General features: G+C 45.8%; 3 protein-coding genes, 1 long non-coding RNA gene and 1 pseudogene across 14 annotated transcripts; 3 read left to right on the forward strand and 2 right to left on the reverse strand.

The window, feature by feature from the left end:
• The first annotated feature begins 4,145 nt into the window (after positions 1-4,145).
• TENT4B (terminal nucleotidyltransferase 4B) lies at positions 4,146-66,137 on the forward strand. 5 transcript variants are annotated; one of them, XM_059903792.1, is made up of 13 exons: positions 4,146-4,894; positions 50,835-50,958; positions 52,668-52,714; positions 54,139-54,259; positions 55,673-55,780; positions 58,399-58,527; positions 59,281-59,494; positions 61,036-61,162; positions 61,264-61,367; positions 61,463-61,650; positions 63,351-63,515; positions 64,678-64,723; positions 64,988-66,137. In XM_059903792.1, the coding sequence occupies exons 1-13, from the start codon at positions 4,269-4,271 to the stop codon at positions 65,014-65,016; spliced, it is 2,028 nt and encodes a 675-aa protein (XP_059759775.1). In that variant the 5' UTR covers positions 4,146-4,268; the 3' UTR covers positions 65,017-66,137. The 5 variants fall into 5 exon arrangements, with proteins under 5 accessions (XP_059759775.1, XP_059759774.1, XP_059759778.1 ...); XM_059903791.1 differs by having other exon boundaries at positions 64,678-66,137; XM_059903795.1 differs by having other exon boundaries at positions 61,604-61,650; positions 64,678-66,137.
• Positions 33,998-34,556, reverse strand: LOC132353454 (large ribosomal subunit protein eL21-like; annotated as a pseudogene).
• A 14,616-nt stretch (positions 66,138-80,753) lies between the features above and the next one.
• On the forward strand, positions 80,754-139,248 carry ADCY7 (adenylate cyclase 7). 2 transcript variants are annotated; one of them, XM_059905846.1, is made up of 27 exons: positions 80,754-80,782; positions 110,092-110,132; positions 112,953-113,390; positions 114,722-114,925; positions 116,040-116,201; positions 117,148-117,297; positions 117,616-117,764; positions 118,808-118,919; positions 122,251-122,378; positions 123,780-123,938; positions 124,142-124,274; positions 127,430-127,621; positions 128,003-128,037; positions 128,559-128,642; positions 128,786-128,858; positions 130,120-130,217; positions 131,477-131,561; positions 131,957-132,082; positions 132,933-133,031; positions 134,055-134,248; positions 135,164-135,251; positions 135,635-135,790; positions 136,488-136,634; positions 137,221-137,325; positions 137,704-137,818; positions 138,428-138,552; positions 138,754-139,248. In XM_059905846.1, exons 3-27 carry the CDS (start codon positions 113,220-113,222, stop codon positions 138,898-138,900), a joined length of 3,237 nt encoding a protein of 1,078 aa, XP_059761829.1. In that variant the 5' UTR covers positions 80,754-80,782; positions 110,092-110,132; positions 112,953-113,219; the 3' UTR covers positions 138,901-139,248. The 2 variants fall into 2 exon arrangements, with proteins under 2 accessions (XP_059761829.1, XP_059761830.1); XM_059905847.1 differs by lacking the exons at positions 137,704-137,818; positions 138,428-138,552; positions 138,754-139,248 and having other exon boundaries at positions 135,635-135,780; positions 137,221-137,305.
• Positions 139,249-139,802: 554 nt separating this feature from the next.
• On the reverse strand, positions 139,803-186,502 carry BRD7 (bromodomain containing 7). Of its 6 annotated transcripts, XM_059905849.1 has the most exons (19): positions 186,187-186,502; positions 185,531-185,739; positions 167,793-167,922; positions 167,388-167,445; positions 164,576-164,720; positions 163,859-163,945; positions 160,661-160,771; positions 156,024-156,208; positions 154,880-155,003; positions 154,145-154,220; positions 151,558-151,665; positions 150,691-150,826; positions 148,454-148,565; positions 146,453-146,509; positions 143,970-144,084; positions 143,530-143,673; positions 143,173-143,316; positions 142,797-142,861; positions 139,803-140,033 (listed from the first exon to the last, which is right to left on the reverse strand). In XM_059905849.1, the coding sequence occupies exons 1-18, from the start codon at positions 186,233-186,235 to the stop codon at positions 142,806-142,808; spliced, it is 2,046 nt and encodes a 681-aa protein (XP_059761832.1). In that variant the 5' UTR covers positions 186,236-186,502; the 3' UTR covers positions 139,803-140,033; positions 142,797-142,805. The 6 variants fall into 6 exon arrangements, with proteins under 6 accessions (XP_059761832.1, XP_059761831.1, XP_059761833.1 ...); XM_059905848.1 differs by lacking the exon at positions 139,803-140,033 and having other exon boundaries at positions 142,624-142,861; XM_059905850.1 differs by lacking the exon at positions 139,803-140,033 and having other exon boundaries at positions 142,624-142,861; positions 143,970-144,081; positions 186,187-186,501.
• Positions 186,503-186,681: 179 nt separating this feature from the next.
• LOC132353291 (uncharacterized) lies at positions 186,682-216,613 on the forward strand. Its single transcript, XR_009498994.1, has 4 exons — positions 186,682-186,978; positions 209,838-209,927; positions 210,518-210,708; positions 215,074-216,613. It is a non-coding gene; the product is annotated as an uncharacterized LOC132353291 (long non-coding RNA).
• Positions 216,614-286,829: the final 70,216 nt, after the last annotated feature.

Here is a 286,829-nt window from a genome sequence, read left to right on the forward strand (position 1 = left end):
AGATGAGATGAGATGTCTCAGCTGAATCAGCAAGGCGTGAAAAACGGGGTGAATTCCTACTTCCTCTGCCTTTTGTCCTATTCAGGCCCTGAACCCATAGGACTCCAAACCTGGATTGTGGTGATGGCTGCACAACTCTGTAAATTTAGTAAAAGTTATTAAATTGTACACTTAAAATGAGTGAATTTTATGGTATAGAAATTATAGTATAAAGACTTTAAACACACACGTGTGTAGACACAGACACACATGCATACACACACAGATACTCTCATTCCAAAGATCCCAGAATGCACACAATTTGAGCAATATTTTTTCTAAAAGTTAGGAATGGGAGAAATTTTCATTGTACAGAACAAGATACAGGCTTCCACACTGCATGTTATTCTGAAGTCTCATTGAAATGTAATTCCCTACTTGGAATCCTCTTTGTACTCACAAAGGAGGAAACAAACGTGGTACAATGGTGTGTATTCTGTGTAAAAAAGGGAAAGTTGTAAATGGTACCTAAGCCCAAGATTATTAATAATACCTGGGCAAATACTTCATTTGCTAAACACAGAAGATACTAATAACTATAACTATGTGACCATTATTCATGGTTTTGTGAACTCTGGAGTGGAGTAATATAATCACACACTGTCTAAGATTTAATTATAATGACAATTATTAATAACACCATGTAGTAGTATGTATGTGCAATTCCCCTTCTGTTTTATTCAAGTTAATAAATCAACAAAATTGTACCTAAATTTGCCTGATTCTTGGGCAACTTGCTTCTCATTTATCTACTCAATTTTTACTCTGCAGAATCTTGGTGTTTCTGTAAATCTTGCAAGTTGAGACCATCAACTCAATATTTTCCCCCCTAAGAACAAGAATGCTGAGAATGAACAGGACGTTGTATTATGCAGGATAATGTCTGGTTTTTTTTTTTTGTAATTAATTAATTTATTTGGTTGCACAGGGTCTTAGTTGCAGCAGGTGGGCTCCTTAGTTGTGGCTCGCCTGCTCCTTAGTTGCACACGGGCTCCTTAGTTGTGGCATGTGAACTCTTAGTTGTGGCATGCATGTGGGATCTAGTTCCCTGGCTGGGGATCAAACCCGGGGCCCCTGCATTGGGAGCGTGGAGTCCCAACCACTGCGCCACTGGGGAAGTCCCCAATGTCTGGGTTTTTGATAGCTGTGTTTTCTGGCTCATCAGTTTAATGAAGGTGGTTTTAAAGAATGTAGTGTTCTAAATAGCAAAATGAAAAGGTTGAGTAATCAAAATTTATTATTGAAATTAATGTAGTCTTTCTCTTTGGTCGCAGTAGTAGATTACTTTGAGACAAAACATTGAGATTTGTTGTGGAAAGTGAATATATTTTTGTGTATTTAAAATTCCCTATTGTTTTAGACTGTATGGTTTTTGAGGAAACTTCCAGAAGAGATACTTTATGATTCTATACACATTCAATACTCATTTACATTGCCTTATCATCCTGCACACAAAGTAAATTCCTGCCTCAGGGCCTTTGCACTTGCTAATTTGCACTTGCTATTCCCTCTGTCTGATGTGTCATTCCCTAGATGGTCATGGTCCACTCCCTCACTTAAGTCCCTGATCAAATATCACTTCCTCAGAGCAGCCTTCCCTGATTAGCCCATCTAAAAATAGCACACTGTCACTATCCTTTTAGCTTGCTTTCTTTCTCTTCACAGCGCTTAGCCACTGTCTGACCTTATATGCTTGGCAGCGACATCGTCAGTATTGTTCATTGCTATATCCCCAGACTTTGGCACATAATAATTGCTCAAGACATGTTTGTTGAATTAACTGAATGAATTTTAATTTGACTTTAAATATTTACCTTTTTTTGCCTCCCTAACCAGACAGTAAATTCATGGAAGGCAGCCAAAGGCCCTGGTTGCTTATTTATCTTCTCTAAAACAATTAGCTCAGTTCTGCAAGGATGCTAAACATTCAACCAAGATTTACTGAATGAGTGCCTTGAAACATGGACATGTGACACGGCTAACCAGTCAGCGTTACCTGCAGGTGAACAAGAACAGTAATGTCTTGCCTTACAGCCCACATTTTACGAACTACTTTTATGTATATTAACTCATATGATCATTTTGGTAATACTTTAGTAGTTCTGAAGGTTTGCCTGAAGAAACAAGCATTCAAAAATAACAAATGTTAATTTCCGGCGTGTACTATTGCTAATTCTGAATACTTTTTTTTTTTTGGTTTAAATATCATTTAATGTGTTCTTGGACATCTGAAAAACTATTTTAAAAGACTGAATAAGATTTAAAGTAAATAAGGAAATAAGTAAAAATAAGAAAGACTGTCTTGAAACATATATGCATGGAGAGATTTTTCGAAGAGTGTTTATCAAAGTCTTCATGCTAGTTATTTCTACACGGTGGGATCTTGGTAATGTTTACTTTTTTTTGGCTTTGCATTTTTCTCACTTGAATGTTTAAAACAAATTTGAAGTCATGGAAAGAAACTTTTTTCTATACAATGCTTTATTTTTAATTTGCCAGTGTGAATAGCATAAAAATATCACTACTCATTTTCCTGGCTATGTAATTCTCAGGACATAGCAAATTTCATTCTGAGAAAACTTTTAATACTGATTTATAGTAAAGCAACAACAAACAAATAGAACGAACCAAAATTCTTTAGGGTTTTCGGTGTGTTTTCCATATTTATGCCCATGTTATTCTCTGAGCAAGAAAAAAGGTAGAGCAATGCTTCGTAATTTGTTAATTTTTCACCCTTGCCAAAAAAACCTTTCCAGGAAATTGAGCTCCCAAAATAGGCCAAAATCGGGCGTTAGGGGTTCATTCTGGACTTTGGACCAAGCTTAGAGGGCACACATGAAACGTACTAACTTATTTTCCGTTTTTCTCTTGATGATTTAAAACACTTAAAATCCCTGTCTTTTCCCCACAGGAATTGGGAAGACATGCAAATAACCACTTTGTGGAAAATCTCTGCTGATGCCAACAATATGGTCCTCAAATTAGGCTTAAAAGGTTTTGGGTTTTCTTTCATTCTGAACTAAGAAGGGTTCTTCATGGTTGCTGGTGCACTTTAGGGCAACTAAAGTTTCTTCACACGCTGAACACCTTGTGTCTGTCTCCCTGCCGGTGCGCCTGTGCGTGTTTCTGTGTGCAAGTCTGCATAAAGTCGGTTTGGGGTGTGTGACGGTGGTTTTGAGCCCATGGCTTACGCACTCTACGAAGAAGCCCGTCCAGCCCTGTAGGTGGGCACAAGTTTCTCCAGTCTGGGGGTCGTGTGGGGGGACCCTCCGCCAAGGCCTGCGGCTCCCAACCCCAGCCAGGGCGCGGCAGAGCGGGCGCAGGGAGTAGTGGGATGGCACGGCAGCCTGCGTCCAGGCAGGGTCCGGGACACACGCTCGGGTGGAGAGGGGGCGCATTTTCTCCCCTCTGGAACAGTGCTTAGAGCGGAGATCTCGGGAGGGGTCGGAGAAGCCCAGGGGGGTCCCGGCGCTGCAGACTGGGGGAGGGGACAGTGGGCGGGGCGGCACCTCCCACAATCCATTCCCTGCGGAGGGGGCGGCGACCTCCGTCCGGCCCCACCCAGCCTCAGGGACCGGGAAACTGAGACCGGAGGCGGCACGCGCGTCAGGGGCGCCTGGACGCCCAGGTACGTGCTACCCTCTACCAACCCGGCGCCGGGACGGTTGAGCCGGGCGGTTTCGGCCCCAGACGCACCTTCCCGCGGCCTCTGTGACGCACCGCGCGGCCTCTGGGGCTGGACCGGCGGCGCGGCGCGCGCTGTGGGGGCGGGGGGGGGGCGGGGCGTGAGGGGCGGAGCCGGCAGAGGCCCCGCCCCGGGGCCGGAGGAGCAAGGACGCTACGGAGCAGGCGCGTCCCGCCGCCGCCGCCGCCGCTGTCGCTGCCGCCGCCGACGATCGCCCTTCTCCAGAGCCGCCGCTGCAGCCGCCATTTGCACGGGGACCCCGGTGACAGGGGCTCGGCAGAGGGGCGGAGGGAGGGGGGGAGGGCCCGCGGAGCCCCCGAGGGCGGGAGCGACGCCGCCGGCGCCGGCCGGGCTCACAGCGCGACCGCGCCGCCCGCGGCGGGCCGGGAGCAGCAGCAGCAGCAGCAGCAGCAACAGCAGCAGCAGCAGCAGCAGCAGCAACAGCAGCAGCCGCCGAGGCCGGGCGTGCGCCTGAGGCGCGGCGGCGGCGGCGGCGGCCCTGCGGGCAGCCAGGAGGGGCGGGGGCAGCGGCCGCCGCCGTTTGATGGATCCGAGGATCGCCTGGTTCCAGCCAGAGCAGCTCGGACCGTCCAACAGTCTGTGGATGCAGATCTGGGAGACGACCCAGGGACTGAGGAACCTCTACTTCAACCACCACTGTCACAGCAGCGGCGGCGCGAGCGGCGGCGGCGGCAGCAGCACGGCCACCGGCGGGAGCGGCAGCAGCACCGGCAGCCCGGGCGGCGCGGCCCCGGCCCCGGCCCCGGCCGGCATGTACCGTTCCGGGGAGCGCCTGCTGGGCGGCCACGCGCTGCCGGCAGAGCAGCGGGACTTCCTGCCCCTGGAGACGACCAACAACAACAACCACCACCACCAGCCCGCGGCCTGGGCCCGCCGGGCTGCCGCGGGCCCCTCGGCGTCCCCGGCCCCCTCGGCGTCCTCGTCCCCGCACTCCTCGGCCGCCGTCCCCGCCGCGGAACCCGCCGACCCAGCTTCGGGCAGCAGCAACAAGAGGAAGCGCGACAATAAGGCCAGCACCTACGGACTCAACTACAGCCTGCTGCAGCCCAGCGGAGGGCGGGCCGCGGGGGGCGGCCGGGCCGACGGCAGCGGGGGCTTGTACAGCGGGACCCCGTGGAAGCGGAGGAACTACAACCAGGGAGTCGTGGGGTGAGTGGTGGCCCTGCGGCCTGGCGGCCTGGCCCTTGCACACGCGCAGCCGGGCACACGCCCACAGAAGGGGGATTGGGGGGGGAGCCTGGGTGAGGCCACCCCCCTCTGCTTGCCTTCGTTACTGGTCCTCAGGGGGCTGATGGCTATCCCTCCATCCCTCCGCCATCCATACCTTCTCCCAACCTTCGTTAGCGGTCCACAGCCTTCCCCCCTCCCCCTCAGCTCCACGCCTTTTCTGGACATCCCCTCAGCCATCCACACCCTCTCCTCACCTCCCTTAGTCATCCACATCCTCCTTACCTTCCCTGGACCCCCCGTTATCCATCCACTCTTTCCTCCCATCCTCCCTAGTCAAACACACCTTCCCTCTATTCCCTCTCCAGCCCTCTGGCCCTCCCCACCTTGCTCCCCATCATCACACCCCAAAATGAAGTCGCTTACCACAGGCAAATCATTCATTCCCTGAGAACGTTCCTGTGTTAGTGCCTTTTGACGGTACAGGACTTGGAGGTGCTTTCCTTGCCAAGAATAGAAACATCCAGAAAGCTCCTCCCCCTCCCCCAATCCCAAACAGGAATCGTGTCAGCCCTGAAAGGCTTTGCCTGCTATTGACCCTTTGGCCCATCTCTTTATTTTTTATTTTTAAAACTTTCCTATATTAGCGATGCCTTGCTCTGTGGGGAGTGAGGAATGGGGTGACAGTTAAGTTTAGGCTGATGGAGATGGTGAGCTCTTCTTCTCAGTCGGATAGAACTTTCTAGGAGTTCATGGTCCTTGGCCCCAGTTTCTCCCTGTAAAGTTGTCATCCTGGCAGAGACAGCCAGTGCTTTTCATTCTAGGGGGTAACTTTATGCTAATGAATGAATGTTGCACCACTAATGATTTTCTGTTTAAAGTTCAGCTGTTACAAAATGGAATCTTACCTGACCCCTAGTGAATTATGTACATAAACAGGGACTGTTTCCAGCTAGATTTCCCTTCTGGAAGAGCCCCTGAGCTGGAATAGATTATAGAGTCTTTTTAAAAAATTTTTGTAAAATAAAGCTTTTGGGCCGTGTGTGTGTGTGTGTGTGTGTGTGTGTGTGTGTGTGTTTAGCTTGAGTATGGAGAATGAGCTTTAAAATTGCTTTTCATTTTTCAGATCCTATTTTACATTGTGGGCTACAGTAGGCAAATGAAATTACCATTAGTAGTCCCTTGTGAAACCTTTTCTTAGATTCATCCATTCAGATCTGCCCTGCTTTGGCAAGCAGAGAGAGTTCTGTGTACCTTTTTGAAGGTCTGGGTAAAATGAGTTGGTGGGTTCCATCTGCTTCTAGTGGGCTGGTGTCTGCTGTATGCTACTATTACAACTCCCACCTTTTATGGAAAATGCAGTCAAGCATTTTAGGACTGGCATTGGGGTACATATAAGCCTGTCCTCACTTTCCAGAGGGGACCCTTTTTGGGTTTAGTCCTCTGTTGCTAAGCTTCAAGGGCGCTCTCCATGGTCATCTCGTTTTAATAAAAGGCTCATGGTTCCATCCTGTTAGCATTTCCAAGATGAAGCATAAACCTGTGGTTTAGTGACAAGCAAATTGATATTGAGGGATTCTGGTAGTTTCATTTCACAGGAATAAGCTCCAGTTAAGTAATCACTGTCAGCTAAAATCTTGAAGTTCCCTAATTTCATTTTACTGAAGCTTCTGCATATGTATGTAGCAATGATACATTATAAATCCAAAATGCTCGCTGCCTCTCTTTTTGATAGATTAGAAATTCTCCTCTCTTTTACTTGCTATTTAATGTTGAGGATACTGTAAAAGGCTCACATTTGAACTTAGGTAGAAGCAAGATGTTCTTGTTCCTGATTCAAATATTATATTGTCCTCAAAGGGATTAAGGAGAGGAATTTCCATTTCCCAGAGGGATTACTGTTTAAAAACTGATTATAAACCTGTCTTAAAACTGCTTATCACTTCATCAGACTTTCCATTCTTTTGCCTCCTTCTTTAGAGGATGTCAGCAGTTAAATTTTTAAAATTTTATTAAGCGGTTCCTAAGAGTGTTTTTGTAAAAGTGTCTGGGTGCTTAAAAATTCTTGTTGTGATTTATGGATCCCTATTTCTTGACTTTTACAAAAGTTTTGCTTTTTTTAATACAGGTATTTTAAAAAATCTGAATTCAGAGTGCACCTCAATGTTAACGCTATTCTGAGATTAAATACAGTAAAACTATTCCGAGTTCTTGGGATGACTGACATTTAGCTAACAGATTAACAAATCGTGGTGGTCCCTGGCCTCTGAACTGACATGACTGTCCAGATAGGGAGAGGAAGAAAAAGCACATGAACAGTGGTCTGGAACTGTGGGACAGCTGTATACACACTCTGTCTCACATGTTTGATCTCTCTGTGTTCTTTGTTTTGGCCAGACTGGTTGACTTTTTCCCTGAACACTCCAAGATCCAGTTCAAAATCCTGACTTTGTTGCCCAGGTTCATGATTTTTTTGGTTCTTCCTCTGAAATCTTGTAGTACTTGTTTCATGCTCTTGGTATAGCTTGCTTATGTTTAATTTTCCTTTTATGTATATGTTTTCTCTTACCCACTAGATCACTAGTTAAGATGAAATTTCTTTCTTTCTTTCTTTTTTAAATTGAGGTAAGATGGAAATTTCTTAAATGTAGAGTAAGATGTTTGGATTTCATCCTGAAGTCTCCATAGTCCTCTTTCAAAATTAAAACTCACCTGGGCTTACCATCTCAGCCTTCTCTGTGTACCCCAGATCCAGGGAGTTTGTTTGCTTTTCTTTTTTTCTTTATAAAGTTGCTTTCACTTATTCTGTTTCTTGGAATTCATTCCCTTTCAGTGCTGGCTATGGTGCTCCTCCTGGTTGTCCATGAAAATGAGCTTTAAGCCCTTTTCTTTTCAGAGATTTAATTGTTGATCAAAATGGAGAAAGAGGAGATGCCAAAAGGTAGCAAACATGGGAAACTTTTGGAGATTCAGAGTCCTTGGTCCTGAGCCCAGGTGTCCAGAAACTTCTTGTGGAAGGTGCTTGGTGCTTGTCCAAGCTCATGAGGATAGGCTTGTGTTGACTGCACTGCCAAATCTGTAGATATTTTTTCAAGGCTTGGATGACTTGTTCAAAACAACATTTTAGAGTATGAATTTGACTGTGGGACATCAAGAAGTCCCTGGTGGGAAACTTGGGTTTAAGGAATAATTTCTTGAACTGGAATGATGGGTATGGGAATGGGAAGGAGTGAATGTGAGAGGTACCACAGGGTAAGAATGGAAAAGATTCTGACTCCCTTCATGGATTTAATAACAGCTTTGAATTTGAGTGACTAGGGTAATGTTAGTGTTATTGTTGAAAATAAGGGTTATGACTGTTGGTTTGGAGCAAAAGGTATGGTGATGTTTAGATAGAACTGTCTAGCAGGGAGATGAAATTTTGGGGCTGAGATACAGTCATCTTTACTGCAGTGGGGCAGTGTCCTTTCTTATGTGTGTTGTACACTGTATCACAGTAAGTCCGAGATGTTGACGCTATTCTTCGGCACTGGCCTTATGGCCTCTTTCTGACTGTTTCTACACAGTATGATCAGTGGGATTGGTGTTAGTGCTGGGCTCCAAAGCGATCAGGCAGATTAACATGAAAGAATTTAGAGGCCTTATTCCAAGGGTTTGCTCTAAGTATAATTTCTGTGCATTTGCAAATGTAGCCCACAGTAATTCTTCAGTGAACTAGGACCTTCAGGTTATTGAATTTTACTGCATTTGGGTGCTTAAATGTGCTTTCAAGAAGACATTAGGTTTTCTGCAATGTAGATTCTACACTAACAACGTAATTCATATTTGAGAATTTCAAATCTCGTATACTGTGTTCAACTAAGCTGCTTCCATGCCACAACTCATCTTCTGTCTAAAATCTGTGACAATGAACACTGTCACACCGTCAGAAGCATTGGCATTTTAACGTGTGGAATATTCTTCGACACCCATTAAGTTTTTTTTTAAAAATTATTTATTTATTTATTTATTTATTTTTGGCTGTGTTGGGTCTTCGTTTCTGTGCGAGGGCTTTCTCTAGTTGTGGCAAGCCGGGGCCACTCTTCATCGCGGTGCACGGGCCTCTCACCATCGCGGCCTCTCTTGTTGCAGAGCACAGGCTCCAGACGCGCAGGCTCAGTAGTTGTGGCTCACGGGCCTAGTTGCTCCGCGGCATGTGGGATCTTCCCAGACCAGGCCTCGAACCCGTGTCCCCTGCATTGGCAGGCAGAGAATCATTGGCATTTTAGCGTGTGGAATTTTCTTCGACACCCATTAAGTTTTTAGGTGCCGAAAGGCAGAAAGAAACAATGACTAGAGCTTTTTGGAATCTACCGTGGGGTCACACAGAAGGTTTAGTTTTTTTCTGGAAAGGAACCATGGGAAAGGGATACTAGGAAAGTCTAAGGTAGGGAGGAGGAGAGAGTGTGGGGTACAGCAGTTCTGGTCCTGGTGTGGTAGATGGCCTTACATCCCAACTTCTTCCATGAAACCGCTACCAGTAAATCCTAGTGTTAGGAGTCCAGAAGGGTCCATGGGAAGAAAATTTCAAGGGCTCCCTTGCTGGTATTGGACTGGTCAGACAGTTGCGATTAGGTATTCTTATACCTGAGAAAAATTTAAGCCACTTTTCTATGGAAAGTAGAAAAGCAAGTTGTTGTATGATTTTACTCAGCTGTCTTTTTGTCCTTTAGAGTAAAATTTAGTGGAGGAAACTATTTCAGGATCACACCCACTACACTGGAGACTGTATGTATTAATCATTTATACACACATAGGTATGGAGTAGTCTTGAAGGGGCTGGAGGCCAAAGAGGATGCTCATTTGCAGAATTAGGGTCCAGTTCCCAGCAGCTGGTCTGAGACTCCTATTTTGACTCTTTCCTACAGAGCTGGCTGGACAGCTCAGCCTACTTCAGGGATTCAGAGGATGGCCAGTAGAGTGTTCTTCCTAACCCTCTGAATATTTGTTAGGGACTCAGCTGCTACAGAACACCAAAAAGACTTTAAATTCATTTTTACCATTTTTAACATGACAGGAAATTATTTTTTTCTAAGAGAATATTTATCGAAGTTGAGGATGCCCTTGAACTAGGCTTTTCATTAATTTGAACCCAAACAGCAGGTATTAATTTATTTCCATCTTATAAGTTACTTGATGATAGTAGAGACTTTTTTTATACTAAGGGCTTTGGGTTATGTGGAAATTTGAGTTAAAGATTTTGGGAAAAAGCTGAATGTGGAGCTGGTTTTGTTGTGCACTGGCTCCTTAATCACTTGAACGGTTTCAGAGTATGGAAAAAAATCTTGCCGTGTGCATAAGAGATTTCATGTAGTATCTGGTAACTGAACTCTGGAATTCTAGCTCAAGTCATGCTTTCTACTGAAATAGTTTGAATAGTATACAGAAACCTGTGTTTTCAACTTAGTTGCTTTATTAAAAGTGCTCTATAAAATAAAAGTGCTCATGGAGCCTTTTTACCATGTTCCATATGCTCTGTTAAACCTTTTGTATTTCTTGTATTAACCTTCTCATGCAGAGCCCCATCTGATTTTTTAAAACTTTTTATTTTGAAATATAGATTCACAGAAAGTTGCAAAAAATAGTACAGAAAGATCCCATGTTCCCTTCACCTAGTTTCGTGCCGTGGTAACATCTTACATAACTATAGTTTAATATCAAAACCAGGCAATCAACATTGTTATAATCCATAGCCTCATTCAGATTTCACCAGTCTTATGTGCACTCATTTGTGTAGTGTGTGTGTGTTTAGTTCTGTGCAATTTTACACGTGTAGGTTTGTGTAACCACCACCACCGTCTTTAAGATGCAGAACTATACCATCACCTCAAAGATCCCTCATGCCGTCCCTTTATTTTCATGCACACACCCCCTCATCTCTAACCTCGAACAACCACTGATCTGCTCTCCATGTTTATAATTTTTTCATTTCGAAAATGTTATATAAATGGAATCATATAGTACTTTACTTTGACTTTTTTCCATTTACCATAATTCCTTTGAGTTCTTTCCAAATTGTTGCATGTTTAATAGTTCCTTCCATTTTAATGCTGAGTAGTGTTCCAAAATTTGGGTGTACCACAGTTTGTTTAACAATTTACCTGGTGAAGGACATTCCGGAAGAGTTTATATGGTTTTTGGCTATTGCAAATAAGGCTGCTGTAAGCATTCACGTAGTACACATTTTTATGTGAATGTAAGTTTTCACTTTGGGGGGAATAAATGCCCAAAAATGCTGAGTCATTTGGTAAGCACATGAAACTGCTAAACTCTCTTCTAGAGTCGCTGTATCACATTACATTCCTACCAGCAACGTATGTGAGATCTGGTTTCTCTGCATCCTCGCCAGCATTTGGTATTATTACTGTTTTTTATTTTAGCTGTTCTCATATGAATAGCAATAGTTTATTATGCTTTTATCATATTAACCTTCTCATAAATAACTCCACCTAATTTTAACTTTAATTTTTATTTTAAAAACTTCTTGGCAGTATTGAGAACCTCTGCAATTAAAAATCTCTAAATAAAATTGACTTAAAAGGGCCTTACTTTTCGATTTGCTTTGATTTTATGCTTAGCAATATCACTTTAACTCCTTTATCGTTGAATTACTTTACAGTGTTTCCTTTACGTGTTGCTTTTTCTTAGAAACTGGTATGAAGTAGAGCTTTATTTTCATTTTCTAAAAACATATAAAAGGATAACTGCAGAGTTGATTTCAAAATTTAGAGTCCTTCCTTTCATATGCTATGAATAAACTTTATTTTCTGTTGGCTTGGCTATATTTTGGGGAGTAAACCCTGTGGTTAGGGGTGATTTTTTTTTTTTAATTAATTTATTGTTTGGCTGTGTTGGGTCTTTGTTGCTGCACGCGGGCTTTCTCTAGCGGCGAGAGGGGCTACTCTGTTGCAGTGCGCAGTCTTCTCACTGCAGTGGCTTCTCTTTGTTGCATGACGTGGGCTCTAGGCGCGAGGGCTTCAGTAGTTGTGGTGCGCGAGCTCAGTAGTTGTGGCGCATGGGCTTAGCTGCTCTGTGGCATGTGGGATCTTCCTGGATCAGGGCTCGAACCCATATCCCCTGCATTGGCAGGTGGATTCTTAACTACTGCGCCACCAGGGAAGTCCCTAGTGGTGATTTTTTTTGTTGGTGGTGGTAGTAAGGTTTTTTTTTTTTTTTACGGTATTTTTACATCTGAACAGTGCCTTCAGACTGTGTAGAATAAATACATTATCTTCATATCTATGCTAGAATAAACCATGTTTCATTGGAACCATTTTCTGGGCTGAGAATTAGGACCTGGTCTCTTATATTTCCCTTACCAGCCCCTTGAAGTCACTGTTTTGATTTTGTCAAAATAGCATAACTTTTAGCACTGTCAAGTTTGTATTATAAATTGTAAATTTATTGTATTGTAAATTTCTGCCAAAGCAAGAGTAAGGATGCATTAGGATTGTGGTTGTGGAGTTTTAAAAGTTGTCTTCTAGTAATTTGGATTTAATAAAGTGTTAGGTCTGTGATGAGGTTTTAAATTTGATGTCTTTATTCTTTTTTTTTTTTAATAACAAGATGCTTATTTATTTATTTATTTATTTTAAATATTTATTTATTTATTTTTGGCTGTGTTGGGTCTTCGTTTCTATGCGAGGGCTTTCTCTAGTTGTGGCAAGCGGGGGCCACTCTTCATCGCAGTGCGTGGGCCTCTCACTATCGCGGCCTCTCTTGTTGCGGAGCACAGGCTCCAGACGCGCAGGCTCAGTAGTTGTGGTGCACGGGCTTAGTTGCTCCGCGGCATGTGGGATCTTCCCAGACTAGGGCTCGAACCCGTGTCCCCTGCATTGGCAGGCAGATTCTCAACCACTGCGCTGCCAGGGAAGCCTGATGTCTTTATTCTTAAATTTAGTTATTCACCCTTGGTTTTCTTCTTTGTTTGAGGTGTTAATACCACTGTTCCTTAGAATACTTGTTTTTTGCCCGTGTTGGGTCTTTGTTGCTGCGCGCGGGCTTTCTCTAGTTGCAGGGAGCAGGGGCTACTCTTCGTTGCGGTGCGAGGGCTTCTCATTGCGGTGGCTTCTCTTGTTGCGGAGCTTGGGCTCTAGGTGCACGGGCTTCACTAGTTGCAGCACGTGGGCTCAGTAGTTGTGGTACGTGGGCTCAGTTGCTCTGCGGCATGTGGGATCTTCCCCGACCAGGGATTGAACCCGTGTCCCCTGCATTGGCAGGAGGATTCTTAACCACTGCGCCACCAGGGAAGTCCCAGAATACTTGTTTTTAAAATCAACATATGTTTTATATACTACTAATAAGTGCTAATTGTCAAAAAATTAGAAAATACAGCTAAACCAAAGGAAGAAAAAATAGCCCCTATAATACTACTACCAGGACATAACTATTGTTAGCATATTTGGTATAGATATTTTTATAATTTTATAATTATTAAATATATTTAATATACTTACTATATTTCCTTTTTTCTGTCTATCAATATGGACTCCACTATGGGTATACTTAAAATTTTTTTCCAATTTAAAGAAAAAATTTTTGGAATAATAGATATTTATTCTCTCACAATCTGGAGGCCAGAGCTTAGAACTGGTTTTTATCTTAAGATTGTTTTCTACTTTGGGAGAAGGGTATCAGACTATTGTGGGCATACTTTTTTGACTTAAAAAAATGTATTAATATGACAAATATCTTGCATATGAAATACATTTCTACAGCATTTAAAAATACCCCATTACCTTTAGTATGACTCTGTGTACCTACTCTGTGTGGACTTGGTATTCCAGTGATTGAATGCACCTTAATTTATTTCACTAATCCCTAGTTGAACATTTAGTTTGTTTCCAATCTTTTGTTTTTTAAAAGACATGTTTTTAGCTGAGCCTGTGCCACAGTGAGGATTATTTCTTCTGTTTTTCTACTTATTTTTACTGAGATAAAATTCATATGCTATCAGATTCACCCTTTTAAAGTGTACAATTCAATGGTTTTAGAACATTACAAGATTGTGCAACCATCACAGCTATCTAATTCCAGAACGTTTTCATCACCACAGAAAGAAACCCTGTACCCATTATCACTCCACTATCCCCTTCCCCTTCAGATCCTGGAAGCCTCATACAGACTTTCTGTCTCTGTGGATTTATGATTCTGGACATTTCATAAGAATGGAATCATATAATATGTGGCCTTTTGTGTCGGGCTTCTTTCACTTAGCATGTTTTCAGAGTTCATTCGTGTTGTAGCATGTATCAGTACTTCATTCCTTTTTATGCCTAAATATTCCAGTGTATGAATATACCACATTTTGTTTATCCATTTATTAGTTGATGGACATTTGGGTTGTTTCCACTTTTTGGCTATTATAAATAATGAACATTCATGTACAGATTTTTTTTGTGGACATGTGTTTTCATTTTTCTTGGGTAAATAACTTGGAGTGGAATTGCTGGGTCATATAAAGTGGCTATAATATTTTTCATTCCCACCAGCAATGTCTGAGGTTTCCAGTTTATCCATGTTCTTGTCAATACTTTTCATTATCTGTCTTTTTGATTATAGCCATCCTAGGGAGTGTGAAGTAGTATCTCATTGTGGTTTTGATTGCATTTCCCTAATGACTAAGGATGTTGAGCATCTTTTCATGTGCTTGTAGGCTGCGTGTGTATCTTCTTTGGAGAAATGTCTATTCAAGTTGCTTGCCCATTTTTTTCTAGTGGACTTTTTATTGTTTATGGTAAGAGTTCTTTATATATTCTGGATTGTAGACCCTTATCAGATAGATGATTTGCAGATATTTTCTCCCATTTTGTGGATTGTCTTTATATTATCTTGATATTGTCCTTTGAGGCACAAAGTTTTGTTTGTTTGTTCTATTTTATAAATTCCAATTTGTCTATTATTTTTTTTGTTTCTTGTGCTTTAGGTGTCATATCTAAGAAACCATTGCCAAGATCACAAAACTTGACCCCTATTTTGCCTTTTAAGAGTCTTACAGTTTTAGCTCTTAAATTTAGGTCTTTGACCCATTTTGAATTCACTTTTGCATATGGTGTGAGGTAGAGGTCCAAGTTCATTCTTTTGCCTGTGGATATGAGGTTGTCCCAGCACCATTTGTTAAAGACCATTCTTTCTCCATAAATTGTCTTGCCACATGGTTATTTCTTTTCTTTTTTTTTTAAAGGTTTGCTTTTTTTTTTTTTTAATTTATTTATTTATGGCTGTGTTGGGTCTTCGTTTCTGTGCGAGGGCTTTCTCTAGTTGTGGCAAGAGGGGGCCACTCTTCATTGCGGTGCACGGGCCTCTCACTATCGCGGCCTCTCTTCTTGCGGAGCACAGGCTCCAGACACGCAGGCTCAGTAATTATGGCTCACGGGCCTAGTTGCTCCGCGGCATGTGGGATCTTCCCAGACTAGGGCTCGAACCCGTGTCCCCTGCATTGGCAGGCAGACTCTCAACCACTGCGCCACCAGGGAAACCCCCACATGGTTATTTCTTGAGGATAAAGTTTTAGATTGGAGAATGTTTATATCTTTTAAGGCTTTTGCCAAATTTTCCTGTGGAAAGATTGGATCAGTTTACCCTTATGTTAGCAGTGTGCAGGAGTCCGAATTTTCCCTAAACCATCACCAATGCTACATGTTACAAATAAAAGCAAATACCAATACAAAAGAAAACATTTTTTTGCCAATTTTATAGTTAAAAAATAGTATTTTACTGATTTCATTTGCACATGCCTTCACATTAATTGGCTATTTATTTTTCTTTTCAATTTCTTATTTCCCTTGCCTATCTTTTTTTTATTGGAGTATAATTGCTTTACAATGTTGTGTTAGTTTCTGCTGTACAATGAAGTGAATCAGCTATATGTATACCTATATCCTCTCCCTCTTGGACCTCCCTCCCACCACCACCCCCCATCCCACCCATCTAGGTTGTCACGGAGCACCGAGCTGAGCTCCCTGTGCTATACAGCAGGTTCCCACTAGCTATCTGTTTTACATGTGGTAGTGTTTTTATGTCAAACCTAATCTCCCAATTCATTCTATCCACCCCTTTTCCCCTCTGTCCACATGTCCGTTCTCTATGTCTATGTCTCTATTCCTGCCCTACAAATAGGGCGTTTGTACCATTTTTCTAGATTCCACATATATGCGTTAATATACGATATTTGTTTTTCTCTTTTGGGCTTACTTCACTCTGTATGACAGACTCTAGGTCCATCCACATCTCTACAAATGACCCAGTTTCGTTCCTTTTTCTTGGAGATGTTTGTCTTATTTATAAGAGCCCTTGTTCTGTCCTGTTACAAATACATGTAATTTTTAATTCTAATTTTATGATTTATAAATAGTTTTTATTAGGATATAATTTATATATAATAAATTCACCCATTTAAATTGTACAGATAGGTGACTTTTGGAAATATATACAGTTGTGTGACCACAACAATCAAAATGTAGGAAGAAGATATAGAGCATTTCCATCACTCAGAAAGTACCCTCATGCCCGTTACAGTCAGCTGCTTCACCCCATCGCTTCCCCTGAGCAACCACTTTTGCCTTTTCTAGGATTTTGATTAAATGGAATTATATATGCTGGGTAGTCTTTTGTGCCTGACTTCTTTCTCTTAGCATGATGTTTTGGAGATTCATCCATATTGTGTGTAATATAGTTGTTTGTTACTTTTTAATGCCGAGTAGCATTTTTATTGTATGGATCTATCACAATATGTTCATCCATTCTTTATGACATATAGATTTTGTAAACATGTCCTCTGCTTTTGGTTCTTTATTACTTGTTGATTTTGTGACTCATCTCCAAACAGGCCAGAATGATCCACACGGTTTTTTGGTTGGATAATCTACTGCTGTATGCAAGCCACTGCGCTAGGCTTTTTGTGGGAAGTAAAGACAGTAAAACATTCTCTGCCTTCTAAGAAATTATGGTCTGGTTGGATAAACTGGATAAGGTGGAGAGGTTGCTTCTGACTAGTGAGGTAAGGGCAAACTTTAAGAAGAGTAGAGATGTTTTGCTAATGTTTTGAAAGATTGGTTAGGTTGTGGAGGGTTGGAAAGGAAAAATTGGTTGTATTGGTTTCATATGATAAGCCCTAAAGGGATAGGTTGGATATACAGTGGTCCCTGGGTATCCATAGGGGATTGGTTCCAGGATGGATACCAAAACACGGGGATGCTCAAATCCCTTACATAAAATGATGTAGTGCAATGAATACGGTTGGCCCTCCGTATCTGTGGGGTTTGCATCTGCGGAATCAACCAACCTCGGATTGAGATTTTGATCTGTGGTTGGTTGATTGTTTGGATGTGAAACCCATGGATACGGAGGGCTGACTGTGTAGTATGTAGCATAATTGAGATAGATGGGGAACAGGATCTACTATGGTGGACTATAATGGTTGACCTTTCTTAGAGGAATTTGAGATCTGAAATTACTCTACTTCATTTTTTAAAACATTTTTATTATGGAGAATCACAAACAGTATGAAAGTAGACAGAATAGATAATGAACTTCCATGTACTCATCACACAACTTCAACAGTCATCAACCCATGGCCAAACTCATTTCACTTGCATGCCAGTCCATTTCCACCCCACATTATTTTGAAGCAAATTCCAGATGTCGCATCATTTTATATAAATGTTTCTGTATGCATGCGTCTCTAGATAAGGACTTAAAAAGAAACCATAATCATGATACTATTATTACACCTGAATAAATTAACAATAATTCCTTAGTTACCTCAAATACCCAATGTTTATATTTCCCCAATTGTGCCATAATTATTTTTTTTAACAGTTTGTTCAAACCAGAATCCAAATGAGTTTCTTGCATTGCTGTTGGTTGAAATGCCTTTTTAATCTTTTAATCAACAGCTTTCTCTGCCGTCTGTTTTCCCCCCATTAATATATTTGTTGAAGAAGCTGGGTTGTTTTTCCTATAGACTTTTCTACTTTCTGAGTTTTGCTAATTGCATTCCTGTGGTGTCAATTTAATATGTTCTGTGTCCCCCTGTATTTTCTATAAATTTGTAATTAGATCTAGAGGCTTGTTTAGATTTGTTGTTGTTGTTTTTTGCAAGAATACTTCATAGATGGTGGTGTGTACTTTTCCCAGGAGACATATAGTATCTGAATGTCTTTATTTTTGTGATATTAGTAGCCATTAATGATCATTGCCTATAAATATTAGTTCATTATTAGAGTTGTAAACTTGGGATCTTCTTATTCTCTTGATCCTTTATCATTTATTAGTTGAAACACTCCTAAAAGGAGAAACTTTTCCTCCTCAACCATTTGGTTGTCCTGAGGGTACAGTTCTCATAGGGAAAACAGGATAAGAGTGAGAAAGGGGATGTAACTTTTAACTAGCTCTGTTAATGAGCTGTCATCCCTCAGGAAAGAGAAGCAAGGTGGGCTGCAGGAAGCTGAAGTGGGCTTTGGGCCGACTAGTGCCTGGTGTGTGGAAGAGGCAGTAGTGAACTGTACGTGGCCTTTGGCCGGTGGCTGGGACTGTCAGGGGAGCCCTTGGCCCACAGGCACACCTGACCTTTGCTTTCAGCTTGTGGTAGCTGAAGAAAACCATGATGGATGTAGTGGCCTGTGAGCCTCTGCTCAGGAGACAGAATTCTCACAGCCTTAAATTGACAACCAGAGTAATACATTTATTTTTCCTTTAAATTAAACTTGGATTATGTTTCTTCATTTTGTGCTAATATTCTTTAACCTTAGGCTAAAGAACGCTGTAACCCATACAGCATTATAGGAAGGATTCCTACCAGGTGTAAATGTTTAGCACTTTACCTCCAATCAAATACTTATTTTAAAGGTTACTATTTACGTATAAAAACCATGTAGCAAGGTGTGTAAAGGAAGGGCAGTATGACCTCTGTAAAGGAAGGCTCCAAGAAGATGACCTGAATCGAGCCTCTAGATCATGGTTTGGCTTCAGCTTCCTTAGGAGTTTGTGGTCTCCCCTTCTGGGGAGTCAGTAGGCAGGGAAAACTGTGAGACCTGGGCAAAGTGGAGATATTCATGGACATTTCTGTTCTGAAGTAGCTGGTTCCTCTTTCCTTCCCCAAGAGCCGTGTGTGTGTGTGTGTGTGTGTGTGTGTGTGTGTGTGTGTGTGTTTTATGTATATATGTGTGTGAATATGATTTTTTCTTGAGCAGTTTTACGTTTACAGAAAAACTGGACAGAAAGTACAGAGTTCTCATATACTCCCTCACTTCCCCACTCCCACCCCAGTTCCTCTATAATTAATATATTGTACTTGTTGTATTTATTACAATTGATGGGCCATATATTGATACATTACGACTAATTAAAGTCCGTAGTTTACGTTAGGTTTCACTCTTTGTGTTGTACATTCTGTGGATTTGGCAAATGTATATAATGACTTGTATCCATCATTATACAGAATGATATCACACAGAATAGTTTCACTGCCCTAAAAATCCCGTGTTCTACCTGTTCATCTCTCTCTCCCCCTGAGCCCCTGGCAACCACTGATCTTTTTATTGTCTCCGTTGTTTTGTGTTTTCCAGAATGTAATGTAGTTGGAATCATACAGTATGTGACCATTTCAGATTGTCTACTTTCACTTAGCAGTATGCATTTAAGGTTCCTCTGTATCTTTTCCTGGCTTGATAGCTCATTTTTATTGCTGAATAGTACTCCATTGTATGGATGTACCACAGCTTATTTATCCAATTACCTGTTGAAGGACATCTTGGTTATTCCAAGTTTGGGCAGTTATGAATAAAGCTGTTATAAACATCTGTATGCAGGTTTTTGTGTGAACAGAAGTTTTCAGCTCCTTTGGGTTAACACCAAGGAGTGTGAGGTTCCTGGATGGATGGTAAGAGTATATTTAGTTCTGTAAGAAACTGCCAAACTGTCTTCCAAAGTGGCTGTACTATTTTGCATTCCTACCAGCAATGAATGAGAATTCTTGTTGCTCCACATCCTCTCCAGCATTTGGTGTTGTCAGTGTTCTGGATTTTGGCCATTCTAATAGGTGTATAGTGGTATCTCATTGTTTTAATTTGCAGTTCCCTAATGACATATGATGTCAGGTATCTTTTCTTATACTTGTCATCTATATTTTCTTTGGTGAGGTGTCTCCTCAGATATTTTGCTTTTTTTTTTTTTTTTAAATTGAAGTATAGTTGACTTACAATATTGTATTAATTTCAGGTGTACCGCATAGAATTTGATATTTTTATAGATGATACTCCATGTTTTGCTCATTTTTAAGTTGGGTTATTTTCTTATTGTTGAGTTTTAAATATTTTGGATACCAGTCCTTTATTAAATATGTATTCTTAAAATTTTATTTTTTTTATTTTTGGCTGCGTCGGGTCTTAGTTGCAGCATGCGGAATCTTCATTTTTTAAAAAAAATTTATTTATTTACTTATTTATTTTTGGCCGTGTTGGGTCTTCGTTTCTGTGTGAGGGCCTTCTTTGGTTGTGGCGAGCGGGGGCCACCCTTCATCGTGGTCGCGGGCCTCTCACTGTCACGGCCTCTCTTGTTGCGGAGCACAGGCTCCAGATGCGCAGGCTCAGTAGTTGTGGCTCACGGGCCCAGCTGCTCCGCGGCATGTGGGATCCTCCCAGACCAGGGCTCGAACCCATGTCCCCTGCATCGGCAGGCAGACTCTCAACCACTGCGCCACCAGGGAAGCCCCGGAATCTTCATTGAAGCATACGGGATCTTTCGTTGTGGTGCGCGCGCTATTCGTTGCGGCACTCAGGCTTCTCTCTAGTTGTGGTGTATGGGTTTCCTCTTCTCTAGTTGTGGTGCGCAGGCAGGCTCCAGGACATGTGGGCTCTGTAGTTTGCAGCCCACAGGCTCTCTAGTTGAGGCACGTGAGCTCATTAATTGTGGCGCGCGGTCTTAGTTGCCCTGCAGCATGTGGGATCTTAGCTCCCCGAGCAGGGATTGAACCCGCATCCCCTGCATTGCAAGGTGGATTCTTTAACACTGGACCACCAGGGAAGTCCCTTAAATATGTGTTTTGTAAAAATTTTTTTCCCAGTCTACGGCTTGCCTTTTCCTTCTCTTGACAGTGTCTTTTACAGAGCAGAAGTTTTTACTTTTAGTGAAGTCCAATTTAGCAATTTTCTTTTATGGATTGTGCTTTTGGTATTGTGTCTGAAAAGTCGTGGCCAAACTCAAGGTCACCTAAATTTTTTCTTAGGTTATCTTCTAGGAATTTTATAGTTTTGTGTTTTACATTTAGGTATATGATCCATGTTTTAGTTAATATTTATGAAAGATGGACGATCTGTGTCTAGATTCATTTTTTTGCATGTGAGTGTCCAGTTGTTCTAGCACTGTTTTCTAAAAAGACTGTCCTTGCTCCATTGAATTGCCTTTGTTCCTTTTTCAGAGATCAGTGGACCATATTTTGTGTAGGTATATTTCTGGGCTTTCTATTCTGTTCCATGTCTAGTCTTTCGCCAGTACCACACTGTCTTGATTACTTTAGCATCATAGTAAGTCTTGAAGTCAGGTATTGTCATTCCTCTGACTTTATTCTTCTGTATTATTTTGGCTATTCTGGATCTTTTGCCTTTCCATATAAATTTTAGAATCAGTTTGTTGATATGTACAAAATGTCTTGCTGAATTTTGATTGGGATTTCATTGAATCTGTAGATCAAGTTGCAAAGAAATGGAATAGATCTTTGATTTCTTTCACCAGAGTTTTGTAGTCTTCTTCATATAGATCTTGATCATATGTTGTTACATTTATACCTAAGTATTTCTGTTTTGGGTTTTTTAAAATGGTATTGCATTTTAAATTTCATATTTCATTTGTTTATTGCTGGTATATAAGGAAGCAATTGACTTTTTTTTAACATCTTTATTGGAGTATAATTGCTTTACAATGGTGTGTTAGTTTCTGCTTTATAACAAAGTAAATCAGTTATATATATACATATGTTCCCATATCTCTTCCCTCTTGCATCTCCCTCCCTCCCACCCTCCCTATCCCACCCCTCTAGGTGGTCACAAAGCACAGAGCTGATCTCCCTGTGCTATGCAGTTGCTTCCCACTAGCTATCTATTTTACAATTGGCAGTGTATATATGTCCATGCCACTCTCTCACTTTGTCACAGCTTACCCTTCCCCCTCCCCATATCCTCATGTCCATTCTCTAGTAGGTCTGTGTCTTTATTCCTGTCTTACCACTAGGTTCTTCATGACCTTTTTTTTTTTCCCTAAGATTCCATATATATGTGTTAGCATACTGTATTTGTTTTTCTCTTTCTGACTTACTTCACTCTGTATGACAGACTCTAACTCCATCCACCTCACTACAAATAACTCAATTTCGTTTCTTTTTATGGCTGAGTAATAGTCCATTGTATATATGTGCCACATCTTCTTTATCCATTCATCCGATGATGGACACTTAGGTTGCTTCCATGTCCTGGCTATTGTAAATAGAGCTGCAATGAACATTTTGGTACATGACTCTTTTTGAATTATGGTTTTCTCAGGGTATATGCCCAGTAGTGGGATTGCTGGGTCATATGGTAGTTCTATTTGTAGTTTTTTAAGGAACCTCCATACTGTTCTCCATAGTGGCTGTATCAATTTACATTCCCACCAACAGTGCAAGAGTGTTCCCTTTTCTCCACACCCTCTCTAGCATTTATTGTTTCTAGATTTTTTGGTGATGGCCGTTAGGACCGGTGTGAGATGATATCTCATTGTAGTTTTGATTTGCATTTCTCTAATGATTAATGATGTTGAGCATTCTTTCATGTGTTTGTTGGCAATCTGTGTGTCTTCTTTGGAGAAATGTCTGTTTAGGTCTTCTGCCCATTTTTGGATTGGATTGTTTGTTTTTTTGTTATTGAGCTGCATGAGCTGCTTGTAAATTTTGGAGATTAATCCTTTGTCAGTTGCTTCATTTGCAAATATTTTCTCCCATTCTGAGGGTTGTCTTTTGGTCTTGTTTATGGTTTCCTTTGCTGTGCAAAAGCTTTTAAGTTTCATTAGGTCCCATTTGTTTATTTTTGGTTTTATTTCCATTTCTCTAGGAGCTGGGTCAAAAAGGATCTTGCTGTGATTTATGTCATAGAGTGTTCTGCCTATGTTTTCCTCTAAGAGTTTGATAGTGTCTGACCTTACATTTAGGTCTTTAATCCATTTTGAGTTTATTTTTGTGTATGGTGTTAGGAAGTGTTCTAATTTCATACTTTTACATGTACCTGTCCAGTTTTCCCAGCACCACTTATTGAAGAGGCTGTCTTTTCTCCACTGTATATGCTTGCCTCCTTTATCAAAGATAAGGTGACCATATGTGCGTGGGTTTATCTCTGGGTGTTCTGTCCTGTTCCATTGATCTATATTTCTGTTTTTGTGCCAGTACCATACTGTCTTGATTACTGTAGCTTTGTAGTATAGTCTGAAGTCAGGGAGCCTGATTCCTCCAGCTCCATTTTTCGTTCTCAAGATTGCTTTGGCTATTCGGGGTCTTTTGTGTTTCCATACACATTGTGAAATTTTTTGTTCTAGTTCTGTGAAAAATGCCAGTGGTAGTTTGATAGGGATTGCACTGAATCTGTAGATTGCTTTGGGTAGTAGAGTCATTTTCACAATGTTGATTCTTCCAATCCAAGAACATGGTATATCTCTCTATCTGTTGGTATCATCTTTAATTTCTTTCATCAGTGTCTTATAATTTTCTGCATACAGGTCTTTTGTATCCTTAGGTAGGTTTATTCCTAGATATTTTATTCTTTTTGTTGCAATGGTAAATGGGAGTGTTTTCTTAATTTCACTTTCAGTTTTTTCATCATTAGTGTATAGGAATGCAAGAGATTTCTGTGCATTAATTTTGTATCCTGCTACTTTACCACATTCATTGATTAGCTCTAGTAGTTTTCTGGTAGCATCTTTAGAATTATCTATGTATAGTATCATGTCATCTGCAAACAGTGACAGCTTTACTTCTTCTTTTCCGGTTTGGATTCCTTTTATTTCTTTTTCTTCTCTGCTTGCTGTGGCTAAAACTTCCAAAACTATGTTGAATAATAGTGGTGAGAGTGGGCAACCTTGTTTTGTTCCTGATCTTAGTGGAAATGGTTTCAGTTTTTCACCATTGAGGACAATGTTGGCTGTGGGTTTGTCATATATGGCCTTTATTATGTTGAGGAAAGTTCCCTCTATGCCTACTTTCTGCAGGGCTTTTATCATAAATGGGTGTTGAATTTTGTCAAAAGCTTTCTCTGCATCTATTGAGATGATCATATGGTTTTTCTCCTTCAATTTGTTAATATGGTGTATCACATTGATTGATTTGCGTATATTGAAGAATCCTTGCATTCCTGGAATAAACCCCACTTGATCATGGTGTATGATCCTTTTAATGTGCTGTTGGATTCTGTTTGCTAGTATTTTGTTGAGGATTTTTGCATCTATGTTCGTCAGTGATATTGGCCTGTAGTTTTCTTTCTTTGTGACATCTTTGTCTGGTTTTGGTATCAGGGTGATGGTGACCTTGTAGAATGAGTTGGGGAGTGTTCCTCCCTCTGCTATATTTTGGAAGAGTTTGAGAAGGATAGGTGTTAGCTCTTCTCTAAATGTTTGATAGAATTCGCCTGTGAAGCCATCTGGTCCTGGGCTTTTGTTTGTTGGAAGATTTTTAATCACAGTTTCAATTTCAGTGCTTGTGATTTTGCTGTTCATATTTTCTATTTCTTCCTGGTTCAGTCTCGGCAGGTTGTGCATTTCTAAGAATTTGTCCATTTCTTCCAGGTTGTCCATTTTATTGGCATAGAGTTGCTTGTAGTAATCTCTCATGATCGTTTGTATTTCTGCAGTGTCAGTTGTTACTTTTCCTTTTTCATTTCTCATTCTATTGATTTGAGTCTTCTCCCTTTTTTTCTTTATGAGTCTGGCTAATGGTTTATCAATTTTGTTTATCTTCTCAAAGAACCAGCTTTTAGTTTTATTGATCTTTGCTATTGTTTCCTTCATTTCTTTTTCATTTATTTCTGATCTGATCTTTATGATTTCTTTCCTTCTGCTAACTTTGGGGTGTTTTTGTTCTTTTTCTAATTGCTTTAGGTGCAAGGTTAGGTTGTTTATTTGAGATGTTTCCTGTTTCTTGAGGTAGGCTTGTATTGCTATAAACTTCCCTCTTAGAACTGCTTTTGCTGCATCCCATAGGTTTTGGGTCGTCATGTCTCCATTGTCATTTGTTTCTAGGTATTTTTTGATTTCCCCTTTGATTTCTTCAGTGATCACTTCGTGTGTATTGTTTAGCCTCCATGTGTTTGTATTTTTTACAGATCTTTTCCTGTAATTGATATCTAGTCTCATAGCGTTGTGGTCAGAAAAGATACTTGATACGATTTCAATTTTCTTAAATTTACCAAGGCTTGATTTGTGACCCAAGATATGATCTATCCTGGAGAATGTTCCATGAGCACTTGAGAAAAATGTGTATTCTGTTGTTTTTGGGTGGAATGTCCTATAAATATCAATTAAGTCCATCTTGTTTAATGTATCATTTAAAGCTTGTGTTTCCTTATTTATTTTCATTTTGGATGATCTGTCCATTGGTGAAAGTGGGGTGTTAAAGTCCCCTACTATGATTGTGTTACTGTCGATTTCCCCTTTTATGGCTGTTAGTGTTTGCCTTATGCATTGAGGTGCTCCTATGTTGGGTGCATAAATATTTACAATTGTTATATCTTCTTCTTGGATCGATCCCTTGATCATTATGTAGTGTCCTTCTTTGTCTCTTGTAATAGTCTTTATTTTAAAGTCTATTTTGTCTGATATGAGAATTGCTACTCCAACTTTCTTTTGATTTCCATTTGCATGGAATATATTTTTCCAACCCCTCACTTTCAGTCTGTATGTGTCCCTAGGTCTGAAGTGGGTCTCTTGTAGACAGCATATATACGGGTCTTGTTTTTGTATCCATTCAGCCAGTCTGTGTCTTTTGGTTGGAGCATTTAATCCATTTACATTTAAGGTAATTATTGATATGTATGTTCCTATTCCCATTTTCTTAAATGTTTTGGGTTTGTTATTGTAGGTGTTTTCCTTGTCTTGTGTTTCTTGCCTAGAGAAGTTCCTTTAGCATTTGTTGTAAAGCTGGTTTGGTGGTGCTGAACTCTCTCAGCTTTTGCTTGTCTGTAAAGGTTTTAATTTCTCCATCAAATATGAATGAGATCCTTGCTGGGTAGAGTAATCTTGGTTGTAGGTTTTTCTCCTTCAGATCAGCTGTTAACCTTATGGGGATTCCCTTGTGTGTTATTTGTTGTTTTTCCCTTGCTGCTTTTAATATGTTTTCTTTATATTTAATTTTTGATAGTTTGATTAATATGTGTCTTGGCGTGTTTCTCCTTGGATTTATCCTGTATGGGACTCTCTGCGCTTCCAGGACTTGATTAACTATTTCCTTTCCCGTATTAGGGAAGTTTTCAACTATAATCTCTTCAAATATTTTCTCAGTCCCTTTCTTTTTCTCTTCTTCTTCTGGGACCCCTATAATTCGAATGTTGGTGCGTTTAATGTTGTCCCAGAGGTCTCTGAGACTGTCCTCAGTTCTTTTCATTCTTTTTTCTTTCTTCTGCTCTGCAGTAATTATTTCCACTATTTTATCTTCCAGGTCAGTTATCCGTTCTTCTGCCTCAGTTATTCTGCTATTGATCCCTTCTAGAGTATTTTTAATTTCATTTATTGTGTTCTTCGTCGTTGCTTGGTTCCTCTTTAGTTCTTCTAGGTCCTTGTTAAATGTTTCTTGCATTTTGTCTATTCTATTTCCAAGATTTTGTATCATCTTTACTATCATTACTCTGAATTCTTTTTCAGGTAGACTGCCTATTTCCTCTTCATTTGTTAGGTCTGGTGTGTTTTTACCTTGCTCCTTCATCTGCTGTATGTTTTTCTCTCTTCTCATTTTGCTTATCTTACTGTGTTTGGGGTCTCCTTTTTGCAGGCTGCATGTTCGTAGTTCCCATTGTTTTTGGTGTCTGTCCCCAGTGGCTAAGGTTGGTTCAGTGGGTTGTGTAGGCTTCCTGGTGGAGGGGACTAGTGCCTGTGTTCTGGTGGATGAGGCTGGATCTTGTCTTTCTGGTGGGCAGGTCCACGTCTGGTGGTGTGTTTTGGGGTGTCTGTGGCCTTTTTATGATTTTAGGCAGCCTCTCTGCTAATGGATGGGGCTGTGTCCCTGTCTTGCTAGTTGTTTGGCGTAGGGTGTCCAGCACTGTAGCTTGCTGGTCGTTGAGTGAAGCTGGGTCTTGGTGTTGAGATGGAGATCTCTGGGAGATTTTTGCTGTTTGGTATTTCGTGGAGCTGGGAGGTCTCTTGTGGACCAGTGTCCTGAAGTTGGCTCTCCCACCTCAGAGGCACAGCCCTGATGCCTGGCTGGAGCACCAAGAGCCTTTCATCCACACAGCTGTTCGGCAGCTCCAGACCTTTTCCCGGACTCCCTCCCGGCTAGCTGTGGTGCACTAACCCCTTCAGGCTGTGTTCACGCCGCCAACCTCAGTCCTCTCCCTTTTGGGAGGTCTGACGTCTTCTGTCAGCATTCAGTGGGTGTTCTATAGGAGCAGTTCCACGTGTAGATGTATTTCTGATGTATCTGTGGGGAGGAAGGTGATCTCTGCATCTTACTCTTCCGCCATCTTCTCCTCTCCTCAGCAATTGACTTTTGTTTATTAACTTTGTATCCTGTAACCTTGCTATAATGGCTTATTAGTTCCAGGAATTTTTTTGTTACTTCTTTGGGATTTTCTACATAGATAATCATGTCAGTAGCAAACAAAGGCAATTTTATTCTTCCTTTCCAATATGTACACTTTTTATTACCTTGTTTTGTTTTATTGCATTAGGACTTCCAATATGATGCTGATTAGGAGTGGTGAGAGTGGACATCTTGCCTTGTCCCTAATCTTAGTGGGAAAGCATCTAATTTCTCACCATTAAGTAGCTGTAAGATATTTGTAATATGTTTTTTATCAAGTTGAGTAACTTCCCCTCTATTTCCGGTTTGCTGAGTTTTTTTCTTTTTTTTTTTTTGTGGGGGGAGCCGCACCGCGAGGCATGGGAGAATATTAGTTCTCCAACTAGGGATTGAACCCGTGCCCCCTGCAGTCATAACCATTGGACCACCATGGAATTCCCTTGCTGAGTGTTTTTGATTGGGTGTTAGATTTTTTCAAATGCTTTTTCTGTCTATTTGATATGATTATAGGATTTTTCTTCTTTAGCCTGTTGATGTGATGGATTACATAAGTTTATTTTTGAATGTTGACTCAGTCTTGCATACCTGGAATAAATCCCACTTGGTCATGGTGTATAATTCTTTTTGTACATTGTTGTATTTGGTTTGCTAATATTTTGTTCAAGATTTTTACATCTGTGTTCAGAGATACATCAGAGATACTGGTCTGTAGTTTTTCTTTCTTATAATGTCTTTGGTTTGGGGATTAGGGTAATCGTCTCAGAGAATGCATTAGAAACGATTTCCTCTGCTTCTATTTTCTGGAAGAGATTGTAGAAAATTAAGATAATTTCTTCCTTAGATCTTTGGTAGATTTCTGTAGTGAACCCATCTGGGGTTGTTGCTTTTTATTTTAAGAGTGTTATTAGTTATTGATTCAGTTTCTGTAATAGACATAGGCCTATTCAGATTGTTCTTTTCTTCTTGTATAAATTCTGGTAGATTGTCTCTTTCAAGGAATTGGTCTATTTTATCTAGGTTATCAATTTGTGGGTTCATAATATTCCTTTATCTTCCTGTTAATATCCATAGGATCAGTAGTGATGGCCCTTCTTTCATTTCTGATGTTAGTAATTAGTGTCTTCTCTCTTTTTTCTCAATTTGGCTAGAGGTTTATCCATTTCATTGATCTTTCCAAAGAGTCAGCTTTTGTTTCACTGATTTTTCTCTATAGATTTCTTTTTTCACTGATTTCTGCTCAAATTTTAATTATTTTTCTTGTCCTTGCTTTGAACATAATTTGTTCATCTTTTTCTAGTTTCCTAAGGTAGAAACTTAGATAATTGATTTTTAGATCTCTCTTCTTTTCTTTCTTTTTTATAAATTTTATTTATTTATTTATTTATTTTTGGCTGCACTGGGTCTTCATTGGTGCTCGCGGGCTTTCTCTAGTTGCAGCAAGCAGGGGCTACTCTTCGTTGTGGTGCGCGGGCTTCTCATTGCGGTGGCTTCTCTTGTTGCGGAGCACAGGCTCTAGGCACGCAGGCTTCCGTAGCTGTGGCATGTGTGCTCAGTAGTTGTGGCTTGCAGGCTCCAGAGCGCAGGCTCAGCAGCTGTGGCGCACGGGCCCAGCTGCTCCGCGGCATGTGGGATCTTTGCGGACCAGGGCTCGAACCCACATCCCCTGCATTGGCAGGGGGGCTCTCAATCACTGCGCCACCAGGGAATCCCTCTCTATTTTTTTAATATTTGCATTCAGTGATATAAATTTTACTCTATGTACTGCTTTCCCTGCATGTCACAAGTTTTGATAAGTTATATTTTCACTTTCATTTAGTTAGGACTATTTCTTGAGACAACTTCTTTGACCCAAGTTTTATTTAATTTCCCAATTATTTAGTCTCCAAGTATTGCATATTTAATCTTCAAATATTATATTTGGGATTTTCCAGCTAGTTTTTTTTTTTTTTTCCAGCTAGTTTTAAATTACTGATTTCTAGTTTAATTCCATTGAGGTCTGAGAGTATACTTTGTATGATTTAAAATTTTTTAAGGTGTGTTTTATGGCCCAGAATGTGATCTGCTTGCAGGTCTTTTTTTATCCCCCCAAGAAATGTGCTGATGTAAAGTTCTCTCATTTTTATTGTATGTGACTTCAAAGTAACATACAGTTAAAAAAAAGAAATCAGAATGAAGCAACCCAAGTGTTCACTGATGGATGGATGGGTAAACAAAATGTTGTAATATACACACAATGCAATATCATTCAGCTTTATAAAGGAAGGAAATTGACCCATGCTACGACATGGATGAAACTTAAGGACGTGCTAAGTGAAAAAAAAGCCAGTCACAAAGGACAGAATTGAATGAGATTCTACTTCTATGAGATATCTAGGGAGTAGTTAAATTCATAGAGACAGAAAGTAGAACAGTGATTGCTAGGCGTTTGGGGGCGGGGGAGAAGAGAATGGGGAGTTAGTGTTTAATGGGTACAGAGTTTCATTTGGGGAAGATTAAAAAGTTCTGGAGCACACACTGCAACTACGGAAGCCCGTGTGCTTTAGGGCCTGCATGCTGCAACTACTGAGCCCGCGAGCCACACCTACTGAAACCCGTGCGCCTAGAGTCTGTGCTCTGCAACAAGAGAAGCCACCGCAATGAGAAGCCTGCGCACCGTAACGAAGAGTAGCCCCAACTCCCCGCAACTAGAGAAAGCCTGCACACAGCAATGAAGACTGAACGCAGCCAAAAAAAAAGAAAAAAAACAAGTTCTGGAGCAAAGTTTCAGTTATGCAGTATAAACAAGTTTTGAAGATCTATACAGCATGGTGCCTATAACTAATAGTACTGTATTGTATACTATAATATGCTAAGAGGGTATGCCTTTTGTTACGTATTCTTACCACACACATTAAAAAAGTAAATAAAGGGGGCAGGAGGAAACTTTTGGGAGGTGTTGGATATGTTTTTGGCCTTGATGGTTGGTGATAGTTTTACAAGTATGGTTACATACATTAAATATTTTATGTGTCAGTCATACTTCAGTAAAGTGGTTTAAAAAAAAAGTTCTATAGATGGATAGTAGTGATAGTTTCACAAGATGTGTATGTCTTTTTTTGTTTTTTTAGCATCTTTATTGGAGTATAATTGCTTTACAGTGGTGTGTTAGTTTCTGCTTTATAACAAAGTGAATCAGCTATACATGTACATGTATCCCCATAACTCTTCCCTCTTGCATCTCCCTCCCTCCCACCCTTCCTATCCCACCCCTCTAGGTGGTCACAAAGCACCGAGCTGATCTCCCTGTGCTATGCCGATGCTTCCCACTAGCTATTGGTTTTACATTTGGTAGTGTATATATGTCCATGCCACTCTCTCACTTTGTCACAGCTTACCCTTCCCCCTCCCCGTGTCCTCAAATCCATCCTCTAGTAGGTCTGCGTCTTTATTCCCGTCCTGCCTCTAGGTTCTTCATGACCATTTTTTTTTTTTTTTAGATTCCATATATATGTGTTAGCGTAACAGTATTTGTTTTTCTCTTTCTGACTTACTTCACTCTTTATAACAGTCTCTCAGTCCATCCACCTCACTACAAATAACTCAATTTCGTTTCTTTTTATGGCTGAGTAGATGTGTATGTCTTAATGCCATAGAACTGCACACTTAAAAATGGTTAAAATGGTAAATTTTATGTATATTTTACCACAGTTTTTAAAAATGGGAAAAAATTTCTTTAAATCAGAACATTGACAAAGAAAAGGTTGAATTATTTTTAAAATTTCTTTATTCCAAATGTTTGTATTTATTTTTATAGTTTTACTTATTTATTTATATCTTTTTATTATTTTTTAAAATAGATCTTTATTGGATTATAATTGCTTCACAATACTGTGTCAGTTTCTGTTGTACAACAAAATGAATCAGCCATATACATACATAAATCCCCACATCCCCTCCCTCTTGAGCCTCCTCCCCACCCTCCCTATCCCACCCCTCTAGGTGGTCACAAAGCACCCAGCTGATCTCCCTGTGCTATGCAGCTGCTTCCCACTAGCTATCTATTTTACATTCGGTAGTGTATATATATGTCATGCTACTCTCACTTCACCCCAGCTTCCCCCCACACCCCGCCCCGTGTGCTCAAGTCCATTCTCTACGTCTGTGCCTTTATTCCTGCCCTGCCACTAGGTTCATCAGTACCATTTTTTTTTCTTTAGATTCCATATATATGCATTAGCATATGGTATTTGTTTTTCTGTTTCTGACTTACTTCACTCTGTATGACAGATACTGAGCTCCATGAGCTGTTTGTATATTTTGGAGATTAATCCTTTGTCTGTTTCCTTTGCAAATATTTTCTCCCATTCTGAGGGTTGTCTTTTTGTCTTGTTTATGGTTTCCTTTGCTGTGCAAAAGCTCTTAAGTTTAATTAGGTCCCATTTGTTTTTATTTTCATTACTTTAGGAGGTGGGTCAAAAAAAATCTTGCTGTGATTTATGTCAAAGAGTGTTTTTCCTATGTTTTCCTCGAAGAGTTTTATAGTGTCTGGTCTTACATTTAAGTCTTTAATCCATTTGGAGTTTATTTTTGTGTATGGTGTTAGGTAGTGTTCTAATTTCATTCTTTTACAAGTAGCTGTCCAGTTTTCCCAGCACCACATATTGAAGAGGCTGTCTTTTCTCCATTGTGTGTTCTTGCCTTCTTTGTCATAAAGTAGGTGACCATATGTGCGTGGGTTTATTTCTGGGCTTTCTATCCTATTCCATTGAGCTATATTTCTGTTTTTGTGCCAGTACCATACTGTCTTGATTACTATAGCTTTGTAGTATAGTTTGAAGTCGGGGAGCCTGATTCCTCCAGCTCTGTTTTTCTTTCTCAAGATTGCTTTGGATATTCGGGGTCTTTTGTGTTTCCATACGAATTGTAAAATTTTTTGTTCTAATTCTGTGAAGAATGTGATTGGTAGTTTGGTAGGGATTGCATTGAATCTGTAAATCTCTTTGGGTAGTATAGTCATTTTCACAATATTGATTCTTCCAATCCAAGAACATGGTATATCTCTCCATCTGTTTATGTCATCTTTGATTTCTTTTATCAGTGTTTTAGTTTTCTGAGTACAAGTCTTTTGCCTCCTTAGATAGGTTTATTCCTAGGTATTTTATTCTTTTTGTTGCGATGGTAAATGGGATTGTTTCCTTAATTTCACTTTCTGATTTTGTGTTGTTAGTATATAGGAATGCCAGAGATTTCTGTGCATTAATTTTGTATCCTGCAACTTTACCAAATTCACTGATTAGCTCTAGTAGTTTTCTGGTGACATCTTTAGGATTCTCTATGTATAGTATCATGTCATCTGCAAACAGTGACAGTTTTACTTCTTCTTTTCCAATTTGTATTCCTTTTATTTCTTTTTCTTCTCTGATTGCCGTGGCTAGCACTTCCAAAACTATGTTGAATAATAGTGGTGAGAGTGGACATCCTTGTCTTGTTCCTGATCTTAGAGGAAATGCTTTCAGTTTTTCACCATTGAGAATGATGTTTGCTGTGGGTTTGTTGTATATGGCCTTTATTATGTTGAGGTAGGTTCCCTCTATGCCCATTTTCTGGAGAGTTTTTAATCATAAATGGGTGTTGAATTTTGTCGAAAGCTTTTTCTGTGTCTATTGAGATGATCATATGGTTTTTATTTCTTAATTTGTTAATACGGTGTATCACATTGATTGATTTGTGTATATTGAAGAATCTTTGCATCCCTGGGGTAAATCCCACTTGATCATGGTATATGATCCTTTTAATGTGCTGTTGGATTCTGTTTGCTAGTATTTTGTTGAGGATTTTTGCATCTATGTTCATCAGTGATATTGGCCTGTAGTTTTCTTTTTTTGTGATATCTTTTTCTGGTTTCGGTATCAGGGTGATGGTGTTTTCGTAGAATGAATTTGGGAGTGTTCCCCCCTCTGCAATCTTTTGGAAGAGTTTGAGAAGGAGCGGTGTTAGCTGTTCTCTAAATGTTTGATAAAATTCACCTGTGAAGCCATCTGGTCCTGGACTTTTGTTTGTTGGAAGATTTTTTTTTTTTAACCTTTCATTCATTTATTTTAAATCCTTTGTTCATAGGAATTTAGAGACTATTTTCAAACTAGTACAAATATTTTATAAGTAATATCTAGCAGTTTATTAACCAGTGGAGTATACTGCGCAACAAACTACCTTACATCTTTCAGGAAGAAAAATCACTAAATTTGAAAAGTAAAAAGATGTCACCCACTGAATTCGGATACAATTAAAATGTGCTTTAAATATTTGGTTGGGGGAGGGGGGTCACACACTTCTACTCAATTAAGAGAAACATTTATACAGTCCAGGTCTTCTATTTTCTTTACACCCATCATGCCATGAATTCATAGGGAATGGGCTCCAACAGTTCAGGATCCTTTCCACTGGTTCTCACAATGTGTGCTTCTCTGGGTGGAGCAGGCTGGCGCTTCAGTTGAACCCAAGTACCTTTCTCTTTGTCTTTCTTCTTTTTCTGATCATTTTCCTTCAACCGTTTCAGGAAGCTGTCTCAGCTGTTAGAGTGCTTAATATGCTCGATACGCACATTAATTCTCTTGGCAAGAATCTTGCCCTTAACTTGTTTGTTTACAGTGATGCCAAGAGCATGCTGGGTAACATTGTAGACTCTCCCAGTTTTGCCATGGTAACATTTCTGGGGTATTCCTTTTTGAACAGTGTCCAGATATCTAGAGTATCACCTTTCTTGTAGATTCGCATGTATGTGGCCAAAGGAACAACTCCATGTTTTCAAAAAGGCCTAGAGAACATGTAGCGGGTGCCCCTCCTCTTTCCCTTTGTGTTGGTCATTTTGGCGAATTACTGGAAGATGGTGGTTCCGGCGGAAAAGCTGTTGGAAGATTTTTAATTACAGTTTCAATTTCATTGTTTGTGATAGGTCTGTTTATATTTTCTAATTCTTCCTGGTTCAGTCTTGGAAATTTGTACCTCTCCAAGAATTTGTCCATTTCTTCATGGTTGTCCATTTTATTGGCATATAGTTGTTTGTAGTAGTCTCTTATAATTCTTTGTAATTCTGCTCTGTCAGTTGTGATTTTTCCTTTTTCATTTCTAATTTTACTGATTTGCGTCCTCTCCCTTTTTTTCTTGATGAGTCTAAGGGTTTATCAATTTTGTTTATCTTCTCAAAGAACCAGCTTTTAGTTTTGTTGATCTTTGCTATTGTTTTCTTCGTTTCTATTTCATATATTTCTGCTCTGATATTTATGATTTCTTTCCTTCTACTGACTTTGGGGTTTTTTTGTTCTTCTTTCTCTAGTTGCTTTAGGTGTAGGATTAGATTGTTTATTTTGATAGTCTTATTTATTTATTTATTTATTTAATTTTTAAAGAAATATTTATTTGGTTGTGTTGGGTCTTAGTTGCAGCTCGCGGGCTCCTTAGTTGCAGCTCCAGGGCTCCTTAGTTGCGGCTCATGGGCTCCTTAGTTGTGGCATGCAAACTCTTAGTTGCAGCATGCATGTGGGATCTAGTTCCCCAACCAGGGATTGAACCTGGGCCCCCTGCATTGGGAGCATGGAGTCTTATCCACTGTGCCACCAGGGAAGTCCCTATATTTATTTTGACTAGTTTAATTTTCATTTGTGATTGATCTGATAGACTCTAATTGTGTTCAGTTAGAATTTCTTATGGTGTGATGATGAATAGAATTTTTATGTAGATTAGCACAAAATTATATGTATGATGAATCTGATACTCGCAGAAGATATTCATGCATTTATTTAAGGACACTCTGCTTATGGACTTGATTGATTTGTGGCCACGTGGTAGAATCATCATGGGGTTTGAGATCAGAGGATCTTCGGAGGTCATTTATTCCAGTCCTTTAAAAAATTGATAATTTGAACCTCAGAGAGGTTAAATGACTTTACCAAGTTTCAAGTTAGTGGAGTGACTTTATCTTTAGTTGAAACCAGGGCTTCTTACTAGCCCTAGTCTATAATTGATCTTAGTTATAGAGAATCTGGTCCTGTTAGCCTAACTCTGTGATTTCAAATAAAACTGGGGGTTGTTGTTTCACTTCCTCTGCTGGCTGCCACTGTGTTTCCTATGGCCCATGCAGATAATGGTGTTCTGCTTAATGAGCTTGATAAGAGCAACGCCTAAACCAGTTACTTCAACACAGGGTTCTCAATCGGAGGAAGTTAAAAAAGAGAATTCTGATGACTGGAACCCACTCCGCAGAGATTCTGATTTAATAGGTCTGCAGTGGGTGGTGGCTCTCACGTCATATTTAAAAAATAATAATCATATGCAGCACGGATTGAGAAGTACTGCGTAAAACCCACTTTTAGAGCATGGGTTCCCAAATCCGGTTAATTATCAGAATCCCTTGGACCCCCTTGCTATAAGAGGGATTCCTTGTTGAGGTGGGAGATGAGATGCTGGAAGTCCTCCGAAGTTATGCTCAAAATGGAATAGCTTTGCCTTCCCACTAACTTTTCTGTATTGACTAAAACCAGACCAAGTGAATGAAACAACTTCAAAATAGTTATGTGGGCAACAGACATCATCTTAATGAGGTGAAGTTTGGCTAAGGCTTTGTAACACTGTCGTTTTGGGGATGAAAAGTAAAAATGCTTATTAAGGAGTTTGAGATTATGTGTAAGATTTTTTAAAAATGTGGTCTTGTACTAAAAGTGCTTTTTTCCTTTTTTTTTTTGGTGAGGAGGGCGTCTGGGGTTGTTTTGAAGGAAGGAAACATGTTTACATTGTTGGAGAGGTGCAGAGGGAAGTGTGTTTTTGTATTTAAATGTGAAGACAGGGCACCTTCAATGCCCTTTATCAGTTAGACTCAAACCACCTGTGTTCATATAGATTTGAATTCCCTTAATGGAATATTAGATAAATCACATGCAATTTATGATCCAGAGATTTTTCTTAAATTATAATTATGGAAATAAGGCATGAATTTATTCTCTTTGTAAAAACTCAGAACATTACAGAAAAGTCAGGAGTCTCCTTTGACCACCATTCTTATTCTAAGCCCCAGCCTCTTCTTCAGAGGTAGTGATTGTTTCCAGCGTCCTGTGGGTCCTCCCAGAACTTTTCCTACTGGGTGGACTTTATTTTGTAAATTTTGGTTTTTTCCAAATAATGTATCTTGGAAATTTTTTCGTGTTGGTTCACGTGCTGTGTAGAATTCAACTGTATAGCTGTACCATAATTTTTAAAGCCATTTTCCTACTGGTGAACACAAATGTTGTTTCCACTGTTTCCTATTCCAGTGCTGCAGTGAATGAACATTCTTGTGGATGCCTCTGTGTGCACATGTGCTGTGATTGCTGGGGCAAAATGCTAAATTGTCCTCCAGCCAGGTCATGCTGCAGAAGTGTTGAGGAGGGGAACTCAGGAGAATTTTCTGGACTTCATTGAATTTGCAAATATTTCAGTGAAGACACAAGAGTAGCAGAGCAATTTTTTTGTTTATAATTGTCAAAAATTTGAGGAGTGTTTTGGGTTTGCTATGCAGACCCTGAATGTCTTCATGCCCAGTGCCATTGTGCTGGCTGCTGACTTGGAAATAGTTTATAAAAAAACGCTGAATTAGGTTAGTGATGTGAAGATGATTAACAGATAATGGTAGCCAGAATAATTGTGTCAAAACAGCAAGAAATATCAAGAGAATTTGATGAGTTCTGCATTTTCTTTGGTGCTTGCCTTTCATAATAGTGTTAGAAACTTTACGTTGTATATTCAATAATTTTTATTGTATATTTGATCAACTTGACTGTAAAATAACAACAAATATACCATTTCAAAGAAGCTCTTCATTAAAAATTATCGACTAATATTAGTCTCCATAAACTCTGATTTGTGTCATTGTAAAAGATCCATTTAAAAAAATACAATTTTCTTCTACTTGAAAGATCTTACTGCTTCTCCTAGTTTACATTTTGCATGGTCTTTTCCATGTATTTACATAGTCTACGATGCAGTGTTTTTTGGAGAGGGTAGAACATATTTTCCTACATGACTCTACCAAGGTTTACTAAAGCACGCCCCTGTTGTTGGACATCTAAGTTGCTTTTTATTTTCTGTGGTGAATAAAGCATGAGAAACATACTTATAAGTGTTGTTTACTTTTGAGCCAGTTTCTCCATCTGTGTTCCTCAAGGTAAAATTGCTGGTCTCATGTGTACTGTGAAGGTTAACGGTGAATGAGGGAAACTGTTACCACTTTTCTGAAAGCTCCCAGGCTCCTACCCCCAAGTAGATTTGGGCTTTATCCGTTCACTTATTTTTGTCATGGAATAGTGGTTGTGAGATTTTTGCCCCATGGGTTTGTTGGTGTGTGTGTTTGTTTGTTGAGGTATGTGTAAGTGTGTTGGCTGTATTATTATTCTACTTTGAAGTTTCTAGTGTGTTAATGTTCTGATTTTTCTCACGCGTATCACTTTCTTATCTGAAAGTGAGGTAATAGTGAACTTGGCACCACTGAATTAGAACATTGGCAGTTTGTCCTTGACCAGAAGATCATATGCCCAGGAAAGAGGTAATTACATGAGGGATTCAGCAGTTCCAGAAATGGGTGGTTGTGTCTTTCAATGGAGAATGTCAAAGAGTTATTCAGATTTATATAACTTTCCATAAAATGAGACAAGACTCCCTAAGTAATGGTAAATTTAAGGACATATAATATATGCTCATTGTTAGGGAAGTTAATGGTGAAAAGAGTTTTTGTTTTTGTTTTTTTGTTTTTGACTTTCTGTGGATGCTTGAGGATTATCCTGTGAAACCAGCAGTGCCCAGGAGGGAGCTGAGGTGGGCAGGCGCAGATTCATGGACTCTCTAATGACATGTGGAGGAGCTATTGGGACTCTCGGATTAGATTGATGTTGCGTTAAAAGTTCTGAATGCCTTAGATACATGTTGACCCTGGGATCCCTAGGTCCTTTTTGGGTCTTTCAGTATTTCAAAAAGCATAACAATTTGCCTGTTACCATGGTCCATGTGCTAAGTAAAATGTCAAGTTGTTTTGTTTTGGGTTTGTGTTAAGTCATTTACTACCTGGATATACAAGTCTTCTTTCTATTGACTTATAGACTCTCCTATTCCTCTTATTTTGCTTTGTGGTAACATACAAGTTAAGGCAGAATCTTTTGGGGTCTGTAATAGCAGCTTGTCCTTTCTTTTTCTTTTTTCCCAATAATAGCCTCATTGTACATTGTACATTGTACAGTTCAGATGTTTTTTAGTATATTCACAGAGTTGTGCAGCTATCATCAGAATAAGTTTTAGAATATTTTCATCACCCCCAAAACAAACCTCACATCCACTAGCAGTTACTTTCTGTCTCTACGGATTTGCTTATTTTGGACATTTCATATAAATGGAATTATATAGCATAGGTGTCCTTTTGTGTGTGCCTTCTTTCACTTAGCATGTTTTTAAGGTTCATCCATGTTGTAGTATGTATCATTCCTTTATGTGGCTGAATAACATTTCAATGTGTCCACATTCTGTTTATCCATTCATCAATTGATGGACACTTGGATTGTTTCCACTTTTTTGCTATTGTGAATAATGCTGTTACGAACAGCTTTTGCGTGGGTATACGTTTTCATTTCCCTTGGATAGATACCTAAGAGTGTTCCCTCTTTTGGTTCTTAGTGTCATTTTGAGCCTGGTGTACTTTTACATATCCCATACTTACACGGAAATAGTGTTTCGGCTAAAAGAAAAAAAAAAGATCTAATTGTGTGTTTTGTGTGTGTGTGTGTGTGTGAGAGAGAGAGAGAGAGGGAGAGGGAGAGAGAAAAAGAATGACTATGAATGGCTCTAGGGTTATTTCTACCCTGATCTTATTTGTACAGTTTTGATACAACTGGCAAAGTAGCAAAGCTCCAAGTTGCAGTTGCTTCCAAGTTCTGGCTTATTTGGGAATTTTTGCCTTTTATTGACAATTTTCAGTTACCTGCAGTAAGTAATTATGAACCAATCGTAACTGTATTACTAGCCTGGTATGAATTTAATTGTATGTAGAAATGCTGCAGTTTTTACATTAATTCTAATGGGAATTAGTGTTTTTTTAACTTGCAATTTTGGAGGCAAGCAAAAATTGTAAGACCAATTATGGTCTCAGAGTGAGAGGTAGAAAAGTCTGGCTAGTGAATGCTGATTGACAACTCTGACTGCTTGTTGATGGCAGCTTAGATCTATGCGGAGAGGGGAAGATGGGAAGTAGAAGGTGCTCTTGATGGTAAATTGGGAACATGGCCTGTGTCTGGGCTGTCTGCTCATTCATTGTGTAGAATGGCTAAAGGAAGTTTTAATTCCTTATTATGTAAACTTTTGATTCTTAGTCATTTCAGATTTTTATTATTAACTATTTCAAACATGTGGAGAGGATACAGAATAACAATGAACCCCTGAGTACCCACCATCTGGATTTAACAAATTTGACTTTTTCCCTTTTTTTCCCTCCCTCCCTTCTTTTCTTCCATTTTTTTTTTTCTTTTTTTCCTTTACATAAGGAATATAACTTTTCAGATACACTTGAACACTGTTTGGCATACCTCCCATTTACCTCCCTCCTTTCCCAGAGGTAACCACTCTTGCAAGGCTGATGTTTTTATGCTTCTATGTTTACATCCATAGCAATATGTACCATTGGTGTCTATATTTTTAAACATTACATAAATGGTTTAATTTTTAATTCTAACTCTGTAGCAGTGTTTCTCAAATTAAGATCTTCATAAAATATTTTTGGCAGAGATCCAGTGTTAGCTTAAGTTTTTCTTATTGTGACAAAATATACATAACATAAAATTTACCATTGTTAAGTATACAATTCAGTGGCATTAATAAGTACATTCACATCATTGTCCAACCGTCACCACTATCAGTTTCCAGAATTTTTCGTCATTCCAAGAAGAAACTATCTACCCATTAAACTGTCACTCCCCATTCCCCCCTCCCCTCCAGCCCCTGGTAACTAACCTCTGTTCTGCTTCCCCTCTGAATTTGCCTATTCTAGGTACTTCATATAAATGGAATCATGCAATATTTGTCCTTTTGTGTCTGGCTTATTGTTTCACTTAGCATAATGTTCTTAACATGCATGTTATAACGTATATCAAAATATCCTTCGTTTTTAATGCCAACTAATATTCCACATTTTGTTTATCCATTCATCTGTTGATGGACATTTGGTTTGTTTCCACCTTTTGGCTATTGTGAATAATGCTATGAACATTGGTGTATAAGTATCTTGAGTTTCTGCTTTCAATTCTTCTGGGTTTATACCTAGGAGTGGAATTGCTGGATCATATGGTAATTCTACTTTTTAAGGAACTGCCACAGTTTTCCACCTGAGCTAATCATTTTATATTCCCACCAGCAATGCAGGAGGGTTCTGATTTTTCCACATCACACCAACACTTGTTAATTTCTGTTTATTTGCTAATAGCCATCCTAATGGGTTGAAATAATCTGATGGTACTGATTTGCATTTCTCTAATGACTATTGATGTTGAGTATCTTTTCATGTGCTTATTGGTCATCCATAGATCTTCTTTGGAGAAATGTCCATTCAAGTCCTTTGTCCATTTTTGAATTGGGATTTGATTTTGTTGTTGAATTGTAGGAGTTCTTTGTATATTTTGGATATTAATCCCTTATCAGATATATGATTTGAAAATATTTTCTCCCATTCTGTTGGTTGTCTTTTCACTCTCTTAATAGTGTCCTTTGATGTACATAAGTTTTCAATTTTGATGAAGTCTGATTTATCTATTTTTTCTTTTGTTGCCTGTGCTTTTGGTTTTATAGCCAAGAAGTCATTGCCAAATTCACTGTCATGACTCTCCAGCGTTTCCTCTAAGAATTTTATAGTTTTAGCTCTGAAGTTTAGGTCTTTGATACATTCTGAGTTAATTTTTGTATATGGTGTAAGGAAAGAGTACAATTTCATTCTTTTGTGTGTGGATATCCAATTTCCCCAGCACCATTTGTTGAAAAGACTGTCCTTTCCCCATCGACTGCTCTTGGCACCCTAGCTTGAGTTATTTTTATTATAATGTAAGAATGCACACAAGGATAAATTTCTTATGCTTAAAAAAGGTTACAGGGCTTCCCTGGTGGCACAGTGGTTAAGAATCCGCCTGCCAATGCAGGAGACACAGGTTCGAGCCCTGGCCCGGGAAGATCCCACATGCCGCGGAGGAATTAAGCCCGTGTGCCACAACTACTGAGCCTGTGCTCTAGAGCCCACGAGCCACAACTACTGAGCCCGCATGCCACAACTACTGAAGCCCACGTGCCTAGAGCCCGTGCTCCGCAACAAGAGAAGCCACCGCAATGAGAAGCCCGCGCACCGCAAGGAAGAGTAGCCCCCGCTCTCCGCAACTGGAGAAAGCCCGCATGCAGCAACGAAGACCCAACACAGCCAAAAATAAATAAATAAATAAATTTATTTAAAAAAAAAAAGGTTACAAAAACAAAACAACCAGTTAAATACAGATAAAATGACAGAATCAATAAAATTAAAATTAATTTATGGGACAGATGATGTTTTACGCAAATCAAATTGCTACTCTCAATGTAAATATGATATTGCCTGCTGTGGTGTTGGGAATGCACTGGAAATGCCTTTAGTACCTTGCCATGTGACAGCTCGGTTCTCTCATCATTTTTCTCTATTCTGAAAACTGTAGAAATGTTCAGGGGTGCCATTTGACCTTTACTTGGCATATATGTGTGATACACGTATCAGGTCTTACCCTGTTCTTGACTGTTAGTACAGACCAATTAAAATCCTATTCTTTGGCCTTAGCTTGATGGTAAACACAACAGCACATGTGGGCTGGGGGAATCCCTGGGCGGCTCTCTGTTTCCAGAGAAGCTTCTGGATGATCCAGAACAAGCTCATGCTAATGTTATTAGAGTAATATTGAAGTGAAAACACACAATTTAAAAATTCTCATAGAGAACGTATGGACTTGGAAGAAGTATCTACAGGGCCAGTTTGAGACACATTTCTTTCCTCCTTTCTTTCTCTCTCTCTCCCTCTCTCCCTCTCTCCCTCCCTTTCTTTCCTTTCTTTCCTTTCTTTCCTTTCCACGCCACACGCATGGCATGTGGCATCTTAGTTCCCCGACCGGGGATCAAACCTGCGCCCCCTGCATTGGAAGCAGGGGAGTCTTAACCACTGGACCACCAGGGAAGCCCCAGGTTCAGTTATTTTTATTATAACTTAAGGGTTTTTAAAATTGCTTATCTTTAGTGCTTTTATATATTATTGTTTTTTCTCTTGATTACAACCAAAATAGAAGCTGGTATTCTTAATCTCAGATCCTGATGTATGTGTTTAAATATAATTTTACTGCCAAAAATCTGTCAAATTTGGCTTTTATTGCGTTAGTTTTGTTTTTTGTGGATAACATGACCCTCGAATACCATGTCTTCTCACTGTTAAATTCTCAACTGAGTTGTCCCTATTTGAAGTGTAAGACTGCCAATTTGATTTTAAAATATTGGAAGTGAATTATGGTGAGATAGAGCTGTGAAGAAAGAAGCTTCATGTTCCTCTGGTTATAAATGCCTTTGGCATTTGTTTCTACTTGAAGGCAACTTTTTCCTAATGCTTTTTTGAGGGAAGAACATCTCACCTCTTCAGATAGGTCTGGGGGCAAATGGCTAAGAGACATGAACCAAAGCCCTGCGCTGTCTCCTGACAGGAAATCCCTTTCACACTCTCTCTCAAGTGTTTTAGTATGTAAGTGTGTTTCCTATTTGTGTGAACTCCTATATTTAGCGCCCAAAATCAAACTCTTATCTTCTATGCCTGACATGAAGTTTTATGACATGTGGACGTGGGTGTGGGTAGATGTACATATGTCAGCTGAGGGTCCCTTCCTCGAGAAGTGCTTTTCTGTACTGTGTCCTGGGTCTGGGGACACAGAGCTGAATCGGAGAGTCGAGTCGGAGCAGGGAGGCCTGTGAGCAGGGCATTTGCTCTGAACTCGCTTGGATTGACTGCTGGGCAGGAGCACTGAGGAGGAGCTAAAGTAATACTGCGTCTGGGGACTTGACTGAGGAGGTGCTGGCTGAGCTCTCAAAGGCTGCGTAAGAAGGTGTTCCAGGCACAGGGCCTGCCTGTGCAAGGGCGGGGCTCTTGAAGAGGCCTGGCGTGTTCCAGCACAGTTCTTTGTGGCTGTACTGGGGGGAAGAGGCATCAGGAAATGACACAGATAGCTTGAGGAAGGGTGATCACGTGGAAGATGGCCCAGAGAAGGGAAAAGCTAGGGGCAGGGAGACCAGTTTGGTTTCCATTTTGGGGAAACAATAACTCAGGGAAGAAAATGCAAGCAGGAAGGCTAGGTTTTGGAAAAAGACAAGGAATTTCATTTTGAACTGAATTTGAGGTGACATCTAGGTAGAGAAGTCTAGCCGGCAGCTGGAAATATAGGACATGTGTGTGTGTGTGTGTGTGTGTGTGTGTGACAATTTCTTTGTAAAAATCAAATTCTAGAGCCTCCTGAAAATGTCACTCAGACTGCGCTAGGGACTGCCCCAGGGCTTGCTGTTATTCACTTCTCTTGGTGCCTACTTGCATTTGAAAAAAATCAAACCGTACAAAAGGCTATATAAATCCCTATACCTCAGACCTCAGTCCCACCCCCTCCCCCCAGAGGAAACCACTGCGAGCAGCTTTTATGTATTCTTCCAGAAATTTGTCTTGCATGTACCCACACATTTAAGTCCCTAGAAGGGGTGAGTCAGACAGCAGCAGAAACTTACTACTACACTCACTGCATCATGCATGCAGTAACTTCCCAACTGTGTCATGTGTCAGTTGCTGCGTGCCCGGGTTTGGGGTCCCTCTCTGTTAAAGTCTTCCAGCTGCCTGGTGTGTAGCCTTTTGGTCTGCAAAGCTCGATTATTAGAGTAAGTTGAATCTTTTTCCTTTAAGTGTTAATTTTCTTTAATATTTTTCCTTGTTATAAAGATCTTGTTATAAAAATATACAATGGTAATTAACATGTATGCATTTTAAATGATAGGCTATATATATCAGTGTATACTTTAAAAAAAGTGAGTCTCTTCCCACCCCCAAATTCACTCACCGGGTTTAATCACCATAAACAGTATGGTATATAGACCATGTTCTGTGGGACGAAGCTTTGGGGAAATACACACACACGTGTATTTTTCACATGGAAAAATATAAAGAAGATGACAAGTGACCTGTAATCTCTCCAAACAGATAATGATGATTCCTGTTAGAAAAGCAGACAAACAAATAAACACTAGTGGTTTAAAAAAAATTATAAGATTATACAGAGTGATATGAAATAAAAAACTAAAGTGTCCCCACCTCTCCTGCCATGCCCTGTCCCTACAGTCATCACTGTTAACTGTTCTCCTTCCAGAAAACTTGTAATACAAATAGAAACATATTGTGACTCTCTCTCTTTGTGTGTGTGTTTTTAGTTTTTTATTTTATTTTTTTTTTTATTTTTTAAAATTTATTTAATTTATTTATTTGGTTGTGCCGGGTCTTAGCTGCGGCGCGCGGGATCTTCGTTGCGGCATGAGGGATCTCGTTCCCTGACCAGGGATCAAACCTGGGCCCCCTGCATTGGGAGCGTGGAGTCTTACCCACTGGACCACCGGGGAAGTCCCTGTGTGTGTCTTTTTAACGTACATGAAAGGGATCCTTTCTTTTAAACATAACAAATCTTAGATCTTTCTCTCTCAGCTCATATAGCTCTTCATCATTCTTTTTAATGGGTTATTGGCTATAGTTCAAGGGAAGGTCAATGAGTACTCCTATGATTACTTAATTGGATGCCATTGATGGACATTGAGGCTGTTTCTCAATTATTTAGTATCCTAAATCATGCTGTGGTGAATATCCTTGTTCCCTCATCGAAATATTTCTGAAGGGTGAAAAGAAGGGGATTTGTTTTTAAACAGCGTTACAAAAAACTGCACATATTTCATGCAGATATTCAACTTGATGAGTTTGGACATATGCATACTCCCATGAAACCATCACTACGATCAAGGTAATAGATATATCCAGCACCTGCAAAAGTTTCCTTGTGTCCCCTCCCTTGTTTTGTGGTAAGAATACAACATGAAATCTACCCTCTTAACAAATTTTTAAGTGCATAACACAGTATTGTTAACTATAGACGCTGTGTTGTACAGCATATCTATAGAACTTATTCATCTTGTTTAACTGAAACTTTATACCCATTGAACAACTCCCCACCCACACCCCCATGCCAGCCCCTGCCATCCACCCCATTCTGTTCTCTGCTTCTATGAGTTTGTTTTAAATATTGCATATAAGTGGAATCATGCAGTATGTGTCTTTCTCCGATTGGCTTATTTTTCTTAGCATAATGTCCTTCAGGTTTGTCTATGTTGCAAATGGCAAGATTTCCTTTTTTAAACCTGTATATGAATAATATGTCATTATAGGTATAGACCATGTTTTCTTTATCTGTTCATCTGTCAATGTACATTTGGGTTGTTTCCATATCTTGGCTATTGTGAATAATGCTGCAGTAAACATGGGATTGCAGATAAGACACTCTTCCAGATCCTGATTTTAATGAAATAATGGGATTTTAAAAATTATTTATATAAACATTATTTATCACTAATTAATACAACAACCTCTGGAGAGGTTGTAGTAATTTATATTTTTACACACAGCATGTGAGTGCCTTTTCCATATGTCCTTGTCAAAACTGGTTATTATTAATCTTAAAATTTGGGGGGGGGGAAGTAATTGACAGTAATTGAATAGAACTTTGTCAATGCCTTCACGTAAGTCTGAAGTTATAATTAATGAGGACTTCAGTTATGGAAACTGGAAAGCTTGACCTTGATGTATTCTCAGTATTCTCAGGCACATTGCAAGCTGGGCAGGTGTCCCTCAGGAAGCAGGGTTACCCCTGAACAGATTTTGGCTGAACTGCAGGGGGCAGTGTTGAGCAGAGGGGCCAGCAGTGGGTGATCTGCCTGCCTTGGCCTGGAGGCATCAGGGAGACTGCCATGTTGCCTCTGGTTTTGAGGGTACAGAAGTTCCTAAGAGACTCACACCGCCACCCTGGGCAACTGGGCAGCCGAAAGGGTGTGAAGCAGTTCTTCCCTTTGATAGCCAGAGAAACTGAGCCTTTGAGGGCCATTTTGAAAGGCTAACATTTCTCCCTGGTGGAACTTTTCTCAGAGCAGAAGCAATTTTTTTTTTTCCATGTCTCTGTTTTGACCTAAATTATCTGTGGGGTTGTACTTTTTAAAATACAGAAGCTATTTTTTGTTGATATTTCTTCCTTGTCACTTTAAATTTTTGTATTATCGTTAATTTTGAGATTAACGTAAATTTTACCCCAGCAAATTAATTTTGATTCTGTTTTTTTGTGTTTTTTGGGGGGGGGGTGGTATCCTCTCCAGTTGTATAGTAGCACCTACTTTATCATATTGCTTTTATATTATGTACTTTTCCTTTAAAAACAGGGAGTGGGTGTGCTTTCTTGCTCACTTTATCTTTTAAAAAGAAAACATTGATATCCTGATAGAGGGCACTGTATTTTGATCACTCAGGAATTTTGATCACAAGAGAGTTGTATTTTATAATTTAAGATGAGAAACCGTAAGGCTGCATATGTAGCATACAGCAATATTTACTAATTAATCATATTGAGTTTTGACCCAAATGTGGGAGAAACTAAAGTTTTCTCTGAGTCGTTGATTTCAGAGGCATAAAGTTGCATTAATATGTGAAAGCAAACTTGCAAAGTTTCTCTAGTTTCCAGCCTCTATTAGGTCATCATGTCACTCAGAAGTGTGCCAGGCATGTAGTAGTTACTCCAAAAATGGGATTCAGTTCCTTCAGGATTTTTGAAGCCCCTAGATATACATGGCACCATGCCAGTAAAATTATGCAGTCCACAGGGATAGAGCCCCTCAGAATTATTTAAAAATCTTTGCTGGAAATTTATTTCCTAAATATACCAACATTTCTCACTTAGTTCTTTAAGCATTTTACAAGTAGCTAGTTAAATATAGACGAGATATAGGTAGTGATGCTTGTGTTTGGGGTGGGTAAGGAGATGACCCTGGCAGGCTTGAGATGGGTTCCCTTGTTCTTACTGTTCCAGTACGTTTTTGTTTTAATAGCCCTCCCTTTTTCTTTTATTCCTCTTTCCCCCTTCCAATATGGCAAATGCAAATCTACAGATAAGCTGTAGAACCATATTTTCCTAAATGGGAAGATGGTTCCATGGATTTTTAAAGTTTAGGGTAGTCTTGATTTAAGGATTTGTCATGTAAAACTGTAATGCCTTGTCTCCAAATTAATGTGCTAATTAGAAACCTAAAAGCCTAGTGATAAACAGGAATTTTAGAATCTTCTCCACTTTTTACCAAGTTCAGAAATCTCTTATAAAACCTTTGTTTGCTTCATGGTCATCTAGTTTTTTTATTTATACTTGTAGTGACGGGGACCTTACTACCTTGCAAGGCAACCCCTTTCCATTTCCCGAAGCTATCATCATTGGAAGGCACTCCTGTTTATCTGCAACCTGCCTGTGGTGGAACAGTGCAGAATATATATATATTACACATCACAAAACTACTTCAAATGAGTATTTCTTTTCATCATTAGGTGGAAACTACCCAGGGCAAGGATCATGGGTGACTAGCCTTTTTCCTTGTAATGCCCTGAACATAGGCACTCGGTAGTGTTTAGAGGATGAATTCTTACTTAGTTTCGTATGACTTGAAGATTAACTGGAAGACAGGCTAAATATTTTTTGCCTGTATTTGAATTAGAAAATGTGTAAGTGGGCCTTTGTAGAATAGATAACAATCAAATTTAGGAGGTTTTTTCCATTGGTTAAAATGGAAGTATTCTACAGTGATGTGCTTTCGAACCACAAATAAACTCTGATACATAGCGAATGATCCAGTTAGATAAGAAGTCCATTTATTTTGTTGTTTATTTGTGGTCCTCATCCCTGCCAAAAGTGCAGAAGAGTAAAGCAAGCTGTAAACTCTGTAATGACTAGTCATTTTAGCTGTTGTCTTTAAGAAGCCAAAGAGGATGACCTTAGAGAATATATTAAAACCTGGGAAGCTTAAAAAAAAAATCAGAAGATCCTAGGGTACCTCGAAGCATACCAAGGAAGACTTGATTCCACCTGCAGAACTCCCTGGAGTTTTAAAATCCAGTTTTTCTGTGGTATTGCACAGTGACCAGGCAGAACGCTGCTATAAATCATTCCTTCCCAAATGGCCCAGGGTTTGAAACTAAGGGGCTGAAAAGGCTCCCTGTTGCCAACCCCGTGGTTGTGCCTGAGGACACCGAGGCCAGAAAGTGCCAGTCGCTTTTCAGAAAGAACATAGCTGCCCTCAGGCAGAGCCCGAGTCTGGAACTCAGGTTTTTTTGACTCTGTCTAAAAATAAAACATCAGAAGAGGCAGAAACTGTTGATTGCTTACTCAGCCACATTTTAAATGTTATAGCCAGTGGAGGTTGGGACTTAGACATTTTTCTTTCCTTTCTTTATAAACCATTTTGGATCTCCTGGTGTTTCTAGCTTCCCGTGACTCCTGTACCCCGCTCTGGACCTGAATGGGCTTACCGCTGCGGGCACACCCCGCCTTCCAGATTCTATTACTTCGAGGCTGCACTGCCTACCACTGCCCCCCAGCATGCCTCCCCTCTGGCACTTGGCACCCATTGCTATTTAACGAGTGCCCTTCTCCTGGCTTCCTGGTCCATCACAGCTGTGCTAGACTGAGACACCACGAATACAACCTCACGCCGGCTTACCTCCAGCTACCTGGAGCCGGGCCTCCCACCTTGTCTGCGTCCAATACAAGTTTAGCAGATTTCCTCCCATTTTATATTCAGTTTTCCCTCCTAAAGGTAGCTCTTCACAGTTGCACCAGCTTGTTAAGGAATGCTATTTTCGTTTTCTTCTATTCTGCAGTAGTAATTGACTACACCCAGCCCCTTAGCCCGCCTAGTTTTCCCTTTCATCTTGTTCATTGATGCCCCCAGCCCTTCAGGCCTCAGCCCTTGCAGGTGTCCTCACTCCTGTCTTTCCATTGCTGATCGTGCCCTGTGGCCCAGCCGTTGTGTCTGTGCGTGTGGCATTCCTGGAGCCCATTTCTTTCCTTCCACCATCCTCCAGGCCTTCAGCTAGTTCTTCTACGGTTGCAGTAATTTATGAGCCATTCCTCCGCCTCCAGTCTCGTCTCTTTCCCAATCCGTTGTTTGCACCACTGCCAGCTGAATCTTCTTAAAATGCTCCATTTTTTACGTCAGTCTTTCCCTGGTCCCTCTCAGGAACATTGAAATAGTTCCGTTACCACCGGGGAAGGTCTGAACTTCTTAGCTTTTTGTTCAAAGCCTGCTGTCATCAGGTGCTGCTCCTCCCTTTACTCCCCGCTCTGCCACAGGCTGTGCCCTTCGCTCGGGGCTCCCTGAGCGTGCCTCGTGCCTCTCTGTCTCGGGAAGTCTTCTTAGCTCCTTCGTGGAGCCTTGTCTGCCAGCCATTCTTTTCAGGTCTTTGCTGATATTCACTGGCTGACGTATTCATTTGACACGTAATTCACTAAGCAAACGTTATGGAAGACACGCTGTTTTGCTCCTGTGAGGAATGGATTACAGAGGGGTTAGAGGGTCATCCCCACTGCCAGGAAGCTTGTCTTCGTCACCTAGATTCTGTATCTTCTTGTGTTTATATCTACTGGATCAGAAGAGTAAAGGCAGAGGCCAGGCCTTACACTTGAAATTTAAGAAATTTAAAAATCACCAGCACCCAGCAAATATTCTGCCCAGGCAGGTAATACGTGCTGTGAGAGCTGCTAAGTACACTTCTATTAAGGCTTCTTGGCATTTGGAATTTCTTGTTTTATTTATTTTGGCATTTTGATTAAATTTTGTACGTTCCCATTTTAGCATGAATTGTAACTTTAAAATTAAGGGGAGAAATCTATGAATGTAAAATCATCAGCTGAGTTATCTTATAGACTTAATTAGGTAAGATTATTTAAGCTAGTGATTTCTCATTAGTTTGGCCCTGCTCATATTAACTTTTCTGCTTTTTTTCTTCAGTCTGCATGAAGAAATAAGTGATTTTTATGAATACATGTCTCCAAGACCAGAGGAGGAGAAGATGCGGATGGAGGTGGTGAACAGGATCGAGAGTGTGATTAAGGAGCTCTGGCCCAGTGCTGACGTGAGTACCTGTCTGGGTAGAAGGGTGCTTAGGTGGTAATATCCCTGTGTATGTGCATGTGTAGAGTTGTGATCTAATGAAATTTTAAAAGCAAAGAATTTTCTTCAGCCTTTAGAATTTTGGGCTTCCTAATTATTTGCATTGAATTGGATGACTTACTTAAAACCATTTCTTTGCAGTACTGAATAGCAGCTACTAACTGCAAACTATTTTTAGGAATCATTACTATAAAGAGAAGAAAGACAAATAAAGCCTCCTTGTAGTAGTGGGTTATTTGGATGTGCTGTATCAAAACGCTGTTACTATTTTGTTCCAGCTTGTCAGTATGAACATTACATAATTGTGTATAGCTGAATGAAGATGTCAAGTAGGAATTTCTTATGTCATTTGAAATTCGTTTTCATAGGCTAATGCAGGCGTGTGTTCTACTTTCCTGAAACTGTTGTTTTCTTCTCTTTTTCTAATCACTCCTTGTCTCCCAGTATAGCTCCCACCCAGTGAACAAAACTTTTGCCCAAGATTTCCTCTGCTTATTTGTGGTTCTTATTGTTGACGCTCACTTTTTAGGGCTCCTTTGAGGGTCTGTTGTACAATTTTGTGCATTCGAAGAAGTAACTTATTAGAATCCATTACATTGTACATCGTGTTATATAGCTTTTCTTTAGACTCCGTCATGGGCTGGTAAAGGTGAAGCCAGGGAAGTTTTTCTGGTCCAGTTGGCAAAACAAAGAAGCTTCAGATAAGATACTGTAGGTACAGGGAAGAGGGGAGGCCACTAATAATATTTTATTGAGCAGCCACTGTATGCCACGTTGTTTCTCCTATGTGATCTAGATTGGCAGCTTTCAGCTGGGGACACGTTTCTCCCCCAGGAGGCATCTGGCAATGCCAGAGACATTTTTTATTATCGTGACTGGTGAGGTGCTCCTGGCTGGCATGTAATGAGTAGAGGCCAGGGAGGTTGCTAAGCGTCACACGACGCACAGGGCAACTCCTCAGCACGAAGAATTACCTGCCCCGGATGCCAGTAGTGCTGAAGTTGGGAAACCCTGATCTAAATCAGTCCTCCTCCTTCCGAGGTGGGGGATTTTATCCACAATTTTTTTTGCAGATGAAGGAGCACGAGGCTGTGATGAGGTTCCTGGGTCCATCTCGCCTCAAAAGTTGAACTTTTTTCATTGTTCATCCTTTATTGCAATCACTGGCAGACACGTATTTGCCTGAGTCTTCCACTGTTCTCTGTGGTTTGAGATAGGATGTGGCCTGATTTTATGCCACGGCATAGTGTTATGATGACAGTGCCTGGCGTTCTCTGTGGAGATGGCCTACTGGCTGGCACTTGTCCTGGAACTGAAGTAGTCTGACCCTAATTCAGTAATCTATGAGAAGATTCCTTTTGAGAGAACAAAAGTTAAGGACTTGTGATTATATCTCTAGATGATCAGGGAACATTAGTGACCTGAACATTACTTTCGAAAGGTTTCTATTTAAGTCTACGTATTTGATATTTGAACCTAATAAGTTTAAGCTGTATTCCGAATGTCTGTCTATAAGCCACGGGATCCCGCTTCATGAAAGCATGGTGTTAGAAAAAAAATGCTCTTGTAGTACTAAAAATTACCAGTAGAGGGTGGCAAAACCCTGCATTTCTCCATAGCTTGGTGGCTTTTCATCTGATATTTTAATATAACAATTTTTTTCTATTTTAGGTCCAGATATTTGGAAGTTTTAAAACAGGCCTGTATTTACCTACGAGGTTAGTACATTTATGGCACTTTTAAGGGATTGTACATTTTTTTAGAGTGTATGCGCTTTGACTGTTGAATGTGTAAGAGTTGAAACAAAAACAGATTTATGAAACAAAAATTCACTTACCTGTATTTTATTTGAATTATCTTGAGGTAGAATATCACTGCAGAGAACTGTTCAACCCCGTAACTTAACCCACTATCACAGATGTTAATGTAATATTACGGTAAAACACCTGATTATGCTCTAGAACTTTGTATTCTCTGGAATGCCAGGTCTCTCATTTTTTATTAAGAACTCATACTATTAGCTCCTGTTCCAGTGTTCTGATTCAGAAAATCAGGGTACAAACTCTTCTCTGAGGGAAGTCTTGGTCTTTTCAGGCCTCTTGTTTGTTTCGGTCTTCTCAAATGAGGGCTGTCTTGGCCCATAGCTGGGGGTGGGGGCGTGTGTGTTGGGGGTGATTTTGGGGGTTAGTAAGACTTCCTTGAGGAGTGAGTACCTGCTCTCTAAGAATTGAAATGTGGTCTTTACGAAGCAAAAACATTTCATGATGTTTTTGTCATTATTGTGGTAAGAGCACTCAACCTGAGATTTACCCTTCTAACACATGTTCAAGTGCACTATAGGTGTCCATCGTGTTTTTCATTTGAGTTTGATTCAGTCTACTTTACCCAAACTTAAAATGTGTTAAAGTGGATGGATCCTAGCAATTTCCATTCTTCCCATTGCTGTCTTAGGCCTACAAAAGCCATAAAATATTCAACTTTGAGTCCGTTAATATTTTTCCTTATTTAGGTTCTGAGCCTCAGCAAAACCTGAGTCACTCTTTCTAATAATTTAATTAAATTTTATGAGCAGTACTACATTTACCTAGCTCAGATCTGAAAAGAGCACACACATAATTACAATGAAAAGTCTGGATCCCACCTCTCTCCCCCAGTTTCTCTCCTTGGAGGAAGTGCTATTACCAGTTCTTTGCATATCTTTCCAGAGATATTCTATGCATATAAAAGGAAATGTGTGTTTCTTCCTTTTGTACACAAATGGTAGCATACTAGATACACTGCCTGCATCTTGCTTTTTATACTTAATAATGTAAGTCACAATCAGTTAACCTCATTCACTTGGAAGGTCTTAAGTTTTTTAGTAGCAGAAGCCTTTATGAACAGGAAACGTTAACTGGTGTTTTTGAGGTGTTACTTCTTTTAAAATCACCCCGGGAAATGACCAGGAGAAGGAGAAGGTTGTTAAAATCACCAGTTTCCACTTCCTCTCTAAGAACAGTCCTCACCAACACATTTAGTCTTCACTGGGCAGGGTGAGAAATAGAGTTCCATTGTACTGACCTGCTGTTTGTAGCTTGAATGAGTTAAAGTAAGTACAGTTTCTCACTTCTTGAAACAACTCTTGTGTGTGCTCTGTGTTCAGTGACATCGATCTTGTGGTGTTTGGGAAGTGGGAGAACCTACCCCTCTGGACCCTGGAAGAAGCTCTTCGGAAGCATAAGGTTGCAGATGAGGATTCAGTGAAAGTTCTAGACAAAGCAACTGTAAGTTCTTCAGCATTTCATCTTAAACTCTCTGGTTACTTATGCATGAAACTTGTAAAATTAAGACTTAATTTTGGGGAGCACCGTCGGACTGTGAGTGAATTATTCCTTCCTTTTGTTAATGATCACGGTGCTTGTACATAAAAAGTTGTGTTTGTGAGACAAATGAATTATTCTGGTTGTACATTTCTTTAAAAAATATTATTCAATTTATCATACATAATACTGTAGAGATTTTTTAATATAAAAAACGTAAGTACAAATGTGAATAGCTGATAAAGTTTATAGTTGCATAGCTGTTGCTTTTCTATCATATTTTGTATCCTTGAAGAATTGTATTAATTGAAATTTTGTAAATCAAGTCATATTTTAACTAACGGAATGGACATTAAAGAATTTTCACAGAAGCTCATTAGAAATAAATATGTCTATTTTAGAAGCTTGGATTTTTGCATATTAGGTTTTATTAGAGCAAAACAACATGTATTGTTTTTTATTAAAAGCTGTTAATTTGGAAATCCAGTTCTGTACACAAAGTTTGCTGGCCTGAGTTTCCTAATGCGTGGTAGAAATAGAGCTTTTTTTTTTTAAAGAATTCCTGATATCGCATATAAATCATCCTCTCATTTTTCATTTGAGAATAATTCTTACATTTTAAGTTCTCTTGTTAGGTTGTTTTTTGGGCTGTTTGCAAAACTGACCAAAAAGGCCAGCGACTTACTGTGTGTGACTTAAGAATCTAGCAGTTTTCGGGCTTCCCTGGTGGCGCAGTGGTTGAGAATCTGCCTGCCAATGCAGGGGACACGGGTTCGAGCCCTGGTCTGGGAAGATCCCACATGCCGCGGAGCAACTAGGCCCGTGAGCCACAATTACTGAGCCTGCGCGTCTGGAGCCTGTGCTCCGCAACAAGAGAGGCCGCGATAATGAGAGGCCCGCGCACCGCGATGAAGAGTGGCCCCCACTTGCCACAACTAGAGAAAGCCCTCGCACAGAAATGAAGACCCAACACAGCCAAAAATAAATAAATAAAAATTAAAAAAAAAAAAAAAAAGAATCTAGCAGTTTTCTTATTGGAAATAGTTTGGTGCTGTGGGCTGACGTTCATAATTCTTGATTTTCTTGAGTTGGAAACTGTTCTCCAAAGTATATTAATGTTGAGAAAGTTTTTGTTACCTGATTTCAAAACTCTCAGTTAGTAGAAATTACAAAATATATTGCATGAGGTTAAATGCTAAATATGTAATGTAAAATATCTAGAAGGCCAAGTCAACTATGGTACGGAGTGTTCAGAATACTCAGTGTTTTTATGTCCTCATGAGGAGGTCAAGACCTCAAGTCTGATAACCTTCCATCCCCTGATTTTGTCATTTAATTTGGTTAAAGTTTTAAATTTTACCTGTCTTCTCTTTCTAGGTACCTATTATTAAATTAACAGATTCTTTTACCGAAGTGAAAGTTGATATCAGCTTTAATGTACAGAATGGTGTGAGAGCAGCTGACCTCATCAAAGATTTTACCAAGGTCAGAGAAGTTATAGTGTTTATTCGGTGAAAATACTAGAAATGGAGTTGTGTTTTGAGATTCTGTTGTGGTGGTGTTCTGATATACTTGGCTAAACTATTTTTATATGTGTATCGCTGACAAATGCTTCTTTTCTGTGCAGTGGTTTTACTTTCCTTGAACCTGCTTGTAATAATCAGTAATTTATAATGTGACCTCAAGTAAGAATTAAGGGTTGAGGAAGCTTTTGAAGAACTTCTCTCCAAGAGTTCAGATTAAGACCCTCTCTAGGGAGCCTTTTCTAGATTTTAATTCCCAAGTCACCTGTAAGATAGGTCCTGCAGGTGTCCTTAGCTTATCTTGAAGTGGTTTAAGTCTGTTTCTGCTTATTCTGTTTTCTTCCCAGATAGGGCAGAATTTGTCTACATCATCTTCAGAACATTTCACATGCTTAAACCCATCAGCTTTTTTCTCCCAAAACTAAAAACTGTGAACTGCTTTGGCTTATGTAGAATATCATTTCTCTCCATTCACAATGTTGTTTTTTTTTTTAAATAAATGTATTTATTTTATTCATTTTTTAATTTTTGGCTGCATTGGGTCTTCGCTGCTGCACGCGGTTTTCTCTAGCTGCTGAGAGCGGGGCCTACTCTTCGTTGCAGTACGCGGGCTTCTCACTGCTGTGGCTTCTCTTGTTGCGGAGCACGGGCCCTAGAGCACGCGGGCTTCAGTAGTTGTGTTGCATGGGCTCAGTAGTTGCAGAACGTGGGCTCTAGAGCGCAGGCTCAGTAGTTGTGGCACACGGGCTTAGTTGCTGTGTGGCATGTGGGATCTTCCCGGACCAGGGCTCGAACCCATGTCCCCCGCATTGGCAGGCGGATTCTTAACCACTGCGCCACCAGGGAAGCCCCCACGATGTTTTGTTTTTTTAGCAGCTCTTCAGGTTCACCTTTTTCTTTTTATGTCAGAAAAAATTTTAACTCTCCTGTGGTAAACATTATATTCTTGTATAAATGAGCAGAGTATAGAAAAGCAGAAAAAGAAAAGAAATATTATCTGTAATCCCACTCTTTTGGAGGTATTGGGTGTGTATAAAGTTTCTTTTTACCAGAAAGAAACTTTTTTAAAAATTGAGAATAACACGTATGATAAAAAATCTTACCAGTATAAAAGGGTAGTAAAAAGTAAGTCACCCTTATACCTTATATGCTTAGATCAGCTTCATAGGATGTGCCTTCATCAGCTTTTTTTCTTTGCTTGTTTATCCTCTTCTTGAAATTTTTAACAAAAGGAATATAGCACACTATGTACAAGATGTCTAATACTTTTTTTTTAACTTAATATTTTGGTGGGTTTTTCTGTATCAGTACAGTCAGGGTTCCTTCATTCTTTTCACTGACTACATGGTTGTCCCATGTCAGGATTATTGTGCTTTGTGTAGCACTTCCCTGGTGTTGCTTCCAGTGGTTTTTTCTGTTACAAAAAGTGCTTGGTGAACATCCTTCCATGCCTACATCTTTCTTTACACTAATAAATTGTAGGAAGATTCCCAGAAGTGGAATTTCTGGGTCAGAGGATATATGCAGAAAAAATTCTGTTGGAAATTTGCCTAGTTGTTCTTTAAAGAGACTATATTTCTGAGTTCAACTGTAGTGTTTAAAAATGATTATTTCTCCATATTTTTGTTGTTTCTCATGCTTGCTTACTTTGCCATGATTTGCAAAAGTATCAACTTTTTTCTTATGGAAGCAGTTTGTTTTCATTGTAAGCGTCAAGAAAAGAGTGGAAATCACTAGTAATTCTACCACCCCTAGGTAATGGCTGTTGACTTCTTTCTCGATGTTTGTGCCTGCTTTGTTCCCCTCAGCGTCCCTAGCCTAGGGCCTGGCTTGTGGAGAGTGCTTAACGAGTGTGTGCCTGAGTGAAAGACAGACTCACACTGTCCGTATTTGCCAGCATGGATGCTCTCGCCCTTCTTTGTAAAGCACGGAAGGTGGGTCTGTGTGTTCACCTGCCCACATGGAGAGCAGCAGGCAGGATGGCTCCTGCTCCCGGGCCCTGCAGAATCATCTGAAGGACCCTGGTCTGCCTGTGGAGTGCCACCTGCAAGAAGTGATCCTTTAAAATCCCACTGACTTAGTGCTTTAAGAGATGGGAATTCCCTGGTGGTCCAGTGGTTAGGACTCTGCGCTTTCACTACATGGGGCCTGGATTCGATTCCTGGTCGGGGAACTAAGATCCTGCAAGCTGGGAGGTGTGGCCAAAAAAAAAAAAAAAGAATTGAGACGTTGTCCTGTACTGTTTCTGTTACCTATTTACCGAATTGAATATTATTCGGTAATGGTCATAAATGAGTGTCACAAAATAGGTATTGCTAGCGTTTCTGTCCTGTAGTGAGTGCTTGGGTGCTGTCATTTACATCTACATGTTTTAGATCTTAGATGTGAGGAGACAATCCTTAATACTTATAGCTTACTTTTTTATAGCTTGTTTTTAAAATAGAAAATTAAGTATATTACATATGTCCACCAAAGTTTGTAATGTAAGGACCAGTTTATACTTAGAGACCATATATGCTGTTAATGCTTAGAGCTATTATTGATGTAGGAATTCATTGAAAATACAATTTTCTTTTCCAGAAATATCCTGTATTACCATACTTGGTATTAGTATTGAAACAGTTCTTATTACAGAGGGACCTTAATGAAGTATTTACAGGTGGAATTGGTTCTTATAGTCTCTTTTTAATGGCAGTAAGTTTCCTTCAGGTAAGTTGTACCATACTAGTGTACACTAAACATTTTTTAAAATAAATCAGTTGGGAATCATTTTGGAAAAAATTTAAATCAGGCTCTAATTAGAGTGTTTCCCTTGATTACTTATGACTTTTCCCTTTGAACTAGGTACCTTTTTATAATTTAGCAAATAAGTACTTTAAAATCCCTAGGGAAGAATATTTTTTTTTAAATTTTTAATCCCATGTGCTCTAGTATTTTTGAGACTTTTCACTGCAAATTTTAGCATGCAGAAGTATGGTGTGGTTTCCATAGGTGTAAATAGTAATACAAATGCCAAAATTAAGAATGTCTTCTAAGCAACTACTCTTGTAAGTTTAGCTGGAATTGCGATTTGCTGTCTGGTTAAGATGAGTTAGAAGTCTTAATCTCGTCAGTGAGCGTGTTTATGTGGCGCAGTGTTGCCAACTGCGTGACTCTGCTGGTGAGTCAGAATGACTTCCCTGATGTTGGGCCAAGCCCACGCTCTCAGCATCCTGGGGCAGCTGTAAAATTCAGCCTTATAAATTGTCCCCCACCAGGTCCCCCCACACCCATGGGGCTTTAATTTAGGTTGTCTATAACAGAAGTACTATTACGATTAGCCTGCTCTAACTCCATGACCTATTGGCTGCTATGCTAAACCAAAATTATAATAATACTGTTTATAGAAGTTAGGATGTCATTTATTATCCTCACCTTGAATTTAGAGAAAGTCCAATATAATTTTTTTTCTTCTCATTTTAGTTACATCCCAGGGAAGATGCTTGCATCCCCAATACAAACTATGGTGTTCTCTTAATAGAATTTTTTGAATTATATGGACGACACTTCAATTATTTAAAGACTGGCATCCGGATAAAGGATGGTGGTTCCTATGTGGCCAAAGATGAAGTACAGAAAAATATGCTAGATGGCTACAGGCCATCCATGCTTTATATTGAAGATCCTTTACAACCAGGTATTGAATTTAGGTAAATCTATGGACATGCAAAGAAAAAGGCCTTGGGAATTCCCTGGCAGTCCAGTGGTTAGGACTCCGCGCTTTCACTGCTGAGGGCCTGGGTTCAATCCCTGGTCGGGGGAACTGAGATCCCGCAAGCCTCGCGGTGCGGCCAAAAAAAGAAAAAGAAAGAAAAGGGCGTTGTCAGTCATCATATTGTACTTTAAACTCTCTTCAGATGAAAAATTAAGGATTAACTTGTAATTGTAGTCATTTTTTTTCCTCAAAATATTTTATAAGCAAACACATGAACATAAACACACACACACAGCAGAAGAACACATTGCAGACTTCCAAATGAGTTGAGTTGGGAGTAGAATCCATTCGACTCTTAAAGGCAAAGGAGAATGGGTATTAACTATTTGGGTGGGTTTGCGCATCTCCAGTTTGGTGCCATTTTTCTTCTTTCTCGAGTCCTCACTGCTCCTGATTCTAACCAGTTGTCAGCTGGCGCTTTAAGTGAGGATTTTGAGGTCCTTAGAGGGAGTGAGCACGCTCATATGTCTCAGAATTCCTGAGAAAAAGGGTACCAAGAGATAGTTTAGTTTCCCTTTGGACCCCTTCTTACCTCTTTAATTTTGCGTAGTCTCCCTGTGCTTTTTCCAGCTTTATGTTGGCTTAAAAGTGAGCAGAAAATGAATTCCTCCTGTGCTTTCATGATGCTGTGTTTGCTTGCTTGTATCCTAGTTTTTCTGGGCAATGTTTTTTCCTGATATAATTGTAAAATATTTAGAGTCCGTGTTATCGGACTTCAATGGAAATGCTTTTAGTCATTTGCTTTAATGTATTGGCCTTGAAAATGAGTAAGGAAAGAGAGTTGAGAGAGTAGTTGCCTAGGAGCCCTTTTCTGGCTTGATGAGCCATCTTATAAACATTAATAGTTCTGTGTGGTGACTTCCCTGGCGGTCCAGTGGTTAAGACTCCGCGCTTCCAATGTAGGGGGCTCAGGTTCGATCCCTGGTCGGGGAACTAGGATTCCATATGCCGCACAGTGCGGCAAAAAAAAAAAAAAAAAAAAAAAGAAAAGAAAGTTCTGTGTTTATTCATTGAGGAAATAAATGTTCACTGGGAGCCTACCCTACATAAAGGACACAAAGGTTTTTTCAGCAAGATGGTCCTTGCTTTTTAGGAGCTTATAATTTAGTGCAGGAGATGTCTGTATACCTACCAAGCAAAAAATAAGTATTTATAATTTAGCTTGGTTTCCCTCTTAGGGAAAAACAGGCAGTTACTTCTTTTATTTGCATGACTGTGTATGGGATAGTCCTGTTGGGCCAGAAGACATTTAGGCAATTTATATGCCATAAGAACATATTTATGCGTGATGCACACGTTTATAGAGTCTGGGGAGCTGTGGGACCGACTGACAGCTCAGATTCTGAGTGCAGCTCTAGCAGGATAGTGAGTGCCCTTGCTCTCCCAGAAGAGGGCTCACAAACATTTAGTTCATATTAAGCCACGGTAGGTTTTAATATCTTATGTATATATTTCTTTTAAAGGTAATGATGTTGGAAGGAGTTCATATGGGGCCATGCAAGTGAAACAGGCCTTTGATTATGCCTACGTTGTTCTGAGTCACGCTGTATCGCCAATAGCAAAGTACTATCCCAACAACGAAACGGAGAGGTAAAAGTTTAACTAAAATCAGCCCATTGGGTCAAAATTGGTTGTGGCTTCTTATCTTCAAATTAATGTACCTCCCCTCTTTTTTTTTTAAACACTTGCAGCATATTAGGTAGAATAATTAGAGTAACAGATGAAGTTGCCACATATAGAGATTGGATATCAAAGCAGTGGGGCTTGCAGAATAGGCCTGAGCCTTCATGCAACGGTAAGAGTTTTTCATCGATTGAGTATTAGAGGCTTTTCTGTGTTGTGTGTGCTTAATGGGAAGAAACGTTTTCCAATCTTTTGCCACTCTTTCAGGAAATGGTGTTACCTTGATAGTAGATACTCAGCAGTTAGATAAATGTAATAATAATCTATCTGAAGAAAATGAAGCCCTTGGAAAATGTAGAAGTAAAACTTCGGAATCTGTTAGTAAACACTCTTCAAACTCTTCATCAGGTCCAGTGTCTTCCTCTTCTGCTACACAGTCCAGCTCTAGTGACGTCGTAAGTATGAAGACCTCGTTTTCTAAACCTAGACCCTTAGGAGTTCTGCTGGGGGTAACTCTATCTAGAGAGCCAAGGCTAGCTCATTTTCTTATTTGTCCCTGGGAAATTTTAATAACTTTATGATTGTACTTTTTCTCAACATGGTGTTCAAATTTTCAAGCATACAGCCAAAAGTGAAAGGATTTTAGTGAACATCTATATACACCACCACTAGATTCTACCATTAACATTTTACTGGCTTATCACAGAGCTGTCCCTTCATTCACCAGTTCATCTTATTCTTTGATACATTTCAAAGTATTGCAGACATTAGCACACTTCCCACCAAGTACTGTTGTGTGCTCATCATTAACCACAGTTCAGTGTTTGTCTGGTTTTTTCTTTTGATATAAAATTAACGTATAAGGAAATCTTAATTATACATTTACTAAATTTTAACAAATGCATACACATGTGTAACCCCAAATCCTAACAAGATATAGACTATTACCATCACCCCAAAGAGTTCCCTCATGATGTTTTCAAGTAAATTCCCAATCTTACCCTCAGAGGTAACCACCGTTACGATTTTCTAATACCATAGATTAGTTTTGTCTGTTTCAAAATTTTATATAAATGGGATATATACTCTCTTGTTCACCATTAAGAAATGTACAACTTCAGCGTTTTTTTTTTAGCATATTTATAATATTGTGCAGCTATACCACTATCTAATTCCAGGACATTTCCATCACCCCAAAAACAAACCTATTAGCAGTCCCTAATTTCTTCTCTCCCCCTGTGCTCTGGAAATCCCTAATCTACTTTCTGTCTTATCCTGAGTTTACTTAAAATCAAGATCTATTAATAAAATGGGCTTTATTGGCTTCATTAAGTGTATAACATAAAATAATCTAAATATGGAAGAGGGGTAGTTTTTTGTTGTCGACGATGACCATTTATCGTAATGGAGTCATAAATGCTCACATGCAGGATCTACCGGTGTGCAGTTCTGGTTCCTAGAGCAGAGCTGTGGAGGACAGAACGCTGAGCTAGATGTCACAGACACAGAGGGGCGAAAGCAGACACGGCCTCGAGAAGGGAGCCTTAGGGACTGAGAGTATGTGTCTCTGAAATGCTGGGCAGAGTGTGAGGGCGAAGGGTAGAGCTGAGGAAAGAGTAGCAGTCATGGCCCGAGCAGCCCAGAAACAGGTGGGCTCAGACCAGTGTGTCTGGGAAGTCTGATCCACTCGGTGTGTTTGGTTGGAGGGAGCACTGATCTGTCATCGCAGACTCTGAGAGACTGAGCTTTGTAAAGTGACTGTTTTGTATTTGGTTGAAGACATTGAATCAGGGACTGGGACCTAGGTCCTCACTCTTTACCGTGCTCGTTCCACTATACCATGGTTCATTTTCTGTAAATAAAAATGCAAATAAACTTGGACCTCTATGAGCTCCGTCAAGGCCGATTAACAAGGTCAGGCGTGGGCAGTGGATTTAACAATGAACAGAAACCCTCTGATAGAATAAGCCACTTTAGATGTTTGGAAGAAAACTTAAGCAGTTAATTTTATAAATTCCTCAGTGTGCTTCCTTTAACTCCCAAATATTTATTAGACTTAGTCCAGAGAGTGCTTAGCTGAAGTTGTTTTCCTTTCTTACTATTGAATGTCTAAATTATTACTGTGTCACATTATAATTCATGTGACTTGTGTTAGGATTCCGATGCGACACCGTGCAAAACCCCGAAACAGCTGCTCTGCCGCCCGTCCACTGGGAACCGGGTAGGGTCGCAGGATGTGTCCTTGGAGTCCTCTCAGGCAGGCGGGAAAATGCAGAGCACCCAGACCACTAACATATCCAACAGCACCAACAAATCCCAGGTGTGTGGAATTTGTGTTTTTGATTGTTTAGTATTCAGTATAGAATATTTAGAGTTTTGTACATGCATATACATACATACCTATGTATCCATACACATTATGCGTTTAAAGAAAGCTTCTAGGTTAAAAAACAAACATATTTTGTTCTAAGAGGTGCCAAAGCATGACAGTGCTTCTAGTAACAGGACGTCCTGAGGATCTTTGTGAGACACCATTGTAGCATAAACCTTTGTGGGAATCTAGCACCTGGTCCTTATAAGATGTCCCGGCCAACCCACCTTATTACAGATTCAGCATAAAAAAAAATTGCTTCAAGTTGTAAAAAGTTTCAGCTGTACTTGAAGTAAACTCACGTGAAGTTTTTGCATGACCTCATTGCAGTGTTGTGCACATCTGGGAATAACATATCCTTTTTTATTTTAAAATTCAATACCTAGTTGCCTGTGTTGAACTGATCAGACAGCAGTCAGCCATGGTCCGCTGATTAGCTTTAGCTTTGACTTAAAAAGGCCACAGAGACACTCTATTGTAAGTTTTTCAGTTGCCTGAAATTTTATTCATCATGAGTAATGAATCAAAATGAGGAGAAGAAGTCATTTCGTACTAGAATCTGGCCTAAGGCCATCACACCCTCTCCCAGTACATCAGGGACCCTGGGGAAGGCCCCTTGGCAGTACAGATTGACTGTTAATGTCAGTCACCTCATGTGTGACTTGACTCGCAGAATCCACTTTACCTATAGTCATGTGCACCAAACACAGACTCGTTTAGAAATGGCAGTTAAAGTGACACGTGATAGCAGGAAAGGAGTGGCCAGCTGTGGTGACCCCTGACCTGGCAACACACCTGCATGTCTGACAGCTTCTTCCAGTAATGCCATTTGTTATGTGGTGTACTGGTTGATAGGTTCCTTAAGAAAAGCCTTACATTCCATATACTCTGTTAAGAAGACAGGGCTTCTTCTTAACAGAAGAAGTGGTCTATGTTTTTTGATATTTAAAAGTTTTAGAGCCCGAGAGAGTTAACCCCTGTAGCATCGTTTTCTGCCTGCTAGATAAGTCAGCATATTCCTAGTTATGAAAGCTCCCCGAGGCAGGTCTTAGCAAGTGCTCTGTTGAATCTGCAATACTGATGTCTTTTTGACCACTTTCCTTCTCTGCAGCCTGGATCAACAAGGCTCTTTCGTTCTTCCAGCAAAGGCTTCCAAGGTACAACCCAAACAAGCCATGGTTCCTTGATGACAAACAAACAACATCAAGGCAAATCAAATAATCAGTATTACCATGGCAAAAAGAGGAAACACAAGAGGGACGCCCCCCTCTCAGACCTTTGTAGATAGTCGGCGTTGTACGATGGACTGTCTTCTGTGTGCAATGATCTCATGCTCAGGACAGTTGGATAGGGACTCCTGGGAGACATTCGGGAGCCTTACACTGTTCAGACGTTGATTTAGCAACTGCGTTTTTTCCCAGCTCGCCACGGAATGGATCATGAAGACTGACAACTGCAAAAACAAAAAGCAAGCAAAAAAGGGGAAAAAAAAGGCTGCTCATTTGATAAGTCATATGCTATAACAGGGTCATTTTAAGATTTAAAGCTTGAATGTAAAATAAATCTATTTCTCATTGGCTTTATGCAGAGTTATAGGGAATAGTATTCAGCGGGTAGGGTGATAGAAACAAGAAACAATTTCAGAGGATGGGGTGGGGAAGGAAAACACAGGTATCTTATAGGAAGTCCAGATTTCAAAGGGGAAAGTGATCTGTGCATGTTTTTTTTTTTTTAATATTTTTGCATATATTTACCATTTTATTGTGTGTATATATAGATGACCATATAGGAAATTGTTATTTGTAATAGTGGATTTGTTAATACTTTTTACATAACATTACTGTTTAAATTGTAAACAGATTTTTCTCAGGATTAGTTTGAAAAATAATCTGAATTGTCATCTTAACATCCATCTATAGGGAAGTGATTAGTTCTATTACTCAATTTGTTTCCTCAACATTGAAATGACTTAATAGAACCCTTGTGACCTGCTGCAAAAATTTTCCTCTCTAAAGAAAAGGTTATGGTGGCAAATGACGTTTACTTTATTTTGTAAAAAAAAAAAAAAAAAAAAAAAATGTACTATGTACTTTTGTGTAAACACTGAAAAATCTCTAGTCATCTCTAAGAATTAACTTGCGACTGTTTTCTATAGTGCTGTCGTCTTGGGCAATGGGCAATTACATGACTTTGTGTTTGTTTCCTTTGCAGTCTTTTTTTTTTTTTTTTTTTTTTCTTCCTAATAGGAAAAAAAAAAAAAAGGCCACCCACGTCTGGTCCCATTCCTGTTGCAGTGAAACCTCGAGTTCCACAGACGTTGCATGCTGGCTCCTCTAACCCTGTGTGCTGCGTGTGCTTGTTTTTCTCATCTCTTATTCTTTTTTAAATTCATGCTAAACTACTGTGGGAGAGAATAACTGTAAACAGCTTTAATTAAATCATACTTATAAAAAACTATTTTCTTATACTCCACTTTATGCTTTTGGTATTGTTGATCTTTAAAAATTAAATGGTCTTTGATAATGGATCTATTTTGTATTGCCTTATTAAGACCAAATAACTTCTTGTCATCCCATTCTTTATCCTCTCCTTTCATGGAATTGTTATCTTTAATTAAAACTTTTTTAAACATTGGCTTGTTTCAATCATACTGTAAATTTTGGTTGTGGTCAGTTTTGAGTGCAAATGAGATGTATAATTCTGTTATTCATCACATGTTGAGTATGAAACTCGGTTGGGAATATTTAATAGAATGTAAGTGATGTTTCTGAAAATGCTTCCTTTCAAGGTGAACACTCATGTTTAGCATCAGTATGTCTGGCTCTGTTAATTACAGCCATTTCTGAGATGAGATTCTTTTATAAATATATACATATAAAGTACTATTGGCTTTTAGGAATTTCTTTTATATACATTTATGAAATACTGAAGACCAATCAGACCATTAATGGACACTTAGTGCAACTTTTTATAAAGAAAATAATGCTAAAATAAGACCAAAACTGATGTCATCACTGAAATTAACAGTTTTCAATAAGTTCGTATTTTAATTCACAGCAAAAAAATGTGTTCCAGAACTGGAAGTTCATAATACTTGTGTAAACCGTGGAAGATTTTAAATGTGATGTTATTTTGACAATGTTTTAAATTTTAGAGTCACATTTTATTCTGATCAGAATTTTTATCAAGATGTTGAGCTTCTGTTTTTTTGAAACTAGTTTGTCATAACATATTGTGCATAATCACAGTATTTATTTTCTAGGACTATTGTGAATGTGTAGACTTATGTTTACTGCTAAGGGAACAATTATTTATAAAATAATATTAAATCCAGTATTAGCTGCCTATTTCAGACACTTAATACTTGCAGAGATCCATGTTACATTTACCACACTGAAGTTTTTTTTTAAAGAATCACCCTCATTGTTGAAAGTAAATGTACTCTTAGGGTGCAGATATTAGTGTTTCAATAAGCATGTGATTATATTAAGGTGGTGGTAGCGGGAAGATAATCTTGATTCCATTGGGAATCTTAGGTTTTCGTAAATTTATTGGGAAAATAGTTTTTCCTGTACTGCTGACGTTTCTTTTTGGTAAACAGTATCTTTCTAAAAGAAAAGCATGAAGGAGAAATTGAGGTGTGTACATTTCCTCAAATGACCAGCATTGTATTCGTGAATACTGTGTATCTTGCAATGAACGGTGTGGAAGCTGTTCATTTTTCAACCTGAAGTAAAATACTTTCAAGAACTTTTAGTTTGCCTGCTCATTTGTTTTGTACATCTCATCTCTGTATTTGACTCCCGTCTTTTTTCTTTTCTGAGTTTAAATACTTTCTATAAAGATTTTGTGAATATGTCAGAAACGTGCCATTTAAATATTATAGTCCATCCATATCCATGAGTCATAACCTTCCTTTGCTAGTACTTGTAGAATGGGGTTTTACAAATCCTGCCTCACTGTGGTGACATTTCTCTGGCAGTGGCGTGCGTGTACCTGGTTGGTGTGGAAGCTCCTTAAAAAGTCATAATAAACTTTTCAAAATACTGGTTTTTAGAGGTGCTGATGGGTCAAAGAGGTGTCAGCACAAAACCTGAGTGGTTATGCTTTGATGATAAAGGTAAATGCATTTTTTCTTCCATTTTTAAGGTGTCCGTGAAGGTGCCCAGTTTTTAGTGTCTTTGATTTGTAAGGAGATGTTGCACGTGGCTTGCAAATCGAGCTTTGATCTGTGGGATCCACTGGTTTTACGTGTGGTCGCCCTCCAGTCTTCACCAGTTGACCATATTATATTTTTGTCCTGTTTTGAGTGTTTTATCTTTCCTTGCATTTTGAGCCTCTCATTAATATTTAGGTTTAATATTTAGGTCATTTGCTTTGGCTCCAGATATTCCTGGATAAAGTCTTCACAGAGCAAAACACGTGAGGTAGGGAGAGCATTTTTAATAGCCTTTTTTCCTCTGGAGTCTTAAATCTCCTTGTGTTTTCTTTTCATTGCCTTAACCTATGGCCTAGTGTTTGGGGGTTCTGAACTGTAGGTGGGTCACAAGAGAGTATGGCTGCTCTGAGCCGCAGGACGCTATCGCTGTGACGTGTATTCATTGCGAAGACCTCCCCGATGACTAGGACGTAGTTTTTTAAGTTGCTCTGTAGAAATCCCTAGGAATCACCATGGGTATTATTGATAAGTTTTGCTGATATTTTTATTGTTCATGGCATATCTTCTCAACTTTAATATCGATCTAAAGTTAGAAACCAATCAGTTCCCTCAATTATCACACGCTGTTGATTTCTTAGTGTTTCAGTCACTAACTTGGAATGTTGATAGGAAATTGGTTGCTTCTCAATTAACTTTTCAAGCATTAAATGGTAAAGTATAAAAAATATTCCCAATTTTGCTGAGATAAATATTAAAATGTCAAAATTAATAATCAGAAGAGTTTATGCTTATCCATCAGTTCTTACTCTCATTAAAGTGTTTGAATTAGTGGAAAGCAACATTCTCGTAAAGTATTTTGTGAGCAGAGTATTCAATAAATGACTCTATTAAACCTGAGTAGGAAAGTTATAGTTAATAGTTACTCTTTATCCTAATTTTCATCAGTGACATCTAGTGAAATGTGTAGAGAGAGGATGATGTAGCATTGAAGTGGGATCAAAGATACGTGTAAGTAATTCTTTGCAAGTGGTGTCTTTACCTTGTCTCAGTTTCTAAACCTCAAGACTCTTAACTGCCTGCAATTTTGTCAGAACATTTATGGGTGGGATAATGTTAAAGAACGAATTTTAATATGTTACTTGATGGTTACCATAACTAAGAAACAAGCCAGATTTTACTCCAGAGAGTATTTGCATGACTTGAAAACCCTATATCACCCAGACGCCTTTTTCTCGACCATCTTCTTGTGAGCTGTCTTGACTTTACACCTTAAGCAACACTTTTTCTTCAAAGAGAATGAACTAAATGTCTGTATACATTGAATGCTGACAAAATTATTAACCAAAGGAATTGCTTATAAAGTCTGCTGATCTGTTTTATATCCAGAGTTAAATATTTACTTAAGGACAGCTTTTAGCTCATAAACTGCTAATGTGCTAATGTTTGTTCTACTCATGTCAGGTTGGGTTTTTGTTTTTGTTTTTTTCTGAGTATTTGGCCTTTATATTTTCTGCTTGAGTATGTGCTTTATTAAGTTTAAGTTTAACCTAGTCCATAGTCTACTAGCCTGAAGGAGGTAACACTTTAGAAAGAGGCTGAACCAGAGAGATGGAGATAGTGCATCCCCTTTGATGACTAAACCACTTGAGGTATCTCCTGGATTTACTGAGAGACATGTTAGCCATGTCAATAAGAACAGATGCTAACAGAGAAGTCAGGTGTTCTCTTATTTTGTGTATTTCAGCGAACGTGTTGATTGGTATTTGCGCATCATCTTAATTTTGCATTTTAATTTAAGTCCTTTTGGTTCCACACAGCCATGGCTTCTTTTCATTGCAGCAGCTTCTACGTGTCCTGATTACAGGGAAGGTCTCCCCTAAGGAAACAGTCTGGATGAATTTGTTAGGAGTGTTGTTTTATCTTAAAGATGCTGCGGTAACGAAAGATTATGAAGTAAAACAAGCTGGTCGTTACCCACTGGTGGGGTGGGTGGGGAGGGGAGAAGAAAGAGGCCCGGGAGAGGCATACTATAAAGCCAGTAACTTGGTGAAATTTAGTCCTTGTCTCTTATGGATTAGTCAGCCGTACTTTTTGAAGAGAATGAGATTTTTGGTTATCAGCCACTTTCTCTGAGTTTAAATTTATCTTCAGCTTTCCGCTTGGGTTCTGTGCAATTCATAGCTGTTCCCTAAATCATTTCATATTACCTTTTATATTTGGTTGCGGCTTATCACAGCATGTCTCTTTGTCCCTAAACATAATCTCTGAAATTTAAGATCCCCTCCCTCTGATTTTTACATAACTGAAACTTCCAGTCACTTTTTTTTTAAAAACTCTTTTGAAAGTCCTGTAATCCTAAAATAATTCAAAGACTTGTTACAAGTATCAGAGTCTTCACACTGTACTCACTACTAAAAAGCACCGTCTTATCGCATGGTGTTAAAGATGAGAAGATAGGTGGCAGCCAGTGTAGCTTCTGGATATGAAATGTGAAGGACTATTGAGATAAACATTTTTTTTTTTAGTGGAATATACGTAGATACATGTATTTAGCAGTTTGATGAACCTGTGTTTGTTTTTAATAACCTTTTATTTATTTCCTTCTTTGATTAGCATTGCCTTCTGTGCTAAGAAATGCGGACTCCTGTGAGGTGCTGGAGGCTTGAATCATCTTGAAAGCTTTGCAATCTTGTCTAGTTACCACTGCAGAGGCAGTAAGGAATTTACCAGAAAAAGAGATTTGATACAAATGATTTATGAAATTTCGACATTTCCTGAGGTCATATCACTGGGCACCAGTTACCCTGAATGCTCTGAATGAGTTGCACATCTGGAAGCTTTATTTTTTTTTAAGCTAACAATGATTTCTTCAAAGATATCAATTGTTTGCCTTAAAAATTTTATAAATTGCATTTCTGCACACATCTGCCCCCAGTGCTTACCATTGGGTTTATTATTCATAATCTGCAATTCAATAAAGGCTTTGTGCTTTGATTTATCTTCATAACCTCTGGTATGAGCCTTTATGTAAGACTGGAATAGCTACTTTAAAAAGAAATTATCTTGTAATTCTAAGGACAGCCCAATTTAGACTGGTAAGAGGTTTTCGTCTATCTGTACAGATAGCATTTCTGTGGGTTTTCATTTTTTTAAATGCCAGCAGTGGAGAGGAAGATGCTTGAAGATGCTTTTTTTTTCTTCTTTTGCCCATGTCCTAGCCAAAGATAGCCTTTTGGCCTCCCCATAGCCATTGCAAGACTGTGGGGACGGACTCCCTCAAATCTGGATATTTGCAAGTACCAACCCAGTTTTACTCTTTGCTTTAATGTAAGGGGTTGTGCTTGCTGTACTAAGAAATTGAGATACCATTTGTTCAGTGGAGCAGATTACACAGACTCTTAACAATAGAGTAATGAAAATGTTAGGTTCTCCAAGGAACAGAGAGAAGCAGGGTTAATAATCAAGTGCAACTAAAGCATGTGTTCAGAATTATGCTCACCCAGGGAGAGAACTGGCAGTCCTATGGCATGGACCAGTGGTGCTTGCCTGGAATGCAACTGAGTGGTGGTGGGGAAAATCCTGAGTAGTTTGCTTCAGGATAACTACAAAGCTTGGTTCTGGGTGAAGAGTAGCTCAGCAATCTGTAGGCAACTGGCTGGTAAATCCAGACTGCCCACTCCAGTTACTGGAAATGTTCTCTTTTAAAAAGCAATAAAGTATAATCCTGTTAAATAGCATCCCAGAAATTTCTCAAAGTAAATTAGAAAATAAATTGAATATACAGGATGATCTTGTCCATACACCCAGACACAGTGAATTTACTTAATTTCTCAACAAATACGTGAATGTATGTTCCATTGTGAAGAAACGTAATTTGTAAATAGCTACATAAAAGGAGTTAGTTACCCTTCACCCTCTTAATCCCTTAATGTTAGAGCCAGCTTCTTTAATATTTTGGGATGTATACTTTAAGATTTAAAAAGAAATGCATTTTCACACATAAACATATCTGCACAAATTTAATTTCAGAGGGGTCATTTCCCCTTTTACATAAGTGGTATCATTCTATAGTATTCTGCAAATCCCCTACCATATAGAGAGATCTTTCCATGTCAGTGCACATACAGATCTACTCTGTTCCTTTTTGTATGCTGACGTTAGCTTGCAAGTAGCTTTGGTAAATTCACATGTCAGATACCCCAAGGCTCTTATAAGCTAATAAGCGCTTATGAAATGTCCAGTACTTTTAAGCTCGACTTGAATAGGGGTTTTATAAAGTGTTGCTGTTTGATGGCTTTTTTCTTCTGAACTTTTACTGAGAAGAAAAAAAAAAAAGATTCCCCCAGTTTTATCTTTTAGGTGAATTTTCATGAGTTGCTTTTGGATATTTTTACTAGGATTTAAATGTTATAAATGCAACATGGTCATCTGAAACTACACCCTGCTCCTTTTTTTCTGTACTTCCACGTAAAAAATTGCCCTTGGCAAAACTGATAAAAAACATTAGTTTTATTGATCATTTTCCCCCCACCTGTCCCCTAACTTAATCTTTTAAGACTATTCAGTGACTGTAGCAGCAACAACCGCAAAATTCTCTCCAGAAATAAGTTATCTGTCTTAGAGTAGAATGAATCATACAGTGAGCCAAGAGAGGGAACTCTGGCAAGAAAAGGGATCCAGCTATTTGGGTCAAGAGTAGGCAGAAAACTGCCTTGGATTTTATTGGGAAAATCTGCTGGAAAAATTTGTTGGAGAAAGGATGAACAGTAGCTGTCGGAAATTCCAGATGGTGATCTCCCTACTCTTTAGAAGCTTTCATTTTCTAAGGAGATACTTTGCTTGAAATCACTTTCTTAGGCTGCCATTGTAGAATTTTTGCTGCAATCTGTGTTCATTAGCATTCAGTAAAGTCTGGGCTGCGATGTTCTGTATTTACCGGGTTAGCTTAGGAACGCAACAACTTTGACTTTTAAATTGGGACCATCTTTCACTTTATAGGAAAAATGCTTTATACTTCTTGCTTGTCTAAGAAAACCATTTAAAAACGCCGATGAGGCTTCCCTGGCGGCGCAGTGGTTGAGAATCCGCCTGCCAATGCAGGGGACACGGGTTCGAGCCCTGGTCTGGGAAGATCCCACATGCCGCGGAGCAACTAGGCCCGTGAGCCACAATTACTGAGCCTGCGCGTCTGGAGCCTGTGCTCCGCAACAAGAGAGGCCACGATAGTGAGAGGCCCGCGCACCGCGATGAAGAGTGGCCCCCGCTTGCCACAACTAGAGAAAGCCCACACACAGAAACGAAGACCCAACGCAGCCAAAAATTAATTAATTAATTAATTAATTTAAAAAAAAAACGCCGATGAAATAAAAATTCATATTTTATGGCAAGACAATTTAAAAATAAAAATTTTCTCTGCCTGTTTGGGCCTCCTCCCTCCCCTCTGGTGTGCATTGTGCATCTGCATTATGCATTAATGAGACCTCCCCAAGGGCAGAAATACCTGCTCAACCATAAAGATCAATTTTTCTCCTTCTGGTACCAGCCATGTAACTCCTTAGAAGATAACATTCCTTTCTCTATCCTGTAAGGGGTCATAATAACCTTGTACACGCAGACATCTTTGGTGAACTTTCTGTACAATGCCAATATATCATTTCCCTTAAAGATAGCAATTGGTGCAGAACAGACTGGTCAGATGACCTGGGGATATACTGGGCTGCACCTAATAGAAGTTCTTAAATACTTACTTATGACCTTATTAATGTTACTAGCTATGTTACTTGTATTCTGCCTATTTTACAAGATTACTGTTTCTTGCGTTGGCAATGTGTGACTAGCCTCAGATAAAATTAATGATGATTAGGCAACTTGAAACAATTGATCAAATATGTAAGATAATGATTGTAAGAGTGTAACTCTAAATGTGGGAAGAGGGAACTTTCCTGGACCATAACAGACTAGTAAGACAGGTGGTCCAGAGGCTTTTGGCTACTGTTAAGAGGGCCTAGTCCAGCAATAGCAAATTGAGTGGCCTATCAACGAAATCCTTGCCTGACCGGGGAACGAACATTCTTGGCATCATGGGACAAATTGGTGACGAAACGCCTCCCAAAACTTGGTCAAAATTAAGACCAAAAGGCAAGGGATTGTACAATGAAGAATGTTGCCCACCATCCAGTCCTTAGCCACCGCAGCTGCTGACCCCCAGTACACCCTGAAAGGAGTTCAACGTGAAGATCAGGTGAGTCACTTTGTGCTCTGAGAAGACTGAGAGACTGGCCCTCAGAGAGTTAGATATTTTCAGGAGAAAGTTTTACGAACCCAGTTTCTTGCATCTTCCCATACTTAGAAAACCATTAGCTAAGATGTTTGTTCCTTGTGGCTAGCAGCGACCGTCTACCAAGATGTGTGCTTGGTTGCACATACGCCCTTTGCCAAAATCACATCTCTACTGGACTTTGCCACTTACCTCTTCAGAACAGTTCTCAGAGCTCTCTGAGAGCCTGTCTCCTGGGTTATAGTCCTGTTTGGCCCGAGTAAAATTTACCATTTCTTTCTTAGATTGACTATTAAATTTTTTCGTCAACAACCCAAATTAATATGTGAAATAATCTATTTTGGGAAATAGCATAAATTTGTGTTATACGTGTGTTTCTAAAGCGAGTAACTAACTCCAACTTGAAAACACAGGATTAAAACGTTGAAGAGAAACCCATCAGAGATAAAAATGTCAGTGTTTAATGCCAACATGAAAATGAAGGGAAAGGAGAGGGTTAAAAGTATCAAGTGGCCTAATCAAATGGTGTGTCAATCAATATTCAAAAGAGCTATTGCTCAATGTGGGTTGCAAACCACTTTTGTACTTAAATCACTCAGCAGGTATCTTTAGGAATGTGGTTTTGTGCAAGCACTCAAAATAGTTGAAAGGTGATTACATCATGCATCTTTGTTTTTTAAAATCCAATTCAGGAAAACAGTGCTTTCACGTAAGTAGGCAAGACATCTCCACAGGAAGACCCAAGTGAAGGGGAAAAGGCGACACAACAGCCTATGGAGATAGGGGTGCGTAAGGCACCAAGGCTGGCATGAGGGGGCCCTGCCAAGGAAGTGAAAAGCAGGTGGATAGGGACAGGTGTTATAGTTTAAAACCAATAGTTCTAAAAGTTTGTCTCCCATTCCCTCCCTCTGCTTTCTCCCTCCCCACTTTTTTGGGGGGTGGAGTGTTTACCTCCTTGTCTCTAAATAATATACCTCTAATACACTTCTTGATTTTTTGTTCTTGAAATAGTGTGTTGACTTCCCACCAACCCCAAACTTCTGTGCCCCAACCTCCCAACACAGTTATATTGAATTTTGCTTAGCAGAATATACAGTGGTTGCATTATCGTGACTGTGTAGATGCTGTTCTTATCCATTGAGCTGGATGATAATATGACTCCCTTTTCTGCACAAGTTTTTTTGTTTTTCCTGGAGTTTTTTGTTTTTAGTTTTCCACATTAATTCACCTTAAACTCTGCCAATTTTCTAAGCCTCTCTAAATGCTCAGGTGCATCAGAGGCATCTCTCCTGGAGCTTCTGGCCTGCTGTGCCTGTGCACACGTCACCCTGGTCTGTCCAACCTCCACCTGGACATTCCTATCACGTATCCTGTGTTGCAGGTCCTGTTCTCTGTATCCCCTGTTTCCCTCTTTTTGATAAACTCTCTCCTTTCCTTAGCACACATTCCAGTACCCTGGAAAAGGGTGCACAGACAGTAAACACCTGAAAATGTCTTTGTTCTTCATTTATGCTCAACTGATAGTTTGGCTGGGTATGGAATTCTAGGTTGGAAAACATATTTCCTCCAGGATTTGAAAGCATTCTTTCATCACTCCCACTGTTGTTGTGAGAAAAGCTAGTTGTAACCTTTTGTTTGTTTGTTTTCTTTTTTTTTCTCTTGAAACGTTTAAGAACTTCTCTTTGGTTCCCAGTGGTCTGAAATTTCACTACTATGGAAATTTGGTGGTTCTATTTCTGTCACTTGTACTGGGGCATTAGTTAGTACAGGCCCTTCTGATCTGACACCGCATGACCTTTAGTACTGGGAAATCTTGAATTCTTATCTTCCTTTCCTCTGTTTTCTCAGGAACTCCACAATTATTCTGATATTGTGTCTCCTGGACCGATCTCTCGTTTTCTTATCTCTTCTTCCCTATTTTCCATCTCTGACTTTTTATTCAACCTTATCTTCCAAAGCTTCTGTTGGCTTTTCATTTCTGCTATCATGTTTTCATTTGAGGATTCTTTTTTTTTTCTCAGATGTTCCTTGTCAAAAAATAGTACCCTATTCGTTTTCATGGTTACAATGTATTTTTTGAATCTCTGAAGATATTAATGATACAGTTACTGTCTGCCTGTATAGTCTCTGTGAACTTTTTTCCCCCTCTTGCTGTCTTGGACTCTGTTTTCTTGGGTTAGAGGCTTTCCTCGGATTCCTGATGTCTTCTGGTTGCCTGCACATGTGTAAGAACGGGGCATAACAAGCTCGTGGGAAGCTCTGGACTCAGTGTGGCAGCCAGCTGTGTGCTTCTCTCAGGGTGATCAGGCTTGATGGGGGTGAGGAGAGGATCTTCAGGGGTTCCCCAGAGAATCCCTCCAGCCTGGGGGTAATGGTCTGGCTGCCAACACCCTGGGACTAGCTGAGTGGAGAAGAGGGCTGGCTTGGGGCGGGGTATGTCTCAGCTTCCTGTATAAATTTGCCCTTTAAATTTCTCTTTTCCCACAGCTGGGCTTGGTGTGGTCCAATCCAGAGACTATTTTAGCTTTTCTAGAGAAAAACCCTGCAGATTTCTGCTTGCCTGGGGAGGGGTACTCAGCTGGGTGGTGGTAGTCGGGGGTGGGGAAGAGACTGGCCCTCTTAATTGCTTCTTAGGTTTTCAACCTACCTTCTTTACTTGAGCTCTACCTTGCTTCCTGAGATACCCAGCACTTCTACTTTCTGAGACTTTGGAGCTTACCCCAGTATAACTGGGATTGAGTCTTACTTCCCAACTGCCAGTGGATGATTCAGTTTCTTGTGTCTGCCAAGTCAGTACCACTGGTCCATCTGCTTTCTACCTTCCAAATTTGTGCTCTTTACTTGTCCTCTCATTCTCTTCATTTTTATGGGCCTTAAAAAAATCCTTTCATTGTTGTTTTAGTAGGTGTAAGGAGGCAGCAAGAGTAGATAGCGGGTTTAGTCCACCATCTTTTCTGACCATTGTTCCCCCCCAATTTTATTGAGATACAACTGACCTACAGCACTGTATAAGTTTAAGGTGTACAGCCTAATGATTTAATCTGGTGAGTTTTCTAACGTAAAATTGGGTTGCCAAGGAGAAGGGTGTAGAAAGGATATATCCCAAGCCTTGAGAGTCAATTCTCTCAGGGAGTGGCATGAAGGAGAGGATAGATTTCCAATCCTTCATATCTTTGGATTGTTTCATTTTTCTACTGTGACGTACATATCCCCTTTCTAATTAAAAATCGATAGCTGCATGGCCCATCCACAGGTACTCAAAGAACACCTGTCCATGACAAGTGCTACTCGGGGGAGTGAGGGGGCAAGAAGAAAGCTCCTTCTTCCTTAGCGGTAAGTGACAAGGACCATCTGGCTGGGAAGGCTAACGCGGGTCCACGTGGTGATGAGTGAAGAAGTTGTACCAGGACCGCAATGACAAGCACCAACTTGGCATGCTGTCCTGCTTGGCCTGATAAAGAGAAGGGTTGAGTTTGCTGAGATAAGCAAATCATAGCTTCCATTGTAGTGATTTATTTTAGGTTTTTGAATCTTCTCCCTACCCAAGAGAATCAAGGCCCCTGAACTGTTGCCTACCACAGAAATTCATTCAGGCAACAAATGCTGATGGTTTTCTGGCGGCAGATGCTGGCCCTCCACGGGGGACTCTGTCCCTGGGGCAGTTAATGAGGGACTCTTCAGACAAACGTGCTCTGGAGGTTTTCAACACAGTGGATAATTAAAATCACAAACATACTCGATGTGGACATTTGGAGACCCCTCACCTGGAGAGAGACGTTCAGCTTTTAACTGCAGCCCTTCAGTGTGGATTTGATTTCCTATGCAGACTTGTCCACTCCAAAATTACTAAAGTATCTTCTTTTATAAGGTTTGTTTTCATACTCAAAGATCTGATTCTATTGGTTGACTGTTGTTGTTACTACTGTTTTAGTATGGTGTGAGGTGCTTTCTAATAGTTTTGCCTCAGTGGTAGCCAATTCAACACTATGGATTGAAGGAGCTATTCCTTCCCTTTCTGATTTCAAGTGCCATCCTCGTCATGAACTAAACTCACTATGGGCTTTTTTTTTTTTTTTTTTAATTATTTATTTATTTATTATTTTTGGCTGTGTTGGGTCTTCATTTCTGTGCGAGGGCTTTCTCTAATTGCGGCAAGCGGGGGCCACTCTTCATCGCGGTGCGCGGGCCTCTCACTATCGCGGCCTCTCTTGTTGCGGAGCACAGGCTCCAGACGCGCAGGCTCAGTAATTGTGGCTCACGGGCCTAGTTGCTCCGCGGCATGTGGGATCTTCCCAGACCAGGGCTCGAACCCGTGTCCCCTGCATTGGCAGGCAGATTCTCAACCACTGCGCCACCAGGGAAGCCCCACTATGGGCTTTTTAATAATGCATATTCGCAGACCTACCCCAGGATCAGAATCTCTGGGAATAGGATCCAACCATATTTGGAGACCAGTGCCTTAGAGCCTTGCTACACAGGCTGGCCTGAGGACCAACAGCATTGGCGTCACCTGGGAGCTGGGTAGAAGGTAAAACTCCTGGTGGCCATGCCAGACCTGCTGCATCAGGTATTCGAAGTGGGGCCCGTCAGGGTGTGTTTTCACCAGGCCTCTGGGCGATTCTCATGCTGGCTATAGTTTGAGAATCACTGACTGAGGACTGAGTATGCAAGGAGGTGACTGCCACTGAGGTGACCACAGCACTGATGGGGTGATGGAGCTATTCTGGCAGTTCATGGCGAGTACTTTTGCAAGCATCATGTTTAACTCACTTTCTCTGGCTCTGCTTTCCTGTTCGCTGTCAAGAGAGTTGGTCACAGAGCTGCATAAAGATGACACACACAACAGGGTGGGAAATCATAGTGTTGCTCCCCGCCCCCCACACATCACGAAGGGCATAAGGCTTCTAGCGCCCCGCATGGAGAGGCCAATGGAGGGAGATAGCTGAGAGCAAGCCCCAACTGGGCCATCCCATGCCCAGGGCTCCACCTCACTCTCCAGGGCTGACCTCACGCAGCAGAACACACTGCTGCGGGGCTGAGACACTCACTGTTCTTGAGGCCTTGGGGCAAACAGGTGGGTTCCCTGACTTCCTGGGTGGTTGAGGGGGAAGGGCTGCAGGAGGTAGGCAGGCACAGCTCCCAAGTCAGCTCTGCTGAGCATTAGGTGTGCCCACCATCTTGCGCACTGCAGGGCTTCCCATTTCCTGCGGAGGGAAGTCCCAGCAGCTGGGAAGACCTTCCCCTGTGAGCCCTCGGGAAGCAGCAGTGACCGCACCAGGGCTCCAGCCTAGAGGGCCAAGGGCCACTGTCTGGACACCCAGAGGCTGTGGGAGCCCAAGGAGGTGCCTGACCAGTCTCCAGGGAACCAGGGAGGGCTTGCTGCTGAGGACAGACGTTTCAGCTGGGATCGTCCCACCTGCCATCTGGAATGGAAATCAGATGTTCACCTTCCAGCGTCCCATCATCTGATTCCTCATAATAGTTCCAAAGTAGGTGGCCTCTGGGCTGGGTTCTAGGCCCACTGCAGGGTCAAGGCTGTGACACATCCAGGGTCTCTTCCCCCTGGAGTAAGCTCTGGTACCTGGCTCCAGGATTCCACCACAGGGTCCCAAGTAGACCAGAGTTCATCAACCTGCTTCTCATAGGATCACCTGGGGGCTCGTTAAACTGCAGATTCCCAGGAATCTTTCCTGTGGGGCTCTGGCCTCTGAGGTTGGACCGGAGAAATGGGTATAACAGATGCTCACGTGATTCCTCTCAGCAAAGTGGGAGCCTCGGGATTCCACGGTGGGCATAAGGGTGCTTTGGACAAGTGGGAAGGGAGAATCTCATGCAGGACTATGAGTTAAACGCCTCCTGGTCTTGATTACCCCTTCAGTCAGCCTCCTTTGTCCCTCCCAGTGGTGACTCAGAGGAGGGCTTTCTTGTTCTCCCAGCCTGGGTTCCTCGGAAACAGGACAAGATTTTTTTGCTGCCAGCTCTGGGGCCTCAGCCGGGTTGTAGGCAGCGGTGAGTGGGGTCACGACGAGGTTACGGCACCTACTTTCTGAGGACAATTACTTTCTGAAGCGGTCTTGGTCTTCCTGGTGCCAGAGAAGAAGGTCAATAAAGGGCTGACTCTCGCGGGTGCTGCGGCAGCTCCCGCCTCGGACCCCTAGGGAGTTTAAGGCCTGAGTGAGACAGTAGGTTTCGACTAGTTTCCCTCATCGTGGCAGGAGGGCACTAGACCACAGTCCATGGGTCCTTCTAGAAACGGCGTTACTGGTGGGGGTGGGATGGGAATCTGGGGCAGAAACAGCTGAAAGAATTTGCTAGAAAGTGTTTTCCTCTGGGGGTGGGGCCGCACCTGGCGCGTCCAAACACGTGCGTGGCTTTGAGGAAGAGAATGTGTTTTGAAAAGGTTTTGTTTCCTGCTCACGTTCCGAGGGTGCCTGGCCGCTCGCTCCCACACCCGCGTGGGAAGGCGGGCGGCGGCTGTGGGATGCTTGTGCGTTTTCAGCGTTTCTGGTGAAAACTGAGCAGGGTGGCGGCACGCGGCGCCCGAATGGGGGTCGGGGCGTCGGGGCCTCCCTCCCTCCCGGCCGCGGGGCCCGGGGCCCGGAGCTCCGGGCTGGGTCGGGCGGCCAGCGGGGGGCGCCTGCGGCCGCTCCGCCGCCCCCGCCCGCACAGCCCGATCCCGCCCGCGGCGGCGCGCCCACTCGGGCGGCGGCGGCGGCGGTGACGGCGGCGGCGACGGCCGGCGCAGGAGCGGGGCGGCGGCGGCGGCGGCGGCGGCGGCAGGTGAGCGCGGTCCGGACGGCCCTGGCGGGGAAAGGCGCGGCGGGCGGGCCGGGCCGAGGGGGCGCGCGCCGCGGCTCGGGGCCTGGGGACGCGCCCGCAGGCCGGGTCCTTGGACCCCCGCGTGGCAGGGCGGCGGCGTGGGGGGCGTCTGCGGCTTCCTCGTTGTTCGCCCGCCGGGCAGCACCCGGGCGGAGGGGTGGGTGTGGGCGGGGGCGGCAGCAGCCGGGCCCCTCGCTCGGCCTGCCTTCCCGGGCCTCGGGAGCCGGGGAGAGGCGCGGGGTCGGCCGTCTCCCCCCTTCCCCCGCCCCGCGGGGCCGCCCCCGCCCCGTTCCCCGGTCTTGCTCTTTCTCTGGCCCAAGCTTGGGGTGGGTCTTCTCAGATGCCCCCTCACTCAGGCACTGCGGGGAGACGTGTCCCACATAGGACCTCAGCGCAGGAACTGGGGCCCAACCCCACTTTCCAGATGACAAGACTGAGACCTTACTGAGGGACATGGCTCTGCGTCCCCCCTGGGTCTGGCACGCTCCGACCACTCTGTTGGAACGCCCATTGGCTTATGATGGTAAAAAGAGGGGCTGGTTTTGTCAGGTTTCTCAGACTCAGGCAAGGCAGGGGCCCCAGGAGGGTCAACATGGTCTGTTTAAAGTAAAAAATAACTCAAAGGGAGAAGGCTCAGGTGAGGGCAAGACAACGGCTTGGGGTTGGAAGCAGTCCAGTCACAGCCACAGTGAGCAGGACACCTCACCAGTTAAAGGGGGCGGTGTGTGGATGGGAGAGCCGGTGAGGCATTTGCTCTGGCTTGCGTCCCCACAGGGACACTCCCGAAACCTACCCTTTTACGCGAACGGCATGGTAACCATCCCTGGTTGGGGGTGAGATGATGGAGCCTTTCTCAGTGTGGGCTGGAGTTGTTCTCTCTCCTGGTGTATATCTTGGGTCCCCTTCCTCAAAGGCAAAGAATTCATGTTCTTTCTGAGTCCCAGAGCCAGAGCTGGAAAATGAGAGTTTGGGCCCTTTCACTAGAAGTAGAGCCTTTAAGGTGAGGACCACAGGTGCCCTTGGTGGTTAGGCTGTGCCTGGAATGGCCAGATCTGGACTGGCCTTAGGTTCAGGGCCCTCATTGCTTGCTGAAGCCTTCTCAGACCTGGTCCAGGATGATGGTCAACGGAAGCATGAATGAATGAATGAACGAATGAATGACCAGCAGGACTGCAATGGTCTCAGGGCGTGAGGCTGAGGGGACTTGGCAGGCTGGGGCTTTGGGCTCAGAGATGAGGGCCTCTGGCATTCAGTCAATCACCGCTTTCACACGTGGGCAGGTGCCCTCCTAGGAGAGGTGAGTGTGTCCCGCTGTGGACCTGGAGCTATGGGGGCAGACCCCCAGTGTAGTGAGGAAGCCCCTCAGGAGTGGCCAGCTGGGTCTGGGGCGTGGAGTTGGGTCCACAGGGTGACTTGGAGCTGCCTCCCCCAGTGCTGAATGTTTGGGATCCTCAGAGGCTGGGTCTCCTTCCTCAGCCCTTGATGCCCTTGGGCTTTTTTTTTTTTTTTTAAATTTTATTTATTTATTTATTTATTTATTTATTTATTTATGGCTGTGCTGGGTCCCCGCTTCTGTGTGAGGGCTTTCCCTAGTTGTGGCAAGTGGGGGCCACTCTTCATCGCGGTGCGCGGGCCCCTCACCATCACGGCCCTCTTGTTGTGGAGCATAGGCTCCAGACGCACAGGCTCAGTAATTGTGGCTCACGGGCCCAGCCGCTCCACAGCACGCGGGATCCTCCCAGACCAGGGCTCGAACCCGCGTCCCCCGCATCGGCAGGCAGATTCTCAACCACTGCGCCAACAGGGAAGCCCTGCCCTTGGGCTTTTGAGAGCGGTTTCTCTTGGGCTTTTTATGGAGGAAGGCAGGAAGAGGTGGGAGAGTTCCAGTTTCTGAGGCCCGATGGCTTACAAAGCCATGGCATGTCCCTTGTACCGTTTGATCCCGTGAGTTAGGGCCAGAATGATGAACACCATTTATGGGTGGGAAAGCTGAAGTCCTTGAAGGTCTTGTAGCAAGTTAGGCCTGGAGAGGGGGCTAGGGCCTGGCCTTCTGGTCTTCCCATCCTGTTCTGGCCTGGTTCTGGTGGAGTCTGACTAAGTACCCATTGGGAGCCTGATCCCACCCCAGCAGGCAGTCTTAAGTGAGCCCATTAAATCCCCCTCAAGGGTAAAACACATTGCCTGCCCACCTACCTGCCCACCTCTCTCTTCCTCCTGTTCCTACTCCTTACCAGGAGATGCTCTGGACTTTGCTGCTGACTTCACCTCTTGGATTCCCTTCCTCTGCAGCTGGGCTCAAAGGGACTGCTAATGGAGGGATAATGGCTTATGTTGCCTCCGTGGCTAACTCCAGCAAGGGAGCCTCGACTGGCCTGCCCTGGTAGGAGGCAGAAAAGCGAGTTAGGCGTGGTCCCTGCACCCTGCCAATAGGGGCGACAGAGTGGTTGCACCTTGACCCCAAACACCTCTGTAGAGAGAGGCTCACAGAGCAGGCAGGCCAGTCTGTGCACTAGAAGGATGGACGGAGGGGTCTTCATTGTGATATCTTTGGGGGAGTTTGTCGATCGGTCATTTTCTTATTTCTTCATGCTTTCTGTATTTTCAAAATTGTCTACAATGAAGAAGAAAAGCAAAACTATTCCATTTTTGTTTGTTCTGGAAAATTTTCAAGAGCTGTTCTGCTTCTGAAACTTGGAATTGGGTTTGCAGGTGAGGTCGGTAAACTTCCGAATTTAATAGGGCATCCAAAGGGAAGGTCCCAGGACTTTGAGGTATTTCAGCACAAATTAGTCTCCAGAATGGCCTGGAACTCAGGCAGAAGTTGCAAACTTCTTGTTGACAGTGTTGTCTCTCCCACTGCGAGTCTGCTGGTATTTGTGGCTCACTGCCAACTGTTGGAGAGCTATCTGATGGGGCCTAGCTGGTGGGTGGGCAAGAGCTCGAGGTGATGGAGGCAAGGTTGGTGGCAGCTTCCAGGCCCTGAGCCACACCCATCTGGGAACCAAAGAGAGTGGTTTTCTAAGCTGATGCTGCCCGGCCTAGGTTGGAATTGGGGGTAGGGACTTTGGCCAGAGAAGAGTGGACAAGTCCACATCCATGTGGGTCCTCCCTGAGGAAGCTGAGTTTGCGGGATCAGCCCACAGCCTCCTGGTCTTCTTTGCATGTAACACAGGCTGCGTGACGCCCTGGAGTCCTGAGTCCTTGCTGCGAGAGCTCCACTCCCATCTCCAGCCCTTCCTTCTTCCTATAATCCCTTCTCTCCAGTGCAACTCTGTCATGTGTCTTAGGATGTGCTCAGCCCCCTCTTGGACAACTGACCTCAGGGGTCCCCTTCAGTCTGGTTGTCTGTGGATCAGGGACATGGTCTGAGGGCCCTTTTGACTTCAGGCTCTGTCCCTGGGGTATTTGCCTTGCTCTGATTTTGGGACATGGGCATTTGTACCTGGACTGTCACTTTGAGAGGGGGAAAAAGCAAGGTAGGAGCTGTGGTCCCCTCCAGCTCTCCACTGCCCAGCTTGTATAGAGGGAGCTAAATGGGGCCCCACAGGGTGGGGTGGTGGGCCTTGGGCCAGGGCCATTGCCAAGTGTGGGGAGCTGGCAGCAGGAGGTCCAGCCAGTGTGTGCACAGGAGGCCACCCCTTCAGTTAATGACCACCTGCTGAGTGAGGTGGCTATGAGCAGCCATCCACCTGTTTACAGAGGGAGCCGCTGTTTTCAGTTATTAACAACAAAGGCTATTATTTGCAAGCTTTTATGCCTGGAGGACAAGAACACAGGCTCTGGAGGGAAGCTCTTGAGCTTGAGTCCAAGCTCAACATTTCCTAGCTGTGTGACTTTGGGCAGGTGCTTCAACCTCTCTGAGCTTCAGTTTCTCATCTATAAAATGGAGACAGAATAAGACTACTTATCTCAAAAACCAGGAACAGTTCCAGATTAAAAGAGACCAAAGTGACGTGACAACCAATTGGAGTATGTGAACCTGGGCTGAAAAAAATTACATAAAGGACATTATTAGGACAGCTGATGAAACTGGATATGGACTATAGATTAAAGTAGTGTATCAGTGTTAAATGACCTGATAACTATATTGGTCCTTGTTCTTAAGAAACATGGAGTGAAGTATTTAGGGGTAGAGGCTCACCGTATAAGCAAACCACTCTCAAATATTAAAGAGAAACATATGTATAGACAGATAATAAAGAAAGTGAGACAAAATGGTGCAAATAGGCAAATATGAATTAAAGTATAGGAGAGTTCTTTGTAGCTTTCATCTAACTTTTCTGAAAGTTTGAAACTGTTTCAAAATACAGTTAAAAAAAATGCCTATCTAATAGTATGAATGAAATGACATTAACTGATGTTACTTAGAACAGTGCCTCACACTCCCTGAACATTAGCTGTTATTGTTAGTGTTGCTTTTTGTTATCATTAATATGGACAAAGTATACATCTTTGTCTTTGTCTTACTTCATTGTCACAATACCCTGTGTTATTTTTCCACTTTACAGATGACAGTTGAAGCCCAAAGAGGTTAAGTGGTTTGCTCAGGACCACACAGCAGTGAGTCCAGAGCACTGATAGGAGAACTGCTTAAAATTTATTTTGGATTAATTGCCAGCATCTGCAACCATGAGATTTTATGTAAAAAAACCCCCAGATTTCTTTTTTTTTCAGTTATATATATGTAATTATATATATATAAATTTTTAAAAAATACATATTTTTCAGATTCTTTTCATTATAGATGATTACAAAATATTGAATATAGTTCCTTGTGCTATGCAATAAATCCTTGTTGTTTATTTTATATACAGTAGTGTGTATCTGTTAATCGCATACTCCTAGTTTATCCACCCCCCCACCCTTTCCTCTTTGGGAACCATGAGTTTGTTTTCTATGTCTGTGAGTCTGTTTCTGTAAAAACCCAGATTTCTGATTTCCTTTGATAACTCAGAAGGCTTGCAACACTGACCACATTCCTTTGTGGCAGCTACTGGCTGAAGCTCGGCAGCAGCTTCTCTTTACACAGAGCTTGGGCCTCCAGTTTACCCTAGTCCCCAGCCAGCCAGCCAGCCAGCCAGCGTCACTGGTTGATGTCCCATCTGATCTCTGGGGGCTCTGAGTTTGCTGTCCTGGGAGAGTGCCATTGTACACCTGATCCCAGGGTGCCAGGCCAAGGCTTGGGTTCTTCCCTTCCCTCCTGATGCCCCGCCTTGGGTTCTCCCCTCCGCCCACCTGCTCCTCCAGCCAGAGGGTGCAGCATTGCACCTCCTTTGCTCAGCCTATACCTGAGCACCTACCAGCTGTGTGGAGAGGGGCTGGGGGGCTGCAGGGGAGGAGGAGGAGGAGGAGCCGGAAGTTTTGTGGCTCCAGCCTGGTGTGTCCTACCATGTTCCTCATCTTCCCTTGGTCCTGCCCGCAGCCCTAAGCAGTGCGCCTGGCTCTCCAGAAAGGGTACCGGGTGGTTTGCTGATAGCCCACGAGGAGGGTGTAGGAGGAACTCTCAGAAGGGCCCCCAGGCTGCAGTCTTCATCTTGGTTTGGTATGTATAGATGGGCGGTTATTTCTCTTCTCTGAGTCTCTGGTTCTTTCTCTGTAAATCGGGGCTATACCACCTTCCTGGAGGGAGGTCAGAGGACTGGAGGGGCTACCATGTCAGCCTCGAGCAGGTGGCGATCTGGGGGTGTGGTCGTGGGGATTGTTTCAGTCCACGCTTGGCCTCTGACGCCCCTGGTTCCCCACGACGCTGGGTGTAGGGTCACCAGGTGCCCAAGAGGCAGAGGAGTGAGCAAAGGCTGGAAATGAGGGCACCAGTCCACAGGGAGTGGGGGCGGGGAGGCTAGGCAGGTGTCGTGTATGTGGCCTTGTGGGTGTGCCTTATGGTACCTATCTCACAGAGGAGGGAACAGGCTCTGTGAGGAGGTGGGAAGAGCTCACTTGGTGGATTTGGTGTCAGATGGGGAAGCTGAGGCCCAGAGAGGCCGTGAGGCCTTGAGAAAGTCCCACAGCCAGGCAACTTCTGCCTCCTGGGCCAAGACTGAGCAGCATTCCTGGGGAGGAGGAGAAGGTCAGCTCATTTTTTATTTTCAAATGGCTTGAATTTTGTGTTAATTACCCAACTAATTCACACTTATTACTAAAAAATCAGAAAACCTAAGCAGTAAAGTGGGGAGAAAAACCAGAATCTGTACCCATTAATGTAACCTATTAGTGTATTGGTGTACGTCTTTCCAGAGGATTTCTTGTTTGTTTTTTTAAACATATGACAAGAAAAAAAAAATGAGCATCAGAACATTTCTTACTGTGTCTGTCCTGCTTGCCCCCAGGCTTTGGGAGTGGAGTTGCTGGAGTTCTCAGACACGTATCAGGCCCGCTCCAGCAGTTGGTGCACTAGGAGCCCTGGTTGATTTTCTCTGTCCCCTATTGCTGGACATTTAGGGTTTTTTCCAGTATTTTTGCAGTTAGCTCACTGCGCTAAGTAGCCCATAAGTAAGTCTTTGTACACACTGGGGATTATTTTCTGTAGGGTTTGTGTCACTGCAGACTGGATGCAGGTTTGCGGTTGGGCCGTGTCTGCAGGCGTGGAGGTCCTGGGCGCCCCACTCCCCCGGTAGACTGCTTTGCGGTCAGAGGATGCGACGGGGAGGGGCTCCCACCGGAGGGCTTTGCCAGGAGAGGGGTTAAGATGCCGCCGCCCAGGCTGGTACTGGAAGCCTTTAAGCTCCTGTGCGGGAGTTGGGTGGAGGTGGAGGCGAAGGAGAAGGTGGCCGCTGCTCCAGGCTGGTACGCGACGGTGGGGCCTGCATTCTTGCAGCCTCCTGTGCTTCCGCAGAGGGGCCTGGGGGCGTCTCTGCCTGTGCTCGGGGTTCAGGCTGAGAGCGCACCCACCCCTCCCAGTCGGGAGCAGGGCTGAGGCTGATTCTGTGTTACTGGCTCTGAGACTCCCTGGGGGCAGGGTGGGGGGGCATTCCTCATCTGTAGGAAGGGACTGAACATGTCGCCTTCACTGAGTGAGACTCAAATGAGACAACAGATGCCAGAGCTCTTACAGTGACAGTGTTTCAACATTTCATTATGGAAAAATTAACCACCCACAAAGGAAGACAGAATAGCATGTCCATCCCCATATACCCATCCCCTAGATGCCACAGTTTCCAGCTCTTGGCCAACCTGGAGTCATCTCTCCTCCCACACACTTCCCTCCTTCAGACCTCATATCACTTCATTGGTAAAAATTGTAGTACAGACATACGTCGTTTTATTGTGCTTTGCAGGTATCGTGTTTTTTTTTTTTTATAAATTGGAGGCTTGTGGCCACCTTGCCTTGTCAGATGATCTTTAGCATTTTTTAGCAATAAAGTCTTTTAAAATTAAGGTATGTACATTTTTTAGACATAATGGTGTTGCACACTTAATAGACTACAGTATAGTGTAAGCATAACATTTATATGCACTAGGAAACCAAAAAAATTCGTGTGACTCACTTTATTGCAATATTTGCTTTATTGCAGTGATCTGGAACTGAACCTGCAATACCGAGGAACTATTCCTAAAGGAGAAGGAGTAAAAAAACCAGACAAAACAAAAAAACCCCAGAGTATTATTACCACACCTAAAACTTAGCAATATTCTTTAAGATCATAGCTATCCATGCAGTGTATTGTGTTCAAATTTCCAATTGTTTCATAAATGTCAAAAAAATATATATATTATTTTAGTTTTTTAAAATCAGCATCCAAATGAGGTCTATGTAATGAGATTGGTTGATATATTTCTCAAGTATTCTTTCATCTGTATGATTGATATTAATTCAGTCTCTCTCGTGCCATGTTTTTTTTTTTTGCTTCCTATAATGCTTAATGTGTTTTTTACCCACCGAACCTCCTATATATAGATTGGTAGTTGTATCTGGAGCCTTGATCTAATTTAGTTTTGACTTTTTTTCCACACAAGAGCACATTGGAAATGGGGTTGCAAACTTCTACTGGGAGGCTCACATTATCTGGTTCAATCTCTTTTTGTGATCTTCAATGGCTTTAAGGTAGTAGTTTTTGTTTTTTTTTTTAAATTTATTTTCTTTATTTTTTTGGCTGCGTCGGATCTTTAGTTGCGGCACACAGGATGTTTCCGTTGCGGCACGGGCTCTTCGTTGTGGCATGTGGGCTTCTCTGTAGTTGTGGCATGCGGGTTTTCTCTCTCTAGTTGCGGCACGCGGGCTTCTCTGTAGTTGTGGCATGCGGGTTTTCTCTCTCTAGTTGCGGCACGCGGGCTTAGTTGCCCCCTGGCACGTGGAATCTTAGTTCCCTGACCAGGGATCGAACCTGTGTCCCCTGCACTGGAAGGCGGATTCTTTACCACTGGACCACCAGGGAAGTCCCTAAGGTAGTAATATTTTAAGTTATCATAAAAAACTTTCCATTTTCACTTGGTTACAGGTGGTGCTGAGTTTGGCATTGGGTGGAGACCTTCCAGTCTCAGGCCATTGTTTTTCCTTATTCCTGCTTTTTCTTCTTAGTAGTTGCTTTTCCCTGTTATCTTTTAATTACATGGGAGGTATATTTTCATTAGAGAAAATTGGAAAACAGGCATAAACAAGAAAATATGCAATTAAAACTGTGCTAAATTTTATCACCTAGCGATAACTCCTAAGATTTGGAGTATATTTTTCCGGATTTTCCTGTGTGTAAAAAAATATACGTACATCTGTGATATTGTTAAACGAAAGGTCTGTTTTCACCTCGTGGCACCTCCATAACCTCCTTCCCAGGATCTGTAGGGAGGGTCATGGTCTCCCTCCCTGTCCATCAGTAGTTCACACCAGACGGGGTGTGGGGAAGGACGGGCGGCCGCTGGTGTAGCCCAGCTGCCAAGTTTTTCAAAGGAAATAAGGACTTTTGGTTGGCAGGGCAGTTGCTTTCACATCTGTTCTTTTAGGATTCTCTGCAGTTACTCAACACACTGTGACCTGGGCTGCCCCTTTCCTTCTCCAAAGCCCTATCCCCGAGGCCTGGCAGAGGCTGGGGCCATGGGGGTCATGGGAGCCAGCCCCCTGCCCTCTGGCAGGCTGTACCACCAACATGATGCAGGGTTGTTCGTTTTTCCTTGTCTGGCATTCTAACTGAGACAAGCAGCAGCTATTTAGATTTCTACATAGGAGGGGCAGTGGCTAAGGGAGCTGAGTTTGGTTGCAAAGATGCTGTTTACTTATTAACACATGTGTTTTCTTGGAGTGGCCTTGTATCTCAGCCCAGGTCACCCCTTAGGACCACCACTGATTAGGAGTGAAGGCCTTTGTTCCATCCTATAACTTGTAACTGGTCGCATGACCTCAGTCGGCCCCTTCTCTGGACTGAAGGAGTGAGCCAGAGCATCTCCATATGTTCCCAGCCTGGGGAAGGAAGGGATCCTAGCACATCCCTGAGCTTGCAGTCGACTGGGAAGAGATGATGGCAGAGGGGCCAGAGGTGAGTCACTGCATTGGAATGCACCCCCCCCCCCAGTGTGAAAAATCACTCTGGGAGGAGGGTGAGTGACGGGACCACAAGGCTGTGCCTGCCTCGGTGAGGCTGTCTCCTTGGGGATCTCCTGGCCCAGAGCGTGGAAGAGCTGGGGGCCTGGAGGAGTGGGGCCAGCAGACCTGACACCAGTACCGAGCCAGACTGCTCTGTCCTCCCAGGCAGGGGGAGTGCTGCTGTATGTTCTTGTTAGGAGATTCGGGGTGCAGATCAACTTGGCAGAAATGTCATGAAGGCCTCTTGAGTGCCTGGTACTGGGGGTGGGTGGGTCTGCTGGAAGAGAAGAGGTGCCCCTCTGTCACTCCTGATCAGGCAGGGATGCTACAGTGAGAGTGCATCAGTCCAGTCTTGACGGGGGCTGGAGGATCTGCTTCCGAGGTGACTCAGTCACACGGATGGCAGGTTGGTGCTGGCTGTGGGCAGGAGGCCTCAGTTCGTCACCACAGGGCTGCTTGAGTGTCTCACAACACGTTGGCTAGCTTCCCCCAGAGGGAGTAATCCAAGAGGCAGCAAGGTGGAAGCCACAGTATTTTTCATGACTTCAGAAGTCAAACATGTGATTTCTGCAGTATTTTGTTGGTCGCCCAGGTAGTGTGGGAGGACACCATACAAGGGCGTGAACACCAGGAGGCAAGGGTCATCGGAGGCTGACTACCGCTGTGGCAGAGACGAGCCCAGCAGCTTCCAGCTCATATCCTCCCAGCCTAGTGAAATGAGAGCATCTTCTTTTTCCATTTAGCTCCAACAAAAGTCCCAGAATTCAACATTTTGAGTCACATGCCCATTCCTCAATGGGCACTGATCAGGAGCCCACCCCTGAAGGGCTGGTTCTCCATAGGAATAGGGAGCTATTACTAGAAGTGGAAATGGATGCTACAGAAGGAAGGTAACAGTGTATATCCTCTCAGGAGAGGCCTGTGGCACTGTGGCCCAGAGGAGGTGACGATGGGGCATTGCTTCCTGAAAGAGGTGGCATTTGTACTTGTCTTGGCAGGATGAGTAGCATTTTGACCATTTCTGGTGGCAGAAAGGCTTGAGCCAAGGCATAGCAGGGTGAAGCAGCTGGATCATGGGGTCAAAGGAGATCAGGATGGAAAGACGAATTGGGCCAGGTGTGGAGGCTCAAGGGAGGGAGCCAGGACTTGACTCAGGAGCTACCGTGAAGCCATGGAAGTTCTTTGAACAGGACAGGCCTACAGTAGAGCCAGGATCTAGGGTTTAAAACTGAGAGAACACCCTCTGTCCAGCCTCCCTTGTCTTCAGCTATAACTGAGCACTTACTGTGTGCCTTATACACATTTCTCACTAACCCTCACAGCCTCCCAAGGAGCTGGATGATGTTGTCCTGACTTTACAGATGGGCTCCTTGAGCGGCCAAGATCATGTAACTTGGCCAAGGTCACTTGATGGGGACTCTGATTGCAGAGCTCTCAGCCTCTTCGTCCCACATTCATGGGACAAGGGACTGGGTTGGGGCTGAATCGCCAGCCCTGATGGCTCAGACCCCTCTCGGGCTGCTCTGGGGTGTGGTGACTGTAGTATCGATGGCTTCCGTGCTCACACTCCCTCTCAGAAATCTGCCTGGAGTTTGAAACATGCTGGGGTGCTGTGGGGTTTCTTCCCAAGGGGAAAGGGATTGACATCTGGGTTTGTCAAACGGGGCCAAACTATGTGCTCAGAGCTCAGCGTTGTCTCTTGGCCGACCGCCAACTGTCTGCCTTGTTTTTGCTGCAGTTTTATTCCTTCTTGCCCACTACTTCACGGCCTTGCCACTCTCTACAGCCTATTGCGCCCACGCACCAGTCAAGGATTGGCTGGGCCATCTCCTGGGCCTGGGACACCCTCTCTTGGGTCCCTTCCTTCAGGGAGGCCCTGAACCTCCCCCAGGTGGGTGAGGTCTCTCTCCCCTGAGCTCCGGACCACATATCTTGCCTTCACGGATGCTTCTCCCAGATCTTTGTGCCATGTCATTGGTGGTGGGCACGCTGTGTCCAAGTCGCGCCTGTGTCCCCAGCACCAGAGAGGAGTCCTGCCCACGGGGCGGAGGGCGGGTGCTGCTGAGTGGAACAGGAGAGGGTTGGGCTGTGCTTTGTGCCTGGCACCTTGAGCCAAGAGAAACCAGTCTTCCCTGCCTGATGCTGAGAAAGCCCGCAGTTGCCCCTCCTTTGGGGGAGTTTCGCTGGCAGGTTTGGGAGCACCGAGTGCCAGGGCTTGGAGATCTCGGGCGAGGGCACCTGCCAAGGAGGGCGTAGTGGGATTTGGATCAGCCTGTCTCCAGGGAAGCCCTTCTTTGCTCCTGGGGAGGGTCATGATGTGAGTGGTTGAGAGAGCATAGGCCATAGAGTCAGACAGACCTGAGTTTGAATCCTGGCTCTGCCTTTTTTTTTTTTAAGCTGTGTGTGCTTGGGCAAGTGAGTAGCCCGAGTCTCAGTTTTCTCTTCTATAGAATGGGCATAATAGCAGGACCTCCTCGTGAGGCTGTGCATGGTGCCCCTCACACAGTCAGTGTTTAAATAGTGATCCTGGTTGTGTTAACCTGTGTGCACAGGTCCTGCCTGCTGGGACCTCGCAGTGGGGTGAGGTGTCCAGTGCCGGGCGGCTGGACCTCGGGGTGCAGCAGGTCAGCAGAGAAGAGTCTGCTTCCTCTGAGGAAAGAGCTGGAAGGGAGACCTGGGGAGGGCAGGACGTGTCAGCTGGGAAAATTGGGCTCCGTTCCCTACTTTGTTACTAAACAGTAGGGTTTACTGTCAGGATAAAAGGTAGAAGATGATCCCAGGTGCCCATGTCACATGCTCAGAGGGCTCCCTGAGGACCAGGAGGTGCTTTCCCCCTCTGTTTTGGGAGGTCTGTGCGCCCTGCTTCCCAGTCCCTCCTAGTCTCCTGCCTCACCACTGAGCACCCCATGATCCCAGTGGGGAAACTGAGGCTCAGGGCCTTGTGTGAGTGGCGGAGCCAGGATGCGGCTCCCTGCCAGGCCGCTCTTGCTTCTAATTGCTCATTAGGGAGGCGTTTACTCCCTGCCTCCGTAAGTTGTCGCCGGGCTTCTAATGCAGGCTTTTGGTGCTTGTTTTATTTTTTACTTTTTGAAAATGGTTCCAGCTTAAAGCTTCCAATTTCCATGAAGTCACTGGAGTCAGGAGCCTGGCCTGACAGCTTCCCCCGCTCCTGTTGAGGGCTCTCTGTGGCTGGGAGAGCCCCACTACACACCCCGAGAGGCGCTGAGCTGAGGGTTGAACGTGAGACTTTCGGCTGCTCCCACCGCCAGAGCAGGAAGCTGTGGGTCCCAGATGTGACTCACTCTCATTAGGTAGCTGGTGGAACGAGCCTTCACACGTGTGAGCCTGGATGCTGGCCTAGGAGGGGCAGGCGGCGGCCACCTCCACGCTGGCTCTGACCCTGGCCCAGCTGCCGAGGGGCCCTGGAGGAGAGCCAGGTAACGTGGGGAGGGGAGCTGGGGCACCATGTGTCCTAGTGGCCTGGGCCTGAGGGGACCGCGGGGCGGCGCCCCTCCCCACCAGGCGGGCCCAGCCTGGGAGTGGATGGACAGGGTCTGGACTGGAGGTGGGGGAGGCTTTGGAGGCTGCTGGGCAGACGGCAAGGTGGGGGGGCTTGTGGACAAGAAAGAGATGCCTTGTCACTGGCTTTTCCCGGCCTGACCAGAAGGTGCTGTTATGACTGTGGTGGTGTTTATTTGGCTTGGTCCACATAGACTGCCGTGACTGACTCTCAGGTGCCCACGTTTCTTTACAGGGTTGTAATTTTACATTTACAAGTACAGTGTACTTTTCTCAATGAAAGTAAAAGTTAACTGGGGAAGTGCAGCTGAATTTATGTTGTTAGATTAAAAAAGAATAAACAAAAACCAAACCCTGAAAGTGATGCATGCCCATGAGGCAAAGAACCAAGATACCTCAAGAAAATGGAAAAGTCTCTCTTTCCTTCCAAGTCCTCCTAGCCCAAGGTCCCAGGACCACCAGTGTGGACCATGGGGCGTGGGTCTTTCTGGATCTTTCTGCCCGCTCATCCAAACAAACGTGCACAGACACAGGGTGAAGCAGGCATCTCCTGTCCGTGTCATCACATGGGGTTCAGGACAGCTGGCCCTGGGGGCTTCCTCCCTGGCCAGCCCTGAGGGGAGGGGGGAGGGGAGGGGGGGTGGGAAAGCAGAGGCCTGGGCTGGGCCTCTGGGAGACAGAACCCCGGTCCCCAAGGCCTGGACGGGTGGCCGGAGCCCAGGCTGGCTCTGCCTGGAATGGCTGTGTGACCGTGGGCTGTCACCGGCTCTCTCTGCCACAGACACGCAGGTGGACGATGTGAGGGGTGACCAGACCGGCATTTCTCAGGGTGGGGACCCTGCTTTAGCCTGGAGGTGGATCAACATGCTTCACGTGTAGGTACGCGTTTTAATACATTTCAGAAAAAAAATTTGGAAATAGGACATCGGATCTGTGACTTCATGCATGTATTTTTGCCTTGGACAAGGCCGAAGAAGACACAGCAATGAAACGGGCAGACTTAAGAGGAAGTGTAGTGGGATTGGCTCCACAGGAAGCGCGGGCGTCTGGCGGGGCGCGGGGTCTGGGAGGCCCGCCTGAGCGCCCTCCGTCCTGACCAGGCTGCGGGCCTCCCCGCTCCAGACGGGCCCTGGGCTCCCTGGAGTTTTCCTGTGGCTCCTGGTGTAGGGGAGGGGACGCTCAGGTTGTGCACATTCTCTGCCCTCAGTGGGGAAGTCGCCAGTGGTCACTCATCGAAAAGAAGTGACTGTTTACTGGCGGCCGTTTTCCCAGGGGTCGGGGGTGAGGGTGGTCTCACGGGGCCTCTTTGCCAGGAGTGGGTCTGGGGAGAGGCAGTCTTCCTATGGGCCCTGCGGGACTGGGGGCTGGCGCAGTGAGCCGGGGGTAGGGGGTGGGGAGTGGGGCAGGAGTGGGGCTTCCACACAAGCCAGAGGTGCTTCTCAAGAGGAGACAGAGGCCCGACTTGACATCACTTTGGGCATGTGCACCCCCCTTTACAGTTTGTAACTATTGGTCTAACCCATTCCCTGCCTCCCCGCCACCCTGTGTGGTAGTGTCGTCTGTCCCCAGTTGACGGAGGAGAAGCCCAAGGCCCAGCAGGGCACCGTCTCGTCCTGGGCCACACAGGGAGTCAGTCCCCGGGGGCGTCCACTTGCACACACCACCTCTCACGGAGAGCCGCCGCGTTCGAGGCCTGGGGTTGGGTAGGGACGCTGTGCCTTTGGGGAGGCTGGTGGGGGGCAGCACAGCTGAACAGGGGCTCTGGGTGGCTTTGGAGGACTGGTGCGGGGGAGCCTTCCTGGCGGAGGGTCTTGCCTGCCCTCACTGCGGGGTGGCTGGGCTGAGTCAGGGGTCGCGCCCCAGCTGGGCCGTGTGTTCTTGGACCCGTGCTCGAGTCCTGCCTCAGCGGGGAGGTGGATGGCCCAGCCCTTTGCATTTTCCATGACTTGCCATCCCACCATTACCAGGGGTCATCAAGGGGTGGCCGGTGGCCTGTCCCTCACCTCTCTCCTCCTGTCCTGGGCACATTCGCACTGAGCTGAAGGCAGCTTTCCACATCCCATTGCCCAGGCCAAGGGCAGTGCTTAACTTGCCCGGGGAAGTTCCAGGGCCCCCTGAGGGAGCAGGCAGAGTGGGTCACACTGGGCACCTGAGTCCGAGTGGCCGATTCTAGCCTTTTGTGGGGTCGGGTCTTAGGGATGAGAGGGAAGTGCTCATGGTGGACCTTTGGGGCGTTTACTGTCTTTAAGAAGGCCTGTGTAGAAAGAGCTGAAAGTTAGTTTGGCTCAGTGAATGAGGCCTTGGCGTCTGAACAGTCGCCAGAGGAGCTGGGTCTTCTGGAGGTCACTGCGTCCAACCTGTCTCCAGACAGAGCTTTGTAATGGCCTGGGTTCAACCGCACTGTGCCTCCTCCCGGCAGTGTGCGAGATAAGCAAGGGCTGAGCTAGTTTCTTGCATCTATAAAATGGGCTGCTCACGCTACCCAACGTGCCAGGTAGTTGTAGGATTAAACGAAGGGATGCACGTGGTACGGCTGGCACAGAGAAGCCACTACCCAAGTGGAGGTGTTTGTCATTACTGCCCCGTCCTGCCTTGGGTGGGAGGGAAGGGAGCCTCGGAGGTGAGGATGGGCAGGGCCGGCTGAGGGGTGTCACTGAGAGGCCTCCCTGGTAGCCGGTAGCCCTTGGGGTAATCACTGTCTCTCTATTCCTCAGTTTCCTCATCTGTAAAATGGCAGCGCCCAGGCAGGTTGCTGGGAAAGTTAAACGTGTGAAAAATGCTTCCCAGGCATCTGAGACCAGCAAGCTGAGGCCTAGAGGTCCCTGGCAGTGGCGAGCCCCCCAGCCTGTGTGTGTGGAATCCTGCCAGCCCCTCCAGGGGTCCTCCAGCTCTGCCCCCACCCTCCCGGCTGAGCCTGCTTGCGGAGTCTCCACTTGCCCACCTGTGGCTCCTCCTGCCACCAACCCCCAAGGAGGGTGGCACAGTGCCCACCTGACAGCCACTGGCATCTGGCTCAACCTGCCGCTGCCCATGCATTTCACAAGGGGCTACGTCATGGCTGGGGCATTGCCCGGTCCCGGGCGCAGACCTGCTGGGCTGAAGCGCCTCCGTTCCCTGGGCTCCCCTTTCCCCACGCCCACACCCACCCCAAGCCTTCGAAGGAGGACAAGGTGTCGGGATGGGGCGGGGCGTGAGCCCTGGGCAGAAGTGGGCTCATTCCCTCTTTGGTTACCCTTCTCCCCGTGATGCCTGGGATCGTCGTTTCTCCCTGCATCTGCTGATCTCTGATGGGTGTATTTCACAGGCGTTTTCTGGGGCACTAAGTGCTGTGCTGGGGGATAGACCTGAGCCCACCCTGTTGTGAAGATGGGCTGGGACAGCCCTGGAGAGGAGGCCCGTGGGGTTCCTGGGTTCCTCTTACACACGCGTCAATTAGTTCCTCCTGTCTGGTGTCAGACGTTTGAACCCCTTCTCCTGGCTTTTGCCCCCCTCGCCGTGTTGGCAAACCACCCCCCCGCCCCCAGTTCTATGTCTCAGGCACTCTGGGCCCACCCCCTGGTTGGGCAGCAGGTCGGCTTGCCTCCTCTGCCCTTTGCCATGCATCCCCTCTGCTTAGGGTGCTTCCCCACCTCGAGCCCCCTCTTGCCTCGTGTCACCCGCTCCGGGGTCCTCGGGCTCAGGAGAAGAGGGGGCGCAAGTGTGTCTGCTCTACTTGGCAGCCTCCCCCTGCCCCCTTGGCTCTGTGTTGAGACCCCCTCTTGCTGGTGCCGGTGTGGGGGGCGCCAGGAGCACCCTCCTTGTTCTCTCTTCCTCTTTGTGCCTCTGTCTGCCCCCGCCCCCCCGCCCCCGCCGCCTTGAGCTCTGAAAGAAGTTACCCTGCAGCTGTGCCTGAGGAAAAAGAAACAAATTGAGGCCTTTGTTGTGGGTACCCTGGTCCTCAGACGTGATCCTGGCCCCCAAGGCCCACCTTCTCTTGCTTTCTTCTGAGCTGGGCTGGAGGTGATGGGGTGGATGACCCAGGGGGGAACTCGTGCCCACTTGGGGGTGGCAGCGTGGCAGGCCTGGCTTTCGGGCATCGTGAGGCCCCCGGGGGTGACGCGGTCAGTGGCGCCACCACCCACCTTCAGGACCCGGAGTACCTGCTGGAGGCCTCTTTGTCTTCCAGGAATCCAGGCCTTCTTGCCCCTTGGAAGTGGCTTGGTTCACTACCTCAGGTGCAGCTGACTTGGGTCGACGGTTCCTGGCATCACTGGCCGGCCGAGCAGGGGGAGGCCCAGGATCCAGGGGTGCGGCCTTTCTCTGCACAGATGGGGAAACTGAGGCCCAGAGGGCTCCACAGCCTCGGGGCGAGTGTGTTTTCCTGATCAGAGCTGTTTGGAGGCACATTTCCCTGGCCTCACTCAGTGGGGGATGTGGATTTGGGGTGGTCGTCCTCTCCTCCTGGCCTCAGTCTCCTCATCTCTGCAGTAGTCAGGCTGACCCTATTCCTGCGCACCTCCCTGCTGTGCGGGCCAGGGACCTCCCGGGTCTGCCCATCCCTGCTCCCCAAGCCCTACTCCCTGGCCTCTCCTTCGGGCCCCATCTGCCTGGGGGAGGAGGTGCCCTTTGAATAAGTCGTCTGGAGGCGTTGCTTCAATGGGGTCCTGGGCTAATGGGGAAGTGTCCTCTTTTGAAATATTCAGACTCCCTGGAGCCACTGCTCAGGTCCCTTGGGGAAGGGGTGCCTTAGTGCCAGGCAAGGCCTGGGACAGGGGCTGGCACCCCGGCATCCCTTTGTCAGACCCCGCTTTCTGAGCAGGGGAGCAAGAGAAGAGAAGAGCTGCCTTTTGGGGGCTGACAGGAAGCGAGGCTGAGACCCCTGGGACTCGAAGTGTGTCCCCCAGGTCTTTGTTGTGGGTGCCCTAGTCCTCGGCCGTGTTCCTGTCCCCCAGGGCCCACCTCCTCTCTCTCTCTCTGTCTCCTGGGCCCGGCTGGAGATGATGGGGTGGGAGCGATGTCAGAGTTTCTCAGGCCCACCCCTCCTGTTTGGAGCCAGTTGGGGCGGACCCACTTAACAGCACTCCCTGTGTGCCAGCCTCTGTGTGAGGCCCTTGGGCATTCGGTACCATCACCAGTCCATTCTACAAATGAGAAAACCGAGGCCCAGAGAGGTTAATTAACGTGCCTCAGGTCACACAGCTCCTCTGATGTGGAGCGGGGATCTCGCCTGTTTGGTCTCAGAGCCTGTGCTGACAACCCCTAGGCTTTCCTGCATTCCTGACTGCGGTCTGAGGCTGGGCCCTCTCCCACCCTGGCATTTCTTTGCCTCGTGTGGCTTCTTTGGCACACGTCTCTTCCCTCCCCGCAACATGGGCTCCCAAGGGACCCTGCGTCCATCTTGTTTGCTTCAGCACTTCACCTGGTACCTGACACCGGCAGGAGCCCAGTGGGCACCTGTTGGATGGCAGTGCGGGAGCCTTAGGCTGGGGCCTCTTTTCCTGTGGTAGAAACAGCACAGCAAGGTTGGCCCCCTTCCATGTGCGAAGTTTCTGGATTTATAAGGAATTTTTATAGCCACGAGGTCATTTCACTGCCAGAACAGGCCGGGGAGTGGGGGAATGTTTTCGTCCCCATCGCTCAGGTGAGAAATCGAGGCCTGAGAGACAGGTGACCTGCCAAAGCTCAAGCAGATGGGACTAGGGACACCAGGGTTGGGGGCCAGACCCTGCAGTTCAGGGCGGGCTGTATTTGACTCAGTTCATGAATTTGGGGTTTGAGTGTCCGCTATGTGCCAGGCACTGTTGGATCCTGAAAGCAGGGCAGCGCGTGGCCAGACATCGGCCTTGGTAGAGGCATCGCGTGATCGGGCAGCGACAGGCCAGGGGCCCTGTTCTGTGGTGGGAAGTGCAGGCACTGAGTCAAGGTTGGGCAGCCCTCCTGGAGGAGGTGGCAGCTCAGCCTGGCTCTCAAGGGCCGGTAGGAGTTTGCCAGGCAGAGGGAGTTTGGGGGTGGGGAGGTAGGCAGTGCTTTTAGGCTGTCTGAGCCTGGAGACAAAAGGGTGGGGCTTGTTTGGGGAACCGAAATAAGTCAAATCACACAGCCGCGAAGAAGGTCTCAGGAAGCCCTGGAGGAGTTGGTTGGCCGGGGGTGAGCAGGACGGGGCTCGTTGTCTTTGGGGTCGCAGACAGGCGTGGGGAGCCCTGGTGGAAAACCCCAGGGGAGGCTTGGGTTTGGGGGGCATGTGGCTGCCGTGGACTGAGCCTCCATCACAGCGACTTCCTGTGCCCAGCGGAGCCTGGAAGGAAGTGGTGCCCAAGTAGGAATGGGGAGCTTGGGCTCGGGGGACAGCCGTGGGGAGGGGCTCCCGAGCCCCCTGTGTTTGTGGCTCCGGAAGCCAGGCTTTTAGGGGTGCGGGGGAGGTCGGCTGGGGCTGCTTCCCCTGCAGAAGGGCTCTTCCGGGCTCTGGGCTGGGCTTCACCAGGCAGCCCTCCCGCCCCTGCCGCCCGTGTGCCCCCTTGACCTCGCACAGTTCTCAGGAAGCCTTGGGGAAGGGGGGTCTTAGCATCTTGGATTAGGGCCGGGCACTCTTGGTGGCTGGTGTGGCGGGAGTCCGAGGGGGGACCTCTGGGGGAGGCATGGCTTTGGGAGCGAGACCAGACAGTGATGCCTCACGGGTGCTGGGGAGGCCACGGCCCCGACAGGGCCTGCTGAGCTCTGCATGGAGGTGCGTCTCCATGTGCCTTTCCCGCTGCCCTCTCTGTGGCTAGCTTCTCTGGTAGTCTCAGTGAGAAGGGACCTCGCAGACCCTGGGGGCCTTCCCTGCCCCTGGAGGAATCAGGCCCAGAGAGGGCGAGAGGCAGAGCGGGGCTGGACCTTAGGTGTCTATCCCGTGCGCTGCTTTGCTTATGGCAGGTGAGGAGACTGAGGCAGGGGGCACTTCACAGCCCTGCACGGGAGAGGCAGGAAGTATGACAGGAGGGTCTTTCCTGGTTGGTATTCAGTGCCTTTTCCCACTTTCTCTTCCCCAGGGCAGATTGCTTCCCCAGCAGAAAACTGCCCTAGGGTGGGGCCTCCTCCAGTCTTCCCCTGACGCTACCCTGGAGGCCAAGATCAGGGCTGGTCCCTGTGTGCCCACGCAGCCCAGCCCAGGGGAAGGTGGAGGTGGGGGAGTCGGGGCCCAGCTTGAGGGAGCTCCCAGGCTGTCAGAAAAGGGGCAGATAGTGGCCTCTGTGAGCCACAGTTGCCAGGGAGTCTTCTTGGGGGAGGATCCCTGAGCCAAGTCTTGGAGATGCCAAAGTCAGCATTTCCCCAAGAGGATTCCTTAGAGATTTAATGCAAAAAGGGCCTCGTGAACCAAAAAGACTGGGAGATGCTTAGCTGTGTTCATTAATTCAGCAGCTTGCTTTCCTGCAGGACTTCTCAGAACCTTTAATTTGCTAATGTGCACAGGGTATCTTTAGAGAAGGAGGAAGAGAATGCTAAGCCCAGCACTGCGTGTGACCAGAAACTGCCGCGTGTGTGGCTCTTCACGGCCCTGCTGTTGGGCAGAGCGCCCCTCAGGAAATGCAGACACAGGGCCAGAAAGTGTCGTGTGTGTGGCTCTTCACGGCCCTGCTGTTGGGCAGAGCGCCCCTCAGGAAATGCAGACACAGGGTTAAGAAGGAGCCTGGGCCCTGGAGTGGGCAGCTCTGAGTTTGAATCCCAGCCAGGAGGCTTTGGACGAGGAGCTTAGGATCCCAGAGTTGGTTCCCCTGGCTGGAAACAGAGGGAGAGCACCCCTAACCCGCCCTGGGGGTCCGGATGCAAGGACCTTGCCTCTTCCCAGCAGGTGCTTGGAGGCTGATGGCAGGGGCGCCTCCCGTCGGGTTTACTGCCTCTGTCTCCCAGGTGGGTTCAGAGTGCGCAGAGCACGTCTGGAGGGCCGGGCATTGTGTTTCCTCTCCTCTCCACAGCCCTAGAGGCCTTGGGGTGAGGACCCGGTGCTACCTGGAAGCTCTCTCTGGCTCAGGCCCACCTTCCCGCTTTCCTTGACCCAGTGGACAGCTGCTCGCTTGAGGTCCAGCTAGGCTCTGCGTGGATGTGTGAGCCCATGCGATGATGACGCTGCCTGTACCCAGAAAGCAGTCCCGAGGTGCTGACGCTGCTGTATCCACCCCAGAGGCTAGGCCACTTCCAGAGCAGGGAGGGGGCCGGGGCGCCTTGACCTCTTTGGTGCCGAGGCCCATGACAGAGTGGGCTGAAGGGGAAGGGGCAGGTTCTGGGCCCACCCACAGCCCTTGAGGCCCTTTCTGCCAACTTGGTAGTGCTTGTCGTCTTGACCTGGCGTGTTGTGCCAGGTGCAGCCCCCTCCCCGCCCCTCGCCACCGTGCTCTGCTTGCATCACCTCCACTGAATCCCCTCAAAGCCCTGGGTGGTCTGAATGTTATTCTCCCTTTCTTTCAAATGACGAAAGTGCGGCTCAAGGAGGATAAGTAACTTTTTCAGGGTCATGCATCTTAGACGTGATGGACCTGGGGCTCGTTTTCCTTTTCTTCTTCTTTCGTTTACAGGCTTTATTTATTTTTTGTGTATTCACATACATATTTCATAAATTTTTAAAAAATATTTATTTATTTTTGGCTGCGATGGGTTTTCGTTGCTGCGCGCGGGCTTTCTCTAGTTGCGACAAGCGGGGGCTACTCTTTGTTGAGGTGCGCGGGCTTCTCATTGCAGTGGCTTCTCTTGTTGCAGAGCACGGGCTTTAGGCACGCGGGCTCAGTAGTTGTGGCTCGCGGGCTCTAGAGCACAGGCTCAGTAGTTGTGGCGCACGGGCTTAGTTGCTCCGCGGCATGTGGGATCTTCCCGGACCAGGGCTCGAACCCGTGTCCCCTGCATTGGCAGGTGGATTCTTAACCACTGTGCCACCAGGAAGTCCCCACATACATATTTATATATGTACACACACACACACACACACACACACACACCCCGACAAACATGCCAGGAACACATCTTTCCATGTTAATATATTAAACTTAGAGCGTCACTTCAATGATCAGTCGCTTTATATTGCCCTTTGAGTTTTTCTGTTAGGGTCGTTATTTTTTACTTTATGTATTTATTTAAAAAACCCCTTTATTGAGGTATGAGTGACATACAAAAAGCTGTGCATTTTTATTGTATACAACTTCATAAGTGTGGAGATAAGTATACACCTGTGAAACCATCACCACAATCCATGCCATAAACCTGTCCCTCACAGCCTAAATTTTCCTCCCTCCTTTTAGTTTATCATTATTATTTTTAAGATAAGAACATGTAAAATCTACCGTCTTGAAAAAAAATTTTTTTAAATATATTTTCATTTATTTTTGGTTGCATTGGGTTTCTGTTGTTGTGTGCGGGCTTTCTCTAGTTGCGGCGAGCGGGGGCTGCTCTTTGTTGCGGTGAGTGGGCGTCTCATTGCAGTGGCTTCTCTTGTTGCAGAACACGGGCTCTAGGCATGGGCTTCAGTAGTTGTGGCTTGCAGGCTCTAGAGTGCAGGCTCAGTAGTTGTGGCGCATGGGCTTAGTTGCACTGCAGCATGTGGGATCTTCCTGGACCAGGGACTGAACCCATGTCCCCTGCATTGGCAGGCAGATTCTCAACCACTGCAGCACCAGGGAGGTCCCTTGAAAAAATTTTAAGTATACAATACAGTGTTGTTAACGATAGGCACTATGTATGTGGTCGATCTTGTTTTTTCTACTGACAACTTAAAAAAAATTGCATAAGCTACATTATAATAATAGAAATAGAAACTGAAAATGAGGAGAAGTAAGATTTGTTCACTCTGACAAAGCAGCAGTTTTGGTGTTTCTGTGTCCTGGTTCAATCCTAATCCATTCTAGGCATGACCTTCACCATGTGGATTTTTCACAGGATACCCTTCCACAGTATGGTTCAAGCTGCTGCATCTTTTTGGTAGCTGCATTGTATTCCACTGTAAGAATGTATTGTGATTTATCTTCCCCAGACTGATACACACATTGTTTTCAGTCTTTTGCAATTACAAATAATGCTGCAATGAATAATTTTGTACATAAGTCAAATTTCACACATGTGAAAGTGTTTGTAGGATAAATTACTTGATGTAGGTTTGCTAGGTCAAAAGGTGTGTGTGTACATTAGTGAGTCTGTTAGATATGATGAAACTGCCTGCCCCAGAGGTTGTGCTGAATCACATGCCCGCCAGGGGTGAGCGTGAGTGTCTGTTTCCCCCCAGCCTAGCCAACACAGATTTATGAAATGCTTTGATCTTTGCCAATTGGGTAGGTAGAAATGGTTTTCCATAGTAGTTTTAATTTGCATTTCTCTTGTTATGGGTGACATCAGCTGCTTTCCAAATATTTAAGAGATTTGTATTGTCTTTCTGTGAACTTTCTGTTCATCCTCTTTTCCCATTTTTCTACTGGGTTTTTGTTTTTTTGATTTGTAGGAACTCTTTACATATGAGGGAGATTAGCTCTTTGGGGAGATAAAAATTGCAAATGTCCCATAATCTCTCGCTCATCTTTTGATTTTGCTTTTGATAGTTTTTACTATGTAGAAAAAGAATTTTTAATTGTAATTGAATTTATCAGTCTTTTCATTATGACTTTTAGGTTTTGTGTCAGGTTAGAAAGGACTTATTCACTACAGCATTATATGAGAATTCTTTCATGGTTTCTTGCTCTTTGGAAATCATCCTGGTATAAATTATGCCTCCAGCTTTTTCTCCCTCCTCTGGGCTCTGCTGACTTTTTAAACAGGCAACTAGCAGTGCAGAAGTTAAGACTTAAACCTAAATCTTCCTTGCCCTTTCCAGGACAGTGGCTACTCTGGGTTAAATCTTCTGTCACCAGCAGACCCACTGTCTGGGTGGGCCGTGGGAAGCCCAGTGTTCTGCCATCTTGGGCAGAAGTAGCACCACATGAGGTCCCTGAAGGCCAGCTAGACTTCCCCTTTCTGTTCTTTGTTATCGAGGGGAAAGGGATCAGGAATGAAACATGGGCATGAAAGTGTTTTCATTCTAAAGGGGGAGCCTAGTGAAGATAGTGCTTAAAGGAATGAATAACTAATGGTGGAATTTCAGGCAAGAGTTGGGGGAAGATATAGCTGTTCTTTCCAATATGGGAACCTGGTTGTTTAGTTGGTCAGTTAATAAACATTGTTGCCTGAACACCTCCTGTGTGCAGAGCCCTTTGCAGACACCTGGGGAAAGGGGGCACCAAGGTCTCTGCCTTCTGAAAACTTGTGCCTGGAGCTGAGTTTCCTCTTGACACATAGAAGGTGTTAGTGCACATCTGCTGAAGGAATGAATGCATGAATCTCTGTCAAGATGAGTGAATGAATAGATGAACTCTTCCCAGGCAATCACTAACCATCATTAGAATTGGCACAGGAGATGGCAAACTGGATTTATTATCCCTGGTGGCTGGAGCCTTGGGGGGGAGGGGTGACAAGGTATTTGTGTTTTAGAGGAGAGATTGACTAGGGTAATGCCTAATCCAGACAGAAGAGTGGAAGGGAGGATTTCAGGAGCAAAGAACAATTCCCTACCCCACCCCTGGAATTAGCCCTCTGGGGCCAGATGACAACACGAAGGCTTTTCAGCTTTTCCTCAGTTCTCTTTGTTTTATGATTTAGCCTCCGCTGCTAGCCCAGCCCAGAGCTGGGCCTCAGAGGTTTCACATAATCACCTCCTTTGCAAGAGGGAAAACCGAGGCCCGGATCAGGTAAGGGTCACAGCACGCGTTAGTGGCAGAGCTGGGACTGGAACACAGGTCTCTAGACCCCGAGGCTGAGTGACAGCTTGTGGTCCCTAGAGGCTGGGATAGAGTCAGCCTGGGAGTTCTTGGGGAGCAGGGCTGTCTGGGGGCATATGCTATTGGGGGCTTCGGCTTTTGCTTCTGCCTGGTGGCTTTGCAGACTGTCACGAGGAGGTGGGGAGATAAAGTGGAGGGTCGTTAGGGGCTCTGCCCCCTGTGCACCTCTGTCTCTCCTGTTTGGACCTCATGGGCGGGCTTCCTCAGCTCTAGGAATTGAGCCTTCCTTCTGGGCGCATTTGCTATTTTGTCCTCACAAACTTGGCCTGTTGGCTGTGAGGACCTGTGCCTCGCTCTCCCCCGAACTTGGGTATCAGCACCTCAGTTTACTGATGAGAAAACTGAGGCCCGGAGTGTGAGAGACTCTGCCACTCCTATGGCCAAGGGCAGCAGAGCTGGGATTTGAACCCAGCCTCCTCCCTCCCAGGTACAGCTCATCTGCGGAAAGGTGTGATGCAGCAGGTGCTTCCTGTTCTGGGGGAGACCCTTTTGTCTGTTTTCCTCATCTTCCGCCCTGATGCCCGCCCCCCAGCCCCCTCACCAAAGCCGCCCTGCCTGCTCTCTGCCACCTTTCTGCCTGGCTCAGGATTCGAGCTGGTTGGCTCATCCATCTGTCCGTCCCACAAGCATCTGCCAGGGCCTAGCTGCAGGACACAGACTTAAATCCCACGACAATTTGGTGAGGCAGGTGCGGGGATGTTTGATAGGAGTCTCAGAAGGCCTCCCGATGGGGGCAGATGCCCAGGAGAGAATGGTGTGGGGAGGGAGGTTAGGCCCCGGCACGAGCTAAGGCTTGGGAGGCCCTTAGTCCCATGAGGTTTTCTGGGTGCCCCTAGGTGCCAGGTCGGGGCTGGGCAGAGCAGCTGCTGGCTCTCCTTCACAGAGCTCTGGGTCTCCTGAGGGAGGTGGCATTAACATGAGTCCCTCAGCAAACAGAAAGTCTGCCAGTGACCCAGCCCACCAGGCACTGGGCTGGCCTAGGGGGCAAGACTGTGCTGGTGGGTTCCTGGCTGCAGCCGTACGGTCACCTGGGCGGGGCATGGGTACAGGGTCCGGCCTGAGGGGCTTGAGTGGGCCCTCTCCTCTCCTTAGGCCTGCCTGCCTGCCTGCCTGCCCCGCTTCACACGCCAAGGCCCCACTTCCCCTTTCTGGGGCCACCAGGCCCTGTACAGCTCCGGGGCCTGCCAGGGCAGGGCCAGAGGAAGCTGGGCTGGGTTCCTGCCAGTATTGCTTGGGTGAGGAAGTGGGTATCCTGTCTGTGTCTGTGAAAGCTGGGGTGGGCTAGAGCTCCCCCAGGGGTGTGGTAGGGCTGGGGGTGCTGCCACATCAGCCAGTTCCGCTGGGGAAGGACTTCCTGAGCACCCCTGAGGGCCCAGTCCTGCAGTCATAATTCGAGGTCCCAGCGCCCTATCTCCAGCAGCTCTTCTAGCTGAGGAACCTGGACCCCGCCTGTCAGTATTTGGCAAGAAGACCCCAGTCCTGTCTTGTTGTGGGGAAGGGAGAAGACGGTGTGTATGGGGCAGTTCAGAGGGCTTCCTGGAGGAAGAGGCCCTCCTGGATCTTGCTGGCTTCGAGGAGGCTCCCTGACATGGCTGCCTCATCTTGCCCCAGGAAGGCAGAGGGAGGTACCTTGATGGAGTCCACTTTGCCCCCCACCCTCTGTCTGGGGCCTCGAAGGGGGAGGGCAGAAAGGGGTTGGCATTCTGAGATGTTATGGGCTCTGGGAATGTCAGCACTGGGAGGGTGACAGACAGGACCCTGAGGGGCCTGTATTCAAATCCCAGCTCTCTTTGACTAGCTTTGTGACCTCAGGCAAGTAACTGAATCTCTCTTTGCCTCAGCTCCCACCTCCATAAAACAGACACAGCCGTCTTACCTACAGGGCAGGGGTGCAGATTTAGAGAGACTACAGTGCTGGGTACACAATAAGAGGTCAGTAGGTTTTGTGATGGTCTCTCCTGCTCAGTCGCGGGCCCTGCGGCTGCGGGGAGCTGAGTCCACCAGGATCGCTTGGGGGAAGAGCTTGATTCCGCCGGTATCAGTTTCTACCTAAGTATACCCCTCCGCTCCCTAATTCCTCCCGCAGGGGAGGAATCTCTGGAGGGTACTGGCCTCCTGCAGCCTTGGGCCCCCTGCTGCCCTGGTTAGTTTGGGACACGGTGACAGAGGTATGAGCTGGGGTGGGGATTGGGAAGGGTTCCCCTCCCTGGCCGGCGCCCCTCCAGAGGAGGCCTTAGCCAGGGCTGGCTGCGTCTGCAGGGGCCCAATCTCACCTTTGAGCTAACTTCTCCCGACTTGGACTCATCAAGGGGCCACGAGGGCTTTCTGGACACAGCAAACTGGGGCAGGAGGCCCAACGTGGACCTTGGGACTCTTGGTTGCAAGTGCCAGAAGCTCACCCTGGCTTCAGCTGGGAGGGGTATTGATTATCCCTTGGGAGTAAGTATCTGGGGGTTGCTTGAGCCTCAGACAGAGCTGGATCTGGGGGCCCCAGCGGGTATGTTCAGGGCTCTGTCTCTCACCAGTTCTCTGTGTGGGCTTCCTTCTCAAGTGGGCTGTCTACTGTGGTGGCTCAGGTGGCTGCCAGCAGCTCCAGGCCGCTGGCAAAGAGAGCATCTTTTCCTTGTGGGCCAGCAAATGTCCCAAAGAGTGTTCTCACTGACATGGTTTTGGTCACATGTCCATCCTTAAACCAGTCGCTGCGGCTTGGGAGAGACGGTGCTGATGAGCCAGACCTGGGTCATGTGGCCCCTGAACCAGGGCTGAGAGGGGGAGGGGACCGTGTCCAGCAGAAGCGGGAAACACCCTCCCACCTGGACCCCTGGGGTCCCCCTCCTCCGTGAGATGGGGCTGCTCCCCTACCAGAGGTATCGTGAGGTGTGAGTGACAGTGAGGGAGCCCTGGGAGTCCAGCCTCTCCAGGTAAAAGGGCCTCGACGTCTCTGCTCTTTGCGTCTTTGGAGTTCACAAAGGACCCGTGGGGTGGGGGTGAGGGAGTGACAGGGAGGCAGGGCCTGGCTTGACCTAAGGTCGGACTTACAGCCAGAGCAGCGCCCGGCGCTGGAGAAGACTGCCCTGAGAGGGGATGAGCTCCCCATCACCGAGGCCTGCAAGTTGAGGCTGCGGCAACACTTGTTGGAGACGTGGCAAAGGAGTTCATCCAGGGCCTCACAGGGGCCCTCCCAGTTATCAGCTGAGTTGGCAACTGGCAGAGGAACTGGAGATTGGACAGAGGGGCCTTGAAACCTGCCCTGACAGAGGGGGCCTCTGGGTCTCACTTTGTGGGGTGGCTCCTGGAGAGGAGCTGGCCTGTGGAGGTGCCTGTTGGTGCCTGGTTGTCTGCAGGAGGGAGAAGTGCGGCCCTTCCTCCCAGCCCTGCCTTGTACTGCCGGCGCTGGACGGGGTCCCTGGGTGCCTAGTCTCCGTGCCCAGTACTGCCCCTTGTCTTGTCTGCCTCTTCTCCCGCCTGCCGTTGCCCAGGAAGTGGCCTAATTAGATCCCCAAGAGGAGTGTTTACCAGGCCTGAGTTCCCAAGACTCTCGGAATCTTTCAACTAATCCCTCTCTCTCCATGCCTGGCTCAGCCCGGCTTTGTGTGCCTGGAAGGGCAGGTTGGCATCTGGGGGTGAAAGGCTCCATGGTGTGTGTGTGTGTGTGTGTGTGCGTGTACACGTATGCACACTTGTGCATGTCCTGGCCACCCACAGCTCTGCTCCGGGGGCTTTGCCTGGGGGATGGAGCAGCTGCGGGGAGTTGCCTTGGCTCCTTGGAGTTTGGGGTTTCTCGGCCTGGCAGTCCCGGTGCACTGGTGTTTGCACCAGGCCGGAGGGACAGGCAGTGTTGTGTATACTTTTGACAACTGGTTCAGTCACTGGGACCTGCTGCTTCTGGAAGGAGCTCCATGGGGAAGCCTTTCTCAATTCAGTAAGACAGTGAGGCTGGGCCGAGGAGCCTGGTTTGGAAGCTGGCAGACCCAGGTTTGAATCCCAGCCCTTCTACCAACCAGCTCCAGCTGTGTAATCTTAGGCAAGGCAGTCTCCTTCTCTGGGTTCAATTTTGCATCTGTAAAATGGCTGTAACACCTTGGCCTTAGGTTATGAAGGCGAGAGTGGAGATGTATGTGCAGGCACCTGGCGTGACAGCATGACAGCTGTTTTACACATGCCCTGGAGTGGGGGCTTCTCAGGGCAGGGACCTTACCTTGTTTCGTAACCCCTTTAGCACAGGGCTGGGCATATATGGTTAGTACTCAAGAAATGCCTCTTGTGGAACAAAGACTGGTGAGTATAGCTTTAGAGGTGGCAAACTAGTGGGCTGCACTATGCAAATTTTATAAATTTGTTTTAATTGAAGTAATGTTGATTTACAGTGCTGTGCAAATCTCTGCTGTGCAGCAAAGTGACTCAGTTACATATGTATTTATGTTCTTTTCCATTAGGTTTATCCCAGGAGATTGGATATAGTTCCCTGTGCTATACGGTAGGACCTTGTTGTTTATCTCTTCTAAATGTAGTAGTTTGCATCTACCAACCCCAAACTCCCAGTCCATCCCTCTCCCTCCCCTCTCCCCCGGCAACTACAAGTCTGATCTCTATGAGTCTGTTTCTGTTTTGTAGATACGTTCATTTGTGTCATATTTTAGATTCCACATATAAGTGATATCATTTGATATTTGTCTTTCTCTTTCTGACTTACTTCACTTAGCATGATAATCTCTAGTTGCATCCATGTTGCTGCAAATGACATTATTTCATTCTTTTTTTATGGCTGAGTAGTATTCCATTGTATATAAGTACCACATCTTCTTTATCCATTCATCCGTCGATGGATATTCAGGTTTTCCCACGTTTTGGCTATTGGCACAAAACAAATTTTAAAAATTAGCTGGCAACATTTGGAAATCAGTATTTCATGTAGAAATCAGATTAGTAGCTTTTGTCCAAACACTGTGCACACTTTGGCGGTCCTGGCCCAACCCCCTCAGGGTTGCCTGGGTTAAGCAGGTAGTTGCCGAGGCTTGTAGACACGTGCCTGGGCCCAGAAGGAGCAGAGGGGCCAGGACTCCTGGAAAACAGCCCCTTCCTCCACCCACAAATATGTGGTTTTTCCATTTTGTTCCTGGGATTTGAGGAATAGGAGCTCCCAGATGGAATAGTGCCGCAGGTGACTCCTGATCCAAGGTGGCCCCAGGTTACTCAAGGCAGTTGGCACTCACTGGGGGACTTCACTCAGACTCTGGGATTCTGGGTGCCCTGCTATTTTGCCTTTGGGGGCTCTGGACCAACTTTCCTTCGCAGCTTCCACCAGTGGCCATTTGCACCCTTTGTGACTGCCCTGAGCCTTCCCATGTCTTACCACCTCCCTGCCCCCTGCCCTGTCCTGGTTCCTATCTCTGATGCAGGCCTGGAGGATGTTGGGGGCCTGGACTCCTGGTCCAGGGCTGCTCCCTTGACACAAGGTTCCTGCTGGGAATATGGCAGCCACCCCAAGCCCCAGTCGCTGCATCTAGGGATTGCACATTTTTTTGGTAACTTTCTCTCCCTGGAGACTGGGAGCCCTAGCGGGAGAGGGAGCTAGCCTGACACACAGGAGATATAATGGGCCTGGTGTGCCATAGGCATGGTTAACAAGCTGTTTGGGAATAAACGAATGGGAAAATAAATGAAAGGTGCTGGGGAAAGAGGGAGCCCCTGTGGGATAAGCATTGCAAGCCTGGGGTCCGCTCTCAACTTTGTCATAAAGGGTCCACTGTGTTCTTCTCTGAGGTTCAGTTTCCTTATCTATGAAGCGGAGCTTGCAAGGTTGTTAAATTCTTGCCAGTGGGCCCTTTCAGAAAAATTCAGTCTTATGTGGAAGCTTAACATAATATGAATGCAAGGGGTACGCTCTGAGTGAAGCTGGCGTTAGTGTCTGAGACACAAGACTCATTGAAAAGTTCCAGTAATCGAGTGAGTGAGGTCTTTGCACAAGAACCATTGGAACAGAAGAAAGCCTGCAAACAGACTTCACATGCATGGCCACCTGACTTAGGGCAAAGGTGCCTCCACTAAAACTCTTGAAGGAAGGATGGTGGCTCCACGAAAGGCTGGTAGGGAGATATCCATTCAGAAAAAAGATAGATATCCATTCAGAAAAATATCCATTTAGAAATGGCTAAAGATAGATATCCATTCAGAAAAAAGATAGATATCCATTCAGAAAAATATCCATTTAGAAATGGATAAAGATAGATATCCATTCAGAAAAAAGATAGATATCCATTCAGAAAAAAGAAGCTTGATCCCTGCCTCACACCATACACAGGAATTCCTTGAGATGTATCCGAGACCTACATGTGAAAGTAAACTATTCAAACTTCTAGAGCAGTGCTTTCCAGTAGAAGTTTCTGGATGATAGAAGGGCTCTATATTTGTGCGGCCCAATGTAATAAACAGTAGCTATGTGTGGCTGTTGAGCACTTGAAATGTGACTGGTGTGGCTGAGGGGCTGAAAATTTTTTTTAACTTTAAAAATGTTTTAAATGTAATCATCAAGCTATTATTATACTCCAAAAAATTAAGTGTAATTTATTAACTTAATCCCACCTTCAGTTCACATTTAGATTTCACCAGTCGTTTGAAAATTTTTTTTGTAGTTGCAGCTTTTTAAAATCAAAATCCAGATAAAGTCCATTATATTGCGTTGGGTTGGTAAGCCTTTTAAATTTATTTTATTCTGTAACATCCCCACTCTCTCTCATGGTACTGACTGGTTAATAATGGGTTATGTGTCCTGAAGGCCAGTAGTTTTCAAAGTGTGGACCAGCAGCTTCAGCATCTTCTGGGAACATGTGAGAAATGCACATTTCTTCTCAGGCCCCTTCCAGTCCTACTGAAACAGACGCTGGGAATGCAGCCCAGTGATCTGTGTTTTAACAAGCCCTCCGGGATCTCTCCTGGGTACCACTGTTGTTGACTAGCCCACGTCATAGATTTGGCTGGTTGCCACCTCCTGCCGCCATTTATCTTCTCCAAGTAGCCTCTATATGGGACTGAACTTTTAATTTCGTTTTTAATCAACTTAAATTAAATTTTTGATAGTCATATGTGGCTAGTGGCTACTGTATCGGACTGCGCAGTTCTCGGAAACACAGGAGACTAGCTTTATGACCTTGGGGTGGGCCAAGCTTTAAAGACCTAAAAGTTAGGTTTGGTGAAGGTTGATAAATCAGACCCGGGGCTATGAGGCCTGGCCTTGCTGTCGCCCGATGCCAGCCTTCCCAGTCCACGTCAAATCTTGGTCTGCTTTGTGTCTCTGCAGAGCTGAGGACCCTGCGTGTCTGTTCCTTCGGGCCTGGATGCCAAGGCAGATGCGGGCGGTGCAGTGAGCAAGGCCTGGCAGCTGGAGCAGTGCAGGCCCCGTGTGTCCATGGAGCTGCTGGCCGAGGGGACTTCTGCCCAGCTCCGCCTGCCAGGCTCGGAGAAACCAGAGGCCTAGGCGCACAGGGGTGGGTGTCGGCAGACAGATGCTCCCCAGGCTGCGGGGTTTCCTGCGTGGACTGCTGGGCGGCTGTGCCAAAGGTGGAGGATGCCGGCCAAGGGGCGCTACTTCCTCAACGAGGGCGAGGAGGACCCCAGCCACGACACGCTCTACGAGAAGTACCGCCTCACCAGCCAGCACGGGCCGCTGCTGCTCACGCTCCTGTTGGTGGCCATCACTGCCTGTGCCGTCCTCATCGTCATCGCCTTCAGCTACGGGGTGAGTGGGGGCTTCCCTGGGGTCCAGGTCTCAGCTCTGATGCTTTGTACTTGTGAGGCCTTGGGCAAGTCTTTATCTTCTTTAAGCCTGAGCGTCTGCATCTGTAAAGTGCTATGGAGCATATTTAGGCTGGAGGAAGACACAGTTTTTATTTTAATTTTTAAGTCTGGGGTGGTTTTAGATGTTACATTAATTTGGCCAAATAAATTACCCTCATTTTTCTCCACAATGGACTTTGATTTTACTGAAGGCCTGTGTGTCACTGCTCCCACTTCCAGTACCGTGGCAGACATCATGCATCAATCCCAGAACTCTCTCTCACGGAGCCGGCCGGGGTGGGGGGATGTGTGTGTCTCAGAATCCTTCTTATGACAGCGGGCACCACTAATGTTATCTCTGACTTAGGCCTCGTCCTGCTATAGCCATGACCTATGCGTGGCTGTTGAGCACTTGAAATGTGGCTAGTATGACTGAGGAACTGAATTTTCAATTTTATCTTTAATTATTGGAAATTTAATTTTGAGTAGCCACATGTGGCTAGTGGTTGCTGTATGGGACAGTAAAGTTCTAGAAGAAAACATCAGACTACAGGCTGTTAACAGGGTGATACGTGTAAGGTGGCCAGCACCCAGTAGGTGCTCTGCCGGTGCTGCCTGTATCTCTGTGCATATAAACCCGAGGACCTTTGTTTTGTCATTCGGCACATAGTTACTGAGCGCCCACTGGGTGCTGGCCCCAGATTAGTCTCTGTGCTCATGGAGCTTATGGGCCTCTGGGGGAAACCAGGTGCTGTCCACCTGTGAACGTCTTGCCTGTTAACCTCTTCTCCCCACACTGTCGCACTTCTGTACCTTTCCTTCAGCTCGTCCCCTGTCTGGGATGCCTTTGGTCGTATTTCCTCATAAACATCCATTCATTCTTTAAGAGTTAGGAGCAGTGGCCTCTCCCCCAGGAGGCTTTCCACAGCTTTGCTCCTGTGCTCTCGTACCTGTGCCCTGCAGGTGTGCACAGAGCTGCTGGAGACCCCGGGGGACGCCTGAGGTTGGGGGGGGGAGTGAGAACGTCACAGGACTGGGCCCCACAGGTGACTGGGGGAAGGTGGTGGTGAAGGCACCCCTAGCAGAGACAACAGCACAAAGCCTGAGGTAAGAGAGAACTTGATGTTTAGGGGGAGGATGGACACCACCCACGTGGAGGAAGCAGCAAGTGACCTTGCTTAGGGCAGGCTGGACAGGCTAACCTGGCAGGCTTTCTGGAGGAGGTGGCACCCCGCTGGGGAAAGCTATGGCATTTCTGTGTATGTTCACCCCCCGCCCCCGCCCCCCCCACAGGACCCCTCCCGACACCAGGCTGTCCTGGGGACGGCGTTCTTCACGCTTGCCGTGTTTGTGGCTCTCTACGCGCTCGTGTATGTTGAGTGCCTCGTCCGCCGGTGGCTCAGGGCCTCGGCGCTGCTCGTCTGGGCCTGCCTTGTGACGCTGGGCTACGTGCTGGTGTTTGACTCATGGATGAAGGAGGCCTGTGACTGGGAGCAGGTAACAGGGGACCCTGGCGCCCCTGGGGGCTGGGTGCTGCCAGCCAGCTGTGCACTCGGTAGCTCCTGCCCTCTCTGGGCATCAGATCCCTTCTGGAGACTGGGCCCGCATTGGGTGTGCCAGCCACAGGCCCCTCCCTCTCTCCGGGCTGTGGTTCTGTGACTGAGAACGGGCCCTGGGCTGATCTTGTTCTCTCAGCTCTGTGCTGATGAGATGGGGGTGAGGTGGGAGAAGAGTGTCCACTTGAATGTCTGGCTGTGGTGTTTCTGGAAATGACACGTCTCCAACTCAAAGACGCAAAAAGGCACAAATTGGCTCACGTGCCGGGAAAGGCCCGGGGTTTGGTCTGGGGCTTCAGCAGGATGGCCAGATCCCGAGTTCTCCCGGCTCTGCTTTCCTCTGTGCTGTTTCATTCCCTGCCAGGCCACCCCCAGCTCGGGACAGAGGTGCCCACGGCACCTCCGGGCTGCCCGTCGACCAGCCTACCCAGGCCAGCTGAAAGAGGCAGCCCTTTCTCAGCCAGCTTGAGCTGCACTGGCTGGCCTGGGGCCTGGGCCCAACCCTGGACGGGCATTGTCACCGGGGGCGGGGGGGGCCCTCTGACCATTGGGGCTGGGTCCTGTGACCGGGGTGGGGTGAGGCTCAGGCAAGCCATGCGGGTGGGAAGCTCGAGGGAGGGTGCCGTTCCCAGCAGGGGCCAGCTCGGAGAGTGGGCGGGGCCGGTGGGCTGGGCTGCTGGGGGTGGCAGGTGAGGGGGCCCTGCCCGGCCTTCCAGTAGTTACCCTTCCTGCGGAGGGAGAGCTGTGGGCAGTGGACACCAGGCGAGAGCTCCCTGGGTCATGAGGGCGGCGGAGGCTCGGCCTCGGCCCCAGACGGTAAATCAGCTCGTAGGAAATGATGCTGGCCGGGCATCACTTTCTCGTTCTATCCGTCGCTGCCTCTCGCCACACAGGGTGGGAGAAGGGGCCGACCTGAGGGCCGAGGGCGCCGGCGGCGTAGCCTCAGAGTTCAGGCTTCTAGGGCCATCCCCACGGGCCGGGGCTGCGGAGTGAGCCCAGCTGAGCCCTGGGCGGGGGCGGCGTGATGGCCGCGCTCATGACGCCGCTGTGCGCAGGTGCCCTTCTTCCTCTTCGTGGTCTTCGTGGTGTACACGCTGCTGCCCTTCAGCACGCGGGGTGCCGTCGTGGCCGGGGTCGTCTCCAGCACCTCCCACCTCCTGGTGCTCGGCACGCTGATGGGGGCCTTCACCACGCCCAGCGTCCGGGTAGGGCTGCAGGTGAGGGGCGTGTGGGTCTGGGCGCGGGGTCGCCTAAGGCCTTGGGTGGGGCTTTGGTTTGGGCCGAGGGAGGCCAAGGCTGGAGCAGGTGAGTTGGAGGCCTTGGAGACAGAGGTGTTTGCTGACGGGTGGCCTCGAGCGGGTGAGTTGGAGGCCTTGGAGACAGAGGTGTTTGCTGACGGGTGGCCTCGAGCGGGTGAGTTGGAGGCCTTGGAGACAGAGGTGTTTGCTGACGGGTGGCCTCGAGGCCGGGCTTCGTCCAAATCGGCAGGTGCCCTGCCCTGCAGCCTTTTCTTTGCTGGCCTGGGCTACCCCAGAGGCTCAGCCCCTCCCTCGAGCCCTGACCCTCGGGCCTCCTTCCTGGGTCCGGCGCACTGCTGCTGGGTGAGGCCCTGTTCCCGAGGTTTCGCTCGTTCAGCCCAGAGCCCCATCTGGACAGGGTTGGACGCACCGTCTGGTGTCCTTTGTGTTGAGTGACTGTGAACAGTTAGTGCTGATGCACAGATGTGTTTTCCTCCTGACTGGGCCTGCTGTCCGGTCTGGGAGGAGGGGGCCAGAGCTCTGGGCGGCCAGCCTGGCTCTGTGCCTTCCGCGGCTGTCCTTGGCGCTCCCTCTGGGCTCTGGGCTCTGTAAGGGGATGTGCTCCTGCCTCCCTGGAAGTGGCTGGCTGCTCTGGTCTCTGGGGCCTGAGCCCTTCTGCACCAGGGAATGTCTGGCGGATGCTGAGACAGGCCTGAGTCCTGGTCCTGTGGTCACAGTGACCTACTAGGAGACCAGTGAGTCTGGACCTCAGTTTCCCTGCCTGCCCACCCCAGGGAGGCTGCAGCCCGAGTGGGTTGGGAGGCCAGGGATTGGGGAGGGGGTGCCGTCACCAGCCCACCAAGGGGGCCGGTGTCCTGGGGCACGGGCCAGGCCTGATGCTGAGCCCGCCATGGCCCGCCCGCAGCTGCTGGCCAATGCTGTGGTCTTCCTGTGCGGGAACCTCACGGGCGCCTTCCACAAGCACCAGATGCAGGATGCCTCCCGAGACCTCTTCACCTACACTGTGAAGTGCATCCAGATCCGTCGTAAGCTGCGCGTCGAGAAGCGCCAGCAGGTGGGGACCCGCCTCCCCCTGGAGCCACAGCCTGACCCTGCCCGGCCCCCCGGCTGTCCCCCAGACCCCACGCCCCGCATCCTCTCTCTGAGGATGTGCTCACTGAACAACACAGCGAGGCACCTGGGGCACCTGGCCAGACACCTGTGCTGGCGTCATCCCGGGGGCTGCTGGGGACACGGGAGGGTGTGTGCCTGCCGGGTTGGTAGCAGGGTGTAGGCCAGCAGCGATGGGGCCCGTGGTGGGCAGAGGGGCAGGAGGGCAGAGAGGATGGAGACCCGGGGCCTGACGCTGCCCTCCCTGTGCCCCACGTGCCAGGAGAACCTGCTGCTGTCCGTGCTGCCGGCCCACATCTCCATGGGCATGAAGCTGGCCATCATCGAGCGGCTCAAGGAGCGTGGGGACCGCCGCTACCTGCCTGACAACAACTTCCACAGCCTCTACGTCAAGCGGCACCAGAACGTCAGGTGGGCGGCTGGCCGGGCCCGTATGCACAGTGTCTCCCAGGGCGGCCCCAGCAGGTGGCCCGCTGCCCTCCTACCTTGAGGCCCAGGTCCCAGCCCGCACGGGGACTGGGGAGAGGTAAATCCAGGCCCCTCCCTGGGCCCCAGTCTCCCACTTGTTCCCCCAGCGGGTGGGGGCAGATTTGATTAGTATTGGGGGAGATCCACTGCCCCCTAAAATTGTCAAACTCTGTGCACGAACGTGACTGTTGGGAAGAAAGGGGTCTTTTCAGATGATTCTCAAAGGGGCACAGGCCCCCCAAAAGGAGATGAAGCCCCACCCAGGTGACTGCCAGGGGTCCCCCAGTCCCGACACCTGTCTTTGACTGATTTGAAGGGGCTGCAGAATCTTACTCAGCGGCGCTGACCTGAGTGAAGCGTAGGTGTGGGCGCTGTGAGCTCCACCCTGGTCCTCTGCCTCTGGTAATGCTCAGCATTACCCCCGAGACTGGCCTGCTGCCTCTGGGTTGTGGATGGTCCAGAACTGTAGACTCAGGAGCGGGGAGATCTGGTGCAAAATGCAGCTCTGGCTTCCCAGCAAGTCTTAACCTCCCTGGGCCTCAGTTTGCTCGTCTGTAGAATGGGGTTCCTACAAGGGCAGCGTGAGGACTAGATGTGTGAAAGCGCTGGGTGTGGAGCTCAGCTGGAGGGAGCGTGCAGTCACATCCTACCAGGGCTTTAGCTCTGAAGTCTGCGCAGAGGTGAAATCCAGGTATAGGGAAGGGGAGAAGTTCCCAGGTGCCTGAGAATCCACCTGTAAGGGCTCCATTCAGTCATCTGTGGTGAGGCTCTGAAGGGGTTGGGGGTTCCAGAGGGCCCCTGCAAACTGGGGCTTGCTACATTTTGCTTTGATGTGAAGCCTCTGGAACTTTAATTCATCCTTATGGTGGGGGGTTTCTCTCCCACCCCTGGCGGCAGAGGGCTCGCAGGGGTGATTGGGTGCGGGGCTGGCAGATGCTCAGGGGCTCTTGGCCCTGACCCTCCTGCTGGCCCCACCCCACCCCCAGCATCCTCTATGCTGACATCGTGGGCTTCACGCAGCTGGCCAGCGACTGCTCCCCAAAAGAGCTGGTGGTGGTGCTGAATGAGCTCTTCGGAAAGTTCGACCAGATTGCCAAGGTGAGCCCACTGGCCTGTGCTGCCTCCCCTCCGCTGATGGTAAAGTCAGGAGCCCTTGCCACCGCATCCATGGGGTGTCCTGTGTCCAGCACTGTGCTGAGATGGGTGTGGGGAGGCCTGGGCTGAATTTCAGCATTCAGTCAGCAAAGCTTTCAAGTGCCCCATGGTCAGAGTGGAGGTTGAGCCAGGATCCTGTCCCCCAGAGTGTGAGGCCTCTGGGGAGACTGTCAGTGCACACTGGGGAATGCACTGGGCTTCACGAGCTTAGAGGGGGACTCCAGAAGGCTGCCTGGAGGAGGAGACGGCTCCATCCTCACTACGCAAGGTCAGCAGCCTCAGCCTCAGCTCCACCTGGGAGCATGGGAGGACTGTGGAATGCCAGGCCTCACCCAGAACCTGCCTTTTGACAAGATCCCAGGGTGAATAGTCTGCACATTAAAGTTTGAGAAACCTAAAAAGAAACTGAAGAGGAAAGGGAACAGTGTTATGGGCAGAGGGAACAGCATATGCAAAAACCTAGAGAAGAAAGAAAGCTCTGTGTGCCCATGCAATGAAAGTGGCTCAGTGTGAGTGGGACAGAGTGTGTTGGTGGGGAACATGGTCACAGGGTCAGACATTCAAGGACTTGAGGGCTGAGGTGAGGAGCGGGATTTGACCTAAGGACCCTGGGGAGCATAGCAGGTGCCAAGCAGGGAGGGCATTGGGCAAGGAGAGCCTCCAGGGTTCAGCCAAGGCGGGAGGGGTCTGGAGACCAAAGAAGGCTGAGCTGAGATCTCACTGTTTTGTCTTGAGCAACACCCAGCTCCACGGGTGTGTGTAGGGGGCTGGGGAGGAGCCTCAGTTATTCATTAATTTACCACCTGGTCTGGTGACCTGCTGAGTAGCAGCCCTGGGCTGCCCTCAGGTTGCTCCCGGGCTACGTGCTATGTGGTTGGAAGGAGGGGTACAGGGGGCAGGACTGAGGGGTGCTTATTTAGCCCAGCCTCCGGTGGTCAGGAAGGCTTCCTGGAAGTGGTAGCCACTGAGTAGAGACCCAAGTGTAAGATTTAGGACAGTGGCTCTCCGTCCTTGCTGCGTGTTTGAATCACATGAAAAGCTTAAGTAAAAACCCGGTACCCATGCCCGCACCCATGAGAGTTTTTCAGAGCCTCCCGGGTGACTCCATGTGCAGAGAATCGATGGTTTAGAACTTGATGGGAACAAGTTCTGGCCTCGCACTAGGAAGAGCTGCTCAATCTTGGGAGGGCCTGCCTCGCCAGGAGCAAGCTCCACCTCAGGAGATGAGCTTCCCGTCACAGGAGGTAACCAAACTACAGTTGGACACCACTGGCCAGGGGTGCTCTGGAGAACTGTCCCCCCTGGGTACTGTGGACTGAGTGACTCTGAGGGTCTGTTGAGCCGGGAGCCTTCCTTTAGGAGCTTCCTTCCTTCATGATTTCTCTGCTGGAGGTTCCCAGAGGTTGGGCCTTATGTGGGTCCAGGCTCCATCCTCACTACACAAGGCCACAGCTGGCTCTTCCCCTGCCCCAAAGCCAAGGACCTGCCCTTGCCCTTTTGGACACAGCCCGCTCTCCGTGGCAGGCCCAGGAGGCAGCCTCATTTTATAGATGAGAAGAGGGAGGCTATGGCAGGTGCCAGTCTTCAGGCCAGAGTGTCCAGTCCCTGGGCAGACACAGCAGGCAGAGCTGGTCCCAGCCTTTTCTCCTATCAGCAATCAGATTCCAGAACTGCAACCTCCTGGCGAGAGCCAGGGCCTGCTCTCAGGGGTGTCCGCGTTGCGTCTGGGCTCAGGCACCTTCTGTCCCAACAGACTCACACAACTCCTCCAGTGTGTAAGTGCCAGGGGCACGGGGAGGAGCAGCCTGGGGAATGTGGCCTCCTGTAAATCCCTGACAGCGGGGCCGGATCCAGACTGTTATCCTGCGCCTGGCCCTGGAGGAGATAAGGGCAGTGGTGCCCTGAGCCTGTGCCTGGGTGTCCCAGCCCTCGCCAAGCTTCTGCTGCTTTCTAGGAAAGCGCTGTCCTCACCCACCTCCGTTGGGCCATTCAGAACTCGGCATGTGCCAGACGGAGCCCATCGGGAAGCAGCTGGCACACACTCAGATGGGTCATTGGAGGAGGGCTTAGGAAGGGGACTGCTCACAAAGGCCTGGCAGGTAGGGGACCTCGAGGGAGGGATGGTGCCTGGCCTGGTCATTGGCGCTGGCTGGTCACCCACAGGCCTGGTGGGCATGCCAGGGAGTGGGCACTGGATCTGGAGACAGAGGTACCCTGGTTCTAGGAGCCAGCCCTCTGGGAAAAGGCAGGAGGGTGCTGGGGCAAGGCTTCACTGGAGCCCAGTAGGCAGCTTCTCCTTCCTGTTCCCTAAAACCCCACCCTCAAGGCCTTGATATGTATGGCCACCTTTGCTAAAGGCTTATGGAGGGTCAAGTAGCTGCAGCACCACCTCAGATGGAACCTCAGACATCCTACCTGGGCCTCCCCTTCCCCTCCAGGGGCATTTTTTTTACGTGACCCCACCCTCTCTCCCCACTCCCATCTTTCGTCTCTGTTCTTCCCCCACTCCCCAAACCTTGTATCCCTAGCAGCAGAGTCGTCTCTTGGGTTACCTTGACACCTGCTGACCCCGGAGCTTATGGCACCTGCTACCTCTCTGTTCTCATCCCCCCTACTCTCTCCACTCCACCCACACTGACTGCTGTGCTATGTCTCAAACACCCTTCTGGCCTCAGGGCCTTTGCACATGCTGCTTCCTTCTGCCCGGATGCTCTTCCTCCAGATCCTGGCATGGCTTGCTCCCTCAGTTCCTTTAGGACTTTGCTCGAATGTTACCTTCACTGGGAGGGCTTTTCTGGCCTCCTGGGAACTTCCTCTTCCTTCTCATTCCTCATTTTTCTCCATAGCACTTATCATGGGTGTCTACAGATTTTATTTATGTAGCTTAGTGTCCAGCTCTGCCACTGGCTGCAGGGATTGTTTTCTGTTTTGCTCACTGCTGTGTCCCAGTTCTGGGGCAGGGCACTCCGTAGATGCTCAAACATTGCATGGATGAATGAAACAAAGGTAGCGCCTCCCTAGAGGTCCTCAGGTGGCCGCCCTTGGTAACACTTGCTTTTATCCCTGACACCTGCTTGGGGTTCGTCCTGCAGACCCCCCGTGTTCCCCGTCCTTTTGCCGGGCCCAGAGGCAGCTGCTGGTGGCTGGTGCCCCAGGAGAAAGCCCCTGGCCAGAAGAGAGGCTGGCTGACTCTGGAGGGTGTGGGGAGGTGGCCAGCATGCCTGCTCCCTGGCCCCTGGGCCATCTGCTGACCAGGCCTCCCCTTGCCCTGCAGGCCAACGAATGCATGCGGATCAAGATCCTGGGCGACTGCTACTACTGCGTGTCAGGCTTGCCCGTGTCCCTGCCCAGCCACGCCCGCAACTGTGTGAAGATGGGGCTGGACATGTGTGAGGCCATTAAGTAGGTACCACGCACAAGCCTGGGGCACTGGGGCCTGTCCCCACGGCGGGCCCCTCCTGCTCCCCAAGGCGTGCTGGGGAATGCATTGTCCCCGCTTTGCATGTGAGGAAACTGAGGCTCCAGGGGCACAGGAGGCTTACCTGGACCACTCAGCGGTGTGTTTGCATCCCTCCCTCTGGGCCCGCTGGGACTGCGAGTTCCAGAGAGTGTCAGAAGCTCGGAGCTGAGGGCCATGAGGACGGGCAGCTGGGCCCCGTTCCTCCGGAGGCTGAGCCTTCGCAGCAGCAGGGGAGCTGGCAGGCGCACGCTTGGACTCCAGGCCTCCGTCTGCTTCCTGTTCGCCCCGTGAAGACCCTGGAGTTGGGGGACTAGCCCTCAGAGCTGCAGGGAGACCCCCAGCCTCCTGCGGCTCCTTGCCACCAACATCCCGGCTCCCCACAAGGCTCTCTGGGGCCCCGAGCAGCCGTGGCGTGTGGCGGTCAAGCGGGTGGCGGAGGGCCAGGCGGGCTTGGCCAAGCGGCCCAGCGTCCGGGGCAGAGCAGGGCGCGGCTGGGCTGCCGGGCAAACCCAGCTCCAGCTTCTCCTCCTCCTGAAATCTCACCAGAAAAAAAACCCGGCCAGGGAGTCGGTCCAGGTCACAGGCTGGCTCTGCGTCACCGCCTGTGTGACCTCGGGCTGGTGCCCCAGCCCTGGGGCTTACTTCCCTCCCTGGAGCATGTGGAGGTGGTGCGGGGCCCTCTGCTCCCCCGGCTTTGACCCCGGCAGGCTCGGTCCACCCCTAGCCCGTTGGCGGACACGTGGCACCGGCTGCTCCCCAGGCCCTCACGCACTTATCAAAGGGAGCCGGAGGCCTGCTCGTGTTGGGGGTGCCTTGTGCCCCAGGGAACTCTAAGTTGGGGCTCCTTGTACTACGTGGTGCTAGCAACTCCCAGTGCTCCCAGATCCCAGAGATGGGGGTGTATAAGGCCCCCCAGGGCTGGCCCCATGTTCCTTGTTTCTGCTGGGTTTGGGGCAGTGTCTGGATCCCTCTGCAGACTCCAGCTGGGGCTGCCAGACAGGGGTAACACCCAGTGATGGTATGTTAGGGCCTCCAGCGTGAGCCACAGTGACCAGTGACGGTTGGAATTCCTCCTCCTTTTAACAGCCTTTGAGCTGGGGGCGGCCACATCCATTTGCACACTCCTGGAGATGGGGGGCTCATCCCCTTTCGAGGCGGCAGCCCCCTCAGGCCGAGAACGTTCTCTCCTGTGAGCTGGGCCTACCCTGTTCCCATACGCTCCCCGCACCCTTGCTCTGCCCCCACCCCGTGCCACACCCCCTACCAGGGACCTTGAGCCTGTCCTAGGGTTCAGGGCCCCCCAGCAGCCCTGGCTGGGGTGGGCTGACGGGCCTCTGCCCCAGGCAGGTGCGGGAGGCCACAGGCGTGGACATCAGCATGCGTGTGGGCATACACTCGGGGAACGTGCTGTGCGGTGTCATCGGGCTGCGCAAGTGGCAGTATGATGTGTGGTCCCATGACGTGTCCCTGGCCAACAGGATGGAGGCAGCTGGAGTGCCTGGGTGAGGCTCAGCTGGATGGCGGTGGGGTCAGAGGTCCGGGGCTGACTCTGGGCTGCGGTGGTGGGGTGTCAGCATGGGGTCAGAGAGGGAATCAGCGACCTGAAGGTGGGGGGAGCCTGCCCGGGCTCCGGCCTGCTGTGCACCCCCGGGTGGGTGTCTGCCCTCGCTGGGCCCGGCTGCTGTCTGACGCTCGTCTCCCCCAGCCGGGTGCACATCACAGAGGCGACGCTGAACCACCTGGACAAGGCGTATGAGGTGGAGGACGGGCACGGGCAGCAGCGGGACCCCTACCTGAAGGAGATGAACATCCGCACCTACCTGGTCATCGACCCCCGGGTACGAGGCTCAGCCGCGGCAGGCTGGGGGGCGGCGCTGGGGCTGTGCTGGGGAGCAGGGTCCACACCCGGGGCACGGCCCCCATGGAGGGAGAGGTGGGGCCTGCCCGGGGTAGGAGGCAGTGCCCCGTTACTAGGTATGTTCTAGGCCCCAAGGGACAACTTCTCTGGGCCTCAGTGTTCTATGAAACAGGGATAACAACAGCGCCTACCTCAAGAGGAGAAAAAGCTAATCGAGTGAAGCCCTCACCGTCAACTGGGTGTGTCATAAACGTTCTAGAAGTAATAGTCACTGTTAGTTTATTTTCCATGAGGTTGTCACTAATCGTCCAGATTTTCAAAAGACACGTTTTAAAAACACGCTTTGGATGGGAGTCAGGGAAGCAAGGGATGGCCAGGGGGCCGCTAGGCGGGAGCCCCCGTGTGTCCTGGGCTCTGACCCGCCGCGTGCGCCCGCCCGGCCGGTGCCTCTAGGTCCTCGGTTGGCCCCGCTTCCTTCAGGACCCCGTGGTGGGGAAGGCTGTGAGCCTGCTTCGGGGCCGTGGGCCCCGGTCCTGCCCGCAGCCTGCCTGCGCCGACAGGGGCCTTTCGTTCCCGCCCGTGGGAGGCCAGCTCGTCTGGGCCCTCGGTGAATCATCCTTGGGGCTTGCTCAAGAATGTCGGCAGTGGCTGGCTCTTTCCAGCTCCCTCTCACTCTGGCCTTTGCCGTCCTCGGGGCTGGCCCGCCTGCCAGTCCCTGGGGCCGCCGCGGGCCAGCCTGTGAGCCTTACCCGACGCCCTCGGGCTTCATCCGGCCGACGTTCCCACTGCGCCCTAGGTGGGTCAGCCATGCTGAACAAGCATCGGGGGAACGCCGCCTGGTACCTTGGGGCTGCTCCCGGCCCGCTATCGTGGAAACCGCCCAGCCCCTCACCCTGTCCCTGCAGCTCTGGGCCCCGCCCACTCCTCTGACCCCCCCCCCCCCCCCCCCCCGCTTCCTTCCTCCCCAGCCCCGTGCCAGCCTCCTGTCCCTCCACTGCCAGGCTCTTTCCACTGCAGAGCCCTTGTCACTGCTGCCCACTCCGCCCAGAGCCCTCTTCCCTCTGTCCCAAATGCTCCTGTTTATCCTTTTTACTGTTTATTGTCAGTGTGAGCTCCACGTGGGCAGGCTCGGGGTGGGGGTCCCTCTTCTCCAGGCTTGAACCCCTGGTCCTAGGACAATGCCTGGTACAGAGCAGGGCCCCAGATAGCTTGTGAACGAATGAAGCAGAGCCCTTGACCCCGAGGTGGCGGCAGGCGTAGTCCGGTAGCCCACCCCGCGGGGCCGCCGGATCAGCAGGTGTGACCGCGGGCGCCCGGTCAGACTCGTGTTCCAGATGAACGAGGGAGAAGGTTTTAGTACGAGTGTCTCACGCAGGGTTTACTGGGCACCCTGTCTTTTATCTGGCAACACTACCTTCCCCCATCTTTGTTTAATTTTATTCATTCACATAGTTGAAAATTCAAACAGCGTGAAGCGTGTGCTATAGAAAGTGTTCGTGCATCCCTGTTCGCCGCCGGCACGTCCCCCGTGCCGGGGACCCGTGTGGTGAGAGGTGTCTGTGCGCGTCGAAGTAGAGGGAAAGACTCCTCTGGCCTCTTGGCTGAGCTGGCGGTAGCGCCTCCACCAGTGTGAACTTTGCTTCACCAGCGACGTAACTTGGAGACCTTCCCTTCTGTGCACAGAGACCACCCTCGTCTCTTCTCATGACTGTGCCGCACGCACCGCACGGAGGCGTGGTGGGGAGGTCCTTTCCCAGCTCTGGCTTCTGTAGGCTTACGTGTGTGTGAGGTGCCCCAAGGGATGAGTGTCCAGAGGTGGCTGGTAGGGGGCCCGTGGCCGGTGCAGGTTGCAGGTGCCCTCCCTGGGCCCTGCTTCTGAACAGATGCGTTTTTGCTCAGAACTGATGGATCTTCAGGACCCATTTAATTTTTAGGGACAGTGTCTGGCTTCCATGCCCTAAGAGAGAAGTGGCAGTGACCTTGAACTTGAAGAGCAGGCTGCCGTGTAGGCAGAGTTGCTGACGGTGGAGGGGGAGGCAGAGAAACGTGACCTCCCCAGACCCCCAGGGCAGGTCACTCACCACAGGGCACAGCTCACTCTCAGGACCCTGGGACTCTTCACAAGGGCTGAATTCCATGCCATTCCCTCTGGCCTGGCAGACAGACATGGCTCAGGGTTTAAGAATGTTTCTGTCCTAGGAGGAGGCAAGAAGTTTCCAGGAAAGTTTGCTGCCTATGGCTTAACGAGTGTTTGTGGCAGTAGGTGTTGGCCCATGTGGGTGTTTGTGGGAACCGCCGGAGACTGGGACTCCTGGAGGGCAGGAATGTGAGGGGATGAGGGGGACTCAACAGGCCTCGAGGTGGCCCGAGCTTGTCCCTGGTGGCCTTGGGGGTCTTTCTCTTCTCTCCCCCTTTTCCAGTCCTGTCCGGCCTCGCCAGCTGAGGATGGTCCCAGGCGGGTTGTTGTTCTTGGCGGGGGGTTGGGGGAGAAGGAGGCAGGGCTGGGCCCCTCCTTCAGGGCCTGGCTAAGCCACCATGTCCCTGGCATGGCCGTGGCAGGCTTGTGGCAGATAGTGGACCCGTGCTGTGGTTTGGGGGCTGTACAAGTGGAACTCCCTGGAATGCTGCTCCGTGGGGAGCAGCCCCGGGTTGGCCAGCACCCCCCTTCTTCCTGGCTGCTCCCACACGGAGGACATGTGCTGCCACGTGTGGGTGGGCAGGGCAGGATGCTTGTGGCTTCTTCCCTGGGTGCCATCTCCCTGGGGTGCGTCCACCGGGAGGGGCCGATGGGCTTTCAGACCCAAGGAGCTTCAGGGGCCAAGTGGGGCCTTCGGGCTTGGGGCCTGACCCCGCCTCTTGCCCTGGGGAGGCAGAGAAGGGCCTGAGGGGCTGTGCACAGTTGTGCCTGGGGCAGGGACAGGGCCCCGAGCTGGGGCCTCCCGGGAGCCCAGCCAGGGAGAGCACTGGGCTTCCGCCAGTCCCCGAGGGGCTGCAGACCCAGCAGCTGTTTTGCCATTTTCCCTTTTCGCCAGATGGGCCAGCGTTCTGGGCAGCATTGCGTTTCTGGTGGGGCGGGATGGGGGCGGGCCGTTCTCGTGCTGAGAGGGGAGGGGCCGTGTCTGTGTCTGCCTGCAGAGCCAGCAGCCGCCCCCGCCCAGCCTCCACCTCACCAAGTCCAAGGGGGACGCGACCCTGAAGATGCGGGCCTCCGTGCGCATGACCCGCTACCTCGAGTCCTGGGGGGCGGCGCGGCCCTTCGCGCACCTCAACCAACGCGAGAGCGTGAGCAGCAACGAGACCCCTGTGCCCCACGGGCGGAGGCCCAAGGTAGGACCTCTCCTCCCAGAGAGCTGGGAGCAGGGGCCGCGGGGGGGGGGGCAGGAGAGCACATGCTAAGGGTGTCCTTCCACTAAGGGTGTCCTTCCGTCCGAGCCTCACTTTCCGCATCTGCAGCATGGTTCCGGGCTCTGCCCTCCCTCCCTCCTGGGGCCCTTGGGGAAGTGAAGGCATTTGGAGAATGCTCCAGGGCAGCGGGGGATGTCCCTGGCCTCCTGGTTCCCCAGACCAAGTTCAGTTTCAGTTCTGGGTGCCTGCAGCTTGGCCAGTCCTTGCATCCGAGAGTGCCGGAGATGATAGACCCGGTCCAGTGAGGCGCATCAGGGCCCTGGGTCCTGGAGAATAACCGTCTCCCTCTCCCTTCCCTTCCAGGCCATTCCGCTGCGGCGCCACCGGACCCCTGACAGGTTTGTGCCCTGTCCCCTGCCTCCCTGGCCAAGTCCTGCCCCAGTCACCTCCTCCAGGCAGGCTGCCCTGACCAGCCTCTGTCCAGGAGGGCAGCTCCACAAGGCCCAGCCCTGACTATGGGTTTCGCCATGGCTTGGGTCAGAGTGTTTTTAGGAGCCAGAACTTCACAATGATCGAGTGGCTGTTGTATACCCAGCCTGTAGTGGGGTCAGTGGGGTTGGTGTGATGGAACCCTGGGGTTTAGTGGAAGAGACCTTGGACCGGGGCCTGGGGGGGTCTGCCCTTTGCTTCTTGCTGGGCTGCTGGTGGCTGGGTGATGCTGTGTGATGCTGGGCCTTCGCTTGTCCTCTCTGGGCCTCAGTGGGACCCGCCTTTCCCTCCTCCATCCTGCACGAGGCCCTGGGACCTCCTGCAGGCACCTGGGAACCCCACTTGGGTGAGTCATCTCGTCCACACCCCTGCCTCTGGGCAAGTAGATGTAGGTTCCTGGGCTGATGCCGTTGTGGGTGTCTGATTCCAGAAGTGCGTCCCCCAAGGGGCGGTCAGAGGATGACTCATACGACGATGAGATGCTGTCAGCCATCGAGGGCCTCAGCTCCACGAGGTGAGGCTCCGAGACCCGTGCTCGCCTTGTGCCTCATGCCCAGTGGCTGTGTCCGTGGTGCTGCCTCCTGAGGGTGGCCCCCCACGCCCTCCCCTCAACTCCTCCAGGCCCCACTTCTCACTGCCTGTGTCTCCACCCCACAGACCCTGCTGCTCCAAGTCTGATGACTTCTCCACCTTTGGGTCCATCTTCCTGGAGAAGGGCTTCGAGCGAGAGGTGAGGAGGACCTCTGAGCAGCCCCAGGAACAGGGGCTCCAAGGCCTGGGGTGGGGGGCGGCTGCTGGCCACAGGGCAGCCAACACCCCCAGAAGGTCTGCTCAGGGAGGGCGCTGGGGGGTCGCTCCAGCTGCCACTGGGGTGGGGACGGGGCTCAATGCGGCCTGTTTGGGTTCTCTTCTTACTGGCCTCGCCCCTGCACCTGACACCCCCGTTAGTGGTTCCCCCACTTGGGTTTGGGAGACTTTGCTCCCTTCAAATGCCAAACCTCAGCCAGTGCTGATAGGGGCCAGCACGCACCTTTGGCTCTGCACTTTTTAGAAGAAAGCCCCAAACTCAGTATCAGTTTGACGGGGCCTGACCGGTTCCCCCTTCTGGCTGCTGTAACACCATGCTTGTGTCCCACTAGTGACCATTCACTTATTTATCGAGGGCCTACTGGTTCTGGCAACATCCAAGGCACGCGTGTGTCATTCTGCCCTCACCTGCTGGCCAAAGTGGGTGACGGTACCCATTTCACGGACCCCAAGGTTTGGGGCGTCTTGGCCTCAGGTGCGGCCTGAGGGAGTGGCCCAGCCCACGGCCCTCAGGTGCTGGGACCGCTCTGCCGCTTCAGCCTCCAGGACTGTGGGGGCTCCCTGAGTGTGTGGGGAGCTTGGGGTCTGGAGGCCGGTGTGGTCACCAGGAGAGCCGCCTGGCGGGCCCCCTGCTGGCTGTGAGACCTGGACAGGCTGCCGGGCTCCCTGAGCCTCGGTTTGCTCGTCTGTGGCAGGAGCCCCGTGGGCTGAGATCTTGAGATGGTGCCGGGTGTGGAGGGGCGGGCAGCACAGGGCCCCCCGCCCGATGGCTTGGGGCTCAGACCTGGCCGTGCTCCTCGGTTTGGGGTGAGAACAGACCCGCCACTAGCCCCAGTCGCAGCAGCCCCAGAGCTCCCATTTGGTTCTCGCCCACGGACTTGGGCTACGGGCTTTACAGGGACCTTGGAAATGAAGTTGGAGACCTGGGCGGGGTGGGGGAGGGGAAGGTATCGCCTCTAAATATAAAAGAGAGACTGCAAAATGGAAACGGATGAAAATTGTTTGTTCATGATGATGTAACAGTCAAGGAGGGGAGGAAGTCAAGGAGGGGAGGTGTAAGGTTTTTCTTAGAGATGATTAACTCGAGCCAGGGTGGAGCCCAGGAAGGGGTCAGAGCAAGTAGCCTGCCCTGCAGGCGGGGCCTCGGCTGCCCGGCCACCCCTCACAGTCTCTGTCGCCCCCAGTACCGCCTGGCACCCATCCCGCGGGCCCGCTACTACTTCGCTTGTGCCAGCCTTGTCTTCATCTGCATCCTGCTCGTCCATGCCCTGCTGATGCCCAGGTCAGTCGGGGGGTGGGCCGGATGGTCAGGCACACTGGGGTCGGGCTAGGAGGGGTGGTGACCTTGCAGATCCCACCAGAAAACCTGCAGGAAGGGGCTGGCTGTTACAGTTAGTACCTTTAGTCACTTTAGGCGTCAGAGCCCCAGAAACTGGACCTGGCACTGTGGCCCCCATACCCGGAGTTGCCAACGTTTATTTTTAGTTTTAGTTGAACATGCTTGCTCGCTCAAGCCGCAGACCTCCCCACTCCCAGATGCCTCTCGCCTTCAAAGTCACCTGTTTTCTGTATGGCCCTTCAGGCATTTCAGTTTTTTTTTTTTTTTTTTAATTTATTTATTTATTTATTTATCTATGGCTGTGTTGGGTCTTCGTTTCTGTGCGAGGGCCCTCTCTAGTTGTGGCAGGCGGGGGCCACTCTTCATTGCCGTGCGCAGGCCTCTCACCATCGCGGCCTCTCTCGTTGCGGAGCACAGGCTCCAGACACGCAGGCTCAGCAGTTGTGGCTCACGGGCCCAGCTGCTCTGCGGCATGTGGGATCTTCCCAGACCAGGGCTCGAACCCGTGTCCCCTGCATTGGCAGGCAGACTCTCAACCACTACGCCACCAGGGAAGCCCCAGGCATTTCAGTTTTTTTGTGACTGTTGCCTGAGGTATTTGGAGTCCTAGAGGGGCAGACTCCTAAAACTGTAGCTGCTACCACCTCCCTCTTAGGTGTGGGAAATTGAGGCCAGGGGGCTTAATGCCTTATCCAGGGTGTGTGGCCAGTACACAGGAGCTGCTGAGATTCACGCTTCTGCGAAAGGGCTCTGTTGCTGGGGGCGGGGGCAGGGGGCTGAGGTCACAGGGAGGGAGGAAGGTCAGCCAGTTGGCGGCTTCTGGAAGGGTAGTTAGGCCAAAGGATCCACTAGGATCGTGGTTCAGGATGTGCTTAATAAAGACGAAATAGGGAACGCTTTTAGATGGTGCTTCTGTGCCGGGCAAGAGTCTGAAGGCTGTAGTATAATCAGTTATTTCTTGTAAACTTGGCCCGGAAAGCGGGGCGTGATGTTGATCTTGGTCCTCGTGTCTCGGCCAGGCCTTGTGTGTTGTTCGTGGGGCAGCTGGACCACGGTGTGCAGTGTGCCCCTTCGGCTGAGTGCAGAGTAGCCGTTTGGGACGGGGAGAAGGTGAACTGAGGCGCTGGGGGGTGGGGAGCATGCCGGTGGCTTGGCCCCGGGCAGAGGGTCCCCCAGAACTTAGGTTTTTCCTTCCTCTCCAGGATGGCGGCTCTGGGTGTGTCCTTTGGGCTGGTGGCCTGCGTGCTCGGGCTGGTACTAGGCTTGTGCTTTGCCCGTGAGCTCTTGGTGAGTGGGGAGGCCCCCGACTGGGCGGCGGGCAGGCCGGGCCCCCCGGGTGTCGGGGCTGTGGTGGTGCGAGCCCCGGCCCCGTGACCCCTGCCGCTCCGGCCTGGAGCACGGTCCGGAGGCTTCTCCCAGGCGTCTCCGTCCTAGGTGCTAGTAGTCCGCAAGCGGCTGTGGCTGTCCCCGGCCCCAAGGGTGGGGCTGTCCCTTCTGTCTGTGCACCACACGTGTCCTGAGCTCTGGGCCGGGCGGGCACAGCACCCCTGACTCCCCAGCGGAGGTCTCAGAGGCTCTCGCTCTGCTGGGCCCTTGGGCTGTGGGCCCCCGGGCCAAGCCTCCTGCGGGCTCTCCGTCCACCTCGGGTGTGGGTGCTGGGTGATGACACTGTGATTCCGCAGAGGTGCTGCCCGGCCCGGGGCGCGCTCCGAGCCATCTCCGAGAGGGTGGAGACGCAGCCCCTGCTGCGGGCGTCCCTGGCCGTCCTGACCATCGGCAGCCTGCTCACTGTCGCCGTCATCAACCTGGTGGGTTCTGCGGCGGGGACGGCAGGCCTGGCAAAGACCCCTCGGGCCGTGCACGCTTCCGGGGAGGAGGGAGCACTCTTTGACCCTGGGGACCTCCGGATTCTAGAATCCTATAATCCTGTTGCCTAAAAGCCCATCTGGTGTGACCCCTGTGGGCGGGCCCTGTGAGGTTCCCGTGGCGGCTCTGAGCTCCTCACCCTGTGTTTGTCACACGAGGACTTGGGGGCCCCCAGAGCGTTCACGTGGCCGACCCCACAGGGCCACCACGGCGTCCTTGACGTCCCAGTCTTTCTTTCCGGCCCCTGAGGAGGTCCTGTCTCAGCCTCTCTGAGACCCAGTCTCCTCACTGGGGATGAGCAGCCCTGGGCACAAGCTGGAGGGGACATCTGGGCCCTGCTTCTCGGGCTGGGCTCGTGTGCTTTGGGCTCAGACAGCACTTGTCCCACGCGCTCCTCCCCCCTCCGACATTTAGAGCCAGAGTCTCTCCCATCTCCATGTCCCCTGCCCTCGGGACTCTGTGACCACCTCCCTCAGCGTCACCTGGGGAGAAGGGGGCTCACTGAAAACGTTGTTCCCAGCTCTTCCCCCCGCCCCGAGTCAGGCGCTGGGGTGGTGTCCCTGTGCCTTCCTTGGACTCCCTCTTCCCGCAGTGAAGCTGCCAGCTGTGGTGGGAAGTCGGGGGCACAGAGGCTTCGGCCAGGCTTAGAGCCGGGCCTGGCAGGAGATGCCCATGGTGCTCTCGGAGGCCCCGGCCCTGCCCTCTGCCCCCTCCAGGTCCCCAGCCCTGCTCAGCCGGGGCAGACCCTGGAGTGCCTGGACCACCCCTCACGGGGACCTGTCTTTTCCGTAGCCGCTGATGCCTTTCCCGGCCCCAGGGCTGCCTGCTGGGAACGAGACGGGCCCGGGGGCTGTGAGCGGCTGGGAGAGGACCCTGTGCAAGCCCCTCCCGGTGAGTGTGTCCCTCGGGGCTCCTTGTGCCCTCACGTGGACTGTCCCTGCACACTCAGAGCACACTGAGCACCTGAGCCCATGGGCATGGAAGAGCCGAGTCCTCCCTCTCCCAGGCGAGGCGAGAGAGCAGGGCCGGCTGGGGCTAAGGGGTCCCGGTGCTGGCACCTGGATCCAAGGCGAGAGGGTGGGAGCGCCTTGCGCTGGTGGTTGTCTCCTGACCACGCTCGTCATGATCTCCACTTCATGGATGGGGAAGCGGGCGCGGGGAGGCCGATGGATTTGCCTCATAGGCGGCGGAGCCAGGACTGGGCCGAGGTGGGCTGACACCAGAAGCTGTGCCTGGAGCGCCCTCCCAGACAGGATGAGGGCTGTGGGACTTGAGGGGGGGTGGTGGTGAATTTGAGCTGGTCTCTAAAGGGCAGAAAGGTTATGGGACGGGGGTTGGAAGAGGGAACAGTGAAAAAAAGCCAAGGCAGGTAGTGGGCACAGTAGGTTTCAGGTGGTCACGGGGAGGGGGTGGGGGAGGATTGGGAGATGAAGCCAGAGGTGGGTTAGATCCAGCTCCAGTGGAGCACGAGTGCCAGGGTGAAGAGCTTGGTCTTTATTCTGGGGGCAGTAGGGAGCCACAGTGTGCTCTTGAGCAGGAGAGTAACATGGGCAGAGATGCACTTTGGGAGGGACCGGCTCATGGCAGAACTCAGATCACTGCCTGGACCTTGTCACAGCCTCCCCAGCACGTGCATTTTTGTTTACTGTGTTTCTTTTCCCTTTAAATGAGTTCACTTGCCATAAGTGGAAGTAAAAATATAGTGAAAACAACACAATATAGAAAGTTTTAGATTCCGTTGCCTGCTCTTTGTTAAGGGAGGTCAGTGAGGCAAGAGAGTGGTGCTGAAGACACACTGGCTCTTCACGGATTCCTCTGTGGCTAAAGGTGTCCCTCCCTCGGGTGACCTCTGATCCGGGAGGTGCCTCTTGGTGACGGGAGATGGTGGGGTGACTGACATCCCCGTCTCCCCAGTATTACACCTGCAGCTGCATCCTGGCCTTCATCGCCTGCTCTGTCTTCCTGCGGATGAGCCTGGAGCTGAAGGTCGTGCTGTTGACAGTGGCCTTGGTGGCCTACCTGGTGCTCTTCAACATCTCCCCGTGCTGGCAGTGGGACTGCTGTGGCCACAGCCTGGGCAACCTCACCAAGACCAATGGCACCCTCAGGTGGGGCCCAGATCCCACACTGCCGGGACCCCTGCCCACTGCCTTTCTCGACTGTGGCCCATTGTAGCACTTTTTGTTTTGTCTCAGTGTCATTTCAAACTAAGGTGCTTTTGCATTCACAGTCCCCTCTGGACTGGACACCGTGTGGGCTGGACCGGCAGGTGGCATGGTTTCCGCTTTACAGAAGGGGAAGTGATGGGCTCAGGCCCTGGGTCTGCAGCACTCAGAGCTGAGTGTGACTCATTTGCAGGGGGTGTCCCCGGTCCCAGGAGGCCACCTGGGTGATCCTGTCTCTAGGCCAGTCTGGGGTGGGGAGGCGGAGGCTTCAGCTCTAGCCCAGTCCCCTGCTTTGAGCCACGTCCTGGGTCTCCAGAGCTCTGGAGAGAGCAGTTGGCTCTGGTCTATTCCCAGACTGATGCGAGGGGCTGGCGCGTGCGTAGTTCTGGGGGCTCTGGGCCTCAAGTGGATCGAGGAGCGGGGGCCTGGCCCCCCTTGAACTAAAAGGCAGGAACCTGGGGACCCAGAACAATGTCTGCTCCTGTGGATCTGGCTTGCACCTGCACATTCCTTCTGCCGACCTGCAAGCCCTGCTCACCTCGAGGAGCTCTGGCTGCCCTTGGCTGCTCCCCTGCCTGCCTAGAGTGCTTTCGTTCAGACTTCGCCATGAATATTCCTTGAGACCCAGGTGTGAGCTCAGATGTCACCTCCCTGTCAACTGTACGTCCCTCTTTTCTTTACAACCTGAAGCGTCCTGTTCGCCAACCACAAGAACGTGAGCTCCGAGGGCAACGATCTCCCATCTTGCTTACTTTCCCGTGGGCTGGCCCTGCATCTGGGCCTCATGCCATCCCCTGAATTCAGGGGGCTTTGGGCGGAAGTGGAGATGACGCCTGCCTTTCCCCTTCATATCCGCAGCTCCCCGTCCTGTTCATGGGATCTGAAGACAATGATCAATTTCTACCTGGTCCTGTTTTACACCACCCTCATCATGCTCTCCAGACAGGTACGGCCCAGGAGGCGCCCACCGCGTCCCTAGCTCAGCGTGGCTGCTTGTACCTCTTTCTGGAGAGGCCGGGGGTGGGGCTGGGGCTGCCTCAGAATTGGAGCAGCACACAGGACTGCAGTCTTTCGGGGAGCTCTGGTCCCTGGGTCAGGGTCCTGAGTAAGTGTCCTTACCTCCCATCAGGACACGAGTGACATTTAATCCTGTGGGTCACTTGAGAATTAGGAGTCGTGGCTGACTGGGGAGTGGCTGTTGAGTTGGAGACATCTGCCAGGGGTACAGGGTGGAGCGCTGATGGGCTGGCTCTGTAGCCCCCAGGGTTACGAGTGTGCTCTGCCCTCGCTCGCTGCTGCCAGGACACCGATGTTCCCTTCTGTCCGCAGATTGACTATTACTGCCGCTTGGATTGTCTGTGGAAGAAGAAGTTCAAGAAGGAACACGAGGAGTTTGAAACCATGGAAAATGTGAACCGCCTTCTTCTAGAGAATGTCCTGCCAGCCCACGTGGCCGCCCACTTCATTGGTGACAAGTTAAATGAGGTGTGGGTGAGAAGGGGCTCAGTCACTAGGACAGGGAGACTGAAGGTACAGATGCAGTCTTGTGGAGGGATGCGCTATAGCTACAAGGTGCTTTCTGCACTTGGTTTCCATGGCTCTTGGCCTCACTGATGCGCCCAGGAGACAATGTGTGGTGTTAGCTGCAAGAACACAGGCTTTGGATCAGAGACCAGGGTTCAGGGGTGATTGTGGACAAGATATCTCACTGCCCTGGGCCTTGATTTTCACATCTATAAAATGGGGCTGATAGTACTTGGCTGGCAGGATTGTTGCAAGGATCAAATATCCAGGTATTTGCCGTCTGGACCATCTGTTGATGAAAACATGCGTTTTTACCAATTCTATGTAGCAAAGAGTTTTATATCTATGGAAACTCAGGCCCAGTGAGCATAGAACCCAGGCCTCCTGATTGTTACCTTCTGCTACCCAGGGGTTCTCAAACCCAGCTGTACAGACCCAGGGTACTTAAAGGAGCCCAAAACCAACCTACGTCTGACCCTCCCCAACAGATCGATTCGGAATCTCCTGTTTTGTAACGGCCCCCACTCGAGTCCCACGTACAGCCAGCATCTGCTCCTGGAGCGCGAGGAGTCGCCTCCCCAGTCTGCTTCCCCCCGCCCCGCGCCCCCCACGAGGTCTGGTGGCCACAGGGTCATGTTTCTTCCCACCCCCAATCCAGGACTGGTACCATCAGTCCTATGACTGCGTGTGTGTCATGTTTGCATCCGTGCCGGACTTCAAAGTATTCTACACGGAGTGCGACGTCAACAAGGAAGGGCTGGAGTGCCTGCGCCTGTTGAACGAGATCATAGCTGACTTTGACGAGGTAAGGCCTCCACACAGCCTGGAGAGGGCAGGGTGGGGCCGGGGGCACCCTGCGCCCACTGAACACGTGTGCTGCGGCGCCCCTGGGGAGAACACATGGTACACAAATTATAAAAAGTACCTATGCGTTTGTTGTTTTGTTTTTTCACTATGTAACTTATCTTCTCTGTGAGGGGCAGCTTGCTTAGATTTAGGTTGTAGAATAGTTTGATTTCCTGCTAAGCCCCTGCTAGCAACCTGTTTCAAAGGAAGTCACTCAGTTTGGGCTTAACTCTTAGCTGCAAATATTCGACATTCCTGTGTAGATACTGTTGGGCGGGGTGTTTGCTCCTTAGCAGGAATGAGACCAGATGAGAATGGAAGAGACAGGGAATGTCAGGGAACAGAGATGAGAGGGAGCAGCAGGGAGAGAACCCAGAGGCTGTGTCCCCACCTGTACAGAGGTGTGAACTCGGGTGGGAAGGGCCCCGCATGAGAAATCTTTGCATTAGGAGTGGTGGTGGGAGGGAATCCTACACCCTTCTCAGAATCTGGGACAGGCCTGGGCTGCAGCTGTGTTGTATGGCCTGCTTCCTTTCGTCTTACAGCTGCTGTTAAAGCCCAAGTTCAGCGGTGTGGAGAAGATCAAGACCATCGGCAGCACGTACATGGCAGCTGCAGGGCTCAGCATCCCCTCGGGGCACGAGAACCAGGTACCCAGGCAATCGGGTGGTCTCATGTCCCAGCCCCAGACCAACACTGTACTTAGAGGGGGCACCTGTCCGTACCCCTCCTATGAGGGAAGGGCAGAGGAGCTCACGGCTCAGCCTGAGGGAGCGTTTTGGTGGAGGGGTTGGGGCAGGCGGCCCCTCACCAGGAGGGGAGCTTAGGTGGGGGAGCAGGTCCTAGACCCTCTGTGGAGGAGCCTCGGTACACCTCTGCCCATCAGCGGCCCCCCGGGGGTTTCGTGCCCGGGCCGGCACACAGCGCTCAGCAGGTCAGGGTGCTCTGGCGCGTCCGTCTGACAGCCGGCGGAGGCAGGAGGACGGGGTGCGAGTGGCCCTGGCCCCACGGCGTGCTCTGTCCTGCAGGACCTCGAGCGGCAGCACGCCCACATCGGCATCATGGTGGAGTTCAGCACCGCCCTGATGAGCAAGCTGGATGGCATCAACCGGCACTCCTTCAACTCCTTCCGCCTCCGAGTTGGTGAGGCCCTGGGAAGGCGGGCTGGGCCTGAGCTCTGGGTGGGACTGTGCAGCTCCCGCCTCCTGGCAAACCCACTCTCAGTCCGGTGTATGTTGCCATCTGCTATGAGAAGTTTTAGAAATCCCTTTCTGATCTGAAAACCCCAGTGACTGGGTAATAAGAATTCTCTGCATACTATTTATGAAGTTACCTTGGCAAGTTTTAAGTAAATAGGAATATATCACTGCGGGGAATGGAAAGCCCAAATCCCTGGCTGTAAAGAGGTGACCTTAAATACATTGAGAACAAAGCAAAATCATTAACCTAAGTAGTCACTGTTAGCTAACAGGGTCAGTGCTCAAAGCCCATTTACTGTTCAAGAGGAGATGAGTAGATACAGGAAGTGTTCACAGTGGACGCAGGTTTCACATCCAGCACAGCCTGAAAACTGCCGAGGGAGCGCTCTCCTCCCATCCCAAGTACCGCCTCCCGTCAGACTCAGGAAGCACCCTTCCAACCTTCACTTTAGTTGTTTTGTCAACGCTTTCTGTGGTTGCCGGGTGGATTCCGTGGCCTTATAAGCCTGAGGCTTTGCCTCTATGATCTGCTAACTGCAAACATGTTCTTTAGGCATAAACCATGGGCCCGTGATTGCTGGAGTGATTGGGGCACGAAAACCTCAGTACGACATCTGGGGAAACACGGTCAATGTTGCCAGTCGAATGGAGAGCACCGGAGAACTTGGGAAAATCCAGGTAAAAGCTCACCTGGGGAAACCTGTGCCCACGGGGGAGAGAACTTCCCAGAGGTGAGGGAGCCCGGGCATCAGTCAGCTGTGGGATTCTAGCCACAAAATTCGTGAGGGAAACCAGACCCTGTCGGCCGATTTCTCTTCATCCCTCCCACAGCAGATTTTCTTTCTGCTTCTGAAGACTTAGGTTTCTTTTCCTTTTCAGGTTACTGAAGAGACATGTACCATCCTCCAGGGACTAGGTTATTCTTGTGAATGCCGTGGACTGATTAACGTCAAAGGCAAAGGCGAACTGCGGACTTACTTTGTCTGTACGGATACTGCCAAGTTTCAAGGGTTGGGGCTGAACTGAGAGTTTTAGGTAGGTGCAGAACATGCTGGAAGCCGATTTCCTTCCCTGAAGCAAGCCAGGGGGAAGGCTCAGCCCCACGTCAGTCACAAAGGCAGTCCAAGGGTTTGGCCATTACCACCCCTAGTAGGTGGTTGTGCATGGCTTCCTTGAACTGGCACTAGAGGATTTCTCAGCTTGAGGCGACCACCAAGCCTTACACACAGGCAGCCAGAACCTCTGTGCTGTCGGAGTCTGCAACTCGGCCTCCGGCACAGCAGAGAACGGCTCATTTGTGAGTTTTAGACCCTCATTTCCCCAGGTGCTGTGGAGGAGACCTCAGAGCATGACCTGGAGAACCCCGCCCACCCCTACTCCCCCTTGGCCTGTGAGCTGCACAGGCGAGACTCCTTTTTCTTTTCTTGTCCAGGATGGGTGGAGACTCCTTTCTCCCCAGCAGAACAGCTACAAGAGTCCACGTTTCTCATACAGGCATTCTGGTCAAGAGTTGAAAGGGTGTTTGTTTGTTTTAAATCTATAAATGGTTTCAAACAATAGGGAGAAAACCCCACAGTGGACACTTCTTACTTCTTGTCATCTTTGGCATGTGTCTGTTGTAAATGGATACATTGTTAATGGAGGTATTTATTATCCTTTAAATGACTTCTGAGATGCTAGACAAATCATCTTCTCTGCAGTGTAGTCTCTGCCTTTGTGACCACTGACACATACGTGGGACCACGGTCCAGTGTGAGCATATGGGATCAGCTCAGCTGTGGATGGAGCCCAGAGCAATGTGGCTCACAGCAGGCAGGCAAGGAGTGTCACAGCCTTGGCTCTGAATCAAACAACTTTGAAGCCAGAATTTTGAGATTAGGTTTAATGAGAAAAGCCTAGAAAATAAGGTATAAGCTCTTAGCCCTTCCTTGACTCCTCATGCATTTTTGAGCACCCGCTGCAACCTCCAACTCTTAGCTTTATACTGGAAAGGAATGGAGTCCGTGTGGAGAGAAGCCTGTAGTTCTTTCTTTCCTTCAAGTCCTCATAGCTAGCTTTGCAGAGCTTCAACACTAAGAGGATCTACTCAGCATCAGCACGTGTAGAGATTCCTGTATCTGGGAAGCCAGCCCTCTCACAGGTGCTCGGATGTTCTTGTTCTGAACCGAATGAATCAAGGCAAGTGAAAAAGCCAGGTCTGTGAGGTGGTGTCTTACAGCACTTTAGCTCCAAAAGAATGGAAAGAAGTCTACCTATGTTGTTTCAAGGTGAGAAATAACCGAACTGCCCATTCCTTTTTCTGAACTGACTTCATTACCTCATAACCACAGTATCCCCGGGGTTTCTAATAAATACAGCTGAATTTCACTATATAGCAGGAATTCTTAGCCAGAAGTCATCCCTGAACTCCCCTGAAATTACACAGAAAATCTTGCATACGTGAGGCTTCAAAAGATCACACAACGTTGCAGACAGGTGACTAAGCAGCCAGGTCTGCCTGGGACGGAGGGCTGTGGGGTGAGCTGGCACCCCAGCCACGGGCAGGGAGGGACTGGAGCCGAAGCTGCTGCCTGCTGGTGCTGTGTCTTGTTGGGGGCTGGGTGGGCTCTTGGCAGAGCTGATGCTCTGCATGAAACTGGAATAGGTAGGAATAAATCACAAGAACTTGCTGGCCTAAAGGAATTTCATTGTGAAAACGCTGGTAAGGGAAATAAGCTGTACTTAAACTGCCTTTTTTACACACCAATTCTTCATCTAAGTACTATGCTGAAATCTGTACCCTTAAAATCAGGAGTGACCAGGGCTGCTCAACAGGGCTCTCCTGGGAAGTCGGGAAGGTTCTGTCACTGATATGGTGTAGACACACATCAGTGTGCTGGGCCTCTCTGAGGTGGACATACTTCTGCTCTTGCAATATGCAAATTACTTTTTTCCTCCAGCAAAGAAATCCCAGTTGGGAGTTTTAAAAAATAATTGGTTACCATTCATGTATTTTTCTTTCACTGTGCTCAGATGATAAGAATATTAAGTTTTGAGTTTCTGATGATCAGATCATAGTGTATAACTAACTGACCATAAAAATCACTTATTTTTCATAAATTTGTTTTCCAATTACCAAGTCATTTCTTCACAGGTGTCATTTTGCTTTATGACAAGTATCTTTCCTAACACTGACCTTCTCTATGGGTCAGGGACCTGCTTCAAATTTCTACTGAGGTGGCCTCACTGATGCTAGTGAAAATCACACCTGAAGTTGTCTGGTTTACTTATTAAGAAAATTTCCTGACAAGATCATTAGCCACTGTATACATTGTGTATATGTACAGAAATATGCTTTGAGAAAGTACATGCAAATGACTAGGGGTTATTCTGTATACTGAATATTTATAGACCTGTAACATTTGTTTCAAAATGTTATAATTTCATTTTTATAAAGCAACGGTGTTTCTCCTTTGTTTGGCTTTTCATAGATTAAATTAGCAATTTGGAAAACCTGATGTCGTAAGGTGTTTTGAATTTAAATGTTTTCTTGGTCTTCGGGAACTTACCTTATTAGCTAAGTAGATCTAAAGTTTGAGTCGGTTACTGCCTGAATTATATTTGAGAGACAAACTCTAAAAAGACTTGATAAATACATATTTGAACTGATTCTTTAATTCTCTTGGCATATGATTTCAAGTATGTTTTTGAAAGATTAGGTCATCTTAACTCTCTTGAGAGACTGAATTTTCCTTCACCCTACTTGTTAAGTGTTAGTTTTCAAAGTCAAGAAACTAATAAAGTAGCTTCCTGCCTGGGTGTTTTACAGAAGGGCTCCATGCAGTCTGAGTAGGGTCTTAAGCTTAATTTGTTCACTGAACTAGGCTACAGTCTAGTGCCTGGTTATAGAAGAGGACCACATCATCGTCTCCTACTTAAGTAATTAGACTGCTTGGGCACTTGACCTTTGCATTTCAGGTAAAAGTAAATGAGTATTAGTTTAGGAGGCACGGCAGAGGCAGAGGTGACCTGTGAGAAACAGTAAATAGAAACGTAAACTTTCCTTTAAGCTTGCTGATTTCCTTATGTATTCATGGATGATTTAGTTTGTTATCTTATTTGGCTTATCCTTTTACTGTAGTTCCAAATAACCCTCTGACAAATGGCAAAAACAAACCGAAAAGGAACACTAGACAAGTTAGTGCTATGAAGCTCCTGATATGTTTTGTTTTGTTTTTGTGGTGGTGGGAAGCCCCTAATCCTTCTACATAAGGACATCATTCCCAACAGGTATATAGGGGACACACTAGTAAATTCTAAAGGTATTTTAAGTGTATTTGTTTTCATGGTATAACAATGGAAAATCTCACTGGATGGGGATTTTAAAGAAGAGTTTCTCAGTCATGGTGCTGCCTGTGAAACGTAAGGAAGCAGCACTATCACTGCTCTGCGAGAACTCTGCCCAGGTCTACTCGCACCCACTTTCTGCTCAGTATGGCAACAGGTCAAAATCATTCATTCCTCACAAGGCCACTTTTTAAATAAATCATCAAGGTGAAATCTGGTAAGTCAGGAACCATTTGGTTATAATTTCCTTAATGAGAAGTACGGCAGATGTGGAAAACTGAGGGATTTCAGTTATTTGGGGAACTTCAATGGATGGCCATAAAAAGGCTGTTTTATTTTCTGAGCTTTTCTCTATCATTTCCTCCTCAGATTTAGCCCCAGGGAAAGGTGAAGGGGTAACTTAGCTGATACGCACACTACAGCTCACAGTCCCAGGTTCAGCTTTATTACCTAACACAAGTCCAATCTCTGGAACATTAAAATTAATTGTTCCAAAGTTTAATTAAAAACACAATTTACAAATATTTAATATCTTCTGAAAAAGCATTTCCAAGTTAAGAATGAAAAAAATATATACATAATATATAATCAAATACCAGTTAGCTTCAAATCCCATCAGGTCCACACTCAGTAACATCAGTCTTTTTAGGTTCTTCAAAATCTGGAAGAAAAAAACCCCCTTCATTCAGTACTTTTTTCCTTTTAATTAAAAAAGGTATGTGAAGGTAAAAAGAGTAACTGTTGACAGCCCTTCTTTACTATGTTCAAGGTTAAAGACTAGGTGCATCACTGTGGCTTTTTTTGGCAAATGTGTGAAATCTTTATTCCTTAAACAAGATGGAAAGAAAACTAAATAGTTTATATGTTAACAGCAGAGACAAAACTTTTCAGATGTTACTTGGAGGGGGAAGACCAATGTTTACTTTTACTCACACTTAGCCCTCCACTCTACCGGAGACACAGGGCACGTACCTTCTGTTAAATCTACAAAGTTGTTTTCAACCACCGTGGAGGGGATGGAAATCCCCATTGCTTTTCGGACTCCATACATGCTTACAATATCACCTGGAGTTACTTGCTGTGCAAGTTCTTTAAGGTTATTGGTCACTTGTTCAGCTGGAAAGAAAAATCAACATAAAGACAGTTCAAGGTACTGAAATGTGGTTCCTTTAGATAACTTAAAAAAACAAAACAAAAGCCCAATAAATATATAAGTGGAAAAAAATAAACTGTCCATGGTATTCACTTCAGTGTTACTTTATTGTGGTATCACTACTCAGAAATTTTCCCTTTAAGCACCCTTATTCTCCTACCAGAGGTACAACATACCAAGATGCATTTCTCTGTATGAGGGACCCAAGAGACAGATCATGTTGGGAGGGGGTCTGGTGCTCAAACGCTCATTCTGGGCTTCCTGGAGCTCTCTGAGCAGTTTGGTGGTCTCATCAAGTTTCCTCTGGAACACTTCAGCTTCTGTGTGGTAAGAAAAATAACTTACTAAGGACAACATGGACATACTTGTACGTGATCTTGTGCAATAAATTGAGTACTATGCTCTGGGGTTTTGCTATTTATTGGTTAGTCTTCTCAAAGGAGTAATCCCCCTCAAATGAAATCAACACCACAGACACACTTTACTATTCCACTGAAGCATGGCCAGTCAAGATGTTCCTGTAGTGAATGGCTATGTTAATCTGTGCTACTGTGACATTAAATCTTGACTGCCTGTGTCGTGAAGTATTTCCTTCAAACCCTCTGGAGACACTTACCTTCCGAGTCAAAAACTTCAACTGGAGCTCCAAAGTTTGTTACTGCTTTCAGTGCTGTAAGCCTGTCTTGATTATTGGAGTCTAAATGCCCTGTTGGTTCGATTTCTGTAATCTGCTTTAAAAAAAAAAAGATTAATTGAGCTTGCTAAGCCCTGATAGTGCTAGAATGAGAAATTAAGAAGATGGCTTGTGTTTATAAGCCAAGCTATTTCACCTATTTAGAGTTATAATTCTGATGCCTATAAAAACCTTTAAAATGCCATTCCCAAATCCTGGCAAAAGTGTCCATAAATCACACTTCTCGGTAATGGAATGGTGTGTCTTACACAATCTGCATCAGTTGTTTCATCACCACTCTAAAGATAAAAGCCTCGTTACTGCCGACTCTGTGAAGCGCTTTTGGTGACTGTTGACAAGGCTGCAGTTTGTGAGGTTCACAGGCAGTGTTTCAGTCCATACACTTGCACTCCCCTGTGGTAGATCTTGAACATAATAAGATACTTCCTGGGGCTTCCCTGGTGGCGCAGTGGTTGAGAATCTGCCTGCCAATGCAGGGCACACGGGTTCGAGCCCTGGTCTGGGAAGATCCCACATGCCGCGGAGCAACTAGGCCCGTGAGCCACAATTACTGAGCCTGCGTGTCTGGAGCTTGTGCTCCGCAGCAAGAGAGGCCCCAATAGTGAAGAGGCCCACGCACCGCGATGAAGAGTGGCCCCCACTTGCCGCAGCTGGAGAAAGCCCTCGCACAGAAACGAAGACCCAACACAGCCATAAATAAGATAAATAATATTTAAAAAAAAAAGATACTTCCTGGGTCTCCTCCAGGCCCCAAAGCCAGGCTGTAGTATTGCATGGGAGAAGCAAAATCCTAAAAAGGGTGGAGTTTTATTTTTGGAATCACAAGACTCGGAGTTTCCATAACCCCAACACTGCTTTTTAGGAACAGATCAATCCTGACAATGAGTAAACAAAAGTTAATGGTTCCTTTTATACTTTGGTATCGCACTCCGAGCTTGGACAGTCTGAACATCCTATTTCTCTACCGACATACGGGCTAAAAGTGTGTGGTGGAGAAAACCGTATCAGTACATACTGATACTTATGGTTTGCCATTTCGGCTGGGCCCTTACAACTCTATTCAATAAACTTCTTACCCAGCTTTCTTTCCCATTCTGAAGTTTTCTTTCATTCTTGCCGGCTCACCAAGTACATGACCTTGCTTGGCTCCTCTTTCTTGGAAAATGACATGATTTTGTCAGTACCATCTACATTTGCATCTGTCTTTACTTGATCTCACATCTTCAAGTTTTCTTTCCCTTCAAAGAGCTTACGTCTCTCTGATCTTCAATGTCCCAGTTTTCCTCCAGTCATTTAACTCACGGTACCTTTATCTTGTCCCCACCATTTTACTGAAATTACTCTGATTAAGGTTACAAATGACACCTGCTGGTCTCCTCTTACTGGGCTTCTGTGCAGCATCTGACACTGCTGGACTCTTTCCTGCATCAGTCTTCCGTGGTTTTCCCACCTTAACTACTGGTCTCTCCAAGGTTCTGTTCTTTGGCCTTTTCCCAGCCTACGTGTCCTGCCTGGACAATCTCAGTCACCTAATACCTACAATAATTCTACCTTGACACCAATGACTTCCAGATCCACACCTCCACTGATGTCTCAAATCACACTCACCAGCCCTGAAACCGAGTGAAATTTCTTTCCCTGCCAAAGCTGTGCTCCTTTTCCTGTATGTCCAATATGAGCTAACAATACTAATATCTACCTTGTGCAGGTCCTGTCAATTTTATTTCTACTGTATTTCTCTTTATTGTACATCTTCACTCTCTTCCACAGTATTGTTATCTAAGCAAAAAATTAACTAGCAGAAGTCCTATAGCTTTTCACTGGTCCCCTCCCTCCAGCCCCTCTCTCGCCTCCACATTTGATCACAGCAGTCTAACTTCTAAAGTAAAATCTCAACTTCTTAAGCACTGCATATATGACTCATCATTTGGTCCTCAATACCTTTCCTCCTCTCTCCAGGTACCCTGTGGTCACTCACTTTCTGGGTGCTCTGCACATGTGCCTTGCCTGCTCAGATCTATTCAGGTCATTACACATGAAGTTCTACCCACTTCACAAACCTGGGCCTGTGCTGGGGGAACCCTGTTCATCCTTCTAGGCCCAGTTCATCCGGAAGTCCCTCTGTGAGGATCTCCTCAGCTGTCCAAAGCAGCTGGTTTCCCCAACCTGCGTTCCCACAACATGTACATTTACTCTGTACGGTAATTGGCTTTGGCTCCCTTGTTTACGTGTGTGCTTATCTACTGCACTCGCCGCTACTACATTCCCCACAGGCAAAGAAAGTTCTTTGATCTCAGGAGACACTCAATAAATATTTTTCTTTTAAAATAAAAGCTTTATCATTTAGGCTTTTTAGCTTATTCGCCATTTAAATATTTCTTATAAAGAGTAAAAAATATAATCACCTCCATTTCTTTTGCTGTGTCAAGTGTCCTAGTTTGGCCTTCATCTTCAGGAGATGACTGTAAGGATAAAGAAAAACACTTTATTAAAAGATATATAAAAAGGCTAATATCAAGGAAAATAGAAAAACATCAAGAGTTTCACGGCAAGATAAAAGGAATAAGAATATGGATTATCAAAATATAATTTTTTAAACCAAAAATGAATTAGATATAATTATTAGCATTTTGAGAGTATTTTGAGAGTCCAGAGTACATATTACTGGTGACTTCAAGACTGATAGTTCTATGACCAATCAAGAAGCAACACACATGTTTAAGAAGGTACTTGGTAATAGCATACAAGGACCTAAATAAATGGAGTCTTATTTTTAGCAATAGGTGGTTGAAATCTCTGACAAAGAGAAGATAGGAGTACTCCAGGGTGTATTCTGCATGAAAAGAGGCAATACTTGCAGACAGCAGAGAATGTAAAATATTCAAATGCTATAGAGAATGTGAAAACTTCCCATAATCCTAGTCTTCAGAGATACTGTGTATATAAACAATACATGTATCATGCACAAAAATCAATCATGATCTGTTATCTTTTTTTTGTTTTTTTTAAATTGTATCTCTTTTTTTTTTTTTTTTAACTTTTTGGGTTTATTTATTATTTATTTATTTATTTATTTATGGCTGTGTTGGGTCTTCGTTTCTGTGCGAGGGCTTTCTCTAGTTGCGGCAAGTGGGGGCCACTCTTCATCGTGGTGTGTGGGCCTCTCATTATCGTGGCCTCTCTTATTGCGGAGCACAGGCTCCAGACGCGCAGGCTCAGCAATTGCGGCTCACGGGCCTAGTTGCTCCGCGGCATGTGGGATCTTCCCAGACCAGGGCTCGAATCTGTGTCCCCTGCACTGGCAGGCAGACTCTCAACCACTGTGCCACCAGGGAAGCCCTGTTATCTTTTCTTGAAAGGTTATACTGTGATTTATTTAACTGATTCCCAATTTTAAAAAATTATAAACACTGTATTGCTTATATGTAACCTCTATCTTAATTTTCCAGTATAAATTCTAAGAGGAACTGCTGGATCAAAGGGCAAAGGAACTTTAAATTTGAAATATATTGCCATATCAACAAAATGAAAGATATGCAATTTTAGTTCAAGACTTTTAATTAATTCAGGTTAATTGCTGGGAAGGGTATAGTAAAAATATTTTTGAATTGATGTAAAGCTGAATGTTTTTTAGGTTATGTGAAGAAAGCAGTTTATGTGCTAAGATATAAGACTCTACAGCAATTCTCACTGAACTTCAGGCGCTGACTCAGCTTTGCTGACAGGTCACTCAAGGACCAGCAGCCACAGGTACAGCGAGGGCAGAGGACAAGGCAACTACAGTCACAGCCACCAGGAAGAGTTATGACCCCCAGGAGATACAGGGTTCCTCTAACTATGGTGACAAGGACATTCTGGAGACCAACTCTCCTCTACACTGAAGGAACACTTTCTGGTTTTAATCTTTGAGCCAAGTCTCTGAATTATCCCAGATTATGAACTATGCCCAACTGAACTGGAGCTAGTTTACAAGTGTTAATAAAATACAGCAATGAGGAAGCTTTTTACTTTTTTACTTGAGGCTCCACCACTATATTATTACTACGTAATAAGGAAAAGGACATTCCCTATCATTTTAGTCAACTTAATGTCAAACCAGTGAGCAAGACTTCCTTTTTTTGTTAGGGTACATAACACGAGCTGACTTCTGAGTTATAACCCCCATTTTGATTCCTACATTTCCAAGATGAGGAGATAATGACAATCACTGGCCCTCACAGATCCTGGTAGCCGAGTTACTCGTTTCCGTTCATTGTCCTCCACCCATGGTCTCCACCCGGGCTGGGCTGTCTTTTCAGTGCAATGGAGTTCAGCTGTCACACTGGTTAATCCCATGGTTTCATAACACTGATGACTAACACCTGAGGGCCAATGATAAATCACTGTTTCTTTAGCAGCATTCTTACCATCTCCGCCTCCTGCAGGGTTCTAGAATGTCCTCCTTTTGTTAAAACATCCAGTAAACTATCTGCCATAACATATGGATAATCTTGGCATGTGGCCAAAAACTCATGGATGCTGAAAGAGAGTGTGTTGGGAAAGTCATTTTCATACAAATCATCTCCACTGGCGTAATCTTCCTATCACAGCCAACTATTTCATTAGATGCCTTTAATTTATACCCCATCATGTGAAACTTTCCATCTAGACACAACACTGTATTTACATATTTACCAGTGATCAAGTTATCATCACAAGAGAATTAAACAATACCAAGAACACGATGAAAAGGAAATGCTCCTGGGGAAACTTCAAAGAAGAACAAGACCTCAGTGATGGAGGGGATCAGGGCTCAGTCTGTGGAATTCCTTGCCTCTTCCCTAAGGTGATCGTACTCAGCTCAGGACTCTCACAGATACTAAAAGACTCTAAAAGTCACACCTCCAGTTTGGACCACACTCTTTGGACAGCTCCATTTGGAGGTCTAATAGGCTCAAAATGTCCAAAATTGAGTTGCTGGATCTTCCTCCCGAAGTAGTCCTTCTAAAATCTTTCCCTTCTCAGTAAACAGCAATGTCATCGTTTTAGGCTTGGTCTGAAACCCTGGAGTCCTCCTTGACTTTGCTCCCTCACACCCCACTTCAGTGAGTCAAGAAATCCTACTGGCTGACTACTGATCCCCTCTCAGCACCTCAGCCACCACTCTCACGGTCCAGGTCTCACGTGGATTATGACAGCAGTTCCTCTGTTTCTTCCCTTGACCCCCTGCAATCTGTTTTCCACAGAGCAGCCATAGTGATCCTTTTAAAATTATAAGCCAGACTTGGTCACTACTCTGCTCAAAAGCCACCAATATTTTCCCATCTCACTTAGAATAAAACGCCAAGTCCTTATAAAGATCTACTCCCACCAGTTGTTTCCCCTACTCTTCCTGGCCCTTACTGCTCTTCTTGGTCTTTAAATGTGTCAGGCAGGTTTCCACCTCAGGGCCTTCGCACAGCTATTCCACTGGCTGGAATGTTCTTCTTTCAGATGGCAGCAACGTTTGCTTCTTTACTGCCTTCAGTTTTGCCCAATGTTCACTTAGCAAAGCCTTCCTTGACTACCCTATTTAAAACAGCACCCCTCTCCCAATCCTAGTACTCTCTATCTTCCTTTACTTCTTTACTTTTCTTCAAAACACCTGTTACCACCTGACAGGAGGGCATGGGTCTTTGTCAGCATTGTTTTCCAGGGGAATCCCCAGTATCTAGAAGACTGCCTGGAAAACAAGGCACCTGCAATGCCTGTATGTGAGATGCATGGATGAATAATCCTGAAAGAATTTATTCAAGCTGGTGAGAAGAGGTCTAAAGGATATACAAATGGCTTGCTCTTAAACCACAGTCACTGACTAAGGACCCCTGCCTTATAAAAACACTGCCACCACTACCACCATACATGTATAAAAGTGAACAATCCCCCCTTTGTCAGAACACCAGGAGACTGGTTAATCTATTGGGTTAAATTCTTACATATAACGAAAGTTAACAAAGTGCCAGTGTCAAGGAGGAATAACCCAAGCTCAGTGCCCCACCCCAAGCCAGAATCCCAGTAAATCAGGACATTTCATTATGTTGATGGGATGCAAAGTACCCAACATCCTAAATAAGAACACAAAGTTATCTTCCAACAGAAACATTTAATAAGGGATAGTTGAGTGTAACTGCAATGGTCTACTGGTAAGTGATGGGTCAAACAGGCTTGGATGTGGGTTGCCTTAGGAATCGAATCATGTCCTACCTCTTATCTTGGGGAAAATGGGTTGTGGCTTCCCAAACTGATCAAATTTGGAACAACTCACTGACACACAAAACTGTTACAGTAAAGCAGGTGGCACATCAACATTTTGAAGCAACAAGCTCCTGAATTTTAGTAAGTGGAGGTACACAGCATCTTTAAAAAGATATTTTTGTAAGAATTAAAATACTACAGATGCCAACATCAGAAAATATTAGGGAGATACGTTCTTTCTTTAAAATATATAGTCTCTATTAAAGAGCGATGATAACTAAGGGTCTATTTGATTATTGTCAGTTAAAAAAATTACTGAACACATTTTCTACCATTTGAATAACTCTGTAAGTCTATCAATAGATCACTTATGTATATCAATATTTTAGGACAACGTAGCACTCAGAATACTGATGAACTGGTGACTCACCTGAAATCACTCGAGAGGTCAGAGTCTTCCCCATAGGTTGAATAGATTAGATCAGAATCGTCCTTGCTGATATTTGCAAATGTGGAGTCATAATGTGGTGCATAAGAACTGTAGGGTCCATAATTCAAGTATAACACTATTGATAAAAACACACACACACAAAACCACAATACCATTCTTTAACTTGTATGTCAATCTATTTTTTTGTTTATTAAAGATTATTCCCTTCTAACTTTGCTACTTCATTGACTGGCATACAAATCTAGGGTAAACATTTTCTCCAAAACATATCTGGGAAGTCACAACTCAGGTGAATCTTTGCCCGCAAAGGGGCGAGGAAAAAAAAGAAATAACAAAGCTCATTTTGAATACTAATACTGATTTTTCAGGGGCTTCCCTGGTGGCACAGTGGTTAAGAATCCACCTGCCAATGCAGGGGACACGGGTTTGAGCCCTGGTCCAGGAAGATCTCACGTGCTGCGGAGCAACTAAGCCCATGCGCCAGAACTACTGAGCCTGTGCTCTAGAGCCCGCAAGCCACAACTACTGAGCCCACATGCCACAACTACTGAAGCCCGCGCGCCTAGAGCCCGTGCTCCGCAACAAGAGAAGCCACCACAATGAGAAGCCCGCACACCACAACGAAGAGTAGCCCCCGTTCGCCATAACTAGAGAAAGCCCACGCACAGCAACAAAGACCCAACGCAGCCAAAAATAAATTTAGAAAAAAAAAATACTGATTTTTCAGTTTCTTCTTAATAAAATAGCTAATTAATGTTGCAAAAATACCATAAAGAGAGTGCTTCTTTTCCTCAGCTCCTTGAGAAAGAGAGAAGAAAAAACTTGACGACCACGTGGGAGCCTTACCTGGAGTTACCTTGTTCCTTTTATCTTCTTTGAACCCCTGCAAAGTATTCACTCCAGACTGAAGTCTTCCAGCTGTCATTCCCAGTCTCACAGGGCAGTAGCCTGGTTCTAAAACATAAGAGTGAGCACGGTGGCGGCAGCTCAGGTGGCAGTGGTCCAGATGGTGCTCTCGCTCAGCGTCTGTGCGCACACTGCTGCATGCCATCCACGTGACTCTGGGCAGCCCTTGCTCTACCCATTTTTAACATAAGAAAATCTGAGCTTAGAAAGGAAGGAATGTACGTGGGACCAAAATCTGGTCCTTTTCATTATACTCTACTGCAGCCTGGAATTCTTTATAATCGTGTTGCACTTCACTTTAAAAAACATGTTTAAAGTTTTTTAAACATGGACTTTTTTTTTTTAATTTTTAGTTTTTCTTTTGGCCGCACCCCGCAGCATGTGGGATCTTAGTTCCCCCACCAGGGATCAAACCTGCGCCCCCTGCATTGGGAGCGTGGAGTCTTAACCACTGGACAGCCAGGGAAGTCCTGAAGGTCGGATCTTTTAACGTTAAGACGATGGAAGTAAACCAGTAGAAAAGGTCAAGTAAAAGACTAAGGGAAAATACATGATTAAAGACAAGAACTCATAATATATTCAGGATAAGTTAATCTGAATTAGTTTGAGGAAGACTTGCACTGCAGGGAAGAATAGCCTTCAACGATGTGATGTCTGTAAACCAGGAACGAACCCCTGTAATGATGCTAGAAATCTGTGATACAAGCATAAGAACTGAGAAGGATGGTATCAGGACAAAACGTGGTCTCTAACAAAATCCAACAGAAAGGACATTTTCTCTTGAAGAAGAGATGAGATGATTTTTGTAGCATGACCACCCTGGAATAGAGTCTACTGCCACATGTGATCAGTGTGATAAAATAAAAGCACTTGTGAGAAACTTCAAACACCTAAATCAGATCTTCTTTCCTTGGTAAGCAGTCTGGAATTTGGTGTCCCAATTGGTACTAGTGCCTCCAACCAGGAGGATGCAGCTGAGACAGGGGCATCTTCTACCTTAAACCAGTAAACTGGCCTCCTGGGGGAGCTGCTGTGTGTGTGAGGAGTCAAGTCAGCGTTGGCCACATCTGATAACGCCTACAGAAGCAGGAAATCCAGAAAACCAGACCAAGAGCAGAGACCAGACCCCAAGTACAAAGAAAGGGGCAGATCTTAGGGTGTGACCTAAATCAACTTAGTTGCATCACCAAATTTTCATCACGGCTATACTAGAGAGAGCAATGCTCTCAATCCTGTGGCATTTTCTTTTTCTCCCTGTGGCATTTTCTTTGACCCAAGACCCTAAAACATTCTTATGAAAAGTTCATATAAAAGTAAAAAATGAGTTTTGTTTTGAAAACATAGCACCAGTTCCTTTTCTTCTAAGTAAAGGAGGCTATTAATGTTCTCCTTCAGCATTTCAAGAGTGGAATGCAATGCTCAAAGAGAACATTGACAGGCTTGCATCAAATGCATCAAGCTCTTCTCTGCTTCAAGGTGTTTTTTTTAACCTGTTATTCCCCAATCCCTTACTCACCATTTTGGGATCAACCTCTCTGACCCCCAGACACTAGATAGGTATATCCTGTTACTACTCTGCTGCTCTGCTCCTCTGATGTACTGATTCATGGTGGACAAGTTGCCATCTCTTTACATGATTCTTTTTGTTTGGGTCCTCCTTTCCCCACTCCACAGAACGTAAGAGGGACTTGTCTCTTCATGTTTTGCTCCCTTTTTATACCTAGCTCCATCTCAAGCTCCTAAGACAGTGTCTTGCTCCTAGCAAACAATAAATAACGGAGACTATTTCCTGAAGTGCAGGAATTTTGTCATTATTCATTTTTGTATCTCCAATTAACTCTCTCCTAATGGCAGTAGGATAACAGATATTTATAAAATATTCTCATGCTTATCACATGATTTTCCCCCCTCAGATGAATGACATAAATTTCCCATTCTTACACCAAGGTTTAAAATATTCCCTATACTATCTCCATTAAAATATCATTTGAGAAAATGTAAGTATGACTTGAGTTTCTAAAAGTGATTCCCAACCTTTATAAACTTTCTATCAACCACACTGAAAGATATGTCATTAACTATATATTATTCCATTCCCATTAAGGTACTACATGGCATATGTATTCATTTTATTCCCTGAAATTAAAAAGTCAAGTTAAATTTATTATGCCATAGTCTGAGGGTTTTGAGATACTTCAGGAAATAACTGAGCCTTTATACCAGAGTCTCTTAAAACCAGGGCTAGAAATGACTGCCTAATATTTTGGCTTTGCTAATGGTGGGTATGATATTCCAGGCACTTTATATTTTAAAGAAAACTTGATCTGTAGTACTTATTTGGGATGAAATAAAGTTAGGCTAGCTGTTAGCATGAAGTACACGATGATGCCTAGCCAAGTTCTTTACGGATGATAATACAGTTAGGTTTATCAATATTCAGACTTGTTGCTTTAAAATGTTAACCCAGGTTACTGCTCTTTGCCAAATTAGCATCAAGTTCATGCACAGTCTAATTCTGTGAACTTACCTCCTACAACAGGATCCACAGGATGGAGAAGTCCCAATGTTGTTGTTCCATCTGGTTTTCTCCTTTCAAATTCACACTGCAACGACCCAAAGTATTCAAATGGCATGAACAGTTTTATATACCATATGTACATATGCTGCTCATCAGAAAACCTTACCTTAGTTTAGTCAAACTAATATTACAGGTAGCGATCATCATTATACTCAGATATCAACTTTCACACCTGTCTCCATGCACACAGGTGTTGATGGGTTAAAGAAATGAAGGTAAGAGAAATCTCAGAATTTTGAAGAGCTGTGTGGGTCCTTAAGGTCACCGAGTTCTGTTCACTCTATTAAAAAAGGATACTGAAGGCCAGGGAAGGGGAGTGACTTGCCCAAAGTCATGTATTAATTCATTTGGTTTTAGAACCAACGTGCTATACAATATGACTTGAAAAGACCAGTACATAAATGTTTTCTTTGTAAGCCTTAAGTCTGTGGTTCATTTTCCAACTTTAGAACACATTAACATCACTTAAAAAAAACAAACAAACCCAAATCCCTCTATCCAGTGACAGAGGATAATACTATGTACTTTACAAACCAAGTATATTATTACGTTTTCTTTTTGTGAGTGTTCTCCTTCAGAGCTCTATGGCAGATATGGATTAAAAGTACACAAGCAACTTAAAAACTGAAAGTTTCAGACCACCTGAATCAGTAGGTAATGAAAAGAAAGGAAAAGCTTGATCACCTGACTATTTACAAGCCGCCTGGTCAGCTTTCCTCCAGATTCCTTAACAATGCGGTCAATCTGCTCCTGCTCTCTTTCTAAATTATTGCTTTTAAATTTATCTTCAAGTACATCTTTGTCTTTCCTGAAAACACACATTAGTACTAAGTAAAAAAAAAAAGATAAGATGAAAACATTAAAATGTAATTCCAAATATGAATACAACTAAAGCGGAGAAATTTGCGCTACTGACACCAATTAAAACTTTGTTCCTTAATGACCTGGTAAGGGGCCCTAATAACACACCAACAGTAAGGCAAACCAAGTAGGTTGGTTAGTTCCCTCCCTTTTTGTGTCCAGTGTTACTTGCTTTAAACTTTTTTCTTAGAAGATTCACAAAAATGAAACTCCACCTCAAATATGTTTTAAAAGGGGAGGGGCGCACAATTTGTTTTACAATTTGTTTTATTAAGTCCAATTTTTAAAATTAAAATTTAAAATAAACGTACATTTAAAATGTATAAATCTTAGAAATATAACAAAAACTTGTCACAAGTTTACTTTCTTTGCATTATGACAGCAGAAATCCCACACTGCTAAACCCTTCTCCCAGGGTTGACAGCGAGGTGCTGGGCATCAGAGTAGGCAGTGGTGTGAGCGGGATATACACGACTGCGTCTGGCCATGCCAGCTGCTGCCCGGTAGGACCAGTGGCTCATTACTGCTCCTACCAGTTGACACTGAGTGGAAAACATGCACACGTCTCAGTGACAGCCATCTGTTTAGAAGGTAGCTTTAACTGTGCTTAGGCTTAATTAAGTACGGTCTCAACTCCTTTGTGGAATGAAATAATGAATACACACTTTTTTCTTAAACAAATAGTTCTATTAAAATAAACTCACAGACAATATGAGTCCCTAAAGGTAATTTACTGGTTTTAAAACTACTTTCATACAGAATAGACATTCAGAACTATTTTCTGAACTGTGTTTGGACAATTCCATGTAATGCTTTGTATGAGAAGAGGGGTATCAAATCATCAAAATGGACTTTCAGGACAAAACCCAACCAACCATGGACCCAAGGCAGGCCCCCCAATCAGTATTTTCTCCCGATACTGGTGTGAAAAAGACAGCTTAACCTTAATATTGCAAAGATTCTTTACTTTTTATTTTCCTTATTGGGACTCTTGAAGCCTTGTGCCTCAGTGTCTCCAGAGTCTTCCCTCTCTCTTGGCCAGCAGCCGCTGTCCTCCCCACTCTGCGAGGTGTCTGTTCTATCTTTCTGCTTTCGACTTTTTTGCAAGTCTGCCATGAAGTCTATGCTCTGCTTCAGGCTCTGAATTCTCTCCTAAAAATATTCAAGGATATTCTTATTGAATGTTTGTCATTCATTTTGAAAGTAATGCATTTTTTCCCCCACAAGAGTTTGCACTTACCCTATTAACTGGGGAAGAAAAAAAATTAAATGTGATCATACCAACAGAGTAGAATATTTAGGAACCAGGACAATAAAGTCTATTCCTTCAATGCAGATAATTTCCAATGTAAGAGAATGCTTTATAACTCTGTTGCATCATCAAAAAGTTCACAGAAGAGAAAGTGTGAATAAATACTAAGTATTCTTTGCAGTACTAAATTTAAAAAGTAAAATTTAGTTTAATAGGATGTTAAAGTTTTATATTTAACAGAATGGTTTTATCTTCTGACATTTAAGAATTATCAGGTATTTAAAACCTAGAGCATGTGAACATGTAAAGATCCCTTACATTCTGGTATCCTGGGATGATCAATGATGATTCTGGCATTTTTCTCTGTGTGAAAACATGCCTCAAGGAGAATAAAAAGGCTGCTAGCATAGTTTCTTTTTCAGAGTGCATAATGTTCTAACCAAAGAAGTATTGTTTCTGTTTTGTGAAACGTGCTGAATTTTCCACTGCATTGATATGCTGTGAAATTTTCATGGTGGTTAAGGACTTGAGGTTTCTGGACAAATGTTAAAGAGGCAGATTTGTTCCCAGTGACTACTCTGCCTTTTAGTTCTGAGTGTTGTCACTGGATAAAATATGGACTGCAGTCTCCTCAGGGCTGCACAGCAACAGCAGGGTAGACTTCTGTGGAATAATAGAAACTAGAACTGGAAAGGACCGGCGGTCATTCAAATAAGAACACTGTAGCCCAGAAATGCTAAATGACTCACCTAAAGTCACAGAACCAGTGACTAAGACCAGGCCTCTTGTCTCTCACGATGGGGACTTTCCTCATCATACTCTGCTGTATTAGCAGTACAGACTGAGAGCCTCAAGAAATGGACCCTGCTATTTTTACTGGACTATAATTTTAAAATAATCTTAAAACTATTTAAGCAATATATTTTATGGCAGACAAAGATATGGGTAGAGAAAAAAATAAATACCTTGTTAATTTATTATCCAGAGAGGAAAAGTGTTAACAGGTTTAACATTCTAGTATTTTTCTAAGCATTACACATATTAACAAATTGGAATTATAATAAACATTTTGTAACAGCAAAGTTTTTTTTCAGTTAATAAATTGCAAGTATCTCCCCTCTGTATCATTAAATATTCTTTAAAATATTCTTCACAACTGTATAGTATTTCATCCCATGTACATCTCATGGTTTAATTAACGACCCTTACTGGACATTTAGCTTATTTCCAAGTTTCTGCTATTATAAATAAAAGTCTCCAGGAATCTCTATCTCTTTAGAATAATCCTAGGAGTAAAAATACTAGGTCAAAGAGAATGAGTATTTTTAAGGTTTCTGATGTCTACTACCAAACTGCTTTCTAGAAAAACTGTAACAATTAATAGTATTTGAAAGTTTCACCAGTGTTTGAAATTTTCTCTGAATCCCTGGCAAACTGATTAGTACTATTAAAAAAAAATTACTAATTTGATTTTTAAAAACAGGTTTTAATACACACTTAAAAAATATTAGTGTGTGATTCTTTCTGTGTGCATTTACTGGCCATTTGTGTTTCCCCCTGTGCATGTCACTTAAGCCATTTCTTACTCATCTATTTCTAGCACCTGAAATGGAGGTTGGCACATATTAGGCACTCAATAAATGCTGGTTAAATGAATGGGCTTAGATCACAAAGTTCTCAGTAACCTTTTAATTTCCATTCTAGAGTTTTATAAATCAGAACCTACATTTAAGAACATTTTCAGATTTTTAGAAAAACATAATATGCATAAAATTAAAATAATTCAATTAGAGAAATTTTCTAAATTTCAACACAAGTCATGGAAAAAAATTGAGTTTAATTAATTTTAATTTGAAAGCAATGTCTTTCTTTTTTGGTAACTAAAATGTCTTCAAGTCAGCATACTGTTTATTAATTCTCAATTTTACTAATGACTAAAGGGTTTGATTCTTTGCCATTGATAACAGCTAACACCTACTGAGTGCTCACTCACACAGCAGGTATAATTTTATAAGGTTAAGTACTACTGTTATGCCATTTTACATGATGGGAAAAAGGCTGAGAAAGGTTACATGGCCTACCTAACATCATACAGAGTCTCAATAACACAGCCAGGACCTGAACCTTGATTAGTCTGATCCAAAGCCACTATGCTATGAATAGTACTGTTTATACTATAATGCAGCATTTAGTATTTATTTGGAAGATCAAAAGAATTATTCTGCATATGTCTACTTTTTATAAAAATAACACATCTACTAATAGTCACCTAATAGTCACTACTTGTGTGTAACTGAAAAAATGATGAATGACTGCTCTACAATCTTTACACTGAATTCAAAAACAGTTATCTTTGAAAAGACACCATTCACGGAAGGGTGTACTGGGCTCTCTTGGGAGATATGCTATTAAAAGAGGTAATTCAGAAGGTCTAAATTTAAACATTTAAAAATCACTACTGTAAGGGTCTCTCCCATCTAGGGTGGAGAGAACAGTCAACAGGAAGCTATAACACAGGATGCGTAGGGCTCCTCAACAGGAAGAGATCTGAAAAGAGGGAAGACAACAGAGAGAGAAAAGGGAAAGTGGAAAAGAAAGGTTTTTTTTCTGTGCTTCCAGCCATCCCATCCCCAATAAAATACAAGAGATACTGGAGTCGTTTACATGTTATATTAACTACATTATTTAAAGATGAGAAAACAGTGGTAGATCAAAGTTGAAAATTTTACTTGGATATGTTATGTTTGCGAATTAAACTTTACTCTAAAAATTCAATGTACATATTTTGGAGTGACAAAACGTTGCATTTGTTGGGTGCACTTTTACTTCAAATACAAAAATAGCAAGTATTTGCAGGTTTTTAAAACTGGAATATGGCTTGGTTCTGGATTCTGAGTTTTTCTGCAAAGAATGGGATAAACATTTTATATTCCCCTTTCCTCTGCATATTTTGCCAAAGATGGGTAACTAGCTTACATTACAGTTTCCCAACTCTCTAGGAAAGGGTGGGAATTGATGTTGTCTAAATATTAGGAGTGCAAGAATGATCATCAATCCAAATGTTTTTCTTTCCTCAGTTAAGTGGATACAAGAATCTTTCAGAGCCAAGCACACAGACACTAAGACATCTGCACACCAAGGCAATTCTTTAAATGTAAAACTGATACAAATGATCACCATAAAAATTGGAAAACCATGTGCATCTACACATGACTCATTTCTACTATCCTCTAACTCCCTTGAATTTGAACCCGAGCCCTTGATTCTGATTTCTTTCTCCTCATACCCACTCGTTTCTTCTTTGCAAAATCCCTCTCACATCTTGTTCTTCTTGATCTCCTCCTTACTCTAGCTCTTTCTAAAATCAGCACATTAACGCTAGCAATTATCTTTGAGATCTCAGATTAAACCTTCTTCTCTACAGATGAGAACACTGAGGCCCAAGGTGGTTAATGGGCCCAGGGTGGGCCAAGGTTCACAAGTTAGTGGAAAAGAGCTAAAACTAGAACTCAGTCTTCTGACTTCCCGCTGCGACAAGGTGCCAGGTTTGTCTCAGTTAATTTTCCGTCCTATGCAGAGTTGTAAAACCTCAAAAGACGTGATTTATCTTGTGAGCTCTCCTCTTCTCCCAGCAGATGCACATGATCACCTCAACTTGCCCTTCAAGGTCATTCATCAGCCATCGCTCCGAGATGAGACTCCCGTCACTTTCTGCCACTATCTACAGTATCTCTGTTTTGAATAAGTTATCAGTCAGTTTAAGCTCCCTCATGAAGCTTGATGATGATGATGATGTGTGTCTCTGCACACGTTTCTCCCATGTCAAATGCCTTACTATGTGCACCAGTTCTTATCCTTCAAAGGAAAGTCTTCTCCTGTGGGGAGGTGGCTTTGAGACAATTCCAATTATCGTTCATTTGTGTATTTTGTTTCTTTCTACTCGAAGGAGTTCCTGTGCTTCACCAGAACATTAGATTCCATCCCCACAAAGGGAAATAGAGAGCTTTCCTTCTAAAAGGTCTCATAATTCATGTAATCTATCCTGTCCTGGAATTCATGTTGATGTTTGTTTCACAGCCAATATAAGTCTATCTGGTGAATACCAACTCAACAGCCTCTAAGTAAATAATTACAAGTGACTGCCAATATTTATTTGTATCAATTCCAAATGAGAATCTTCCTGCTTTAATTTTCTATGTTAAAATTTTTTTTCATTTAATATTTCCTACTTTTAATATCATCTGCCTATAAAATAAAACCAGTACTGTACTGGATCTGTATCACTATAACCAAAAAACAAAGGGATATAGATTTTTATAATAATTATTATTATGACAAAGAATTTCCTTTACCTGGCTAAGAATTTTCATCCCTGAGTGCAATAGCTTCTTTGCAGCTTTATAATAAATGGTCTCTGGTTTGTTGTAAATCATAGCATTAGTACACATTAGTTTGAAGTTATCCTGCAGAGAAAATATTAGGGAGGAATGCATTAAAATGAAACAAAGTACCCTCCTGTCCTGGTTTGAAATCATGCAGGTCTTCAAGTAATTAAAAACAACCACCACCATCAAAAAAACCCCCAAAAAACAAAAACAAACCAACAAAACCCCCTCCCATCCTTTTACTGTTTACTAAGCAACATTAATAGCAATTTATTAAGTTTTAAAATTCACTAACAGGGCTTCCCTGGTGGTGCAGTGGTTGAGAATCCGCCTGCTAATGCAGGGGACAAGGGTTCGAGCCCTCGTCCGGGAAGATCCCACATGCCACGGAGCAAGTAAGCCCATGCGCCACAACTACTGAGCCTGCGCTCTAGAGCCTGCGAGCCACGACTACTGAAGCCCACACACCTAGAGCCCGTGCTCCTCCACAAGAGAAGCCACCACAATGAGAAGCCCGCACACGGCAACGAAGAGTAGCCCCTGCTCGCTGCTACTAGAGAAAGCCTGCGCACAACGAAGACCCAACACAGCCAAAAAAAAAAAAAAATAAAAAAAAATAAAAACTTAAAAAAAAAATAAAACAAATAAAACTCACTAACAAAACGAATACTGCTAAATTAATTTAAATATCCTACTATATTCCTTTCCAAATTCTTAAACATTCTATAGTAACTATATAAATTTTAGATCCTGAGATAAAATTTTAAAATGGGTTTCTTCAGTACAATCTTATTGCACAAAAAAAGAATTAGAAGAAAATACTTCTATCTTATATTTAATAATTTTAACTGTGTCCTTCATTTAATTAAAAAATATTCTTAGTTTTAAAACAAACATCTTAATTCTCCAGTTACGAGTTAAATATGTTACTTCAGATCTTGACTAAAAACTGGGACAATGTTAAATTATCACAATATTTCCTACCAGATTCAAATTAACTGAGCAAAAATGGCAAAACATTTACACTAATTTTCTTTTAAGTGTTTGGATACTATTATAAGCTAAACATGATTTGCAGAATGTTGCAAAATCATGCCAACCTGAAATAAACCATACAACCTCAAAGAGTTACAACATGTAACTGCAGTAGGCAAATTATCAAAACTGTACTTTTGGTTTAAATTTCAAAGTATGCACATGTGCTGGGGAACTCAATCCCACTGCATATTTTCATGGTTAAGTAATTTTTACATTGTATAAATGTGAGAGTGATTATGCCAAGGCCTTACTAAGTTAAAATGATAAAAACCCAACAAAAAAGAATCTGAGCCCCAAAATCCTCCTCCGAATTTAAAACGAAACATTCAAGCCCCATTATTTAATAACGGGTGATGACAGCTCAGAACACTTAATGTAATGAAGATAGGTAGACTGAATATTATTTAAAAGCATATGAGAAGACTGTTCAAGGGTCACAATAAATTTGATATTAAATTTAAAGGAGATGAAACGAAGTATATGTGGATCCTCAGTTCTTGGCCAAGTCTCTAATCAGTTAGGATTTTGCTATAGGTCCTGGATCCCTAAGAATCTGATGAAAGCTATGGATCCACTCCTCAAGCACACACATGTAATACAAAGGTGAACACAAAATTTTCATGTCATTTTATAAGGTTCCTGATTCCCCTAAAGGCTCATCCATGGCTACCCAAAGGACCCCAGGTTAAAAACCCTTGTTACAGATATTCTGAAAAGCTTCCATTCCATTAAGAATTATTAAATATATATTTGGGGTTAGGAGAGGCAAATGAGGGGAGACACTAGATGACTATTACACTAAATGACCATTGGTCTATAACTGGCAAGAGAGTACTGGACTATTCTGATTACAGGTCTGGTCTGTTAAGGCAATTTGTAGATTCCATGAATCTTAACTGCCACGTGCTAGGCTTTACTGGACTTCTGTGTAATGGCACTTCATCATTCATAAAGCTGAATGACCTTTCTGCACACTTCTCATGTAATAATAAAAAAAAAACCTTGAACAGCCTAATGCGCTGGATAAGCTAATAAATACTACATCGGGCTATTGAATTTTCCTGAGAAAAAAGTGTAGTAATGTAGAAAACTCCAAAAAGTTAAAAATACTTGTTCATTTCCATTACAATAAATCTTAACCATTTGCTCAAAAACACTTAGGGGGCATACTTCTACTCCCTCATGTCATCATAACGGAAAGATCCAAGGAAAACTATTCACAAAAAGGAAAAAAAACTGTGAAAAATTTTCCATTAAGCAATATATAAGGTCCAAAATATGCTGAATAAACAGTTCTAGCCTAATTTTCACCAGATGAAAAGTTGAGAAAAGTTTCCATTTCTTTGAATACAAAAGAATACAATTCAGGTTTTTCAGAGTGAAATATTATCTATACATTCAAGTTGATAGTAAAGACAGAACTAAATGCTAGTGTTATAAATTTCAACCGATCAACGTGGATGAAAAAAAAAGAGACCAAGTAAACGTTTACTGTCTTATTTTCCTTCTGTAACTGATTAGGGTCTAGCCCTTAGGTCAGGTGAACACTACAATGTTCAACCAGAAAAAACAAAGATAGAATAGATATTATCTAAACCAGTTAAGTTCATAATGGTTTGGTACAGAGCAAATTAAAAAAGAAAACACGTTTCCTTTTCTTCGGATGACTAAAATGTAAAGTATAACTCTGAAACCAACATATATACCAAGGCTATTTAAAGATGGAAAAAACTTCAACTATAACATTAGGCATATGTATCATCTTGGTAGCTTGTAGGTTCTTTACTTGTAATTTATAAATTTCTTTCTTCTTAAAGTTGAAGAAACTATGCAAAACAAGTATAGCCGAAGTGAACTCAGGGAGCAACTGACTTTCATCAAACTAGAAAATGTAATTAAACTTCTTTTTTATTTATTTATTTATTTTTATTTTCGGCTGCGTTGGGTCTTCACTGCTGCACGCAGGCTCCCTCTAGTTGTGGTGAGCGGGGGCTACTCTTTGTTGCGGTGGCTTCTCTTGTTGCGGAGCACGGGCTCTAGGCGTGTAGGTTTCAGTAGTTGTGGCACGCGGGCTCAGTAGTCGTGGCTTGTGGGGTCTAGAGCACAGGCTCAGTAGTTGTGGCTCACGGGCTTAGTTGCTCTGCGGCACGTGGGATCTTCCCGGACCAGGGCTCGAACCCGTGTCTCCTGAACTGGCAGGCGGATTCTTAACCACTGCGCCACCAGGGAAGCCCCAAGAAAATGTAATTAAACTTCTGTTTAGTATTTCTAGACAAGCCAATTTATTCTCTATTAGGAAGATGTCTAGAAATAGAAAAAGAAACTACTCTAAATCAACTTCCATTAAAATACTGACTTTATTCAATATCGTGTTAATAACCTATAATGGAAAATAATCTGAAAAAATATGTAACTAAAGCACTTTGCTGTACACCTGAAACTAATACAATATTGTTAATCAACTATACTTCAATTAAAAAATATATCAATTTTACCTGCATTGATCTGAAATTAAAAATCAAACATCTTTTCATTTTAAAGGTTGAGAAAATATTTTATAGAACACATGAAATTCAAAATTTTACCAAAACCCAAAAAATAATAAAAGACAGCAGATGGCTTATTTTGTCTGGTTTTTTATCACCAAGCTCAAAGATGTTTTCTAAGACAAAAAAATACAGATTTTAGGTATTAAAATAAACTTGAGAAAGATTCTGAATACCAGACATGCAGATTTCTGCCAGGATTTTGTACATACAGGATCCAAAAGTCTCAATTGAATAGATGTTACTTTGTAGCATAGCTCAGTCTATTTCTCCAACAGAGGTAAGAAACTAGAGTTACCTTTAGTTCTTCTATAGACTGGTAATCATTGTTCTTGATCTTTTCTTTCATGGTACTAAAATCCATTGGGTGTTTAATGATCATGGAGTAGCCGGGAGCAATAAAATCAGTCACAGGAAATGAAAAGAAAGCACTTGGGTCTTTCCTGTGAAGATAGGAAAAAGGCAATTTTATTTCTACCACAAACAATCTACTGGTCAAGGAGCATGAGTCAGAGGAAACCCTTCAGATGTAGAATTTGTAGTAGGCTAATATGTTTTTCACTGAAAACTGAAGTAACGATTTTAAAGACTAATAACTATTTAACAAGGTTAAGATGCTTTACATACAAATTGTACCCTTAAGACAAAGAATCTTTTATAATATGCAGCTTAATTAATTCATAGCATCTCCAACACAGGGAAAGATGAAACAAAATAAGAAATCTAGATTAACTACCCAATATCTTGTACTCTGGAAGATTAGTACTATGTATTTTTATCAATCATAGAGGAAAGAGCAGAAATAGTAACAATGAATGCACATCTGCAATCTTCCATATTGTTTTCTAATTAGGCTTGGACTCCTGGGCCACAGAGCTGTTGCTTCCTCATGAGTACAGCTGGCCCTCTGTATCCGTGGGTTTCTCAATGTGGATATGCAGGGCTGGCTGTATTCACTGGACTGCTGTCATTTTATATAAGGGACCTGAGCATCCTTGGATTCTGGTATCTACAGGGGCTCCTGGAATCAATCCCCTGTGGATACCAAGGGATGATTATATATATTTTCTTAATCAGTGGATACAACTTCTATTGTGTGTGTGTGGGGGGGGATCCTCAAAAAACTGACATTAAAAAGGTCCTCATAATACCCCCAAACTTGAGACCCAGTGCTTTCCATCATAGGTTCTTAGCTCTGGCTGCAAATGAGAATCATTAGAGGAGCTTTAAAAAAATTCCAGTGGGGTGGGAGGCTTACCCTAGACCCACTACATGAGAATCTCTTATAGGAGGGTGGTCCAGGCAATGGTTTTCCTAGGGTTGAATTTTGATATTTCCAGGATAGACAGGGTTGAGAACCACTGCTCTATAAGATTAGTTCATTAGATTGTTATTTTCCTCTGGAAATCTGGCATATCAAAGCTTTCTTACTCCAAATAATCACAGCAATAAAAATGGTTATTATTAAATAAATATATTTATTATTATTAAAAAATAATAATAGCAGCAATTCAAAAAATGTATTTACCACATGCCAGGGCCAGTGGTAGGTAACTGAGGTATTTTATATCTAATCCTCACAAAAGCCACCAAGGAGGTGGTATCCTCGCTTAGAGATGAGAATACTGAGGCTCAGAGGTCAAATGATTTGTTCTAGGTCATAAATCTGATAAAATATAGAGATGGAAGCTGAATTAGGTGTGTGTGAATCTGCCTTTGTTCTTCCCAGCAGGACGCCTAAGCAGTGAGATTAAAAAGTACCGAGAATAAGCAAAAATGTCCAGTCTGGAACTTATACATCCAAATGCATATTGTCCATGAAAGCTACTGTGAGTAACACCATGAAGCATCTCTGGAGGGCCTCTTCAGAGCAAATTATCCACATCTCCTAAAATTAGTCATTTTAATATACAGTCCCACTTGGTTTGACCAAAAATGCTATTATTAAACTTGGTCAATTATATTCTTTACCAGCATTTGCACTGAGCCTCAAGGATGAGGAATCACTAAGGCTATTCCAAAAAAATGTGGCTCTGGGTTCTAATTCCCAAAATGTTCTAAGCAATGTGAACATCCTTAGACTAAGAGAGACCCTGATAAGTAGATTTCTTTTAAGGAGACGTCATTACCCTACATTCCGGTCTTACGTTGTAAGAAACAAAATTAAAAGGTAGCCAAAATGCTTTATAGTCATACATTCTAATTGAGTTGGAATGCTTAATACTTACCTGTTCACTCCTTTGGGACAAGTAATGAATGATTTACTCAAGTGTAAAGACTTGAGATGTAAATATCTCAATTGTTCTGTAACACCAAAAAGGAAGAGAGGCCACTAATTTCTGATTTTCACTGCAAAGCTGAATAGGTGTTGAATACAGATAGCACTAGAGGCTTTACCTTAAAAAATTATTTATGATATGTTCTGGGGTTGACATATAAGGCCAACATGGTAAGAAGAAAGCTCACTGTTAGAATGCATGCCCTATACCCATGAATCCTCTTCCAATAATGTAAATGTCTTTGAGCTGAGAATTCAAATTCTGAGTAAAGAGAGGTATCAAAATAAATATTTTAATGAAGATCATGTTATTCTTTTCTAAGAACTTAACATTACTGTTATCAAGATATTGTAATTTTTAGATCAAATTTCTGCATTTAAGAGAGGGTCACAAATCTTATTTATGGCATTTTGTCTCTTCTCTCAGATTTGGTAATTGTTGAATATTCACAGCAGTGATAAGCACTGCACAAACATACAGAAGGTATGTTTATGTATTAGCAAATGGAAATATCTATATTGTTTAATCCTGGTTTAAAGCTTTAACGTCAGAAGTTACTTTAGATTAGGAGAAATTCGCCATTAAGAGTATTAAGTAACAGTCTTCAAGCTGCCATTTAAAACAAACCAAATGAGAACATCTAAAAGTCAGCCTCTTGGAGTACTTCTATTGCCAGGCAAAATATTTATCATCCACTTTAAAATCAAGTACATTTGGATACAGGCCATATAATATGGCTTTAACAAATAATAATAATAAAAAGACGTGGTTTGGATCCTGTATTTCCCATTTCAATTTCCATGTTATAAAAATGTTGGAAAAAACATTCACCTCTGCAGTTGTCTCATCAGTTGATTCAAAGCTTCTTGAAGGGGTGTCTGTTCTACTTCTGAAGTAAAGAAGAAAGGAAAAGAGTGTTTTTAAAAGGAAGATTCTAGACAGTATTGTTTAGCTTATTTTCTTTCTATATATGACTTATCTCATACCCATCATTAAATATCTCATAGAGAAATTCCATTTATCTTTCAAATATGGTATGAGAATATCAAGTTCAAAACTGAAGCTAATTTAAAGCTCTTAAGCAGTGATATAAATAAGAAAACTTAAAAAAAATTTTAATTTAACAGGTTTAAACTTTAACTTAAAAGCTAAACACCCAGTCACTTTCCCTGGCTATCATCTTTAAAATAATTTCAGCCTCCTCATTCAGGACAGTTAATTCAGAGTTATTCTAACCTTCTTGTTTGGCTAAAGAGCTTGCAAGAGGCTTCTCAGGAGGCAAGTCTAATCCTACAGGGGCCTGACACTGGAGGTCTTTTTCTGCCTCATTGTCCACGCGGTCCCGATCTCGCTTCTTTTTATCTTCCTAAATGGAACAAAGGGAGATAATTTAGAAATACTCCAGAATCAATACCTCTAAAACAAATCATTTTAATTTCAGTGGAAAAAAAGAAGACACCACTGAAAAGATTACTAATAATGAAATCTTAATGTATTTTACTGCCATCTACTGGAAAATGAGAGAATAATATGTTCATAAAGGTGGAAAAAAAAGTGCTTCTATATGGTAGAAATAACCAATTAGAAAAATAATACTATTCACAAAAGCAAGATAATATACCTATGGGTAAATCTAATAAAAGATGACTAATACCTTTTAGGAAAAATTATGAAACATTACTGAAAGGCCACTGTGGAAGATCTGAATAAAGGAGATATACCATGTTCATGAACTGAAAGATAGTCAATTTGCTCCAAAGTAATCTATAAATAAAATGTAATGCCTATCAAAATTGTAAGACAGGATTTTTCATGAAATTTGATAAGCCAATTGTATAATCTATCTTGAAGAGTGAATCATCAAGAACAGTCAGAACAGTTTTGAAAAGGTCACAATAAAATGTCTTATCAGATATTAAGTATTTGTATAAAGTGATAATTAAGACAATGTGGGTCTGACACAGGGACAAACGGACCTATAGAACGTATCATAGAGCCCAGAAACAGACCCATGCACATAGAAAAGTCTTGATATATCACAGATTGGCATTATAAATCAATGACAAAAGGGTAGTGCTGGGACAACTGGTTATCTACATTTAAAAAGAATATGAAATTAGATCTCCACCTCATACCACATGCAAAAGTAAATTTCAGATAAATTAAAGACTTAATTTTAAAACTTGAGATAAAGTAACAGAATCTTTGTGACTCAAGAGGAGGGATTTTCTTATCTATAAAGCTAAAAGACTAGCCTATTGACTGAGAAACACAAATAACTCAAAGTATTAACAAAGATTACATAACGAGCACCTACAGATTCATGTAAAAAGGTAAATAACCCAATAGAAAATGGGTAAAGGGTATCATAACTAATTCCCAGAAAAAAAAACTGGAAATGTTAAGAAACATGAAAACTAGCTTCAGGTTTCCTGGAACTCTGGGAATTATGAATTTAAAAACTGGAAGGCATTTCACATCTCTATGATTGGTAAAAATTAAAATGTCTAAAAATGTCAAGTTTTGATGAAAATGTGGAGAAATGGGGCTCTCATACCTTGCAGATGGGTGAGTAAATAGGTACAACCATTAGGAGAACAATATCTAATGAAGCTGAAGCTACCTTTACCCTACTTCTCAGCTATTCTACTCCTGGGCATATACCCTAGAGAAACTGCCTTTCACAAGTGTACATGTAGACATGTGCAAGTTTATTACAGGACTCTGTGAAAGAGTAAAAAATTAGGAACAACCTACTAAAAGGAAAATGGATTAATAAATTATGGCATATTTACACAGCAGGTAAAATTAATAGTCTAAAGTTACACTGTATCAGCATGTATTATATTCAGAAACATAATTTCTGGAGGAAAAAGTTGAGAATTATTACAAGATCAGTTATGTAAGTTTTAAAAATATATTAGTGTATTTTACACACGTATGCAGAAGGAGTAAAATTATAAAAACAAGTTTTCATGTGATGCACACCACATTCATGGTCCTCTGTAGGGAATGAGGAAGAGGAATGGATTCTGGGAGGGTACACAGAAAGCTTCATCTGTGTCTGTACTCTAATTTCTTAAAAAAACCAAATATACGAGCAAAAGGCAAAATGTTACGATTTGTTAAAGCTGAATGGTTGGTATCCAGGTGGTAGTTTTTTGTTTTTTTTTTTAATTTTTATTTATTTATTTATTTATGGCTGTGTTGGGTCTTCGTTTCTGTGGGAGGGCTTTCTCGAGTTGTGGCAAGCGGGGGCCACTCTTCATCGCGGTGCGCGCGCCTCTCATTATCGCGGCCTCTCTTGTTGCGGAGCACAGGCTCCAGACGCGCAGGCTCAGTAATTGTGGCTCATGGGCCCAGCCGCTCCGCGGCATGTGGGATCTTCCCAGACCAGGGCTCGAACCCGTGTCCCCTGCATTGGCAGGCAGATTCTCAACCACTGCGCCACCAGGGAAGCCCCAGGTGGTAGTTTTTGTTTTTTTAATTCTTTGTTCTCTGAATTTTAAAAATTAAATTTTATAGTAAAATTGTCCAAAAATGTCTATTTTATGCTCAAGATTCTCAATAGGATCTTAATTTTCTTGGCCCATGTCCAAATTTCTTGTTCTAGTATCTAGAACAGTGGTTCTCAAAGTGTGGTTCCCAGACCAGCAACATCTGGGAAATTGCTAGAAATGCAAACTCTGAGGTCTCATTATGGTTCTCAAGCTTCAGTGTGCATCAGAATCACCTGAAGGTCTTGTTAAAACACCAATGACTAGGCCCTGTCCCCAGAATTACCGATCCAGTAGGTTGAGTAGAGCCTGTGAATCTGCATTACTAACAAGTTTCTAGGATATGTGAGTATTGCCAGTGCAGTGATCACACTTTGAGTATCACTGATACAGAGCTTCACATTCTGTTCTCAGAGTCCAAAGCATCTAATACAGAATACATGACTGACTGAAGCTCCAGAAGACAACGTTATAAACTGTATTCATTGTGCACCTGATGTCAGTTTCCATTAAGTTGACTGCTGTCTTTTTTATGGCCTCATGACTTATTTTGGAGCAGCAATTTTTGACTCAGGAAAGTTCTGTATCTTTTCCCCAGAAAAACTAGCATGAATCTTTTGTAGGTTGGCAGGTTTAGAACAACATCTGTTCAATGGAAAAAAGACCCTCAGAGACAAGATCTCTTCCTATTAAATGTAAATTGTGGATAGAGGACAGCCTGAAAGGCAGTAAGCACTCTCCTAGGTGGAAAGAACTAAGACCATAGTACAAGAAGTCTGGAGTAGGGGTTGGCAAACTTTTTTTTTCTGGTGAACGGCCAGGTAGCATAATTTATGCTTTGGGGTCCATAATGTCTGTCACAACTACTAAACTTTGCTGGTATAGCAAGAAAGCAGCCACAGACAATATGTAAATGAATGGGTGTGGCTGTGTTCTAATAAAACTTTATTTTCAGAATCAGGTGGTGTTGGCTCTAGTTTGCTGACACATGGTCTAGAGGCTCAAGTTCTTGCTCTAGCTTCACCCTTAACACACTCTGACCTTCTTAGGCACTCATTTACTCTCACTAGCCCTCTTTATCACCTGCAAGATAGAGATTCAACTGTTGATTCTTATTTATCTTAGAGTTTATGAGATGGTGAAATGACCATGAAACAGAAAAGCTGAAAAAGTGCCAAAGGAAGGTATAATGTCTCTGAACTACCCCTATCTGGTAACTTTATCTAGTTAGACTGGTCTACAGTGACCACTTTACTATTTGGTATGGCAAGAGAATACTGCCTTCTGGGCCACAGTCCAAAAGAAAAAAAGAATATAAAAAACATATACTTGGAAACTACCCTAAAGTGAAAGGAGATATTGTAACATGTTATTGCCAGACTAGAAATCAGGAGATCTAGCTTCTAATTTCCCAGAATGTAAACCTGAACAAGTTATTCCACTGTTTTAGTCTCAGTTTCACCTGTAAAACAAGAGGCTTTGATCTCTATAGTTCTCTCTCTACCTAACATTCTGATTCCTACCTTCCAATTTTCTTTTTTTATGATTCCAAAATACCATAGAACCCTATTGTTAATGTCACTTACTGAAAGTAATAGATACATAAAACCGGAAGTTAACACAGTTCTGGTTAAGAGCAGTTTATTTTGCTAATTACATAGAGAAAACTGAACAAAAATACTAAAGCCATTTAACTTCAGGTAGGAGGGTTTATAATTTCAGTTTATAAAATGGGTTCAAATTCTGGCTTTGCCACTTATTAGCTATGAGATCATGGATAAACTACATAATTTTTGTGGGGGGGACGACTTTCCTCATCCCTAAAACAGACACAACAATACCTACCTCAGAAGAGTGTTCTGAGGATTAAATAAGATAGTGTACGTGAATGTTTAGCACAGTGCCTACCTAGCACATGGTGAATACTCATTCATTCATGCATTCAATAAGTTAAATGAGGTTCTACTGTGTGGATATGTACTGGTGGATAAACAAACACAGCCCTGCCCTTAGGAAGCCAACAGTGTAAAAAGCCACAGACATCAAACAACTTAGTAAAAAAAACCCAAACAGATTTCAAGGAGAGAATAATTGTTGGGTGAATCTAATTTAGACTGGAGAAGTATGGGAAGGCTTCTATGAAGAAGTAACATCTGAGTTGAGATCTGAAGGAGAGAAAATTTAGCCAGGCTGGGGGTGGGAACAGAATTACAGGGAGAGTAAATATCCTGTGTGTATGAAGGTCTGAGGCAGGAGAGAAAAAGTGGCTATTTCCATAACTACAAACACATTGCATTTATGTCAGACTAGATTCTAATTTATCCATGACTCAATGGCAAGTTATTTTATTAATTCATAACACCTCTGAAGTAAATCTTTGCTCATATTATTAATATTATAACACTCATTGCATGTCATAGACACATTTGCCTCTTTCTGGAGTTCCTGGCGGGCAGAGGCCCAAGTCTTATTCAGCTCTGTACCCCCAAGCTCAATAATGCCTAATACATAATATTTGTAGAATTAATTAATCACAAGAGACAGCGTGAAATAGGAACATGAAAGCATGAGAAGTAACAGCTGAAGTTCTAGGTACTATCCTTCAGATTGGTCACTTTTGTAGGAGAGATATATATACATAGATATCTATGTCTATATTCAAATAATGCTTCCAGTGTACAAAACAATTTCAGAACTTTGTTTTAACAGCTGATTTTATAATTCAACTGAAAAAATCAGCTTTATTACTTTGAAGCTACACCTCATCTTTGGCCCTAGGTTGGGAACTGCATCTGCCACACAATTCAGCTCTTACCTCTATGATGCTTTCCCCTACTTCCCCAAGGCATAATGAGAAACACTTTCCTCTGGACTCCCAGAACACTTTATTCATACCTCTATTAGAATTTACCAGGCCATGAAGTTTATTTATCCTTTTGTGTCTGATTTCCCAGCCTAACTTTGAGTTCCTGCAGAGTAGGAACTATATTTTACTTATCATTTGAGTCTAGTGCATCATAGGTTTCTGGTAGATATTTGTTGAATAAACAAACAAATAAATAATCCTTCTATCAGAGGACCAACACTACTCTTATGCCCTTAGTCAGAGTCCTTTCTTCTCTGGGAAGATCTTCTGTGATTAAGAGGACCACCTCAGGGGGTTTCCCTGGTGGCACAGTGGTTGAGAATCCGCCTGCCAAGGCAGAGGACACGGGTTCGAGCCCTGGTCTGGGAAGATCCCACATGTCGCGGAGCAACTAAGCCCGTGCACCACAGCTACTGAGCCTGCGCTCTAGAGCCCGCAAGCCACAACTACTGAAGCCCGCAAGCCTAGAGCTGTGCCCGCAACAAGAGAACCCACCGCAATGAGAAGCCTGCGCACCGCAATGAAGAGTAGCCCCCGCTCACCACAACTAGAGAAAGCGCGCGCAGCAACGAAGACCCAATGCAGTCAAAAAAATAAATAAATACATTTATTAAAAAAAAAAAAAAAAAAAAAGAAACAGGACCACCTCAGGAGGGAAGAGCAGAATGGGAAAAAGTGGGGAGGATTTTCTGCCAGCCCAAGTAAGCCATAGCAGCCCTGAGACCTTGGGTGTGGCAGATTCATACGAAAGAAGTCAATGAATTGTGTTTTGAGAGAATTCCCACTTTGCTCAACAATTACAGTCATTCATTTCTCCTCTCTAGTTATAAGCTACTTTATAGTTAACTCAGCAACAAAATGAGATACTAATAGTACCTACCCCATAAAGCTATTAAGTATTAAAATAGTAAATATAAAGAAGTCAGAACAATGCTAGCATATAGTAAACACTCAAATGTTAGTTTTTATGAGTATGTATGCCCCTTAGGACCTAGTATAGTATTTAATAAAAACGGGAATTTATTGTATATGAGTAAGTTTTAAATTTTCATTAAAAGTATTACTTACATTGGGACTTCCCTGGTGTCCAGTGGTTAAGACACCACGCTTCCACTGTAGGGGATGCGGGTTTGATCACTGGTCAGGGAACTAAGATCCCACATTCCACATGCCGCCCGGAGCGGCCGAAAAAAGTAAATAAATGAAAAATTTAAAAGTTTTACTTAATTTGAAAAGATATATGCACTTCTATGTTCAGTGCAGCATTATTTATAATAGCCAAGATATGGAAACAATCTGAGTGCCTATCAATGGACGAATGGAAAAAAAAAGATGCATATATACACACACACGTTTGTGTGTATATATACACATATATATACACGATGAAATATTACTCAGCCATAAAAAAAGACAAAATCTTGCCATTTGCAACAACATGGACGGACCTTTAGGATATTATGCTAAGTGAAACAAGTCAGACGGAGAAAGACAAATATTGTTATGATTCCACCCATATGTGGAATATACAAAACAAACAAGAAAACAAAATAAATGAACAAATCAAACAAAAAAACCCTGAACACATAGATACAAAGCAGAGTAGTGGTTACCAGAGGGGAAGGTGGGGGAGGGTGAAATGCGTAAAAGGAATCAACTGTATGGTGATGGATGGAAACTAAATTTTTGGTGGTGGGCATGCTGTACTGTATACAAAAGTAGAAATATAATGCTGTACACATGAAACTGATATAATGTTATAAACTAATGTTACAGCAATAAAAAATAAAACAAAATTTTACTTAACTCTAGCATTGTGAATAATATCCTATATATTTAATGCTCATGATTTTAAAAAAATTAAAGAAAAACACCTGTCATTTTATTCTGATAACATCCCTAGCAATGGAACTAGCCTACCTTCTTTGAGCATCTAAACCTGAAGCTGACTCGCAAAACTGTTAAGACAGAATTCGGGTTAGGATTATGCTTTTCTGAAGAACAGGTTTGAGTTTCAATGAAAGAATTTAGACCTCTCATCTGAGCTATTTCAGTGAAAAGCCTTCTAAGTAGGTCTCCTTACACCCAGTCTCTACTCTCTTCAATATCTGCTAGATACTATTAACAGATTACCGTTACTAAGGCTCAACTTTTTATCATTCTTCCACTCAGAAAGTTTTTGACTCTCTACTGCTTACATATTCAAGTTCAAACTCCCTACTCTGACATGTCAACTGCCTCTCAGATCTTACCCCATCCTCCTCTTCACGTATTCTGCGCTTCAAAAAGAGAACTACTTTATGTCCCTTGTACACACCCTCACATTTGCCCACTTTCATGCTATTGTTCTTAGTTCTCCACACGGTGTGCAAGCTTCCTTACTTCCGCAGTAATGTACCATTCTGTTCAGGGATCAGCTTCTCAAGTCAGCATATAAATGAAAAGTGGGTTGTCAGGTTACCTTTGAAAATATCTGAAGTAGCCCATAAAGTATAATACTCATGGCTTTATACCTATGATCCTTTATGTTTAATAGTATGATATAAAAGAATATTTCTACTATACTACAGTAATAGCTCAGAATATATAGTTGACCCCATGTTGACTGTAGTGTTAACATCACTGTACTCTGATTTCTAAAGACTAGAGTTATGCCAGCAGGCAAATTCTTTGCCAACTGCTTGGCATTCAAATGCTTAAGAAAAAAAAAAGCCAACACACTTCGGTGTTGTGCAGATTATGGTCTGATTAAAACTAAAGCATGGGGACTTCCCTGGCAGTCCAGTGGTTAAGACATTACCTTCCAATGCAGGGGGTACGGGTTCGATCCCTGGTCAGGGAGCTAAGATCCCACATGCCTCGTGGCCAAAAAACCAAAACATAAAACAGAAGCAATATTGTAAAAAATTCAATAAAGATGTTAAAAAATGGTCCACATCAAAAAAATCTTAAAAAAACAAAAAACAGAGAGGGCAGACAACAGAAGCAAGAAAAACTACAATCCTGCAGCCTGTGGACCAAAAACCACAGTTACAGAAAGATAGAGAAGATGAAAAGGCAGAGGGCTATGTACCAGATGAAGGAACAAGAAAAAACCCCAGAAAAACAACTAAATGAAGTGGAGATAGGCAACCTTCCAGAAAAAGAATTCAGAATAATGATAGTGAAGATGATCCAGGACCTCGGAATAAGAATGGAGGCAAAGATTGAGAAGATGCAAGAAATGATTAACAAAGACCTAGAAGAATTAAAGAACAAACAAACAGAGATGACCAATACAATAACAGAAATGAAAACTACACTAGAAGGAATCAATAGCAGAATAACTGAGGCAGAAGAACGGATAAGTGACCTGGAAGACAGAATGGTGGAATTCACTGCTGCGGAACAGACTAAAGAAAAAAGAATGAAAAGAAATGAAGGCAGCCTAAGAGACCTCTGGGACAACATTAAACGCAACAACATTCGCATTCTAGGGGTCCCAGAAGGAGAAGAGAGAGAGAAAGGGCCAGAGAAAATATTTGAAGAGATTATAGTCGAAAACTTCCCTAACATGGGAAAGGAAATAGCCACCCAAGTCCAGGAAGCGCAGAGAGTCCCATACAGGATAAACCCAAGGAGAAACACGCCGAGACACATAGTAATCAAAATGGCAAAAATTAAAGACAAAGAAAAATTATTGAAAGCAGCAAGGGAAAAACGACAAATAACATACAAGGGAACTCCCATAAGGTTAACAGCTGATTTCTCAGCAGAAACTCTGCAAGCCAGAAGGGAGTGGCATGATATACTTAAAGTGATGAAAGGGAAGAACCTACAACCAAGATTACTCTACCCGGCAAGGATCTCATTTAGATTTGATGGAGAAATCAAAAGCTTTACAGACAAGCAAAAGCTAAGAGAATTCAGCACCACCAAACCAGCTCTACAACAAATGCTAAAGGAACTTCTCTAAGTGGGAAACACAAGAGAAGAAAAGGACCTACAAAAACAAACCCCAAACAATTAAGAAAATGGTCATAGGAACATACATATCGATTATTACCTTAAACGTGAATGGATTAAATGCCCCAACCAAAAGACATAGACTGGCTGAATGGATACAAAAACAAGACCCATATATATGCTGTCTACAAGAGACCCACTTTAGACCTAGGGACACATACAGACTGAAAGTGAGGGGATGGAAAAAGATATTCCATGCAAATGGAAATCAAAAGAAAGCTGGAGTAGCTACACTCATATCAGATAAAATAGACTTTAAAATAAAGAATGTTACAAGAGACAAGGAAGGACACTACATAATGATCCAGGGATCAATCCAAGAAGAAGATATAACAATTATAAATATATATGCACCCAACATAGGAGCACCTCAATACATAAGGCAACTGCTAACAGCTATAAAAGAGGAAATCGACAGTAACACAATAATAGTGGGGGACTTTAACACCTCACTTACACCAATGGACAGATCATCCAAAATGAAAATAAATAAGGAAACAGAAGCTTTAAATGACACAATAGACCAGATAGATTTAATTGATATATATCGGACATTCCATCCAAAAACAGCAGATTACACGTTCTTCTCAAGTGCGCACGGAACATTCTCCAAGATAGATCACATTTTGGGTCACAAATCAAGCCTCAGTAAATTTAAGAAAATTGAAATCATATCAAGCATCTTTTCTGACCACAACGCTATGAGATTAGAAATGAATTACAGGGAAAAAAACGTAAAAATGACAAACACATGGAGGCTAAACAATACGTTACTAAATAACCAAGAGATCACTGAAGAAATCAAAGAGGAAATCAAAAAATACCTAGAGACAAATGACAATGAAAACACGACGACCCAAAACCTATGGGATGCAGCAAAAGCAGTTCTAAGAGGGAAGTTTATAGCTATACAAGCCTACCTAAAGAAACAAGAAAAAGCTCAAGTAAACAATCTAACCTTACACCTAAAGAAACTAGAGAAAGAAGAACAAACAAAACCCAAAGTTAGCAGAAGGAAAGAAATCATAAAGATCAGAGCAGAAATAAATGAAATAGAAACAAAGAAAACAATAGCAAAGATCAATAAAACTAAAAGTTGGTTCTTTGAGAAGATAAACAAAATTGATAAGCCATTAGCCAGACTCATCAAGAAAAAGAGGGAGAGGACTCAAATCAATAAAATCAGAAATGAAAAAGGAGAAGTTACAACAGACACTGCAGAAATACAAAGCATCCTAAGAGACTACTACAAGCAACTCTATGCCAATAAAATGGACAACCTGGAAGAAATGGACAAATTCTTAGAAAGGTATAACCTTCCAAGACTGAACCAGGAAGAAATAGAAAATATGAACAGACCAATCACAAGTAATGAAATTGAAACTGTGATTAAAAATCTTCCAACAAACAAAAGTCCAGGACCAGATGGCTTCACAGGTGAATTCTATCAAACATTTAGAGAAGAGCTAACACCCATCCTTCTCAAACTCTTCCAAAAAATTGCAGAGGAAGGAACACTCCCAAACTCATTCTATGAGGCCACCATCACCCTGATACCAAAACCAGACAAAGACACTACAAAAAAAGAAAATTACAGACCAATATCACTGATGAATATAGATGCAAAAATCCTCAACAAAATACTAGCAAACAGAATCCAACAACACATTAAAAGGATCATACACCACGATCAAGTGGGATTTATCCCAGGGATGCAAGGATTCTTCAATATACGCAAATCAATCAATGTGATACACCATATTAACAAATTGAAGAAGAAAAACCATATGATCATCTCAATAGATGCAGAAAAAGCTTTTGACAAAATTCAACACCCATTTCTGATAAAAACTCTCCAGAAAGTGGGCATAGAGGGAACCTACCTCAACATAATAAAGGCCATATACGACAAACCCACAGCAAACATCATTCTCAATGGTGAAAAACTGAAAGCATTTCCTCTAAGATCAGGAACGAGACAAGGATGTCCACTCTCACCACTATTATTCAACATAGTTTTGGAAGTCCTAGCCACGGCAATCAGAGAAGAAAAAGAAATAAAAGGAGTACAAATTGGAAAAGAGGAAGTAAAACTGTCACTGTTTGCGGATGACATGATACTATACATAGAGAATCCTAAAACTGCCACCAGAAAACTGCTAGAGCTAATTAATGAATATGGTAAAGTTGCAGGATACAAAATTAATGCACAGAAATCTCTTGCATTCCTATACACTAATGATGAAAAATCTGAAAGAGAAATTATGGAAACACTCCCATTTACCATTGCAACAAAAAGAATAAAATACCTAGGAATAAACCTACCTAGGGAGACAAAAGACCTGTATGCAGAAAACTATAAGACACTGATGAAAGAAATTAAAGATGATACCAACAGATGGAGAGATATACCATGTTCTTGGATTGGAAGAATCAACATTGTGAAAATGAGTATACTACCCAAAGCAATCTACAGATTCAATGCAATCCCTATCAAATTACCAATGGCATTTTTTACGGAACTAGAACAAATCATCTTAAAATTTGTATGGAGACACAAAAGACCCCGAATAGGCAAAGCAGTCTTGAGGCAAAAAAATGGAGCTGGAGGAATCAGACTCCCTGACTTCAGACTATACTACAAAGCTACAGTAATCAAGACAATATGGTACTGGCACAAAAACAGAAACATAGATCAATGGAACAAGATAGAAAGCCCAGAGATTAACCCACGCACCTATGGTCAACTAATCTATGACAAAGGAGGCAAAGATATACAATGGAGAAAAGACAGTCTCTTCAATAAGTGGTGCTGGGAAAACTGGACAGCTACATGTAAAAGAATGAAATTAGAATACTCCCTAACACCATACACAAAAATAAACTCAAAATGGATTAGAGACCTAAATATAAGACTGGACACTATAAAACTCTTAGAGGAAAACATAGGAAGAACACTCTTTGACATAAATCACAGCAAGATCTTTTTTGATCCACCTCCTAGAGTAATGGAAATAAAAACAAAAATAAACAAGTGGGACCTAATGAAACTTCAAAGCTTTTGCACAGCAAAGGAAACCATAAACAAGACGAAAAGACAACCCTCAGAATGGGAGAAAATATTTGCAAATGAATCAACGGACAAAGGATTAATCTCCAAAATATATAAACAGCTCATTCAGCTCAATATCAAAGAAACAAACACCCCAATCCAAAAATGGGCAGAAGACCTAAATAGACATTTCTCCAAAGAAGACATACAGACGGCCACGAAGCACATGAAAAGATGCTCAACATCACTAATTATTAGAGAAATGCAAATCAAAACTACAATGAGGTATCACCTCACTCCTGTTAGAATGGGCATCATCAGAAAATCTACAAACAACAAATGCTGGAGAGGGTGTGGAGAAAAGGGAGCCCTCTTGCACTGTTGGTGGGAATGTAAATTGATACAGCCACTATGGAGAACAATATGGAGGTTCCTTAAAAAACTAAAAATAGAATTACCATATGACCCAGCAATCCCACTACTGGGCATATACCCAGAGAAAACCGTAATTCAAAAAGACACATGCACCCGAATGTTCATTGCAGCACTGTTTACAATAGCCAGGTCATGGAAGCAACCTAAATGCCCATCAACAGACGAATGGATAAAGAAGATGTGGTACATATATACAATGGAATATTACTCAGCTATAAAAAGGAACGAAATTGAGTCATTTGTTGAGACGTGGATGGATCTAGAGACTGTCATACAGAGTGAAGTAAGTCAGAAAGAGAAAAACAAATATCGTATATTAATGCATGTATGCGGAACCTAGAAAAATGGTACAGATGAGCCAGTTTGCAGGGCAGAAGTTGAGACACAGATGTAGAGAATGGACATATGGACACCAAGGGGGGAAAACTGCGGTGGGGTGGGGATGGTGGTGTGCTGAATTGGGCGATTGGGATTGACATGTATACACTGATGTGTATAAAACTGATGCCTAATAAGAACCTGCAGTATAAAAAAACAAACAAAACAACTAATACTAAACTTTCATTGGGTTATTTGTATGGAAATATGTTAATATAAATGTTTCAGACATTACATGAAATTTCTAAAAATCTTATATTTGTATTTGTATGGAAATATGTATGGAAATATGTTAATATAAATGTTTCAGACATTACATGAAATTTCTAAAAATCATATTTGTATTTGTATGGAAATATGTATGGAAATATGTTAATATAAATGTTTCAGACATCAAAAAAAAAAAAAAACAAAAACAAAAAACAACCCCCCCCCCACAAAAACTAAAGCATGGTGTGCTCTTAATGCTGTGGTTGGTATTAAATACCACTGCTCTACAGGGAGAAACAATACTGATCCTATCTGTTGGGGCATTTTAAACTAGTATAATCAGAGCCTTCCTACTCAAAAGAAGAATATTACTTAACTTTATATGACATCTTTGAAAAATTACAGGGTTTTGTGTTGTAAGCATCTGTGCTTCTCCAAAACTTTGTCTTCTTATTTTCCTAAGTAAAAGATTCCTGATTTTTATTAGGATGTAATGCCCCCAACCCCTCCCCTAAACTAAAAGACATTTCCCAGCCTCCCTAGCGGCAAGGGTGGCTCAGTGATTAAGTTTTGACTAATGAAATATACGCAGAAATTATGAATGCCTTTTAGAAAAACACTTTAAAAGGGAAAGGGCACGTTTTATCTTTTTCTTGTGCCCTTCCCCCTTCCTGCTACATGAACTGACGGAAGAGTCACCAGTCCCTCAGAACCACACATACTCTAGCCCCTTTCAGGCCCACAGGTGTCACACGGCAGACTTTCCCCAAGAAAAGACCAGAAGCAACTGCTGTTCCTAAAACTCCCTGGAGATCCAGAGTACAGCTCAAAGAAAAGTGTCCTTCTGAAGTCTCCCTAGCAAAGGAACCCCTCTTCCCCCTCCCCAGTCCAGCCTGGAAAAAAGGGATAACCCAAACAGGCTCTACAGAACCAGTGACACCCCAGGAGTATCCCACAGTCCCTAGCCCTGAGTCCTGGGGAAGTGGGACCTTGGGCAAATTCACTTCAATTCTGAGTTTCCACTTTACCTTCTGTAAAATGGAAATCATCCACCTCCCTGCCCTACTCTGCAGGGTGTTATTTCCAAATGAAACTGTGGATGCGAAAGCGTCTTAATTTGCAATGAAATAAAAATATATAGGTGGCTAATGATACTTAGAGCCACCGTCAAGAAAGGGCAGAGGGGGAGACTTCCAGGAACCTATCCTGAAGATATCCTTATAAAAGTATACAAAGCGATGTGAACAATGAGGTTCAATGCAGCATTATTTGTAACATTTAAAAGTTATATAAAATAAAATATGGCACAGCAATATAACCAAATACAATGTAGTTAATAAAAAGATGAGATAATTGATAAAACAAGAAACGAGGAGTATATCAGCTGGCATAATGGTAGTAACTGCCAGAACTAAAACCGGAAGTGGTTAAAAGGGGTTACCTCAACTTCCAGTTAAACGAGATGATGGCGGGAAAAAAGAGTACAGAAGAGACGACAGTGGGTGAAAGATGTCAACACACTTGGGAGATGAAAGGCAAGTGGAGGAGTCTGCAGATCAGAGAAAGCAAGATACCTCCTGCATGCAAGGAAGGAGACACCTCTGAGAAAAGTTCTAACCCCAGAAACCTGGAAAAGCGCAAAACTTTGGCGGCTCCCAATCAAAATGATTAGGTCTCTGTTTAGTGATGCCCACAGTGAAGTCCATCAGCTGACAAACTTTGTCTAGGCACAAAGCATACAACCAGCCTTTTTGTGCTTCACATTTAAATACAAATAGATTACAAACGCTCAACAGATAACTAAATGATGCTTTTAACACAAAAGGAAGAGACCAAATAAAATGAAGAACTTGAGGGGAAATAGAGTCAGTGCAAGGAGCAAAAAAAAAAACTTAAAAGAAAACTATCAAAAAAACTCATCAATTAATATTTCAGAGAAATAAAAGATCCTGCATGTAAAAACAAGAACAGGATGCTATTAAAACAAGGACAATTAGAAAACATGAAAAAGTTCTTGGAAATTCAAAATACAAGGTCTGAAATAAAATTCAAGAGCAGAGCCAGAAGACAAAGTTTAGGAACTCTCTTTGAAGGAAGAACACAAAAAACAGAGAGGAAAAAGAGGAAAAAAAAAAACATAAGAAAATTAGAGAATCAGTCCAGAAGTTCAACATCTAAATGGCAGGGGTTCTAGAAAGAGAGAAGAGAGAGAACAGAGGGAAGGAAACTATCACAGAAATACTTCAAGCAAACATCTCAGACCTGAAGACAAGAATATCCATTGTGCAACAGACCACTGAAGATAAAGGGGAAGATTCTAAACATTTTGAGAGAGCACATACCGGTCATGTACAAAGGACTAAGAATCAGAAGGCAACAGACTTCTCAATAGCAAATCTAGAAGCCAGAAAACAGCATGCAACGCTTTCAAAATTCTGGGAGAAAATAATTTCCAATTTGGAGTTCCATGCTGAGTCAAACCATCAATCTACATGAGGAGAGTATATGGGAGTAGAATAAAGATTTTCAAACATGTAAGAACTTACAAAAAATCTACCTCCTATGAATGCTTTCTTAGGAAGTTCGTAGAGTTAAGACTCCACCAGAACAAAGGAGTAAGTCAAGAGGAAGACATGGGATCCAGAAAGAATGCAAAGGAGGCCTAGAGAACAACTAGTCCAGATTAGAGCAGGAGGGGACAGAGGGCTGCAAGATGGATGTTTCCAAAAAAGGGGAAGTGTCTGACCATGTGAAAAACAGAAATCAGATGGGTTTTACAAATCTGTTAGAAGTTTGGGAAGAATCAGTACACGATAACCAAACAAATGAAAGCAATTAATCAACTGGTCAAGATCAGATCTGTATTTGTATATTCCATTTGTCTCCAATGAACAATAATTAGAAATAAACACTGAATATTGAGCTGTATCTACACGGGGAGAATGCAGGAAGGGAAACGGGGGGCGTGGAGCAATATAAGGATGCTAATTTAAATTCTCATCTTGAGCAACATGATGTCAGTAAAAGATGTACACATAAATCAGTAAAGAGCAATATAAACCTACATTTAGAAATGGAGATAAACATCCAAAGAAAAAAAAAGTTTGGGAAGTAAAACTCCAGGATGGAGCAGGACACCGCTTTTATGTTAAAAGCCTTGTTAGTACTCTTGACTTTTTTTTTAATATAATTTTTTTTCAATTGGAGTATAATTGCTTTACAATGTTGTGTTAGTTTCTGCTGTACAACGAAGTGACTCAGCTATATGTATACATATATCCCCTCCCTCCTGGACCTCCCTCCCCCCTCCCCCCCATCTAGGTCATCACAGAGCACTGAGCTGAGCTCCCTGTGCTATACTGCAGGTTCCCATTAGCTATCTATTTCACACATGGTAGTGTATTTATGTCAAACCTACTCATGAATTACCTTACTCCTAATAGTAAATAATTTAAAAAAAACGAAACAAAACTGGTTACCTCTGAAGAGGAAGACTAAACGAGGTACCTGAGTGAGCAAAACTTTTTTCCCTTCCATTTTGTTTACCTCTGTATTACCTGAATTTCTTTCAAAAAAAAAAAAAAAATCATAGGCATATATGGCTTTTATAGTTTAGGGGGAAAAAAACGTTAGACAGTTCTATATATTGTCACAATCTAGACGAAGGCAACAGACATTGGGGCAGAAAGGCACATAATTAAGAAATTCCAAAAAGAGAATCTCTAAGATTTAGTGACTCACCGATGTGTTTAATCACATGGACTAGAACATTTCTGTTGTATATATAAATATAAAAAATTATAAAACTAAACCTACAGAAATCTAGCTTCAAGATCCAGTAACTGATTCAACAAGTCACTTCGTGACAGGTTACATTTGGGAAGTGCAGAAGTCTAGGACAATTCCAGGTATGTATGTGATCATCCTTGGAAGGAAAGTTAATTATTATTACTATTTTACCCAGCTTACAGATAGAGATGGCAGCTACTTTCTTTTTTACTTTCTATTAACTGCAAATGGTTATGAAAATGCTTATTTTTATCACTGGTGTCATATCCCTTAAAGGTCTCTGATCAAATTATCCCATCAATAGACTCAAACTTTGTTCTAAAATATGAAAACTGTTCATTATGTATTTGGCACTGTAGTATTTATTTCAGAACAAAATGTGAATCCTAATAACTTTTGAAATGACTATTTTCCACAAACCTCGAACACTGAGGCTTTCTTGAGCATGACTTTTACCTTTCCTAGATGGTAGGAAGCAGCTCCTGAAAATCAGGACTTAGCTGCTCACTCACCTGATGTGTGAGTACAACTAAGAGTATAATTAAAGAAAGAGTTGTTGAAGCTCACAGATGATTCATGTTTCTATTCTGCCCTGCTCCTGCTCAAGACAAGTCCGATTTTACAAGCGTTTCAGCATCTCGCTAGACACAAAGAAAATAAAGCAAGGTTGGCAGCGGGAGGCGGCACCCCTCAGAAACTGGCACCACCTGCAAAGAAGCTGAAGCAACGCAACGACCTTTACCTTTATTCGTCTCCGTTTTCTCCCCTTTTCTTCCCCTGGAATCTGCTTCTCTCCTTTCTTTCTCTTTTTCCGCTTTCGGTCCTTGTGTTTGTCATGTTCGTTTTTGTCTTCTAAGAGGCTGGAGTCGTGCCCGGAGCTGCCCGTGGAGAGCTCGGTGACTTCGTTCCCTCCCACTTTGAGGACCAGCTTCAAGGGCTTCTCTACATACTCTTAAATGAAAGGAAAGGGCTTCAATTAAAGGAGAACCTCGCGGGGCAGTATCCACAACGAAGAGTGACCGCTGGACGGGAGAAAATGAGGCGCACAGACCGAGGCGGCCCGGGGCACGCAGTGGGCGGCCCACGAAGCACCTGTTGAATGACGGGCACTCGCCGAGTGGACGCCCCGAACGTTCCCGGGCCGCCTCACACCTCTCAACAAGAGACCCGCCCGGGCCGGGGGTCCCGGGTTCGAATGCCGCCCTCGCCTGGGGTCTGCGCGGCTCACGCGGGCCGCGCCCCCTTCGCGGGTCCGGGCCTGCCCGCGGGAGGTGCGGCCCCCGGCCCGCCTCGGACACTCGAGGGTAGTCTCGAACGCACGAAAACCCCACCGAGCCGCCGCGGGCTCGCCACCCTCCACCGCGGGCTCGCCGCCCCCCACCGCGGCCCACTCCTCACCCTCGTAGAGGTGTTTGTCCGACTTGTGCTTCTTGTGCTTCTTGCCCATGTCCGACCGGGCCCCGGTGCCCGCCCCCCGCGCCAGGCCCAGGCCGTGCGGCGCCGCTTCCGGTCCGGGCCAGGCGAGCGGAGGGCGGGAGCGGGGCCCACGAGACCCCGCGCCTCGAGGCAGGGGTACGGCGTGCGCCGAACGGCGCGAGGCTTCTCACGAAGAGACCCAGCAACGCCCGAGCGCGCAAGACCCAGCCGGAGCCCGAGAGCGGCTGCGGGTCGGCGAGAGGCCGGCGGAGGCGGGAGAGAGGGCCTGCCGCGCGCGCAGAGAGCGGCCGGCTGCGCGTGGCGGCCCCTGGCGGCTGGAGGTGGCTCTGCAGCCTGCGGCCCGGAGTCCGGCCCGGGGGCGGGGCCAGGGTGGGATCCACCACTCTGAAACTCCCTTTTTTCTCCGTCACTCTCCCTTCCTTCCTTTTCATCTCTCTCTTCCTTCCCTCCCTTGATGCTTCTCTCCCTCCCTCCTCCTTGCCCCCTCCTTCCTTTCTTCCTTTTTCTTTTCATCACCCTTCCTCCTTTCCTGACTCCTCCCTTTTATCCCACTTTCCCTAGCTTCTATCTTCCCTTTAACAGTATTTGTTGAACCCTGTACTGGATGCCAGATCCAGCAAATCCAGCACCTTGGTAACTGAAGGACTGTAACTTAAAAAACAACAACAACAAAAAACTAATGTGATGATATGTAAAGGCCTCCAAGACCTTAATTAAAACAACATCAACAAAGTATGGAGCAGAGTGTATTAGGTAAGATGCATTTATGGAAATAAGTCTTGTCATCTGGATTAAAAGGCTGTGATGGATACTCAAGAACTGTTAACAGTGGTTATCTCAGGTGAATAGGACTGGAGGTGGAGTGGATTGGTTTAGTTTTATGCTTCTCTGTATGGTTTGAAAATTTTCTCATGTGCATGTTTAATTTTTTTGAAATAAAAAGAAAGAAAATTTAGAAATTAGATTGAAAAAATGATGAAAATATATCTGGATCCACCCCAAGTGGGGGTCCAGACTAACACTATTGCTCTGTAGATGGATGTCTACTCCTCAATCCTGTTTTAAGCCCTTCTTCTCATTCACTTTTATCCTTAGATGCTGAGCCTTACTGGTGAGATGAGTTATTCACATTTTTGCTCACTGGCATTTACCTAAATAAAATGTTAAGGTGTGTTTAAGATAGCACATCCAGGGATTATGGCTGCAGGGAAACAAAATGATGTTGATATTTTTCTACATGACAACCTTGTAAGGTAGGAAGGGCAGAAATATTCTTATTCCCATTTTACAGATGAGGAAATGGATACCCAGAGAAATTAAGTAAGTTGCCAGTTAGTGGTAAAGCCAGGCTTCAAATCCAGGTTTTCTGAATCTGTATCATAATCTTGTGAACCTGATGAAGGAGGTCTTGATTGTCTCTACCTTTAGAGTTACAGTGCCCTGTTTGTTTTCAGATAAACCTATAATCACCGCTTGCTCTCAAGAAAGGAGCTGACATTAGTCATTTATACTTGAGTAAGAGTTTGGACCTCTGGATTACTTCTCCCAGGAAGATCTGTAGCTTTAACTTGAACTGCAGTGGTGAAATGGTAGACTTGTAATTCTGAGCCCTATGGTTGGATAATGACAGAAATCCAGTTTGAATTATTTCAAGTAAATAAAAAGATGTATTGGGTCACATGTCCAGGAAGGACAGGAGTAAACCTCGCCTGAAGAAAGATGGGAACCAGGGATTTCATACTGTGAGGTCTCTCTCTCTTTCTTTGTCTCATCCCTTGGGCTCCATTTTTTTGGGCTCCATTTTTTTCTCCCTACATGGCTGAAAACACAGTTACCAGCAGCTGTATCCTGACCAATTGGGAAACGGGTCTCTTTCTTCCCTATCAGCTTCACCCAGGAAAAAATTTCAGGGGAGGGCTCTGACTGGCTTGGCTTGGCTCACATGTTTTATAGGCAAGGGAATGGGAGATTGATCCAGCTTGGATACCAAGTCCACCCCTATGGCCAAGAGGAGTTAGAGTCTATGACTGGCAGTCCCCACCAGACCCCAGTGATTAGTCAGCGAAGATGAGGTTCCTTTAGAGGAGGGGAGCTGCTTTTTCACAAAGGCTAAGAGTTTGTGTCTGTTAGCTCCCTGTAACAAGCCTCTCTGGCATCTGTGAGGTGGATGTCAGAGTGGAGCAAGAGGGGTGTTGGAGAAGGGAACCTCTGTTGCTCTGAAATCAAGCCACCAAAGCCCCCTAAGTATAGAGCAAAGCTTGGTTTCAGCTTTTCAACTACTGGCTATAACTGTTTTTGCTTTAAGGAGAACTGCTTTGCCAGCTCCCCCTATGGGTCTGGCCTCCACTATGGAGTGGGTCTGGCTCACTCCAGGCTGAACCTGTGAGTTTTCCTGCCTTCTCCTCATCACCCAGTATGCTCCCCCAGGGCAGGGTTTGGTCTGGGGAGCACAGGACCTTTGGGTCCATAGCACCCAACACAGTGACCACTACTCTGCAAAGGCCCCTCAGAACTAGCTCACTGTGTGTGTGTGTGTGTGTGTGTGTGTGTGTGTGTGTGTGTGTGTCTTCCCTCTGAACACCCTGTGATGCAGGGAAAGGGTCCAGTTAACTCATTTACATTAGGGAGTTAGTAATTTCCCTCCTTTCCTCAACAGAGATCTTACCTAGGTCCCAAAGTATTCACAGCAGTGAAAAGTGAGTAAGAACCTGAAGCAGATAACACTTCACAGAAAAAAGTTCCTGGGAGACAGAAACCTCAACTCATCTACTTTTTTATTCCCAGCCCAAGGATAGTGCCTGGCACCTAAAAGGCACCAGAAAATTCTAGTTGAAATGAACATTTTAGAGTCAGGCAGAGTCTAAAATGACCCCTAAAGATTCCTGCCTCCTAGTAGTCACTTCCTCCAATTGACCGTGGACTGGCCTAGAGACTTACTTCTGACCACAGAATATGGCAGAAGTGATGAGATGTCACTTCTGTGATTCGGTTCCAGAAGATTGTGACTTTTGTCTTGTTAGCCAACTCTATTGCCTTCTTGGCTTGCATGCTTCGGTGAAGCAAGCTGCCATGTTGGATAGGCTCACGTGCAAGGAATGGAGGGCAGCCTCTAACCAACACCCCGCAAGAGCTGAGGCTGTCAGTCCAGCAGCCCTTGAGCCATTGGTCCTGCCAACAACCACCTGAGCTTCAAAGTGAATCCTTCCTCAGTGGAGCATTCAGATGAGACCTCAGCCCTGGCTCACACCTTGATTGCAGACTTGGAGAGACCCCAAAGCAGAAGACCCAGGGAAACTATGCTCAGACTCATGACCCACAGGAACTGTAAGATAATAAATGTATGTTTACTTAAACCACCAAGTCTTAGTATAATTTGTTATATAGTATTTGTATAAAAAATTTATACAAATAAGCTTTCTGAGCCTATTACATATGTCAATAAGAAGGAAAGAAATGACAGAAACTGAGCAATTGCCTGTGCAGGGGACTTGGCTGGAGTGTTGCCCACGCTGCCATCCCCTTTTATCCTCTTCTAGGTGGGTGAGAAGAGCACACTTATCCCTGTCCCACAGGTGAGGAAACTGAGGCCTGGAGAAGTTAGGTGGTTTATCCAAGGGCACACAGCTTGCCTGTCTGGCATCTGAATCCTTGTCTGCCTACCTCCAAACCCCACATTCTAACCATTAGGTCACACTGCTCTTCAAAAAGAGGGTCAGATAATCTCCAAAGTCTCTTCCTGCATGTTTGGAGTAGCATTAGATGAAAACAAATTCCAGAAGGGGATGCATATACTCACATAAAGGTGTAGAAATGGATGTTTGTGCCTTGAGAAGGATCAAAAGGTAAGTTGAAGAATGGAAATAGTTTTGCTGTTATGGAACAAGGGGTACTTGACCAATAGAAGATGACTGCTTGACTTGATGGACCAGCTCTCTAATGGCCAAACTTCAGGGTTTTTTTTTTTAGTATTTATTTATTTTTTTGGCTGCGTCGGGTCTTAGTTGTGGTATGTGGGCTCTTTCCTTGTGGCGCGTGGGCTTCTGTCTAGTTGTGGCAAACAGGCTCTGGAGCGTGCGGGCTTAGTTGCCCCGTGGCATGTGGGAATCTTAGTTCCCCGACCAGGGATTGAACCCGCATCCCCTGCATTGGAAGGTGGATTCTTAACCACTGGACCACCAGGGAAGTCCCCAAACTTCAGGTTTTGTGAGACCTGTGTAGGGGCCTGGTTCTGACCTGGGCTGCGAGGGGAGGCTCCTTGCCAGCAGCTGGTCACCCCTCATAAGGAGAGGGAGCTTCTCTCTCGTGCATCCTTATTGGTGGAAGAAGAGGAGCACGATGGGAGAGGACAAGGCTGGCTCTTTACCTTGCTTAGTCCCACCCAGCACCTTCCTACATCTGTGGGCCTCTGTCGCTTCCCTTGCAGACTGGTTTGCTGTACCTCCGTCGTGGAGGCCGAATGGATGCTTTCTCTTTCCAAGGTGGACTGGCCTGATGCATTTCACCAGATTCCTAGAACACAGCCCCTGATGCTTTGGGCATGAATAACTGCTGTGACACTTGTTGAGCATCTGCTGTGCACTCACCAGCCTGGACCCTTCCTCAGTGTCCTCCCTGCAACACTCAGAGGAGGAGATAGCGTGTCCATCTTACAGAGGCAGCATCAGGACCAGACAGGAGCCACCTATGTTACACAGCTAGAGGGTGGAAGTCAGAATCAAAACACCGAGAGTGAGACCTGGTGTAGAGTAAGTGCTCAGTAAATGTCAGCTGCTAGCATTAATTTTTTAAAATAAATTTATTTATTTATTTACATTTGGCTGCATTGGGTCTTCATTGCTGCTGGCGGGCTTTCTCTAGTTGCAGCTAGTGGTGGTTACTCTTTGTTGCGGTGTGCGGGCTTCTCATTGCGGTGGCTTCTCTTGTTGTGGAGCACGGGCTCTAGGCGTTCGGGCTCCAGTAGTTGTGGCCCACAGGCTCAGTAGTTGTGGCTCGCGGGCTCTAGAGCACAGGCTCAGTAGTTGTGGTGCATGGGCTTAGTTGCTCTGCAGCATGTGGGATCTTCCCAGACCAGGGCTCGAACCCGTGTCCCCTGCATTGGCAGGCGGATTCTTAACCACTGAGCCACCAGGGAAGTCCTAATTTTAAAATATTCTATGATCCTTTAAAAACGTGATTCAGATAATGTCACTCTCCTGCTCAGAACTGTCTCGTGCCTCTCCATCTTCCTCAGAGTCAAAGCCAAACCCTTACCTTGGCTTTCAGGGCCTGATCTGGTCTCATTATCTCTCCAGCCCCACTTCTTCCCCCTGTCACCGTGGCTGGGCCACACCGGCCTCCTCACTTGTTCTGACACACCCAGGACCACAGCCTCTGCTCTTCCCTGTGCCTGGAATACTCTCCCCTCAGCTCCTGGCCTGGCTTCTGCCCTCGGGTCATCCTGGGCTCCAGGGTGACTGCCTCAGCAGCACTTCTGACTCCTCAGCCCCGTGTGGCTTTGCTTCCCTTTGTGGAGTTACGTATCAGTTACCCGTCTGTGTGCGTGTTTGTCCACTCTCCCCACTGGACTCCCAGCTCCTTGGGGACAGGGACTGGGTCTGTCTCCCTTGCACTGTGTCCTCTGCACCTAGCACAGTGCCAGGCTCAGCGCAGGCCCTCAAGAGATATTTGTTGGATGAAAGAATGAATAATTACCACTGTTTTGTGAGATGATTCCCCCACTCTGTCCTCCCCGAGGGTCTTTTAATTGGGGACAGGAGGTAACTGGTGGCCTCTGGGAGAATCTGAGAAGGAGGAGGAGGAGAGAGGCACTGGGGAAGGCTGGCCACTGGGGGGTGTGGCATTCCCAGGAAATGGCCTCTGACCGGCTCTCTCAGGCCCAGGCCTCTCTGCAGCTGCACAGTGGGCCTGAGGCTGGGGCAGGCCAGGCCCTGAGCAGACTCATTACCTTGAGGTGTGCCAGGCTCCCACCACAGCTGGGCCTTCTTTCTGACCTTGGCGCCTCTGTGGAGAGGGCGCCCTGGGACACAGCTGACCCTGGGATAGAGTGTGGTCTCCCTTGGTTGGGGCAGTTCTGGGAGAGCTGGTGGGGACTCTTTACAGGAATCCCCTTATAGCTGTCAGACGAAAAAGGCTTACTGGGAGCCGACCCCCTGATCTAGACACACTGAAAGGCCTGAGCATCAGGGGCTCCCACGACCTTCCCCTCTGCCCTGCTGTGTTCCCCAAAGCCCCCTAATGCAGCAGTGAGGCAGGGCGAAGATCTCCCATGACCAGTTGTCCTCGGGCTACTACTTCTTCTCTTGTCTTCCTTTGTCTGAGCCTCAGTTTTCTCCTGTGAGGAATGGGCAGAACCTGCCCTGTGCAGCCTGTGTTGTTGGCATGAGGGTCAGGGTAAGTGAAAAGGCTTCTTGCACAGTGAAAGCCTTCCCAAGTAAATATAACGGCGCAGGAAACTGCCGTTCTCCTGGATACTCTGGGGGTGCCCTGAACTCTGTCCCTGGGGGAAAAGGGGGAGGTGGCATTCCCCGAGCCCAGACCCCCAGCAGCTGGAGCAGGTGCCCCAGTTTGACAGCAGGGATGGGCCTACCTGGCACCAGCCTGTTTGTGCTGCTGTGAGAGCCCCAGAGGGGGCCGAGGCTGGGTCGGTGAGCAGCTCTTTGGGGATGCAGCAGCCTGAGGTGATTCGCTGTGACAGGCTGTCGATGGTGCAGCTTCCAGGGTTGTTCATGAGGCCCCAGCTGCCTGCCTCTGAGTGAACAAAAGAGAGGTGGCAGATGGCAGCTGTCCATGTAGATATCCTGGGCTGCCTCTGCCCTTGTGGCCCCGGAGCCACTTGCTCAAGTGCAGTAAGTCCAAGCCATGGTGCCCATTGCAGACAGCTGCAAAGTCATTTGGACTCAGATTCTGCCATGATAAAGATAAACCTGGAGCCCTCGATCAAATAGGAAATATGAGTTAATTTTTGTGAAGGGTGTAAGGTTTTGTCCTGATTCATTTTTTTACATATGGATGTTCAGTTGTTCCAGGACCATTTGTTGAAAAGATTCTTTTCTCCATTATACTGCCTTTACTCCTGTCAGTAGATTATATTTATAGGCATCTATTTCTGTGTTATCAATTCTGTTCCACTGATTTATTTGTTTGTTCTTTCATCAACACCACACTGTCTTGATTACTGTGGCTTTACAGTAAGTCTTGAAGTTGAGTAGTGTGTCTTCCAACTATTTTTTAAAAAAATTTATTTATTTATTTTGGCTGTGTTGGGCTTTAGTTGCGGCACGTGGGATCCTTCGTTGCAGCGTGCGGGCTTCTCTCTAGTTGTGGCTTGCGGGTTTTCTCTCTCTAGTTGTGGCGTGCAGGCTCCAGGGCTCTGTAGTTGTGGCGTGCGGGTTCCAGAGCATGTGGGCTCTGTAGTTTGCGGCACACAGGCTCTCTAGTTGAAGCACGCGAGCTCAGTATTTGTGGCGTGCGGGCTTAGTTGGCCCACAGCATGCGGGATCTTAGTTCCCTGACCAGGGATTGAACCTGCATCCCCTGCATTGGAAGGTGGATTCTGGTCCAGTAGTAAATGGACCACCAGGGAAGTCCCTGTGTGTTTTCCAATTCTGTTCTTCTTTAGTATTGTGTTGGCTACTCTGGGTCTTTTGCCTTTTCATATAAACTTTAGAATCAGTTTGTCAATATCCACAAAATAATTTGCTGCAATTTTGATTGAGATTGCATTGAATCTATACAACAAGTTGGGAACAACTGACGTCTTGATAATATTGAGTCTTCCTATCTGTGAACATGGAATATCTCTCCATTTATTTAGTTCTTTTTTGATTCCTTTCATCAGAGTTTTGTAGTTTTCCTCATATGGATCTTGTACATATTTTATTAGATTTATACCTAAGTAGTTCATTTTTTTGGGGGGGGGTGCTAGTATAAATGGTATTGTGTTTTTAATTTCAAATTCCACTTGTTCATTGATGGTATATAGGAAAAGGATTGCCTTTTGTATATTGACCTTAATTCCTGCAACCTGCTATGATCACTTATTAGTTCCAGCTTTTTAAAAAATTCTTTCAGATTTTCTACACAGATGATCATGTAATCTGTGAACAAAGACAATTTCTTCTTCCAAATCTGTATTTTCTTATCTTGTCTTGTTGCATTGGTTAGAATTTCCAGTATAATGTTGAAGAGGAGTGGTGAGAAGGGACATCCTTGCCTTGTACCTGATCTTAGAGGGAGAGCATACTGTTAGGTATGGTGTTAGCTGTAGATTTTTTTGGTAGCTGTTCTTTATCAAGATGAGGAAGCTCCCCTCTATTCCTAGTTTACTGAGAATTTTAAAATCATGAATGAGTGTTGGATTTTGTCAAATGCTTTTTTTCTATCTATTGATATCATCATGTTAATTCTTCCTTAGCCTGTTGATGTGATGGATTATGTTAAGTGATTTTTGAAGGTTGAACCAGTCTGAGTACCTGGGATAAATCCCACCTGGTTGTAGAATATAATTCTTTTATATACATTATTGGATTCTATTTGCTAATATTTTGTTGAGGATTTTTGTATCTATGTTCATGAGAGATATTGGTGCGTAGTTTTCTTATAATGTTTCTGATTGATGTTGGTATTGGGCTAATGCTGGCCTCATAGAATGAGTTAGGAAATATTCCCTCTGCTTCTATCCTCTAAAAGAGATTATAGAGAATTTGTATATTTCTTTCTTAAATTTCTGGTAGATTTCAGCAGTGAACCCATTTGGGTCCGATGCTTTCTCTTTTGGAAGGTTATTAATTATTGATTCAATTTCTTTAATAGATATGGACCAATTCAGATGGTCTATTTCTTCTTTTGTGAGTTTGGCAAATTTTGTCTTTCAAGCAATTGGTCCATTTCATCCAGGTTATCAAGTTTGTGGGCATACAGTTGTTCATTGTATTCCTTTATTATCCTTTTAATGCCTGTAGGAGCTGTAATGATATCCCCTCTTTCATTCCTTTTTTGTTTTTTTAAAATTAATTTTTATTGGAGTATAGTTGCTCTACAATGTTATGTTTCTACTGTACAGCAAAATGAATCAGCCATACATATACATATTCCCCTCTTTTTTGGATTTCCTTCCCATTTAGGTCACCACAGTACATTAAGTAGAGTTCCCTGTGCTATACAGTATGTTCTCATTAGTTGTCTATTTTATACACAGTATTAATAGTGTATATGTGTCTATCCCAATCTCCCAATTCCTCCCACCACCCCTTTCATTTCTGATATTAGTAATTTGTGTCTCTTTTTTTCTTAGCCTGGCTAGAGGCTTATTGATTTTATTTATTTTTTTTCAGAGAACTAGCTTTTGGTTTCATTGATTTTTCTCTATTGATTCCCTATTTAACCAATTTTTACACCTTGGAAACAAACACATTGAAATTTAGGTCACTGATTATTTTTTTTTAATTTCTTTATTTTTTATTTATATACTTTTGGCTGCCTTGGGTCTTCGTTGCTGCGTGCAGGTTTTCTCTAGTTGTAGCGAGCGGGGGCTACTCTTCGTTGCGGTGGCTTCTCTTATTGCGGAGCACGGGCTCTAGGTGCACAGGCTTCAGTAGTTGTGGCACTTGGGCTCAGTAGTTGTGGCTTGCGGGCTCTAGAGTGCAGGCTCGGTTGTTGTGGCGCATGGGCTTAGTTGCTCCGCGGCATGTGGGATCTTCCCGGACCAGGGCTCCAACCTGTGTCCCCTGCATTGGCAGGCGGATTCTTAACCACTGCGCCACCAGGGAAGTCCCTAGGTCATTGATTATTAAAAAAGTAAATGTTAAAACTTTTAACTTAAAAGATAAAATACATTTGCACTAAAGAGACACTGCTTTTATTTTTTACACACAAGAGCTCTGCTTAATATTTCGTTTGAAATAAGAAGTTGCTAAAAATCTTTGAAAACCACTCGATGATATGATCTCCAGGGCCCCTCCCATGGCTCTGTGATTCAGTTAGATTAAACAATGTTGTGATCAGATGTTTTTGTTTTAAAAATATTTCTCTTTTAGTAAACCGTAAAGCCATACAGATTAGTCACGTTTGGACATGTGGTTGGATAAAGTCACCTGGAACATGATGTAGGGTGAGAGCACTGGACTAGAAATCAGAATGCCTGGTCCTCATCCTTGCATTGCTTAGCCTTCATGTGAAAGTCAGAATGCTTCTGTTTGGCGGTGTCAGAAACCCACCCCTAATGAGGTTGAGCTTTAGGTATGGCTCCATTCAGAAGCTCAAATGATGTCCAAAAATTCATGCTTTCTCTATCTCTTGGCTCTGCTTCCTCTGCACTGGTCCTATTCTCAGACAGGCTCTCATGGCCTTCAGCAGCTCCAAGCTGACATCCTCATAGATCCCAATCCAGAGAAAAGAGAATGCTCCTTCCCCCAGGGGTCCAGCAAAAAGTCATGGGGTTATCTGATTGAACCGATTTCGATCATGTGTCCACTCTGAATCAATTACCATGAAGGGGCAGGGTGGGGGGAGGTGGCCCTGATCGTTGTGGATTTCAATGACAAGCCAAGTCTAGATCATAAGTCTGCCCTGGAACTTGGGTGGGAGGCCGGTGCCACCTAAACCATGTGGCCTAAGTTGAGATCCCCAAGAAAAATTAGGGTGCTGTTACCACAGGATTGGAGAATGGATGCTGGATAGGCAAAGCAATTTAGTAGAAACAAAAACAAAACAGTTTCTAAACTCAGTTTCTCTACCTGCCTTGAGGGGACCACTGTTGTGAGGGTCCAGTGAGAGGAGGATGTAGACAACAGGGAGGACTGGTACCTGTCCTGAGATGGATGCAGCCTGGAGGCATGTTGCCGTGCAAACTTGGCTGGCAGGCGATACCTGGTTGAACAGAAGCATACGGTATTTAATGAACACAACAGGCTTCACAAAATGTGAGCTCTTGGCCCTCATGAGGCTGGTCACCAATGAAGGGCTGGCAGAAAGACTCTTCCTGACTCATCACATTCTGATCGGCTTGGTTGACACTGCCCCGCTCATTCCAGAGGCAAATGTGCCCATTTGCTCAGGGAAATGCAACCAGGGAGGCTTTTTCTGCCTCTCGCTCTCCTGTGATCTTGTCTTTCAGAGGCCAGCGGGGATCAGACTTGGAATTGCTGACATTGTCAGCCCCAGGACAAAATTTGTGAGGCTCAGCCAGATCTATTTATGCCAAATTTGATAATGTCATTGGGTTATTCTCACTTGGTATTGCCGATGGTTTGTTATAATTGTTGTTTAATCCTCCGTGTAGGTGATTTGGAAGATACTGATTGATGAATGCTCATCGCTTTCTAGTTTCTGAGGCAGAAAAAGGAAAAACAAGTTTTCCTTTTATTCAGGAGGAAAAAGCTTGGAAGGGGGAATGCAGCCTTCTCCTTTTTTCCTGCCTCTTGAGATTTCACTTGGGGAAAAATCCCCTCCTCGAAGCCTTCCCATATGTCCCCATTAGGAGGGAATAGCCCCCTCATCTATGTGTCCTTGACATTGACTTAGCAAGAGCTGCCATGTTTCCCAGCTTCCACTCTGCCTCACTCTCCATCCACTCTCCCCATGACAGCCAGAGTGACCTTACAAACACAGATTAGCTTAGACCATAACCTCACCCTGTTCATAACCCTTCAGTGGCCTTCCTTCACACTCAGATAAAACCTGAGCTTTGGGGGAATTCCTGGCGGTCCAGTGGTTAGGACTCTGAGCTTCCACTGGAGCATGGGGCACGGGTTTGATTCCCCGGTCGGGGAACTAAGATCTTGCATGCCACGCAGTGCAGCCAAGAAAATAAAAAATAAAATAAAATAAAACCTGAGCTTTTTAAAAATTGAAGTCTAGTTGATTTACAGTGTTGTGGCAATCTCTGCTGTGCAGCAAAGTGACTCAGTTATACACGTATAGACATTCTTTTTTTATATTCTTTTCCATTATGGTTTATCACAGGATATTGGGTATAGTTCCCTGTGCTATACGGTAGGACCTTGTTGTTTATCCCTTCTAAATGTAATCGTTTGCATCTACCAACCCCAAACTCCAGTCCATTCCTCTCCCTCCCGCCCCCCTTGGCAACCACAAGTCTGTTCTCTATATCTATGAGTCTGTTTCTGTTTTGTAGATAGGTTCATTTATGCCACATTTTAGATTCTACATATAAGTGATATCATTTGGTATTTGTTTTTCTCTTTCTGACTTACTTCACTTAGCATGATAATCTCTAGTTGCATCCATGTTGCTACAAATGGCATTATTTTGTGCTTTTTTATGGCTGAGTAGTATTCCAGTGTATATATGTACCACATCTTCTTTATCCATTCATCCATCGATGGACATTTAGGTTGTTTCCGTGTTTTGGCTATTGTGAATAGTGCTGCTATGAACGTAGGGGTGCGTGTACCTTTGAATTATAAAAACCTGAGCTTTTGTCCTGGGCCCTCCTCTCAGACCCAGTCTTGTGCCATAATCCATTTTGACTCATTATACTCCAGATATAATATCCCTAATTTTAGTCTTAAAGATGCCACATGCTTCTAAATGCATGGCCTTCATACATGCTGTCCTCTCATTCTGGAAAGCTGTTCCCACATTCTTCATACAGCAGGTTCCTTCTTATCATTCTCAGAAAGATAACCCCCAAACCCTGCTGACATGAGCCTCTTTTATCAATAGTTTCTTTCCTACCACTCTGCATTTCCTGTTTCCTTTAAATACATCACATTTGCAACTGCATATTTATTTATTATCAGTCTCCCCATTAGACAGAGAGCTTCATGAGGGCAAGACCTGTTCTATTTTTCTTTTGTGTTTGCTGCTATATCCCCTGCACCTGGCACTTAGCCTGTGCATAATACATTTTTGTTGCCCAAATTATTAGAGAGTTGGGGTTCTCTCTTAGTGTAGGCAGGACTTCCTTCTGTGTTCTTCCTTCTGGCTGCCACTGATTTTTTCTTCCAAGAGGGGATTAGGGATTGTGTCACACTTACCGCTATCTCCCTCAAGCCACTTACCTGGTGTTTGGCTCACAGTGGGAGCCCAGTGGGGATTGCTGAATGAATTCACATTACCTGTGCTCTTCCCTGACCCCCTCAACTGCATAGTCAGCAACTCTTGGATGTGGCAAAGATAGCAACCTACAGGATGAAACTTCAGAGTTACCAAGCCACTGCAAAATGTAAAACTCTCTCTTCCACTGGTGAGTTGTGGATCCTGAGATTCTGGCACAACAGAGCCAGGACAAGCTCTAAGAATCATTGTCCAAGAGACAGCACACCTAGATGAGGTAGTGCTTGAATTGAGCCTAGTGATCTCCTTCAGGGGCAGGGATGAGTCGGTGGGGGGGGGGGGGGAGGGTGGGGAATGCAGCAACAGCCCTTGAGCCCCTAGGCTCTCACTTCAACAGAATTCATTAAGCAAATAGTGATTGTGTTAGAGTCTGTGGGGCCTCAGACAAGAACAAGACACAGCCCCTGAGCTCAGGAGGCTCAGATTTTAGTAGAACAGATACATGACTTACGCCTTTCTAGCTGTATGACCATGGACCCATTACTTAACTTTTTCAAAGCCTCAGTTTCCTCATCTGTAGGACGGGGTAATAAATGTACCAACCACATTGGTGATAATTCAGTGAGTTGATGCACGGAAAGTGCTTAGGACAGGGCTGGGCTTAGTAAGGGTTGGCAGTAAGTATTATTATTTGCTATTCTGAGGCAGGGATGGGAGTCACTTGCAGCCCTAGTGTTAACCTCCTGTTTACCATTGTCTCTAGGCAGAGCTGCCCTCTGGTGGTAATTGTGCAGCATGACCATCTGTCCTGGGACCTTGCCTATTCTGCCTTGCTCTTGAAGCCAGTCATGGTTCTCAGCCTGGGACCATTTAGGCATATATGTGAGGAAACTATCATATAAACCTTTACTAAGCAGTTCTAATTGAAGATATTCTCAGGAGTAAGGGTCCTGGGGCTGGACATATCTCAAGCTTGGGCAAGCGGGTGGGTGGTAGCAGAAAGAGGTGGTGCTGGTTGGGCTCCCTGTCAGTTTTGAGCAGGACAGAAGCAGAGGTGGGAGGAGTCGACATTTGGTAAAAAGAAGAACCAGGATTCAAAGAAGTTTGCCGGGCAGGGTTGATGGTATCCTCGCTCTGCAGCTACAGACCTGGGGTGGAGACTTGTTCTGACCATTTAGTAGCTTAACGACTTTGGGCAAGTCACTTGACCACTCTGAGTGCATTTTCATGGAATGGAAATAGCAGCGATATTACCCCTGATATTTGTAGAAAGCATCTAATGGGATAATGCCTGGGAAAAACCCTGTATGAACTATAAAAATATTACTGTAATCCATCAGTTCTAAGATGGGCTTTTTAAACATTCCCTATTTCTGAAATTGGAAGGAATTACAATCTGTGGTGTAACATAATTTAATTGGTGGCTTTTAGTTTTGCTTGGTGGTTCATAAAAACTGTGTGTATTGCAATCAGGGGCATCTCATGAACAGATATGATGAGATGGTAGTTGAAACAGTAGTCATTGTCTTTTCCTCCCCCACTGCTACCCTTGCCCAGGAGCTTTCAGAGAATAGAAGTGACACCTTTTTGTGTGTGCCCCCTCAGAGCCCGGCACAGTGTCTGGCACAAATCAGCACTCAATTAATGCTTTACACTCTGATAAGGGCAAGTGGCCAGCTCAAATGTTCGACCAGAAGGGCTTTTGACAAGCCAAATACAACCTTCTCACCTTCCAATTAACTTGGCGATTGAGGAGTGGACCTTTGCGTGTTTTGTTTTTCTGGCCACCTAGCATCCATCAGCCGTATTGCTGAGGGCTGCTGTGGTCCACCCTCACCCATTTAAATGAAATACAGAGGGAACGCCTCCTTACCACCTTCTCATGTCCCTGACCCCCGACCTCCCCCGTCCCCCTCCACCCCTTGCCTAATATAATTAGCATAGCACATCACTCTGGCCTCAGTGATTGGTCCAGGGATGAACATATGACCCAATCAGAACCTTTGAGATACAATGAGACTTTTGTCGGTGTAGCTGCTGTCTGTGCCTCTACCATAGCCCCCTGGCATCTGCCATTTCCATGAACGCTGGCTGAACTTCCAACTGCCAGTCCTCGGGACTCTGCCTGAGGGCTCTCTCAGGCTGCTGGAGCCCACTGTGCTCATGCATGCAGCAGGCCCAAGTACCAGAGTCAGTTCTACCAAGGAGCTGCCAGGGCTGGGATTCGGGTGAGGAGAGTGGCATGCCTCATGTGTAACATGTAAGGAGTCCTAGGCCCAGCCCTGGAGCAGCCCTCAACCAATGGCTGATGGGAGCTGGTAGATAAATGCTGCAATTCCCTTTTGGATGCATGCTCTACCCTGTTTCTCACAGCTCCTCAGTAAGATTAGGCTCTGGACGCCTGCAGAGATAACTAGCTCAGTAACACATCCTTTATTGACTTTTTTCCTTCCCTGGCTCACTTTCTCATTCCCCTACCAGCATTTCCTGTGATCACTTCCTAATAAATGACTCGTATTCAAATCCTTGTCTCGGGGTCTGCTTCTGGGGGAACCCAAACCAAGACCCCTGTTGGCTATGGTTAAGGGATGATGCAGCTCTAGGAGATGCCGCAGCAGCTGTCTTGCCAGCCATGGGGGGCAGACCCTCCAAGAATGGAGCCGACATGGAGGTGAGCAGAACCGAGATGGCAAGTGAGGTGATTTTTTTTTTTTTTTACATCTTTTCTGGAGTACAATTGCTTTACAATATTGTGTTAGTCTCTGCTGTACAACAAAGTGAATCAGCTATATGTATACATATATCCCCATCTCCCCTCCCTCTTGAGCCTCCCTCCCACCCCCCCATCCCACCCCTCTAGGTGGTCACAAAGCACCGAGCTGATCTCCCTGTGCTATGCAGCTGCTTCCCACTAGCTATCTATTTGACATTTGGTAGTGTATATATGTCAATGCTACTCAAGTGAGGTGATTTTAATGAAGTTTTGCTATTAGGATCACACACCACAGTTCAGACACTTTATGAAATTCCCCATGAGATCTCTCTGTGCGCCGGTATTTCGTCTCCTACAGCCAGCCGCCTCCTCTCTTCTCTCTCTGCCTTCTCCAAAAATTCTATTGTCCAGAAGGATTCATCTCCGTCTCTCAGCTTTTGCACCCACTCAACAAAATGAGTCTCCTTTGAGATTTACCATTCTGGAAGTTGTTCAGATGTGGGAGGGAATTGTCAAGAAAAAGTAAAAAGGAGTGCGTGAACGTTGGTAGGATGGGACATGGTGTGTGTGTGTGGTATGTGCACATGTGTGTACTCTTCTTGTGTTTGTGCACATGGGTTTGTGCTTCTTGGCAGGATTCATCTCACAGGCTCCGAAGTCAGGAGTTACGGAACAGATTTGTCTACTGGGAAATCACGTGAGAACCCCAAACCGAGGGCTCCCCACCATCTCTTCCTGTCTCTTAGGAACCTTTTGTTTCTCTCATCTCTGCTGTTCTCAATTTTCTGTACCTCTCTCCTCCTCTCTGCCTTCTTCCTCTGTTCTTCAGAGGACCATCGATCCACACAACCTAACAGACTGACCCCAGTTCAAATTCTCCACGGAGAATCTGACAGGCTCTGCTCAACTGCCAATAGATAGCTTCCCTTGGACCAGGTCCCACCTCCTGTCCAATCAGCTGTAGCCTTGGTGCTGGGGGCGAGGCCTTGGGGGTGGGTGGCCAATGAAATATCCCCAACAGCTCCACCCCTTTTAGGTGCCTGCTTCCTGAGCCTCAGGACAGTATCTGGAAGGAAAGACAATGATAATAAGAGTCAGTAGAGACTGAGTACTTCTTTAAGTCAGGCACGGGACACACATTACCTCTTTTATAATGAAATTTTATCAGAGTATAACAAGTGCACGAATGTAAAGTGTACAGCTCAACACGTGTATTATTTCTTGCAATTCTTATAGCAACTCCATGATTACGGGTGTGATGATTATTATCTTTAATGTACAGGTATGAAAACAAGCTCAGCAAAGTCCATTCACTCGCCTAGAGAGTGGATCTGGGATTTGAACCTAGGCAGTACAACTCTAAAATCGGAGTGCATGACCACTACTGTACACTGCTCATGTCACCAAGTCACCTCCGGGGATAAGCATGACCTGTGGTCCCGGGCAGTGACAGGGAGACAAACAGGTGACATTCATTTACAAAGTGTGTCAGGTGCTGGGTGGAAGAACTGCAGCCCAGCTTTCTCCTCTTGGCCATCCTTCTCCCTCTCCCCCTCGTGGCCACTTGGTACCTTCCTCTGCTTTTCTGGGCAGCACAGCCGCAGCTGGAGACAGCCTCCGGGAACCACCAAGAGGCTTTATGATGTGCAGATGGCGTTTCCGCCGACCCCTCTCTTTTCATGTCGGTGGCCTCTGGGAGCTGGGCCAGCCCAGATGTCCCTGATCTTGAGAAAGTCTCCCATGGCAAGACTGGCATAAGATGCCAGCGATGGGGGCCTCAGGCCAGCTCTGGCTGGGATCCTCTGGTGAGGGGCCTTGGCTGGATGCTTGTGAGGCAGACGATTCTGTGTCATTTGTGTCCAGCCCTGTGGATTAGGATGGTGCATCTGCAGAGCCAGGAATATCACTTCTGAGGCTACAGACAAACAGAGACACTGCACAGCTAGCTTTTCAAAGGGACTCTAGATTGATCTCTTTTTTCCATGCATGTTGTTTTATCTGACTCTCAAGCTATCTATGGGCACAGACTGCCTTTCCCATCAGAGGAGGTGCCCTCCTGTGACAGGAACAATCTCGTCCCCATCAGTGATAGACTGGGCCAAGATTAGGAGCCATGTGTCTCCTCCATCAGACTTGGAGTTCTACAGTCCAGGGATAAATATGTCTCTGTCATCGGGGAAAATGAGAGTCTGCTATCTGCTCTCAGACTAGGAGTTCCCCAAGTCAGGAAAATGTGACTCTCCCATCAGATTGGGAGTTTTCAAGGTAGAGAACTATGTATTTGTCTCTTCCATTAGGCTGAAAACTCCCCAGGGATGAAGTGAGTGTCTTCCGCATCGGACCAGGAGCTCCCTGAGAGTGGGGTGATGGCATCTCTTCATCTCTCTCTTCCAAGAGTGTTCAGACAAGGATCTGTCTGCAAAGGATGTCTAGTGTAGGAGAAATGTCTGCGGACAATCCTAGGGGGCAGGCAGCTTTTATCCTGGACTCTGCAGGCCTGCCCTTAGCCAACCACCTGGGAAGGGTGGGACAGCGTCAGCCAAAGTGGGTGCTGGAGATACATGGAGAAGACCAACTGTGAGATTGATGGGCATCTGGCCAGTGTCTGTCTTGCAACCTGCTGGAGAACCTAGCTTTTGGCTCAGGGCTTGCTTCTTAACAGGAGCTCAGTGATGATGGCTGAATGATGAATGAATGAATGAATGAAGACCTGGTTTCTGCCCTTGAGATGCTCACCCTCTGCTAGGGAAGGAATGAAACTCACTTTTCTTGCATACCTGTATGCATTGGACACAATTTCAGGCTCTTTAATGTATATTACCTTATTTAATCCTCAAAACCACCCTAGAGGAAAAGTTTTATTTCTCCACTTTACAGATGAAGAACTTGGGGCTCAGAGACCTGTCCAAGGTCTCACAGCTGGTAAATAAGGGAGTTGAGATTTGAACTGAGGTTCTTTGATTTCCAGACATAGGACCTCTTCGTGGAAAAATTACTGTCATTTAATTTCAGAGCTACCTAAGACAGGTGTGTATGAAGTGGCATGTGAAATGAGGGAGAGAAAGGCTTCAAAGAATGAGTGATATTGGATATGGGTTTTGAAGGATGAGTAGGAGTTCACCAGACAAAGAAGATGGGGAGGCATGATTAGAAAAGGAGAGATGTTTTGTCTACTTGGAAGACTCCCATATGGGGTTTTTGGGCAGCTGCCCCCTCCCTCACGTGCTCTTCTGTGGCCCTGCTTTTCCGGGAGCTGGACTTCCTCCCTCTCTTCGAGAGGACACACAGCCTAATCTCATGCTGGCACATCACTGCCAAGATGCCAGGAAGTCTGTGCTGTGAACCTCCACCCTGGCGCCACGGCCAGCTGGGCTTCTAGGAAGAAGGAAGGGTGGTTGGGGGCCAGCTGTGATGAGAAATTTCCTCTTGGGCCCTCTGAAAAGGGCAGGGCAGTGGAGGAGGAGCTGGGACCCAAGTCCTGCATCTGGTCAGTGGGAGGAGGTAAAGAAAGATGGGGATGGGCGAGTTGTCCCCCAGACCTGTGACCAGTGGCCCTCTTTTTGTGGTTTAGAAAACAGAGGGCAGTTTATTGCATCCCCCTGTGAGTGTGGACATCCCTTAGATATCTTTTCTGGAGACAGGCATGTGTTACATTCTCCTGGGTGGGAATGCAGAGTAGGTCTTCAATAGATTCTTGGTTGTTGATCAATGGTCAGACTTTGCGAATTCATCATTTTGCTAAAACTGGGTAGAATGAAGTGTAGCTCTTAGTTGAGTTCATCAGGGTCCAGTTAGAATCACAGCTTCAAGGAGGTCAGAAGGAAGGAGCAGAGACCCTCTAGGTCTGCGACTTTTAAATTATATGTGTGTTTTTATCAGCAGAACCTTAAAACAAGTCTGGAGATTTTACCTGAAGCCTAATGTGTTTAACAGATAAAAGCAGAGAAGCAGGGACCCAGAGGACTGACCGCTCAGCTTTCTCTTGACCCCACCTAGGCCCCCTGAGGAATGTTCATGGAACCCAATTCTTCCCAGCACCTGAATGTCTCTGGTGAACTCCAACTCTCAGATTTTACTAGGATAACCGAGGCACTGAGAGAGGAATGATTTGTCTGAAGTTGCATCAGTAGTGGGTATGCGGGGTGATATCTCCCAAATTCCTGGGCTGAAAGTCAGTGTGGATGGGGGTGTCTCTTCAGTTGTACTACTGGCTGTGGTGCCAGCTCCTCCAGGCTCCCCATCCAGGCCAGTGGAGCACCCATGACCAAGGCTTTGGTCTCTGGGCACTGCTACCCAACAGGATAAGAGAAACTCTGCCTTTGAGGGTAGGCCCTGTCCCTTTTGCAGGAGGGCCAGCTGAGGTCCCAAGAGGGCCAGCCTCTGGATTACGTGGATGTCAGCCCGGGTGTTAATGCAACACTGGGTCAGAGTTGCCTTTGGTTCTGTTCCTCCAGACCTTCGCTTGTCCCAGGCTCAGTCGGCCAATGGAGACCCTCCCAAGGGCCCTGGCAGACAGCCATCTGCCCAGGCTTCACCCAGCCAGGAGCTGTGAGTAGCAGGTTCTGATATGGAAGCTGCCAGGGCATTACTAACGGGCTGTCGGTTGCAATTAGGGCAGTGGCCTTTCATCTCCCTGCCACTCCCCTCCTGCTCAGGACAGCCTCGCATCAGCTTCCCGTCCTGTCCTGACTCTGTCTGGCCGGTGTCAGGTGCCCCTCCTGAGGTGGGACACCAGAGGGGGGCCCGGGTGAGCAGCCCTAACTGGAAACCATTGCCAGGGCCTGGCTCTGGATCCAACTGTGGAGTCTCCCTGGGGGCGCAGGGCCCACCTCCAGCAGCCTTCCATCCATCCATCCCTCAGTCCCGCCCGGCATGGCCAGGCCCCTCTCTGAGCCTCGGCCTGGAAGGCTCCATCCACTCCAGTCAGGCCTGCCTGAGATTACCTAGGTGTTCTGGTGACTTCTGAGGGCCTCGCATGAAAGATAACGCCCAAATCAACAAATCTGCCATTGTGGCTTTGAAGAGACTGTTTCAATCACTTTATTTTGTCTTTATGTCAGGTTTGCCAGATGGCTTGGGTCTTTCTGAGGTCCTGTACCGAGGGGGCGCAGAGAGAACTGGTGCAGCTTCAAAGCTCCTTTTTAATCTTTAGCAACATCACAGCGGCTGGGAAACTGCCTCGGCTCCCTCAAGTCTCTCCCACAAAAGAGGCGCGGCCGAGGCTCTAATGAAAGCCAGATAAAGGGGTGGCTGGAATCAGAAACAGAGGGAAAAGAGCAGTCGTTCGTCTTTCTTGTAGCTGTTTCAAAAGAAATTCTAAGACAAATTATGGCTTTGGGTGTTTTTCTAAAAGGACTGAAGCAAGGAGAGGAGCTGGGGGAGGATGCTTTGACCCCCTCAGCACCCTTCCCCTTGCATAAAAGGCAGAGGAGACTGAAAAAAGGCCGAAAGACAACAATAAACTTTCCGCGTGCGCGTGGGGATGAAAGCCTGGCTGGCATAATTATGGGCGAGGGTGCGCTGAGCGGGCGGGTGCCTTTACCTTGCCTCCAGCGCTGTTAATGATGAGGCTCCCTCCTCTTTCTTCTCTGGAAGGGATGTCTTTGGTTTTTGGGAATGGGGGCGGGGAGCTGTGCCACGTGGCTGACATTTGGCACAGGCTGTGTTGTGCGACGCGTCGTTCCATCACGTAAGGGTCCGAGCGCCCTCGGTGGCTGCCAACGCCCGTCATCCGTGAGAAGAAGGCCAAGGTGCCCACGGGTCAGCCTCCCTTCCCGCTCGCCCTTCTTTAAGGCTTCAAGGTCTGTCTCTCAGGACCTGGGGAGGGGTTTTCTGACCTGCAATTCTGCCCGCACACTCTCTCTCAGCCAGGGATCAGCCCTGTTCTAGGGCAGGGGTCCCCAACCCACGGACTGTGGACCAGTAGCGGTCCTCGGCCTGTTAGGAACCTAGGAAGTGGGCCGCACAGCAGGAGGTGAGCGGCGGCAGAGCAAGTGAAGCTTCATCTGCGCTCCCCATCGCTCTCCATCACTGGCATTGCCACCTGAACCCCTGCCCCCGAACACCACGTGGAAAAATTGTCTTCCAGGAAACCCGTCCCTGGTGCCAAAAAGGTTGGGGACCGCTGTTCTAGGGGACTCAGAGGGGTGGGGGAGCCTACAGACGTCCTTCCACGGCACGTACTGTCTTAAATGCCCACCATCAGCCAAAAGGCCTGGCCTGTCCTGTGCCGCCGCCGTGTTCTCCAGCAGGGGTGGTGCACCGGACTACACTCAGCTCCTGCCTCCCCTCCCATTTCCCCAGGGGTCATCTTAGTCCCTGTGGATGGTTGGTCAGTTCCTTGGCAAGGCCTTGAGGGAATGGGACAGCTAAGATTTGATAGGCGGGGAAGGAAGGAGGCAGAAAACTGGACTGTGTAAGGGGGCTTCCAGGGGAGGGGCCGGGTGGACATTTGGGGGATGCTGCAGCATCCTTGTGAGGGCATCACTGGCTTTGAAGGTTGGTGAAGGCCGACAGACTCACTGGCCCCCCAGAGTGCCAGGCCTAAAAGGGCCCTCACTGTACAGGTGGCAGACTGAGGTCCTGGGAGGGGAAGGGCTTAATCAAGGTCACATGGCAGGTTAGGGACAAGCAAGCCCTCAAGTCCATGTTCCACAGGAGGACTCAGATATTCTGCGAGAATGGGGGACTTGTGTGACATGGGGTCAGAAGGGAGTTCAGATCCTGATGAGAGAGTTGGACAGGGTCTGGCACATTCCCTCCACACTGTCCCTCCGCCTTCTCCCTTTGCCACTTTGCAGGGCTCAGTGGCCATGGGCTTTGGCCTCTGGAGCCTTGGCCGAGAGGTGTTCCTGGGGCTCCCTGAGCATCAGGTCCATTGCCCAGGGTGCAGTCAAGTGAGGGACATCCCCCCCGTGGGCGTGTCTTTACTCACTTCTCCTCTGGAGGCTCTTGCAGTGCATCTGAGATTTGAGGAGAATTGAAACTAAAGAAAAGTAGCCGCCCAACGTTTACCTGCTGGTGTTAAAAGGTCTTCCTTTTTCCCCATCTTGGTCTCAGCCCCAGCGAGGGGAGAGTTAGATGTGTTGACAGGTGGATGAGGGAGGGGGTAATCCCATCTCTTTCTTTTACTTTCTGCCTTTGCTCTTTCCCTGTGTGTCTCTCACTTTGTCTGTTTGTCTGTCTGCCTGTCTCTTCCCCATCCCTCTCCCATGATGTCCGTGGGGCTCTGGTTTTTGTTCTTGGCACTGGGGCCTCTGTAGCCTCCTGTGTCCCCATAGCCTCCCAGTAATTCTGGTGCCTCATCTCCCTGCTGCGCCTGTTGCTGAGTGAGGAGCTCGGGGTGCTGAGAGGTGGAGAACCCCTGGATACTGAGGGGTGCAGGCTCGCTGGAGGGGGGGAGGGGTGGTGCTGTGGCAAGGGCTGGGATGTCACATTGCTCTTCCTCCCTTGGGGCAGAGCCAGGCAGAAATGGCCTGCCAGGCCCCTGGGCTATTTTAATGAAGGAGAATTTGGGCAGGTTAGAGGTTCTAACTGTGTGGGGGTGGATTTCTCCTGCTCTCCTGTGTGTATGGTGCACACCCGACACCACCAAGCTCCCCTTGTGGACAGTAATGCACATTGGGGGGGTCACAGGCTCTGGGACCACATTCCTGAAGTTTGAATCCTGGCTCCTCAACTTCTTAACTGGGGGGCCTTGGGAAAATGACTTACCCTTTTTGTGCCTCACTTTTCTTATCTGTAAAATGGGACTAATAATTGTACTTAGCTCATAGGGTTGTTATGAAGAATAAATGACTTACGACATGTAAAGTGCTTAGAATAGTGCCCGCACGCTGGTACTCAACAAATCTGAACTACCGTTGTTGTTGTCCCCATCTAGATTGCTTCAGCCATCATTGTCAGCAACAACCAAGTTGACAATCCACGCTGTGAACCAGTTCTCCTGCTTGGGTGATGTTGGGGTACTGGGGTAAGTCGACTGTCTTTTTTCTCTCTCTCCTTGTCTTCTGACAACAGGCCCTCTTTCCTGGGGGCCTATTCCGTGTAGTTCTAAAGGGGGTGTGGCACCTGCTGGGCCCATGTGACACAGGCCTGACCAATCAGAGAATCTTACTCCTCAGGCCACAGTGATTGACTGGCTTAAGGGGGGGTCATAGGACCCAAACCAGGCCAGAGTCCTCCCCAGAATTTTGCTGCCAGAATTGTCATGAAAGATGGTTTTCCATCTTCTGAGACCCAAGTTCTAAGGATGCTGTAAGCTGGAATCCCTAGAAACCACCTTCTCCAGCTGCATAAAGGAAGCTACAGTAGGAGGAAATGAGGCCATCAGGTCAAGGAAAGTAGAAACAACACATGAAGAGGGGGAGAGAGAATGAAACCCTGAATCCAGCTGTGTGGGTATCCCCGTTTTGCGTGTGTGTAAACAGCTGAGCCAATTGCTGTTTGTACTTAAAGCGTTTGACTTGGGTTTCTTGCAATTGAAAGAATCCTGATCAATGGCAAGGCTGGCTTGATTGCCTAGGAGGCCTGATCTCATGCTTACGATACTGTCACTCACAGGAACTCATAGCTTCCTCAACAGAGAAGCTACACCAGGAGATGAACGCTGAGGAGGCCCAGATGATGAAGGGCTCGGAGTCAGAAGCAGGAGTGGCTGGGCTGGAGAATTGGAGTTGGCATGGATTCAGCAGAATATGAACCCTCCTGATGGGCTTGATTTCAGGGTCTCAGAGAAACGAAGAGGGGAACAGGTGAGCATTCCAGGGGAAGGGCAATGCATGAGCTAGAGGCTCAGAGGAGAGAAAACATAGGTTAGAAGAACAGCAGCTAGTTTGGTTTGGATGAAATGTCAGGTAAGTGGGGAAAGGAAACCTGGAGGCAATGAGGCTGAAGAGTTTTGTTGGGGTCAGAGCAGGGAAGGTCTTGAGTTTCAGGTCTAGGGCCTTGGATTTTTATGGGTTAGACAATAGAGAGCCATTGAAGTGTGTGTTTGTTTTTTTCTTTTGGAGTGAAGTGGAAAGATTCAGAGCTGTGTAGAGGACAGTTAAGATGGGGAGGAGGAAGTCAGGGAGTTGTCCAGAAGACCAGGTGAGAAATAATGGCCGTCTAGAGTTGGATGGTGGCCTAGAATGGATATGGATATCACGGGAATTTGTTGTTTTTATGTTCAGCAATCATTCTTGCTTCTTCTGGTAAGAATGTCCCCATTTTCCTTGGGGAAACCACTCCTCCTCCAGACTCAGTCTGTATAGTCTGGGTGGGACTGACCTCACACCCAGACCTAGGGCATGGATTGTGACCCTGGCCTAAGCTAACTCATATATCCATCCCGTGATCACAGGAAATGGTTCAAGTATGCCCATTGTCCCAATTTGGGGCAATGAAGGTCAGACCCACTATTTTTGTGAGTTAGGGAAAGGGAATTCTATTTTCCAGTAGACTTATGGCTGAGAGGAAGTGAGTCTGGAGCTTTGGGGGCCCCCATGAGGCAGAATGGCTCAAGTGGATGACCTTAAGGCAAGTTCCTCTCCATGCCTCAGTTTGCTCATCTAAAAAGTGGACACAATGATGTCTATCTTGTAAGGTTGAACTTTTCTATAAGTGCATGGCACATAGTTCATGCTCAATAAAGGCTTGCTTTGTTACTGTTATTATTTTTAAAATTATTTATTATTATTTCTCAAGGTATGGAAGCATGGAGGAGCATGAGGGGGTGTGTATTAATCAGTCTTCTTTCAGTTGCAAATACAAGAAAACCAAATCAGACTGGCTTAAAAAAGCAAAAGAAGTTGTTGGCTCACATGAGAGTAAAGTCTCAGGGCGCTAATGAATTTCAGGCATGGCTTGATCCAGAGGCTCAAATAATATCACCAGGATACTGTCTATCTCTCCATCTTTTGGCTCTGTTTTCCATGGTATAGGTTCCATTCCAGGCATGGGCTGGAGCCAACTGTAAAACATTCAGGAATTTTGGGCAGTGTTGTTAAATCATTGGTAGCATGAAATTGGCCATAGTGGGAGTATTTATATCGTGGAAACTGGCAAATGCTGCAAACCAGGGCTTTCTTTCCTTCTTCTTCTTCTTTTTTCTTTGTGGGAGGAGAGCTAGTTCACAAGCACACAATGGATCCATTCTCCAGAAGTCACTTCCTTTGTAGTGGCAAGAAGTCTGCCCACAACAACTGGTTGACATCCCAGCACCTATGCAACCCCAGTGGGAAGCAAGTACCTCTATTCCAGGAGTCCCAGAAAATGTCCCAGGGTTGGGTCTCATTGGCCTGGCTTGGATCACATGCCCTTTTGTGAAATAGCAACTGAGGCCAGGGTGCCAAGGCACAGAGTGTACTGATTGGTACCTGTCCTTTCTGGAGCTGGGAGATGGGGTCAGCTCTCCCTCCCCCTGAACCACGTGGACTGAGAATGGGTGGGGATGGTTCCCTACCGTAACAAACAACCACAGAACCTGGTAGCCTGCAACAGGAAATGTTTATTGCTCGCATGTCTGTGGTTTGGCTGGAGGCTCTGCTTCAGGCTGGGCTTATCTGAGGCAGTTAGGTGGGATGCTTCTGTTCCCATTCTCTCTTCTTCTCCTCCTGGAACCAGCTGAGCAGCCCAGAATGTCCTCCTCGGGGTGACAGCAAAGTCACAAGATGAGAAACAGTGATGCCCTCATAAGGCCTAGGCTCGGACTGGACACACCATCAGTTCTGCCTCATTTCATTGCCCAGAGCAAGTCACAGGACTCTGCCCAGATTCCAGAGGTGGGAATATACACTTTGCTTCTTTAAGGAGATAAACTATGAAGTCCGAAGGCGAAGGGTTTTGGTGTGGAGAGGGGAGAAGAATTGGGACCGTGGAAACAAATCAGCACCTTCCCTAAAGAAAAGCAGGGCACATTCAGTAGCAGAAAGAGAATGGTTACTGAGTGGGTATAAACAATAGATGTCCACTGAGGGTGCTGGGAGGGAGGGGGACGGATGTGGCTATGCTGGGTGTGTGGGTAGTGGGGAAGGAGGGCCTGCAGGAGAAGAGGCTGGAGTATAATGTAAGGAGTGGAAAAAGGCCTCCTGCCTCTGTGACACCACCGTGTGACCCAGATGACCATTCTTGGTCTCCAGACTCAGGGGAGCTGTCTTCATTTTCGTTTCCCTAGGAGCAGATCCTGAGCAAGGGTTTGGGTGCAAGTTAATTTATCTGGGAGGTAATGCCAAGAAACACTGATAGGGGAGCCATGCTGTGCTAGTAAACTGGCTCCCTGAAAAAAAAAAAAAAAAACACCCTGATTTCTAGTGTCTGCCAGTTTTCATGGTGTAAATGTTTCCACCATGGTTGATTTCAAGCTACTGGCACGATGTACCTGAATGAGGAGCTGGGAAGAGATGGGAGAATGGGTTCTCATGGGCTGGTCTGAGCTGGCTTCAGCACACTTCTGTAAGTGAGGCAGGGAAGGAAGGTGGCCAGAAGCCAGCTTCCAAGGCGAGCCCCTAGAGCTCAGTGCCACTGGGACAGCTGGAAATGGCGTGAAGCACAGCCCTCTGTGTTACCTCATGGGGAGAGGGGCTGGGGTAACCACCCGCCAACTCCCTGTCCATTGTTCGTGGGGGCTATTCCCTAGGGGATGGTAATTCGCTGGCACTTCTGGCCGGGGCTCTGGTTGCACAGGGGCTGGAAGTTGCCAGTTGGGCCACAGAGGATGTGGAAGTGGTAAGGTCTGCCATGGGGGCCACTGGAGAATTGCCAGCAAAGAATGGAGCATCCTGTTTTTCTTAAGCTACTCTTAACTTTACAATGGCTGGTGAGCTACACTTCCACGGTCATAAAATAGAGGTTTTCCTCTTTGCAAAGCTAATTGACCACTGAAGGATCTAATTTGGTCTCATTAGCCAGATAACTGCTTTGTGCCTCGGTTTCCTCATCTGTAGAATGGAAATATTAACTACATTGTAGGATTTCTACGAGGGCTAAATGAGATAATACAACCTCTTTAACATATGTACTCTTCAACATATGGTCCTTAGACAGGTGCCAGTTACTGGTGCATGGGGACATAAGTATAACATTAAGAATAAGCATTGAGAAACTTTGCTAGCAATTTGCCAGAGTAATTGTATATCTGTTTACTCTAACAGTTAAAAACCTTGAATTTTTGCATTTTTATTAAAAAAAATTTCAGTTTTCTAAAAAAAAAAAAAAAAGAATGAAGCGTCCAACATGCCAGCCTCCAGGGTCCCCTCACCAGCTTCCGGACCCCGTTCTCCCCCAGCATACTACTCCTTCGTTGAAAGAAACATTCCCTGCTTCCCTCGAGCAAGAAATGGAGTAAACATCTTTAACATATTCAATGAAACCATTTTGTTGTTCTCTGGATGTGGAGGTGTTTCTCTGGAATATTTTCAGATGTGTCCCTTCTCTGGGCTTCTGTCTGGCCCTTGATGGGGTGGAAATGGGGTCAATTATATTTATTTCTTGCTTTTTCTTATGCCCTCTTATATTTCCTTCTTGCAGTTGGGGAGTCTGGAGAAAATGCTCTCTGTAGTTTTTTTTTTTTAAATAGCAAAAATCCATTCATTTATTGGGCACTCACTCATTTTGGTGATTTGCTGCCTGCAGCAGACATGGTGGATGCTCTGCTACTCACAGCTCCCACTTCTGGCTTCTCACCACAGAGAACTGTGCAACTATCTGAGCTCATTCTCTGAGTGCCAGGGGGAGACTGGCCCCACATGGGACGGGCCCGAAGTGTCCCAGGAGCAGCCTTAGTGGAGGATTCAAATGGTGGATGAATCTCTCAGCTTCATTACGCCTTGGGTGGCACACCCCTCAGGCAGGTCCCAGGGGTCTGGTCGGGATGGAACCCATTTCGCCCACAGCAGTCACCTGCTCAGTAACCCACCTCGTATTGGCCGGCTTCTCCTCCTGCCTCACTTCCCCACGTCCCTACTGGGGCTTCCTGGGACCACTTCCCTGATAAGCTGTTTATAGTCGCATTCTTGTCTCAGGCTCTGCTTCGGGGGAACCCATCCTGGGACACAGTGTGTCACCCCTCTTGGCTTCTGAACGAGACTGATCTGATGGGGTGGGAGTTGTGTCTGATGGTGCTTTTTGATTCCCCCCAGGGCTTGGCACAGTATGAGGGACTCACCAGGGTTTCAACTTCAAAATCCAAATCCAAGGAGGCACCAGCTAAAGGCTGAAGGGCAGACAGGGACGATGAGGTCTACAGGTGCTGCGTCCTCTTAAATCTGCGTGCCCAGGCCCCTGTCTCCTGAGCTCCAGAACCAAGCATCCGACCAGATGCCTCCACCTGGGCGGAAGCTCAAAAGGTAATTTATCACCCCTCCCCCGCCTCCCCACCCAGCATGCCTCCTCTCAGGCAACGAAGGCAGACACTGGCGCCATCCCCTCTCGCCCTCGGTCCCACAGGGTCTTGTTTTGGTACTCTGTGCATCCTCCCCAAAGCTCTCCACTTCTCCCCACCTCCCCTGACACCTCTCTGGCCCCGGCCAGCATCACCTCTCATCTCCAGTCTTGTGACCCTGCAATCCCTCCTTCTGAAGCAAACTTGGCCACATTGCTCCCCACTGAAAGGCCTCGGCTGTGGCTCCCCATCTCCGTGAAGAGGAAACTCAAACTCGTTGCTGTGGTCTAACAAGCTCCCCCCCACCCCCGTCCCAGGAGCTGGTCCCTGTCCAACCTCCAGGCCCCAGGCTCCCCCCTCCCCTTAACACCTGGAGGCCCATGCCCACGGGGCAGAAGTGCCTTCAGTTCCTTGGACTCACTTTCTTTCACCTGCTGGCCTAACGCTTGCTTTCTCTCTGCCCCCAACACTTCCTCCCACCTCCCCTGGCCAGCCTCGATTCATCCTTGAGGTTTAGCTTAAATGCCACTTCCACGGAGCGGGTGCCTGTGGATCCCTGGTCTGGATTACAGGAGCCTGTTTTCTCAGGAACCCCTGTGGTGATGTAATCCCCTGGATTATAACCTGTTGTTTAATCACGTTGCTCTCATGCAAGGTGAACTCTCTTCGAACAGAGGCCGCATCTGATTTGTTTCTGGTCGTGTCCCTGGCCTTTGGGGATGTAGTAGTGTCTGGGGAGTGACTCAGGCAGTGGAAGGGTGACTTTTCTCCGGCATGGCCCGGAGGAGTGCATCCAGAGAGCTTGGCTTCAGGCTCTCCTGGAGGAGACAACTTTTGCTTGGCGGCCTTTGTGTTCCCCAGGACATCTTATTCAGGTCCTTAACAGGAAGACAGGGGCTCGAGCAACGGAGAGGAGGAGGGAGGGCAGGAGAAGAAAGGAGGCCCTAATCCGTGGCCCAGAAGAAATGAACATCTCCAAGTTTCCCACATCCCTCATCTAAGTAGGTCACACGGAAGAACTCAGAGTTCCTGTCAAAGTTTCAGGCAAAAACAATAACTTGGTTTTGACCTTGCTCTCTTCAAAAAGCAAGTGGCTGCTGAGCTGCAACATCAAAAAGAATAAATAATTGTTTTTCTTTTTTGTTGTTATGATATGGATCATCTGAGCGGTTAGTGGTAAGCAAGCGGCTTTGATTCGACTCTGGCTCCCCAGCGCTTCAGCCCCTCTTTATGTCAGCAGGCTCCTGTTTCCACCCCAGGACAGCAGAATCCCTTGATTAAATTCATATTTGTTTTAATCTTTCCCTGTGTCTGATCTCGAGCTCAAAGATGGTCAGGAAAAAAAGCTGGCTGCCCCGCTGCGGCCACGGGGAAGGCCCGTGTCAGGCCCCACGCTGTTTGTTCTGTCCGGAGCGATAAGGCAGCCAGCCCGCCGTGCCCTGCCGGGCCCCCTGTGCCAGCCCCAGTTCCCGCACTGCTGGTGGCTGCCGGGATGGCCCACCGAGCTGCCAGGCCGCAGGTGAGGGCGAGGAGGGTGGGGGACCAGGCAGCTGGCAGCACCGGGCACGGTCTGCGATCGGACCCTCATGCTGGACTGGGAGTGCTAGAATTCTCCTTAAACATCTTAAAGCTGAAGACAGTATGGATCTCAGGGGCGCCGAATGGAGTCTCAGTTCATAGCAGGCAACTACCATTTGTCTGTGTTTTACACCCCCTCCCCCGCACCCCATCACTTTCATCCCTCCCCCCATTCTGCCAGCATGGAGGCAGCCTTCTCAGCGTGTTGCGTAAACATCCTGAATACATAATGTTGCTTTGTATGTGGATGTGTGTTTCTTTTTTTTTTTTTTTATTGTGGTTAAATACACATAAAATTTACCTTTTTGGTGTACGTAATTTTAATATAGAGAGAAGTACTGTGTTCTGTACAGTGTAGCAGTCAAGAGTACAGGCTCTGGACTCAAACTGCCTGAGTTCAAAACCCCAGCTTTGTCTCTCACTAGCCGTTTGGTGGCTCAATGTCTCCATCTGTGAAATGGGATGGTATATTTGTTCCTACGTCGTAGAACTATCTGGAAGATTAAGTGAGGTAATACGAAGCACTCAGAGCACTGCCTGGCATATGCTAAATGCTCAAAAAGTGTTAGTTATTTTCATTATTCTATTTCTCATTTTTTGGTTTTCTATCCCTCAGCCCAATATTGAGAACCACCCATACTGCTGTATGTATATCTGGTTCTTTGTTTTTAATTATATTCCACATTGTGTATTGTCTACATTTTACTTTTTGAGTCCCTGGAGATGGACCCCCAATTGGCAATGTAACAGTGAGCACCTCTTGCAGATCTGCAGGAGGATTTCTCCCTGCGGGAGTGGGGTCAATGCGTCCTAGGTCAGGGTTTGCAAATTTTCTTTCTTTTTTTTTAAAATTTATTTTTAAAAAATTTTATTTTATATTGGAGTATAGTTGATTAGCAATGTTGTGTTAGTTTCAAGTATACAGAAAAGTGATTCAGTTATGCATATACTTGTATCTATTGGCAAATTTTCCATAAAGAGTGAGATAGTAGGTATTTTTGACTTTGTGGTCCATATAGCTCTGTTGCAATTACCCAACTCTGCCGTTGTAGCACTAAGGCAGCCATAGGTCATATGTAAGTGAATGTACGTGGTTATGTCCTAATAAATATTTATTTACAAAGACAGGGTGTGGCCAGATTTGGCCTGCAAGTTTGTAGACCCCTGACCCAGGTCATGAGTAGACCTAATGTTGCTGAGTCCCTCCGGTTGCTCTCAGATTGGCTACACAGTCTGTTCTCCAGTCAGCAATGCCCATGAGTTCCTGTTCCCCCATGTCCTCCTAACAGAATTCTCCAAGTCATTGATTCAGAGGGCAAGGAGGAGGCAAGGGGGCCCATGCCTCTGCCCTCATCCTCTGGCTAAGACTTTCTTTCACTGTGAGGTTTGGGCTGTTTACATCTGTTGTTTGAGACCTTTCCCTATGAAATTTAAATTAATGTATATCTGGGACATTTGAACCATTGTCACTACCATTTAGTGTGTGCCAGGTGCTGTGCTAAGAACTTTACATGTATTAGCCCCCTTGGTAATCCCAATGACCCTGTGAAGTAGGTACCAGTGGAATTTTCTTTACCAGATGAGGGAACAAAGGCTCAGATAGGTGGAATGACTTGCCCAAGGTCACGTGGCTAGGACAAGGTAGAACCAGCACATGAAACCACATCTGTTTAAAGCCAAGTTGAATTCCACTCTCATCCCACTCCCTGGGGGTGTGTGGGGAGGGCTGGGCCCAGCAGAGGAAGGTCCAGGAAGTTCAAATGGGGGCTCGTCCATGTAAAGTACTTAGCACAGCCCCTGGCACACAATAAATGGGAGGTAGGAGGGTGCAGAGCAGGAAGGGGAAGGAGCTGATAGGAAACTTGGAGGTGTCTCTGGCTAAGGGGCCTGCTCTGACAGTTCTGATACTCAAGCCTATGGTGGAAAACTCCTCTGTGGAATCAGCAACCTGAGACCCAGGCCTGCGATGAGGGAAGGACTTGGACCAGAAAGGGCAGAGGCTCAATCACATGTGCCATGTTGAGGAGTGAGGGCTGTGTCTGGGCCACCTTGGATCCCCTCTGTGCTTAGTGCTGTGCCTGACATTTAATGGGGAGAAGCAAATAAGTTGCTTGAGCATGAACTAATTAAAAGCAATGTTTTCCAGCCATTTTAAAAAAGTAAATCTTTATTGACGTGTAATGTACATACAGGAAAATACACAGATCATCAGAGTATGATAAATTTTCACGAAGTGAGCATACCCATTAGCACCCAGATCAAGAAATAGAACTGCACCAGCACCCCAGAAACTCCTTTCATGTCCCCTCTCAGCCAGATACCTCCCACTCTCCTGGCTTCTAATAGCATAAGTTTTGCCTGGTTGTGAACTTGAACTTTCTATAAATGGAATCATCAGTGAGCAGTCTTTGGTGCTTGCTTGGTGTCTTTTACTCAACATTATGTTTGAGATTCATCCATTTTGTTGGTTGGGCATAGTTTTAGTTTGCTTATTTTCATTACTGAAGAATTGTATATATATATGTGTGTGTGTGTGTGTATTTCCTCACTATATATGTGAGACTGTAAACAATACTATATATACTATATATACATAGTCTCACATATATAAATAAATAAATTAGTAATTTAATTTAAATAAATAAATTCAATTGTGATATCTATCTATAGATAGATAGATAGATAGAGATCACAATTAAATTTATCTGTTCCACTGTTGCTGGGAATTTAGGTTGTTTCCCTTTTTGGGGCTATTGTGCATAACGCTTTTATGAACATTCTTACATGGGTCTCTTGGTGGCCACATGCATGAATCTCTGTTGGGTGTATATGTAGGTGTATAATATTTGAGTCCTAGAGGAGCAAATGTTTAGCTCTAGTTGGACGCTGCCAAACAATTTATGTTCCCATCCCAGTGCGTGAGAGTTCCGTTTGCTCTAGACTGCATTAGGGTTGCAACCAGCTGAGTTTTCAGGTGTTTTGAATATCCTTAAGCTTCAGTAGCCTGTAGGTTCAAATGAGGTCATCCTAACACATCTAGTGGGCTTTCCCTGACTGGCTAGCTCCTCCCTTCCCGCCTTCCTCCACAGAACCATAGATACTAAAACAGTGCATTTATCAATCACTCCTAATGACAACATTTACTGAGTACTTGCTAGGTATGCGGTACAAGCACTGAACAAGAATTAGTTGATTTAATCCCCACAACAACCCTTTGACGCAGGTACACTTAATATTGGGTTGGCCAAAAAGATCGTTTGGGTTTTTCCGTACCATCTTATGAAAAACCCGAACGGACTTTTTGGCCAACCCAATATCATCCCATTTTACACATGAGGAGATGGAGACAGAGAGGGGAAATTACTTTTTCAAGGATACACAGCTGGGAAGTGGCCGTGCTGATATTAAACTCCGTGAAGGCTGTCTCCAGAGCCTCTCTCCTTCACCATCAACTTGCACCGCCTAGTAGCTCAATCTTCTCGTGCCATAGCCTCTGGGCCACTACTTCCTCCTCTCCTGGGCCCTCTGTGAAAGCCACGTTCCCCCTGTTCTACTTAGGCAGCTGCCCTCAAGGGTATCCTGTGTCTTCAGGCCACTATCTGGTGCTGGTCTGGGCCCCCCTTCCCTGGCCCCCCTTGGCTGCCACCCAGTGAACTGCTGGGCTCATGTTCCACAGGAAATGTGTAGGGAAATCGGCCCCTGGACCGAGTCAGAGGGACCCACAGCAGAGATGCTTGAGCCCCGGGTGTCTCAGCTCTTGTTGCCACGATCACTGGCTTTGAAGGAGCTTGACTAAGAGCCAGCAGGGTAAGAACCATTATTCCTCTCCCACTCTCAGGTTCAGTTGCCAAGTTTGGCTTACAACAACAGAGTTTTCTTTCCTTCAGGAGGATTTATATTTTCGGGGTCCCAGTTCAGTCTGGGTTCCGGTTTCATACAACAGAAATGGGCGATGACAAACTTAAGCAGATGAGGGATGGAAGGGAAGAACGTTGGTTGCTCATAGAATCAATAGAAGGTTGGAGTCCTTTGATGTAAAGGGCAGAGTCCAGGAACAAGGGATGTTGTTTCAAAATAGGAAGGACATTGGATCCTGGGTAGGAAGGAGTGGGGAGAGAGAGAGAGAGAGAGAGAGAGAGAGAGAGAGAGAGAGACCCTTCTTGTCTCAGGATTTGGCATCTGCCACAAGCCTCTCAGCCTGTTAACAGCCTGAATATGCCCAAACCTGGATCCTGGCTCTCTCCTAGAAAACCCTTCAGTCCCAACCCTGACCCCATGTAAATTAGCTGGCACAAATAGGAGGTCCAGGAAAGCTGCTGCAGGCCTCCCAATGCACTGCAGGGTACCGTTAGTAAGTCCCATCTTGAGTGATTTTTTTCACAATAGTGACTTTGCTGCTTGAAACAAAGAATAGCTAAATGAAGGACTCAGTGCTTTTCTGACAATGATTTGTCCAACTGAAGTCACAGCACCATCCAACAGTGAGGAACACGCACAGGGTGGGAGCTACAGGCACGCCTCTGATGAATGGAACTTGGAAATGACTTATGCAATGATTTCTCACCTCTTTATTTCACATTCCAGTCTTAGGATAACATTTGAAATATTAAGGTTGTTTTCAGGAATAGCCAATAAAAGGCTTGTCATGCCCTTGTCACTGTTGGAAGTTTTGTTTTTCTTTATGGAAACCACTTAAATACAAAGTCAATATGGAATAAAAGTGTGAGACATATTGCTGAATATATAAAGTAAGCAGTATTTGATTTAAATGCATTTTTTAAAAAAAATAAATTTATTTATTTATTTATGGCTGTGTTGGGTCTTCGTTTCTGTGTGCAGGCTTTCTCTAGCTGCAGCGAGTGGGGGCCACTCCTCATCGCGGTGCGCGGGCTTCTCATTGTCGTGGCTTCTCCTGTTGTGGAGCACAGGCTCTACACGCGCAGGCTCAGTAGCTGTGGCTCACGGGCCTAGCTGCTCCGCGGCATGTGGGATCTTCCCAGACCAGGGCTCGAACCCGTGTCCTCTGCATTGGCAGGCAGACTCTCAACCACTGCGCCACCGGGGAAGCCCGATTTAAATGCATTTTAAAAATTTAAAGGCAAAAATAGATTGCAGATAGTAGTCCCTGAAATAAGTTTTACAAAGCTGTAAAAAAAGAAAAAAAATCACCATTGGGTGTAACCAAAGTTATTAAAGAAAATGTTCATTTTAACCTTTCATTTTGGCATTTCACTTAGCACTAGAGACAAATTTAAAAATTTATGACAACATTGTAAAGCCACTGGGGCAGCCAAGACTGCCTGAAAATGATTTTGAAATCTAAAACTTTAAAGCTGAACAAAAAGACTGACGAGTGCTTTTTAAAAATGTTGTATGAGAGTAGAATTTAAAGAAACAAAAAGCCCCCCAAATTCTGAAAACAGCTGAGTGAGCTTAAAGTGCTGTCAAACTATTCAATAGTGAAAAAACAAAATCAATCCATGAGATATTAAACAAAAGAGAAAGAAAGGAAAATCAGTGGCTACTTCTGACAATTTGTTGCCTTGACCGTTGTTCCATCTGCCAATTCACCTGGAGCTGTAGACGTCTATCAAACAAATGAAGGATGCTGGTGGGTCTTGGGTGCACCCACCTCCCACATACTCCCCTCCCCTCAACGGTGCCAGGTCTGGCTCTGCCCACTGAGCCACTGCTGGTGTCCCGTCTCTGCCTCTGAATTTTCTGTCAAGATTATTTACTATGTTTGAACATTTATCCTGCTTCTTCTTTAGGAACTGTGTTTCATTGTGGCCAAATAGCCCCAGCTGAGGAGGGAAATCTCTTTATGGAACAATTCTAGCAAATAAATGGAGGAATGAGACAATTAGAAAGTGGTTGTTTCGCAACTATCAATGAAATAATTGGTTTAGGCAAGCATCATCAATGGATGTTGGAAGCATTAGGTAAAAAGTTGACTGAGAACTGGAGTTTTGCACAATGTCAGGGTACTGACCCTCAAGTCCACTTGCAAAGGGAAATATGTAATTGTATAATGGCAAGATCCGTCTGTTGCTACCTTACCCAGGAATCAAACTGAGCGTTACTAATGTGGGAACTCTGTTGTTTCTCCTGATGGGATGCCGTGATGAAGTATAAGCTTCACCTTTGAGGTGTTCTTGTCAATGATGTTGGACACGCCTCTATCAACTCTTTAGTCCTAACTCTGACTTATAGACAATATAGAGAACAGAGGGACAAATTAAATGATACCACAAGGAAACAATCAGATTGACGAATACAGAATGTGCCACATTCCTTAAGATAAAAGGTTTAGTATCTTTAACAAAGTCAATGTCATAGGTTAAAAAAAAAAAGACAAAATGAAAGGGATTGTTCTAGACTTAAAAAGACCTAAGAGACATAACAACCAAATTCAAGTATGACCTTTGATTGGGTCCTAGTTTAAACAACCATAAAAGACAGTTTCGGAACAAATGAGGATTTGGATATGGACTGGTTATTAGATGCTATTACGGAATTATTGTTGGTTTTGTTAGATTAGGTAATGGTATTATGGGAAAATATCCTTATTTTTTGACAATGCAAGCTGAAGTATTACTGTCATGATGTCTGCAATCTACTTTCAAATTGTTCAGCAAAAATACAAAATTTGGTTGAAGCAAATATATTAAATCCAGAGGGATTTTTATGGATGTTCATTTTGCTGTTCTATTTTTCAATATTTCAAACATGTCTTCATAAAACTTAAAAATAAAAATATGCCAGTGCATATGAAAACCTTTAAATCTCTTAATAGTCTGGTCACAAATAACAAAAATATAGAGCAGTGACTGATGTAGGAAAAAAAAGTGGGCTAATGCTATAAAATGCTGACTTTATGGTCCCCACAGCAACAATAAACTGAGTGAGATGTGGGTGGTGAGGCCTGGGAGTGGCGGGGTGACTTTGCCACAGTGCGTGAGATCCCCCATGCTGGTGGCCCGCCAGCTCCTATGGGAGCCATTGCTGGGGTTATGCCTATGTTTACAAAATTCATTCAGTACTTTGGCTCCTGCACAAGAAATACACATGTGCCCTTGGAAAGGTAAGTGTGCCCTTGGAAAATCTTTAAAAAAACCTCAGAACCAACAACCCACCAGGCTGGTAAAATCTAGATGGAGTCTACAAATCGTGTCTCACTCTCCCCCATCCTCCTGATTTTACTGTCACCTCTCCTGAGGTTGGGGCAGCCATGGCTTGCCCTTAGATTCAGAAACTGATTCTTGACCTTGGCTGCTAAGAAAGGCCTGTGTGACCTTGAACAAGTTATTTGCCTCCTGGGGGATTAGATTTCTCACCAATAAATAAAGAACAACAAAGTTTGTCTCCCAGGTTTTTTTTTTTTTAAGTGAAATTTACACAACATAAATTAACCATTTTAAAGTGAACAACTCAGTTGCCTTTAGTACATTCACAATGTTGTAGAGCCATCATCACCATCCATCTGCAAAACTTTTTCATCTTCCCAAATGGAAACTCTGTATCCCTTAAACACCAGCTTCCTATTCATTCTTTCCCACTGTCCCTAGAAATGACCAATCAGCTTTCTGTCTCTATGGATTTACCTATTCTGGATATTTCATATAAATGGAATCATACAATATGTGCCCTTTTGTGTCTGGTTCTGTCACTTCACATGATATTTTCAAGGTTCATCCATGTTGTAGCATGTGTCAGTGCTTCATTCCTTTTTATAGCTGAATAATATTGTTTGTATATACCATAATTTGCTTATCCATTTGCTTGTCCATTTGCTTGTCAGTGGACATTTGGGTTGTTTATACCCTTTGGCTATTGTGAGTAATGCTGCTATGGACATGAATGTACACGTATTTGAGTTTCTGTTTTCAATTCCTTTGGGTTTATACCCAGGAGTGAAACTGGTCAGTCATATGGTGATTCTATGTTTAATTTTTGAAGAGCTGCCAAATTGTTCTCCACAGTGGCTGAACCATTTTACATTCCCACTAGCAAAGTTTGAGTGTTCCGATTTCCCCAAATCCTCACCAACACTTGTTATTTTCTGTTTTTTTTGTTTTGTTTTGTCTGTTTGTTTTTTTAACATAGCTCTCTAGTAAGCGTAAAGTACTGTCTCAGTGTGGTTTTGATTTGCATTTCCCTAACGACTAGTGATGTTGAAATCTTTTTATGTGCTTATTGGCCATTTGTATGTCTTCTTTGGGAAAATGTCTGTTCAAGCCCTTTGTCCATTTTTTAAAAAAATTAATTAATTAATTTATATTTATTTTTGGCTGTGTTGGGTCCGTGTGAGGGCTTTCTCTAGTTGAGGCGAGCGGGGACCACTCTTCATCGCGGTGCGAGGGCCTCTCACTATCGTGGCCTCTCTTGTTGCAGAGCACAGGCTCCAGATGCACAGGCTCAGTAGTTGTGGCTCACGGGCCCAGTTGCTCCGCAGCATGTGGGATCTTCCCAGACCAGGGCTCGAACCCGTGTCCCCTGCATTGGCAGGCAGACTCTCAACCACTGCACCACCAGGGAAGCCCCCTTTGTCCATGTTTGAGTTGGGTTGCTTTCTTTTCTGTTGTTGAGTTGTAGGATTTCCTTGAATATTCTTGATATTAATCGCTTCTCAGATATACAATTTGCAAATAATTTCTCCCCATTTTGTGCTCTGTCTTTTCACTCTCCTGATAGTGTCCTTTGATGCACAAAAGTTTTTAAATTTGATGAAATTCAGTTTATCTATTGTATTCTCTTGTTGCCTGTGCTTTTGGTGTCATATCTCAGACTCCACTGCCAAATACAAGGTCATAAATATTACCCCTGTGTTTACCATGAGGATTACAATTAATAAATATCCTAACTTTATAACAATTTAGTTTGAGCTGATTTCAAATTAACTTTAATAGCATACACAACCTCTGTTCCTATACGTCTCTGTCCCCTCCCTTTTTTGTTATTATTGTCAAATTTGCATCTTTATACATGTATGCCTATTAACATAGATTTTTAGTTATTGTTTTATGCATTTATATTTTAAATCAGATAGGAAAGAAAAAGAGGAGTTAGAAACAAAAAATATAATAACACTAGGTTTTATATTTACTTATGTAGTTATATGTACTGAGATTCCTTATTTCTTAGTGTGGATTTGAGTTACTGACTAGTGTCCTTTCATTTCAGCCTAAAGGACTACCTTTAGCATTTCTTGTAGGTCTGGTCTCCTAGTGACAAACTCCCTCAGCATTTGCTTATCTGGGAATCTCTTAATTTCTCCTTTTTTTTGGATTGACTTTTTATTTATTTATTTTTATTGTGATAAAATATATATAACATAAATTTACCATTACAACCTTTTTAAAGTGTACAATCCAGAGGACATTAACTATATTCACAGTGCTGTATAACCATCATCAGTATCTATTGATATTTTCAGAACTTTTTCATCATTTCAAACAGAAACTTTGTACCCATTAAGCAATAACTCTCCATTCCTCCTCCAACCCCTGCTCCAGCCCCTGGTAACCTCTGTTCTTTCTGGCTCTATGAATTTGCCTATTCTAGATACCTCATTTAAGTGGAATCATGCAATACTTGTCCTTTTTCTGCTGGCTTATTTCACTTAGCATAAGGTTTTCAAGGTTCATTCATTTTGTAGCATGTATCAGAATTTCATTCCCTTTTGGCTGAATAATATTTCATTGTATGTATAGATCTCATTTTGTTCATTCATTCATCAGTTGATGGATAATTGAATTAGTTCCACCTTTGGGCTATTGAGAATATTGCCACTACGAATATATTTTTTTGAATTTTATTTTATTTTTTATACAGCAGGTTCTTACTAGTTATCTATTTTATACATATGCCACTATGAATATTGATGTACCAAGTATCTGTTTGAGTCCATGCTTTCAATTATTTTGTGTTATCTATCTAGAAGTGGAATTGCTGGATTATATAGTAATTCTATGTATAACTTTTTGAGGAGCCACTAAACTGTTTTCCTCAGTTGCTGCACCATTTTACATGTCCACCAGCAACGTTTGAGAATTTTCCCTACATCATCACCAATACTTGTTGTTTCCTCTGTTTTAAATTAAAAAAAAAAAAGCCATCTTGGTGGGTGTAAAATGGTATTTGGTTTTGATTTGCATTTCCCTAATGACTAGTGTTGTTGAGCGTCTTTTTATGTTCTATCGGTCATTTGTATATCTTTTATGGAGAAATGTCAAGTCCTTTTCCTATTTTTGAATTTGGTTATTGTCTTCCTGTTGAGTTTTGGGTTGGTTTTTTTTTTTTCACTCTCTTGATAGTACTTTCGTTGCACACAGGTTATACTTTTGGTGAGGTCCACTTTATCTACTTTTTTCTTTTGTGGCCTGTGCTTTTAGTGTTGTGCTTAAGAAACCATTGCCAAATTCAAGGCCGTAAAGATTTTCTCCTGTACTTCCTTTTAATAGTTTTATAATTTTAGCTCTTAAATTCAGGTCTTTGATCCATTTTGAGTTAATTTTTGTATATGGTATAAGGTAAGGGTCCAACGTCATTCTTTTGCATGGTGGACATGCAGTTTTCCCAGCACAATTTATTCAAAAGATGGTCCTTTTCCCATGAATGGTGTTAACACCATTGTCATAACTCAATGGCTATATACGTGAGGGTTTATTTATGGTCTCCCTATTCTATTCCATTGATTTATATGTCGATCTTATGTCAGTACGACAGTGTTTTGGTTATTGTAGCTATAGTATGTTTTGAATTTGGGAAGGGCAAATTCTCTAACTTTGTTCTTTCTCAAGATTGTTTTGAAAATTTAGGGTCCCTTGAAATTCCATATGAATTTTAGGATGGATTTTTCTATTTCTGCAAAAAACACTGTTGGGATTTTGCTAGGGATTGCACTGAATCTGTAAACTGATTTGGGTAGTATTGCCATCTTAACAATATTAAGTCTTCCAATCCATGAACACAGGTGTCTTTCCGTTTATTAGGACATCTCTATTCTTTCAGCAATGTTTTGTAGCTTTCAGTGTACGAATCTCTCACTTTGTTGGTTAAATTTATTCCTAAGTATTTTTTATTTGCTATTGTAAATGGAATTATTTTATTAATATTTTGATTGTTCATTGCTAGTGTATAGAAATATTGTTTGTGTGTTGATTTTATATCCTGCAACTTTGCTGAATTTGTTTATTAGCTCTAACTCTTTTTTCCCCTGTATAGATTATTTAGGGTTTCCTATATATAAGATCATGTCATCTGTGAAATAGAGATAATTTTATTTCTTCCTTTCCAACTTGGATGCCCTATAATTCTTTTTCCAGCCTAATTGATCTGGCTAGAACTTCCAATACTGTGTTGCACAGAATGATAAAAGCAGGTCTTTTGTCTTACTCCTGATCTTAGGGGAAATTCTTTCAGTCTTTTACCATTCAATAAGATGTTAGCTGTGGGCTTTTCATATATAGTTTTTATCATGTTGAGGCAGTTCTATTTTATTTGAAGGATGTTGGTTTTTGCAAATGCTTTTTCTGCATCAATTGAGATTATATGTTTTTTCTCCTCATTCTATTAATGTGGTATATTACATTAATGGATTTTCTTGTGTTGAGCCATCTGTGCATTCCAGAGATAAATCCCACTTTTTTATGGTGTATGGTTCTTTTAATATGCTGCTGAATTTAGTTTATTAGTGTTTTGTTTAGGATTTTGCATCTATATACATAAGAGATATTGACCTGCAGTTTTCTTATACTGTCTTTGTCTGGTATCAGAGTAGTTCTGATCTCATAGAATGAGCAGGAATTATTCCTTCCTCTTCAATTTTTTGGGAAGACTTTGAGAAGAATTGGTGTTAATTCTTCTTTAAATGTTTGGTAGAATTCACTAGTGAAGCTGTTTGGTCCTGGGCTTTTCTTTGTTGAGATATTTTGATTACTAATTCAGTCTCCTTACTTGTTATAGGTCTGTTCAAGTTTTATATTTCTTTTTGAGTCAGTTTTGGTAGTTTGTGTGTTTCTAGGGTTTGTCTATTTCATCTAGAGTATTCAATTTGCTGGCATATGATTGTTCATAGTATTCTCTTATAATCTGTTTTCTTTCTGTAAAATAGGTAGTAATGCCCCCACTTTCATTTCTGATTTAGTTGAGTTTTCTTTCTTTTTTAGTCATGTAGGTTAAAGTTCATCAATTTTGTTGATCTTTCCAAAGAACCAACTTTTTGTTTAGTTGATTTTCTCTATTGTTTTTCTATTCTCTCTTTAATATATATTTACAGATATATAGATTCTATATATCTCTAATCTAATCTTTATTATTTCCTTCCTTCTGCTAGCTTGCGTTTAGTTCATTCTTCTTATTCTAGTCCCATATAGTGTAAAATTGGGTTATTGATTTGAGATCTTTCTTCTTTTTTAATGTATATGTTTACAGCTATAAATTTCCCTCTTAGTACTGCTTTCACTGCATCCCATAAGTTTGATATTTTGTGTTTTCATTTTCATTTGTCTTAAGGTACATTCTAATTTCCCTGATGATTTCTTCTTCCACCCATTGGCTGTCTAAGAGTTTGTTGTTTAATTTCCACATATTTGTGAATTTTCTGTTATTGATTTCTAGCTTCATTCCATTGTGATTAGAAAAGATACTTTGTGTGATTTAAATCTTTAAAAATTTTTGTTAATTCTTGCTTTGTGGACTAACATTTAGCCTACCCTGGAAAATGTTCCCTGTGCACTTGAAAAGAACGTTTATTCTGTTGTTGTTGGGTGTAGTGTTCCATATATGTCTAATAGGTCTAATTGGTTTATAGTGTTGTTCAAGTCCTTTGTTTCCTTACTGATTTTCTGTCTGGGTGTTCTATCCTTTATTTATTTATTTTTAATATTTATTTATTTGGCTGCATCGGATCTTAGTTGTGGGTCTTAGTTGTGGCATGCGGGATCTTTGTTGTGGCATGCGGGATCTTTCATTGTGGTGTGCGGGCTTCTCTCTAGTTGTGGCATGTGGGCTCAGTAGTTGCAGTGTGTGGGCTCTAGAGTGTGCAGGCTTAGTTGCCCTGTGGCATGTGGGCTCTTAGTTCCCTGACCAGGGATCGAACCCACATCTCCACATTGGAAGATGGATTCTTAACTACTGGAACACCAGGGAAGTCCCTCTATCCTTTATTAAAATTGGGGTATTGAAGTTTCCAATTGGGGTACTGTAGAACTGTATACTTCTCTCTTCAATTCTGTCAATTTTTGCTTTATCTTTTTGGGTCTTTTTTGTTAGGTTCATGTAGGTTTATAATTGTTCTATTTTCTTGCTGAATTAAAACTTTTATCAGTATATACTGTCCTTCTATGTCTCTTGTAACTTTTTTGACTTAGAGTCCATTTTGTCTGACAATAACATAGCCACCTCAGCTCTCTTTTGGTTACTATTTGCATGGAATATCTTTTTCCATTCTTTTACTTTCAATTTCTTTGTGTTGTTATATCTAAAACGAGTCTCTTGTAAACAACATATAGATGGATCATGTTTTTTAAATCCAATCTGCCAAGCTCTACCTTTTAATGGAAGACTTTAAACCATTTACATTTAATGCAATTACTGATAAAGAAGCATTTACATCTACCATTTAGCTATTTTTCAATGTGTTTTATGTTTTTTTGTTCTTCATTCCTCCATTATTGCTTTTTTTGGGTATTTAGTTTATTTTTTGGTAGTAAACCATTTTGATTCCCTTCTTTCCTTTTCTCTACACATTTTATTTATTTTATTAGCTACTACTTTTGGGATTACAATTAGCATCTTTTAAGCTTATTAACAAGCTAGTTTGAACAGTGCTAACTTAGTCTCAAAAATATACACACTCTGCTTCTGTATATACCTGTTCCTCATTTTAAATTTTGTTATTGTCACAGAATACATCTTTATATATGTTTTTCCACTGACATAGGTTTATAATTGTTGTTTTATGCATTTTCCTTTTATATCACATGGGAAAAAAAGAGTTACAAACCAAAAGTACAATAACATTTGACTTTTATATTTACATACATAGTTACCTATACCAGTGTTATTTATTTTTTCTTATGGCTTTAATTATGGTCTCATGTCCTTTCATTTTAGACTGAAGGACTTCCTTTAGCATTTCTCATATGGCAAATTTACTGATAACTCCCTCGGATTTTATTTCTATGGAGATGTCTTGATTTTTTCCTTCATTCTTGAGGGATAGTTTTGCTGGATATAAAAATCTTGGTTGACACTTTTTTTTTCTTCCAGCACTTTAAATATGTCATTCCACTGTCCTCTGGCCTGCATGGTTTCAGATCAGAAATCAAGTGTTAACCTTATTGAGGATCCCTTGTGCTTGTCACAAGTTGCTTCTTCCTTGCTGCTTTCAAATTTTCTCTTTGCTTTGGGTTTCAACAGTTTGATTATAATATGTCTTGTGGATCTTTTTTGACTGTATCTTACTTGGAGTTTATTGAGCTTCTTGGTGGTATATATTCATGTCTTTCATCAGATTTGGGAAGTTTCTGGCCATTATTTCTTCAAATACTTTTTATGTGCCTTTCTTTTTTTCTTCTCTATCTGAGACTCCTGTAATGTGCATGTTGGTATGCTTGATGATATATCACAGCTCCCTCAGGTTCTTTTCATTTTTCTCTTTCTTTCTTTTTTTCCTTTGTACTCAGATTGGATAATTTCAATTGTCTTATCTTTGAGTTTGCTGGTTCTTCCATATGCCTGCTCAAATCTGCTGCTGAATTCCTCTTGTACTTTTCATTTCAGCTCTTTTTACTTTTCAGGTCCAGAATTTCTATTTAGTTCCTTTTTGTAGTTTATCTTTTTACTGATATTCTCATTTTGATCATACATTGTTTTCCTGATTTTCTTTAGTATTTTTGTCCATGATATCCTTTTACTCATAGTTGATTTAATATTATTGACTAATAATTACAACATCTGGGCTTCCTCAAGGATGGTTTCTATCAAATTCTTTTTTCCTGCCAACGGGCCATACTTTACTCTTTCTTTGTATGTTTTGTAAATTTTTGTTGAGAACTGGACATTCTGAATATTATACTGCGGTACACCTGGAAATCTAATTTTCCCACTCCTCAGGGATTGCTGATTTTTACTAGTTTACTGGAGCCATCACTTTTGTTTTATTTGTGATATTTCCAAACTAGTTTGGCAAAATGTGTTCCTTGTTGTGCATGGTCACTGAAGTTTCTGTTCCATTATCTATGTCAGCCAATGAGCTGACAAAGATTTCCTTAACATCTGACTGCAAAAATGGAAAAAAGAAAGATTATATCTCTAAACCTACAATAGGTCTTCCCAATATGCACTGAAACTAAGAGGGCCAAAGCAAAAGCAAATATCTGTGCTGGTCCCTCAGGAATCTACCAGACTGACCAAAATGCCCTACCCCCAACTTCTGGAGAATAAGGACCACACTGCTCATCCTGGCACCAGTCAGATGCTCCAGGAATGTGAGCCAGTGTCCCCACAGTATGGCAGGGCTTTGTGATGGAGGATGGTAGGTATTTTATACATGCTGGCCTCTTACCAAAGAGCAATAGCCTCTCCCTTCATCAAGCAAGCCCTGGCTTTTATAAGTGTCCCTTCAGGACTCTGAGGTCTGAGGTAGTTGACTTTGACAGTTTTTTCCCTCAGTTTACTGGTTGTTTGGCTTAAGGACTGAGCCCTAGTGCTTCCTCCTCTGCCACTTTGCATGGTATCACTGTGGTTTCTCCATTTTTGAAGGAAAACTTTGCTGGATATAAAATTCTTGGTTGACAGTTTTCTTCCAACACTTTAAATGTATCATTTCACTGTCTCCTGGCCTCCATAGTTTCTGATGAGAAATCAAGTGTTAATCTTGTTGAAGGTCACTTTTGCTTGTCACAAGTTGCTTCTCCCTTGCTGCTTTCAAAATTCTTTGTCTTTGGGTTTCAACAGTTTGATTATAATATGTCTTGTTGTGGATCTTTTTGACTGTTCATTGGAATTCACTGAGCTTCTTGGATGTGTATATTCGTGTCTTTCATCAGATTTGAGAAATTTTTGGCCATTATTTTTTCAAATATTTTTTCAAATATTCTTTCCATCCTCTTTCTTCATCTGAGACTTTTATGATGTGCATTTTGGTATGCTTGATTGTATACCTTCAGGTTCTGTTAATTCTTCTTTCTATATCTCAAACTGTGTATTAATCCGTTCACTGCCATAACAGAATACCATACAGTAGGTGGCTTAAACAACAAACATTTCTTTCTCACAGTTCTGGAGGCTGAGAAGTCCAAGATCAAGGTACCAGCAAGGAATATTTCATTCTGAGGCCTCTTCTTTGGCTTATAGGTGGCCACCTTCTCACTGTGTGCTCACATAATCTCTTCTTTGTGTGCATGTGGAGAGAAAGATCTCCCTCTCCTTATAAGGACACAAATTCTATCAGATTAGAGTCCCACCCTTATGACCACATTTAATCTCAATTACCTCCTAAGGCCCTATCTCCAAATACAGTGTCATTGAGGGTTAGGGTTTCAACATAAGAAATTTGGGGGGACACAATTTATTCCATAGTAGCCTGGATAATTTTGATTGTCTTATCTTCAAGTTTGCTGATTCCTTCATCTGTCTGATCCAATCTGCTGTTGAATCTCTCTAGTGAAGTTTTCACTTCAGCTATTGTACTTTTCAGCTCCAGAATTTCTATTTGGTTTCTTTTTAATATTTTTTATCTCTTTATCAATATTCTCTATTTGTTCATATATCGTTCTTCTGGTTTTCTTTAGTTCTTGGTCCATGGTTTCCTTTAGCTCATTGAGCATATTTAAAATAGTTGACTTAAAGTCTTTATCTAGTAAGTCTAATATCTGGGCTTCCTCAGGGACAGTTTCTGGCAATATCTTTTCTTTTCTCCTGTGCATGGGCCATACTTTCCTGTCTCTTTGTATGACTTGTATTTTGTTGTTGTTGTTGTTGTTAAAAGTGGACATTTTGAATATTATAATGTGGTAACTCTTGAAATCGGATTCTCCCCAGGGATTGCTATTGTTGACTTTTGTGGGCTGCAGCCATAGTTCGTTTAATGACTTTTCCAAACTACTTTTGCAAATACTGTATTCCTTGTTATGTGTGGTCACTGAAGTCTCTGTTCCTTTATCTCAGAGGTTAGCCAGTGACCTGGAAGATTTCCATAAATGCCTGGAGCAAAAAAGAAGAAATACACTATTCTGGTCTTTGCAGATTGGCTCTAAGCTGGGTTACTCCTTCAATGCTATGCCAGGTATACACAGTTCTGCCTTAGCTTTCACGTCCTGTTTGTGCAGATCCCAAAGATCAGCCAATGGTGGAAGCCTAGAATCCTATCAGATCTTTTCTGAGTATCCAGCCATGGGCATGCACGTTGCACTCCAGATTCCCTGGTATATGTGATAGTCCTTTGAAATCCGTTTTGCCCCAAGAATGTTTCTCCTTAGCCTCTTCCTTCCCAGACTTATGCATCTGTCTACTGCTTGCTTGTCTGTCCCACCCAGGTGGCTATAGGTAGTGTAATGCCTTCTACAGATGCCACATAGAAAGCCACTCCAGTCTGAGGGAGACAAACAAAGGTCAGCTTCTGTTCTAATCCCTCAGGGAACTTCCAGACAAGTCAAAACACACCATTACAACTTTTTGAGAGCAAGTTCTGTATTGCCCTCCAGCTCCAGCAAGCCATACCAGGAATGCAGACTGCCATCCCCATGGCTGCCACTGAGCTAGAGAATGGGAGATGATAGGCAGGTAAGCAAAATGCTATACATTTTCTTATTAAAATTTAGCAGACTGTTTATTAAGCACTCCCCTAGTGGCCATAATTTTTTTTTTTTTTTTTTTTTTGCCTGTTTAATGATTGCTTCTTTAGAGTTCCTTACTCCTCCATTTCTGTAACATTACTCAACCTTTCCCGGGTTTTTAAAAAAAAATTTATTATTGAAAAACTTAAGTATACACAAAAGTGGGGAGTGTATTTTAATGGATTCCTATGAATTTATCAACTAGTATAAAAAATTATCAACTCATGGCCAACTTCGTTTCAACTATACCACCAGCCATTGATTGAGAACTTACTAAGTGCTGTGCTCAGAGCACTTCATGCATTATCTTATTTCATTTTCATAATACTCTATGAGGTAGGGATTAATATCCCCATTTCACAGATGAAGAACTGGAAACTGAGGGGTTTAGTAATTTTATCAAGATCATATGCAGCTTCCTGGAACCAGGACTTGAACTTGTATCTATCTGGGATCAGAATCATGGCTTAAGCTGGTTCCCCAATCACCTTTCCTGGGAAGCTCATTTGATGCTGAGAGCAACCTGAGAGGCATGTGTGGTGGACATGGCTAATGTTCATTCAAATCCACTTCTTATCTGCTTCTTGGTAGACAGGATTATGATTCCAAAACTTTGTGAAATTAGGCAGGATCCTGTGGCAAGTTCTGCGCAATGAAATGTAGGCAGAAGTGACATGTGTCATTACCAAGCTGAAACATTTAACTGATGGTGCTTTACTCCTAGCCTTCTCTACACCTCCTGCAGAGAACTCTGAAGACTTGTCTTGAGATGCTGGTTGCAGGTTGTAGATTAGGGAATCTTTGTTGCCCTGGGTCCCTGAGGGATGAGTACTGCAGTAGAGCACAGTTCTTTGCTGACAACACACATATAATGTGTACAAGAAATAAACCTTGGTTGTGGCAAACCACTGAAATTTTGGGCTTGTTCATCAGTGCAGCACCACCTAGCCTATCCTGACTAGTAAAACAGGCAGTGCTATAATTCCTTTATACAGAAGGAAACTGAGGCACAGGAGGTTGCCCATCTTAGATTCTTTCCTACTGTCTTCTGACAGCATGATAGCTTTCTGAAAGGGGCTGACTTGACATGGGGGGATCCTCATGTGATGTCAGAAGGATCCTTTTTTACAGAATAACTCTTTCTTATCCCATAGTTCCTACTATTAGGCCACATTTTCATAGCATCATTTCCTGTAATAATGCAGATCCACTCACTGTGGAGATGGATAACTGGTGGTGTGTGGGTGCAGCCTATCAGAGATTTCTCTGATTTTCACCATGATTTTAGAAGATGGGGCTTTTCTGGCAATGTTTTTTATGAGAAGAGGGAGCATGAGTATGGCCTGATGGTACTGTGCATGGTTTCAGGTCTGGGAGACCCAAGTTTGAGTCCCACTTACTAGCTCTATGACCTCAGGTAAACCAGTTAATCTTTAAGCCTCAATTTTCTCAGCTCTAAAATGAGGCCAGTAAGAAAGAGGTTGTATTAAATTAGTTAAACCATGCAAAACACCTGACATGTAACTGAAATATAGCAAGCCACAATAGTCACTATTATTAGGGGAAGACTGTGGAAGTTTGATTGCCAGGATTTTGGTCTAGCAGGTGAGTTAAGAGCAGGAGAATGTTTTAGGAAGATCCAGCTAGTGGTCTTGCACAGGGTGAAGGAGGGCAGAGGACGGGGATCAGTTGCAAAGCAGTTGCAATAATGCAAGAGGTTGTCAATGTAGATTCAGGGCAGTGGAGGGACAGTGGGTGTGAAAGGGAAGGACAGTCATGAGAGCCTGGGGAAGGAAGAGTGGGCAGTGGTGACAGTTGCATGCTGCCTCTCAGGATGCCTCAAGTCACCTGTGTTGACTGATCCAATATCCTTGTTCTGATCAGCCGGCCCAAGTGCTGCATGTCTATTGTGGCCTCCAGACCAGCTGGTGGGCTGGGACAGTGGGGCAGCCTATTGGCAGTCGGCTGAATGCTGATGTCCACAGCTTACCAGTTGTTATTTTGCACATCCACCCTGCCTGCAGCCATCTCCTCTCCCTGAGAGCGTAGAAAGGCAAGCTCTCGGGGACCATCCCAGAGGGCAAGGGCAGGTGCTGGCAGCTGCGGCCATGCTGGGAGCTGACTCTTCCCTTTAAAGTGAAACCACCGGCTTCAGGCTTACTGACCCTAGGCGCCACTGGGACCCCCTCCTGCTTCCACTGGAATCAAACCTTCCTGGTCCCTTTTTCCAAGTCAGCTGAAAAGTTTCTAATCTCTTTGCAAAGTGTCAAGTATCTTCCAGTGCCTTGAAAGGTGATTTTCTAAAAGCAGATCAAACACTTTTGACATTTGCTGCCAAGCCATTTAAAGTCATACTACAGGCTTGCCTCTGGCCTTGGCGGCTCGACTGGCTGCAGATAAAGGTTGAAGCGGCATCTCTCGTCACAGACACGAAGAGCCTGCTTGTGGGAGCTGCATCCTGGAGAGAAAAATATTCTGTAAAAGTTAATCTGCTGCTTTGTCTTGGCCAACAATTTATTCTTTCATGAAAGCCAGGCCCTGGCCCCCAGTTGAATTCTGCACACACATTTTTTTAATTTGCTGGAATTTGCAAAAACACATCAGTGGCCCTGCTGCTTTTGGCTTTTTATGTTCAGCAGAATAATCCCACGGCATTGCCTTCAAAGGGCTCTCAGCATCACACTCTCCCCAGTTCTCTTCCAGCTTTCCAAAGAGGGAGCCGAACTGTGCTTATGGGCCCGTGGAGAGCGCGGGGCCAGGGGTCACTCGTCCACTGTGCTGTGAGGCGCTGCCAGCCAGGCCTATCTAGAATGGGCTTGCCGACTCGGATGCCTGCAAGGGTCAGGCAAATCAAGGAAATAGGCCAAGTGAACTGGGGGCAGACACTGAGGAGTGGTGAGGACTGAGGCGAACCGGAGACGACAGGTCCTACCTCAATGGGGCAGCTGGCCTTAGCGTAGAACAATTGTTGCCTTGTGGGAATATGGGCTTAGTGCCCTCAGAGCTTCCCGTTTCCCCAAAGAAGCATTGGCATTTAAAAAATGTGAAATCTGTCCATTTTTAAATGTTGGCCCCAGTTCTCTACAAACACTCTGCAGGCCAAACCAAACAGGTCTGCTGGCTGAATCTGGCTCGCGGGGCTGCCCGTTTGCAATCTTTGATGGAGGAGGAAGAGATAAGGAGTGGGAAGGGCAAGCTCACCTTTTCTCTTTACTCTGAGAGGTCGTCTGGTTCCAAGGTCTCAGATGGGGAAACTGAGGCCCATCTCTGAGCGATTGCACTGATGCTTCTCCTCCGCCTACTGCCTTTCTCCTCCAAGACTTAAGAATGTCAATCCCCAAGATATGAGACTAAAGGAGCGACATCTCCCCAGGACTTGCATTTTAATAAGGAGGACCCGAAAGTTTCTGTAACTCAAAGAAATGCCTCCCTTCGATGGTGGGACTTCAGACAAAGTGACAGGGCAGTAGGATGAGGGCTTTTCAAAAGTCCCTCAAATGTTAGATGATTGTCCATTCTGCCCAGTCCCAGAGGGTCCCTGGGGTAGGTCTCCCCCAGGCAGTATTTGGGACAGGTTCTTCTCCCACAGACCTACTGGGGGCACAGCATGGTTTCCTTGGGAAACAGGACCACTGGAACTCTGGGGCGTACGTTTGGCGTCTCCACACCTGCAGTCTGGCGTGAACTTTGCAACGTGGCTCTGGCTCTGGCCGCTGGCTGGCATGCAAGGTGGTGCCTCCCTCCCTGGGTGCTCAGTAAAACAAATCGAAGCTGGAAATATTCGCCCAAGACCTGCTCCAGGCTTGGCCAGAGCAGAAGCAGTTTGCCATGGGGAGAGGATGGTGTTTTCACCTTCTCTGCCCCGCTGGCCTGCTCGGTGAGGCTTCTCTCCTGCCCCACGCTCCCAGCCAAGTCCTTGTCCTGCCCCTACACCTCCTCATGTGCAGCCTGTCAGAGCCCTGACCACCAAATTAGCCCTTCGTGATTTTATGTGGCTTTTATTGGCTCAAGCTGGATGTCGGAGATGGAGCCAGATGTGAGGCCACGGGACCACTTGAAAGGCCAGGTAATTAGCAGCATCTGCCTTTGCCTTCTTATCTTGACAGGCGGACACACAGAGCAGTGACCTGGGAGCTGGGAGGCAGCTGCCTTCTCCACATTAAACGAGGCAAAGGCCAAAGGGGAACCTTACTCGGCCTGGAATGCCGCCATCTGTGTGTGTGTGTGCAAACATGTGAGAGTGAGCGTAATGAAGAATTATCCCCTCCACCCGCTGCTTTCTTGCCCCCAGATTCAGGAAGAACCATCTGCCAAGCTCTAAACACCTAAGATAGAATTATTATTTTGAAGTTGAGGAATAATTTACATACAGTAAAATATATGATCTGAAGTATACAGTTTGATGAGTTTTCACAAATGCCTAACATTCATTAGGATATAAAACCTATATCCTAATGAAGATATAAAACATTTTCATCACCCCGGAAAGTTCATTATGTTCCTCTTCAGTGAATCTTCTCCCTCCCACACATGCGCAACCATAGTTCTGATTTCTATTGCCATAGATTAATTTTCTGCCTGCTCTTAAACATCATGTAAATGAAATCATGGAATATAAACATAGACTCACAATCTTTTTGTGTCTTGCTACTTTTGCTCCACATAATGTTTTTGAGATTCATCCAAATTGTTACCTGTATCAGTAGTTCATTTCTTTTTATTGCTGAGATTATTTCATTGTGTGAATGTATCACAGTTTGTTTATCTAGTCTCTGGTTGATGGATATTTCTGGTTTTTGGCGATTATGAATAAAGAAGTATATTAGTTTTCAATAGCTCTATCACAAATTGCCATAAACTTAATGGCTTAAAACAGCACAGATGTATTATCTCACAGTTTCTATGTCCTCTGCTCAGGGTCTCACCTGGCTAGAATTAAGGTGTCTGCCAGGGCTGGGGTCTCATCCTAACCCCGGGATCCTCTACTAAGTTTATAGAATTGTTGGTGGAATTCAGTTCCTTTGTGGTTGTTGGACTGAAGTTCTCAGCTCTCAGAGGTCACCTTCTGTTCCCTGCTACCTGACTCTCTCCACAACATGGCAGTGTGCTTCTTCGAGGCCAACAGGGATACATCTGCTGCTGCTTCAAATCTCTCTGACTTCTTCCATCTCTGACCTCTAGACCCTCTTTTAAAGAGCTCACCTGATTAGGTCAGGCCCATCCAGGATAACCTCTACTTTGATTAAAGTCAGCTGCTTAGGGTCAGCTGAAAAATCTCTTCACCTTTGTCACATAACATAACCTAATCACAGGAGTAATATCCCATCATATTCACACTCAGGGCATGTATTCCAGGAGATGGGAATCTTGGGGGCCATCTTGGAATTCTGTCTACCACAAGCAACTATGAACATTCTGGAGTTATTTTGTTATTCAAGTGTGCATCTTTAAAAAATCAGAGCATTTCCTTTTGAGCTAAAATAACACAATCCCACTTAACAAAATAAATAATTATTTCTAAATATCATCTTATACCCGACCCATATTTAGTGAGGGGAGCGGTTGTCTTAGCAATGTCTTTTAGCTGGTTTGTCCAAAGCAGAATCTTGTCTAGGACTTTTCAGTGCCTCTGGGCACATGTCCCTTCCATTGCTTTCCATCTAGCTCAGTGCCCTTTATTGTGGCTGGTTGAAGACTGTGGCTCTATCATCCGGCAGAAGAGTCTGTTGTCTGGATTAGTGTGGTGGCTTCCTTTTGTCACCATTTAGCTTGTTCCTTTATCCCCTTTACATCCTGTGAATTGGAAGTCAAATCTAAGTTTGATGGACCCAGGTAAACATCTTTTGGCTGGAACATATCATGGGAGATGCTGAGAGCTTCCACCTGTATCACTTGATACATGATTTCTGATGGTCCCACTGTTGGTGCAAGACTAACTCTTGGATCAGGGCAGGCACAGCTTAACCCTTTTAGATCTGTTTCTTCCTCCTGAGCCAGAAAGAAATCTGTGGGGTCTTTCTTTGCATAATTCGGATGTTCATTTATGCATCCACTGTTCACCTAATGGTTTTAACACATCAGTTGATAATCCTTGCCTGAATCAGTGATTTCATTAGGGACCAAGGGGGTACTTGGGGCCCAGCATTTCCACTCTGCGAGGTGAGGATTTGGTCTGAAATCTGCCTGACTTTGGCCCCTGGAGGCCTGTCCTCCCACTAGCTGAGACCATCTGGCGTAGACCCTCACCAGGCCCAGGGGCGGAGGTGGCCTGAGATGGGAAGGGGTGGGGAGACACAGTCCTACCACAGCTTGCAAGCAAGTCAGGCATTATGCATTATTTCACTGAGACCTCCAGGAGGCCAGCCCATTTCACTGTTGAGTCTCCGGGCCCTGGGGCATGTCATATGCCTCCCAAATGCTTCTTGACAAGTGAATGCCTGAATGCACGGTAAGTGAATGATTGAATGCTTATCTAGCCCTAACGCTGGGCTCCTGATCGTCCTGAAATCTACACCTGTCTTTGGGTCCCCCAGTCCTTTCTTAGGCTAGAGGCAATTTAAGAGGCCCAGACATGCATCAGGAGACCTCTCAGTGGGTCTACGACTGGTACTTGCTCCCAGGGGAGCCCACTTTGATGTGCCAAGACGCCTCCTCCACCCAGCGCCTTAGTAGGCCTGGCTGGGGTTATAGCTTCCGGAGGCAGAGCTCTGCCCACCTACTGGATTGGACTCTCTGAGACACTGTCTTGTTCCCTGGGGCCCCATCCCAATGAACCAGCCAGGCCAAGCTGCAGCTGGAGGTACGGCCATGCTACACTGGCAGCGCCACCCATCCAATATGGTGCCCATCAGATAACAAACATGGGGACCCTTAGACGAGTTTGGGTGGGGTGCATATGTTCCCCAGACAGCACTCTCTCCACCCTGGCCTCCCTCCTGGAAAATGGCTCAGCAGCTGGGCTCCGACTCCAGGCCAGCTGCCCCTCCTGCCGAGAAATCTGCCTTTAATTTAGAAGTTCTATTTCTTTCTCCATGGAAAAGTCTTTGTGGTACCAATTAAGGAACTCTTTTATCCCCTCCTGTTTGAGGAGTGAGGAATTTGGGGACTGTCTAGAAAGGGCTCCTTTCCTCACTAATTCCCAAGGCAGAGTGACTTTTCCTCGGGATGGGCATCTGGCAGGGGGCTCTGGGAGGTCCTTCCTGGTGATGTGGAAGTTGACATCCCTGGAGGGCTTGCTCTGTGCCAGGCACTGTCCCGAGCACGCTGCATGGGCCACCACACTGCGTCTTCCCAGCCACCCCACAGGAAGGCCTATCGTCATCCATAGTTTACAGATGAGGAAACAGAGGCTCAGAGAGGTCACTGTCTTGTTCAAGGCCAGTTGGGTGGTTGATGGAGGGGCCCGGCTGTGAACCCAGCTTGGCCTGACTACAGGGTCATGGCCCAAAGTGGTTCATTATGTTGATAGAGTGTGTTATTTTGTGTCTTTATTATAGGACCTCAGATCCAGGAAAATGCACAACCTGGGCCAGATGTGGTCACAGTTTATACATTTTAGTGCTTATTCTTCTCCATGGAGTCTCCAGTGTGTCTGTGTGAGGTCCCCGGATAAGGGCAGAAGCTCCTGGAAGAACCAAGGTTGACTTGGATCTAGAGCTCCTATGTGTGTGTTTAAGGCTCTGCCCAATCTGCTCCTTTCTGGCTGCCCAGCCTCATTTGCCACTGTTTCCCTCATGCCTTCTCTTCTGGGCACACCAAATGGCCCTGCTGTTTTGGTCTTGGAGCATTTTGCTTGGCTTCAATGCTCCCTGGTGCTGGAACGCTGTTCCTAGGTTTCTACCTGATGGATTCCTTCTCTCTTGATGCCCCAGAGACAAGGATCACTAGTTCTATTATGAGAACACTGCACACCTTCACGCATCTTTCAGAAGGTTGATTGTACTATACTGCAATTTTTTTAAGCTCAGAAAAACTTAATACAGAACGTTATAGTGAATATATATAACAATTATCGATATGCCCACAACCCAGAATTAACATATGACGAAATTTTGTCATCTCTGCTTCAAATTGTTTTTAAAAAATAAAAGGTACAATATATCACTTAAAACATGAAAGTCCTGGACTTCCCTGGTGGCGCAGTGGTTAAGAATCTGCCTGCCAATGCAGGGGACACAGGTTCGAGCCCTGGTCCAGGAAGATCCCACATACTGTGGAGCAACTAAGCCCGTGCACCACAACTACTGAGACTGCACTCTTGATCCCGCGAGCCACGACTACTGAGCCCATGTACTGCAACTACTGAAGCCTGCATGCTCTAGGGCCCGAGTGCCACAACTGCTGAGCCCATGTGCTGCAGCTACTGAAGCCTGCGCACCTAGAGCCCGTGCTCCGCAACAAGAGAAGCCACCTCAATGAGAAGCCTGCGCATGGTAAAGAAGAGTAGCCCTTGCTCACTGCAACTAGAGAAAGCCCGCACGCAGCAATGAAGACCCAATGCAGCCAAAAAAACCCCACAGAAAACCAAAACAAATAAACACACAAACAAAAAAAACCATGAAAGTCCTTTCAGAAACCCTTTTGTATTCATTCTCTTCCTCCCTTCCCCAGAAACTGCCACTCTGATGAATTTCGTGAGCCAACCCATGTTTTTATATCTTTATTACAGTTTTGTCCAGCAATAAATAGTATATAATGTTGTCCCTTGTGTCTAAAATTTTTTACATGTTCATATCTTTTAGTATCTTGCTTTTTCACATAAGTTTATACTTTTGAAAAGTTTTAAGATTTTTGTTGATCTATCTAGTTCTGGTTCATTCCTTTTAGGATCTGTATGAAATTCCATTTATGAATAAATCACAGAGTGATTTATATATTATATATATTTATATAATATATATATGAGTGATATATATATCACTCTATATAATATATAGAGTGATATATATATTATATATTATATATATTTATATATTATAGATACTATACCAGCAATTTAGAATATTTCCTGAGTTACCTCTCAACTATGGGAAATAGTTGGAGCACTGTTTCAAAAAACTTGTCTCCAATAACATATGAGCAGTTGAGGCTGGGAGGCAGTATTCTCTTCCCCCTTCCCGAGGCTTTTCAATATAATTATGCTGATTTTTGCCTTTGCCTCCTGACTCAACTGCAGTCTTTGAGTTCACCACTCAAAAAACTCTCCTTAACCAGTCACCTGATGAGGTGAGTCAGAAGTCTGCAGAATCATCATTTCCAATAACCAAACCCTGGCTGTTTCCCAGCCTCAAAAGGACACAGCCTAGCAGCAGTGTGCTCTGTGACATTTTTCCCATTTAATCCACTTCGTTTGCTTTCCCAGGAAGCAGACTTGGAGACAGATTTCTGAGCAGCGGGTTTATTGAGAAGTGTTCCCTGGAGAACCACCTGTGAAGGAGGGAGGGCATCAGAGTTGACCAGAGAGAGGCTAAACTGTGATGTACTTGGGCAGATACCTCAAATGATCTCCACTGGGAGTGCTGGAGATGGGGCGACCTATCAAAACAAGGTTCCAGGCCTTTGTACTGCTCATTGCCCAGGCACTGGATGAAGGCTGCTTTCAGGAAAGGGTGAGGCAGCTCCATTTGCCAAAAGTCAAACCCAGGAGAGGACTCATCTGCGGACCATCTGCAGCCAACGCTCATGGCAGCCAAGGGAGTGAATGTCTCTGTCCTTAGAGGGAGCTGGGCAGCTGACAACAGCATCCACTACAGTCCACCCGTCGTGCTGCTTGGATCCATCTGTTTCATATTCACCACATCTGGGGGCAGTTCCTCCAGGATTCTGGTTGGTCTCTTTTTCCAGGGAAAACTACAAAAAAAAGTTAGTTGGGCAAACTGTAGCCCCTGTCACCACAGCTGGTCTTGAGGCCAAATCAGGATCTCCTCATCTCCCATTTCTACTATCCATTCATGTTCATTTTATATCCATTCTATGTTCATTTCATCCTCTGTTAGCACCAGTGCTGGTCTAGGTAGCTTTCCTGCTGGAGTGACCCTGATTCTCATCCCTGAGGGGCCGAACCCTTGGTCATCATTTCTTCTCAGGCCATAGTTACTGTATTTGCCCATTAGCTGTCAGCATTGGGCAGGGAATTACTAAGACACACTCAGGAGATTACCTGGGTTCTCTGCTCTCATTATGTAATGGCAGCCCTACAGCCTTCTGCTATCAGTGAAATTCCCTTGCCAGTGTAGTAACACATCTTCTTATCTGTTGGCCTCCTGGCATGAGGAAACTGAAGGAACCATGTGACAGCCATAACTTTAAGTTTAATGGGATTCTCACTGTGTCCCCTGGTGGGAGCATACCCTCGCTGGGAATCAGAACTTCCAGATCCACAAAATCTAAAGTTGAGGAAATGGGAATGTCAAATTCCCCAGTGGGGTTATGGGAAATGATGGTAATGAGGCCATTCCTACCTTCATCTGTGGTTCCTGGACTCATCAACTTAATCTATTGGGAATTCCATGCATAGTGATCATTGCTTTAGAGTTTATACTCATCCTGAAGGATGGTACGCCATCCTTCCAGGATGTCATCTCCAAGCTGACAACTCAGCTACACGTCTCAGGCCAGCAGCTTCTGAGTAGTGCAGAATGTGACAGGGATCCTGTGGTCATTTTCCCATTGCTGCAAAGTGGGTTTTTTGATCTGAGGCAATGTTATATAAGATCCCATGTTGGTAGATCAAACCAATCCACAAATCCTGGACTAGTGTTGCTGACTGCCACCCGGCAGGCAGGAAAGGCAAATCCATATTCAGAATGTGTATTGATTTCAGCCAAGAAGATTTGCTGACTCTTTCAGGGTAGAGAGGTCCAGTGAAGGCAACTCGTCACCAAATGACTGGTTCATCTTTTCAAGCAATAGTGTCATATTGAGGTCCCAACATTGGTCTCTGTTGCTGGCAGACTAGACATTCTGCAGTGACAGTAGCTAGATCCACATCGGAGAGTGGAAGCTCATGTTTTTTGGCCCCCAAATAGCCTCCATCCCTGCCACTACGGCTACTCCATTTATGACCCCGTTTTACCAGCATTGGGTGACCGAAAACAGTGACTGGCTGACCTTGACTGATCAAGTTGTTCTGTCTCCTTGGTTGTTTAGTCCTCTTCTATGGTAGATGTTCTCTAATGGAGTTAACATGAGCTACAAACAGTTTTACACTTCATACTCACTCTCATACATCTATCACATCCCTCTTCCGTAGACCTCCTTGACATTGATCTTCTGTTCTTTCTCCTTCCAGGCCTCTGACCAAATAGCCAAGCCACTCACGACTGCCCATGCATCCATATAAAGGCTAACCTCAGGCTACTTCTCTTCCTGCACCAATGGAATGACCAGGCACACCACCCAAAGCTCTGCCATTGGGAAGATTTTCCCTCATCTCTGTCTTTCAAGGCTGTAGAGGAGCAACAGTCCATTTTTTGGCTTATAGCACATCCTGAAATGACCCATCTGTGAACAAGCTTGGGCTTTTCCCTCTTCCATCATCTGGTCAAGAGTCTTCTCCAACCATGAAGGCGTTGGTGGCAGCTGAAGGAGAAGAACCAGTGCAACAGTGGTGGATCACATGAAAGCGTGGCCTACCCAGTCACGCAGCTTCCTGTGCTTTCAGGCCTTGCTTGTTCCTGATCCTAGATGTTCCACTTCTATCATATAATAAATTGCTCTCGGGCCTGGCCAACTTTTTGACTTAGTGGGTCTGATGGAACTCAGCTCATGATGGGGCTGCGTGGTCACTTGATGTCCCAAGGTCAGATGGTCCATCTCTAACCAGGGCTTGGTAGCACTCCAGGAGCTGTTTTATAAACAACTTTCTGTTGTAAATTGTACATTCTTGCTCTTCTAAGAGGCTTGCCATGAACTCCACATGGTATCTTTTCCCAAATATGCCTCTAATACCATAAATACCTCTAATACCATCATGTCTACTGGATCATATGACCCAAGTAGCAGGCCTGTTTACACTAAAGCCTGGACCTGCTGCAAAGCATTTTCCTTCTGTGGGTCCAACTCAAAGCTAGCAGCCTTACATATCATGTGGCATATGGATTGGAGCTGCCTCCAATAGGTATGGAACATGCTGCCTCCAGAACCTGAAGCAGCCTGCCAGACATTATCCTTTGTGGTGGGAGGTACAAGTTGCAATCATTTACTTTTTTGACTTTGGAGAAAATGTCCCAGATCACTGGATTCTTAAAAACTTCGCTAATGTGGTAACACCCTGAATTTACATAGGGTTGTATCTCTTTCTCTGAAATACGTTTATCTTATGAAGTCCTCCAAAATACCCACTACTGCTTGCTCATCCCATTAGCATGATGTCGCTGGTATAGTAGACCACTGTGATGTTCTGTCTGATGTCCAGCCAGTCTGGATCTCTTTGGACTATATTATGACAGAGAGCAGGAGAATTCACTTAGCCCTGGGAAGATGGTCAATGTATACTGTTGCTCTTCTTCCATGAATGGGAAACATTTCTGATCCTTTTCCTGAAAGGAAGGGAAAATAATGCATTTGCCAGATCTGTGGCTGTATACCATGTACAGTCCTGCGGGCTGTGTTTAACAAGGATTGCACACCAGTCGGCAGCTGCAATTGAGGCTAGTACTTGCTTGAGTTTACAATTGTTCACTATCATCTTCCAGGATCCATCTGTTATTTAGGAGCCAGACTAGTGAATTAAATGGGAATAGGCTAGAGACCACACCTCCATATCCTTTAGGTTTTAAGGGTGGCGCTGACCTCTGCTGTTCTCCCTGTGCTGCGATATGTTTTTGATTTACTATCCTTGGCTAGAATGGGAAGGTGGTGTCAGAGGCTTCTCACTTGGCCTTCACCACTGTGATAGCTCTTATCCCATAGGCCAATGTGGGGGGTTGTAACAACCACCATGAATGTCTATTTCCATTCCACATTTGGGGCTGGGGAAATGACCATTGGATGGGTCTAGGGATTCGGTGAACCCACTGTGAATCAAATATGGGCCAGGATGTCATTTATTCCTAGCCCCTATATGTCCTTCTCTAACGGTGGGGGCATGGTACCACTTCAGTTTCTTGAGCATCAGTGTTAATTCAGAGCCTGTATCTGGAAGTTGCTGAAATGTAAGAGTATTCCTCTTTCTCTAGTGTACGGTTATCCACGTAAATGACTGTAGATACTTTTGGAGAAAAACTGGGGGAATTATTTCCATATACACTTGCCATGGCATTGAGGGCTCTTCCTCACGGCAACCTGGCTTCTCCTTTAGTCAGTGGTTTCTGGGTCTGAGAACTGGCTCAGGTCCAGAAATTGGCCAAGGAATTATGACTTTTATTAGTATTGCTACCCTTGGCCTTCTGATAATCCATCCTCGATTTCTTTTGGTTGTATAGGTTGAGCATTACCCTGTTAATTGCTGTCTATCTTGCCTCTGGGGATGTCTTATTCCATTAATGATTTCCATAATCTTTCTTTGGATCATGCCCTGGGATTGCCACTTCAGTTTTGCTTTTCATTAACAATAATTGCACTCATTCTGTTTTTGATGGTTAATTCAGGATCTTATCATCCCCATTGTTACGAGGGAGTCAGTTCTATAACAACTTTCTATTTAGCTTCTATATAGGTCTGCCTAGAGAGTAAGCTTCTTAGTGACGCTGGTGCCACCTCACCACGTCACCCCTTATCGCATTGATAAATGGACTGTCCTCTAGGCGTCCCATGGAACATAGCCACTGGTAGGTATTTCAGCCTTACGTAGCATATCCACTCTAGGATGCCAAAGTCTGTGAGCATTCTGATTCCTTCCTTTACCATCTGCCATGACTGCTCTGGAATTTTTTCTTCACTTTGTGTGGTCTATCACTTTCTCCAAGTTTACAAGATCGACTCTAGGAACATGTGAATACCATCTCCCAAGGTCCTTGCTGGGGTGTTAAGTCTGATCATGGGAGAGGGCTCCCAAATCAATACACTCTCCTTTATCCAACTTTATAGTCTGTCCCTCTTAGTTCAGAACCCTCAGGGTCTAATTCCATTACATTCTCCTGGCTCCTGCCAGAACTGGCCGGAGGTTGAGATCCCACAGCTCCTTCGGGGTGTAGTCCTTTCCCTTCCTTAGCAGGCCCAGAACCATGACCAGGTTGTGACTTGATCCTAGTTATTGGTGGTGGCCAGGAGGAGAGGTAAGAATAAGTCCTGTCTTACAAGGTAGAAGCCTCTGCACTATCTTTAAGCAAAGGGAAGTAGTGACTTTTTAAAAAATTTTATTTATTTAATTTACTTTTGGCTGTGTTGGGTCTTTGCTGCTGCACGCGGGCTTTCCCTAGCTGCGGCGAGCGGGGGCTACTCATTGCGGTGGCTTCTCTTGTTGCGGAGCACGGGCTCCAGGCGGGCGGTCTTCAGTAGTTGCAACACGCGGGCTCAGTCGTTGTGGCTCGTGGGCTTCAGTAGTTGTGGTACACAGGCTCTAGAGCGCAGGCTCAGTAGTTGTGACGCACGGGCCCAGTTGCTCCGTGGCATGTAGAATCTTCCCGGACCAGGGCTTGAACCCACGTCCCCTGCATTAGCAGGAGGATTCTTAACCACTGCGCCACCAGGGGAAGCCCCCAAAGCAGTGGCTTTTAAGAAAGGAGAGGCCACTTTTGTAGGGCTAGAGGGTTCAGGAGGATCTAAGATTTCAAGATTCTTGAGCACATTGACTCCATCCCAAATGCCAAGGTCCTGCTCTTTCCCAACCAGGGTGCTAGTTTTGGCATAAGTAGATTTGTTGGGGTTGAGAATTTCACTTTCTGTGGAGTGCTGCTATTTTTTTTGTTTTTTTTTTAAATCGAAGGCTAGTTGATTTACAATGTTGTGTTAGTTTCTGGTGTAAAGCAAAGTGGAGCGCTGCTATTTTTATAGGCAAGTCCTCGGCTTTATCCTGAACTTTTTATGCCCTCTTGCTGCAGGAGATGAGAGGCTTATATTCCACCTTAAGAAGGTAGTTAATTACCCTCAGCCTTTCATTGTCTTGCTCCAGTGCATTTATAGCACTCAACAGTAGCCATCCACAGTCTCTCTCAAACGCCTGAGATGTTATATCAACCAGCACATTCTCTTCTACCTTAATCCCATCCCAATTCACTCCCCATGAAAATTTAACAACTGGACTACTTGCACTTGCCGGGTGCTGTCTGTGTTCCACCTGTCCTGAGCGATGGGGTCTTCACTGCTAGATGGACAGTAGGGTGATCCAGCTCTAAAATCTCAATTTACGGTGTTTGTCCATCCTTGGACCACCTCTCTTACAGGTGGGTTTCCAGGGAAACAGATGTGAGACAGAGATTTGTACACAGGTGGTTTATTAGGGTGTGCTCTCAAGACCAATATCTGTGAGGGGCTGCGGGAAGCAGGCTTGGGTGTAGGAGAACTTGGGCTGCAATACAGTTGCAACAGAAGCCTCAATCGATCCTATAGGGAGTGCTGGAGCTGGGACAGCCCTTCTCAAATGTGCTGAAATGAGGCAAAGGAGCTGGGCCTCTATACTCTGGGCTGACCTGTCCTTGGAAGAGGGCATCCCTGGGGAGGGTGTGTAACCTTGGGCAAAGCAGCTCCCTTCTATTAAAGGCCATTCTTAGAGGAGAACTCAGTTATGAGCCATTAGCAGCCAACACTCCCAGGAGATGGGGGCGTGAGTGCTTCAGTACTGAAGGGATATCTGGGCAGCTCACAACAGAATCCACTACAGAGAGGTAAACTTCTTCTATCCCCCCTCTCCCCCCACTGTTATAACAATGTTGTCATGACCACCTTTGCGCATCTCTTTCCTTGTGCACATGTATAAGCAATAATTCCCCAGCTTTTTCACCTCATGCAGCATAACTGGAATATGATAGTATGTATACATCACACTTGAGTAAATAGGACAGAGTTTTGAGCCCTGGAGTGGGCTGGTTGTGTTGCAGCTCGCAGGGGGGCTCAAGTGGGTCCTCTCCCTGCCATTGCTGCCCCCAGGCCTGAGAGGATCAGTATCTCCAATAGTACACAAGGGTTGGAACTCTCTACTCAGGATATGGATATACCTAGATGGGGGGTTGCGGGATGTAGGGTATGTACATTGTCAGCTTTCCTACATATTGGCATTTGTTTTACAAAACCCTAAGGGGATGCCAATTCACGTTTTCAGACTTCAACATTGTTGTTAATCTGATGGGAAGTAACATCTCATTGCTTTAATTTCCTTATTGCGTATCTTCACACAAATTTATTGGCCTTTTGCTTCCCTCTTCTGTGACTGTCCATTCATTTCCATTGCCCTTTTTCCTGGTGGGCTGTTTGTCTTTTCCTTGATTTGTGGAACTCATTGCTTCACTCCCTGGCTGCCTCTGCAAATTCGATGCCCCTCCTGCTGATGCTGTTACCTCCCCACCCAATAGGGACTCTGATTCTTTGCATCTTTATGTCTGGAGAGGTACGCTGTTAGGTTGCCTGAGAGAGAGTTCAAGTCCCATACTTGCACCTTTGCTGCAAGGGAGACTCTGAAAGCAAGCACCTGAACGTTCAGCTTCTGTAGTTGGAGGTGGGCTCAGTTTCTCACCATGTCTTGTAAGGCGATGGGTTACTCAGAGGGGCGTCAGATTGGGGAATCCCTCCTTCAAGAACAATAAACATCTACCCCAGTGTTAAGGTTTAAAGGACATGGAACGTGTAAAAGTGCCCAGCAGGTGCTCGGAAGATATTAGTCACTTCCTCCTCCTTCCTGGCTTGATGGAGACAAATGTCCCCACTGCAGGGATGGCAAATTAAGTGGATTTGCATCATATAAGCATTTAACTAATGCAAATTCCCCCACTCTCTCCCAATTCTGTGTTTGCAGGTTGTAGCAGAGAAAACTGACAGCTCCTCTGGGACAGGAGGTTTTTCCTGATCAGTGGGTACACATTTATGTGGGAGAGAACAGGAGGAAGCGGGGCTCTGTTTTTGCCATCCCCTCCCTTGAGCTCAGTCCCGGGTGCCTCTCCCACTGCCCTGAGTGAGTCTGGCTTTTAAAGACAGGTATTTTCACACATCCCGGCCTCTCGACGACATTCAAGCCCCTCATTTGGTATTCAGCCATCGACGCAGTGACCTGTGGCCAGGATGGAGGAAAAGCTTCCTGGGTTGGATTCATTAAGAGCCTGAGTGCTCCTATACTTTGTTTGAGATTTAGGAGATTTTCAAGGATGATCTTTGACGCTATGCAGTTTACCTTTTCTGGGAGGACTTCAGAATCTACCTCCTGTTGAAGAGACAGCCTCCCCACCCCCAAAGCCGGTAGAGGTCTCATCTCAAGAGTTGCATGTGATCAATTGATTATGAAGGTCTGGAAGATTCCAGAAGAGGGGTGATGGTGATGGTTGACTAGCAACGTCTGCTAGGAGGACGGGAGCGGGAGAGGTTGGCATTGGGGGCAGGTATTTTGGGGTCTCTGGTTCTCACTGCCTCCCACTGTGAGCAGGCTGAGGGTCTTCTTCTCCATCTCCTCTTCCTCTTATAGAATCTGTTCCCTTTCCCTTCAGTAGCATTCCTCTCTGCCCTTCGGGGTAGCAACATCAGAGGAGCCCTCCGTTAGTCCAAGGTTAATGTCGGTGGGTATTCCTGGACATCAATGTGTCCTGTCTTCTGTGAGTCTGAGCCACGTGGAAGTTCCCAGAGGCTGGAGTCTCAGGGGTAACTGATAAAATTGGGGCCGGGTCCTGCTAAGCTGAGAGGTGAACCACCAGCCTGGAGAGCTCACTGAAGCTGGCCTACACTGACTTCCCTGAGGCTGGCCACTGCCAGGACCTCCCTGTTGATCCCACTTGGAATCCTAGAGCATCTTCACTCTAAAGGCAACAGAGAGCCTCAAACTCTGTCATTGTTCAGGTGGGAGAGGGGGTCGGGAGGCAAGCTGGAGACTTGAACCCGGGTCTCCTGACCCCGCACACCGTCTCAGGAGTGTGTGACCCTCTTGGGTGCCTCTTCAGCAGGGCCAGCATCCAGAGACCCTGGACTGGGGTGGGGCCCCAGCATCCAGCGGGGCACTTCAGAGGTCTCAGGGTGGGGTGTGTCCCAAGGGCTGGACCCTCTTCATTGGAGCCCTTCCTGGCTCCCTGGACGCTGCCCTAACCTTGTTGGCTGGGCACTCCAGAACCACAGGAAGAGAGGACGTGGGACTTGCGCTGGGCTGGTGGTCCCTGCGTCCGTGGTGGGAAAAGACAGAAGGTGCCTCCCAGGCCATCCAGTTGCCCCTCAGTGGCTGCTGCTGTCCCTGGAGCCAATGGACCAGATCTTAACTCATGAAGTAGGTGGGGGAAGAGGGGGAAACCCAGGCTGTATCTGGGGCAAGTAGTCTCTACCGAGGGCTCTGGCTGCACATTTCCCTCTGCAGAGACTCTCCCACCTCAGCGGCACCCCTTCCCCAAGGCTGGCGCAATCATCCGGGATTCACTTCTTGGGGTCATCTCTACTGCCAGTCAGGCAAGCAGTGGGACGAGCACTGCTCCTGCCTGACAGGTGGAGGCACAGACCCTGGATTAGGAGTTGGATTCCTGAATTCTAGCCCCACCTCCCAGTTTGTTCATCTGTAAGATGAATGGGGAGAGAACAGGGCTTCTGCCACGCTTCACCCGTCCATTCATCAGTTCGTGGACATTTGCATCATTTCCACTTTTTGTCATTTCTGAAGAATGCTGCCATAATATTTGTGCACAGGTTTTCGTTAGGACATAAAGTTTTACTTATCTTGCATATATACGTTGACTCTTGAACAACACCAGTTTGAACTGTGTGGTCCACTTCTACGTGGATTTTTTTCAATAAATATATACTGCAGTACTACACGATTCGAGGTTGGTTGAGTTCATGGATGCAGAACCATGGATATGGAGGGCCAACTGTAAAGTTATAAAGCAGATGTTTCGATGGTGTAGAGGGTTCACTTTGTTCAAGGGTCAGCTGTACATAGGAGTAGAATTACTGGTTCTTATGGTTATTCTATGCTTAATCTTTTGAGGAACCTCCAGACTGTTTTCCACAGGGGCTGGACCATTTCATGTTCTCACCAGTGGTGCACAAGGGCTCCCATTTCCCCACACCTTTGTCAGCACTTGTTATCGTTTGTCTTTTTAACTGTGGCCACTTTAGTGGGTGAAGGGGTATTTCATTGTGGTTTTGATTTGCATTTCCCTGAAGGCTAAAGTTATTGAGCATCTTTTCGTGGGCTTATCGGCCCTAATAAAGCTTTTGTTTCTAACTTCATCTCAGCTTTGCTTCCCAAAGAACCCCATTTGCAATGGGTGTTGATGGGAAGCTGATGTCTTTGTCTTTTAGTCTCTGTGTCTCTCTTTTTCTCTTTCTCTCTGTTTCTTTCTTTGTCACCCACCCACCCTAACACACACACACACTTCTTTTTGCCCACCGTTGCTGGGAACACGCTGGTTAGGCCCATAGTGTTTGCAATTCTTTCTTTTCAATAAAAGCATAAAAATGTCAGCTTGACACCACACCATGGCAACTGCCCCATAACAAGATACATCTTTCCATGGGTCTCCTGGAGACTGCCCAGCACTGTTGGGCCTGCAGCCCATATTTATCTTCTGATTCGGAGAGATTCTGTACTGACACCATCCATGATCTGCCTTCTTCTGTTTTCTGCTCCCCTCTCCTAACGATTCCCCTTGTGTCAGTCTTTTCTCTCCAGCCAAGTAGCGCGAGCTCATGAAAGGCAGGGACCAGGCCTCTTTCTCTTGCCCCTCCCTCAGTGCCAGCGCTGGGCTGGGCCTTGGCAAAGACTTGCCATTGACGTGAAGCTTACGGTGAGGTGGGAGTTGGGGGTAAAATCTGAAGGCCTGTGAGCTGTGGGAAGCCAGGGCCCTGTCTGGCTAATTCACCCAGTGCCCAAGATGGTGACATGTGTGTAGCAGGCTGTGGTTTAAGGAATATATTTGGTCTTTTTCTCTGGTTCCTGGCATGGAGCTCTTAAAAAAACCCTTGTTTTTTCCTGAGTGATAGGAGTGTCTTTTCTTATTCCTAATGAGCCCTTTGTGACCACACCGAAGTTTATGCTAATGAGGTGACTCATAGTGGGCCCCTAAAAAGCTTCAGGATGGGGGCTGGTCACCAGAAAGACCAAATAGTGATTAGATGTGGGAACTTTCAGCCCTACTCCTGACCTCTGGGGAAGGGCTGGAGATTGGGTTATAAACACTCTTTAATTTATTTATTTTTGGCTGCGTTGGGTCTTCATTGCTGTGCACGGGCTTTCTCTAGTTGCGGCAAGCGGGAGCTACTCTTCGTTGCAGTGCACGGGCTTCTCATTGCGGTGGCTTCTCTTGTTGCGGAGCACGGGCTGTAGGTGCGCGGCTTCAGTAGTTGTGGTTCTAGAGCACAGGCTCAGTAATTGTGGCGCACGGGCTTAGTTGCTCTGCGGCGTGTGGGATCTTCCCGGACCAGGGCTCGAACCTGTGTCCCCTGCATTGGCAGGCGGATTCTTAACCACTGCGCCACCAGGAAGCCCTATAAACACTCTTGGTTGGTGAAAACATTGAGGTGCTGGGAGGGTGGCGTACCTCTCCCATCCCCATACTTCACCCTATTCATGTCTTCTATTTGGCTGTTCCTGAGTTGTATCCTTTCTAATAAACCAGTAATCCTAAGTAAAGCCCTGTCCTGAGTCCTGAGTCATTCTACTGAATGATAGAACCTGAGGAGGGAGTTGTGAGAATCCCTGAATTTGCAGTTGCCTGGGCAGAAGTGGGTCACCTGGGGACCCCATCTGTGGCTGACATCTGAAGGGAGAGAAGTCTCGTGGGACTGATCCCTAAACTGGTGGATCTTGACGCTGGCTCGGGTAGTTAGTATCAGAATTAAATTGAATTGTTGGACACTTAGTTGGTGTGGGAGAATCAGAGAAGTGGTGTCAGAAAAAAACACGTACAAGCCCCTGACGAATATGTGTTGAGTGAACAAAAATTTGTTGAGTGAACAGAGAGAGTTACCATAAATTAAGCACTATATCCTATGCCAAATGCTTTATGTTCATTCATTCAAAAAAACAATTTTTGAGTAAGTACTACATGCCACATGCTGGGCTTGGTATTTGGGTACAGCTATGAACAATTAAGCCAATTCAACAAACAATTTTAGCACCTACTACATGCCACACATTGTTCTAGGTACTGGGGATACAGCTGTGAGCCATTCAAGTCTACACAAGAAATATCTATTGAGTTCCTACTACGTGTCGGGCATTGCTCCAGGTCTGGAGAATACAGCAGTGACCAAACAGAATTGATACCGTGTGTGCATTTTGCAGGACCCCCTAGGAGGTAAATCCTTCAATTTTGTTCATTTTACATTTGAGGAAAATGAGGCTCAGAGAGGTTAATTGGCTTTTACAAGGTCACACAGCCAGGGCAGTAAGGCTAGACCTAACCACTGGCCCATCTGACATCAAGTTTGTGTTCTCACCCTCCGGCCCAGGCTGAGTAATGTTGGGGTGAGTCCTGGGGTCCTCTTTACTGAGCACTTTAGGGATCCTGCATCCCTCACACAAGCCTCCCTCTTCTGGGGCTCCCACCCTGCACCTTCCTGTCTGATACACAAAATTCCGATCATGGCTGGCAGTGTTCCTGAGTGACACCCCTGAGTGCCGTAATGTGTTTTCTTGCACAAAACCCCGTGTTCAGCAAATCGCTGTGACCAAGACCCTATCCAGTTACCTGCCGCATCAGAGGTATGTTCTGAGGCACTGCCAAGCAAAGCAGAGCATAATACTTCTAAGAATTTTAACCATTAGATAAAAAAAGCACAGCCCTGGCAGCTCCTGGCAGGCGCTGCCGAGCAGGAACCAGATACAAAGCAAACAAGAAGGGCTCGTCCTATGTGTGGGCTGATGTCTTTCCTGGTGGGTCGGCCGCCCTGGGCCCATAGTCACGTTGTCAAAGCCATCGGTCCCTTGGCTCCGGTGGCTGGCTGGCTGAAGGCGGGTGGCGCTGGGTTTCCACATGCTGCCAAGCCCTGAGCTGTCTGCCTCCTGGGGGCGGGCTCAGTGGAGATGAGCTCTGAGTCCAGAGGCCCCACGCGTGGCTCTAAAGCCATATCTTGCCAGTTCCGCTGCTGTCCCTAGCCTCGGCAACTTGCGAACTTTGGGCAAGTGACAACTTTGCTGTGCCCTGCTGGGGATGGGAATAATACTATCTGCTTCATGTGTGAGGATTAAATGGATTAATATAAGCCAAGAGAACTGAGTGTGGCCCACCCTTGGTGCTCCGTAGCTATTAGCTGTTTCTGAAAGTCCGACATGGATGTCACACATCTCTGGGAGCACCTACGAGGCCCTGCAGGTGTACATGGAGGAGTAGAGCAGTTGTGGTCCCTGCCCTTGTGGAGCTTACGGTGTAGAGGGGTGATGGGAGACGAAGCAAACGTGACCTCAGAACTGGGCCTATGATTGGAGGTCTCCACCAGATGGGAAGACAGGGCAAGCCACTCTGGAGGACTGAAGTTCCTGAAGGACTGAACCCTGAAGTTCCGAGGGTACAGGAGGGAGGGACAAGCTTCCTCGGTAGAGGGAAGAGCACGTGCAAAGGCCTTGTGACGGGAGGAAGCCTAATGACCCAGGACCTGAGGTAAGGCCAGTGAGGCTGGAGGCAGAGTGACATGTGGGAGGTGGTACTGGAGAGGTGGGGAGGGGCCAGGTCTTGGGGTGCCCTGAAGGCCAAGTTGAGGAATTTTGCATTTCACCTAAGATCAACAGGAAGCATTAAAATGTTTTAGCCAGGTGGTGGCTTGATCAGATCAGTACTTTAATAAAGATCACCGGGCCGCTCTGTGGAACCTGGGGCACAGGGGGCCAGGAGGGAAGCCGGAAGGCCAGCTGGGAGGCCTTTCCAGTGGTCCAGGTGAGAGAAGACAGTGACTTGGACCAGGACGGTGGCAACGGGGGTGCAAAGGACTGGGCGATTCGAAAGGCCTTGCTGCTACGGTGGATACAGGGTGGGCTGTTGGAAGGGTCTTGGGAGTGAACGTCACAGCCCCAAGTTCTCCCCCGAGTGGAGAGAACCGGCTGGGCCCATCCAAGTCACACTCATTTCCTGGCAGGTGGTCCTGCGCTTGGCTCTTGACCCTTAAAGCCACCAAAGGCGCGAAAACGCTGAGCTGGACACGGCCCTCCACACGCTTACACTTCCCAGCCTCTTTCCAGATGCCCACGAAGGGTCAAGTCTCTGTCCCCTCCCCACACACTGGGGTAGCCGGGGCTCCAACCCTCTCTCCTCCTGGCTCAGGGCGAGGGCGAGGGCGAGGGCGGGCCCCTCCCAGGCGGAAGCCCCTCCCAGGCGGAAGCCAGTCCTGACGTCTTCAGTGGTTCAGTGCAGCGCTTTCAGATCTGGTTCGGGTCGAGGTTCTGCCAGTTACTACAAGTTGTGGCATCGTGGGGCAAGTTACTAACCTTTCTGTACTTCAGTTTTCTTGTCTGTGGTGTGAAGGCGGGGCACCTAACTCGTAAGCTGTAGTGAGGATTTCAAGTGAGTCATCCACATAAAGCGCTCAGAAAAATGCTGGGCCCATAGCAGGTGCTCAGTAAATATTAGGTCTTATTGTTCCTAATAGCTGTAAAATGGGGATAATGATCCCGGGGCAGTTGAGAAGACTATATTTGTAATGTACCCATCACAGTGAGTGCCTGCTTAGTGCTCAAAACGTCAGTGTTGATCTTTACAGTAGTGCAAAATTGGGAACAGCCTCCGATCCAGTGGGAATCTTTTAAGTCAATTCTAGATTACAGTGGAATCAGAAGGAGCCATTAAAATGATGCTGCAGAAGAAAGATGTGGGAACTTGATTATCCTACAATGTTAAGTGGTAAAAAACCAGGATTAAAACTCCCTATGGTCTGAATATATCCCTTCAAAATTCGTATATTGAAATCCTAACCCCCAAAAGTTGATGTTAGAAGGAAGTAGGCTTTTGGGAGATGCTTAAGACATGAGAATGGAGGCCTCATGAATGGGATTGGTGCCTTATAAAAGGGACACTAGAGAGATCCCTTGCTCCTTAGATCAGGTGAGGACCCAGCGAGAAGATGCGGACTATGAAGAAGGAAGCAGGACTTCACCAGAGGGTGACTGCTGTTTCCTTGATCTTGGACTTCCCAGCCTACAGAACTGTGCACAATAAAATTCTATTGTTTATAAGCTCTCTATTCAGTGGTATTTTGTTATAGCAGCCTGAACAGACCATGATAACACTGTACATGTAGTAGGTGAGACAGTAGTGATTTTTAGGTTTTTTTTTTTTAGACTTTTCACAATTAAAAAAATTTCAACCATGAAGATGCATTTGTTTAAGAGCCTGAAACATTAAAATGTTTATAAAGAGTTTCTAATGACAAGGGAACATGCTCATAATCCAATGTTAAGTTGAAAAAAGAAATTAGGTTACAAAATTGTCCAGTGTTAATTCACCTACACACAACAAAGTACCCAGAAGGAAATAAATACACTGTGACATCAGTGTCTGGTATCTCAGTGAGGGTGATTTTAAAACATGACCTCAAGTTCTTTGACCTCCTCCCTCTGAGAAGAGGAACCTGAGACTTCTCCCCCATGAACCTGGGTGGACTTGTGACTGCTTTCGCCAATTAGAAAATGGCAGAAGTGACACTGTGTAACTTCCAAGACTAGGTCTTAAAAGGCCATACAGTTTCCCTTCACTTGCTAGAACCTTCTCTCTTGGAGCCCTGCGCATCTAGGTAAGAAGTACAACAACCCTGAGGCTTCCATATTGTGAGGAAGCCTGAGCCACGTGGAGAGGCCATGACTAGGCACTCGATTCATCCCAGTTCAGGAGCCTGACATGAGAATGAAGAAGCTTCTAGATGATTCTAGTCCCCAGCTGTTTGGGTCTTCCTAGCTGAGGCTTCAGACATCATGGAGAAGAGACAAGTCATCCCCCCTGTACCCTGTCCAAATTCCTGACTCACGGAATCTGTGATCATAATTAAATGGTTGTTCTCCGCCAGTAATTTGGGGTGGTTTGTTATATAGTGATTAGATAACTGGAACAGAGGGATTATGGGACATTTTTATTCTTTTAACTCTACTTTTTTAGAAACTTCAAGCTTTTTTATTATGAGCGTATGTTTTTTATTGTTAAGAAAAGATTTATAGGAAATGTTTGTTGAGTGAATAAAGAGAGGAAATAAAGAAAGGAAAAAATAAATTAAAGAAAAGGAGAGAGAGAGGGATGGAGAAAGGAGCCAGTGAACCCTTTTTATGAGAAAGCCCTAACTCCATCTCTTTCAGGAATTACAGAGCTCAGACAAACTTCCCCTGGACGTTTCTTTCCCCCATGACCCATTCCGTTGAACCACTCTGCCCTTGGACCATGACTGAAGGACACAGCAGTAAATGACTCTGAGTCAAACAGCTGGCTGTGTGTCTTTGTGCAACTCACTCAACCTCTCTGAGCACATTTCCTTACCTGCCAGGTGAGGCACATGCAAATACTTGACATGGCTGGAATGTGGAAGAAACAGGATTCAAATGCAGGGCAGTTCTTCTTTCTCCATTAACGGGGTCTAGAAAAAGGCCTTGGGGGATATTAGGAGAAGGGAGCTGCTTCCGGCCAGGCCCCACCTGGTAGCCCTCTGTGCCGGCTGCCACTGGGGGCCAAGGTGCCGGGCACAGAGCAGGGAGGCTGGGGGCCCAGGCAGAGGTTGGGGCGCTCTGTCCCTCCAGGAAGCCAAGTGATCCCTCCCATAAGCCTTTCACCCCTGCATTCTCTGAATGAAGCCATTCAGAGGAGGAAACCCAACCGGCCAATGTTTTATGCATGGTCCAGCCATGCCAGCAACAGCAGGTCACCTGGGGAGGTATTATTTTTAGCCAGAGCATGTGAGTGAGCTGGGAGCTTGAAAGAAGCAGGCTAGTCACCCACCTGTCCGCCCCAGGACCCTCTCCTTTGCCTGGTGGTCCTAGGCAATGTTAACCCAAACCGTGCCCAGCACAGGGCACTGGCCTAAGCCAGGCCTCCACTGGGGGCGGGGCTGGGGTCTAGTCGCTCCAGGCTATCTGTTGTGTGGCAACTAAAGCAGCCGGCCATCTCGACACCTGCATGGCCACCTCCCACGGGGACCTCATGCCCTCCCTTTCCAGGTGTTGGCTCTGGGTAAGGCTAAACCCGGGGGAGAGGGGCAAGCATGTTTCTGAGACTCCGTGTGAGAGGACGTAACCTTTGTCAGCCTTCTGAAATTCCTCTGCTGCTGAAAAACATAATCTGGCTACTGGGGATGCCCAGCTTTCATCACTCCCAGTTTCCTCCTGGGCAATGTCCCCAGCAGGTAGAGTGTCCATTTCAGGGTAGATTGTCGGTGAATCCTAGGTGATTAACATCTTTTCCTGTCAAGTTTCCACGTCCCCCACCCCGCCTTGCTTTCAACTAACTTTCAGCTGCAGCGGGGCTGGCATTTATTGAGCGCCTACTCTGTGCTGAGTGCTTTTGTGCACATCATTTTTTAAATCCACACAGCCCTTGGGGTAGGTACTGCTATGGGCTTCATGTTTGTAATGGGGAAATTGAGGCTCAGAGAGGAGACTGACTTGCTCTAGGCCACCTAGTGAGTTACAGCAGAGCTGGACTCAGACCCAGGACTGCCGGACCCAAAGCAGTGCTCTCTGTACATTTTGAGTCCTGAACTGGTAGCTTCTTTAGGTTAAGAGTCAAACCCCACAGCTCAGAGGTGTTTTTCCTATGTTCTTTCCTGTTGATGAATAATCAGAAGCTACTAAATGTGGAAATGGAAGGAACAGTGGAGATCACCCCTTTTATGCTGTTCATTTCTCAGATGGAGAAACAGAAGCCCAGGGAGAGCAGGGCATTACTCAAGGCCACTTGGTGCCCCAGGAGCAGTCCCCAGTGTGCTGACCCTATTCCAGGGCTCCTTCTGTTCCAGCTCACGATATTCCACCACTTTATCTCCCCACACCTCCATCTGCCTATCTGTCAACAGGAACAGTCATTCAAGCTCCACTCACAAGCCCTCATGGATGTGAAGGTGCTTAGTGACCAGATGGGCTCACTGCTGGTCTGGTGAGTCCTCTGCCCCATTTGGCAGATTGATTACAGGCTGAGTGGGAGGCAGGGCTTTGGTTTGAATGAAATGTCTCATGTTTAGGGCCTGACCAAGAGCGGTTGCTGAATTAACCCTGCATGGATGACCAAGGTCCATACAGGTCAAAAGTCTCTCAAGGTCTTTCACGAGACAGAATTCAATAGAGGGAATTGATTACACAAGAGATGTAAGAGCTGAGAAGCCAAGCAGGGAAAAATAAGAAAGCCAGGAGCCTAGCAGCAGTAGGAAGCTGCTGCTACCCCAGGGATGGGGGCAGAGAGAGGAGGGATGGGGGCAGAGCCTGGGAGCTGGGGTGGGAACTAGAATCTGGGCGGGGACTGTCTGATGGGGGTGGGACCAGAGGCCCAGCACAGTCTCTGTTGGAGAAACCACAGGAAACACAGAGGTGGGGGAGGAGGGGAGAAATAACTTGGCTTTTCCCTCCTCTCACTCTCTGCGATGCCTCGCATTAGCCAGACCAACACAGAAGCCAGATGGCCAAGGGGTCTGGGAAATGTAGTTCCTGTGATATGGAGCAAGGCTAGGATCTGGGATCAACAGGTACAAGGTCATCAATATCGCTGAGCAGACAGCATTGAGACTGTATCAGCAACCATTGGTTGAGTGTTCAGGCGCTTACATGCAGTAACTCCTCTTTACCCCACGACAACCCTTTTACAGAAAAGGAAACAGAGGCACTGAGTAATGAAGTGTCTCAGCCAGGCAGTGGGGGAACCGGCTTTAGCCCTGGGCCTCGTGCTCCGACTCCACGCCCCCCTCCTTGCTGCATATACCCTCCAGGGCTGGTCCCCAGCCGTGCTTCGGGGCTTGGGCTCTGGGTTGAGTGCCGCCTACCTCAACACAGGTTGGTTGTTAAATGGGTCATTTCCCCATCTTACAGTTGAGGAAATGGAGGTGCAGACAGGTCACGGGACCCTCCCCTCCCCCACGCCCCCAGGTCACCTAGCTTGCTGGTGGCAGTGCTGGGAATTTGAACCCATCTCTTCTGGCTTCAGAATGCATGCCCTTTACTCTCGGGCTTCTTGAGGAGGGCGGTCCTGGGACCCCTGCCCGTGACTTGGGTGCTCCCTGGAACCCCTTCTCGTGGCCACCGTCTGGCTCCTCCCACAGCCCTCTCTAGCTCATTAACTCTGCCCGGATGGCCGGGCTGGTGTGGCTCAGGCATGACCCGCACGCCCAATTAGAGGAATTCAAAACACCGTTTATTTATCAATGACTTAAGCTCATTTGATCATGAAGGATGTGGCCCAAACTATTCTCTGAAGCCACTGCTGTCCCTCAGCTGTGCCAAATCCGCCTTTGATCTGCTAATCCTGAGTTTATAAGGTTAGGAGATAAGCGGGCGGAACGAAATTCTTTTCTCTTTTGGTCCACCTAAGCAGTCATGAAACCCCCAGACATCATAGACCTCCTGGGCTCCTGCGGCCTCCTTGCCTGGATAACTCAGACGGTGTGAGAGCGGGGCCCCCGCATAGGGGTCCACACAGGCCATCTGGGGGTGGGGGGCTGCGGCGCTCCTCACCAGATCTGCCTGCTTCTCCCGGCTCCTCTTCCTTTCCCTTCTCCCTCACGCACCAGCCTCTTCACGCTGACGTCAGCCTTGGGAAACCAGGAAGCCAATCCAGCCAGTGACCTGGCCGAATCGCTGGGACCTACTCCTTTCATCCCATCTGTCCTTCCATCTGGAGCTCTGATGCATTCACCTTGGGGAGGCGACAGAGACCCTGTCCCTAGTAGAGGGACAAGACTTCAGGACAAGTGAGCCCAACCCATGTTCATTTTGTTCTTTCAGGTGAAGGACCCCAGGGAGTGTTTATAATTCAATGTGTTGAAGAGCGTGAGAGATCTGTAGTCAGACAGCTGGGGTGTAAATCCCAGCTCTGGCCGGTTATGGGACCTTGGACAACTGGTTAACCTCTCTGAGCCTCCATTTCTTTATTCATAAAATGGGGATAGGGCTTCCCTGGTGGCGCAGTGGTTGAGAATCTGCCTCCTAATGCAGGGGGATGCGGGTTCAAGCCCTGGTCTGGGAAGATCCCACATGCCGCGGAGCAACTAAGCCCGTGAGCCACAACTACTGAGCCTGCGCGTCTGGAGCCTGTGCTCCGCAACAAGAGAGGCCGCGATAGTGAGAGGCCCGCGCACCGCGATGAAGAGTGGCCCCCGCTTGCCGCAACTAGAGAAAGCCCTCGCACAGGAACGAAGACCCAGCACAGCCAAAAATAAATTAATTAATTAATTAAATTAAAATGGGGATAATGATGGTACCTACCATCATTAATTTAATTCTCACCGTGAGGGTCAAATGAGGGCACCTACAGCCTGGTGCAGAATAGATGCTTAACAAAGGGCACCTGTTGTGATGATTTTTGTGATCTTCCATAATAATGAGGACAATTCGCATCCGCTCAGCGTTTCCCACATGTCCGTTTGGAGCTGGGTCCGTGGCTGCTGTCTGCCCCTCCAGACCCCAGAGACAAACTGGGAGGACGCTGCCATGTGGCTTAGGCCAGTGCTGGGAAGGTGAACCCGGGAGGAGGGATTGTGATCCACGGGGTCGAAGCTCTGGGACACTGGCCAGGGGCTCTTGCAAGAGCTGTGACTGTCACTGAAGACACAGACTCACAAGGGCCACAGAAGAGAGGGCAGCAGGTCAGACCACTTTGACCAGGACCACTTTGAGGTGGATGGGGGCAGGCAGAAGTCTCATTGTTCACCGCGAGGCCAACTGACTGGAGAGCTGGGCCTGGAAAACAGGTGTCCTGACCTATTTCATGTGGAATTCATTGACAATAAAATAAATGTTAAGATCATAATAATTCATAAAAGCCTTTAGATACAAAAGGCTTTTAAGGGCCAAGACTGGACCTAGGCCTCCTTCACTGGGGAGAGAGAGACGGGTGAGGGCAGGGGTACTGCTTCGGGAGTCTGGGGGCAGTTTCTCCCTCACTCTGCTTCCTACCAGTGTGGAGTCCTTGGCCAAGTCCCCTCACGTGCATGGATGATATCTCTTGGCCTTGCACCTGCCTCTGTTTTTAAACTGTAAACTGTAAGCTCCTTTGAGCTGAGACTCTGCTTTATTCACCTCTGTGAAACACACACGTCAGCAGAGGGCACCCCATTTACAAGAGGGATATAACAGACTCCAATCCTGCATTCACATTCTGGAGTCGGGGTGGGTGGGCAAACACGCCCTCCTGAGATTCCTGCAAATTCCTAGGTGTCCGTGCTTTTACTTCTGGTCCTGACTCCTTGCTCCCCAACCTCTGCTCTCACTCGCCTCTCTCCCCCGGGACTGTTTCTTTTCTTGGTCCTGTACTAGCTCTGAAGTGGACCCTAACTCTTTCCCCACATCCCCCCAAATGCCACTCACACAAGTCATTCCTTTGCGTGGCCGACTTTGCTGGCTGGCATTTTCAGGAGGAGGAAGGGTACATTACAGAAACTGACAAGTTAAAATCAATATTAGTCATCCTTATCTGGAAAAGCCCCTTAGCTATGGCCCCTGTAGAAGTTTTTCACTCTATCTGGGCTTCTGCCACATCAGCCCCACTTTTTCTCCAGCTCACCCTTAATCCCTTCTAAATCCTTATGCAGAGTGATTGAATTTATCACCATCTTCCGTGCATGCGTGCCAAGGTCCCACCTTTGCACACAAACTACCCCAGCAAGATATTTTTCTAAACAAAACTTTCTCTTTAAAATGGCCTTGGGACAAACTGTTAAATAACTTTTTTTTTCTTAACTCTTTTACTTGTATGCCAGCGTGTTCCCCTTTCTAAGTCTGTCTGCCCTCATTTGTAAATGGGGGTCACCGTCTCTACCTTTCCATCTCACAAACCATTTTTTAAAAAATCAAAACAGAATAATAAACAAAGAAACAGAAGGGCCACACAAATGTTCAAATCCTCCTTGCAATAAATATTCCAGGCTGATAAAAATGGCGCTGTCGCTGTAAAACTTTGCAAGACCTTCAGTCTCTTCAGTTCGGATCTCCAAGTAGGAAGTTTTTGACCTTGCTGACAAAATAACTCTTTGCTCTCCCACTGCTGCGATTCGCCAGATGCAGGAAGGATGGCACGGAAACTCTGAGGTTCCCTGTTAGAGAAGAGATGCCTGCCTCCTTTTCATTTGGTCCCTCTGCGGGGTGGAGTCTGATTTATTCCTTTTTTTTTTTTTTTGGTACCATATGCAAATCTTTCTCTCGGCTTCCTTCACAGCTTGATAACTGATTGGTTCTCACTTTCATCATCAAGAGCAAGGCATATATATGTATTTTTTTCACTTATGCACGATTCTGTGTCTAAGTTCTTGGGCACTGAGAGAAAACAATATAGTTCTCCTGCAGGAGGTAGACTGTAAAATATATTAGTTTGGGGAGAAGGAATGAGAAATGATAAAATATTCAGAAAGCGGTCTGTTCTTGAGGGATGTTATTCCACACAGCCAGGGAGCAGATTAATGACATCGTTTGCAAGGAAGGGAGAACAGCCCCATAAAATATGTATTAGCGGGGTTGGTGGTACGATGGGCGGAAATGCTCTGTGTTGGCCGTGAGGGCCTCAGCCTCAGAATCTGGTACCCACTTTTGATCTCTTTCACCAGAGCTCCCAACAGCTGGCTCTGGGGCCCTGGAGATAGAAAGCGCCGATGAGGGGTGTGCTGGCCATATGCAGCCGGGTGTAGGGCATTGAATGGGTTCTTTGGTAGGAGTACTGAGTGGAGAGTTGGGAGACCTGGCCTGCCTCTAACCTGCTGTGTGGCCTTAGACAAATTCCTTAACCTCTCTAGGTCTTTGTTTCCTCTATTATAAAAGGAAGACAAGATGATTCCTAACAGGGCTTGGGTAAGTGGCAGGGGGTGGGGAGGGGAGTCACTGGAAGTGAAGCAAGCTGGGAAAAGTTGTATTTGGGAGGCCGCATCATCTGGGAGTGTACTGAATACAGATGGAAGAAATTCTCTGTTAAGCCAGTTGGGGGTCGCAGTAGGTCCTAAGGAGCATGCTTGAGTAACAAGTGATGGTCCCCAAATTGCTTTCTAAGGTGGACAGTTCTGTTAACTTTAGGGTTTTTTTGGCTGAACAAAGGTGCAAGTTTGGGGCCAGAGCTGAATTGCCTGAAGGAATGGCCAAGGAGAGAGAGGCTGAGGTTGGCTGACACAGAGTGCAGCTTCTCTGCTAATCAAGAGCGGATAGATGTTCACATTCTCTTGGCCTGCCTGAGGGGCCCGCATGTCTTGGTCTGATCCTCGTCCCTTAGGTTACTTCTACCTTACGCAGTGCAGGATTCTTTGTCCCATCCCTACCCACCCCTAATCCAAGCCCATCCCCAAGCCCAACTCTGCAGAATTTAGCTTTTATTCCAGAGGGTGGCCTCAGATTTCACGTGTTAATAGTAAAAAGTTTGTACACACGTCCCATGTACTGGGGATGCTGGCAGTAGTTACAGAGCTGGATGAGCCTGTAGGGAGAACAAAAGCCTGTCCTTATCCCCACAGGTGTGACAGATATGGCTGGTGCTCAGCTCCGAATCCCCCCACGCTGCACATGTTCAGGATGACCCTGTGGCATCACCTGTGGCTCTTTCCAGATGCTTCCTCTGGCTGCTGGGATTTACCTCACGAAAACGTGGGGGAGGGACTTCCCTGGTGGCACAGCGGTTAAGACTCCAAGCTCCCAATGCAGCGACCTGGCTTTCATCCCTGGTCAGGGAACCAGATCCCACATGCATGCCACAACTAAGAGTTCACATGCCACAACTAAGGAGCCCACGAGCCATAACTAAGGAGCCTGCCTGCCGCAACTAAGACCTGGAGCAACCAAATAAATAAATAATAAGTAAATAAATAAATAAAAAAAGAAAAAACAAAAGTGGGGTGGAATCAACATCCTTGGGATCAGATTTCATCCAATGACTGACAGTTTCTCGCCCCTCTGGTGGGACGCCTGGGGTGATCTTTCTGCAGTCCCCAGTGGGGAGTGAGCCCCGGCAGGCACAGGGGTGATCATTATGCCCCCGATTGGCTTCCTCCCCCTCTCTGCCTCCCATCCCCCGACCCTCATTGGTGCTTCCTGGGATCACCTCCCAGATGAACTCCATGTTTCAAATCCTGGTCTCAGGGTCTGCTCCTGGGAAGCCCTGACGAAGACAATAGATGTAACAGAATGAAAAAAAAAAATCACAGGATGGGGGATTTAATCCATGTGAGCCATTCACTCATGGTCCCAAGGCAAGCGAGCTCTGTCGTATTGCTTAATCCTGGGACACTGGGGAATCCAGCCAACCACTCCTGGGCATATAGTTTTTTTTTTTTTCTTTTAATAAAAAATGTGATTTCCTCTCTTGATAAACCACTTGCAATTTTTCCACTGTAAAACAAAATGGTGGCTTGGGTTTCACAGTTTACTAGCTGATTCCATGCGCCTTTGACAGTTTTTGATCTGTTTCTGACTTCACAGTACCTATATCAGGAAGGGGAAGCATTCCCCTGAAGCTTTACTTGCTCATGGTCCCCCTGCCCCAGCTCATGTCAAGCTTTCCAAAGAGGGAACCCCTGAGCAGCTCCTATGTTGCCACCCACCCCAAGCCCAGAGGAGGGCTGATCCCATCCAGGGACAGTGACCGTCTCAGGCTGGGCCAGTTCAACGTGACTGAGAGTCAGGGGTGATGAAAGCTCCAGAGACACTTTGCAGGGTTGCCCTGAGAAGTCTTTCCCAGGTGAGACTCTTGGCAGATCTGAGACTTTGCATGTAAAGTGTGTGCTGGCTCACACTTGAGTGTTCGGAGAATCTTGTGGGAGAGAGGTGGGATGAGAGTCAAGATGCTCCAGGGGTCCAGAGTGGGAGGAGAGGAGAAGGCTATGGACATGGTTGACCCCTGGGTCTCTAGAAGCTATCTATCCAGATGACAGGTTCCAGGTTGGAGAGACCAGGAGGGTGTCCTCCAGAGGTTCTAAGTCATGGTGACTTTTTCTGGGAGAGTTGGAAATGGGTAGCTCTGAGCAGATGGGCAGGCAGGGTGCTGGGAAGGTTCCAGGGTCCCCTCTGACACTGTGACTGTCTACCGGAGTGCCTGGCCAGTGCTGGTCAGGTGTACCTGGGTGCACTGCCTATTTAAAATGGGGCAGGGATGATGTGGGCAGGTGCCAATCCAAGAGCTGTGGTAAAAGGGAGAGCTTGTTCTTTTTTGAAGTGGAACCCCCCTGAGAGTTTGTACAGACATCCCGTCATCCCAGAGAAGGCGGGCTCTCTTGGGTTCATTGTAAAGTGTCTGCTGCATCAATAAAGCTCTTGGCTTATTAGTATTAAAAAAAAAGTCTCAGGATCCCCTCCTCAGATCATACATCTGCGGCCACATTGGGCTCCTGTGATGAGGGATGAGGTTGGTAGGTTGTCACCTGCTGGATACGTGCCAGCAATTTCTACTGTAGTTATGACAGAATCACATGATACCTGTGTCAGCTTGGTTGCCAAAAGTTCATCTGGAAGGTGATCCCAGGAAACATCAGCAAAGGGGCAGGATAGTGAGATGAGAAAGGGAAGGCAGCCACAGAGGGCACGTTCTCGAGCTTGTTACCATTGAGGACAACTGGGGCATACCCTGCCAGGGAGCCCTGGGAACCAGTGTAGAACATGCACCTATGAGTTACCCCACCTCCGAATTACCCCACCTCCCTGCGCATGAGGGAGCTGGGGTATTGATACACCAACTCCCTTCTGACAGAGCTCAAGAGCTTGTTCCTGGGTGGTGGTAATTTTCCAGCACTGCTGTCCTGTGGGTGGAGTGGACGTGTGGGACTCTGTCCATCAGAGAAAGAGATGTGGGTGCTGGCAGTTGGAAAGACCCAGAGTGATGGGCTGGGTGGCAACAACATCTTCTACACTCCTGCCCCAAACCTCTCCACTGTTCCGCGCAACTTAGCCCTGAACTTCGAGGCCCTGGCCACCTGGTATCTCCCACTTTGCCAGCCTAACTCTCACTCCGCAAACCCTCCTCAGAGGGGGTCCCTGGGATTGGTGCCCTCACATATCACTTTCCCTCTCTGGAATGCCCAGCCTTATTCTCTCCATCCTCCTGAGTCCCCTTCCTGCACGGATCAGCTCCTCATCCTTCAGTGAACACCCCTGTCTCTAGCGTCCCAAAGGCTTCTGGGAGCTCGGCCATCTGTAGTGCTCACTTTGTCCTAACCAGAGTTGGGTCTCATTGGTGTTTTCTTTCCCAGCAAAGTATAGCTTGTTTCCCCCAAGTGACAGTGTGCTTGAGTCTTACACAGCCCTGAGTCTCAGTGCCCAAACAGCATCCAACGCCTAGTACGTGCTCAGTAAAAGCCTGTTGTTATTGCTGAGGATCTGAGGGTGGTGGTGGTGAAAGTGATGAGGTCTCCCATGAGCAGGTCCTGGGGCTCGCTCTGCAGCCAACTTGCTCTGTTTCTTCTGACAGGTCACTTAATCTCTCAATCTGTTTTCCTTGAAACAGAGACTTGCTAGTTGTTCTAAATGGTTCCTTTTTACCTCCTGGGAACTCAGCTCGTCCACACTTCCCCTGCCTCCTGGGTGGTTAGGGCCACCCGTGGGACTGAGTTCCAGCAAGGGCCTGTGGGCAGAGGCGATGGCCCCACTGCAAGCTTCTCCCTAAGCCTTCCCAGGCATGATCCTTCCTCGTCTTTCTCCATCTGCCACTAAAGACGGGAGGAACCTGGCTGGCCCCCGTCACCACGGAAGGAGAGCTGCACAGGGGGACCCCACCCACAGACGGCCCCATGGGCTACCCTGTGAGTAGGAAATACACTTTTTCTGTGGTAAGCCACTGACATTTTAGGATGGTTAGAGCAGTTTGTCCACCTGGAATAATGTAGAAGTATTTAAAATGAGAGTAAATATCAATATCAATGGGCTGTTGCCTACATTAACGATACAACCTGTTTCGAAGATGCTATACAAGTCTACTAGGGCTGCCATAACAAAGGACCACAGACTGGGTGCTTAAACAACAGAACTTTATTCTCTCACAGTTCTGGAGGCTGGAAGTCTGAGATCAGCAGGGTTGGTTTCTTCTGAGGCCTCTCTCCTTGGCTTACAGACGGCTGCTTTCTCCCTGCGTCTTCACATGGCTTCCCTCTGCGTATGTTTGTGTCCAAATATCCCTCTCTTATACGAACACCGTCATATGGATTAGGGCCCACCCTAATGACCTCATTTTTACTTAACCACCTCTTTGAAGGCCCTGTCTCCAAATACAGTCACATTCTGAGGTCCTGGGGGTTAAGACTTCAGCATATGAATTTGGGGGACACTATTCAGCCTAAAGCAGATGCTCAGTGAAAACTCCTTCCCTTCCACTCCAGGAAACTCTAAGATACCCCAGTAATTAAGAATGATGTTCGCAGCACATCCAACTTGCTCTGAAATGTGGTGTCCAGGATTGTCACATAGGCCCTTAATTCAAAGTCTAATCCTCAGTGGAACTGCTTAGAAGACGCTGTGACTCTAGGAGATGAAATTCAGCAAGTGTGAGGGCTGTGCCGGAAGGATGGGCCCAAGCTGGGCTTGGGGGAGGGGCAGCAAGACGGACCACATGGCAGACTTGGCTGTGACTCCATCGCTCTGGGGGACCCTGGAACAGTCACGGAGCCTCTCTGGGTCTTGGTGACTTTGTCGGTGACACTCCTACTTCTCCTTCCCTGCTCTTTCTCCTTCTTCTGCCTCCAACGTGTCCTTCAGCGGGGCTTTACGAGAGCAAGTCAGTGTGATGACATCAACCACAAACAATTCCTTGAGCTCTCACTAAGTGTCAGACACTCCACAGAGCACTCTTGGTGAGTTATGCCACTGCCTCCTCTCTAAGTGGGCTCTCTTTTTATCTCCATTTAAGAGCAGCCCGGATTGGTTACAGAAGTCACTCAAGAAACACAAGGGAGAGGCAAGGCTGGTGGGTTGGATCGTTTGTTTGATAAAAGATGCAGATGTTGCTTCCTCAACAAGGCAGTCAGGAACTGGCCATACCAACCGTGCTGGGCCCTGACATTTTTTATCCACGGCTTGGGCTAGAACCTGCCTTCCTTCTGCCTTCAGGACAAGAAAGCCCCCTCCAGCCCCCTTCAGGGCTCATCATGAAGTCTGGCCACCCTCCCTGTCGCTGTGCCGGCGGCGGGGAGCTTTCATTCAAGTGGAATTTAGCCGAGGACTTTTGTAGCACTTCATTTACATGTATGCCAACAAGCTGAAATGTGCAGCAACCTTGGAACACTTTCAAAGGCAGGAATAATTCCTCTGAAATAGGTCTTCCGAAAGCTTTATCTTGTCCTTTCTTTTTTTTGTTAATCTTGGAGCCCCTTAGCATGTCAAAGCAATTTTTCTAATGTCACATCTCCTAGACATTAGCATGAAAGGGCTTTAAGAGATGATTTGAGAAAGAATAAATGTTGAATGAGCATTTATTATAGAGTCGTTTATGCTACATTTGCATTTTGACTTTATTTCTGCCATGGGGGCTGGAGAAGCAAGCTGATTTGAAAGTCAATGGCATCTAAACAGAAGACACTGCAACTCTATTTACGCTCAGCTGTTTCCTCGACATGTTAATTTATAGAAAGAGAAGATTTCATTAGGCTGATGTGTCTTGGGGAATGAGATTAAGCAGAGTTGTGTGTCTTAACACTGAGATGGAGTTCCCATCAAGAACTGACCCCATAGTCAGGAGGCCATGGAGCAAAAGTAAGGGAAGCTCATTCTAAGTTTCAGTTTCTTTCTGTGCACCTATTAAATTAATTAGCTGTGTCCTGTCTCCTTCAGGAAGCTGGCCTGGCCCAAATGGCATAATGTGCAGTGGTTAGAGCTCAGCCAGTGAGCAAGGCTGCCTGGGTGACACCCGACCCAGGCGGAGTCGTTTTAATGTCCGTTTTCTCATTTGGGATGTGGCCACAATACCTGTCCACATCTCCTAGGGTTGATAGGAGGGTGAAATGGTAAATAGATGGTGTCTAGTATAGTGCCAGGCACACCGGAAGTGCTCAATAAACATTAGCTGGTTTTGATATTTTTACTGATTTTTTTTGGCCTGCAGAACTCGGTAAGAGTGCCAGAGAAATAACCCTGGTTGGTGCCAAGTACGGACTTTCTCATCTCTGCGTCTATGGGTTCCAACCACAGGCAAGTGGATGTGAGTGGGTTCTGGGGCTGATGGGCATCTTAGGGATTGCTTCAGGCCGTGTGTGTGTGTGTGTGTGTGTGTGTGTGTGCGCGCGCGCACGTGTGTGCAGAGGGAAAGAGGGAGAGAGGTATCAGCTCAATACACCTAAAGCTCCCGAAGCTTGGGTTTGTAGCCCCGGATCTTTCCAGCTCCGGAGAAACCTCTGTCACTCCAGTTCCCTGCAAGTTCTTTTCTGTGTTTGTCGCCACACCAGACTGTAAGCTCCTTGAGGGCAGGGACTGATTCTTATTCACCTTCACTATAATCTGGCCCTCAGTTGGTGCTCAGTACCTTCATGTTCAATCAAGTCTGTGGCAGTTTTTTGAGCTTGGTTTTTAAAAGCCACCTCACCTGTGTTCCAAGGCCCAATCTGTGCCGGCTCAGAGGGGCTGCGCTGGGTGCAGCCGGGGCTGGGGGCCTGGAGCCCTGTCCCCTGGGCAGGCCCTCTACTGCCCTTGCCCCACCTTTTTGGAGCACGGGAGCAAGTCTCCCACCAAAACTAGATCATCCCCCTCATTTCACAGGTTGGGGGAGCTGAGCATCGGAGGGGTCTTCCCTTGCCCCTTGGTCATGCAGCACGTCAGTGGGCTGAGCTAGGCCTAGTGTCCAGGCCGAGTGAGGCCAGCCCAGCCCCCTTGGCAGCCTGCAGGCCTCCTCTCATCCCTGCCCCATCTCTCCTGTAGGGCTGAGTTCTTTCTGGAATAGTGCCTAAAGGCAACCCCAAGGCCAGGTGTGCTTAGCCCCCCATCGCCCCCTCCCTGCCTCCTTTTACCCCCGATCCTGTGTCCCAGTCTCTGGGTCCTGCCCTCCATCCAGCAGCCCCTCTAACTGCTCCCCTTGCTCCGCAGAGCTTATACTCAGGCCTCAAATAGATCTCACACTCCCTTGTCCAGTTTTCTTGATTTTTACAAGACAATGACAACTACAGCCCTCTTCGAGCACCTACTGTGTGCTGGGTGCTGCCCGAGACCCTTTCCCTGCAAGGTGGACAGCACTGCCCCCATCTTGCAGGTAAAAGCTCAAGGTCACACAGCTCAGCAACAGAGCCAGGATTTGAACCCAGGTTCTGGCTGACTCTAGGGACCCCATCGTTGTCATGTGGCCAGGCTCCCTCCACACAAGCATCTCTTACCTTTCCTGTGGGCCCTGGAAACTTCTGAGGCTGGAGTCTGCCCTGCTTGCTCCCCTCCCCTCGGCCTCCCCAGCTCAGGGCTGAGGACATCAGTAAGTCCCTGAATCCAGACTCACTGTGATTATTTCACCCTCCCCCTCACCTCCCCAAGGACCTGATCCCAGCCACCGCCCCAAGACACTGCACACAGTGTGCCTACGAAGAGAACCACAGGACCACAGGACAAATGTTCAATGCCCCACTGAGTCTGGCAGAGCTGGGTTCAAACCCCAACTCTGCCACGAACCAGCTGTGTGACTCTGGGCAAGTTGCTTAACCTCTCTGAGCCTCTGTTTCCTTCTCCCTCAAATGAGGATAGTAATAGACAAGTTGCTTCCCATCTCAGGGCCTCAGTTTCTTTCCTCTTCTATAATATTGAGGTTGGATAATCTATTTCTAAATTCCCATTCAGCTCAGCAAGCCTCAGACCCCCTGGTGCCGGGAGTGGCATTTGTCCCTCTCCCTCCCTTGCAGAGGGGAAAACAGTCCCACCCAGGTTCCCACCCTACAAGAAAGCCCCAGCAGTCCTAAGGCAGATCTGCAGCATGGGGTGAATCGCCCCTGTTCTGTAGAAAAAGTAAGAGGGAAAGGTTGCCAATCAGGGGCTACCTCAAAATATAATCATAAGTTTTGGCTCAGGAGGAGAGAGAGGAAGAGAGAGAGAGACAGACAGAGAGACAGAGCGGGGGGCGGGGAGGGAGCCTTCTTCAAGGCAAGTTCCCCTCCCGAGCTGGAAACCTGTGTGTGTGAGGATGAAGGGAACAGAGCAGAGGCAAAGGCTGGCCTTCTGATGGAGCATGTGGTGCCCACTTTGAACGGTGGCCTTTGTGCCTGCCTATTCAGGGCGGCCTCGGGACAATGGGGGGCAGACACGCAGGGGAAGACAATGACAGGGACATCGCTGCCGCTTTGCATTCCCTTTGAAGTGGCTCTGCCCTGGCCCCCCGCCGGCTCCAAAAAGAATGCTTTTGTTGCCGGCTCCAAAGATGCTGTAAGATGCTGTGGAAAAAGTAACCGGAGGGGATCTGCTCGATTAAAAAAAAATTAAAGATAAGAAACAAATCAAGCCGGCCACGTGGGGGCTGGCGGTAGCTTTGAACCCTGAGAAGAGAAGGGACATCTCGGTCCAACCTTTTATCTCCCTAGGGGAAGTGACTGGCTTCTGGGGGGCCCTCTCAATGGGAGCCAGAGACTTGGTGGGTGGGAGCCGGGGGCCAGGGTAGGAGTTCCTAGCCTGCTGGGATCTCCTAGAAGGATCTCCAAAGCCGGAGCTGGGACTCTGAAAGCCAAAGTTCACTCTAGTGCTGGTGCTTGGGCAGAAAAATGCTGGAGGCAGAACCAAAATAATAATACGGTTTACTGAGTTAGAGTGTGCCAGGCATGGGGTAAGTGCTTGCTTTACTGCCTGTGTGATTACCTTAAAAATGCTTCGCTATTAATCACGTGGTGAATGTGCACACAAACTGACTCTACATCGGAGAGGTGGAGGTTAACACCAGAACTACCTAAATCAGGAATCCACACTGTTGGGTTCAAGGCTGCAGGGAGCAGGTTGAGCAGGTCTAGCGCTCAGAAAGTTCCAGGGGGTGCCGTTCATACTGTGGTTTTGTCATGTTACTTCCTGGAGTTGTGCAGTGTACAACCTGTGCATTTGCACATGGTACCCCTGCCAGGGATGGTTAAGTGATATATGAAGGGTCCTCATCAGGAATCCACACCTTCAAATACCGTTATCAAAATCAACATCAAGAATGTGTTAATTAGCCTGAGGATTGTTGGGAGTAGTTTTCTTTTTAAATACTGGTGACATAAATGGACTTCAAGATAGGGGGCTGCTTGGTAAGGTTGTACAGGCCTCACTGCCTGTGAAAAATGAGATGTAAGGACCTGGGAAGCCCAGCAGTCTAATACCAGCTTGGCACTGTGTCTGGCTCATTGTAAGTGCCCTACATTTGGTATAATTATCCCCATTCTATTGCTGAGGAAGCTGAGGCTCAGAGAGGTAAAACAACTTGCCCAAGCACACACTGCTGGTAAATGGGGTGCCAGATTTTGTGACACTCTCGGGCTCTCGAACCCTGGCCTACCCTGACTTTGAGAGGGAGCCTTTTTCAATTGGGCAGTAGCTTGGTCAAATCGTGACTTTATGTGGCCTTCAGGCCACATGTGCCAAGGCCCCCAGCTCAACAGCACTAGGTACCCGGACCATGAGCCACAGGTCCTTCAGAACTTTTGGATCTTCCCTGAGCATCTGGGGAACTCTTCATGCCTGCCATGCCCTGAGGTTGCCCCCAGAGGCTTTTTCGCAGGAAGTATTCAAAGTGGCAGGGCCAAAGAAGGTCTTGGATTGGTGGACACCCCCCGGGTCCCTTTTTGTCATTTCTGAGCACCTCACCCCACTTATGTGTGCCGTCAAGGGCCAGCACCTGGGGCTCTTCTTTGGAGGACTCCTAGGGGCTTGCAGCTCATTTTGTCCGCGCGCCGTGGAGAGTCTCAAGAGACTGGGAATTAACACGCCTCACCAGTACCGGTGTATGAAAGCTCCCTTGCCCCGGCTGGGGCAATTCCAAGGTGGAATTCACCCTCCAGAGCCCCCTGCGAGATCAGGTTGAAGCTGCCTTCTGCGGGGCTTTGACTGAGATCACAACATGCTTAGTCCCGCTCTTCCCCACCCTGCTCTCTGCCACCCCCTCGCCAGTCCCCCTGGGAGCACTTCCTGAACACATCACGTGTGCCTGAGTCCTTACCTCGGGGTCTGCGGACCTAAGACGGCTGCACCCACAGAAGGCCCACGCGGCAGGAGAAGGCCCACGCGGCAGGAGAAGGCCCGCATGAAGCTCTGCTCCATCTTGCATGGGCACCGACTCACCCTGGGGAGTGAGAATGCAGCGTGCATTTGGAGAAAGTGGTGGGAAGCCGTGCGCTCTGCTTCAGGGGCCCACCAGGTGGGCTAGCTCCCTCGACTGCCTTCCCCGATGCCCTCGCTGATGTTCTCAGGGGGGCCCCTCCATCTCCCCCAGTGAGTGAGTGGCCGAGTCAGGACTTAAACCCAGGTCTTTTGTCACAAGTCTATGGCTTAAAAACAAACATCACTCCCCTTCCCCCCAAACAGCCACACACATTTATTGTCTGCAGGCCCTGTGCTTGGGACTTTTCCAAGTACTTCACCTTCCAAATTCCTCCTCAAGGCCCCACAGGTGATCAGTGGACGGAGAGAGACACAGAGGCCACATCAGGTACAGAGACTGTGAGCTCTGCAGGAAGCAGAGGATACAGAGGAAGGGAGAGGGGACCTGAGAGCCTGGGAAGGCCATGACCCAGGGGTCTAGTGCTTTTCCTGTCTGTCTGTCTGGCAGCCAGTGTCTCTGGGTAACCAGCCCCTTTCACCAGGCAACCCTGGTGGCTCTGGCCTGCTGGCCTCCTGGACAGGCATCTCAGCCTCTATCCCAGGGGCTGTCTCTTTATGGCTCTCCTGGGTTCCAAGGAGTCCTCAGTGGTTCTCAAAGCCAAAGACCTGTTTATCCTCAGCTCCTGGGCTCCCAGCAGCCCACAAGTTGGGATGGGAAGGCAGCCTGTGTCTCCCCACCCCTCCTGTGGGGTGAAGCTCCTGCTTGCACCCCTGGGGACTATAGCCCAGTACTCGAGTGGCCTACTCAGCCCAAGCTCCCCACCAGCCTGAGCAAGAGCCTGAGAGGGACCCTAGTCTGCCTGATCCAGGGTGTGCTAAGTAATGTGCCAGGCACTGCAGGGGGGAGGAAAGAGGGACACAGGGCTAGCTCCCTGCACTCTGGAGCACGGGGCCCAGGAGACAGGCCTGGCAGGCCCCAGTGGTCAGTAGGCTGAGTTAGACTGGCAGGGACTCAACACAGGGAGAGGAAGCCTGTTCTCAGGAGGTCAGGAGGGCTTCCTGGAGGAGGTGTGTGAACCGAGCTTTGATTCCTAGAGCTAGAGGGCTGTAGAGAGGACCAGGAAACCATTGCTGCCTTTTACCAGGCTCTTGCCCCACCCAGCCTGGCCTTGTGTTTGACCCACCTATTTCCCACATCCCTGCAAGGGGGAATCCTGTCCTTTCTTGATTCTAAATGAGAAAACTGAGGCACAGAGAGGTTATAGAGCCACACAGCCTGGTCGGGCCCAGGTGGGAGCTGTCAGTCCGTGGGGGGCACACAGACCCTGCAAAGGAATAAATCACTGTCATTCAAGGCCAAATGTTCTCTAGCAGGAGGGGGGCACTGTGCAGACTTAGGATGGGGACTACCAGAGGGGAGAAGGCTTCACAAAGGAGGAAACTTTATTTATTTATGGCTGTGTTGAGTCTTCGTTGCTGCGCGCAGGCTTTCTCTAGTTGTGGTGAGCAGGGGCTACTCTTTGTTGCGGTGCGTGGGCTTCTCATTGCGGTGGCTTCTCTTGTTGCGGAGCACGGGCTCTAGGATGCATGGGCTTCAGTAGTTGTGGCTCCCGGGCTCTAGAGCACAGGCTCAGTAGTTGTGGCGCACGGGCTTGGTTGCTCTGTGGCATGTGGGATCTTCCCAGACCAGGGTTCGAACCTGTGTCCCCTGCACTGGCAGGTGGATTCTTAACCACTGTGCCACCAGGTAAGTCCAGGAGGAAACTTTTAAACTGGGCTCTTGCAGGATGAGTAGGAGTTTGTTTAGGGCAGAGGAGGGCATTCTAGGCAGAGAGAACAAGTGCTGAAGCATGGAGGTGGGAGAGACAGCAAGGAGGAGCTTTCGAGTAGTTTGAAGGTGGCTGGGCGGAGATGAAGTTGGGGACAGCATGTAGCACATAATAGACACTCAAAAATGTATTGGATGAATGAAAGGATTGTATCCCCAAGGTCTGTTAGTATATGGGAGTTCAACAAATATTTGTGAAATGAATGAATGAAGGAAACAACTGTATTTCCCTCATCCAGCACGGTCAGTGCCTGGCACCTACCTGGCACTCAGTACATATTTGCTGAGTTAACGAATGAATGAATGAAGTGGTGATGTAATGGAATTAGCCGGGGGAGATGACTGCCGTGGCCTCCCAATTCGGACAGCCAGTGACTGTGCCATTCAATCCCCGCCGCCCCTGCCCCCATCGGTGCGCGCTCTAACGCGGAGCAGATGGCGGGGGCGGCGCGGGCCGGCGGGGCAGGGCTCTGCGCCCAGGCGGCGGCAGCCGGGCCTGATTAGGGCCCCCTCCCGCTGGCGGCCGCTGGCGCTTTGAAGTGAGCCGCGGACGGGCCGCTCCGGCCGCCTGGCCGTCCCTGCCGCCAGGCCGTCGGTCCGGGGCTGGCGGCGGGGCTGGCGGCGCGTGTTTATCCAGGTGCGGGCTGGGGGCTGGGCGCGGGGATCCTCTTTCCTCCAGGCCCATCTGGGACTTCAAAGCGCAGCGCAGGGCTCAAAGGCGGCCTCCGGGTGGGGGTGGGGCGGGTGGGGGTGGGGTGGGGGGCCAGAGCGGGCCGCGGGCTTCCTGCGCTCAGCCGGGCTCCAGGCCAGCTGGGGTCCCGGCACCGCTGTCCCCCACCGCCACCCTTGGAGAGCGCTTTATCGAGCGCCTACTGTGTGCCAGGCGCTGTGCTCCCCGGCTGTGCGTGTAGGATATCCTGACCGTTCACTACATCTGCAGAGACAGGCCGTGCTATGATCTCCATTTTACAGGTGAGAAAACTGATGGCGCAGGAAGGTCAAGGACTTGCCCGGCATCTCTACGGCCACCTGACATCCACCAGGGCCTCTCTGCATCCCTGCCTTTAGGAGCAGCCCCCTTCCAGTTCTGTCTTGAGGCTTGGTCCTCCCGGGTGTGGGCACAATGGTTAGTTTATTATAAAAGCAGTGGCTGGAATGTCTTGAGCCCCTGCCATGTGCCAGGTGTGTGCCAGGCCTGGGCTACTGCTCCATCGGCTCACACCACCCTGTGAGGCGGGCATGGCCACTGTTGTCCTAATTTCAGAGAAGTCAAGAAACTTGCCCAAAGCCACACAGCTAATAAATGCCAGAGCCCAGATTTGGACTTAGGGCCAGTTCTCCAGAGTTCTCCCTCTGCCCATCAGGTTCTACCGTACTTCCTCCAAGGAGCCCTCCCAGGTAGACCCAGCTCAGGGCTGTTTCAGTCAGCAGAACAGCCAATAGAATTTAGTTATCTACACCCACCATACAGCTCATCTTGCTTCTCAGGCACCAGCAGCACTGGCATCACCGGGGGTCTTGTTAGAAATGCAGAATCTCAGGCCCGCCCCAGAATGAAATTTATATTTTAAAAGATTCCCAGTGGGGACTTCCCTGTCGCCACAGTGGTCAAGAATCCGCCTGCCGATGCAGGGGACAGGGGTTCGAGCCCTGGTTCGGAAGATCCCACATGCTGCGGAGCAACTAAGCCCGTGCGCCACAACTACTGAGCCTGCGCTCTAGAGCCCGCGAGCCACAACTACTGAGCCTGTGTGCCACAACTACTGAAGCCTGCACACCCTAGAGCCGGTGCTCCGCAACAAGAGAAGCCACCGCAATGAGAAGCCCGCACACTGCAACGAAGAAGCCCCCGCTCGCCACAACTAGAGAAAGCCCGCCTGCAGCAATGAAAACGCAACGCAGCCAAAAATAAATGAAATTACAAAAAAAAAAAAAAAAAAAAGCTTCCCAGTGAATTGGACATGCATTAAAGTTTGAGGGGCACTGGACTAAAGGGTGTTTTGGCTAGAAGTCTGTTATTGTCACTGTGTGGGAACCTGTCTTTGGGAAGTTGTTCCTCCCTCATCACACTGGGAGTTCCTCAAGGCAAGAGCTGAGCCTTCTCCATTAGACCAGAAGTGATTCCGGGGGGCAGTGGCCGTGCTTCCCTCAACAGACTGGGGTCTCTCCAAGCACAGGTGTAGGGCCTCCCCCACCAAACTGGGAACTTAGCAGAAGCCGGACCAGGAGCTTGCCTGAAGCTTGTGGTGCCTCCCCCATGTGACTGGGAGTCTCTGGATCCCTTGTGAAACTTGGCTCTTTGCTGGTTTGGGAGCCACCTGCAAGGAGAGGTGTCTGATGTTCATGCCTTTCCAGAGGATGGAGAAGCCCGGGGTGGAAGTATGCCCTGGCCCCAGGATCCTCATGACCCCCTTCCTGGCCCAGGGTGTGCCTGTCTGAGGGTCCTGGAGGGGTGCGGTAGGGGAGAGGACAGATTCCAGCCACAAAGGGACCATGTGTGTTCCTGACACCAGGCCTCTCTGGGCAAACACTTGTCCTTTTGTGTCACCAAGGGACCATTCAGGCAGCAGGAAGCCCAGGCAGGCGCAGGAGTGAGCCTGCTGGCAGCAGGAGGGTATTTTTAGAGCTTTGACTGACAGCCCTTTATTAAGCTGTTGCTGCCTCTGTCCTGGCCCCCAGCCCCTTCTGGCCTGGGCAGAAAAGAAAGCGCATTATCATTTTGTTAAGAAGAGGGTCCTGGCAGCCCTTCCTTGGTCTCTTGCCCACTGGACAGGTTATTTCTCGCTGTGTCTGGGGTCCAGGCACCCCCGCTGGCACTTCCAGCGTGCCCTGCAGCCTGACCCTTCACACATCTGGCAGTGATAAATGGCTTCAGCGTCGCTGCCATCACCTTGCACCCTCTGATCCCGCTCACTTTGTTCTCTCTTTAAAGCCAGTGGGCGGGTGGTGGGGCTCTCTCTCTTCTTCCCCTTCTCCATCAGCCGTCTCCTGGATACTTGCAGGCCTGTGCTCTGATACCACTTGAAAGGGACCGCGACACTCAGTTATCTGGTCTGGGAAGTCCGGCCATGAGCTGTCTGTGCTGACTGGTGGAGTACGCGGGGCGGGAGAGTACGCCTGTGTGTGGATGTATATGTGTGCATGAGTTCCATGTGCGTGCCTGTGTTTGCTCATGTGTGTGTGTAGATCTGGGGATGTGTTAACATGTGTGCCTTTTAATTATTATAGCTTTATCATTCATTTTGATTTCCAGTCGGGCAAGACTGCCTCGTTCCCACCGCACCCACAAACATCCTCTGTTCTTTTAAAACTTTCTTGATGACCCAGTAGTTCCACTCTTAGGAATATGCTCAACAAGTTTATGCATAAATGTGGATCAAAAGACAAGTAGCAGAATGCTATTTGCAGTATCTCCAAGCTGGAAACTACCCAAATGTTTGTGAACAGTAGAATAGCTAAATAGATGGTGAGTTAGTTGTACATTGGGATATTACACAGAAATGAGAATAAGTGATTGACAACTCAGGCAACAACATGGATGAATTGCATAATCATGATGTTGAGTGAAAGAGGCCAGATATAAAAGAGTACATAAGGTATGATCCCAGGTGAAGGGAGTTCAAAACCAGACAAAGCTAGTTGATTAAGATAAAGCCCTTAAAGGTGGTAGTGACTGCAGCAGGGTACAAGGAGGTCTTCTGGGGCAATATTCTGTTTCTTGATCTAAGTCTTGGTGAAATGGTGTGTTTCACTTTGTAAAACTTCACTGAGCTGTACACTTCTAATTTGTGCACTTTTCTGAGTGTATGCTATTCTTGTATGATAGTCCTTCCTCCCTCCATAGGATTTTTAGAATCAGCTTATCGAGTTCCATGAAAAATGCTGTTGGGGTCTTGTTTGGAACTGCATTATGTTATAGATTAATTTGGGAAGATTTGACCTCTTTACAACATTGGTTCTTTTCCTCCATGAACATGGTATATCTCCACTTAAGATCAACATTTACGGGGGGCATGGTGGTGTGATGAATTGGGATTGACATATATATGCTAATATGTATAAAATAGATAACTAATGAGAACCTGCTGTATAGCACAGTGAACTCTACTTAGTGCTCTGTGGTGACCTAAATGTAAGGAAATCCAAAAAAGAGGGGACATATGTATACATATGGCTGATTCACTTCACTGTACAGTAGAAACTAACACAATATTGTAGAACAACTATACCCCAATAAAAATTTTTAAAAAATCTCTTATTCTAAAAAAAAAAAATCAACCTTTACACGTCCTCAGTAGTAAAGTTTTATGGTTTTCTCCAGAGTCCTATGAAGTTCTGATTGGGTTTGTTCCGAGGTGCCTTGTGTGTTGTTGTTATTGTGAAGGGGATTTTTTAATTTTATGTTTTCAAATCTTTTTAAAAAAAATTGTGCTAAAATATACATAACATAAAATTTACCATCTTAACCTTTTTAAAGTATATAGTTCAGTATTAAGTACACTCACATTGCCGTGCAACAATCGCCATCATCCATCTCCAGAACATTTTCATCTTCCCAAACGGAAACTCCATACTCACTAAACACTATCCCCTTTCCCCTCCCTCCCAGCCCCTGGAAACCACCATTCTATTTACTGTCTCTATGAATGTAACTATTATGTGTACCTCACATAAGTGGAATCAGACAATATTCATCCTGAAATTGACTGGCTTATTTCACTTAGTATAAAGGCTTCAAGGTTCATCCATGTTATAGGGTGTGTCAAAATCTCCTTCCTTTCTAAGGCTAATTCTACTGGAGGTACATACCATGTTTTGTTTATCCATTCATTCATCTATGGACATTTGGGTTGTTTCTACCTTTTAGCTATTGTGAATTATGCTGCTACAAACATTGGTGTACAAATATGTTTGAATCCCTGCTTTCAATTCTTTTGGGTATATGTCCAGAGGTGGAATTGCTGGATCATATGGTAATTCTGTGTTTAATTTTTTGAGAAACTGCCCTACTGTCTTCCACAGTGGCTGCACCATTTTCCTTCAAATTAATTTTGAAGCTGTTGGGTTTTTGAAAATTGATCTTGCAGTTGTGTGCACATTCCTGAGTATATACATACATAGGGTGCGTGTGTGTGTATGTGTGTGTGCGTGTGTGTGTACTGGTCACACTAACAAGAGCATGGCCTTTAGATAACTTAGAATGCTTCTGAATGCATGGCACAGAAACCCCATATCCAAGTGGCTTAAGGAGCCAAGAGCTTTATTATTTCACCCCCCCGCCGGGGGTCTAGAGGTAAGGTGGGCTTTGGGCATGATAATCAGCAACTCGATGATATCATTCTGTCTTTCTACCATTGCCACTCACAAAGCCAGATGATTGTAAAGTGACTGCTTGTGACAAGAGCAGCTGCAGGCTTCTTTGGCCATGTCCAGAAGGCTCCTCCCTAATCACGGACTATGGCTTTCTTCCTCTGCAAGCAAATGACTCCAGTAGTCCAAAGTCAGGCCTCTGAAGGATTGTGGGTACGGGCCATCAAAAGCAAAGCACGCAGAAGCCAGAAGTTGGGAACCGCTGCACCGAAAGGTGGAAGGCCCCAGAGGGGGTCTGGCAGAGACCAGTGCTGTCCATTACAAGAGCATCGATTAACTCAGAGCCTACCCTGTCTGCAAGCTCAGGCTGGCTGCTCTCACAGGCACGAGGAGCAGCCCCAGTTCCTGGGTCCCTTCCAAATGTGACAATATGTGGTCCATAAAGGAGACTCTCTTCCTGTACATATTTCATCAGTGAGGAAACTTTTCATAAAAGCCCCAGCCCATCTTCCCTCAGGCCTCATTGGCCAGAATTGCATCCCATGTGGATCCTGAGAAGGATGGGGGATGGGCTCACCATGGCTGGTTAGACTGATCTAACCCATGTGGGGAGAACACCATTCCTGGGCTTGTGGCGACCTGGAGGAGGGTGGACACCTGTTGAGATGGAGGTGGGAAGGAAGGAGCTGCGACTCTGAGCCTTTCCTTCCAATCGCTCTGTCCTGACCTCCGAGGCCCACAATTGCTCTTTGGGGGAGAGAGTGTGCGGGGGTGTGCACGTGTGCGGGTGGGGTCATGGAGTCAGGGAAGATTTCCTGCAGGAAGTGGAACTCAGCCGTGTGGGAGGGAGAGAAGGAACATGTTCCTGGACTTGGGGGAAACGTGGGCAGAAGGGTGCAATCAGAATGAGCAGAGGCATTCCCACTTCCAGCAGAGAAAATGCTGGTTGAACCAGTTTTGTCTTTCATCTGTACACTTCTTGAATAGAGGAGCAGGCCTTTAAAAGCAGCTCAAGTCTGAATCCAGTGATTCTTTCATTCATTCAACAGTGACATTTTGAGCACCTACTCAAGCACAGGGGATATAGCAGCAAATTAAGCAAAACCAGTGCCCTCATGGCCCTCCACTCAAGAGGAAAGGGTCACCCGCTCACCCTTCTGCCCTGGCATGTGTTGCCGTCTGCCCAGCTTAGACGGTCAGGCGGTGTCTGTGTCCCACACTGTTTGCGGTCCTCGAGGGCGGGACCTCATCTGGGCGATTCTGGACCCCAGCAGTCAATGCCAAATTCACAATGTTTCACAGTGGACCTGCCTCTCTGAGGTTCCCTCCACAGCCCAGAACCTCCCATTCAGGACCTTGAGTTTTCAAGGTGTCTCTTTGACAGGCAGTAGGAGACAGAGTAAACAAGATAGACATGTTATATTGAGTGAATCTGACTTCATAAACAGCTAGCCCTTAATCTTGCTCGATCGTAAGCAGATTAAAAAAACTTCGGGTGGCGTAGTGGTTGCTGTGGTATGCAGCCCAGGCTGCCCCCATAGGACGTTGGCTCGTTCCCTCAGCTGTGGAAGGCTGGTGGCTGGTGGCTCAGGTGAGCCCTTGCCCTTGGCGGGAGGAGCACCCTTGCTATGCTTATGCCACCTCTCTAGGTGAATGTGGTCCACATCTGATGAGTGGCCTGGGTGCAGGACAAAGGCTAGACCCTGCCTTAGTTTGGGGCAACTCTGAAGGGCCCTGAGGATTCCAAAGCCTTCTGCGGGGTTGCCAGAGGCGTCTGTGTTAGCTGGCTTGCAGCCCACGTCTCCCTCTGCCCAACCCAGATTCCCTCATCCTTGGGGTAGGGACCCCAGGAGGACTCCTGGTGATCTCCCACGCATAAACCTTCATTTCTTCTACCCTGATTCCTGGGATGCAGTCTAAGAGAGGTTGTCTGTAGTAAATTTAAATGAAAGAACTATTTTAGAATTTTCAAATTTCCCATTCTACATGCACATACACTCATGCACACACACACACATACATTTGGGGAGAGTTTAAAATATTGCAGAGTGAGGAAGAAGTATTGTTAATTTAGATGACAAAGGATCAAACTAGGTGTCTTCATTAGTTTATTTCTTTCCTGATGTTGTATAGATAAATGCACAGCTCCCACTTAAAAACACTGCAGTTTTATAATACATGGCACTTATGGAGCATTTGCTAAGCACTTTACATACATTTCCCATCTTGTCCTTCACCATAATCATATGAGATTATAGTGTTATCATGGGCGTTCATCATACTGTTATCATTAGCATTTTAAGATGAGAGACGTGAGGCTCAGAGAGGTTAAGTAACTTGTCTAAGATCACACAGATGTGTCAGGGTTTGATCAGGGAAACAGAACCTCTGTAAGTAATATAGAAAATGGATTTATTACGGGCGTTATACTTTATGTGATTGTTCAGGCTGTTACCTCTGTGTCTGGAGTTGAGCCTAAAGTCAGTCTGACTGATGCCTGGGAAGGAAAGGTGGATGTGGAAGAGAGCAAGGGCAAATTAGAAGTAGCATCTGTCTCTCACCTTTTCCAACCTGGGTGCTGAGGG

The sequence above is a fragment of the Balaenoptera ricei genome, chromosome 19 (assembly GCF_028023285.1).
Source record: "Balaenoptera ricei isolate mBalRic1 chromosome 19, mBalRic1.hap2, whole genome shotgun sequence".
In the NCBI taxonomy this organism is placed as follows: domain Eukaryota; kingdom Metazoa; phylum Chordata; class Mammalia; order Artiodactyla; family Balaenopteridae; genus Balaenoptera; species Balaenoptera ricei.

Coding starts and splice junctions, on each gene's coding strand:
- TENT4B (XM_059903791.1), top strand. CDS start 4,269: ATGGATCCGAGGATCGCCTGGTTCCAGCCAGAGCAGCTCGGACCGTCC. Junction 4,895..50,834: donor TACAACCAGGGAGTCGTGGG/GTGAGTGGTGGC, acceptor TTTTTTCTTCAG/TCTGCATGAAGAAATAAGTG. Junction 61,163..61,263: donor CCCAACAACGAAACGGAGAG/GTAAAAGTTTAA, acceptor AAACACTTGCAG/CATATTAGGTAGAATAATTA.
- ADCY7 (XM_059905846.1), top strand. CDS start 113,220: ATGCCGGCCAAGGGGCGCTACTTCCTCAACGAGGGCGAGGAGGACCCC. Junction 117,298..117,615: donor GCGTCGAGAAGCGCCAGCAG/GTGGGGACCCGC, acceptor CCCACGTGCCAG/GAGAACCTGCTGCTGTCCGT. Junction 131,562..131,956: donor GCTTTGCCCGTGAGCTCTTG/GTGAGTGGGGAG, acceptor GTGATTCCGCAG/AGGTGCTGCCCGGCCCGGGG.
- BRD7 (XM_059905849.1), bottom strand. CDS start 186,235: ATGGGCAAGAAGCACAAGAAGCACAAGTCGGACAAACACCTCTACGAG. Junction 154,221..154,879: donor GGCGGCTTGTAAATAGTCAG/GTGATCAAGCTT, acceptor GGGTCGTTGCAG/TGTGAATTTGAAAGGAGAAA. Junction 151,666..154,144: donor TGTGGATCCTGTTGTAGGAG/GTAAGTTCACAG, acceptor CTTATGTTTTAG/AACCAGGCTACTGCCCTGTG.